Source organism: Haliotis asinina, chromosome 16 (assembly GCF_037392515.1).
Source record: "Haliotis asinina isolate JCU_RB_2024 chromosome 16, JCU_Hal_asi_v2, whole genome shotgun sequence".
Lineage (NCBI taxonomy): Eukaryota > Metazoa > Mollusca > Gastropoda > Lepetellida > Haliotidae > Haliotis > Haliotis asinina.
The window spans coordinates 24,667,563-24,874,579 of NC_090295.1; the positions used below are offsets into that span (position 1 = coordinate 24,667,563).

The 207,017-nt window shown below is 40.4% G+C and overlaps 5 protein-coding genes and 1 pseudogene across 5 annotated transcripts; 4 read left to right on the top strand and 2 right to left on the bottom strand.

Moving 5' to 3' along the window:
- The first annotated feature begins 47,351 nt into the window (after positions 1-47,351).
- On the top strand, positions 47,352-51,249 carry LOC137267867 (glycoprotein 3-alpha-L-fucosyltransferase A-like). The gene is made up of 2 exons (XM_067802303.1): positions 47,352-47,411; positions 48,353-51,249. Exons 1-2 carry the CDS (start codon positions 47,361-47,363, stop codon positions 49,637-49,639), a joined length of 1,338 nt encoding a protein of 445 aa, XP_067658404.1. The 5' UTR covers positions 47,352-47,360; the 3' UTR covers positions 49,640-51,249.
- Positions 51,250-57,110: 5,861 nt separating this feature from the next.
- LOC137267866 (ATP-dependent RNA helicase dhx29-like) lies at positions 57,111-106,059 on the top strand. The gene is made up of 29 exons (XM_067802302.1): positions 57,111-57,294; positions 58,820-58,893; positions 59,748-59,861; positions 60,506-60,635; positions 68,334-68,473; positions 71,366-71,497; positions 71,870-71,996; positions 77,272-77,541; positions 78,547-78,715; positions 79,159-79,285; positions 79,486-79,587; positions 80,092-80,220; positions 80,930-81,187; positions 82,941-83,210; positions 83,682-83,858; positions 93,768-93,857; positions 94,086-94,181; positions 94,525-94,614; positions 94,835-94,974; positions 95,335-95,508; positions 99,916-100,044; positions 100,235-100,310; positions 100,898-101,122; positions 101,695-101,831; positions 102,425-102,515; positions 103,384-103,734; positions 104,672-104,803; positions 105,661-105,757; positions 105,939-106,059. Exons 1-29 carry the CDS (start codon positions 57,228-57,230, stop codon positions 105,989-105,991), a joined length of 4,167 nt encoding a protein of 1,388 aa, XP_067658403.1. The 5' UTR covers positions 57,111-57,227; the 3' UTR covers positions 105,992-106,059.
- Positions 106,060-108,125: 2,066 nt separating this feature from the next.
- Positions 108,126-134,088, top strand: LOC137267721 (cytochrome P450 4F2-like; annotated as a pseudogene).
- A 2,066-nt stretch (positions 134,089-136,154) lies between these two features.
- Positions 136,155-163,930, bottom strand: LOC137268645 (uncharacterized). Its single transcript, XM_067803220.1, has 16 exons — positions 163,827-163,930; positions 152,828-153,040; positions 152,349-152,489; positions 147,844-147,998; positions 146,662-146,755; positions 145,992-146,129; positions 145,251-145,327; positions 144,238-144,327; positions 143,645-143,744; positions 142,885-143,033; positions 141,924-142,051; positions 141,086-141,195; positions 140,428-140,532; positions 139,812-139,942; positions 138,890-138,981; positions 136,155-138,190 (listed from the first exon to the last, which is right to left on the bottom strand). Exons 1-16 carry the CDS (start codon positions 163,857-163,859, stop codon positions 138,024-138,026), a joined length of 1,923 nt encoding a protein of 640 aa, XP_067659321.1. The 5' UTR covers positions 163,860-163,930; the 3' UTR covers positions 136,155-138,023.
- LOC137268646 (26S proteasome regulatory subunit 7) lies at positions 163,931-188,327 on the top strand. Its single transcript, XM_067803221.1, has 12 exons — positions 163,931-164,142; positions 165,149-165,186; positions 167,179-167,260; positions 168,000-168,074; positions 169,657-169,813; positions 170,722-170,794; positions 171,416-171,511; positions 173,687-173,851; positions 174,336-174,423; positions 174,553-174,755; positions 175,095-175,191; positions 187,861-188,327. The coding sequence occupies exons 1-12, from the start codon at positions 164,073-164,075 to the stop codon at positions 188,016-188,018; spliced, it is 1,302 nt and encodes a 433-aa protein (XP_067659322.1). The 5' UTR covers positions 163,931-164,072; the 3' UTR covers positions 188,019-188,327.
- A 1,509-nt stretch (positions 188,328-189,836) lies between these two features.
- LOC137268445 (uncharacterized) lies at positions 189,837-201,327 on the bottom strand. The gene is made up of 5 exons (XM_067803012.1): positions 201,186-201,327; positions 195,466-195,640; positions 194,788-194,930; positions 193,383-194,334; positions 189,837-193,050 (listed from the first exon to the last, which is right to left on the bottom strand). The coding sequence occupies exons 1-5, from the start codon at positions 201,226-201,228 to the stop codon at positions 192,735-192,737; spliced, it is 1,629 nt and encodes a 542-aa protein (XP_067659113.1). The 5' UTR covers positions 201,229-201,327; the 3' UTR covers positions 189,837-192,734.
- Between the last annotated feature and the right edge of the window lie 5,690 nt (positions 201,328-207,017).

Below are 207,017 nucleotides of genomic sequence, written 5' to 3' on the forward strand. Positions count from 1 at the left end.
CAGGAATACACCCAGGAGTTATCATCAGTTTCTGCATTATATAATTCACACTCCTCTAATAAAAACACCTTATATTCGCACCTATTCTTGCATTAAAATCTCTAAGGAAACATATTGGCTCTTACTTAGATAGTTTATTATTGACAGTACAATTTCATAAAATTTCAATTTCATATATCTGCATATCTTGAGCCTATCGTATATGGACTACCCCAAGGTATATATCTTGCACTGAACCAAATAGAACTTTTCTATTTCTAATCCATAAGACTTGATTGCAGTTATCTTCCATTTGTGTAGTGTAATCTTTATATTCATTTTAATGTCCCCTCCAAGGACCAGCCCTGTGTTTATCAATAAGTGCAAAGCCGTCTATTTGCAGATCATCGAAGTGATCAATCTCCTGTCATTCTTGTTCATGAGGTCCATGAATACACTGCGTTCAAGTCTATTTCTCATAGCACAATCATTTAATGACATAAACCGAAACAGACTTTATCATGGCTTGTTTTGAGTGTGTTTATGTGAATATTATTAAAAACATCAGTATGCATCAGTATCAGTTTGTATCAGTATCAGTATGTATCAGTATCAGTATGTATCAGTATCAGTATGTATCAGTATGTATCAGTATCAGTATGTATCAGTATGTATCAGTATCAGTATGTATCAGTATGTATCAGTATCAGTATGTATCAGTATGTATCAGTATGTATCAGTATGTATCAGTATCAGTATGTATCAGTATGTATCAGTATGTATCAGTATGTATCAGTATCAGTATGTATCAGTATGTATCAGTATCAGTATGTATCAGTATGTATCAGTATCAGTATGTATCAGTATGTATCAGTATGTATCAGTATCAGTATGTATCAGTATGTATCAGTATGTATCAGTATCAGTATGTATCAGTATGTATCAGTATCAGTATGTATCAGTATCAGTATCAGTATGTATCAGTATCAGTATCAACATATCAAAAGTATGTGTATTCACATTAACAGTATTCTTTGCGAATTCAATATCAGCAGTATCATCATTATCCTCATTATTATCAGCCTTTACAACTCCTCGTTCATGATATCAACATCTTTGCCAACATTTTCAGCATCACCCTAAGAAATGTTTGTCCTGTTTCCATCACTACCATAAACATGATCAACCACGTCTGCATTGTCAACAATATGTGCATTCTCATTTGTACTATCATCAACAATAGTACTGATTACTGTTAGGTTCATGTCAGGATTACTTTGCAAAGCATCAGCAATATCACTATCAGCATGTTCATCACCACCTTCAGAAACCTTTATCCTGCTTATATCACCATAGTAGACACACCCAATCAAATCAAGACCGTCAACAATATGTGCATTCTTATTTTCATTATCATCCTAAATAGTGGTGGTTAATGCTAGCTTCGTGTCAGAATGACTGACAAAGCGCCAGCAATATCATCATCGACATGTTGTTCAACATCACCCTCAGAAATATTTGTCCTGTTTCTATCAGTATCAGAAACAAGACAACTCCTACTAGACGTTTCCATTTGGGCACTGGTGTTGTTAGGAAGGTCAGAAGAATGGGGAATGATATATGCACATGTAGTATCTGTATGACACGTGTAGTGGATTGTTGCTTGCAGACAGACTCGATCAGATATGAGCATTGTTTGTGGGAATGGGTTAACTTATCAACACACACGTGAGTATTATCAACATTACACTGCTATTGGCTGTTGTGTTTGGTAGTATTATCTAGCTGGGTCCGTTCGATGAGAATCACACACTGTAAGAGTAGAAGACTCATCGTCATTTGTGTGTGCTTCTCTGCTATCATGGGTTAGCACAAACAGTCCGTGTCCAACGCCATACCCGGGTGTTTATACCTTTGCTGGAGCACATTATTTGCATCGAGATTATCAAAAGTTAAGTGAGTCTTTTGCTCTTTGCTTTCTTCATGAGTGAAACTAACACTACCCTCCTGTAAGAACCTATCTCTTCTGGGAACTGTTCGATGATAGTATAGGGCTTTCCTTTCATTTTCGGGGCAGCTGCTTTGACACTATCCCCCTCTCTAGTGCAAACAAACTTGGCTGTCATAGTTCGAGGTCGGGGACTGGATCCGCAGGGTAGAGAACATTGTTTACCCATGCGATGAAGCTCATGTTGCTGCTATGTATATCAAGGTGGTCTTTCGTTAATGTTTTCAGCGTTGCTCTAGAGTTGGTGCGGGCTCATTCTTGGGTATATCAGTAAAGATGTTCTTCGTGGACCTACATCTTTTATCAATCACAGTTGTAGAGTTTCAAGCTTGAGTTTTTCAAGTGTTGTGTCTTGACTAGCCACATTACTTTTTACATCATTTATGTCCTTTTCCATGGACATTTTGACACTTTAAATACCTTAAGCACCAATGCAACGACTTTCAACTCAAGTCTAGCAGTGTTGCTCTTGATTTTAGAGATGTCAGTCTCAAAAGTGTCCAGTACAAAGGTCACTGTTATCGTTGTTGAATATCGATCGCGTGTGAGCGAAGGACACGATTTTTTCAAACGGCCGGGCTGGATCAATGCAAATCTTTTGTCCGGTCACGCGAACGGGTCTCAAACGTCCGTCCGACTGAATTTTGTTCAGTCATGAGCTAGACTTCAGTACAAACGGTGTCTTCGTAGAAAGGTGACATTTTTGGCGTGTATAAACACGGGTCGTTTTTCGTTTTCGCCTTCGCGCGAAAAGGGTTGACATTTGCAACAATGGGTGTTTATACATGAATCCTAATCCCAGAGGAAGGTGACAACCACAAGACATTCATGTTCATTTCATCCATACATTTGTATTTTAAAACTATTTCACTTCCACGGTCCCTATTGGTTCATTGTACATTTTTAATGAGTATCTAACATGCTAATTCAATAACATACAATACACCTTCCGCTTGAATTCCTCAAGGATCTCGTGCAGGGACTAAAACAATTATTAGTGAGAGAGAGGCGATGTAACTCATAACTACCATCCAACCCAACCAAACCTTCTCGAATGCGGCACTGCAGCCTTTCGTTATACATCTCCATTAATCTAACTCATTTGCTTTCGTCTTACTGATTCTGTATATATGACTTCCAACTAAAACATATCTTCAAACTCGAGCTGTAGGCAGATACTTGTGCTGTGGCTGTGCGTTCTCCTTGTATTAGAAAACGATAGCGAAGTTGTTGATGCTTGTATCGGCATGTTTATATAAAACTGCTGACGATGTTGTATGCGATTGATATGAATTCACAATTCTTATGAAAACCAATCAACTGTAAGTAACAGTTTGGTAAAAACATTTCTGTAACAACACTAAACATCAAAGAGTGTCGTGCTTCATCTTTATGCGAAAAGCTAAAACTAAAAAGTCGCCTTTTTTAGAATAAACCGTAAAAAACATAAGCATAAAATAGCGTATTTTGTGTCATGTCTACCGGTACACAAAATACATGTATCACACTGGACCATTACTGGCCGAAAAGACACCTAGAGTTACAATTGCAAACATTTACAAATATTTTCTCAAAAGTGTACATTCATAAAACTCAACCTATACAAACCTCTCACAGACAGAACAACTAACTGATCCCACCTGTCAAGTCCATTCTTAAACATGATATTAAACAGTTTCTGTGAACCATTCACACTCGTGGAGTTCTTGCGGAATTCATCCTGAATATTATCAGTTGCAGGTAATTTACTCAGCTCAGTGACCAGCACACCTTTATAAACTTCTTCTTCCCTTATAGGTGGATCAACAGCCTCACAGCCTGCAGTATCTATGCTGGTATTACCCTCTTCAGTATATTCCGAGTTAGTGTTGGTCAGTGGACGTATTTTCACTGGGATTACATATATTGTAGAAATCATGTTTCCACTTAGCCATCACACCATTGTGGTCAGTTACGTTTGTGTGGTCACTAATCACCATATCAGGGATAAATGGCGGCTTTTCGTTTAGTATTCACACTTTTCCAATACTATTTCTGAATGCTGCAGCATTAGACAATGAATTGGTTCATTCTCCCTGGTTTTGTATTCGATATGTTCTTTTGTATTTCATATGAAGTTTGGCAAATCATATTCTTTCTTTTCAAAATTCCTCTCTTTAATGTTGTTTTGTTTGGTTGGGTTTTTTTGTTTTGTTCTTGTTTTGTTTTGTTTTGTGTGTGTTTTTTTTGTGTGTGTGTGTGTTTTTTTGTTTTTTGGGGGTTTTTTTGTTTGTTTTTTTTGTTTTTTTTTTTGTTTTTTTGGGGGGGTGTTTTTTTGTTCTGTTTGTTGTTGTTTTGGGGTTTTTTGGGGGGGTGTTGTTTTTTTTGTAAATACTAGAACCTTTACATTTGTGAATAGTTTTTTCTTTCCTGCAGACTAGATTCCACATTGTCTGTGGTTCCTCACACCAGAATGGCGTCTTTCTGGATTTATTATCCTTGTACGGTCTTGTACTTGGGTATATTGTTTCGTCGTCGAGTTCGGTGTCTAGTTCTTCTCCTAACGCTATAAGGAATGTATTACATATCATTGATGTCTCTTTGTTGTCAATTTCATGATCAATTCTTGGAGAGATTTCATATTGGTGTTTTCAGACATATATGTACATACCTGTTGCATATTGCTCAGGTCATGTTTAATGTAGAGCTCTCTTGGTGCAGGTTTGTTGTTCAAGCCAGAGTTCATTTCAGTTGTTGGATGTAGGGCTACTTGTAGCTGCTATATTAACACTATTTGATCCGGTATTGAGATTGATGGTGACAGATTGACAGTACTGATTATGTCTGTAATCCTGTGTACATGGAAGTCTTCAACATAATGTAGCTGTCCATAGGGTTTCAGGAAACAGTCCGCAACAGATCTACCATGTCCAATTATAAATGTGTGGTCTTGATATCCATCCCTTCCGTTCAGCACACACAGTCCACTTCCTGACATAAAGTCAATCATACATTTCCACTGGAATTAACAAAAGGCTCAGTTATTTCATTCAGCTGCATTTCGCCCACGCCTTCAATGATAAATATTTAATATGTTTGTCCATATACTGCATCATTAATGATATCCTGTATAGTACCACATCTTGCATTGAAGTCACCACACAGATATATAAATCCATTCGTATAACATTGTTGCTGCAGGAAGAACAGTTCACTGTCAACTAATCCCTTGAGGGGGTAGATAGCATGCAGATGTGTATACCTTCTGTATTAAAGTCGGTTAAGATTTCCGTAAATGGGACGCAGTTCCTGTTCACCAAGACGCCAACCCGTCCAGAGCTTCTCCTTCCACGAGAATGTAGACCGGATCTGTTTTTGCCATATCATTCATAAGTTTCTATTTCGATTGATTCATTACTTTTATATAAATATGCGATACTGTTTTCTCGTATACTTCCTACAGGAAAATATCCGAAAGTCTGTAGTTCAGCAAATAATCATTCCCATTCATAAGAATGGAAGTGTTAATGAACCTAGCAATGATAGGGGCACTTCTTTGCTGAAAAGTATTTGCAAACTACTTACTACTACAATTAACAGCATATAGTGTTGGCCTTATTGGTGAATATCAAGGTGGTTTTAGGAAACCCACTCGGAAATTGACAATACATTCATTCTACAATCTATTATACAAACATATACGGAAACGTAAAACATTGTAAATTAGAGTGTGCAAATGTCGATATAAATGAAGGTATCTGGCAAAATATGTATGTAAAGGAACTCTCCATCATGCAATGTAGGAGTAGAAAATAAGTATCACTTTTTATTTGTTTGGAATGTTTATTATGCTCTGAGAGCAAAATATCTACCATCTGTATATTGTCAAAAAACTAACTACCATAAATTTAAATCCCTATGAATTACTAATACAGAAACACTTATAAGAAATGTGTGTTCATACTTGTACTCAATCAAGTAAAAGAATTAAAATACTTTTCAATTCATAAAGATAAATATTTGGTATGTTTGTCCATATACTGCATCATTATAACTGTGTTGTAACTCAAACTTTGTTATTGTATACATGTGTAAATATGTGTAAAACCTGTCTATACCTTGTGGTCCATAGACAATAGAAAGACTTGGACTTGGGTGGGGAGTAGGGGGTGACTTACTTTGTACCTATATTTTAGGGGGGTCATTCACATTGGACATTGTCCCATAATAATCATCACATCGCATGTCGTAACCTTGATTAAACAATTTCTGAGCAAGAGCGACACGACGCTCTTTGAAACCCTGAAAAACAGCATGCTAGAAGCTATCCTATGTATAGAAATCAATTTGGATGAGTGGCGCTTGTAGTTGCACTTAAACACAGAGTCAACCATATACCTGCATGCAGATCAGAGAAAGATCTGATGGGTTCCTCATTAAGCAGGGTGTCGGGCAAGGTAGAGTTATGTCAGCCTTATTTTCTTGTTGCATCTATGACCTTGTGCGTGAATTAATGAAAACAAACGATGACCTCTGTAACTATAAATCGACAGCCGAGCTTGTGCACAAACGCGCTCAGAGGCTTGGAAAATAACTTCTGTCACGCAGTACCCAGGATGAATTCAGGCTGGCCAGCAAATCAAAATCGCCCACTTGCCCGAACATTCAGGCGCCATTCAGAGAGTGTATGCCGACGACTTAAGTCAACATTGCATGCTTAATGTAATGAGCAATTCAGGTATACACACCGAGCCTTTTCTCCACCACCGACCCCATGCTTGCTTAAAAATCCGTAGCTCGAAAACTACCCCGCTGATTTTACTCAAATTGTGCATGCACACCCGCGGTAGTATAAACAACAGTGCGTTTTGGATCACCTCCTTCGCAAAGGGTCAATACGACTCCACCACTTGTCTGAGCGACTCGGACGATAACATGGTCACGCGTGACCACATGACAAGCATGTGTCGGTGTAATAGAGCTGTTAGGCCCAGGTCAAACTCGCCTTGCTCAGGGTAGCATGTTTTTTTTTGTTGTTGTTTAAAGCCGCTCTCAGATATATTCCAGCACTGTGTCTGTTCATCAAGCTGATAAAAGATTTGTGGCGCTGGATTTCCATGGCTTCAAGAAGCTCATCTTTCACAAAGTCCTGTTTTTGGGAGAAAGAATTTCAACTTTGTCAAATTGACATTGTTTTGTGTTCCACGCACATAAATCATTTTCGTATGTAATACCCGTACTACCCGATATATTTTCGAAATATCTGACTTAATGTTACCTCCCTCCATCTGGTTATTCATTATATTCATCGTTGCTTTTGTATAGTCTCGTGTACCACCGTTGTTCGGTGATCGAGAATAAAGTTGTGTCTGTGCCCAAGAAGGACTTGTTATTACGCGCCAAAAGGCTACAGTATAGTCTACAGATACCGAAAAAAACACTTTTGAAAAAAAAGGGAAAATGCTGACTTCTTAGGTCAGATGTTTATAAATCGCGTGGGGTTATATTTTTTGTTTAAATCGTCAGTTCTATTTCGACCAATATGAAACGTTATGAATAAAATTACCGTATTTACCTCGATGTAATTCGTGCGCTCGATGATTCAAACATTGATGACACTGATCACGATAGCGTGGGGACGCTATAGTCTTTTATAGCGACCAATCGTTCTCGTTGAGTGGAAAATAATCGCGGCTTATGACTGTATGGGGACCCCATGAGAGAGACAAGGCGGACAATTGATAGGACAATGAAAAGACTGTGGCGACATGTGGTCGAATGCCTGTGACTGGGTGGAATTATAACAACAAAAAAAAAAGCTTCCTAAGCTACGCGTTTTCGACCAAAGCCGCAAGTATAGAACGCTTATGCCGTTGATCACTGGTACAAACCACCGCCACATTGCTTCAGTATTGCTGAGTGCTGCTTAAATCTAACCTCACTCACTCCATAGGTAAGCCCAATCATACTTCCGGTAATGTAACACGTGAAGTCAATTGTAAAAACGCGACGTAACCCAATGACTTTTCACTAAACATTAAAAATTAACAGATTGTTGGTGTCCTTGACAACCCAGTGATCGGCATCATGAGCATCAAGCTATACAACTGAGTTGCAAGAGTGTGTGTCAACCAGTTGAACCTGACCATCCCATCCCGTTGGTTGCCTGTAACATCGGTTGCTTAGAGACCAATTCCTACACGGATCTTTGTAAATACAATATAAAAATAGAGCATGTTTCCCATCAGTATCCTCAAAAACATTATTTCTGACAAATTTCAATGAATGGGGTATTTCTTTGCTTTTTTGTATTTCATTATACAAATCATTACAGATTGAACAATGAACAATAACCTTTTTATGATGGCATATCATACTCTATATACAATAAGCTTTCCAAAGAACTGCACATGTCCATACAAGAGATGGGGGCGTTCAGTCGAGACAGAGCCCTGGTCTACCGCTCTGCTATAGTGAAGAGTCCATTAGCGCGAAACCGGTTATATTGATACAGGTCAAGGAGCCGGCACATGTTACCTTTTGCGATGTTTGTGACCACTGTCGCCATATTTCAAAAGTCAATGTTTTGCTGAGACAGAGATCGGTCTGGATTAATACTTCTTATGCCATGAAAGGAAAGGAGCAGGTAAGCTGATTTTTAAGGGTTTGTAAGAATCCGTATTTCGATTATCAATGCCGTGCCGACCATAACACCATACTCCTTACCTGTCAGTACAGGTGCAAAGACTCGCATATGGTTAAATGTTATGTTAAATGTTACTTTTTTGAAACATGTATGCTACCGGGAATGCTTGAAATATAATTATAGTTGAATCTGTCATTGAGCATGCTTGGTATTCTCAAAAATGGCGTATGTTTGGTTAACGCACCATCAGAGAATAACTGTGTATTTTAAGCGCTGCGTCACAAAGTAATACTTCTGAACCTGATGTCAGATGTCTGAACCTTTCAGAATTTTATATCCTTTGGGTAAGTGTTAGTCAAATCGGTTAAACAATGACGGAAGCCTCAATCTAATGGCATGAACAAATGACGATGTTTTCCTCATCTCATTAACAAATGAACAGTGAGGAAACAAATCACTTGTTCCTAGAAACATGCCTAGTATTAGCAACACTAAGTCACAATGATATAGAAGTGTTTTAAATATATACACTAGGTTTGCTGCAATACATCTTGATAATCTAGGGAAAATCTCCTGGCTAAAAGATGAGAAATAAGGTCATGATAATCCCTTGAATCAACATTGACCGTACCCAGAACCGATTCGGATGCCCTAGGGTAGGTGTGTATCAGACAAGTGGGCAGTGAGATGTAGTACCCGAGGTTGCAATTACGACATATAAACGACGAAACTGGGCACAGTGGGGGTACACTATTGGGTTATCCGGGGTAATAATGTGTCAGTGTTATGGCCATGCTCACGCACGTGAACGTGTGGGCCTTGTAGCTATGCACTATGATACAGGACTGCGGACTAATTCATCATCACAATGGTAGGTAAAGTACAAAAGCTAAATCAAATCAACCATGTCGAAAGAAAACACATTACATTTATTTCCAGTATGTCTGGACCGATAAAAATACAAAACTTATTATCAATTAGTATATGTTGTGAGAATGTTGGTGTTTACCTGCTGCGTCCATGTACACCAAGCGGTTTATGTCGTATAAACTGATTTACAAAATGAATTCTTTAAGATTTAGAGTCAGACAATTGTACCTAAACCTGTGTATAGTTCATGAGAACCAAGAGGGGAGGTATTAAATGAATGAATGAATGAATGAATGGCCATCATTTCCTCCAAATTGTTGTCCGAAGACCATTATAAACATGTACATCAAATATTTACAGCAACATAGTCATAGCAACATATTGACAACACATTCATATAGTCACCTTTACATGTACAGAGAAAAAAGAAAGGTCTAGGATGTAGAGTTTAGTGTGGGAAGCATGAATGTAGGTATTTATTGAATGTAGGTATTTATTGAATGTAGGTATTTATTGAATGTAGGTATTTATTGAATGTAGGTATTTATTGAAAAGGACAATCATATATCTCCATGACATTTCGCCAATATCTTAATATCTTTAGTTACTAGTAGTTCACCCCCAGAAAATAGTGATAACATTTCATCTCCAGACGATAATTCTGTACATAAACATCCATATCAAAGAGATCTGTAAGATTTGAAAAGAAATTATTTCTGTTGCACATTTAGTGTCATGCACATGTATATAACAGTCATTGTCATTTCAATATCTTTGGCAGAGTTCATAATATTTTGAGAATTTTCCCCTTGAGCTGATTTGTACACAAAACTGTAAGATATCTATAAATTGTGGGTAGAAATACACCAAACAATGCAATCTATGTACGCCAAAGAAATTGTTGGTCAGACGATATCTGTTAATATCCTATCATACTTGAGAAATCAATCGTTCAGTTTCAGATTCACTTATACATTTGATAATTATTTTTAGCCATGACGATTTACATGGAAACGTTCCAAAACAGGGACAGTCACTAAGATAATTGAAGAGATTTATTAAATTTTTTTTGTTTGTGTTGAAGGTGTACAGTATGTGAGACCATTGTATGTATCTGGGTAGTAAACTTGGGATCAATTAAGGAGTTGTGACTTTGCAACCATTTGGAAAGTATATGTGTGTATCAGCCTGACTGTCTTTCCTGTAGATTCAGATAGGGTGAGGGTGATAATTTTATCTTATGTTTTACTGAGAATACGTCAGTGAATTTGCTTGTATATCTGTGGAGATATAATGACATTTCACCTTACAATATGTGACCTTAACTTATGTGAAATATATGTAATATTATTGTTGAGGTAAGTAACATGATCTAATTGTGATTTATGTAAACCATTTGAGAAAGTTCCAAGAACTAGCATACTAGCGTAATGATAGTATTCAGTCAGCATTCATGTGTAATGTTTAGTGGTAGGGTTGTGCACAATATTCCCGATTTGAGTAATAACAGTGAATGAGTTTAGTTTTACGCCGCACTTGGCAAAAATCCAGCTATATGGCAGCGGTCTGTAAATAATCGAGTCTGAACCAGACAACCCAGTGAGCAACATCGATCTACACAACTGAGAACCGATGATATGTGTCAACCAAGTCAGCGAGCCTGACCACCCGATCCCGTTAGTCGCCTCTTACGACAAGCATGGTCGCCTTTTATGGCAAGCATGGGCTGCTGAAGGTCTATTCAGGGGTCCTTCATGGGTCTTGAGTGATAATAATAAGGGTGCTGTCACGTGACCTCGATTTCTAAAATATTGGACCACTTTTGACCACATCATGGCACATCATAATCTACACACAACAGGCTTTCCAAAGAGTTGCAATATGTCCATACAAGAGATGGGGGCATCCTCTTCTACTGCTCTCTTGTTTTGAAGGGACCATTAGTGTGAACCCTTTGATATAGGTCATGGAGCCCTATCTGTATGTGTAAAGTCACCACGTACATGGTAGGCTTTTTGTATCCAGTGACCGGTATAGGTGTTACACCCTGTAAGGCTGTCCCACCGATCGTGAGGGTATGACCCTGAAATGCCGCCTGTGTATGTGAACGGACATGTGTGTGTCCGGAGAGAGTAACGTGTCCCGCCAATAAAGCTTTACTGTGTGATGAGGAGGGATGATAGTGAGGTGCTTTCCATGCAGAGTAAGGACCCCTGACCTACCGCTATAAAACTGACCAGTCTGGAAATTCCACATATGATAAGAAACATCGTCAGTCATTTGTTCGGTACAAGTATGCAATTGATTTGTGGTAACAGACAAATAACAGACAATGGATGACACCTGACGGAGGGGCAAGGAATAGCTCAGAAACGTTGTGACATACAATAAACAAGAAGTTGCCATGCATATTATTTGTCTTCTGCTTCTTCTACTTGTAATATTAACCTCTAAATGCCTCTCAAGAATCTTAATTGTTTTGTGTTGTCAACGTAGTTTAATTGTTCCATCTTATATGTATATATTTGTTTTGATTTACCTTCATCTTTTGGCAATATATAGCCCGTCTTGATATTTTAATTGTCTCTGTAATTTAACTCTTTGGGATTTACATACCAGTTCTATATTCATATCGATGATATTTGTATTTACTGTCTTTCAGTGACAGTTGTTTTGTTTTGTTTTGTTTTCTAAATTACCCTTATTTATGCAAGAAATACAACTTTTTTGTCACGTTGTGGCTGAAATATTGCCGATGTGAATTTAAATCGTAACTCAGTCAGTCAATCAATCACCAGTGTTATGACAGACGGACAAGACGGACACACCTTATTCAAAATTTAAGGTCTCATTACCCAAAGTATATCACAATACAGATAATACAGCGTGGTTGTATAGTAAGATCATTTATATATATGGCTTCTCATTAAAAAGATAGCATGCTAATTACTTACAAAATTACATTCTTGATGGATTGTTGATATAAAAGGAACATGCAATTTTCTAAGAGACTCATTACATGGACAGATAAGAGCAATATATGATATTCATTTTGTATATCATGTAAACAACATCATTCATGTTATCATTGCTACATTGCCTATACTGCTGGACTTTGAGATTATGAGACTGGCATCCTAATTTAGCAAACAACCTTAAACAATATATGATTCAGCTTCAAAACAGTTCTAATGAATTTATACAAGGAAAGATAATCTGACTTGTTTAATCATGTGTACCAGTCTTGAACATTTATTCAATGCAGTCTTTGTAAATGTGGACACAAACGTGGAAATATCGCCAAACTCTTGATTTATCCACACATATCGAACCCCTGTTATGAATATGTACATATATGGGAGACCTAAATCTGACTAACATTTCCACCATGTTGCTATAACATTAGATAGCATGCTGCTGGATATCGTGATTTACCTAATACCAATATCTAATACATCAGTATCTTACACACCGGTTGTTTATCACCCAGAACACCGATATTAGAAGATTTCTTTCTGATTGATAAATATGTTTTCATGAAGCTATTTTGAACCTAATCTATTGAATATCTCAAATAGTATCCCTCAAATTTCAGTGTCATGTAAGGCGACAGGAGCTAGTTTTGTATCAATAATATTCATGATAGTTAATTATTTAAGTAATAAAGTCAGTATTTGGATGGTGGTTATGTAGATAACGATAAATCGGAAAACATGCACGTTGTGCGTGTAATGCTACTTTTCACAATTTTAGACCATATTAAACGAGATGAGCAAATGACTCCCAAGTATTTATAGTATGTTGTAGGAACTATTTCCGTTCCCGCAAAATGCCATTTCTCTGATCATTTTATGTACCCTCCATTTCTTAAAAAATATAACATTTGATTTCTCACGATTAACTTAAAAAAACACACATTATACAAAACTGCTAAAAAATATCTAACTTTCCTTGTAAGTCAGTTAGCGAGTCTGCTACCAGGACAACCTCGTCTGCAAACAATATTATTCTAATTACTTCAATAAAGTCATTTACCAATGTACCATTACTGTTGCTTTCATTACGTTCTTTAGTTGATTTATAGAAAGGATAAACAGAAGCATACTGAGCATACACCCCTGCCTGTCTCCAGCGGAAGTGTTGAACAACTGTGTTCTGCACCGACCTGATTCGAATGAAGGACAACACATTAGAATACATACTTTCCAACACCTTGGACGTCGCTTTTTCCATAGAAGGTGTAACATTTCTCTCCTAATCAAAGGTTTTCTGAATCTATAAAACCATCAATACTCAGTGCTGCAGGTAAACGGGAAAAGGAAATGCTGGTAAATTATTTCTCATTTTGCGTGAGGAGCATCTATCAATGATCTGTAAATAAATTGAAAGTATTTAAAAAGTTTTTCACTTACTCAATTGCCAGAATAACCAGCTGTTGGTACCAGGTTCGACATTTTCACTTAGTAGGTAGAAAGTGACAAACCATACCTGAGACTCACCAACGCACTATTAAATATTTTGTGATGAGTTTCAGAGCATTCAGATTCCCGGTAAGAGATACAGACTCTTTTGTTACAAGTGTTTGAAGATATAAAACTTGCTGAATCAGTGGGATTCATTGGTTTTTTTTATTATGCCATATTGTCACAGTTGCTTTACCTTTGCAAGTATTCTTGACTTCCCCTACACGTTGGGCAAAGCAAGCTCACCTTTCCAAGATAATTTAACATCATCATTTGATGGCAAATGCCAACGGATTCGTGGATTCCTTTTAGTGCACAGGGTTGTGTACTTCACACTTGGGGTAGTGACAACACGGAAAGAGTCTGCACACAAAGGTTTTTTACAGCCAGCCAAGGTGGGCTAGATCCCAACACCTCAACCTCCCTGGATCACTAGCCTGGGGGTTTAGCCAGCTCGAACACCGCGTCAGTTATAGTTAATCTGTTTATCACGACGCATGAGGTTGCATCGACCTGCATTCCTACACCCGTCAACCGATGGTCAGAAAAAATACCTTTTCTCCGGGAATATGCTCGAGCTCCTCTCGCATTATAATGTGAACTGAATTGTAAGGACAGCTCACATTAAATAATAATTGAACCGACAAACAAGAATTATATTTTTATAGATTGCCTCTCTGTCACATACAGCATGTAACATAATCAAATGCACCAGGGAACCTTACTGTCGACTGAAAGTCCGATTCATACATACAGGAACGTACAAAATAATCATGCAGCTGTTATGAATGTGTGCTAAGGATGAAAAAATGAAAATGTTTTTGGAAAACTCAAAATTTAAACTAGCTCACCCATGTGCATGCCCAGTGGCCCATGGGTGAGAATGTTTAATTTCGTCCAGAATAAATGTTTGGGAGGTTGTAAATGAATGAAAAAATGTTTCATGACACAAATTTCAGATCCAGTGTGGTTTCAGGAAAAACCGGAGTACAATTGATCATTTGGTACGACTAGAATCATTTGTTAAAAATGCTCTAGTAAATAAGCAACATGCAGTGTCGATATTCTTTGATCTTGAAAAAGCGTACGATACCACCTGGAAACATGGTATTTTAAAAGATTTACATGATTTTGGTTTGAGGGGTCGTTTACCTCTTTTTATATTACAATTTTTAAGTGACAGGCAATTTCAAGTCAGAGTGGGTTCAACCCTGTCTGACCATTATCATCAGGATCAGGGGGTCCCACAGGGCAGTATTTTGTCTGTAATACTTTTTAGTATCAAGATAAATAGTTTATCCAAGGTTTTAAATGATTCAATCGATGGATCATTATTTGTGGATGATTTTAATATTTCTTGTCGAGGTAAAAATATGCATACTATCGAACGGCAATTGCAATTGTGTTTAAACAAAATAAATAAATGGTGTCCAGAAAACGGCTTTAAATTTTCTATGTCAAAAACTAATTTTATACACTTTTGTAGAAAATATAAGCCACATAAGGACCCAGAGCTGTTTTTAAATGGCTCTCCCATCAAAGTTGTTAAGGAGGCCAAGTTCTTAGGTCTAATTTTCGATTCCCACTTAACCTTTTTGCCGCATATCAAATCACTAAAAACAAAATGCCTGAAGGCCCTCGATTTACTGAAAGTGGTATCCAACTCAAAGTGGGGAGGCGATCAAGCAACTCTCCTACATCTATACAGATCACTTGTCCGTTCCAAACTCGATTATGGCTCCATCGTATATAGTGGAGCTTGCAAAAGCAACCTTAAACTTCTTGATTCTGTCCATCACCAAGGTTTAAGACTTTGTCTTGGGTCTTTTAGAACATCACCTATCGACAGTCTCTACGTTGAGGCTGATGAACCATCTCTTGAGCAGCGCCGTATAAAATTAGCTTTACAGTACACTACTAAATTATACTCCAATGAATCTAACCCTGCGTTTAATTGTGTCTTCAATCCCCTTTATGAAGATTTATACAACAAGAAATCTTCTCTGGTTCCACCTCTAGGGCATAGAATTAAACCATTTCTTTCTTCGGCCGGCATTGAACTGGAAAACATAGCTCCTTCCCGTCTTCTTTCTTCTCCTCCTTGGCAGTTGGTTAGGCCACAAGTCGACCTAACATTAACTTCATTTAAGAAATCAGAAACAAATGAATTACAATACAAACAAGAATACAATCAATTAAAAAACAAGTATGGCAATTACAAATCCTTATTTACAGACGGATCCAAGAGCGGTGGCGCAGTAGCATGTGCCACTGTCATTGGATCCAGAACAATATCTTATAGACTACCAGATAACAGTTCTATTTTCACAGCAGAAGCAAACGCCATATTAACAGCCCTCAAATATATTAAAAAACACCCTAAATACCACCAATATATAATCTTTTCTGACTCTCTTTCTTGCCTTCAGGCGATTGAAAATGTCTCTTGTAAACATCCACTTTTACTTGAAATTATTGAATTGTATAACGATCTCGCTACTGGCCAGTGCGACATCGTCCTTTGTTGGTTACCCAGTCACGTAGGCATTTCTGGTAACACAATGGCCGATCTTGCTGCTAAGGCAGCACTCAACAAATCTGTGACACCACTTCTGATTCCATACTCAGACTATAAAGCTACAATTAGATCTTATATCCGTGATCTAATGCAGAAGAAGTGGGACACCCAAATGGGTGTTAATAAATTACATGAAATAAAACCGTATATTGGTTACACCTACTTGGGTTGTCAGTCCAGGTTTGAGGAGGTTGTTATGCGACGATGTCGCATTGGCCATACTAGATACACTCACGAATATATACTTCAAGGTGAGGATCCTCCGTTTTGTATCCCTTGTGATGAAGGAATCACGGTCAAGCATATCTTGCTTGACTGTATTGATTTTGCCATCACAAGGGAGAAATATTTTCATGTCAAAACAATGAAGGATCTTTTTAATGTTAATTATCATTTAATCATTGAATTTTTAAAGGAAATAGAATTATTACATAAATTTTGAATAATATGTTTTGTAAATAGAAAGTTGATATTTTAACCATGGTGGTAAGAATTGTCAACTGCGATTGTTAGTGGCTGTACCCTCAAAGGGGGTTAAAGTAGCGTAAAATTATTGTCCCCCTGAGAGGATACGTAAGTCCTAAAACTTTCAAAGTGAAATCTAAACTGACCAATTTTTAATCGTAGTATTTTTGTCATTTTAAATTTCGGCTACATTTTCCTACAATCACCAACGGCTGAGGGGATGGTGTAAATCCAGCTAGGGTCCATGCAGGTAGCAAAAGTAATGTAAGTCCCCATGGTCCCTAGTATGGTGATCTGCCTTCAGTTGTTGGCGATCTACAGCCCGTATTTTATATTGTATTGTCCAAACAGTGGTATTTGTTTTAACTCTCCACACTAGTTTTAAATGTAACTGTGATATTCTAGTTGTTTTACTGTCCTTTGACGACAGGTGTTTATAATGTATACATATTTCATTTCAATATAGAAATGTTCTCGTCACGATATGGCTGAAATATTGCCGATGTGACGTTAAATATTAACTCACTCACTCACTCACAAATTTCAGCTCGTTGTGACTGGACTCCACTAACTGACAGCGATTTTTAAAAATCTCGCCCATGGGTGAAAAACATACTGGCTCATGGACGAGAACATTTACTTTCATTCAAAATACATGTTTTTTTCCATGCTTTGCAGTTTTTAAATAAATGAAAGTATATTTATTTGTGTCGTGACACGAATTAAATGGGCGAAAAACATTTGGTCCCTGTGTGAGAATATTTACTTTTACTCAAATGGATGAAAGTATGTTCATAACTATCGGGCACCCGTGGCGAGCCACCTCCTCGTGGTGGGTGCTGGGTAACGCTAAGTGCTCGCCAACCCCCCGTGTGGATCCGGGGACATATTTGGTCCACCAACCCGTTTGCCGTGGGTTAGTACTGTCGATCACTTAGTGCGTTTAGAATCATTTGTGAAAAACACGCTGATTAATAAACAACATGCTGTGTCTATCTTGATTTTGTCTATTTTGATCTTGAGAAGGCATATGACACAACCTGGAAATATGGCATTCTGAGAGATTTACATGATTTCGGTTTGCGAGGTCGTTTGCCTGAATTCATAGCCAAATTCTTAAGTAACAGACAAATTCAAGTCCGAGTGGGTTCTACCCTGTCTGACCATTATAATCAGGTTCAGGGTGTTCCACAAGGCAGTATTTTGTCTGTCACACTTTTTAGTATAAAGACAAACAGTTTATCCAAAGTTTTAAACGATTCAATTGATGGATCGTTATTTGTGGATGATTTTAATATTTCTTGTGGTAAAAATATGCATACCACTGAGCGGCAACTGCAGTTGTGTTTAAACAAGATTAATAAATGGTGTCTTGAAAACGGCTTTAAATTTTCTAAATCGAAAACTAACTGCATACATGTTTGTCGTAAATATATACCACATAAAGACCCTGAACTATCTCTAGATGGCACACCAATTAAAGTTGTGAAGGAAGCTAAGTTCTTGGGACTCATTTTTTACTCACACTTAACGTTTTTACCGCATATTAAGTCACTTAAAACTAAATGCCTGAAAGCACTTGGCTTGTTGAAAGTGGTTTCAAATTCTAAATGGGGAGGGGATCAAGCTACCCTTCTCCATCTATATCAATCTCTCGTGCGTTCTAAGCTTGATTATGGCTCCATCGTCTATGGTGGAGCCTGCAAAAGCAACTTATAACTATTAGATTCAGTCCATCATCAAGGTCTACGACTTTGTCTGACTCCTTTAGAACTTCATCTGTTGACAGCCTGTATGTCGAGGCTGATGAGTCATCTCTTGAGCAGCGACGTATAAAATTAGCTTTACAGTATATAACAAAACTATATTCAAATGAGTCAAACCCTGCATATAACTGTGTTTTCAATCCTCCGTATGAGGATTTATACAATAAGAAATCTTCTCTTGTTCCGCCTCTTGGTTTAAGAATAAAACCACTTATTTCTGCTGCCAGCATTGAGCTGGAAAACATAGCTCCTTCCCGTCCTCTTTCTTCTCCTCCTTGGCAGTTGGTTAGGCCACAAGTTGACCTAACATTAACAACATTTAAAAACTCAGAAACGAATGAATTACAATATAAACAAGAATATAATCAAGTGAAACATAAATATAGCAATTATAAATCCTTATTCACAGATGGGTCCAAGGACGGCGGCGCTGTGGCTTGTGCCACTGTCATTGGATCCAGAGCAATATCTTCTAGATTACCAGATAACACTTCTATTTTTACAGCAGAAGCTAACGCCATATTAACAGCTCTTAAATATATTCAAAGACACCCTAAACATAAACAATCTATAATCTATTCCGACTGTCTTTCTTGTCTTCGGGCTATTTAAAACTTATCTTGTAAACATCCACTTGTAACTGAAATTATTGAATTGTATAATGATCTTGCCACTGGCCAATACGACATCGTCTTTTGTTGGTTACCCAGCCACGTAGGCATTTCCGGTAACGCAATGGCCGATCTTGCTGACAAGGCAGCACTCAACAAATCTGTGACACCACTTCTTATTCCATACTCTGATTATAAAGTTAGCATTAGAACTTACATCCGTGATCTGATGCAGAAGAAGTGGGACACCCTAGTAGATATTAATAAGTTATATGCAATAAAACCGTATATTGGTTACACGTACTTGGGCTGTCAGTCCAGATTTGAAGAGGTTATTTTACGACGATGTCATATTGGCCATACTCATGTGCACCTGTTAAATGGTGAGGATCCTCCGTTTTGTATCTCTTGTGATGAGTGAGTCAGGGTCAGGCATATTCTGCTTGATTGTGTTGAATTCTCCATCACAAGGGATAAGTATTTTACAGTTAAAACAGTGAAGGATCTTTTTACTAGCGTTTAATCTCATTTAATTATTGGTTTTTTAAAAGAAATTGATTTTGTGGTGGAATTTTGAATATCATGTCGTGTAAATAGATGTATTTTAATGATTGGTAGTTTGGAATAGTAACTTGAATTGTTGGTGGCTGTACCCTCAAAGGGGGTTGAAGTATTGTAAAATTATTGTCCTCCTGAGAGGGTACGTAAGTCCAAAAACATTCACAGTAAAGTTAAGTCTACCAGGATTTTAATCGTAGTATTCGTGTTATTTTAATTTTGGCTAACTTTTCGTATAATCGCTAGCAGCTGAAGGGATGGTGTAAATCCAACTGAGGTCCATGTAGGTAGCAAAGGTACTGTAAGTCCCCATAGTTCCTAGTGTGATCTACCTTCTGTTGTTGGCGATCTATAGTCTGTTTTTATATTGTATTGTCTAAATAGTGCTATTAGTTTTAACTTTCCATGCTAGTTTTAATTGAAATTGTGATATTCTAGTTGTTTTACTGTCCTTCGTTGACAGGTTTTTATAATGTATATATGCTCTTTTTCATTGTTGAATGTTCTCGTCACGATATGGCTCAGATATTGCCGATGTGACGTTAAATATTAACTCATTCACTCACTCACTATGGAGCGGCATAGATATGCATGTTTCTGCTTGCCAATCCAGTCACGATTACTTGAGGAGATTAGTTTAAACTATAGATTAAAATATCCATGCCGTTAATGTGTCCCCCGTTGTGGACCCGGGGGGATATTTGGTTCACCAACCCGTTTGCCGTGGGTTGCGGCCCTGTGTCGGCGGAGGAGGGGATCCTGGTGGTTGAGGGCAATAGGGGCCTGCAATCGTGTTCCTGTTGCTCAATACACCACTTTGGCCCTGACTTCGCCTAGACGGGTGGTCGAATGGGCCCGGTTCGACCAATCGGCTGGTCATGCCGAGCCCTGTGGCATGTATATTTTTGATGCACGTCTGCAAGAAAACTATTTACACGTCTTGTCAGATGCATTGGTTTGTGTGTATATGTTTAAAACGAAAAGAGAAAACATCTTCAATTTTGTATTTTGCCTAGAGTGATATGCCCAGAAGGCGGTGGCTCATGGGCCAATCTGGTAGAATAATTACTTTCTATTATTCTGCTTGAGTATATCTTTCCAGTATCCTTGGTGCTGCAAGTAGGAGGTCCACTTGCTTATAGCATTGTCCTTGTGATACTCCGTGGTGGGTGGGGAGCTGGAATGACGAATCTAAATACATTACCATGGATCCTGAAACCCCCTTGAAAAAGAAACGTCAACTTGAAACTGATCAAAGTACACCTGATAGTTGTAGACCATCTAAGCAAGTAGACTACTGGCCAAGATTTTTAGTGATAGAATCCCCGGATAAAAAACCACTTAAACTCAACCCGTTTGTGGTTTCTAAAGCAGTGTACGGTATAGCAGGGGACGTAAAAAATATCAAGAGAATGAGATCTGGGTCTTTACTCATAGAATGTAGCAAACGACAACAAGCATCTAACCTGATGTCAATTGATACATTGGCTGGAATACCTGTTTCAGTGTCAGTTCATCGGACCCTCAATTCTAGTAAAGGTATAGTCAGAGATAGGGATCATCTTTTAGCGGACATGACCGAACTTGACATCATGCTAGAACTTAAAGATCAAGGTGCCACGTTCGTGAAGCGATTTACGAGACGTCAGAATTCAGAAGTGGTTCCAACTAACACGTATCTGTTTTCATTTGTATCACCATCGCCACCGAGATCAATAAAAGCTGGATATTGTAGCCTTCAGGTTGAAATGTATATTCCCAATCCGTTGAGGTGTTTTAAATGCCAAAAATTTGGTCATGGGATGAATTCATGTTCAAACTCAATAACTTGTGAACATTGTGGGGAACAATCACACGTAACAGAAGATTGTACAAACAACTTTAGAAAATGTGTCAACAGCTCAGGCATGCATTCTTCATCGTCCAAAGATTGCCCGGTTTGGAAAAGGGAAATGGAAGTAAACAAAATAAAGCATACTCAAAATATCAGTTATGCTGAAGCTAAGAAACTTGTGCCATCTGTCCTCCCAGGTGAATCTTATGCTTCTGTTACCAGAAAACATTCTACAACCACAGTCTCCATCGAATGTCAGACAGAACTGACATGGACAAAGTCTACTGCTCCTGTACTTGTCTCAAATCAAGAACTGTTAATACGAGGAGAATCTGCTACGCAGACTGCTGACGTTTTACCAGCTACAGTGACGTCCTCTTAACATATGCCTTCTTCCCCAAAAGGTCCAACATATCCAAAGACACAACCAGACAAAAGAAGATCCTCCAGTCCCAAATCTAGACCAGATTCATGTTCATCAAAACCTGTACAAGAACCTCATGTTAAACAAATTGTGAAAGGAAACCCAAAACTAACTAGACTTAACCAATGCGATAGATTCGCTAAGGGTTCAAATGATGAGATCCAGCTATACAACAAGTTTGGATCCCTCGAGGACATGGATGTGTCCGACCATAGCGCTGGTAGGACACATAGCTTGTCACCATCACGGAAGGCGAGGGGTAGATCTGCTGTACATCCTCCTCGGAAGAAATAATGTCTTCGTCTATAATTCAGTGGAATTGTAGAGGACTCAGAACTAATTTTAATGACTTACACCTATTGGTCCAAGATCTTAATCCGTCAATATTTTGCATTCAAGAAACCTATCTAAAGCAGACGGATAATTTTGATCTACGTCATTTTAATGCATACCATTATTTTCCTCCCCCGGGCGACAGGGCTACTGGTGGATCATCTATCCTGGTGAGGAATAATGTTATTCATAGTCAAGTCACGCTCAAAACAAATCTCCAAGCCGTGGCGGTGCGACTTACATTACATGTTGCATTTACTCTATGTTCATTGTATCTTCCACCATCTTCTGCTGTTCAGTTAAGTGATTTGCAAGCTCTTTATGATCAACTACCTAAACCCTGTTTGATCATGGGTGATTTTAACGGCCACAACCCACTCTGGGGTGGTACTAATACAAACACCAAAGGTAAATTACTGGAGGATTTCATCTCAAATAATGATCTATGCATTTATAATGATGGTTCAAAGACATATTTACATCCTGGCACGGGAACATATTCAGCTCTCGATTTATCAATGACTGATTCCACCCTATTTAGTGAATTTGAGTGGTCAGTCTATGATGACCTGTGTGGAAGTGACCACTTCCCAACAATATTAAAACCTGTCAACCCATCTGATATTCCGCCATCATTACGATGGAATTTTAAAAAGGCCAACTGGGGTTTATATGAAACCCTGTGTGCTGACAAACTTAGACCTGACTGTTTTCTTAATGTTCCCGATGCTATAAAAGATTTCTCTGACATACTAAACACCATTGCTGATGAGTGTATCCCACAGTCCTCTACAATTTCACACATAAGGAAACCATGGTTTAACTCTGATTGCAAACAAGCTAGGAAGGCACGGAAAAAGGCCGAAAATTATTTCCGTCATCATCCTATGGTTCATAATTTGAACAAATTTAAAATCCAAAATGCTAAAGCTCGGCGTACTTTCAAGCAAAGTAAACGTAAATCTTGGCAAAACTATGTATCTAATATCAATTCGCGCACACCTATATCTAAGATATGGAATATGATCCAGAAAATCAAAGATAAGGGATCTAGATCTAGTGTTCACCATCTCAAAGATGGAAACCAGTTATTAACTAATAAAGCAGATATAGCCAATAAACTTGGAGAAACACTGGCACAACATTCTTCTTCCTCGAATTATGCACCTCAATTCCAAAAGTATCAAAAACAGCAAGAAAAGAAATCTATTAATTTTACTTCAGATAACGGGGAAGATTACAACGAGGTATTTTCGATTCATGAGCTCCATACAGCTCTTGACCAGGCCCATGATACTGCTACAGGAGCTGATAACATCCATTATCAACTTCTGAAACATTTACCGGAATCATGTTTAGAGACCCTTTTACTTATATTTGATGATATCTGGACATCTGGAAAGTTTCCTTCTTCATGGCATGATGCTATAGTTATCCCTATCCCTAAACCTGGACGTGATCATACGGATCCTTCGAACTATCGGCCTATATCGCTAACAAGCTGTGTTTGTAAAACCATGGAGCGCATGATTAATAATCGACTTGTTTGGGACTTGGAAACCAATGACCTCATTACAGATATTCAGTGTGGTTTCCGTAAAAACAGGAGTGCCGTTGATCACTTAGTGCGTTTGGAATCATTTGTTAAAAACGCACTAATTAATACACAGCACGCTGTGTCTATCTTTTTTGATCTTGAAAAAGCATATGACACAACCCGGAAATATGGAATTTTAAGAGATTTACATGACTTCGGCTTGCGAGGTCGTTTGCCTGAATTTATTGCCAAGTTTTTAAATAACAGACAATTCCAGGTCCGTGTGGGTTCTACCCTGTCTGACCATTACAGTCAGGATCAGGGTGTTCCACAAGGCAGTATTTTGTCTGTCACTCTTTTTAGCATCAAGATCAACAGTTTATCTAAAGTTTTAAATTATTCAATTGATGGATCGTTATTTGTGGATGATTTTAATATTTCTTGTCGTGGTAAAAATATGCATACCATTGAACGGCAGTTGCAGTTGTGTTTAAACAAGATTAATAAATGGTGTCTTGAAAACGGCTTTAAATTTTCTAAATCGAAAACTAACTGCATACATTTTTGTCGTAAATACAAACCCCATAAAGACCCTGAACTGTCTCTAGATGGGATGCCGATTAAAGTTGTGAAGCAAGCTAAATTCTTGTGTCTAATCTTTGATTCACATTTAACGTTTTTACCACATATTAAATCACTTAAAACTAAATGCCTGAAAGCTCTTCACCTGTTGAAAGTGGTTTCAAATTCAAAATGGGGAGGGGATCAAGCTACTCTTCTCCATCTGTATCGATCACTCGTTCGTTCTAAACTTGATTATGGCTCCATCGTCTATGGTGGAGCCTGCAAAAGCAATCTTAAACTTCTTGATCCTGTCCATCACCAAGGTCTAAGACTTTGTCTTGGGTCCTTCAGAACTTCACCTATTGACAGTCTTTACGTTGAGGCCGATGAACCATCCCTTGCACAACGCCGTATCAAATTATCTTTACAATATATTACAAAACTATACTCTAACGAATCTAACCCTGCATATAACTGTGTCTTCAATCCTCTTTATGAGGATTTGTACAGCAAAAAGTCTTCTCTTGTTCCACCTCTTGGGCTCAGAATAAAGCCGTTTATTGCTGCTGCTGGTATTGAGCTGAACAATATAGCTCCTTTCCGTCTTCTTTACTCTCCCCCTTGGCAGTTGGTTAGGCCACAGGTTGACCTAACATTAACTACATTTAAAAAATCAGAAACCAATGAATTACAGTATAAACAAGAATATAATCAGTTGAAACATACATATAACAATTACAAATCCTTATTTACAGATGGGTCCAAGGACGGTGGTGCAGTTGCTTGTGCCACTGTCATTGGATCCAGAACAATATCTTCTAGATTACCAGATAATAGTTCTATTTTTACAGCAGAAGCTAACGCCATATTAACAGCTCTTAAATATATTCACAGACACCCGAAACGTAAACAGTATATAATATATTCCGACTCTCTTTCTTGCCTTCAGGCTATTAAAAATATTTCCTGTAAACATCCACTTTTAATTGAAATTATGGAACTGTATAATACTCTTGCTACTGGCCAATACGACATCGTCTTTTGTTGGTTACCCAGTCACGTAGGTATTTCTGGGAATGTGATGGCCGATCTTGCTGCGAAGGCAGCACTCACCAAATCTGTGACACCACTTCTTCTTCCATATTCAGATTACAAAGCTTGCATTAGAACGTATATCCGTGATCTGATGCAGAAGAAGTGGGACACTCAAGTAGGTATCAATAAATTACATGAGATAAAACCTTATATCGGTTATACTTACTTGGGTTGTCAGTCCAGATTTGAGGAGGTCATTATGCGACGATGTTGCATTGGCCATACGAGGTATACTCACGCGTATCTATTAAAAGGTGAAGATCCTCCGTTTTGTATCCCTTGTGATGAAAGAATCGCAGTCAAGCATGTCCTGCTTGACTGTGTTGAATATTCCATCACAAGGGATAAATATTTTAATTCACGAACTTTGAAGGGTCTTTTTAATTCTGTTAGCTCTCATTTAATTATTGCATTTTTAAAAGAATTAGATTTGCTAAATGAATTGTAAATATATAAATATTTTATGCTTGGAAGTTTGAATTAGTAACTTAGAGTGTTAGTGGCTGTATCCTCGAGGGGGGTTAAAGCACTGTAAAATTATTGTCCTCCTGAGAGGGTACGTAAGTCCCAAAACATTTGAAGTCAAATTTGATCTTCCATTTTGTCTTAGCCGTAGAATATGTGTCATTTTAATTTGTGGCTAATCTTGCATACAATCACCAGCAGCTGAGGGGATGATGTAAATCCAGCTAGGGACCATGCAGGTAGCAGAAGTACTGTAAGTCCCAATGGCCCCTAGTATGGTGATCTACCTTCAGTTGTTGGTGATCTATATAGCCTGTTTTTATATTGTATTGTCTGAATAGGAATATTAGTTTTAACTTTTCACGCTAGTTTTATTTCTTATTGTGTTATTCTAGTTGCTTTACTGTCCGTCGTCGACAGGTTTTTATCATATGCATAGATTCCTCTTTTAAGAATGCTCTCGTCACGATATGGCTGCAATACTGCCGATGTGACGTTAAATGTTAACTCACTCACCCCGTTAATGTGTAATCTTTATATTGGGTTATGAGGAATACGTAATATATTCCATATTGGTTTTGCGTTTGCTTTTCTAATTTTTTTATAGAAATTTTCGCTATTTTTTGCTACAGTCGAAAAGATTTACTTTGGCTCTCGTTGTGTACAGGTCCGTGGTTAGGGTCTCTAAGTATTTTAGAAATTTTGTTGTTGAGACAGTTGGAACTGTTGATCTGCAGTCTTTTAAAATTCATTTTCACGAAATACATTCTCCCTTTCTACCATTTCTCACAATGAACATATAACCGTTCACACAAAGGTGTCTTCCCGTAAAATAAGTAGGAGAAATGTGAAGCATAGCAGAGCATTTGCCATAACTGCAGTTGTTAAAATGATAATGAAAACTGTCATTTCCAACATTCACATTGCGAGCAATTTTATTAAGAAACCGAATAACTCATTACTAATGGAAGGAGTAAACTGAAAGCACAACTCGCAAGGACATGACCACTGAGCGGAACGATGACGTTTTTTGTTTCTCCGTGTTCAGGTACGTAATTTCCGCAAAGCGCCTACGACGTCTCGTTCGCTGGTCTTGTTTATTGGAGTAGAACAGCTGCCGCTTTCAAGTGCATTTTACTTGTCATATACACGATTCATCCATGGATCACATTAGGTCATTAGGTGACACTAGCTTTGAAATGAACAAGTGTTCGTGAATGTATATGGATGAAATAACGCATGACGCGCAGTCAAATATCTCACATACAAAGGAAATCTCGAATTGGTTGTTTTATAAGGCGTCGGGCTGACCAGTTGGTTTTGGTTTTGTGTATAAACCTTCGTTACCATGTGAGAGTCTAAATACATTGTTGTTTATATTGGTGATGCGGGCAGACTATATATACAAATATATGCACATGAATAATCTCGAATTTCGACCTTTTGTAAAATTCTATTCTGCATTGAATTAATTGTCAATTCACTGTAAATATATAGAAAGCAATATATATACATGCATGTGTGACTGAACAACTCTGTTTACTAAAACAGGAATGGGGACATTGTCCTTTTGCAAGACCTGCACATATTAGTCTTGAAAGACGCTGACATTTATGGGCATGTACTCTGGAAAACCTTGTCCGGCACGATATTCCTTTCAATTTAATTATTGTGTGCATGCTGTATTTCAATTAGTAGTATAATTAATGGTGGTTTTGGACCGACATTAATTAAACTACTAATTAATATCATTAACAAAGATCTATACCCTTTCCCCAAAACACTTACCCCAAATTGACACGATCCGTCTCCCTCCACACTATGTCAGTGTAGAGGTGGCAGTATGGCCTATGAACTTGAACTGAATGTCTATATGCAAGCTGAAAGAGAAAGATTAGAAAGAATAAAAAGTGTAAAAGAGGTCCATTTGTAGCCACAGTCCCCAAAGGGAGAATTAAGAAAGATGGTGGTTGCACGTTCTCCCAAGGGGGATGGCATCGGTGCCTTCTCTCTTTGACAGTGCCCCGCCCAGAAAGGCCCTTTTCAGTGACCCAACTGGTACGTTCGTGATCCCTTGCGCATGAAAGTTGCAAGGACCGCTAGACCCTTCTGTCATGAAATTGTGCAAGGGAGTCAATCTGAGGCAACGGCGGGATATGAACTCACAGTGCACAGCTGCGCAACTCTACACCATAAGCCCGCACCTCAACCGATTGAGCTACTCAGGACCTAGAGATATGAATTCAGTTTTAACAGGTCTATCCTGTGATATTAACACAGCGATCACGTGACAGCTCTATGGCAACGAGACGCTGTTTATAGCATGATCGATATTGTCTGGTTGGGTCACAGTGTGCGGTCATGTCAGCTGAGAGCACCTTGAAATATAGGGTGTGTGCCTGTGTAGCTTTTCAGTAATCATGTGTTTTATTCCGAGTAACGTTTTTGATTATAGGGAAAGTGTACCCATAATCTAGTTCTCTTACTGAGAGTAAGAAGAAGGCTACCCTTATATTTATACTATCAGCAAGGGATTCAGTCGGGAAATATTCTTTGTAGACCTTTTCTTTAATAACAATAGTCAATATATAGTCACCATGCCCTAATTCTTTGAGTTTGTTAAAAATCAGAGGCAACCCAAGATATGTTTTTAGCTTGCCACAATTCCATTATTATACATAGGTGTAAACATCTCTAATAGGGTGAGGTGAGGTGGCTTGCAGCACAAAAAATATAGGGTGTGTCTGTATAACCATACCAGTAATCATGTGCTTTATTTAACGATTATGGGGAAAGTGTAACTAAATCTACTTCTCTTATTGTGTTAAAGCACAAGGTCTATTTTATAATAATACTAATAATAATAGATCAGGAGACTGCCCGAGTTCTCAAACAGGAGCACAGCCCTTCTGACAATCTGGGTAATGCAGAAGGCAGCAGTGTTGGGGAGCCTCCATATTCTCCGAAAAGTTCTTGGTGGGTTCGACTAGGCAATGTTTCCTGGGAGAAGTCCCATTCGCTGTCTGGGCTGCATGTAGAGGGGGCGTGGGCCTTGAGCTGATGATGAGCTTGACCAGCCTGACTGTGCCAGGATCACCCAAACCCTCTCTACTGCATTTCTATGTTAATCTGTAAATAATAATGTCTAAACGACAAAAGGCAATTTGGAGAAAATTAAAATTACAGTACAAGACAAAAAGAAAGAAAAGGTCCTGATCCAAATTGTCGATTCACTTAAGGCAAAATTATACGTTTGGACTGAAAGAAAGAAAAAATGGAAAAAGAGAAACAAATCTATCAAACAAAATAAACTTTTTAAAAATAATGAAAAGCAATTCTATAGGCAACTTAAAACAAGTGGTGATGTTGAGCATGATAAACGGCCTCCCATGGCTGCCAATGAAAGGTTCTGGAAACAGTTGTGGTCTGTACCCAGCAACTGTAACCTGTAGGCACCATCGGTCAGTGATTATGACCATGCAATGCATGAGAAAGTAAATAGGTCGTTTGTCTGTTACATCTCACCAGATTGCCTGAAAAGTGTCATTAAAAAGTCCAAATCTAATACAGCTAGAGGACCTGGTGGCATTCGAAGCCGGTATTGGAAACTGTTTCCCTGTGTCCAAACACCATTACTTCACTGTTTCAATTCTCTTGTGCACACAGGTGATGTTCCTCCATGGTTCTGCAAAGGTCGCACAATTCTCCTTCCCAAAAAAGGAGACTTTACTGATCCCAAAAACTTCCACGCTATCACATGTGTAAATACTCAAAACAAACGGGGTGTTTGACGAACCTCGTGTCATCTTACTGCTCTTCCAATGAGATAATTTACAGAGAGCAGAAGGGGGCGAGAAAGGGATGTTGGGGGTGCAAGAAATCAACTTCTTGTACAGAAAATGATTTTGGAAGAGGCTAAAACGTACCACCGCAACCTCTCCGTGTGCTGGATAGACTACAAAAAGGCATACGACTGTCCCTCATGAATGGATTCTGAAGTCTCTTCAGTGTATTGACCTCCCTGAGCGACTACTTGATTTACTCAAGTCTTTAATGAGTTGCTGGTCGACTCAACTTGAGATGTACTCACAAGGGCAGGTGCAGACTTCGGAATCTATTCCAATCAGAAGGGGAATTTTTCAGGGGGACTCCTTCAGTCCTTTGCTTTTTTGTCTGTCTCTAAATCCTTTGAGTTTTCTGCTCAACAGGGAGGAAGGGTACCATCCCGGACCTCCTCAGCACAGATCCCCGACACCTCTTACTCATCTCCTCTACATGGATGACATCGAGCTCCTTGCCAAAGGGGAGACCATTTTGAAACAACAGGTTCTCCTTGTCGAGTCGTTCTCTAATGATATTGGCATGACTTGTGGACTCGACAAATGTAATACTCTTCATTTGAAACGAGGCAAGGTAACTATTGATGGATCGGCCAAGTTACAAGGGGGGAAGTTATTGAACATCTTGTGGAAGATCAGGCCTACACCTATCTTGGAATGCAAGTTCGAGACAAGCTCCAGAATGCCCAAATTCAGGATAAAGTTTGGGCCGAGTATAAATCTCGTTTAAAGAAAATCTTGAGTTCAGAGCTAAATGCTCGAAACAAAGTCAAAGCCACCAATACTTTTGCTGTGCCAGTCCTCTCCTATTCCTTTGGAGTAGTTGATTGGACAAAACAAGACATCTAGGGTCTTGACCGATTGACTAGAAGGATCATGTCTGATAACAGAGCACAACACTTTCGTTCCTCTCTTAATCATTTATGCATGCCAATCAATTCGGGAGGTCAGGGTTTGATTAATGTGGAAGCTCTACATGATAGAATTCTATTGTGCACTTTGGCACATATTTATTTATCAGATGATCCTCTGCTGATGCACGTCAAGACTCATGATGAAAGCAAGAAATTCCACAGCTATTCCACAGCGTGCCAAGGTTGTTGGACACAATCTGAAATTTGAAGTTGATTTTGCTCATGGCGATGTACTGCTGGACGGTACAGCGATGGGAGCAAACCAGGTGGAGTCCTTCACCAAGTCTGCCCAGAGTTGGTCCTTTGTTGAGAAGCTGTCTGAGAAGCCATTGCATCGTGTGTACATGCAGTGTGTGGTACACAACAGCAATCCAACCGACTCCTTCGCCTGATGAAGTCGGCTGGTCTCAAATATGAAACTGAGGGCTTTCTTTTCGCTGCTCAGGACCAGTCACTTCCCACTCGCAATTGCCAGAATGTTATTCTTAAAGAAAATATCAATATGAATTGTTGTCTTTGCAATGCATTTACAGAGACTGTCAAACACCTTGTCAGTGGATGCCCTTCCTTAGTGCAAACAGCATATCTTAAAAGACATGATGGCATGGCTCGCTGCTTTTACTATCGTATCCGCCATGCCTGTGGCTTTGACCCTGAGGTCCATCCATGGTACGACCCTGAACATGTCCAGGGCGTCCTGGAAAATGGTGCTTTTAAGCTTCTCTGGAATAGGCCAATATACAGCCTGAGACGAATTCCAGCCAACAAACCTGAGCCAATGAAATTATTTATATCATAGAATTTTCTGTCCCTTTTGACAGCAAGGTTATTGGCAGGATTCAGGAAAAGCATGATAAATATGTGGACCTCGCCTTTGAAATGTCTCGCTTGCATCCCAAGTACACAGTCGTCAGGCTCCCCATTGTTCTCGGTGCCCTTGGTTTGGTACCTCCTAATCTCTTGGCGCAGATCAGGAGAGTGCCCAGGTTTTCCACAGGGAGCACAGCCCTTCTGACAATCTGGGTAATGCAGAAGGCTGCAGTGTTGGGGAGCCTCCATATTCTCCAGAAACTTGTTGGTGGCTTCGACTAGGCAGTGTTTCCTGAAAGAAAGAGCTTTTGGTGAAACATGTGTTGTAGAGATTTGGCCAGTTCATATTGAATAGCATCGCTTGAGAGCAACCAGCATAATTTTTACTGTTGTGGATTTAATTTACTGCTTTTTTTTCGAATAGTTTGTTGCGGGTATGAGAGTAAAAGCTGTACTGTATGAGGAAGTGTTGTTCATCCTCCACTGCCTGGTCCTCACACAGCGTACACTGTCTGTCCAGAAGGGGGTGGTAAGCTTGGTATAGCATCCTTTCTCTATATTGAAAGGGAGGCTTCCACTGCGGAAAGAAGCAAGCACGCTTCTTTGGTGTCTACTTACGTTTATCTTCGTATAGTGACAGGCACCTAACTATTGCTTATACGGTCTATATGTTCTTAGTTTGTTACTGTTAGGATTGTTATGGTCGTTAAACAGGTCATGGAGCCACTGTTCACAGTCTCTCTGATCCAGCACTGCAAGGGCTTTGTATAACAGTTCAGTTCTGGTAATATTTGAGTGATACACATTTCTGTTATCCAGCCCATGTAACTTAAGTTTTGTAATAAAATCCTTTGCTCTATAATCCCAGGAAGACTTTCTCCTTACAGACCATGTATGTATAGCTGCTACTAATGTATCTGGGTTGGCTGTCACAGTTCGGTGGTACTGCCGGATTACTTCGATTTTAATTTTAGAGTCCGAATTTCTCCAACCTAAGTCCCCTCTCACAGCTGTAGTAGATGTATTCCTCCTCACCCCGAGAAAGAATCGTCCTGCCTTGTTCTGAATATGTCCAATTTCTTTATACTGGCACTATAGTTGATGATGGGTTGAACATAACTGACGTACAGTTTAGTGACTGAAACCTCCAAGAGAGTTAAAGTTGGCCATAACAACCCCCAGGGCTCTGTTAGCTGACTTACATACATCTTTGGCAGTCTTCTTGTAGTCACAGTGCTCATTGAGCCACAAACCTAAATATTTATACTCAGAGCAATAATCGATCTCCATATCACCACATGTGAATCTGTGAACTGATCTAGGGAGAGAGATTGGTCTGCAATGCATGATCTTGGAATTAGCTTTATTCACCCTCAATTTCCACTTGGTTGTCCAGGAGTAAAGGCAGTCTAGGAGTTGTTGCAGCTTGTTGGAATCGGGAGCTATGAGCACAATAACGTCTGCATACAAGAGAAGAGACACGTTGACATGATCTATATCTACTCCACATTGCAGCTCGCTTGTCTCACTTGCCAGGTCATCAATGTATATAGAAAATAGAGTAGGAGAAAGACAGCATCCCTGTTTAACGCCAACGTTCACATCTAACCAATCAGTTACTTCCGTGTTAACTTTGACACAACATTTGACATTTTGATAAAGTGGCTGTATTGCTGATAAAAACTGTTCTTGTATTTGGAAACGGACTTTCAACTTTAACAACAGTAGCTGTCTTTGAACCGAGTCAAAATCCTTTTTAATATCAGTGAAGCACAAATAGGTGGAAAGTTTTGATATCTTTCTGTTATAAACAATCTTTGTAAGCGAATGAAGATGATCCTGACATGACCTGCCTTTCCTGAATCCATTCTGTACATCATTTAGTAAGTCCTCATGCTCTAGCCAGGTACGAAGTCTGTTGTTAAGGATTTTCGCATATATCTTGTAAGGCACTGAAACTAGTGTTATTCCCCTATAATTGGTTGGAATTCTTGGGTCTCCATTTCCTGATTTCGGGATAGGTGTTATTATACCTTTCTGCCATATCTTCGGGACTAGACCTGTACTGAACATGATATTAAACAGTCCATATAAGATATATATACTGTCATTATTCCTTAACACTTCCACTTGGAGCTGGTCGACTCCTGGCGCTTTATTCAGCTTCATACTCTGGACAGCCTTGATAACTTCTATCTTTGAGATGGGCTCATTTAACTCTTGAATGTTTAAAGTTTTTTTGAGAGGTTCACAAAATTCTTCATGTTCCTCGGGTTTTCTTCCATAAGCAGGGGGCGTGTGGTTTAAATCAGGGTTAAAGAGTTCACTAAAATCATTTTTCCATTTGTCCCTGACAGCACTGTGATCTGAAACAGCATATCCATGCTCGTCTATGATTTCACTAGGGATGAGGATCTTTCTTTCGTTTTGGATACCTAGTTTACCAATGTTTTTCCAAAATATATTTGGGTTACTTAGGGGTTTTTCTTTTTGAAAACTTCTCTTGTACAGTCTGTGTATTTTATCAAACAGTTTGCGGGCTTCACAGTAATTTGCTCTTAAGGTTGTGTTTCTTGGACGATTGTATTTACTTTTTGTCCAGATCCTTTCTTTCTCACACACATTGCTCCATACATTCTGTAATTCTTCACACCAATATGGTTTACTTCTGCTCTTATGGGTCTTTTGGGTTTTGTGTACTTTATATATCTTCTTTTGTTTCAGTTTAGTCTCCCTTTCCACTGTAACAGCTTCTGTCAAAGAGTCATAATTAAAGTCTAGGTCCTGTTGTTGTACATTCGCTTTCTCTGTTTGTTTAATCTAATTTTGAATTTATTGTAGCTGTTCATTATTTACCAAAACGTTTTGAGGAATATTCTTTACATCTGGCTTGAGTTGCTGTTTGACTTGAGGCTTTAGATTGTTTATGATGTCCTTGTGGCTTGTTGAAGTGTTGAGGTGTAAATCCCAGGTCAAGATGGAGTTGTCTGGCAAGACTATGGACGGAGCCAAGTTGCACCTTAATGAAAGTTCACTCATTCTATACACATTGAAGTCCCTCACATAATGTAGTTGTTCATATGGTGTTATTACGTAGTCCACAATGGATTTCCCTTGTCCGCTGACGTAAGTATAGTCATGATTTCCTATTCTGCCATGCAACATACACAAGCCACATGATGACAAACAGTCAAGTGTCAGTTATTTCCCTCAGCTGCAAGTCCCCCACTCCCTCTATTATATCTTTAACGAGCCACAGCGAGCATTAAAGTCCCCACATAAGTAGATAATCCCTTTATTCTGATATGTGTAGCATTGCTGTTGTAGATCCTGTAGAAACTGTTCAGTGTCTATTGTTCTTGTTGATCCAATTGGAGGAAGATAAACAACGCAAAGGTAGAGATCAGTGTCGGGATTCCTTTGTACTTTAATCCACATTATACCTCTGTGTCATAGTCGTCTAGTTTAGTTACATATTCTGCAAGGTTTTTCTTCACTAGAAATCCTATTGTTTCATCATGTCTAGGATGTAACCTACAAGCCAATTTAAACGATGATTATCCTGGTTTTGCACTATGAAAGGAAGTAAGGTTATCTTTCTATTACTAACAATAATCAAATGATATTTTCTATACTTTAGTTCTCTGACTTTACCAACAATCAAAGGCTTGACATCATTAAAGGATATGTTTGTTGTTGCCATCTTTAGACATAGGTGGAGAACACATTTCTAATAGGATGAACAATTAATAGTAAAAATTCCTAATAGAGTGAATACGCAGGTGGAGCAGAGGCTTCCAGCCGGCTAGGGGCTGTTGGGGCCTCCACCACTATATTTATTTCAGCGAAGCAGTTTAATGTGAAATGCCATTGGTTTTCGCGATAAATCCCTGTTGAGCTTGTTGAATCCTCTGTTTTATGTACTTTTTTCTCGTCCTCGCTTATATAATTTTTATGAACCTTTGATCTAATCTCATACTATATTTTGTTGTATTTTTCTAGTTCGCCTAAGATCAAACGAAACTCCTCTGAGATTTTGTTAACATTGAGCGCGGTGGAAACGTGATCTTCTATCGTGTTTAACTTTGATACAGCAAATATTCTAATTTCATCGTGTTTCTTTGCTTTACGGTTTAATTTGCAGGATGTAAATTTTAAACACCGACCCAACCGTTCCTGCAACTACAGCCGCTATTTCACGTCCTAGCACCACTGGCGCACCTACCACCGTTGTCAACAATCCAACCCCTACTGCTCCTAATCCCATGCTAGCTGTCATTAGGGTGGTGTCAGCGCCATCTATGTAGTTTAAGGCTCTGTTGTATTTTTTATGTAGTGATGCCCGCATGGCACGTTCTTGTCCTAGTTGGCGTTTCATTTCGCAGATCTGTTTCAGACGAAATCCATTTGCACTTCCTTTAATATTTCCTTCATCTACGGCTGGATACAGCCCCATTCTATAATATAGTTTATAAATTAGTTTTTAATTAAATGTCAGGTAATATTTGACTAAAATATTTAAAGCCTATATGGTTTAATTTTTTGGTTATAATATATTTCTAAAATTTAAATAATAGTAAAAATTAATGATAACACCGTGGAGGCTCGTTGATGGTGGATGGCCTTTTCTTATTATGATTCGACAACTTTTATTCTCATGACTTTTATTCCAAGATAATAAACAGCCATTTAAAATAGTCTGATTAATGGAGCTCTCTAAGAGATAAACATCTACAAATGTGGTTTTATATTATATTCTTATTATATTATATTACTTAATATGGAGATATTATATAAATTAAGTATATTAAAACGAAAGATGCTAAACTGGGTAGGTACACTTACAACTACCGGGTAGGTACACTTTCCAAGCGTAAGGTTTTGTCCACAATAGAATGTATTCAACAACGTAAACAACATAACGCGTGTCACCTAGAAAGAAACAGTTTTGGTGCTTTGTGTTTCCTTTGAGAGGGGTTTTACAAGGCCATTAGCTCACGACTGGTGACGCGTGACGTCCTGGACAGAAGGTGACAGTATTTTGAGTTCTTTCCTTAATTACCCAGTCAGTACAGTTAAAAGATCTCACAACACTGTTTATTAATGTGTCCCAGCATAGTCTTTATGTCACTGGAGTTCGGTCACTCTTGATTAGGGCTTTCACAAATAACTTCAACTTCATAGATACAGCTTGAATTTTGTTATATGTATACAATACCTAATATCAAAAGAATCTCAAGGCTTAGTATTCTAAGTGTACTGTACACGTTGCTTGAAGTAAAGTTCTGCGTTCAGGACCCGTGAAGATCTGGAGTAGAACAGGCCTTCAGCAACCCATGCATGCCATAAAAGGCGACTATGCTCGCTGACTTGGTTGACACACGTCGTCAGTTCCCAGTTGTGCAGATCGATGCTCATGCTGTTGATCACTGGAAGGTCTGGTCCAAACTCGAGTATCTACAAACCGCCATATTGCTGGAATATTGCTGAGTGCGACATAAAAATAAACTCACTAAATTAAACTGAAATTATTTGTCATTATAATTTCATCGATTTTAAACCATATGTTTGCAAAATAAAGAAAACAGGGAAATGAAAATAGTTTCGTCCACGAGCGAGATTACTTAAATTAAGACCGGAATGAGTTCATTTTTTTTGTCATGATACTTATAAACACACTTTCATTTATTTACAACCTCCAAGACAATAAAAAAATATGAATTTTGAGTGGAAGTCCAGATTCTTGTACTTGTTAGAAATTAGCGGAATTAAGTCAAAATGTACTCATAAATGTACTTTCATTTTGAATTTTGTGCCATGATACTTATAAATATGTCTTCATTCATGTACAACCTCCAAAACACAGGAAAAGATGTACATGTATTTTGAAGTAAAAGTATTTATTCTGGCATATTTTTTAAAAATCGCGCTGAATTCACAAAATTAAGTTAAAATCAGTTGAATTTTGTGTCATGATACTCATAAAGGCAGTAAAAGGAAAGTAAAGCAAAAGGAGATATAGTCGCCCATGGCCGAGACTTTTTCAAAATAGCTCTAAATTAGCAAAATTAATTCAAAATGATTGGAAATTTCTGTCATGATACTCATAAATGTACTTTCATTCATTTACATCCCTCAAAACATGTGAAAAGATATATATGGAGGAAAAGGAAATATTCTCGCCCCTGAGCCAGAATGTTTTTCGCCCATGGGTGAGATTTTGTTAAATGGCTCTAAATTAACGGAATTAAGTCAAAATGGGTTGAAACTTGTATCATGATACTTATGAACATGTTTACATACATTTACAACCACCAAAACATGGAAAAAGATGTATTTTGAGTAAAAGTAAATATTCTCACCCATGGGCCAAATGTTTTTCGCCCATAGGCGAGACTTTTTTAAATCGCTCTAAATTAGCAGAATTAAGTCAAAATAAGTGTCACGACACTAATAATTTTACTTTCATTTATTTAAAAACTGGAAAACATTGAAAAAACATGTATTTTCAGTGAAAGTAATTATTCTCGTTCATGGGCGAATATGTTTTTCACCCATGGGTGAGATGTTTTTCTAAAATGCTGTCAGGTAGCGGGGTCAAGTCACAACGAGCTGAAATTTGTGTCATGTTACTTATTTCATTCATTTACAACCTCCAAAACATTTATTCTAGACGAAATTAAACATTCTCACCCATGGGCCACTGCATGCCCATGGGCGAGCGTGTTTAAATTTTGAGTTTTCGAAAAAAACGTTGGTTTTTTTTCATTTTTTCATCCTTAGCACATATACATAACAGCTGCATGGAGCTTTTTGCCAAATCCCTTGTGAGAGAGTGGCCACAGTGCGGAGAGTTTCTGGACTTTTGTGAGTCCAGAATTAAATTGGGACGTGTTAACCTCAAAATACTTGATTCTATTCACCATCAGGGTCTGAGACTGTGTCTTGGATCTTTCCGTACTTCTCCTATTGCCAGTCTTTATGTCGAAGCTGATGAGCCATCTCTAAACAGCGCCGTATCAAATTATTATTACAATATGTCACAAAACTATATTCTAATGAGTCCAACCCTGCTGCGAGTTTACTTCTCTTTATGAAGATCTGTATTAAAAAATAGTCTTCTCTTGTTCCACCTCTGAAGCTAAGAATTCAATCAATCATTTCTGCTCCCGGCATTGAGCTGGAAAATATAGCTCCTTTCCGCCTTCTTTCTTCTCCTCCTTGGCAACTAGTAAGGCCCCAAGTTGACTTAACACTGACAACTTTTTAAAAAATGCAAACTAATGAATTACAATATAAACAAGAATACAATCAATTAAAAAATAAGTATAACGCATACAATTCAGTATTTACTGATGGATACAAGAATAGTGGCGCAGTTGCTTGTGCCACTGTCATTGGATTCAGAACAATATCTCCTAGATTACCGGATAATAGTTCTATATTCAGCAGAAACAAACGCAATACTCTCTGCCCTTAGATATATTCAAAGACATCCTAAGCATAAACAATATATAATCTTTTCTAGCTCTCTTTCATGTCTTCAGGCTATTAAAAATATTTCTTGCAAACATCCACTTTTAATAGAAATCAATTAATTCTAGTAAATGCTTCAGGAGTTGATAATGTATGTTACCAGCTCCTGTAGCAGTATCATGGGCTTGATCAAGAGCAGTATGGAGCTCATGAATAGAAAAGGTTTCATTATAATCTTCCCCATTATCTGAGTTGAAATTAATAGTTTTCTTTTCTTGTTGTTTTTGAGACTGCTGGAATTTAGGTAAATAATTAGGAGAGGAAGAGTGTTTAGCAAGGGTTTCACCTAGTTTATTTGCTATATCTGATATATCCGTAAGTAACTGATCTCGATGTTTAAAATGATAGACGCTAGATTTAGTACCTTTACCTTTAATTTTCTGGACCATGTTCCATACCTTGGACATGGGTGTCCTCGAATTTATTTTAGATACATAATTTTGCCAAGATTTGCGTTTGTTCTGTTTAAAAGTACGCCGTGCTTTAGCATTTTAAATTTTAAATTTATTTAAATTATGCACCATAGGATGGCGACGGAAATAATGTTCTGCTTTTTTCTTTGCCTTCCTAGCTTGCAGTCATCGTTGAACCATGATTTTCGAATATGTGGAACTGTATTTGGTATACACTCATCACCTATGGAATTCAATTCATCAGAAAAGCATTTGATAGCATCAGGAACGTCAGTAAAAGGTTCAGGTTTACGTTTTTCAGCACACAGTGTTTCATATAACGCCCAGTTAGCCTTTTTAAAATTCCGCTCTGATGATGGAGGAACATCAGATGGAGTTACAGATTTTAGTATAGTAGGAAAATGGTCACTTCCACAGACGTCATCGTGGATTGACCATTCGAATTCATTTAGTAGTTCTGAATTTGTGAGTGACAAGTCGAGAGCAGAATAGCTCCCTGTACCAGAGTGTAAATATGTGTTGGAACCATCATTATAAATACATAAATCATTGTCTGAACAAAAGTCCTCCAACAATTTACCTTTAGTGTTTGTAGTTACACTACCCCAGAGTGGGTTGTGCCCATTTAAATCTCCCATTATAATACAGGGCTTCGGGAGTTGGTCATATAGAGCGTGAAGATCAGTTTTGGCAAACGTCGAAGACGGCGAAATATAAAGAGAGCATAGCGTAAACGCTACATGTAAAGTAATTCTCACTGCAACAACCTGCATATTGGTATTAAGTGAAACAGGGATTTGAATCACGTTTTGTCTGACTAGAATGGATGATCCGCCAGTGGCCTTATCACCCGGAGGTGAAAAGCAATGACATGCATTAAACTGACGAAGGTCAAATGTATCTGTTTGTTTTAAATATGTCTCTTGGAGACATAACGTTGAAGGTGTAAAATCTTGGACTAATAGCTGTAATTCATGTAAATTAGTCCTCTATCCTCTGCATTTCCACTTTACAATATTATTGGAATAAACTATCTTTTGGGGGGATTTATTGGGGATCTTCCACGCACTCTTTTGGAGGGCGACCTAGAATGGACATTTTCCGAAACATCCATGTCCTCGAGAGACCCATATTTATCGAACAATTGAATTCTATTTTGTGACCCTTTAGGAGCTCTGCCACTTTGTTGTTTTGAAGCATCCGGCTTAGGCTTAGGTTTACTTTCAACAGTTGACTATCAGCTGTCGACTGAGACTTTGAGTGTGACTGGGATGATGATGATGATGATGATGATGATGATTTGTGATCGGAAGAAGACTTTTAGGTACTAGGATGAGATTCCTTAGTCTGAGATGACATAGCAGGGGACAAAAGCTGTGGAGAGTCGCACTTTACCCAAGTCAAGGTAGTTTGACAGCTTGTGGATGATTTTGTTATTTTAGAGCTGTACACAGGTGATGTGTTTGCTACTGTAGCATAACTTTCTGTCAGGTCAGATCTCTTCACCAGTTTCTTTGCTTCAGAAAAAGGGATATTGTGAGTAAACTTTATTCTGTTAATCGCCATTTGCTCTTTCCAAATTGGACACTGTTTCCAGGAAGATGAATGGTCGCCTAAGCAGTTGGTGCATTTTTTAAAAATCACTGTCACAATCTTCTGTTGTGTGTGTTTTCTCACCACAGTGAGCACAAACAACAGACAATGTGCAGGTAGTTACACCGTGTCCATATTTCTGGCATTTAAAACACCTGAGCGGGTTGGGGATGTAGGTTTCAACTTGGATGTTACAGTAAGCTGCCTTTACTGACTTTGGAGCATTTGGAGACGAGAAGGAAAACAGATAGATATTTGTTTGGATGGTTTCGTTATTTTTCCGGGTTGAAAAACGCTTGACATAATGCACATTTTGATCTTTCATTTCGCATGCTATGTCAAGTTCTGACATATCTGCAAACAGTCGATCACGATCTCTGACAATACCTTTACTTGTGTTTAGGGTTTTGTGAGCAGAGACCGTGACCGGAATGCCCACGAAAGATTTAACACTCATCAGATTGGTTGCTTGCTGTTTTTTCCCGCACTCAACTAGCAGTGCACTCGAACGTAAGCGTCTAATGTTTTTAACATCCCCAGCACTACCTGGAATGCCCTTAGATACTGCAAAAGGTTTCAACTCTAATGGTTTCTTGTCAGGTGTTTCAGTTACAAGGAAACGTGGCCAATACTCAATCGATGCAGACGGTCTGTGGTCAGTATCAACAGGGTCAATATCAAGTGGACGTTTTGTTTTCTTTGGTGAGATTTCATAAGCCATGGTTAGTGTAATACGGTTCATCATCCGAGCTCCCCACCCACCGCGGAGTATCACAAGGACAATGCTAAAAGCAAGTGGGTCTCCAACTTGCAGCACCAAGGATACATTGTCAATAAGGCTTCTGTGATGAATAAATAACAAATCATGCTATTGAGAGCTACTGTAGTTGGGATAATTCTTTTTTTTCACAAGTTGAGGTTATGAAAGCTCGTGCATCAATTAAAGAACTTCCGGCGTAGAGAGCCTTTGATTAAGTAAATCGAAAAAAGCTCTTATAAGTTCTCCATGAAAGGGGTATAGGTGGTAAAATATTTAATGTTAACGAGCTAGAGGCAGAATTTGAACAGAGCGAGTTGAGGGGCATATTCGTTGTCCAGGAAAACCTAAAGAAAGCTTTGTTACTGTTATTTGCTGACGATCTTGCTTTGATCGAGGAGACTGTTTTAGGGCAACAAAGGAAATTAGATTTTCTTGAGAAATTATGTATTAAATGGGGCTTTAAAGTAAATTTGGAAAAGTCAAACATAGTAACATTTATTTTTAGAAATAGTGGCTCATTGCAAAGGACAGAACGATGCTGGTACAGAATTGAAGTGTGTCTCGTATTAAAAATATTTAGGACTTCTATCGATTGGTTTGGTTCGGGGCGTGTGAAACTCTGTCTATTCAGGCTAAGAAAAGAGTTGTTTCTTGTTTACTGACTATTGCCATCGCCCCTCCCCCCAGTTACATTTCAGTCTGTAACTAAAATGTTTTATTCTGACATTTCTCCAATCCTTTTTGCCGGTGATGAGTTTAAGGTAATACCATCTGGTGGCCATACATTCAGACAGTCACTTTCTAAAGAAGTGTCTCAGTGTCCCCAGAATGACATCAAGAAGTGCAATTCTTGGTGATACAGACAGGAGATATTTTAGTGTTAGTTATTATAGTCTATGTATTAGATACTTGTGTAGACTTATTCCAATGGATAGATCAAGGTATCCCAAGACTAGTTATGAAATGCTGAAATTAGTTATGAAATTTTGATGAACATGATAAACCATGTTGGGTTTCCCACGCTCGAATATTATTGTTTGAAACTGGCTTTTCGTATGTGTGGTTTACTCAACATTGCAGTAGTATTAACGCATTCATGAATTTGTTCATGTGTAGAGAATGTAGAAAACTGGCAGTGCAAGATCTCGGGGTCATCATTTATAAATTATTATAGTGGCTTTAAATCTGCGTTGGGTGCTGAAAAGTATATTCTAAAATTGTTTCCCGAAAAAATCCTGTTGAGGGTATATTGTAAGTTTCGCTCTGCGTTTCATAAATTGAGATAAACTTCAGCTAGATTCAAATGCAATGATAACCCCAATGGATTGCTATGTACAAAATGTCGTCTTGGTTGTATTGACGACAAATATCATTTTCTACCCATGCTATGTGAATGTACATGTACAACATGCTGATGACTGTTATGTGCACTGTGTGCAAATTGTTTGATGTGAAAGTACCGTGGCTCACATGCCCCAGGATACAACTTGTGTTTTACTTACTACTTTCTTCTTACAAGATATGATGATTTCTGTAGGTATCTAAATGATTTTTCAATTTCAAATGTACAGCCAAAAATGAATGTAAGTTTGAACATTCTGCTCGACTAATTCGTGGAGAGTGTAGACATGAAGTTAGAAGGTAATACAGTAACTGAGGAAAGGCGTTTGAGTAGAAATGTGAGTAAAGTATAAACTAAGTATACATAGTTGGCATAACAGAAATTTCACTTAATTCAAAATGATGCCCAGAATTGGCACCCACAGAAATGATCGTACAGTTATGATCAGTATTTTTCAGGTCAGGATTTTCTATAATATTTAAGGTGTTCAGTATTGCATGATAATATCTTTTTCATTATGTACCCTTAATTAGAAAATTCAGAAATAAACAATGTGAGGATAAAATCTTTTCAGGACCGACTGTAAAGGACTGGTTACACTCCGAACTGAAGAACAAATATTTTCCTTTACCAGGAGCAAAGACATATTACAGCAAACAGTTTCAGTGTCTGCACGTAACAATACTAGTTATAGGTTAAGTGCCAGTGACTAACAATATAATGTTGTCTTAAATCATCTGTATTGTTAAATCCCCAGAAATTTAATTTCACAACTTAAAAAATAATTTTCTGTCCCCAACGTCAACAGTCTATTGCTGCAAGATTTGGAAAGCGCTTTTCCGGGATTTAAAATATCAGGGAGTGAAGAGTGAAAAGACAATGACAAAGTTTTACAAAGGGCCATTCTCACAGTTTATGTATCTCACACATGCATAGGTTTCGAAAGCGTTTCCAGGCTTCCCTAGGCAGTTGAACAAGCTAACAAGCTGTGTGTGAATGTTACTAGACTACTCAATAATTCTATAAAACGAACTATGAATGTACAATGAAAACAAAAGATTACAAAAAGGCTTAATACCTTAAAGAACAAATAGTAAAACACACATCTCTTCTGTCAGGTTCAAACATGTATGATGTGTAACTATGGTTTTACTTTAACATTGTCAGAGAGTGGAATGTTACAAAGTGACACTGCGACTAACGCCAGAGATTTGCTGGACTTGCCAATGGGACAGTGACTATTTTGAAGCGTGCACATACATCAACTTCATGACCTTTAATTTGTTACTAGACGCATCATCAGTAAGATGTCCAGGTTTATTACAATTTGACTGAAATTGTAATGGCATGTGAACTTTATTTCTTTCTCACTGGCATTCAATAACATAACTGTCAAAAGGAAATACATACCCTCAATCGGAAAATGTCAAGGGTATATACAGATTTGAATCGTTTCATCAAATGCAACTCATTTAGGTAAGGGTAAACTGCACTTTACTGCATGCAAACTACATAATGCACCATTGGTCAGATATTCAGCAGCACATGTACATCGCAAATTGCTTAATATTCTGCAAATTTGCATTAAGTGAAACTGCTGGACTTTAGGCTGGCAAGTAAACAACTCACACTCCTGTACGCGCATGCGGGCCTGAACATAACTAGCGGAATTTGAAGTTGGTATTCCCGTCCGTCTCTATTTCTGTGGTACGGGGCGTTTGGGTGATTCCCTCTGTTAGTGTTTTTCCTCGTGCCATCCAAAACGCAACAAATATTATTGATAACACTACAGGCCAAAACTCTGTCATTAGTTTAGTCTTCAGGGGTCGTTTTCTGCATGGATAAAAAAAGTTGTGTTACTTATGCGTGTGAGTGTATGAAGTATTACATATTTATATCTATGTTTTTATTTCCCAGATGTTCAAATATATGATGTAGTAAGTGTTCATATAAAACAGTAAAACAGTCAGCTCACAGATAACACAATAGCTTGCCGGGTGTTCTGTAAATTCATATTAAAAATATCATGACGTCTACGATTCAAGTATTACAGCTTACACATTTTATATTTGTACATCAGTGAGCAAAGTGTGAAAAGATTACCACAAAGCATAGAATTTAGGCAAACTATTGCTCGAAAATGAAATGCATCTAAATGTTTGATAACATTTTAACATTTCTTTTTTGATACATGTACGTCTAAAATTGGGATCCAATCCCTTTCTGTTCATATTGGAAATATGTTGCTTCACAATTAAGCAGATGACCTTTAAGGGGTTATTTTTCTTGCAGTTAATCCAAATTTAATATTTTCTGATATGAAATCAATATATCCTTCTCCCAACGTTTCTATCCATTTAGCCAAATCTATCCACACTCTACATGAAATACTGTCACATGGTAAATGTATACCACTCTCATGTACATCTTTACAAAACGGACACGGGTGAAACCATATATATATAATCTTAATCTTGCAGAGAATTACTATTTAGTACATCCTGTACTGAAACCATTTTATAGTTACAGTGTCTGTATATCGGTTTGCCATTAACTTCCTTTACAGATACCTGATCCCAATGGAGTTGGACAATTGATTTACTGAAAATGAACTGGCATAGTGATTGGTAGTAATACTTACTCTCTATACCTATCTTTTCCTAATTTGAAAACATGTAGGGAAAGATAAGTAAGACCAGTATATTTTTCACATTATTGAAGGTGAAGTTTCTCTTCTTGAAATATTCATTTAATGTTTAGTTTCTAAAGTATGTAAGGATATCAATATTTAAGATTCAATTCAATTCCATTCAGTTACCTTTTACCATTCATAACATTTCCTTTTCGTCCCAATTTCTGTCAAGAACAATCTTTCCACCTGGTATATTTATAACGTCTGTACTAGCAGTTTCGTCTCGATAGTAAGTCGTTGTATAATCAGGCTTTACCTCTACACCATCCCTCTAATATGTATTAGAAACACATTTGCTATTGTATTCGCCAGTCGTAAGCCATAGGGGGGTGAGGGAGTTTAGTTATACGCCGCTTTTAGCAATAATCCAGCAATATCACGGCGGGGGATACCAGAAATGGGCTTCGCACATTGTACTTCTGTGGGGATCGAACCCTGGTCTTCGGCGTGACGTGCGAATGCTTTAACCACTAGGCTACCCCACTGACCTTTAATATTTTCCATTTACATCTGTCTATGTCCTACTGTCTTTCAAGATATATTGACCTAAAAAGTACATGAAGTCTTGTTTTCCTTACGCAATGATCCTTATGATCTATTAAATCTAATCGTCCGGTTGAATAAACTGTAAAAGACAATCCGCAATGTGATTATCTTCAGTCCAAATGGACTTACATCACTGAAACTAGAAGTATTAGTTAATTGAGCTTGAGGTTCCGGGTTAGAATGTAGTGAGTGAGTGAGTTTAGTTTTACGCCACACTCAGCAATATGCCAGCTATATGGCGGCGGTCTGTAAATAATCGAGTCTGGACCAGACAATCCAGTGATCAACAACATGAGCATCGATCTGCGCAATTCGAAACCGATGACATGTGCCAACCAAGTCAGCGAGCCTGACCACCCGATCCCGTTAGTCGCCTCTTACGACAAGCTGAGTCGCATTTTATGGCAAGCATGAGTTGCTGAAGGCCTATTCTACCCCCGGGACCTTCACGGGGGATTTTTAGAATGTATCTTCAGTAAGCTATGCTCTTATGAGGTGACTAACGGCATCGCGTGATCAGGTTCGCTGTCTCATGTAGCCTGTTCCCAATGGCGCAGATCGATGCTCATAATGTTGATCACTTGATTGTCTGATCCAGACTTGATTATTTACAAACCACCGTCATACAGCTGGAATATTGCTGAGTGCGGCATAAAACTAAATTCGCTCATTTATTGTCTCTTTGAAGAACTGAGACGCATTTAAGAACATTTTCACGATTTCAGATCGGGGGACCTAAGATGAGAAACGACAGCCGAAGCGATTCACAGAAGAATTATCACACAAAAAACGTAAGAATCTTTCACTGTCGAATATTTTTACTGCACGGGACTACCCACCGAAACAAAGTTAGATTGAATGTAGACATCTGCTAAAATACACAGAATACTGTACAGCTGGACATGATAACATTTACAGAATATACAAGGCGATACGTCACGGAGTGATACATCAGACGGATGCTGTCCAGTAGAGTCTGATACACAATCTACGAGATGATACATCAGATAGATGCTGTCCAGTAGAATCTGATACACAGTCTAGAAGGTGATACACCAGATAGATGCTATCCACTAGAGGTCTGATACATAATCCTACATACGACAAATCTCCATCTCTCAATATACTGTGTACCTGCCATCTCACCGTATATCTATGAATCTTTGGATGTATGTCTGTGTTTATCACCATTTGCTACCTCTGTCATACATGGTATACCATCATTTATATATGTTTGTGCACCCACCTATCCGTATCTGTGTACACCAGCCACCTTTATGTATGTCATATCAGTCACATGTTTGTATATATGTGAATAAAATTTGTCTCCCTGAAAACGAGTGTATGCCAAACACCTCTCCATATATCTGTGAATTAATTGTATACGAGTGTAAATGTTACAGAAAGTACGTATAATCGGTAAATATGTTATTATATTATAAATGTTTGTATATTGTATTAGGTATTTTTACTGATTCCGTCGGGGATTATGTATACTTACTTACATTTTGAGGGAAAATATTTACTGAAATCATGGTCTCATCAAGAATACAATGTGAACAGAGACACGTTTGCTGGTTCACGTTCTTCATGTCATGTTGCCATGGTAACTAAAGGAACTGGTCGGTTACATTCAGCACTTCAGTTTTACAGTATAAACCACTTGTCTGAATACCTGTGTGTCAGTTGTCTCTCATTATCGGTTCAGTAATATACAGATTTGATTATTCAGTTTCAGATTCAGGCGTCCCCGCGGAAATTCAAGAACTGCCTATATCTGCTGATAGCTACAGTTGTATGTGGAACTGTTATGGTATGTTACAGTGTGCCCAGTTTCCTGCCGATTGGAACACGGGCGAAGTGGACGGTCTACTACCCAATCACCAAAAACAAAACCATCAATCCTGATGTCTCAGGAACTAAACCCGACCATCAGAAAATGGTTTTTAAAAGTAACAGCACTTATCCGCATTTCTATAAACCAGTCTCGTTTCATTCTTCGGACAAGTACAGACAGAAGAGATCCTACAGCGTGGATTTCACTCACGGATACCGTCCGGTAACAAGCAACAAGTCTAAGCTGATACTCTTTCATAATCCCCCAGGTTGGTTTACTGGATTCCAAAAATTCTGTCCACAAGGTTTACAGAAATGTCCACAGAAACACTGTGATTGTTCCTTTGATCCAAAGCGTATGGATAAAGCAGATGCTGTCATATTCGACGCTGTGGATCTTCGATATACAAGCCCTCCCTCTAAACAAGCAAACCAAGTTTGGATCATGTTCGGAATAGAGTGTCCCTTTTATTACAACAATCATTTATATCTGACAAAACAATGGCGTCATGCGTTCAACTGGACCATGACGTATCGTCTCGACTCTGACGTCATCTTGCCTTACAATGTTCTTTATCAGATGCAGCAAGCACCGAAAGCTAATTTTTCTCAAATTGCTCTGAATAAATCGAAGTCGGTCCTCTGGTTTGTTAGTAACTGCAACACACAATCCAAACGGCAACAATATGTGAAAGAACTGCGTAAGTATATAACAGTGGACATCCATGGAAGATGCGGGCCGTTGAAATGTAGCGGACCTAAGTGCGACATTTTATACCAACAATATAGGTTTTACTTATCATTTGAAAATACAGTTTGCGTTGACTACATCACAGAGAAGTTCTTTAAAGTATATTCTCATCGTAACATTGTTCCAGTTGTTCGGGGAGGTGCTGATTATCAGTCCCTGGTTCCAAAAGGAACGTATATTAATGCAGCAGACTTTTCTAGTCCGAAAGAATTGGCAACGTATCTTAAGTATCTGGAAACAAACGTAACAGCTTATGCTGAGATACTGGAAGCCAAATCCAGGTACACACATTCATATATAGGGACAACATATGAATCTGCTTTCTGTGATATATGTGTGAAACTCCATAATTTGGATCAGTATCACCAATACTATAATGACAGTGTCCGCTGGTTACAGGAAGACGCTTGTCACAGTCCCAAAGACGTTTGATACGCTTTGTTGTGACTTTTTGATTTCTGAAGTGTGTGTTCATTTCATTTTAAATATATTAACATACATCCTATTTAAATAGGATTATTTACACGAGTTACACGCCCCTGTCGAAGTACACGCCAACATACTGAGAGTATTTTAATACCAAATATTGTTGTAAAACAAGCCGCACGGTCTCCAAAATAGCATAGAGGACAAGATCAGACATCGGAGCTACCCTAGAGGCAGAAAGATGATTGACTTAGCCCTGTTTAGAGCTAGGATTGGGATGTTTTCTCACCCATCGGGGACACGACAGGTGTATGTCGACGCGTACTCGCCGCATAGCAGGCACAGCTCCTACATGCCATACAGACTGATTATGTGCACAGGTTTCTTCTCTCTACACCTCATACTGTCATTTGTCACATTTAAATACTGCAGCATGATATCCACCAAAAATTGGGGGAAATATCTACCACGTGAATGTGTTTGTTTACCTGCGAGTCATTTGTGTGACGTCACAAGTAGTACACCTTTGATCAGTGGAGCATATCGGGGTAGTGTCCATCTTAAGAACACAAGGAGTGTCTTCTATGCGAACAAAAACTTTATGCGGGATAAACTTACGCTATCAAATGATATTGAAAGCAACCCAGGCCCTCATACCATGAAGGATCTAAATGATGTTAAGTCAGCAATATTGGATGAATTAAAAGATTTCAGAAGCTCCATGAAATCTGAAGTAGATTCAATTAAAGTTCAGCTACATGAGGTACATGCAAAATTTGATCAGTTGGACAATGCTGTGAAACTTATTGGGGATGATGTGAACAGAACAGAGCACCAGCAGGAAATTGTTTACAGTGACATTGACGCAATCACATCCAGACTGGAATCACTGGAATGCAAATTGGAAAAGCAGGCCGAGGACATCGACAAGCTTGAGGCACACAGCCGTAGGGATAACGTGGTGTTTTATAATATAAAGGAAACTGAGCATGAGTCATATGATTCTTGTAAAGATCTTGTTACAGTGACCTTAAACAAGCACACTCAAAACCGGACCTGGTGCCGATCGGACATTATAAGGGCGTATTGCACAGGAAGACAAGATAGCCCACTGATCGCGAAGTTCACGTTGACAGAAGACAAACTCTCAGTGCTAAATCAGAGGTCTAGATTCTAAAGTTCTCAGATTGGACTATCGAATGACCTGACTAAAAGTCAACGAAATATTCTGGCTGAGCAAAGGGACAAGGGGCTTATTGCATTCTTCAAGAACGGGCGTCTCATCACCAAACCCAGAGTGCCACAGTCTGAGGTAGCTAATGCGGAACCAGATGGTGCTGTCCAGTTGAACAGGACTGTTACTGTTGACAAGGCTAATGCAGAGGGAAACCAACCAAGCATCAGTAACAAGACCTTTGCACATTCATATAATTTTACGGGCTCTTCGACACCTAACGGAAACGTACGACCACATTTTAAACAGATTAAATAAATTCATCGAATCTAACGAAATTCTTTCCGAAGCCCAGGCTGGTTTCAGAAAAGGATATTCACCAGCAGACCATATTTTCAGTTTATTTCACATGTCGGGACTATTAAAATGTCGCAAAAAGAAATTACGTTGTGCATTTATCGACTTTCAAAAAGCGTGTGATACCGTCTGGAGATCAGGGCTCTGGAAAAAACTTCTGCAAAATAGGATATCTGGGAAATGCTTCAAGGTCATTTTTAACATTTATCAAAATATTAAATCATGTGTCCGTAACGGCGGAAATTATTCTGATTTCCTCTTGTGAAAACAGGCTGTCCGCCATGGAGAGAACTTGTCCCCAGTTTTGTTTTCGTCATGTATTTAATGATCTTGAAGATGTTTTATCCTCAGACTCATGCTGATGCATTTAGATAAATTCGGAATAGAACTGACTGCATTAGAGCTGATGCTGTTTGGGACAGGTATGCCAGGCAAGAGTCGGTCGAAGTAGGGGAGCGAATCAAAGGTGATCGTCAACGGCACAAGAAGTCAAGATTGTTGGTAAAAACACACCACTACCAAGACATTGGGACAAATCAGGGGTCCCCTCAACAAGTCTAGTCTTGTCGCACATACGAACGAACGATGAAGTTCTGTTGGTCCGGCCATGCTACCTGTTGGTAAGGTACATTTGTAGTTCTTAGGACGTCCTGTCCTGTCTTAACAATATCTGTAAAAAGAGATTGAACGGGATAGAACGTGTAATGATTATATAAATTACAATGCTCGTTTGATCATAAATAGCTGTCAGCATGTCTATCTCATCTGTGCCCAATCCCCAGACAGTTGGTATTACGTATAAACAGGAAAGAAATGCGCCTTCACCCCATGTGAACAACGTTTTCAAGCAGTTCAAGCCCGCCTTGAGTCAGTTTATATCCGTTCTGGATTACACCTACCACTTTCTTAACATGCACTGCCCAGCTCTAACTCTTTCTTAACTCAACCAGACCGTATTCAGACACCTGTTCCCGTTCGCACTACGTTCTCACTCTGATTCCAGCGTGTGCAGTGGTAATAGCAGACATGTCCTGGTTTGGTTTCTGTAAGTAACCCAGCCCATTCTATATCCGTTATCAGTTTCAAGATGGAAACATCGACATCACCATGCCTCCACAGAAAAATGAGGGTGGACCAAGAAAGACATCTTATTTATTGAAGGGGTGATGCATTCTAGAATTTCATCAAATCTGAGTGGGGTGATTCTGAAGAAATTGAGGGACTCATGATCATCAAGGCGGAGATCCTGTGTCAGTTGATGAAATGTTCCACGGCTGTTCCCCTCTCAGGTTAAAGCCAGTTTCTCACCCAAAAAGTTCTTGTTCGTTTCCTCCTTTCTTGCTCTACCAATTGTTCTGCTTCCAATAAAAATTCCAGCAAATAAACATTCAGCATGTTGACAGCTGCAAATTTGTTCATGTTTCACAGGCAGAATTTTTTATCCCAAAATGGAGAACATGTTAAAAACGCATGTCTGTATACCCTACCGTGTCATATCGTAATGCACACAGTGTTGGCATAGTAAGACCTGTGTGAGACCTACATGAACGCAGAACGAGAAGAACTTGATAGAATCTATTGCGCTCTTTTCGAACCGAGTAGAAATGTACTACAAACTTCTTAAGAACAATTCATTTGGATTTGAGAATACTTGTCACGGAATACCAATTTAAAGTAACTAAGAACATAATGCGGTCGTGTTTCGTCTGTCTGCGAACGAAGTTGACCTGGTGGAAACTGTGTACAAACGTGTTGCAACTGATGTCCAACTATATTATGTCTGCACACATCCCCATCAAGTTTGAAGTATGGCGATTCCGTTCGTCACTGTCCCAAATCACATCGTCATTACACCTGACAGCGTCTTATTAACACACTTCGGAAACAGGTCAAAACACTTCAGTGTAATATCAGACAATGTCAGAGAATGTTCCAGTTCGTATACGCATACAACGCTGCCATCAAATCCCAACGTCCATAATAGCTGAGTGAGTAATTGAGTGAAGCGTTCTGACAATTAGTGTAGGTTCAATACCCCAAAATGTTAGTTTTAAAGCCATTCTCAAGGACTGTCACGTTTAGTGAAGTCCTTCATTATTATGTCATCATTTTGTGCAGTTGATCCAGTCTACCAAATATGCCCTTCCCCGAGACAAGACACAAGAAAGGTCATTAAAACATCGGAATTTCACAAGAATATCTTTAAATTTTAAGGGAATAAATCGGAATTTGATACAATCATATAAAACATGTATTAATTTATATGTTTTATTGTCTGCAACCAGATCTTAATACACCATAGGCAATGTACGATTAATCAAAACCAGATTTAATCCATAAATGTACAATCCACGATCATTTAGATGCAAATCTGAATAAACACATGTACAATCTACGATTATGTAAAACCAGATCTAAATCCACAGAAGTTTAACCTACAATTTACGATGATTGGAAGATGTATCCACACCATGACTTGTATCTATATGACAGCTGATTCAGCAAAAGAACGTGTAGCTAAAAATGTAGCCAACAGGTATTCTAAACACTGGCTAGTATATATAATATCTCATCACCTGGACAAAATAGCTGACTAGGAGCAAGAATTAGCTCTGAAACGTCGCATGAAGAATGAAAAAGAAGTACTGTTATCAATAAAACGTGCAATGTGTTTAAAGTTACATTGTTGTTGTTTTTAGAATACCTCAAACCTGGGAGTATATCATATGTACTTTGCAAATCACCTAGGTGTTAATATCGTTGTTTCAAATGCATATTCCTTTAACGTCAAATTCATCCATATCGAGAGATTTTAATTCATTCAAAATGTATTATCCTACTTTGTCTTTCTAGGACGCATGTCGCATCACAACACATCTTTAGAACTAGTTTGCACAAGGAAAGGATGAACAAACCCACCATTAAACATGGTGGGCTAAAACAATTCAGTGTCCACCATAGCACCATATCTTGATGACGACATGCATACAGTAATAGATGTCGTTTGAGTGTTCCAGTGGTGTAGTAGTGGATGTAGTTGTGTCGTAATTAGTGGTGGCTGTGTTGCGTCCCATGTTGTGTCGGTGGTTGTGGTGTCTATATGTAGTGGTGCATGTGGTGGTGGTGCCCCATGCATTGGTGGATGTTGTGGTGTACCCATGTAATGCCGGTGGTGGTGCGCCATGTATTGGTGAATGTGATGGTGGTGTCTCATGTACATGTATGGTGGTGTCTGATGTTGAGAGTGAGTGAGTGAGTGGGTGAGTGAGTGTGTTTAGTTTTACGCCACACTCAGCAATATGCCAGCTATATGGCGGCGGTCTGTAAATAATCGAGTCTGGACCAGACAATCCAGTGATCAACAACATAAGCATCGATCTGTGCAATTCGGAACCGATGACATGTGTCAACCAAGTCAGCGAGCCTGACCACCCGATCCCGTTAGTCGCCTCTTACGACAAGCATAGTCACCTTTTCTGGCAAGCATGGGTTGCTGAAGGCCTATTCTACCCCGTACCTTCACGGGTACTGATGTTGAGATGACTTCTCACTTTACATAAAAAGTAAACCAGACATAGTGAAATTAATATTTCGAATCCACGTAATTTTTATCTTGCCAGTTGAAAATTTAAGTCTTACAATTTTATTCAAGTTAGGATAAAAGTTGTTTAACAAACGATTATAGATTGAAATCGTTATTACTGGTTTGTATTGCAAGGGGGTAAGCGCAGCAGTTAGAACAGTGAAACAAGAGCACGTGCGGTACGTGATGAGCGTTCTTTGTTATCACGCCCTGACATATTTGTTTTGCATCTATGGGGATCGTCGAATAACCGAATGGTTAAAGCGTTCGCTTATGACACTCCAAACAACCCTAATTCGATTTCCCATTTGGGAATGATGCGTGAAGTACATATTTGTTGCTGCTCACCGTGATATAGCTGCTATATTGGTAAAAGCGGACTAAAAAGTACACTCACACAGTCATAATCTGTGGGGGAAGCATGAATGATGTAGAATGTTCTTTGCCTTTTTAGTAGAACCGTCGATTACGCAAGCAACTGTTCCTTTCAAACACACTTTTGAAGAAAACATAAAATGCAGTGATATGAAACATTAACCTATTCGTTATCTTTACCGTTAAGAACGTGGATACCATCGTCCTGGGGGCAGAATTGGACCCTGAAGTCCCCCAGAGGCAGGACGACTGCCAAGAAGACATTCCATGGACAATAGTGGATCAAGGATTCTTCTGGAGCAGGATGTGGATGTGGATGTGGACGTGGCAGTTTCACTGTTCGTGCATTTTGTGACAATGTACTATGCGTGTCTACTACTGTAAATCCTCCAGTTGAATAGGTACCGTTGCATGCGTTGAGGGAACACGGTTCCAGAGTGTTTTTGTTTCTAAAAAAAGGGTTTTTTATGTCTGGTTTTACGTGCCGGGCTTCAGTTACCTTTGACCTTGTTCAAATCTCAAATTTGAACAAGGTCAATTTAGACACACATTCTGCGGCAACAATTTTGGTGTTTGTATTCAGGGATTTGGTTCTGTTCTATGTTGGGAATGATGACATTAAAAACACGTAATCCGCAGTTGTCCAGTTGTACTTGTTTGTTTTGTTTTTTGAAAGTTGTGAACTCCAGGAGAACTGTTTTTGTCCATGAAAATCGACTGTGCCCGACTTTATCGCCGTGTAGGAGAGTTTGTTTTTGCCATACACTGCCATACACTGCCATACACTGCTAAACACTGCCAACACAGAAACACATCAAGAAACATGTCCAACATCAGTGCGATGGCGTAGTATATCTACAAACCAGAACAATACAAAAACCTATCAACATTACCAGATCACATCGCACAGACTTTTAGTTCAATGTATGTACCAAACAATCCAGTGATGTCTGTAGATGAGACAAGACACTAAATGAAAAGCTCCCACTAACAGTCTAGAATATCATATTGAGCAAGAAAACTACCAAGTGCATGTTTGGAAACAGTATCTGCAGCCAATCATATTCCTTCACCACTTGACCATGGTTGGAGCATTTGTGGTGGTCAGCTTATCCTTTTTCTGGTGTTCTGATTTCGAGAGATTTTGCTCCCCGTGGATTAGTTGAATTGACATAGAGCAAATGCAGTAAAGTCAGTACGCCTGCAGAGAGATCTATGTCAATGCAGATGAACTGATATATTGTGCACAGAGACCTGTCTTTTTGTATGGCAGGTGATTGTTGCCCGAACAGCTTTGGCTTGTAGATGACTCCAATTCTGACATGATGTTACAAATGATATGAAAGAAAGTGAAGAGAAGAGTTAATTGTAGGCTTCTGAATGTATCAACAGTGATTAAGAGTTATCTGACAGACCATTTGAATAGCTACAACAAGAGCTTAGACGCAGTTATCGATCGTGAAGCATAGTTTTGGAATGCTTTGGATAATGTTATTTCATCAAATGTTTTAGGAATGTGAAGCTTTTATTAACCATAACATTGAATTTTGTTTTCTGTACTGTGTTAAACATGTGACACCAGATGAATTGTTTGTTTTATAGATCAGTACAAATTTAGTCCTCGACAATTCAAGACAGCCGGTAAAATGGTGGCCGTTTTGATTATTTTTAAAAGCAAAAATATGTAAAAAAAAAGTTAAACATCCTTTACCAATACACAAAGGTCAGATTGATAGTAGTGAAACTATCCATGGTTAACTTTGAGATGTTGTCGGGCAGCAAACAAAATGTCATGAAAATGCTCACAGACCCCCATCACATGAAATGGCCTATGAAAAAAAACTGATACCACAATCTAAGAGTATTACAGGCCTCTTCATGAGCCCAAGACATCATACTTACTGAAAAAGTGTCAAACCAAATCAGTACTTCGGAGGCTACGGCATCAGATTTTTCACCTGCCTCCTCCTGGACTAATTTAGAGTTACGGCCCTTAGAAAGATGTCAGCGCCCACAGTCAATGTGCAACATATGGAGTGGGAAGTCACTGTGCAGCATCTCTGTGTAACAAGTTTGTAATGAATATGGTTGTACATCTTTGACAAATGGGGAAAAAGAAGCAGGCTAAGAGTTTAACTGCCACTGACAAATTAGCGAAAAAGGATGAAAAAGGCAAGTATTTTCTGAACCGTATGGGTAAGCGGGGCACATTACATGACGTACATTGTCAGACAGCTAACCTTATTCTCTACTCTACTGCTACTACTTTCCTCGAAGGATCGGGGGAGGGGGTACCTGTTCCGAAATACTTTATGCGTATGCTTGACACAAGTGCTGAGGACAGATCTCGGTTAACGCTGCTGTACACAGGACTGCCTGACCACTATCAGTGAAATTTTGCAAAAATATGTGTCTAAAGGAGTCACTTATGAAATTCTGTAACAAAACAGTGAGTAATAGTTGTTCAAGATATTAAGTGACATGGATGTAACAGGTGTAGTGTTTTCAGAAAGCTCACTGGTCATACTGCATCTCATAGGCATATGAACACACACTTCTTTGTTTTTGCAGTGGAACAGAGACCATATCTATTATATAATCTCTGCTCTCAGATCTAGAAGTGCCTGGTTCAACAGGCTATTAATGGGAGGTAATCAGTGCCAATGTGAAGTGTTCAGTCAAAACATCTGTCTTGTCAAAAGGACTGTCTGAAGCATGCATATTTTATATGGCAGTATGACATGATGGCATTTGCAGTTCACATTCAACCAAACTGACTGATCACCATGGTTAGTCCAACATGCCTCTATCAACAGACATATATCATGTGAGTGTGTTTTGGGATGGTTAGATCTAATATCCTGCACTGGGAATAAACAATGTATTTAGCAAGGCTTGGCGAGCTAAATACATAGTGGTTGTTCCAATGTGTTCCAGTATGATAACCTATTTATCATACAGTGTCATTCTTACTTTAGAATTTGAAAAAATGTGATTTCATTTGTCACAGATCATGAAACTAAACTACCTGAGATGTGCCCGCATATCTATGACGTCACAAATATGTTTGTAGCAATTTTTCTACTGATCACTTATTTGATTGCGTTACATCATGTAGTTCCCAATCAGCTTTTTATGTTAAAGAGCATGTTCTTATCAACAAATGACAAATGAAAAATGACAAAAAAACGTGTGGAATTTGGGAATTTTTCAATTAAACTTTTGAACAAATATAATGTTTGCGAGGCATTTTGCAAACACACTTGTCAGCTGACGAAGTGTCAAACAGTTCATTCGAAATTGTCCTGGCTGCTGTCCGAGTTGATGATTGCAAGATGCCTGCGTTTCGGTGCTGGTGAATCAGTAATGAGTTCCATGTATCATTACGAGACAACAATTTTCTCTCATCAAGGCACTCACAGAACCATAACCACGGCCGTCAATCTGGACATGATTGCCAATAAATGGGCGTGTTTGTTTACAGTATGAAAGTAGTCCCTAAAATGTGCATATGACCTCTCTAATTTGCTTCGGTATCTGTATATGACCCCAGCGGATACTGAAAATATCCGTTGGCTTTATCCTGCCGAGAACAGTACCCATTGTATGATAATACTTAATTACAAGTTGCATTCAAGACATGACACTCACAACAAATGTCCATACTTTCTGATCTTACACTCTTGATTTTGTTCAGCTAAGAAGACATATGCCTTGTCTAAGGCTGAAGCTTCCAACAGTCATCGATATGACACAGAAGATCAACCAAAGGTGATTTCATTTCATCTGTGTTAAGAAGTGTGCAAGTGTGTATTATTTATCTATGAGTCCTAGCTTAGTGCTGACGGCAGGTGAATTGCGAAATATCTTGATTGGGTAAACACTTTTTTCTCGTGATTTCATGAATTTGGATTGAAAAATTTACCAATCATTTTCCAAACATTAGCCAACGAACAGGCCTAAAGTAATCCTTGTATTTAACCAAACTAGTTTCTACGATGTCATTATGTGAATGTGTTAGTCTACTCACTAACTATGGTCCTCTCTATATGTCTAACCACCTCTGTAGTGTAGTCATGGTAGTGGTGAGGGTGTCCACCTGGAGAATTGAAGGTCAGGTCATGGGGTCGATCCCGGCTGTGTCAAACTAATAGACGATAAAATATGGTTCTTGTTGGTTCTTGTCTTAGCCTGCTGCTCGGCATTGATGGGTACAAGGACAGGTCGGAGCCAGTATAATGTGGTTTGGCGGGGTATGCATGCTAACTGTGGCATGGTATCTCAGTGAGCTAGAGCTATAAACCCAGCTTTTGTCTGGGCTAGTACAAGCAGCCACATGAATACACACATGCACGTCATCATATGAGCAAAATATTCTCAAGTATAAGTTACACCACATTTCACCGTACCTCTTAATCTTTCATATCAAGTCCTTGAAAGTTTGTTATTGCTTCATGCCGCAGTGTTCAAAATATATGATGGTGGCTTCAAAAAATAACCTGGACCAGGTAACACAACTATTGATACCATGAGCATGTAACCCTTGTATCATGATACATGTAACCCTTGTCTAAACACTTAGTCTGAGCCTGAATGATTTCCTCCTGATGTCCATGTGTTTGCAGGTTGTGATACCGGAACGCTTGGAGCAGGAGATAATCGAGATCATCCTGGAACATCAGCGAGAGGACAAGTACAGCGGAGATGTCTCAAAAAGGCTCTCTACCAAGAAACTCACCGTACGATCTGAAGATCCTGTCTAGGGAGGGATTGAGAGACTGAATTTGTTTGCAAGTTCTCAATAATTCCCCACAGAAACTCATTAACTAAACATGAAATCCCATTGTAAACTTCAGGAGAAATCCCTCGTTCGCCTAACATGGAATCTCATTGAAAACAATAGAAGGTGAAATCCCTCATAAACTAAACATGAAATCCCATTGTAAACAACAGAAGGTGAAATCCCTCATTAACTAAACATGGAATCTCACTGTAAACAACAGAAGATGAAATCCCTCATTAACTAAACATGGAATCCCATTGTAAACAACAAAAGTTGAAATCCCCTTATAATCTACTAAAGGTGAAACCTGTAACTCGTTATCAGCAGTGAATATGTAATAAGATACAACTTCATGCATTTCAGCCACGTACATTTGACAATCAGACAACCTCATGTAATGTTGTTTATTGGACCTGTGTAACCTGTAATGTTGGTTCTAGGATCGGTACAACAACCCGTAATGTTGTTTCTTAGAACGGTACAACAACCTGTAATGTTGTTTATAGGATCTGTGTAAGCTGTAGTGTTGTTTCTAGGATCTGTACAACAACCAGTTATGTTGTCGCTAGGATCTGTACAAGTTTTAAATCTTGTTTCTAGGATCTGTACAACAACCTGTCAGATGCTGGGTTCTCCCAGAAACAGATCGAGGCAGCCATGAACAACACTGTGGCACATGGCGGAGACCTCATCAGCGCCCTTGACTGGCTGTGTCTCAACACAAAGAATGGTATGACACTTATTATAACCCTTAATATTCAAGGTATATAAAATATCAAGAAATGCAATGGATCTGTTCTTTTCAAAGAGATTGTCATTCAACCAATACCTTGAAATCTATTGCTTGGATTGTCTTCAAAATTGGGGACCAAATGCTTTGCTTTGTCAACAGAAGTGGAGTGCTGTTTTTTTTAAGGATTGAAGCAGTGTAAATCCTTGAACTTGAAATGATTTGTTAAGCAATAACTTGAAAACTATTGGCCAAGCTGTTGTTTTCATATTTGGAAAAATAGCCTTTTTGGTCTAAAGGAGTGTTACAGTGCAAAGTGCGGTTCTGGTTTTCAAATATTTGGAAGAGGTTTTGTCATTTAACATACTTTAACTAAAACAGAAGGCAACAGACTTTTTGTACAACCAATAACTTGATTCTTTTTGAGAAGAAGTCCTCCTTGGCGCACATTTAAGCATTTTTATGTCCATTAAAAATCCCTACGACAGTTATAACTGTCTTGATAATAAAATATCTGCAAAACAATAACTCGTTTTTGTCTTGTGAGAGCACCCTTACAGGGCCCCCAGGGCCCCCTACAGCCAAGAGCAGGTAACTCTGGCTGTCTACATCGCACCTCACTTTTCGTGCTGTCATTAGCCAAAATGGTCGCTGTCCATTCAGTCTTCTTGGAAGGCTACACTTTAGAGAAATGAGTGAGAAAGAGTCAGCTACTGTATGTATGGTTCCTTTTCTTTCACACAGGCATTACTTGGAATTGCTTGGCTGAAATTTTCATTCATAAATTGTTGTAACTTTGCCGGTCGGGTCCTATCTTCCTGCCATATGGCCGACAAGATGGTGGCCTTTATGGCTTCTTTTAAGTCTTTCATTTTTTCCTGCGGGTTGTGTGTTAGTATGTTTATTACATGCTGGAATGTCTTAACCTATTTTTTGCTTGTTTCGGTCAAAATGGATACATTGGTTTTAAGGCTCTTAGTCTTTTTTAATGGAGTTACGCAATTATATTTACACGCCTGTAGCTTGCATTTATCCGCTTATACATGTTGTTATAAATTTTTTATATAAATATATATATAAATATAGTTTGGTTTGGTTTTGGCAATTTATTATAGCTCGAGTGTTTATTTTTTTACTTGTTGTGTGTTTAATTGTGTATATTTTTCTGTACATCAGTTACCATTAGTTTGGTTCTGATTGTTGCAGTTCCGCCCCTGCATTTCCTGTGGTAATACCCTACCACCTCAGGACCCACATCAGATCTGTCTCAGGTGTCTCGCGGAAGAGCACAATGATGATCAGGTCTGCGATAAATGCAAGGCATTTTCGCCGCATACTATCAAGAGCCATACGGTCGACTACATTTTTTACATTAACTAGTTAACATGTGGTGGAGATTTGGTGGGGAGGTATTTGGGCACAGGACCCGCCCTACTAAAAAGATAAGGGGAAGGGTAAAAAGAGCGCTAGCTCTTCTTCGGATGGTCCAGGGAGTAAGCTGGCTAAGCCAGGGGATATACCCTCCTCTTCCCCTCTGTCATCTACCTCTAAAATCCCTCCCCTGCACCACCACTTACGCTATCTGATATATTGTCTTTTGCAGCAACAAATGTCGTCGGTCCGGTCCTTGATCATGGATGCGATGTCCGATCGCCGGCAGGAGATTGGCACCTGTCCCTCTGATCTTGGCAGTGGGGGGCACCCAAGCCTCGGGTTTAGGCTCGGGCACGGGTGCGGTCCTGGGGGAGTGTCCAATCCAAGTTCAGGTTCGGGTGACGGCCTCCCCGCTGGTTCTGCGAGTTCTGCATCGAACTCCGGTTTGGGTGCAGTTCTGCTTGCCCGTCGCCAGTCCATCTAGTCTCATACCATTGCTCACCGGCAACCTCACTGGTGGTCCTCGAGCACCGACTTTGCCACCCGCCTCGGTTCCGCTCAGTGCACTTGGGGTCCCTGCTTTGGCAGCTGATTCCCATGGGATCTTGGCACCTTGGTTCGGCAAGTGTCAGTATGGGGGATTCCCTTATGGATATGCGCAGCAAGGAGGCCATGGATGAGGATGGCGTTCCAGAGCAGTCAGGGGAAGTACATAGCTTCTCGCTCGGATTGTCCTTGCAGCAAGTGCGCGAACGTATCGCTGTAGTATTGCCGCAGGTGGTCGTCCCTTCGGACGCCCCCAATCCCGCGGAGTTTCATCTTCCTGGGGAAGCTTTTGCTCCGTGCAGGGTAGTCAAGGTCCAGATGTGCATATTAGCGAAGTCGTATATACTATTCGGTATTCTGTTGGGTTGCAGCTCGCGGTTTGATCTCCCGGAGCTCAATCACCGCTACTCGGTGGGAGAGGGTGCACTATTTGACTCTCCTGTTGTCGACGAGTGCATCTACACCTCGATCGCGCTTGGAGGGTCATTTGGTCACAGTTAGGTGTCGGCTTACCATTACTTTGAGGAGCAGTATTGGAATGCCTTGCAGCAACTTAATGTTGTGGTGAACTTAATGTTGCCTACCTCACTATCCTGCCGAGGCAGATGGTATCACAGGAGACGGGTACGAGGTAATTACCTCGTCCATGTTAGTGCGGCAGCTCTCAGAGGTCTATTCACATCTGGCGCGTGAATCGATGCGCTCTTGCTTTACGTATGTTGCCTTAACTCATCAGGGAGGTAATTAATCTGCTTCGAGAGAGGTAATTGATCTGTCGGGGAGCCACTTGCAGTTTCATCTCCAGGAGCTCAGCCGCCGCTACTCGATGCGGGAGGATGCGCTGTTTGATGCTCCTGCTGCTGACGAGTACATTAACGCCTCGATGGCACTTGGAGGGTCGTCTGGCCACAGTCAGGCATCGGCTTGTCAGGGCCCCTGCTTGCCGCTTTTCACCTCCTCAAACCAAGTGTTGCACTCGGCTTACCGCTCCTTTGAGAAGCAGTATCGGAATGCTGTGCAGCAACTTAAGGTTGCGGTGCACTCAGCTTACCCCTCTGTACTGCAGAGGCAGCTAGTGTCACAGGAGGAAGGGGACAAGGATGTTTCATCGTCCATGTTAGAGCCGTAGCTTATGGGGGTCAGATGTGTGCCGTGATGGGCCTTCGTAGGTTATGGCTGTCTGTCGCCAGATATTCACCGGCAACACAGCAGGCACTGCTTCCGTGGTGGCTGTTGGTCAATTCAAGAACTCTAAGCCCTTGCTTGAACAAACCTCCACCTTTCACGCGCGGCCTTCGGTCCTTAGCTCGAGCTATCCTGCGACTCAGTCTAAGGATGCGCCTAAGTGGACTGCTCCACTACAGGCACGGAAGAGCAAGGGGAAAGGCAAGGACAAGGCAGTTTCTCAGCTGCCTTTTCAGAGGAAGGGGAAGTCGGTCCCGGCTTGCCAATAAGCACACCTCCAGAGCCTTTAGTTGTTCCGTTGCAAGCATCAATCTCTTTGCCGTCAAAATTGCCTTTTGCCCAAAGTACCTGTGGGTGGTCGGTCGCCTCCCGTTATTCCTTTGGGAATGGGAGAAAGTCACGTCCAATCCCTGGGTCCTGTCCATACTCAGTCAGGGATGGCCACATGCCACAGGGGAAGCGAGAGGCTCCTTCTTTTGCTGGGATTTGCTGCATTCCGGTGCCGAAGTTGGCTCAAAAGGTCGCAATCCTACGACAAGGCAGCCATAGAGATGGTTCCATTGGGTCAGGAGAATATGGGGTTCTACTCCACATATTTCTTGGTTACCAGGAAGGACGGAGGGTTCAGACCCATTCTTAATCTCAAGGATCTGAACAGCATGATAGAAGTGCCATCTTTCAACATAGAGGCACTGATCTCGTCTGTAGAAGCTGGGGATTGGCTTATGTCAGTAGACCTCAAAGACGCATACCTGCACGTACTGATGCATCCTGAGTTCAGGAAATACCTTCGGTTTTCCTTCGATGGGGTTTCTTATCAGTTTCATGTGCTCCCCTTCAGCATCTTCACAGCTCGAAGGGTGACAGTATCAGACCTATGGTCCGACCACGAGGCCACCTTGCACATCAGTGTGCTAGAGTTGAGAGCAGTAAGGTTGGTGTTCGAACGCTTCGTGGATCAGGTTCGAACCTGGGTCGATCGTCTAGAGATGGACAACCAGACAGCGATGCCCTACATTCTGAAGCAAGGCGGGATGGTGTCTCCGTCGCTCCTTCAGGAGGCGTGGCAATTTCAGAAAATGAATTATGCCTGTCTATCTCCCAGGGGTGGACAACGTGCATGCAGATACATTCTCACAACGTGTTCTAGCTCCCCACAAGTGGTGCTTCGATTAGGAGATATTCAGGATTATCTCCCAGTTGTTCGGGTTGTTCCAGGTGGATCTGTTTGCCTCTGGGGTGAAGAATCAGATTCTGTTGTTTTTTTTGTTCTCGGATTCCAGATCCGAGAGCAATTGCCACCGACGCCTTTGGCTTGCCACCCAACCAGCACAACTACTAGTGCTTCTTGCACCTCTGTGGTCGTCTCAATGCTGATTTCCGGAATACTCAGGCCGCTAGTGCAGCCACCTGTTCTATTACCACAGCGACCAAACCTACTATCCCAGAACAGCCAGCCACACCCCTATCCCAGGATTGAGTGAGTGTCCGGAATCGCCTCCAAGAGAGCGGAATTCCTGCATCAGTTGCAGACACATTTCTGGCTTTGAGGAGGGATTCCACGAATGTATAGTATGAGGATAGATGGGCCTGTTATGCATGCTGGTGTGGAAATAGAGAGATTTTCTTTTCTTCAACTGTAGTTGAAGTATTGGAGTTCTTACAGTCTCGATTAGAATGTGGCTTAGCCGCTTCTACAATCCGAGGCTACACCATGGCTATTTCAGCCTTCCACATACCTGTCGAGGGTGCCTTGTTCGGGCAACACTCCCTCCCTGGTACAGAGTTTTCTTGCAGGCATGGACAGACTGTCCGGTCGTTAGACAGACAAGTCCTCCATGGGATTTGTCTATAGTATTGGATTGGTTGTCCACTCCTCTCTTTTATGACTTGGCCAACCTGTCATTGCAACTGTTAAGTTGGAAAACGGCTTTATAAGTGGCAGTTACGTCTGGTAGACGCGATCCATAAGGATCGGGTTAGCATACGGTTACCGGATTCATATTGCCTGAGGATTGATCACTTGTTTCATGTGAAAGCGCCTATCGATCTTTCTGTGTTCACGCTTCCTGCATCGTCTCACAAGACACGCGGTAAGGCTCATGTATTGGACGTTAAGATAACTCTTAAAGCATACATTAAGAGAACAGCTTTACTCCATAAGGAGAAACAGCTACTTTGCTGTTATGGAGGTGACAAAGCTGGTTATCCAGCTAAAACACAGACAGTATCCCGATGGATTGTATCGGCAATCTGCATGGCCTATATAAATAAGGGTATATCTTCCCCAGAGGGGTTGAAAGCTCACTCAGTAAGAAGCAGTGGCCACGTCAAAAGCGTATGCCGCTGCTCTGCTCATCGAGGAGATCTGCTCAGCAGCTATTTGGAGACATCTGAGGGCGTTCATCCGTCTTTGCCAACTGGACAGACACTCACAAGAGCGTGCTCAGTTCGGTCAGTCAGTTCTCCGCAGTGGACAGAGTAGCGCTGCTCAAGCTGTTTACGCTTTGTCAGTCAAGTATATCTGTTTGCATTTGGTGGTGGGTTACTATACGTTCCCATTTTATTGGTGGTAGTATTTGGTGATGTTTTTTTGTGTCCAGCCTTCCCTTGGCTTGGTGCCTTAGTTTCCTTTCCATTTCCCCACTTAGCTTGCTAATGTGGTATGGACAGGTTTCAGTTTGGGGAGTTTCCCCTATGCTCAGGTCTCCAAATTTTGATTTGGGTGGGCGGGGTTTGTCATTTGGGATTTCCCAAATTCTAGCCAATGGGCATATAAGCTTTGACAAGCAGGTACTCAGCTTTGTCACGCCTCTGCCTTGATTGATGTCAGCGGTCAGGTGACCAGGTCGTTGCCTTTTCTATTTCCGTGTGTTGTAGATTTGCACTTCGATCGAATGGACTGTGCTGTCAGACAGAATACCACTCCCTATTGTATATCTTTTGGAGTCTGTTTAATGCTTATATGTACTCCAAGGAGGACTGCTTCTGAAAAAGAATTGTACAAATCTGTAGAGGTTATGAATTCTTCGAAGAAAGTCCTCCGTGGGGTACAGCCACCCTCCTCCCCTCATTCTGTCTGATACGTTCAGCATGAAAAGTGAGGCGCGAGGTAGACAGCCAGAGTTACCTGCTCTTGGCTGTAAGGGGTCCGGAGGGGGGGGGGGTTGGTCTCACAAGACTGTAACGAGTTTTTTGTTTTGTAAATATTTTATTATCAAAATTCATCTACAGGTGTGTACAAATACATTTGAATGGATTGTTTTCCAATTAGGGTGTCACCCTCCATATCAACAGGAGAGTTGCAGTGCAAAGGTATATTTTGATGTTCTCTTGAACCAGAGGCTACATATTCACTACACTGCAGTGCTTGGTTTGTCTGAACTACACTTGGTGGGGTAGCCTAGTTGTTAAGGTGTTCACTTGTCATGGTGAATACACAGGTTCAATTCCCCACATGTATACTACATGTGAAGCCCATTTCTGGTGTACCCTGATGTGATATTCATGGAATATGGCTAAAAGTGGCATAAGACCAAAATCTCTTGCTCACTCGCTCACTCACTTGCTCACTCAATCTATGGGGTATGGAGGGAGATGTGCATCTGTCAAACAACCTCCTGTTATCACTGTCATACAAAGGTACAAAATTATCCCACAACAAAATTCAATGAATCATTGCTGCATGCAACCCAACACTTGATTGATGTCAGCGGTCAGGTGACCAGGTCGTTGCCTTTTCTATTTCCGTGTGTTGTAGATTTGCACTTCGATCGAATGGACTGTGCTGTCAGACAGAATACCACTCCCTATTGTATATCTTTTGGAGTCTGTTTAATGCTTATATGTACTCCAAGGAGGACTGCTTCTGAAAAAGAATTGTACAAATCTGTAGAGGTTATGAATTCTTCGAAGAAAGTCCTCCGTGGGGTACAGCCACCCTCCTCCCCTCATTCTGTCTGATACGTTCAGCATGAAAAGTGAGGCGCGAGGTAGACAGCCAGAGTTACCTGCTCTTGGCTGTAAGGGGTCCGGAGGGGGGGGGGGTTGGTCTCACAAGACTGTAACGAGTTTTTTGTTTTGTAAATATTTTATTATCAAAATTCATCTACAGGTGTGTACAAATACATTTGAATGGATTGTTTTCCAATTAGGGTGTCACCCTCCATATCAACAGGAGAGTTGCAGTGCAAAGGTATATTTTGATGTTCTCTTGAACCAGAGGCTACATATTCACTACACTGCAGTGCTTGGTTTGTCTGAACTACACTTGGTGGGGTAGCCTAGTTGTTAAGGTGTTCACTTGTCATGGTGAATACACAGGTTCAATTCCCCACATGTATACTACATGTGAAGCCCATTTCTGGTGTACCCTGATGTGATATTCATGGAATATGGCTAAAAGTGGCATAAGACCAAAATCTCTTGCTCACTCGCTCACTCACTTGCTCACTCAATCTATGGGGTATGGAGGGAGATGTGCATCTGTCAAACAACCTCCTGTTATCACTGTCATACAAAGGTACAAAATTATCCCACAACAAAATTCAATGAATCATTGCTGCATGCAACCCAACACTACCTCTGTTTCAGATGAACTCCCAGAAGGGTTCTCCCAGACTTTACTGCGCGAGGAACAGAAACGAAGACCCAAGTTTGATGCATCTCTTCAGGCCCTGCCCACAAATACAGGCCCCGGAACATGTAGTCAGACTCAGTCCATGGCAACAGCAGTAAGTTGAGATTAGTGTGTCTGCTAGATCTGTTCACTGTGATGGCCCTCATAGAGGAGCAGGAACGAGGAAAGATGGGCTGATCCAGGATTTTGGAGAAAGGGGGTGCACATATATCATGAAGTCCAAAGGTTAGGGGGAAAAGCTTCCCTACTGGATCCACTCCTCAAGGATATCCATTTGTCTGTAACACTTTAGTTTGCAAAAAATCAACAACAAAATTATTGAATGATAAATTCTCTTTATGAAGAAGTCCTCCTTCGGGTACATGTTGGCATTAAAAGATCCATTTTGTGACTTTTATATGCTTCAATAAACTGTTTACAAAACAAAAAACTTGTTTTTATTATGTGAGACCACCCCTTAGGGCCCCCTACAGCCAAGAGCAGGTAACTCTGACCATCAGCCTCACACCTCACTTTTTATGTTGTCGTTCATTGAGGAAAACGTGTGTGTTGTATCATTTTGAAGTCACAAAAGCCTAGCTACTGAGAGGAGTGAAAAAGAGTCACCTACTGTATGTATGGTTCCTTTCCTGTCCGGGACGAACCAGATGGAATTTATTGGGTGAATTTTTCCATCATGACTTGTAACTTTGCCAGTCCCATTTCCACCTTTGTGGCAGGCAAGATAGCAGGCTGTGTGGCTTCCATTCATCTTTTGTGTGGCACGTTGCATTCACAAGGCTTGGACGTCTATATATATACAGTCAGGCCGCGTTAGTTCGGACCCCGACAATCCGATTCCCGCGATATCCGAACAATAGCTAGCTGTAACCAATCTTGTTTACTATATAAACTCATTACCTGTTGATTCAGTAATCCGGTGCTTCACTCTCCGTATCCGAACGTTAATCAGCGGTAACAGATTAGCTAATTACACACAGTTTTGCTTCATTAAACCGGTGGTACATCAAAAAGGTTGGGATAATCCCTTCACACCATACCATTCAGTGGTAATTGTTAAGTGACACTTGCGAGATGAAGATGTCGTTAGTTTGTGATTTTGATCAATTAGTAGGTCTCACTTTTGGTTAGTTGGAGTAATACCTGTCATGCTTACTTCCTGTATAAAACACTGATCGTGTCAAAGTGAGATCACCTGACGCTTGTCAGTCATAATGGCAAGTCCCGCCCCTAGGCGTGAAAGATGTGAAATTACTGCCGCACAAAAAAAAAAAGAGAAAACCCTAACGCCAATTTTGATCTTATGTGTAAACATTTTGGTCAAGAATTCGGACAGTCTATCACCAAGAGCACAATTTCGGACATCGGATATGTTTTGTGATTGGCTATGATCATTTGACAGACAGATGCAATCACGTGGTTGACACGTGATCTTACTTCGTAACAATGCTGCCAGTCACAAGTATGCCAAAGTCAAACTGACCAACGTGAAAGTTGATTTCTTGCCCCCAAACACCACATCGCACATTCAGCCAACTTGTATACGTTCGTATGTTTTTGTATTGCCATGTCAAAGGGAAGTAACCCTACTGTAGTTGTGTTCATAAAAGTTCGTTTCAGTAGTCCGTATGTTTCACTATCCGAACGTTTTTGATGAAAAACAGAAGTGTTCGGATTAACGCAGCCTGACTGTATGTTTATCATATGCTATGGGCTAAGGAGCCACCCTTCAAAGTGTCTGAGTGCAAGGAGAATTCTTCTTCAGGTAACATACCGTCAGTGTCCTGCGCACAAACTGTGGGTACTTGAGCGCCGGTGGTTACCTCTGTGCCTGAATAGTCAACCAAACAGCGATGTCCTACAAAGCAAGACATTACGTTGTCTCCTTAACTTCTTCAGGAGGTGTGGCAGTTTCAACATGCAGGTAGAGCCAGTGTATCTCCCAGGGGTAGACAGTGTTCATACACATATACTCTCACATCATATTCTAACCCATCGGAAGTGGATACTCTGCCGGGAGATATTTGGGATTATCTCCCAATTGTTCGGCTTGTTTCAGGTTATCTGTTTGCCTCTGGTGTTTTTCTCCTGGATCCCAGATCTGAGGGCGATCTCTGCCGATGCCTTCCAGCTCAATTGGACAGATAAACCTGATCTCCAGGATCCTCTCACAACTAGCCACCCAGCCAGAGTGACTATTTGTGGTTCTTGCACCTCTGTTGTCGTCTCAACGCTGGTTTCCAGTAATACCCAGGCACTCATTCAGCTGCCTGTACCATTACCAATGCAGCTTCTATTTCCAGGACAGTGAGCCACACCTGAATGCCAGGATTCAGTAGGTGGCTTGGTCACTGTCTAGAATGACTCTGCATGAGTGTGAGTGAAATTTCTACACCAGTTACAGAAACAGTTTTGGCTTTGCAGAGGGATTCAAATAACATACAGTGCTAGGACAGATTCTTTCACTGTAGATTAGGTTTAGGCGTTTTTACTCTCAGATAGACTGATAGACAGATAGACACTGGGTAAGTGTATTTTTCTATTTCCGCCTGGTTGTAGATTGTTACATCAAATACATCACTGTGTCAGACAGAATTCCACTCCGTGTTTAATTGTCTGTGGGTCTTATGCTAGTATGTAAGCCAAGGATCTCCTCTTCTGAAATATAGTAGTGCCAACTTTTAGAAGTTGTAAATTCTTTGAAGAAAGTCCTCCATGGGGTACAGCCACCGGCCTCCCCTCATTCTGTCTGATCCGTTCAACATGAAAAGTGAGGTGCAAGGTTGATGGCTAGAGTTACCTGCTGTTGGCTGAAGGGGGTCCTACAGTAGTGGTCTCACATGACGAAGATGAGTATGAATATGCCTCTATTGTCATGTGTACTGAATCCACTGACTTCCAGTGTAACACATAATTTAGTCGTCATTAGTAGCCAAGTAAATGTTATGTGTATAACAGTCATTACAAATGGTCCTGCTTTCTTTAGGAAGAAGCGTTTGGTAAATCGGACAAATCTGTAGCCCCTGAAAAGAAATCCTCAATGAAAGACTGGATTCTTAACTATGCTGAGTTTTCTGATGACTCGGAAGAAGAACAGGAGGTGACAGAAGAAGACCCAGTGAGTTATTCATTTACGTCCCAACTCCTGAACTAAATCTGAAAATGTCCACTAGACTCTGAAGAATATATTTTTATCTTTAATACTGTAATCTTTATGAATGTAATTTCATGTAGTCATTTCAAGGGCCGGTGTTGTGGCCAAATGGTAGAAGTGTCCACTTGTCATTCTGAAGACACGGTTCAATTCCTCACCTGGGTAAAATATGTGTTGGGCCCATTTCTTGTGATATTGCTGGAATATTGCTGAAAGTGGTGTAAAACTAAACTCACCCACTCATAGTCATGTGAAATGTGGATCACAGAGAGTCGTTATCATGCCAGATACTAATGACTATGAACACTAGTGTAGACTGCACCATGTACACTCCAGAATGAGCGCTACCTTACTATGATGGCCAAGTTGCTGGATGCCAAGAGTCAAGCAGCCCAGGCTAAACAAGATGCCAACAAGACTCAACAGAAGGAGCTGTCCAAGAAGATCAGGGATATTCGACGAGGTACAGCATCATGTCTTTTGTGAAACAACATGTATATCAGTTTATAATTGTTATGACAAATTACTATGTACAAATTACTAAGATGATCACTGATGAAGTTCCAGGAAAGTATTGATCTTCACCAGCCCATGTTTGTCGTAAGAGGCAGTTTACATTTTCCAGCTTCAGGCTTGCTGATTTGGTTGATGGTACATGCCCACAATGTCTATCACTTGATTGTCTGATCAGGATGTGGTCATTTTGAGACTGCCATGAAAAAGTTGAAATATTGCTAAGTGCATCTTATCACAGCAGTCACATGGAGCATTGGGGTTAGCTTTGTGGTAAAGGCGTCACTCATCATTCAGAAGGCATGAGTTTGATTCCCCAAATGGGTACAATGTGTGAAGCCCATTTCTGAAGTTCACTGCCACGATATTGCTGAAATATTGCTAAAACTGGCATAAAACGAAACTCACTCTTTCAGAGCAGTCAAGTCTCTAAACTGAGACGTAACAGTCAGTGAATTTTGACATCTGAATCCAGTCATGAGGATATGAATTGTACAGTATTTTCACAACCAGTGTTGGGGCAGTGCTGTAGTTGTTAAAGCAGTCCAATGAAGTCCATTTCTGGTGTCACCTGCCATGATATTGATTGAATATTGCTAAAAGCAGTCCAAAACCCATTAACTCACATTTTTTCTTATCCTGACTCATGCTTAATTGCTTATCACCTCTTCCTGGCGAAGGTAGTTGAACACCCGAAGTCCCTTGAAGTTCCCTTCTAAAAGAAGTGGACGTAAAATTGACACTCACGTATTAACTCCCTTCCCAGCACATGGTCAGCTGATCGGCCATGATACTTCACTCTCTCACTATCGCCCGCCGAGGGTGGCTGGAAGCGTCTGGGGTCCCGTATATGGCAATAAGTTTTTCACTCTTTTGGTTTTTCTACCTAAATGTGTGTTGTATGCAGTTTTTGGCTTGTATATGTTTATTATTATTATATAAATTTGTGATTATTGTGCCTTTTTCTAACACATAGTCTTTTTCTAAGACTTAGTCTCAGTTGATGAAATCGTGGTTTCAGTGCAGGTTACGCCTGTCGATGGTTGACTCACATGTACTTTGGCCGGCATGTAAACCTTTACGTTCTGCTCTTACTCGTTTTAAATTTTGCATTAAATTGTCTGAAGCAGAATTCTTATGATATTTACAGTCTGTTCACAGGCGTGCTAGAGATAAGCAACATCAGCTCACATTAGCCATGTCTTATCTAGTGAAATAAAATTGGGTAACCGTTTAATTATTGATGCTGAGATTCATTCCAGCGAGATGCCAGCCGTATCTCCGAGGTTGTGTCCAGGGTTGGACGAGTCCCCTCCTAAGACTCAGAAGAAACCATCTGTTGAGGCAGGGCCGTCACAGGCCAAGAAAACTAAGTCGTCGTCATCGGTAAGATCATCGTAGAATCACCCCTCGTTGATGAAGAGGAGTAAAGGAGGGGAGGAGATAGTCCCCGTGGCAGAACGTAAATTTCTTTACGAGTCTCCATAGATGATACGGAGTGAAGACATCAGTCACATGTCGACTGCAACCTCGGGCATTGTAGACAACTCTTCAACACAGTCGTCAATGCATGTGCCGCATGCATTCGACGCAGGCGCTTTCATGCAGCAATTCACAACGCGAGCGACGATTGGAAGAGGAAAGACAACTGCACTCGTCAACCAGGTCGACTGCGATTCAGCGAGAGCATTCATTTAGACCTGCACTCACGTCTGAGGATGAAGAGGAGATGCATGCACACATGCACTCCAGAAGATCCAGGTCCCAATCATCGTGTCGCAGCACAGAGAAGGATATACCCAGAAGGTCTCCTTCAGTCTCCCCTATTCATAGAAGACGTCGTATGCAGTCACCCTCCCCTTCGGACTCAACGCGGTTGTTCGACGCAGACACATGCACCCAACATGAGCTTGATTAGGTCACGTTGAAGAAGAACGAAGAATACAATCTTCAACTACGTCGACTACTGCTCCTAGATCTACCACGACTGCATCGTCACCAGTCCGGGTGGTCAGACAATGCACACTTCGTCAGCAGCTTCAGTCATCACAGCAAACACTACAGTTTGAAGAGAGATCCACCTACATCAAGTGAGTGCCAGCACAGACAAGTGCACTCACGTGGGTGAGTGTTCTCACAAGTCTACTCATCAACAAAGAAAATCTTCATCAGTCTCCCCAGTTCGTCGAAGGCGCCGTCAGCACTTGTCATCCTCTTCAGACCTGGACTCACATCGGCATCCATCGAATGTGTCGCACTCATGGAAGGATGAAGACAGACACTACCGATCGTCATCTCCGGATCATGAATGGTCTGGACTTAGTCTCACCATCAAAGGATTCCAACTAACCCAAGTAAGACATGCATTAACGTTTCCGGCTCTGATATCTACGATTTCTGAGAAATTATCTATGGCATTCAAGTCAGCATCCAAGTTTCAACAACAACATATGCCACCTTTCAACGCTTGTCGCTTCCCTCTTTACCATGGGGAGTCCTCCATCAGGGCATCAGATGTAGACGAGGCATACAAGGTCATCAGCAGTCCCCGCAACGATCTTACTTGGTAGACGACATTCGGACGGGCTCGATTTAGTCTCTCACAGCATACAAGCTCATCATGGGAGAAGTCAACTCAGTCTACAGTTGGACTTCACTCTCAGACTGCTAACTCAGCTCGAATGACTTGAGATCTAACTCCTAGGGATTTGATTCATCACTACATTGAGATACATCGTTGTCCCAGGATCGGTGGGTCGAAGTTCAAGCCGATGATTAGAACAAGTTCTACTCTCTCTGTTATCACTAGGTCAGTGATCATGTCTACTCGATCTGCTCACATCACCTCAGGATATGACCAGACAAAGGCACCTACTACGACGTTAGTGACAGTGGTTTCATGGTTTCCTGAGTCATGGTTTCATGTCCTGATCGGTTTACGATGCTGGAGATCTTGAGACTATACCTGCTATGGTAGACTCGCCAGTCAATGTTTGCGCAGGAATTTACATATTAGAGCCTGCATTCTACAACCATCTTTAGGTAGACACGTCTCTTCTAGGTTGGAATGCCCATCTAAATAACGATGTTGCAGCGGGATTCTGGAAGAAGGAAGATCGAGCTCTTCACATCAACCATTTGGAGAAGAAAGTGGTGATGCATGTTATCCATCATCGGTCGACAACACCAAGAGATAAGTTACTGATGATCCAGACGGACAACTCAACAGTAGCCTTCTACGTAAACATGGGTCAATGAGACCTCCATCTCTACTACACCTGACGTTTCTACTCTTCGACATGGTCGACAGTCTGGATCTTCAAATCAAAGAATCTCACACACCAGGAGCCTGCAATATCATGCATATGGCAGACACCTTATCTCGCCCTCTTCGTCTATCACCGGCAGAGTATGTGCTGCATCGAGAGATGTTCCAACTAATCAGCAGGAGGTTCGGATCACTGCAAATAGACTTATTTGCAACAAGGTTCAACTAACAGACTGAAACCTTTGTGTCACCGGTACCAGATCCATTAGCCTGGGCAACTCTCGGGATCTCGTGGGAAGGACTAAAAGCATTCGCATTTCCCCCTCCAGTGCTGCTACCAAGAGTCATTGAGAAAATCAGACAGCTACCAGGTTAACCGGACAGACAGTTCCGCATACCGGCCTTGTCTTTAATACTTGGATCTCATAACTACTGAGGCAGCTGAAGGCAACATATCTGCAGATAGCAGAATATTTATGCCACTTACGACATTCATGAAGTCTGAAAGGCTCTACATTATCTACATACTTGGCAGCAATCAGGTCAGTAGTCACCATGGAAATGGAAACCAAGCTGACTAAAGTACCTGAGCTATTTGCCTTCCTACACTCCTTCAAGTTGGAAGATCAACGGCATGGGATCTAAACATTGTACTTCAACATCTCACAAGTGATGCGTACAAACCGCTTGATCAGACATCATCTGAACTGCTCATATTCAGAAGACACTGTTTTTAACTTGCCTTAGCTACAGCTGCACACATGTCACAAATTCATGCTCAAGACTTCAACCGCACGAGCTTTGATGCAAATCGTCAGCAGACAGCTCATCCTGATCTATGATGGGATTTTATTGCAGAAAATCGACTGCCTGGTCAACTGGATAGACAATTCAACATACCCGGCATTATCTTCAATTCTGAAACCTCATGATACTCAAGATTTATCATTATGTCCAGTGAGGGTATTGAAGATATACATCGTACATACCAAGTCCAGAAGGCAACATTTCAAGCGCCCGTTTATCCACTGAGACACCTACGGAAGTATCCCGCAACACTATCTCAGTGTGGATTAGAAGTGTTATACTTAGAGCATATGAAGCAGCAGGATTGGATCCTCAGTGAGCTTCCAACCCACACGAAGTCAGAGCCTTGGCCTACATGGGAATTGCTTGCTATCAGCTATAATGGAGGGCTGCTTTTGGAAGTGTTTACCAACCATTATCTACAAGACAACAGCAACGACAGTGACTTAACTCACCCGATTTATCACGTGACTTGTGCAAGCCAGACGCTCTGCGGAGTATTTTGGTTGAAAGTCCATGCACACGTCTTAAACAGACTGGGATGAGTGATTATGACCCTGTACTCGTAATGAAGATACTTGTACATGAAGAGGGGTCGCAACTAGTATCGATTGCTATATCTTGATATTTAGTTGCATCAGAAACTAGCAGGATGCCAGTTACTTTTGATGTCATCACGTGCCAGTCAACAATGCCTTCTATGGAAGTTACAAGTTCCCGTTAGGGGGGAAATTATTGGACGTAATTTGGAACTGATAGCAGAATCCAGCATGGTCTGACCCACTGCCGTTTCCATCGGATTCTGTAAGCAATTAAGCATGAATCAGGATAAGGAAAAATATGTAATTTTCGGAATAAAATTGATATTATGTACTTATGCTGACACGAAAGCCCTTCTAGCCGCCCCTCACAGACACGCTGAATTCTAGCATTCTCGTGTTAGGTGATTATAGGAGAGATAGTAAAGTATCATGGCCGATCAGCTGATGCTGCGAAGGGAGGTAATACATGGGTGAGTGTGAATTTTACATCCGCTTCTTCTAGAAAGGAACTTCAAGGGATTTCAAGTGTTCCACTACCTTCGCCAGGAAGAGGAAATAAGCAATATCAATTTTATTCAGAAAATTACATAATGCATGTTTTAATTCAGAAATGGATTCTCTTGAACTTCAACCTGGATTTAACCCAGCTATAAAAATTAAAGATATTGACCAAGAGAAAATGGAGGCATCTGGATCCAACCAATCAAAAGGTTCCAACTCCCTGAAGAACTCGTCAGATTTTAGCAGACTTGTGAGTAGCCAATCAACAGCCAGCAAATGTAAAATGAGTCATGAATCAGAAGAAGGAGATGCTTTTAACTTATCAGGGTTTGCAGCTATGGAGGAAAATGCAGCAGTTGTAGACACACAAGTGAAAGGTAAGGAAACAAATTCATTGTTTAGTATCATTTGCCAGAATATTACTTATTGAGAAGCAACCATGGGATTATGGGTTCGATTCCCCACATTTGTGTGTCCTATTTAGTGGTGTCCCCGCCTTGATATAGCTGAAATATTGCTAAAAGCAGAGTAAACATCATCCTCGATATCTCTAGGGTATATGTAGCAATGAATTACAACTCACTTTAACTTTTTAAATTATCTAACCAATTGAACTTGGCAACACAAACCATGCACAGGTTCTCTGAAAGAGGTAGAAGGAGTTCTTTCATTTTGTACCTATCAGTTTGTATGTATTTTTCCCCAAAAATCTGGGGGAACCTTCACAACTGCAACTGCTCTTTTGACACTGGCAGGCTCGGCTGTAACATCAGCTTTGTTGACTGGCTACTGTGAGGATGCGGAGCCACCACTTATTGAAACATATACCCTGGAGATATCATGGAAGAGTGAACCTATACTCATTCACTCCTTCTTGACCCCCCGGGGTAGAGATGTCCGCCTCTATGATTTTATCATAGTCGCTATGAATTTTAGTATCAAACTTTGCCATTATGATTGCACTGGAAACTCTATGAATGTTTAAGAAAATTCATTAGAATTCTGATTTGTAGACAAAATATTTTTGCATCATTAAATACATTTTCCATTTTTACTAATCATCCATTGATTAAATTTAATTATATACTGGAACTGGTATCATTGCTAGTAACAAAGGTAATTTTAGCGAAATTGTCTATTAGAAATCTAAAACTGATTTCAGTACCTTATCAGTTTTAAGTATGTGTGATTATTGAGTATATGACTTTTGAGGATTTAGTTGACTCCTAACTTTAAGGTCAAACTACTGATTTTGATTCTTGAAACTGCTATTTGCATCTTACATGAATGACTTTCTGCCCAGTAAGATACTCAATTAGACACTGTGTTAGAGTGAATATACTTTGGAAAAGTGGAAATATCTGTTTATGATGTGTTTTCAGCTGCTGCAAAAGAAGTAAAGCTGGATGTGAGAAACTTTGAGTACACTCGCCAACAGTGGACTGGGAAGTCGCCAAAACAGTTCCTCATAGATTGGGTGCGCAAGCACCTGCCACGGAGTGACCCACCAAAGTTTGACAAGAAACAGCACAAGCAGAAGTGGAGATCCACGTACGTAACACAGTAGTGGCTGACCTGTGGTAAAATGAAATCACTCATTCACTCAGCCTTAAAATCAGCTAGATTTTCAGCTGAAATTCTCTTTCTGTCATCTGTCTATAGTCAGTTGTATGGATAATAGTCGTTTACTGCTAGAAGCTCTTGTACATGTCTCAGGCAAAAGGAACTCACTTCTTTCCTGTGTGCGCTGAAGGAAGCACAAAAATGCTGAGTTTTGCTCAACCAGTGCAGAATATATCTCTGGGGTATATGCAAGACTCCAGGGTAACATAGATCATAAGTTCCCAGCTTGTGGAAACATGACTTGGACATGATATAGAAGTGTTTAAAAATCTCATTATCTGTCTACATTATATTTGTTCCATGTCACATCTGCCATCTGGCATGAAATGTTGTGTGTTATGAAAACTATTGGCATTATGCTTCTGTTTCAGATGCACGGTGGACCGGAAGAAAGATGGCGGCATGTTGTCTGTGACACCTGAGATTTTGTGTGAGAACAACATGGAATCCCAGCATCTGGCTGCCACCCTGGCACTGTATCATCTGTGTCCGGGACAGGTATTTCAAACATCAGCTCCCATCTTATTATCTCAATCACACATACCATCTGTGTCCCGAACGCATAGGTCAAACATCAGCTCCCCTCTCAATGACCTGTACCACCTGTGTAAGGGACAGGCAGGTTAGACTGTATAACACAGACTGCCATTGTTCACACTGTTTTTGCAATCTTCTCCCGTTTCTGTTTTCCTACCCAGCCAATCCATCAGTTGTTACCGCCGCCATACAGAGATGTGTGGTTGGAGTGGAGGGATGCTGATAACACTGTCAAGCAGGAGGCCAAGGAGAAGGAAAACAAGGTAAGCATCTTGTGGTGTTCCTCAAGGTCTCACAGACATGTCAGGGATAATTCTTAAGTGAAACAAATACCCTATCCTCCTTGCTTGTTTGAAGAAACAATAGCTACAATGTGTAAACTGTCATTCTGTGTTTCATTGTATACCAAAGGTAATTGGAGAAATAACCTGAAGCTCACCTTTATTCCTTAAGGAACACCGATGGTCACAAAGGAATGCCTTAATTCAGTCACAGGGCTGGTGGGGTTGCCTAGTGGTTTAGGCATTAGCTCATTGCAATATAGACCTGTATTTGATTCCCCACAGGGGAATAATGTGTGAATTCCATTTCTGGTGTCCCTCACCATGATATTGAAGGAATATTGCTAAATGTTGCTTAAAACTAAACTCACTCACTCATTCAATCAGGAATGCCATGATACATCAATGAATGATTTGCTGACACCTGCTGCTATGATATACAGCATGTCAGTTATTTTCAGTTTATTTTCTGATCCTTTCTGGCAGCCACGAGATCAGTTCATTGCCAGATTCCTGAGGAAAGTCCAGATGGAAGACAAGAAGGTCCGACCTTCCAAGGTGAAGGTCAGTGAGAGGAATGATGAGGAAATGACATGGGAGGACCTTGCAGATGAGGTAAGCAGTTTGTTGTCTAGCAGGTATCATACCACTGGCAGAACCAAACTAATATCTTGTCACAGTTGTATGAGTTGAACATGAAGATCCGGGGTAGAATATGCCTTCAGCAATCCATGCTTGCCCATAGAAGGCAACTATGCTGTTCGTAAGAAACAACTTCCCAATTGCTTAGATCGATGCTCATTGTGTTGATCACTGGATTGTCTGGTCCAGACTTGATTATTTACAGACAGATTTATAGTTGGAATATTGCTGAGTGTGGCATAAAACTAAACTCAGTCACTATTATCCACAAGCGTAAATGCATAGTTTGAATTTTATTTAGAAATCGTGTTTGGTGTAAATAAGACGTTGTTTTCATATAACTGCAAATGATAATAATAAGCAATAATAATCATCATCTTTTATTTGTGGACCTGTGAAGGTCCCAAGGTAGAATAGGCCTTCAGCAACCCATGCTTCCCATAAAAGGCGACTATGCTTGTCATAAGAGGCGACTAACGGGATCAGGTGGTCAGTCTCGCTGACTTGGTTGACACATCATCGGTTCCCAATTGCACAGATCGATGGTCTTGTTCTTGATCACTAGATAGTCTGGTCCACACTCGATTATATACAGACCGCTGCCATATAGCTGGAATATTGCCAAGTGCGGCATAAAACTAAACTCACTCACACACATTTATTTGTGTATATTTGAATGCAGGATGATTTTGGCCCACGTACCAGCAAAACTCCATCATCCTCTCATGTGTCAAAGCTTGATAGCAGTGCCTTGATACAGCTGTTCAAAGATAGGCTGTCATCCCAAGTGTACCAGACTCTTCAGGACACTCGGAGGAAGTTGCCAGTGTTCCAGCACAGAGAGGAAATTGTGGAATGGATCAAGAGGGAAAATGTGGTGGTGATAGCTGGGGAAACAGGAAGTGGCAAGAGTACCCAGATACCTCAGTTTGTTCTAGAAGTAAGTCTCAAGATCATGTGTTCCATCTGCTGATCGTCTTTTGTATTTTGCAGTCACTTCAATCATGGATTCATAAAACAAGTCATTTGTACCCTGAACTAAACTTGAGGCATGCTTAGAGTAGGTGCAGGCCTAAAGTTTGTGCAGACTTAAGGTAGATGCAGGCTTAAGGTAGATGCAGGCCTAAAGTTTGTGCGGGCTTAAAGTGGGCAAGCTGGAAGTAGTTGCAAGTATAAAGTAGCTACAGGCTTAAAGTTGCTGTAGATGTTGGGTGCAATAAAATAGTGTTATGGTGTTTTGGGGTTGTTTGTGTTTATATATCGGTGGGTTGGGTGTCTTTCTATACACATGGTTTTGTAAACAAATAGCTTAGGTGGTTATAGTTACATCTTTGACCATTGTGCAAGCAAGTGACGTCCTTATCTTGTAGTCATTTATTCTACTTACTGCTTGTGTTTGGCAAAACAATTCCATTGGAATTTCCTTCATCGGTCATGTAGTGTAGCTGGGTATCTTTCGTATCCCTTCGCTGTCCGCCATGTTGGGCACAGAAGTGGAAGGTGCGTGGTGCCGCAGTGAAGTTGTTTATTGTTGCGTAGCCAATCATAACACTTTGTTGTGACCATTTGAAGGTTAGCTCATGGGGTATATAAGAGCCTGATAGGACTGATATCGCTGTCTTGCGTATCAGTGTTCCTGAGCAAGTAAGTCCACTGCCTATACGGTTGATGTTCCCTCCGGCTCATTAGGGTTGGTTTGTTTTCTTAGGACTCGTGTTGTCAAGTAGTTTTATAGTCGGGTTGGAAAAAATAGAATATGATATAGTACATTCTACTTAATTCTTAGGAATTAAGTAGTTGTAGGAATTAGTGTAGGAAATAGGTTTTGTTTTTGTTAAAGGAGTGAGAGAGAGCAACTTTTGGTCAGTTTTTGTTATAATTTGTTTTGCTTATTTTTCTTACGTTTTATTTAACAGAATAAATTCTTATTATTGTATAGACTTCTCCGTTGTGTTATATTTTGTTGAAAGTGACAAATGCAACTTAACCGAAGAAGAGTGTACACTGTTCTGCTGGTTTGTAGGTTTCCATCATATATTAGGATTACACAATGCAAAGTCCATAATAAACCATGAACATGGAAACACCGAAGTATAGTCTGCATTGAACTCCTGTCACTGGGCTGCCTCCCAGAGGGCACCTATTACAATATTAATAATAATAACAGGCTATTTATATAGCGCTTATATCCTTTTCCGTGACATGCTCAAAGCGCACAGAGTAACTAGTTCCAGAGTCACTATATACAAGTAAAGACAAGAGATTATTGGGGGATCACTGATGAAAAGCTAATTTGTGAAGGGATGTCTTGAGTTGGCTTCTGAACAAGGAGAAATCAGTACAGAGACGGAATTGCTGGGGAAGACTGTTCCATTCCACAGCAGCAGAGTAGGAGAAGGTTCAGCATCCATGTAAGGTTGATCGTACTTTGGGGTCTTTTGAGTAGGTTTTTACACTGATACCGCAGAGATCGAGAAGGTGAATATGGAGTGAGGATACTGGAGAGGTAGAGCAGAGCCCGAGAGACAACAAAACACAATGCATAAGTCTTCTAGAGAATTCATTGTTCAGCTGGTGGCCAGTGAAGTGACTGAAGACCAGCCCTGATATGTTAATGCTTCCTATTGCTAAGAGCAGTGCAAGACTAACCTCAGTTCAGTCAAATTGTTTATAGTTCCAGTTTTCATTTTCAGGAATCTGTAATGTCTGGTGCTGGAGCACAATGTCATATTGTGTGTACTCAGCCCCGTCGTATATCTGCTGTGAGTCTGGCAAAGCGAGTGTCAGAAGAGCTTGGAGAGGGAAGCCCTGGACACAAACAGTCACTTTGTGGCTATCAGATCCGCTTTGAGTCAAAGAAGGGACCCAACACAAAACTCACCTACTGCACTACAGGAGTTTTGTTGCGTCAACTGCAGCAGGATCCGCTGATGTCACAGGTCACACATATCATCATTGATGAGGTAAACACTGAGATGGTACCTGTGGAATGGACATATGCATGTGATATCAAACGTATTCAGGAGTAGACTTTTGTAGTAGAAATGATCTTCAAGAGTTATTTTCAATTATTTACAGTTGTTATACTTTTAGGCACTTCCATGAATCTTATGTGAAAGACTGGGAATGTATTTTATAGTAGTTTATTGACTTCATATGTTATTCAACTGTTGCTAAAACCATGAAAACCTTGAATGGACGTATCTTGTATTTCAGTGATTAATTTTATTATGCTAGGAATTGACCTTTGACATTCTGATGAGAGCTTGCTTGCTTGTTTGTGAAAAAACTGAACTATAGCACCTTTGCATCAGGTTTTGTCATATATAGAAGTAACACTGAAATGAAATGTAGAACTGAACATTAAGTTGTGGGTCCCTTGAACACAGCGTTATCTGTCTTGTATGGTTAGTTATATTTTTCAAATTCTTCAGGTTCATGAAAGAAGTGTCCAGTCAGATTTCCTGATGATTGTTGTCAAGGAGATTCTGAATCAGAGGCGAGATCTGAAGGTGATACTGATGAGTGCCACCCTGGACAGTGAGAAATTCTCAGCTTATTTCAGCCACTGTCCTGTCATCAGCATCCCTGGCCGAACATTCCCTGTGGAGGTACGGTTGTTCATTGTCTTCTTCAGTGTTGAGACTGAATATACACTGTTACACATAATAACCATTTTTAACATTATTAATTACATATATTTCTGGATAGTGATATCACCATGTTTAACATTATTAATTACATATATTTCTGGATAGTGATATCACCATGTTTATCATTATTAATTACATATATTTCTGGATAGTGATATCACCATGTTTATCATTATTAATTACATATATTTCTGGATAGTGATATCACCATGTTTATCATTATTAATTACATATATTTCTGGATAGTGATATCACCATGTTTATCATTATTAATTACATATATTTCTGGATAGTGATATCACCATGTTTATCATTATTAATTACATATATTTCTGGATAGTGATATCCCCATGTTTAACATTATTAATTACATATATTTCTGGATAGTGATATCCCCATGTTTAACATTATTAATTACATATATTTCTGGATAGTGATATCACCATGTTTATCATTATTATTGAAACACAAAGATGTAAGAATGCCAATCTGAGCACATTATCTAGGTGGAGGTCAGACTTGTCTTTCACAACAGCGAATAAATCCCAAACAGGATCATGTAGCAAATGAGATGTCTTGAAACTTAAGTTGCACAAAAGTAATGCGTACACAAGTAATGATACATTAAGGAAACGAGTTCTTTACAATTATTAGAGCACCGATTCAGTTTGCCATCGAGTAGGATTAGTAATTGGTAATGGGGGTTTTGGGTCACCCCGCCAAATCCCTGCAAATTAGCAGGGAAAACCAGAGGTGCACCACATCTAAGACTAATTATACAACTAGTTTTTGTCTGCAAACCCATTCACATATAGTGGGTGGAAACTCCCCACTACCTTTAAACGGGGTGTGGGGGAAACCCCTACTAATTGTATTTACTCAGTAATCACATGCTATATTCAGAGTAACCATATCTATTATTGGCTCAGTGTTGTACTCTTGTCTTATCATGTTGTTTAGGTAGCTGGATATACACATATGTAAACTATCAACAATGAATTCAGTCAGAAAATACTCTTTGAATACATCTTCATTAAGAACAATAGTCAAATGATAGATGCCGTGCCCTAATTCTTTGAGTTTGTTAACAATCAGAAGCTCGACATCAGTCAAAGATATGTTTTCAGCCCACCACAAGTCCATTATTATACATAGATGTGAACAAATATCTAATAGGGTGATTATATCCGTATTCTGAGGATGGTGACTTTGGGGTCTAAAAAACTCCATTCAAGTATTCCCTATACTACTCTTTATAAACACTGTGGTGGTGGGGTATCCCCCATATTGACTTCAGTGAAACAGTTTAACATGTATCTTCTATTATACCTTTGTTTTTTGTAATAAATACCTGTTGGGCTTGTTGTATCCCTTGTTTTATGTATTTGTTTTCTTCTCATCCTCGCTTATAGAAGATGTTTTATGAATCTTTGATCGAATCTCCTCCTTCATTTGGTTGTATTCCTCTAGTTCACCTAGGATCAAACAAAACTCCTCTTCTGAGATTTTGTTGTCATTGAGTGCAGTGGAAACATGATCTTCTATCATTCAGGAGGATTCTGTTGTTTACGACGTTGTAAAGGTAGTGGTCTTTGTTGTCCATGAAAATGTATGGAGAAATTAGTGTTACATTGAGAAGCCAGTTGATTTGAGATGGTAACATCATCCACCTGTTGTCGTCAGTGAGTGTTAGATAGTACGGTTTGTTTTGAATGATGTTTGTTCTACTGTCAAAGTCTTCTAAATCGAGCAATTTACCACCGAATGATGGGTATATTCCCCATTCATCTGCGTCGTCGTGAACTATATCGTATCATGTGTTGCTGTCAGATCCTGATGTATCTAGGTTAAAAGTATTACCAGATATTTAATTCAGAAATATTACCATTTGTCAATTTTTTATACTGAGGCGATTCTTGGCGCTCAATCGCAGACGCGCTCCGGCATCATGGATAGTGGAACCGCTTACGACGCGTAGAAACAGTTTGTTGCTAATATTGAGGATGCAATAGCATCGCCAGTATATCTACCTAGTGCTATAAATCGATACCAGGACACCATGCAATATGCCAGGTGAAAAGTGGACTATGTGTTCGATGTGGGATTATACATGGTGCCGAGCGACATGTGTTTGAGAATTAGTAAAATAGCAGGCTACAACAATGAAATTATCACCATGGCTGACCAAACACTGGGTGTTAATGCTGATGTAAACATCTCCCATGTACCACCATCCACCCCCACTGTGGCATCACCACCACAGCCAAGGGTTAAACCAGGGGTGTCGGGGGTCTCCCCCCACCCACTGTGCAGGTGTCCAATCAGCAGCATATCGATCGTAAAACAGCGTTGGTTGTCGGAGGAGATGCGGTCATCTTGTGCCTTAATTGGGTAAAAATTCCTTAGCCGCAGCGTTCACTAGTCCAGCCAAGGCGATGATGAATGCCCAGAGATTTTGACCAAGCCACGTGGCAGTTTGGCCCATCATGCTGAGCAGCCATGATACAATGCTTCCTAGGATAACAGACAGGGCTTCTGCGGCCTTACCGAGTTTAGCCAGGGCCCTTCCAAGCAATTTCAGATGAGTTTTTATCCAGTCTCTGGCATCACCACCACTTGGTTTGAGGTGTAAGGAAGCCCCACTGATACTACAATTGTTGATATGGTGAAAGCCCAATGCCATCAGAATGCTGGCAATTCATGCCTTGCTCTCAGAACAATATTCGTATCCTGTCAGCCAACGTGGTATCCTCGTTCAGTGTTCTATCAATTGTTTCCCGAATGCGGCTGATCTGAGATCGAAGCTGTTCACGATTCGAGGAAGCGGATTCCAATCGTGCACATCTCTCATCTTCTAAATTACTAATTCGTTCTGTGATACGACACTTCATATCCTCGTCTTCTGTTTCGTCAAGTTTGTTTTTTTCACGAGCTATGTGCTTGTCAGGTTCGTTCAGTTTTCCCTTGTTGTTCACAAGTTCTCCGTGTACATGTTTCATGGCTTCATCTAGACCGCACAGTTCCCTCATTGGAAGTTCAAATCCTGGTAATGGTTTGTCCCAGTAACTACCCAACAGTTTTTTGATGCTGTCAGACGCTTCTGTAGCACGCTGTGTTATGTCACCACTGGAGGTGTGGAGACCCCTCCACAGTTCGGATCTGGTAGCTTGAAGATCTTAAATGACGTTCGGAGGAATCCTTAGGTTTTGCACCACCATAATCCTGCATGTTTAGATTTTCACGGATAAATTCAGAACCAAGATGACCAGCTAGATTTGACATGGCGAGTGCTTTTCTAGTGTGTTTCTTAAAGAGGTCAACCTCCAGGTTATCCTTGAGATGTAGAATGCCTTTTTTTATCTATAAAAAAAAATTTGAATAGTATCGGCCCTGAGGCTCGATGTAGTTTCTATCGCTTTATAATCCATTATAATAATTGTCGACTGCTGGTTTCAATAGTTCGTCGCTCATTTGTGAACTAGTAAGCAAAGTATCTTTATCGTAATCAACATCAGGAGGAGCAGTAGCTCCAAAATCATCCATTTCAATTTCATCCATAGTTTTGAAATTATATCATATTAGTAAATATTAATATATAATGTCATAAGGTAGAAAGGTAAATCATTTTCGAAGATGAAGAGAGCCGCTAGGCGTCAAAGCCGCGAGCCAGTCGGTTACTATTACGAACAATCCTCGCAAGATAGACCAGAACCTAGTACATTCCCAAACTTGGGTGAGAATGACTTCATAGTGCCAGGGACAGCATGATTGGCAGTTAACATCACATTGACTTCAGACAGTGACAAACGGGAGCTCGTGAATAATAGTGCTATAGTCAAGAAGACTACCATAACAATTAGCAGCAACGAGGTGCTTAGTATAGACGACAGCGACGTATATTACTGTTACACAGACCTATGGAAAAGTGAGGGAGAACGCGACAACAGCGTGTACCAGAGAATCAGCAGCAGAAAATCAAATAAGTTACGTATCAGGTACGCCTTCACACCAGAAGTGAGAGCCAAAATACCAAATAGTGAAAAAGCAATCGCCAAAGCGTATGGGAACAGGTTTTGTATCCCGCTTGACTTTGAGTTGCTAACTGGACACGTGCCGTTTTACCAAGCCACATTTGGTGACAGGCTGGAATACAAACTCACGTTCAATAATTACAACAAAGTCGTGCGTACATCAAACGATCTTGAGGGTGAATACGAGATCGACAACATGTCATTAGAGTTCGACATGGTGACTAGTCCTGATCTTGCCAGGCAGATTCGAAATCAGTACTCCTTTACAATAGGATACTGCGACGCCGAATGATAGTACGTGACAAGAGTGACACGCTATGGAATATTAACATGAACGTGCCAGTGCGATTGATGAAAGGTATTATAGTCATACCCGTGAAGGAATACGGCTATTTCAAAAGAGACAGCGAGAAATGTTTCAACTCTACTTTCAATCACCAAAGTAGAAGTGACAGTAAAGGGAGTGCCTGATCAGTTATTTAGCCATGGAATGAGAGCATACCAGCAGTGGGATGAAACAATAAAGCTACCGGCGATCAAACGAAACTCAATATTCCAACAACGTTCTCAGTGACCTGGATCTATACTCCATGAATATCAGTGATTACTTAACAACAAAGTACACGTTATGGTTGGATATTAGATCGTCTGCACGGTAGTGGGCGCCTACTCGACAATGGAAGCGAGAGTATAACCATTCAAATAACGAAGAAGGCTCAATCACCCGGTAGATTGTATTTATATTTATATGTAATAATGGACGTGCAACTTAATATAGACAATGGGAGATTCGTGCAAGCCATCTATTAATGGGGGTGCCCCCCACACCCCCAATAACTATGGGGGGTCCTGCAGACAGCCTACTGCAATTCACCCCCCATATAGGGGTCTGCGGTCGGGCGGGTCCATGTCTACTTGGGTGTTGGTCTTGCCCCACGATCCACACTGCGCTATTATATGTGGACAGACGGGTTGTTGGAAGACTGTTTTCATGCTGGATTTGTTGGAAGGGTATTATGAGGAAGTATTTGATAAAATCATTATCTTGTACCCTACTATAGGCATGAACAAGACAAGGATAGAGCTTGGGTGATGATGGACCCAGATGTACACAGAGTCGACCCGGGTACACATCTACAAGATTATTTAACATTGTTTCACAACCAGTTTAAGGGAAAAGTGACGTTGCTCATCCTGGATGACTGCAGTACTAACAGAGAGACATGCTATCGTACCTGGCCTTCTCTTGCCGGCACGCAAATCACAGCATGTGGGTGCAGACACAAAAATTCAACTTGGTGTTGAAAGATTTGAGGGAGCTGACATGTTGAGTGGCATTATTTCACTGCAAGGACAGGCATTCGTTCGAGGAGTGTTTGAGAGAGAACGATGTCATGAGTAAATCAGAACGGGAACGGGTGCCAAAACAGCTCGCTGAAACTAACTTTCATTTTGAAAACCGACCAGCCAGTGAATTACCAAGTAATAGTTTAGTAATGGCCGGCAGCCGGCCTTTGTTTTTAATAAAATTTTAGAAATGACTTGCGGCCAGCCTGTGCTTTTAGAAATGCTTTAGTAATTTTTAGTAATGTTTTAGTAATTTTTAGTAATGTTTTAGTAATTTTTAGTAAAATGTCTGTTTTTGAAGTTCTAGTCGTGTGTAATCTAACCTTTATCTGTATGTGTTTAGTGTATGGTGGATATTATTTTTTACAAATAGAAACTAGAGTACTGTATTATAAAATGGAGTGTGATGAATTACTAGAGCAGATGTTAGTTCCAGAGGAACAAAAGGACAACAAGCAGTGTGACAGACTGATAACGCTAGTCATGACTGGTAAGGCAAAACAATATTTAGGAGAAAACATAACTGCTGATGAGATCCAGAAAATGTCAGACGAGGAAATAAATAGATGACAAAACTCACAGGTTCTACTATTACCCAGATTTACACTGGCATAGCAACACACTTTTTACCAATCCCACCGGAACGTCGACTCTATTTGTGGGAAGACTTAGAGAAGGACCTGTTGATTGATAATGCCTTAAGCTATATCAGTTGTGCTTTGTATCACAAATACGGCATGTATCTAGCCCCGATGACGGCAGCGATCATCACAGCAAAGCATTGTAAATTTAATAAAACAAATAATAACAATAATAATATACAAGATGGATGCGGCCCAGGAAGAGATAACCAAGTGGGGGGATACCCCACAACCCCAGTCTGTGGACAGCAAACAGGAGCCACTGATGCAAGACACCAAGAAGAAGAACCCCAAAAGAGTTGAAGCTGGTAGAAAAAATGTCTTAGCAAGGCACGAAAAAAATAATTACATGTGATGCTGCTGTTTCATTATATATGTTGGTGGGGAGGCCTGCCCGTCAGGCAAGTTCAGTACCCCCAGTGTGGATATTCCACCCAGTCGGCTGTCTGCAGGACCCCCCAGAAATTGACCTTCATATTATGTTATAATTAAAATTATATATTGCCATGCATTGGTGGTTTCTGGATTATCAGTAGGATATGCTCGGTTGACTAAAATGATTATGAAACAAGTGACTATAAAGCTCGCCTTCGACCTGCAAGATATTTTTATGCTTACAATGAAAATTTGTATGGCGATGGCCACCAAGGACGTTCTTGCAAAGCAAGGTATTATACCTGAAAATATTTTAAAGAAATATATATAATATGGCCACAATAGCAATGATTGTTGGTGGGGCTCTTGTGAATGCCCTAGCATTTTCCGGGAGTAATTTCCCTTTTTCTCAATTAAAAGAGACAAATGCGCCTGAGGTAGAAGCGGAGGGAAAACGACACAATTTAGCTGTAGAAAACCCACAGGCTGCACAGGCTGAATACGCTATGAGACAAATGAAGAGACTAGATTTTATCAATAAGGCGTGAAGGTCATTTCGTTAGAACTTTCAAGGGCATCGATGAAGCTCTGAAAGAATACTACGTGTTAACGCATAAACAACTGGAACCATTAGCTAATGAACCAACGATTTCTCAGTATTACACTCCTTCAGAGGGTTAGAAAGATCGTGAGTTGGTCTTAGTGGCGACAGTGTTAATAGCTAAACAATTAGACTAATTACACAAATTATTATATCACAAAAAATGAGACACATTGGTCAATGGGTACTTATGGGGAAAACTGAAATTCGCGTGTTTGTAATCGTCTTGCGAGACAGACACGTCAGTCAGCTTGCTATAGAAGCGGTCAATGGGAAGTAACTCTATCTCATTAAACTTGCACCAGTCATCCATATATTCATACGGGTAAATACCCTTAAGTAGCAGCAAAGCTCTAGTTTTCTCTTCTGTATTCTGATTAGTTGTAGCCAAATCGTCTGGGTTATTAGCCTTTACCAAGCTGTCTAGAGACGACAACAGAAACTGAACACTATCTATGAATCTCATCCCATAGATATCTCAGCATATTGTTTGAGATACAGGATATGTTGCCTTTGAAATAGCTTACATAATCAAGTGTGAATCATATCCGTGTAGATTGTGAAACACCACTGGGATATGAATAGTTTATGGGAAGTTTAGGATTTATTCTTAACTTCAAATTACACTCATTGTGAGTTGCACCTCTGTATTTGCCAGTAATTTGACAGTGGTCTCTAACAGAATCACCATTGAGAGGTTTATGGCACACGTGACAATGTGTGCTTTTGTTGTGGGCCACCCAATCTGCTTGCGTCATACACATTGGTGTTTTGCTGTACCATTTTTTCCTGATTGCTTTCTCTTCGTGTTGTAAAGCCTTTAGAAATTTCCCAGCTGTGTCTGGGCCTCTAAAAATAACATGAGGGTTAGTTTGGCCATCACAACGAACAACCACATACTCAAACCCACACGCCTCATGCTGTTCAACTTTTTGTGTGAAACTTTGAGTAGGGAATTGGGCCACTGTATCGATTGGTTTAATGATAGCTTCGAAGTTGGCGTAGATAATGTATGGTACTGGCATCTGATTTTTGTGGTTGATAAATTTCAAGATATTGTTGTTTTTGGTCGGCATATCTACCCGTACGGCTGTCTCCTCTACACCTAAGCAATCATCCCTGTGTGAATTGAACAGATCGGCTCTAGAAAACCCATGAAGGCACCTGTCACAAAAGTGATTCTTTTCCCTGTGTTTCGATTGATCGTGCAACAGTCGGTTGAAATTTTTAATCCATGTGTATAGATATTTTTCACTTCATTGTATCATAAGTATATTGATTATTTTAAGCCCATCCTTATACAACTAAGGGCTTATCCTGTGCACTATTACATTTTTACCTTCGTACCCGAATACATTTATAGCTGAGTCTGGATTTTGTTTTTCTATTTTTGAGACCTGATTTGTAGGGGTGGGTTCATCTATACCTTCTCAATTGATCCCATCATCTTCCAGATAACTGGAAAGTCTGTCAGAATTTTTTTCAGTTGGAAATTTAGCAGATCTTATTGTTCTTAAAAGACTCAGGCAATGGTAAGTACAATCCTCCTCTCAACGGTACATAGTTTGCTATATCCAGGTAAACCATGTTAGTCTTATCAACAACCCAACCAGACCCTCTGTTAGTATAATGTTCTAGTGTTTCTCGAATTTTCTCAAATGATATGTCTATAGAAGAGTTGATAGTATCTGGTTCCATTGTAAAATTGTTGCTTTTGTTACCTCTGAAGTAAACAATGGTCTGGTAAGTTGTTTCAATCGCCTGTTGTTTCTCTAAATCTCTTAAATCTTTCAGTTCTTCATATACTTTATCAAATACCAATTTTTTTATATCTTCAGTGTTTATATTTCTTTGAACTTCCATTGTCCAACCTCTCAAATATTTTCCTGTAGCATGCTCAGTAGGAGTGAATTGTAATTCTATAGGTTGTTGTTCCTTTAGTAATTCAGTGAGCTCTGACTTCTTCATATGGGAATACCCTCGCATTCAACGGTCACGAGCTTCCTTTATTAACTCTTTCATAGTAGGTGTGTTTTTATACTTTAAACCTAATAAATCTAGTAACTCATGTCTTCTCATACAAGAATATATACCCTCGGCCTCTCAATCCACGGTCACTCATTCACTGTAACCATGTTAGAGTGTTCATAATATATGTTAAACATTTCTCTAATTGTATGTCATTGTGTCTAATCAGCTCTCAGCTGGCACAGACTTTATCAATCGTGTGAGGCACACCAAGGAAGTAATATACCACTGTTGCCATGGAGCTATCACGTGATCGCAGTGTTCATAAAAGGTAGACCCGTTAAACTGAGATTATTGCTCTCGGTCCTGAGTTGAGGTGTGGGCTTATTGTGTACAGTCGCACAGCTGTGTGTTGTGAGTTCGTATCCTGCCGTTGCCTCCAATTGACTCCCTTGCACAATTTCATGACGCGAGGGACAAGCGGCCCTTGCTCATTTTGTGAGCAAGGGATCACGATCATATCAGTTGGGTCTCTGAAAAGGGACTAGCTGAGCGGGGCACTCTCACAGTGAGAGAAGGCACCGACGCAGTCCCCCTTGGGAGAATGCACCTTCCATCTTTCTGTGTGGCTACAAACGAACCCTTTTACTCTTTTTTTGTTCTTTCTAATCTTTCTAGTCTGTTGGGTTTCCCCCACACCCGTGTTTAAACGTAGTGGGGATTTTCCACCCACTATACATGAATGGGTTTCCAGACGAAAACTAGTTGTATAATTAGTCTCAGATGTGGTGCAACTCTGGTTTGCAGATTTGCAGGGATTTGGCGGGGTGAGCCAAAACCCCCATTGCTAATACTACTCCATTGTCATTGACTAATTTGCTACCATCACCTTTCATCTATACAGGTCTATCACTTAGAAGATGTGATAGAGACTATTAGCTACGTTGTGGACGAGGACTCGCCGTACACACTCAAGTCAGGGCAGCTGGTGGAGGTGAGGTTAAATTTCTTGGAATACTTAAGAGGGCTGTCTCACTGCAGAGACAGGCATATGTCTCAATAGTATCTGAGTCTGTCTCACTGCAGAGACAGGCATATGTCTCAATGGTAGATGAGTCTGTCTCACTGCAGAGACAGGAGAAGTATTACAGTGACAGAATGGACTGTCAGTTGCATGGGATACCAGGAATTTATGATTGAAATGTATGTATTTTCTACCCAGGAAGAAAGTGCCACACTAGAGGTGACAGAGAAAGGGGGAGACACATCCCAGGTGGATGTTTACTGGACCAAACAGGACATCACCAAGATCGACATGGTCAGTATTACTCATTACCCCAAGAGCCACACCATAACACCACAATACAACATGTTCCCATGCACCCCAACACCTCCCCACAACACCACCATGCACCACAACACCTCCCCACAACACCACCCAAACAAAACACCCCCACACCACACCTCAAAACTGCAACACTACACACCACACCAGACACTACACCGCCATACAATCACACCACAACACCACTACACTTCAAAACCACTACACTACAACACCACCCAGACACAACACCACCACACCACAACAACACCAAATCTAACTGCCACACCACTGGCCTATGTTTCCGACCACGCTGTCTCATGTTGTCCTGTTCCAGACTGACCTCAGTGCTGACCAGTACAGTCTGAAGACCCGAAATGCCGTCACCAGACTCAACATGAAGAGGATCAACATGGACCTCATCATGGTGGGACAATAACTATGGCACTTCCATCTTCTACTCATCTACAGTTTCTATAAACTTGGTGTTCAGACTGCAACTGAAACTTAATGAATATGTCTACCACCATTGGTAATTTGTCTTACCTCCACTTCACGATGTGGGACAAATTATGGGATGGGAGGATGGTCTGCTTAATGCTTACTGCCAGTTCATGGATTTGAATGCATTCTAATTTCCATCCTAGGAGATCCTGCGTCACCTGGACAAGAAGGAGCCATTCTGCAGAATGGATGGCTCAGTGCTTGTCTTCCTTCCCGGACTGTCAGACATTCAGGAGCTGCACGAGAACCTGCAGGCAGACAGGCACTTCTCAGACAAATCACGGTAATGACACATCATGAACAATTATGGATGGACCTTGTTGCATATGTGTTCCAGGCTACGCATTATGGGTCTGGAAACCAGTATATATGTGTTTTGCAATTCTTGAGTTCTTGAGGGGCTGAGTGGATGTGTGGAACATGTCAGCCTGTATCAAAGGTTTTACCACGAGTTGGAAGTTTTAATCAGTTACTGAATCCCGTTCTCCCTGTCTAACCACCTTTACATGACACCTGTCTGAAATGTTTGTTCAGTATTCTTTATACATGGATGTTGGGACTAAGTTAAATACGGCTGACAATGCAATCATGCTTTATTTTTTGTGCAGTGAGCTGTGGGTTGAAAATGTAATGGTATCTTCAGGTACCGAGTCCTTGCACTTCACTCTGTGTTGTCATCCACGGACCAGAGCGAGGCCTTCACTACGCCACCTCCAGGTGTCAGGAAGATTGTCATAGCAACCAACATTGCAGAGACTGGCATCACCATACCTGATGTTGTGTTTGTCATTGATGCTGGAAAGGCAAAAGAAAACAGGTGAATTCTTTCAGTAGAACATCAGTGTTTGCAAGATTATATTTGTCACACTTGTACTCTTGCGTCAAGTCCAATAAGTTTCCTTATTGCAGTATGGTATCATGTTTGTCACATGTGATCTATCAGACAGATGACCCTACTCAACCTGTGTTCCTATTCAGCAATTTTGATGTGAAAAAAATTGAAATTTTTCCTTATCCTTACTGATGTTTACTATGCTTATCTCATTCTATGCAAATGATAGTGGAAAACTGGAATCCCTTGTAGTTCCCTTGAAGAGGACGTGAAAGTTCAGTCACCCACAAGTTGCCTCCCTTGAACCCTTTCCTGATGAAACAGTCACATGACTTAACATTCTTGTCACTCTCTCCTTCATTGCCCATGAAGATGGTTGGGGAACACTAGTGTCCTTTTATATTTAGACCCTGTATCCAAATTTAACCATGTATGTCTTTTGAGTATTTTTATCTTGCATCATATGTCAAAATTTTGAAAAACCTTATCCATATATTGTGACATTTATTCATCACAATGTAGTTCGTTTACGTTAGATGAATTCTTGCAGCGGTTGCAGATATTGTTTATGAGCAGCTAATCCTCACCCCCAGTGCCTGTAAGGCATTAATCCGTGTCTTCCAGCTTGCGTTGCAGATATTGTATTTATTTATCGGATTTGTGATTTTATCATTATTGGTGTTACATCTATAGATGTGAGATGAGAATGGGTGAGGACGTCATCTTAAGTCAACTCATGATAAATCTGGTGATAATGCAGGTAATCGTATTTTGTTAACTACTGCTGAAATTAATAACCCAGGTGATTTGCCGATTATGTTTATGGGGGCAGTCGTCTGTTGCTGGTCAGGACTTAGCCATGTCTAAGGAGAGCTCTACTAGTCAACACCATCGTAGAGCAAGAGGAAGGAGACCTCATCATCTCCAGCACAGAAGAAATTCTTGTCATCTAGCACCTTGTTGAAATCAACTTGTCCCAGCTAATCAGTGCAAAGGTTGTCTAATGAAGACATCTTGCCCCTTGACAAAGCAGGTTTATTGATTTAGGCTGACCCTCCATTAATGCAGTTTCTCTACAGATCTACTAGAACATCAACACAGTCTACCTCCAAGGTGAGACAATCATTTGAAGAACAGCCTCAGTTATCTGTCATCAGCGTAGCCTCATCGCAGCTGCAAGAAGATACAGATGATGCCTCACTTTTCTCTTCGTGAACACCGCATCAGTTCCATCCTACAACGCAGAACTTTGACACAGGCGACTTCATGGAGCAGTTTACATGGTAGATGACGGCTATTTTTGACCATTGGAGACCATTTGGCCAGAGAGAGATCTGCACATCAGAACAATACAATGACGAAAGCATAGGTGTTCGAGAACCTGCTTCTGAGATATCTACATCCTCATCTCACAAGTCTACAGCCAAAGGAGACGTTCACATACGAGAAGTTCTTCATGTTTGGAAGGCTGGGTGAGAAGGTTCCGCAAACATCCAAGAGAGTCACTCCACATCAGGATCCTGCACGGTTCGGTAGACCCAGAACTATCGGAGGGAATATACACAGAAGGCACTACGACCACATGAATAGGGTGATGAGGTCTTCTCAGAAGTAGAGGTCACATTTTGAATTGCATACAACTTGGACTTAGTGTCTACCTCCAGGGAATTGAATGCATCATTCACATACAAGATGCTGGAAGATGACTTTGACACCTTCATGATTCCACCGATGGAACTGATCACCAAGGCATCTGCAAACCTTCGTACAGCATTCGAGAAAGCAACCCAGTACTAGCCAGTCAAGAATCACCCTCTGCATCACATGGACCCCTTCATGAGAGCACTGGACCAGGAAACTGATAGAACAAATTCCCGTAACAAGTCTTGTGAGGTGGAATACAAGAAGATTGCTAAACTCTACACCACGACTAGAATCTTCAGTTCCTGGGAATAAGGTTTATCACAACACAGAATCATATTGTGGTCACAAAAGATCATTGGGTCAAGGTCAAAGTCATGATTCCAGAAGCAGTCATCTCTCCATCACCACTACAAACATGGCAGTGTCTCCTCGGTCTATATACCTGAGCACAGGACCTGACTTGCAGAGGAAGACTACAATTACGTCTGCTGCAGCAATTCCTGGCAAGACACCTGGACAGCATGGGCCTGATCTCTCAACCGGACAGCCTCAAGACATGCTTATTATGGTGGAGTTGAATGTCTTTGGAGGGACCATTTTAGAAGAGTCAGTCTTTGACACGCACCTCTATGTAGATGCATCACTACAAGGATGGGGAGAGTATATATCTCAACAACAAAGTGGCATCAAGGAAGTGTTCAAATGAAGAACGTCTTCACATCAACCAGTTGGAGATTACGACTGTTACGCCACACAACACTAGTCGGGCTCACTGATCAACCCTGTGCTGGCAGTGTATACAGACAACTCAACAGTGGGATACTACATAAATCAGCAAGGATCAACAAGATCTCCAAGACTGCTTCAGTTCACCTTCCAGTTGTTCAACACTGTAGATGAGTTAAACATCTGGCCAAAGGTAAGTCACATTCCAGGAACCAGGAATGTACTAGCAGACTATCTCGCCCACTTCATCGACAGAATGGATGCTCCACCCAGAGGCGTTCCAGCTCATAATGAAGGCAACACCAAGCAAGCTCACAATAAACATTCCAGTTACACATATGGAACATATCAAGACTTGTTTGAAGAAAAGAGTATACACCAGCAAAGCAGCGAAAACAGTAAACCTGGCTCTACTCAGATCAACTCGCAGCTTGTACGACAAGTGACAGAGATTTGAACAGTATGCAGCGTGGAAAGTCTTCACAGCAATGAAAGCAACTCATCCTCAAGTGGCAGAATATCTATGTCATCTTAGATATATGAGGCAATTAAAATGTTTGCCACTCTGTACGTACCTGGCACCGATCAGTACAGTCATGACAATGAAGATGGACATCAAGTTGACAAAAGTGCCAGAATTACTTTCACTACTACACTTCTGTAAAGAAAAAGTTACCTGGCCAACTGGACACACAGTTCCACATCCCAATGCTATCTACAATCCTTGGACCAGAGGACACCCAATATTTATATTCAAAAGACTAAAATAAGAAAAAGAAAATTCAAGCACCTATTCATCCCCTTGTCAACAGAGATCACCGTAGAGGTCTCAAGAACGACAATATCATTTTGGATGAGAGGCATTATGCTGAGGGCCTACAAAGCAGCAGGACTTGAACCTTCAAGAGCTTCCAACCAACACTATGTCTAGTGCACTAGTGTCAACACTCGTTCTGCGCAGAAACTGCTCGATATCATCTATACATCTGTATTGGAGGGCTGCTATTGTAAAGTGGACACCGTGTTCACCAACCCACTACCTCAGGGACATCGCCACCAAAGACATTTCCTGCATTTACCACTCTGGACCACTTGTTATAGCACAATTAAAAGGCAGTAAGTTGGAAATCTCGTTCTTTTTTACATTGACTTGTTGTTAACCTTCACTCTGGAGAGTTTTGGCTCAGAGTCCATGCACACCGTCTAGACCAGACTAGCATGAGTGATTAAGACAATGTGCGAGTGATGATCTTATTTGTACGTTAAGGGGTTGCAACACATTTATAGTAAAGAGCTTATCATCATCAATGGGTTGTTACACATAGCTAGTAAGAAGAAGATACCAGTACTAGTATATCTAAAATCCACATGAATGTATGAGAATCACTTGTGTACGAGAAGAATATGACAAGATGTAATCCCCTTGAGTTGAGAGCGAAGTTGGAAGAACAGGATCCATGAAGTGCCTTTGCACATTTCCCATGGAGTTGACACAGGACATATCTAAGAACAGCTGATGTTGAATCCAAGTGGCCTTACCCACTACCATTTCCGTTAGATTCTGGAAGCATAATGAGCATGAGTCAGGATAACTAAATAAGTAATTTTTAAAGTAAAATTGTTATTCTGTACTTATATGATGTCAAGCCCTACCAACCTCCCCACAGAAGGCACTTCAGGTTTTCCAGCAAACCTGGGTGCTAAGGCTTAATCAGGATAGAGTGAGAAGCATGGCAAGTCATGTGACTGTTTTGGAAGGAAAGGGTTCATGGGAGGGAACTCGTGGGTGAGTGAACTTTATGTCGACTACAAGGGAACATCGAGTCTAGTCCGTTGAGCTCCCTCGACTAAGTGTTATGTTTATCGTGTAATACGTAAGTGGTGTGTCTGTCCCAGATGAGCTGTTTTGATTGAGTGTTATGTTTATTGTGTAGTACGTAAGTGGTGTGTCTGTTATAGGTGAGCTGCTTTGATTGAGTGTTATGTATATTGTGTAGTATGTAAGAGATGTTTCTGGCGCAGGTACATCGAGTCTAGTCAGATGAGCTCCCTGGAGGAAGTTTTCATCAGTAAAGCCAATGCCAAGCAACGTCAAGGTCGGGCAGGTCGGGTCCAGGAGGGCTTCTGCTTTAGGCTGTATACTAAACAAATGTAAGATCACCTCTGTACCATACATGGCATACGTGGAAAGTCTTGATAAGGAACTGTAGTCTTTCATCAACAGCTGTGAGACACTAACATTTTGCTGGTCATACCTGAGTTATCCTTGTGAATAGTTCTGTTCATAGATGATTTACTGTCATGATCTTTCTCCTCTCCATGGTGTGTGACTATTTTCCAGGTATGAGAATTTCCGGCCCTTTACTGTGCCCGAGCTGCTTAGGGTCCCACTGGAAGAACTGTGCCTCAACATCATGGTAGATAGCATTACTTATACAGCATGGGGACAGCCTGGACTATCATTGTATTTCATAGGAACACCCCCAGAATATCACAAATACCTCATAGGAACACACAATAACATTATTGATATAGTATAGGAACAGTCTTTTAGGCCTTCTAGCCTTCACTGTTACCTCACAGGAACATGCTAGAACTCCACTGATATGTAGTAGGAACACATCAGAATATCACTTACACCTCATCAGAACATCCTAGAACATCACTTACCCGGTACACTTCATAAACATGCTAGAACATCAGAGGAACAAATGGAATGAGGAATCATCAAAATGTCAAAAATATTGTGTTTCAAAGAACAAACTGTAGAGTTCTGGATAGTTAATGGTTAATGCTGAATACACAGAAGACCTGTGCATGGGTACTGTCTGAAGTCTAGTATTGGTGCTATGCTGTAATATGGCAGGAATATTGGTAAGAATGCATAACACCATATTCCACAAGACTGTAGAACCCACATGTTCCTATGTCCAAGCATATGGTTGGAATTATAGACTATTCATCCTTGTGAGGACAGGTGCCAGTTTGTTATTACCTATTTCAGAAATGCAAGTTTGGCAAGCCCGTTGAGTTCCTGAGCCGTGCGATGGACCCCCCACAGTCTGTCGTTGTGTCCAGAGCCCTGACACTGTTACAGGATGTGGGGGCATGTGACTTAGAGGGGGGCAGTCTTACTCCCCTAGGCCACCATCTGGCTGCCCTCCCAGTACACGTCCGCATTGGCAAGATGCTCATATTTGCTGCCATCTTTGGATGTTTAGAGCAAGTGGTAGGTGCAGAATTTCCATCTTTAATGATGGAATGCTGAGTTAAAATATTCATCACAAAACCAGGGCTCGTTGTTCCAAGGGAAGTTATTTCTGATGACTAATTCTTATTCTAAACTACTAGTTTTTCAGTGCCCATGAAGATTTGGGTCAGAATTGGCTTTCAGCAAACAGTGCTTGTCATAAGAGGCAACTAAGAGGCTTACTGATTTTGATTAGATGTGTCATCATGTTCTAAAAGCATAGATCAGTGTGCATTATGTCAATCACAAGATTGTCAGGTCCAGGTTCGATTATTTACAGACCACTTTCATATAGCTGGAATACTGCTGAGTGTGGTGTTATGCAACAAACAAACCCAGTTTCAAATGACAGCGTTACTGGTATGATGTCTGGATGACAGACAGGATAGTTTTGCTGTCATGAATTTATTGAAGTATAGCTTTACATCGCAGAACTGAATTCCACATAAACATCGCATACTTCAACTTTGAGAATTCTGTGTTTCAAAGATCCTGTAATATGTATCATTTCAGTTTTTAATAAGTGTCACATGTTAACAACTACTTTTCAGGCAGTAATTGCAGCATCTATGACAGAGAAGTCACCGTTTGTTGTACCACTCGGCAAACGTGATCTTGCTGACACCGCCAAAAGGGCCATGTCCATAGCCTGTTCTGACCATCTGACGGTCTACAAAGCATTTGAAGGGTGAGAATTTGTGGCTGGCAATAATCCAGTATTGCCCTGACCAAATGGCATTTTGTATTTTTTTGTCAGTTACTTTTACAATGCCCTTTAGGTTGTAATAATTGTAAATGACTTGGAATACGATGGTGCATTGCAATGTCAGTGCAGTCTTGCAAAACTAGTAGAGCTTGAGATGGTGTACTGAGTGCACACGTATAAATATGTGTCAGTGGCATTGTGAAGGATCAGGGTTTTACACAACCCACATATGTGCGTCCAGTACACACAAATGTAGAGAATGGATGGAAAAAAAATTTCACTGCATCCCAAAGAACTCAAAATAGTATTGATTGTATTCACAAAGTGTTTGGTTCTTAATTTCTTAGCAGCTTCGTGCATCATTTCATCCATCAGTCCACATGGAGTGCACTGCACATGATCAGTGATTCATTTCAGGTTCTAAAAAAAATTATACAGTTCTCTACTCCATTACTTCACAGGACCTTCATATTGGCAGCAAGGACCCCTAAAACTCATAATTAGGGGTTTCTGATATTTGTGAGTTGAGGTTAAATCCTGGAAGGATATACTCATTTGTTTTCTCTGTGTGCTAGTTGGGTGTCAGCTCGGAGCCAAGGGAGGCAAGCAGAGCACTCTTTCTGCAGCAGAAACTTCCTGAAGAGGAACACCTTGATGGACATTGAGGTATGTGGAACAAAACCATTCTCTGGGAGCTGGTTGTTCACAGTAACACTTCATTGCCACAAGGATAGTGCTGGATGTAGATAGTGCTTAGTGTTGATAGTGCTTTGTATGGATAGTGCTGGTTGTGGCTAATGTTAGTGTTGATAGTGCTTAGTGTTGATAGTGCTTTGCATAGATAACGGTTAATGTGGATAGAGTTCATAGCATTTTGCATGGATAGTGGTTAAGGTGGATAGTGCTTAGTATTGATAGCACTTAGTGATGATAGTGGTTAGTATTGATAGCACTTAGCATGGATAGTGTTTAATGTGGATAGTGCTCAGTGTTGATAGCATTTTGTGTGGATGGTGCTTAGTGTTGATAGTACTTTGTATAGATATTGCTTAGAGTTGATAGATCTGAGCGTAGATGATACCTAGAGTAGACAGTATTTCCAGGTGATACCCTATGTAAATCTATTTGTGTTGTACCCGGTCCATCAACCAGTCAGTCGCAGTACCACACCTTGTTTCAGGGATGAGTTAAAAGCTTTGACCACATACTCTCGATGCTCCAGGTCCTATTAATTCCTTGTTTGCATTAGCCAGAGTAAAGCAGCATTCACTCTTTATCTGTTTATCAGGGGTATAACAATAGAACAGCTGTTGGAATGGTAGCGAGTATTGCAAGAGTGAGTGAGTGTGTTTGGTTTTACGCCACTTTTAGCAATATTCCAGGTATATCACGGCAGGGGATGCCAGAAATAGGTTTCACACATTGTACCCATGTATGGAATCAAACCCGGGTCTTCATCATGACAAGCAAACGCTATGTCTATTAGGTTACCCAACCACCCTGACTATGACAAGAGGTGTTGATGTTGTTACAGAATGTGAAGAACGACCTCGTGAAGCTTGTGACCTCAATTGGTTTTGAGAACATCACCACGTCAAGTGTACGGAGGCCAACAGGGAAGAAGTCTGAGGTACTTGACATCAGTAGTAGCACCACCATCGACCAGGGCCTTAACTCGGACACCATTGCCGTGGTCCGAGCAGTGATCACTGCTGGACTGTACCCCAGCGTGGCAAAGATCAGCTTCACTCCGGCAGTGGATGCTGCAGCCAATCCCGAGAAGATTGTTTGCCTTGCCGAGACATCACAGGGAATTGCACAGATACATCCATCCTCAGTGAACAGGTTCCTCCAGGCTAATGGATGGCTGGTTTATCTTGAAAAGGTATGTAGAAAATGCAGTACGGTCTATTTTGTTGTTTCTCAGTTTTCTTCCAATTCTGGTCACCTTGCCATGTGTAAGCTGAAATGGCCCACACTGAATTTTTTCACAGACCACCACCATGTAGCTGGAAAATTGCTGACTGCAGCATAAAACTAGACTCAATCTCTCACTGAAATGGGAGCTATTAATGACACTAGAAGTCACAGTAAATGATGCCTACTTTCCGAGTTCTCATTCCTTGCAACTAGTCTGAGTCATTGTAAATATTTATTTTTAACAGTCTTTGAAAGGATATATGGAGGTGATACAGGTCAATGTGAAAGTTATTGATATCAACTTCAGTAATATGACGTATATGACGTTATAGAATATACCAGTACTCTTCATTTACTGCAGGCACTTGATAATGGCTTAAAAATATACTCTTAAACATCACGTCCCCCATACTACAGAAGCTGACATCCATAAATTTCATGTTTGGTGGTTTTTTTACACAAATTTTGTACATACTGATGGCAGAAAGTGTATAAGTTCCGCATCAATATTTAATAACAATAAGGTAACGCATTATTACCCCAACGCATTGATAACCCAACTGCCAGTGATGATCATGAAGGTTAACATTATAATTATTGTGCGGGTACCCATTTGCTGCTGGGCGAAAAAAAACAATTCATGCACAAACTCACTTTCTTTAAGTAAGGCCACATGTATCACACGTGCTTACCCATGGGGCAGGACTGAAGTCTGAGAAACTGTCAGGAATCAAACTGCCAAACACAGTCACCCATCCAAGGACTCACTGAAACAATGTTACTGAACTTCAACAGATTAATGACATGGGCTCAGTGCTCAGAATCACTCTCCACCAGAATAAAACATGAGTCTCTGTGTGCTCCATGTGTGATGAATTGTGAGACTTTTGTCCCCAATGCAGGTGAAACTGTCCCGGGTGTACCTCCGCGACTCCACTCTCACCTCCTCCTACCCTCTCATGCTGTTCGGTGGAGACATTGATGTACAACACACTCAGCAGGCTGTCTCCATAGATACCTGGATACAGTTCAAGGTCAGTACCATGGCAACCAAAAGTCTCTGGACCTTTCAGGATGATGCATATCCCTGGTGCCATCTCTAACCTACATTGTTGTGTGCCATAACCATAGCAATAACGGCAAGTATGTGGTTCAAATCCAAAGTATGCTTCAGTTAGTATTCTTGGTTTGTCACATACCTGTGCTCAATGGTTCCATGTCTCTTCTTGAAAACGTGTTATCCCAAATAGAACATTTAACAACTTTCTAAGGGCTCAAAACTTTGGCTATTAGAGGGCTGAAGTGCCAATTTCGACCTGTCAGACTTCGGTTTTGTGAAAACTGCAGTGGCTGAATGGGTTAGACTGCTGACTGTCTGTATGTGATTAGATACTTTGCTCAGCAAACGTAGGTTTGAATCCCAAATGAGACTGAACCAAAGTGTAACTTAACTGTGTGCTTTCCTGTGAAAATGTAACCCCATATGTGACATGTTACATTTGAACACTGTGTACACCCTCAGCCTGAGCTAATGTACACTTGTCATAGGGGTACACATGTGATGCAGACTATCAGTTGTCACAATAATTATATACACAAACATATTCGTGATCTCTAACATTTTTGTTCTGTGTACTGTGTGATTTATGTGGACCATTGAAAAGAAGGCTGAGTTTAGGTTTACACCTTTATTCCTCATGTTGACAGTACAGTCATCGTCAAGAACTCATGAGTCCTGTTGCAAGCGTAGTAATATACTCGAGCACATCACATTCACGTCTCCTCAATCACATGTGTCACTCAGTGCATGTGTATAGGCTGCTCAGTACAATAGCCATTTCGTCAACTATAATTTTCCTGATTTAAGTCAATATCTGATGTACTTTTTCAGGCAAAGGCCAAGACGGGTGTTATATTCAAGGAACTTCGATACTTACTGGCAGACATGTTACAGAAAAAACTGGAAGATCCAACTTTAGATCTGAAAGGTTTGTAACTCAGTGTGGATCAAAACTTTGGAGTTTAGCATGACTTTTAGCTCTAGCCAACAGTTGTCCTCGGTCAAAATATAAATGATTATATAAATGATTAAATGTGAAACAAGCCTTGCTCAGTACTTGTGGCTATCCATTCATTTTAGAAAAATCTCTAAAATGTTTTTTTTTTCAGAGGACAAGTTGATACCCCTCATCAGGAGACTGATAACTGCTGAGAAAACGTGATGTCTGTGTGAAGATATTAATTGCACTTTTGTAAAAACAGATGTAAATAAATTATGTATTGTTTTGTACAAGTTGTTGAAGTTTATCTTAATTGTTCAAAGATTTACAATAACAAGATATTCTGCACACACATGCAATCTGATAGATTTCTGTGAGCATATTTATGCACAAAATGGTTGATCAAAATAGCACACATTACCTAATTAAATTCCGTAAACACATTTCTGCAAGATTGCCTGGAAATCAGTTCAAGAAAGGCCACAGCCAACCCAGCGTGTGATACACTAAAAATACTCTCAACCCAACACTGTGTGGACAGTTTCAATTACATGACACTCATGCTAACACTGTCATGGCAGAGACAACATGACATCGACATCATCAGTAACATGACACTCATGCCAACACTGCCATGGCAGTCAGCATGACACTCGTGCTAATACTGTCAAGACATCGACATCAACAATAACCTGACGCTCTCATACTAACACTGTCATGACAGAGTCAACTTGACATTCATGCTGACACTGTCATGGCAGAGTCAACATGACCCTCGTGCTAACACTGTCGTGACAGAGTCAACATGACACTCATGCTAATACTACCATGATATCAACATCATCAATAACCTGACGCTCTTATGCTAACACTGCCATGACAGAGTCAGCATTGCACTCGTGCTAATACTGTCAAGATATCGACATCATCAATAACATGACACTCATGCCAACACTGTCATGACAGTCAACATGACACTCATGCCAACACTGTCATGACATCGACATAATCAGTAACGTGACAATCATGCTATCACTGCCATGGCAGAGCCAAAAACGTGACACTCATGCTATCACTGCCATGGCAGAGTCAAAAACATGACACTCATGCTATCACTGCCATGGCAGAGTCAAAAACGTGACACTAATGCTATCACTGCCATGACAGAGTCAAAAACGTGACAATCATGCTATCACTGCCATGGCAGAGCCAAAAACGTGACACTCATGCTATCACTGCCATGGCAGAGCCAAAAACGTGACACTCATGCTATCACTGCCATGGCAGAGCCAAAAACGTGACACTCATGCTATCACTGCCATGGCAGAGCCAAAAACATGACACTCATGCTATCACTGCCATGGCAGAGTCAAAAACATAACACTCATGCTATCACTGCCATGGCAGAGTCAAAAACATAACACTCATGCTAATACTGTCAAGACATCGACATCAACAATAACCTGACGCTCTCATACTAACACTGTCATGACAGGGTCAACTTGACATTCATGCTGACACTGTCATGGCAGAGTCAATATGACCCTCGTGCTAACACTGTCATGGCAGAGACAACATGACATCGACATCATCAGTAACATGACACTCATGCCAACACTGCCATGGCAGTCAGCATGACACTCGTGCTAATACTGTCAAGACATCGACATCAACAATAACCTGACGCTCTCATACTAACACTGTCATGACAGAGTCAACTTGACATTCATGCTGACACTGTCATGGCAGAGTCAATATGACCCTCGTGCTAACACTGTCATGGCAGAGACAACATGACATCGACATCATCAATAACATGACACTCATGCCAACACTGCCATGGCAGAGTCAACATGACACTCATGCTAATACTGTCAAGACATCGACATCATCAGTAACATGACACTCATGCTAACACTGCCATGTCAGAGTCAACATGACACTCATGCTAACACTGTCATGACATCGACATCATCAGTAACATGACACTCATGCCAACACTGCCATGGCAGTCAGCATGACACTCGTGCTAATACTGTCAAGACATCGACATCAACAATAACCTGACGCTCTCATACTAACACTGTCATGACAGAGTCAACTTGACATTCATGCTGACACTGTCATGGCAGAGTCAATATGACCCTCGTGCTAACACTGTCATGGCAGAGACAACATGACATCGACATCATCAATAACATGACACTCATGCCAACACTGCCATGGCAGTCAGCATGACACTCGTGCTAATACTGTCAAGACATCGACATCAACAATAACCTGACGCTCTCATACTAACACTGTCATGACAGAGTCAACTTGACATTCATGCTGACACTGTCATGGCAGAGTCAATATGACCCTCGTGCTAACACTGTCATGGCAGAGACAACATGACATCGACATCATCAATAACATGACACTCATGCCAACACTGCCATGGCAGAGTCAACATGACACTCATGCTAATACTGTCAAGACATCGACATCATCAGTAACATGACACTCATGTTAACACTGCCATGTCAGAGTCAACATGACACTCATGCTAATACTGTCATGACATCGACATCATCAATAACATGACACTCATGCTAACACTGTCATGGCAGAGACAACATGACATCGACATCATCAGTAACATGACACTCATGCCAACACTGCCATGGCAGTCAGCATGACACTCGTGCTAATACTGTCAAGACATCGACATCAACAATACCCTGACGCTCTCATACTAAGACTGTCATGACAGAGTCAACATAACACTAATGCTAACACTATCAGGACTTGTTTGTAAGGTGGCACTCTCATGATGATCATGACATCGTTAATAACATGTCACTGGTGCTAACTGTGAGGACACTCTCTCTCCCCTAATGTCATGTATCATTTGCTTGAAAAGGGTGTTAAGATCTACCCAAAACATTGTATTCATTGCTATAAAGAAATTACTATCCTCAAAAAGTGTTCGTCTTATATTTGTGATTAAACTTCAACTAAAGACCCTACATCTGGCCCAAGTTGCCCTTTAACCATACCGCCAACATCACGTTTCATGTGAATGATAAAACAAGGAACAGCGTTCTTTGTTGGTCCTTGCTAAACATGTAGCTCTGTCAATACATCTAATCACAGGGTCTGACCAATGTCATCCTAACCATCACAATAATGATCACCTAGGGTGGGAAATCATCACCACAGTTTGTTTAATCAACACTCTAGAAGTCAGTACTGAACCATACGACGTCATGGACGACTTCCTGTATATTACATACAGGCACGTTTCGCTGTAGATTCTTACACCGTTGCGAAGCTTAACGTTTTTTAAAGAATCTACACTGAAGTGACACTTTGTGCATTTAGCATGAGTGAGTATGTTTTATGCTGCTTTTAGCAATATTCCAGCAGTATCATTGCAGGGGACACCAGAAATGGGCTTCATGCATTGAACCAATGTGGAGAATCGAAATCGCATCTTTGGTGTTACAAGCGAATGCTTCAACCATTACGCTACCCCCCACCTCTCAGTAAACTAAATGTTGATGTCCATGAAGTTGGATGCTTCATCATGACCCCAGTTATTTATAATTTCATCGAAATATCATAGTTAATAACATCAGATATGTCACAGAGTAAATGAATATGAAAATGAAAATACAGTAGGGCACCCCAGCATCATTAATCATTTATTTGTGTTAGAATTTTAATTAAGGTACAGATGTATTCATATAAATATCTTTGATTAAGTTTATAGTTGTTCCCACATCTGTAACGTTAAACAAATTAAACAATAAGCCTATCTGTACAGGAAAAAGACTATGCTCCAGATGTTATCGGTGCTTGACATGGCAGGCTGGCTGTCTATATGTTATCAACTCTCAATAAGGTGGTATTGATAAGTGGACATGTCACTTAGTGTCTGCTCAAAATATACAAATAGGGTTATATGAAAGACATGCATGGGCTGGGATATTCACATTCCAGCGTGTCATCATCCTCGCTGTGCAATGGTGTAATACTACGCTGCCACAGTTACTCAGTTGGATTTGGGGCTTGAATGACCTGGTTGCAGGTTTTCTGTGAGGATCGTTCTCCCAGGAACGTGCTAGAAATCTGTATCCAAACCCAGGTTGCCCCTGTTATGTTAGTGGGTTTGTCTTGTTATGTTAGTGGGTTTGTCTTGTTATGTTAGTGGGTTTGTCTTGTTATGTTAGTGGGTTTGTCTATGCCGTGCCTGGCCATAAGCAAACTCGTGAACATTTTATACCTGTATAACTTGGGTGTTTCCCTCTATGTAAAGCTGACATACTGGTGATATACTGGTTGGTTGGTTGGTTGGTTGGTTGGTTGGTTGGTTGGTTGGTTGGTTAGCAAGTGTCAACACTTAGCAACATTCCAGCTTTATGGCAGCGGTCTGTAATTATCAAATATGGATCAGGCAATCCAGTGATCAACAGCATGTGCCACAATTTACGCAATTGGGGTACAATGACATATTGTGACAATCAAGTCAGCAAGCGACCCGTGAAGGTCCCGGGGTAGAATAGGCCTTCAACAACCCATGCTTGCCATAAAAGGCGACTATGCTTGTCGTAAGAGGCGACTAACGGGATCGGCTGGTCAGGCTCGCTGACTTGGTTGACACATGCCATCGGCTGCCAATTGCGCAGATCGATGCTCATGTTGTTGATCACTGGATTGTCTGGTCCAGACTCGATTATTCACAGACCGCCGCCATATAGCTGGAATATTGCTGGGTGCGGCGTAAAACTAAACTCACTCACTCACTCAAGTCAGCAAGCCCTGAGAAAGCATGGGTTGCTGAAGAACAATTACAAACCGAAACTCCAAGAGTTTGATACACTCTATAGCTGTTTAAGAAAAGAAAGATTAACCCAACTCACTCACTCATGCGTAATGAGCGCCAGGAAGCACAGAAACACAGTCATATTTACCGCTGTTACTATACTATAGCTGGAAAATTGCTGAGAGCAGCGCGAAACAAACCAACCTGATTCTACATTTGGCACTCACACCAAGAACATTGGCCAGACTTGTCCAATCATTACATGTCATGCTGTTTTAGTTTGTAGCGTGTATTGATTATAGTTTAACTAAACTGTAATGTCCAGCATATATTGCATTTTGTCAATTACTTACAAGAATCCCAGTTTGGTGCCCGGTGACGTCTAAATGTTAACACGGTTATAACTGATTCCGCGTGACAGCCAACATTTGATTACACGTGACAGACAAATTGATTTATACTCTACGCAGAGAGAAGCCGTCATTTTGGTTTATCAAGCGGATCTGTGTGACGTGCCAGGTGATGTTCAACACCGATGTATGTGCGTGGCATTTAGCGCTAGGAATAGCAGCTGGATACTTTGTGCTCAAATGTGTGTGGGCATGTGTACGGCTGTGGAAATTACGTCAGCTATTTCATCGATGTCCTGGAGAGGGAGATTTCAGTTACATATATGGTAATCTTCACAAGGTTGGTTTGATTGTTATTTTTCGCCTCACTTAACAATATTCCAGCCGTACCAGAGCTGCCAGTCTGATCTTAACCATCAACGCTAGCACTGAGTGAGTGAGTATAGTTTTACACCGCTTTTTTTTTATTCCAACAATATCACAAGCGACAATATTCAAGTCAGTGTCGAATCTGAGTCATGGAAATCTAGTGATTGATGATACGAGTATAGACACAAGTAACGTCCATTGACTGAACTTTCTGTGAATGAGTGAGTGTGTTTAGTTTACGCCACACTCAACAATACCGCAGCTGTAAGACAGGTGTCTGTTGTCTTGACCACACAACCCAGTGATCAACAGAATTAACGTCGATCTACACAACTGGGATCATACGATAGCAAGTGTCAACAGTAAGCGAGACTGACCACCCGATCTCCTTGCTGAAGACCAATTCTCAACAAGATTATCACGGGTTCTTACACATCTGGGATCATACGATAGCAAGTGTCAACAGTAAGCGAGACTGACCACCCGATCTCCTTGCTGAAGACCAATTCTCAACAAGATTATCACGGGCTCTTAGCTTTTATGGTCTTCGGTAAAACGAACCTATTTTACCAGTGAAAAAAATATTTAACTACACTCAACGGTCTGCATCCTGATCACAAAATACTAGCTATATAACGAAAACAAAATTGCAAAATAAATGGTCATGAGTTACATCTCAACGATTACAATATAGATCAAATATAGCTAATTAATTTTAAAATATGTGTGTTCGGAATAAGTTCTAAAAAGTCAAAATAATTAACACAAGCATTTACCGACAACGAATTTGGCTGTAAAGACGAACGGGTATTGTTAAATGTTTCAGTGTTCAAGTATCTCGGGTACGAAGTGCAATTGAATTTAGTTTTCAAACATTATGTTTTGGCGCACATGTTTTCCTGAAGTTTTGTGTTAATTCCATGCAGTATCCGGGTCCAAATGAAGAAGGTATTGCCTACAATCTGGATCTTGTCAAAAGATTCCCCTGTATGTGCGGGTGTAGACGGGCTCCCTCCTGCCCTTCATCGTTGTTCATCATCCGGACACGGTCAAACGTATCCTCAGGTCGTCAGGTAAGTGAATCATTAATGCGACCGGTTAACATCTCCTTCATCATTGTTGTTGTTGTTGTTTGTTTGTTTGTTGCCGCACTCAGCAATATTCCAGCTATACGACGGTGGTTTCTCAATAATCGAGTCTGGACCAGACGACCCAGTGATCAACATCACGAGCATCGATGTACGCGGTTCGGAAGTCAGTGAGCCTGACCACCCGATCCCGTTAGTCGCCTTTACGAGAAGCATGGGAATGTGAGCAAAATAGAATAAGACTCTCCCACAATAAACCAGGAATATAAAATTGTATATATTTTATAACCAATGCCAATGTTCTTTTTGGACACCATATGTGGCAGAAGGTTTTTGTTTCATCACTAGTTTTTTCGCTATAGATAATTTCAATTAAACCTAAGAGCCATAAAGAGAGAAAAGGTTAAATTATTTTTTGACGGCTGACAATGTTTATCGTATGTCAACCCATGAATGACGACGTGCTGTGTTCGCCCTTCAGAGCCCAAACCTCACAGTCGCTACATCTCGATGCCGATAGAGATGGGGATGCCGTGGCTAGGAATGGGGCTGCTGTTTTCTAACGGGATGAGGTGGGAGCGGACTCGACGCCTGCTGACACCAGCGTTTCATTTCCTCGTCTTACGTCAATATATAAAAGTCTACAATGAAGCTGCCGATGTGTTACTGGCAAGTACTGTCATAATACAGAAGCACACCTACTTTATCCAAGCTGTTGCACATTGGTGGTTGGGTACTCCAGTAGTTAAAGCGTTCTCTCGTCACACTGAAGACCGGGTTCTATTCCCCACATGGGTACAATGTGCTAAGCCAATTACTGGTGTCCTCCTTTTGATATTGTTGGGACATTGCTAAAGGCGGCGTAACACTATAGTCATTCACATATGCTCATCTCGACTGATATTTAGACCAAATTCATGCCTTAGACCCGAATGTCATACCTCTGACCCCCGTGTCATACCCCTGACCGCTATGCCATACCTCTGACCCCAGTGTCATACCCCTGACCGCTATGCCATGCCTGTGACCCAAGTGTCTGATCCGATGTCATACCGTTGCCCTGATGTCATACTTCCAAAGTCATGCCTTTGATCCTGATGACATACCTCCTGTGTCCTACCTCTGACCCCGATGTCATACCCATGGCCCCAAAGTCATACCTCTGACCCCATACAGATGTTCCCCGCGCCTTCCCCCCCCCCCCCCCCCCCCCCCACTGTACAACAAACTGCGACCATATCATATGTGCATTACGTCCATGCACTCATTGGTTATTCTAAGTAGAGCTGGATATCGCTGTGGTTATTTAAGTATTCTGAGCTTATAGTACATACTTATGGAGTGTTGTATAATCGCGTGCAGTTATTCTGTTCATGCGCTAATGCTAAACTGTATGCTGGATATCAATGAGCATACCGCTATGTGGTCAATGTACGACGATTGGTTAGACTCACGTGTGTAGACTCACAAATGACGTTGCCATTTTATTCCACGAAATCTTTGATTCCAAAATGGCAGCCACTTGCTCATAGTCTATCGGTCATGTTTCAGAATGTAACTTTACTTGATATCGTGACAGAAAGGCACGATACATTTCAAATGAAAACTCTGTCCATGCTGGTGATATGTTTAAGTCCCATACATCTCAGTTATCACTTATAATTCAAACCTGTTTCTGTAATATACGTGATTGTAGTGAACAGCATCTATTACGTAACAGATAATACCATATACATATCTTCGCAACTACATCAGAGCGGGGCGGTTATACTGTTCAGGAATTAGTAATCACTAATTCATTGAATTGTACATAGTGTTTTCTGAAGATATACATAATTGAACAAGATGATAATGGTTCTGACTCGGCAGATTCTGAACCTAAACAGCATGACACAGTTATTGTCATCGTTCCAAGTGTCTGCGTTCACTATATTCAAATATTCTGGGAGAGTCAGTATTCTCGGCTTGACAAATGAATCTGCGGGAGAAAACACGGAAGATAAAATACTCTAGTCGAGGATGGATCTAACAGTGATGTTCTTTTCGGTGTGGGGTGGTGGGGCAGTGGTCTAGTGGTTAGAACGTTTGGTCGTCATGGCAAAGACCAGGGTTCGATTCCCTACATGGGTACCACGTGTGAAGTCCATTTCTGGTGTACCCTGCCGTCACATTGCTGGAACATTGCTAAAAAGCGGCGTAAAATTAAACTCACTCACTCACTCCCTCTTTTCGGTGTCATCGTCAGCACGTGTAGTCCCTCCGTATGATATGAACACATGGTTTGTGTCCCTTGACTGAGTGACTTTTACGTAATGTAGAAAATACCGGTTTCTTGAACACTCACTCACATCCTAACTCGCTTACTCATTTCAGGATAAGCTGCACAGGTTAAGCCGGACGGGGGAAACCTTTGAGTGTTTCAGCACAGTTGGGCTCTACTCGCTCGATGTCCTTCTGCGGTGTGCCTTCTCACATAGGACCAACTGTCAAATAGAGTAAGCAACATCAACTTGCATCATTAACGGGTTTGATTATGCTGAATGTTTCATGCATCATCCCTACACATGGCCGTTCAGATCACCAACGATACTGTCTGGAACACATGGAAGTTACTAGTGCTAGAAGTTGTTTCAAATGTACGTAAATACAGGTTTCTAAGACGTGACAACAGTGACTGCAGTAAACTGTGATAAACACGATATATTGGCATTATTGTAGCATCGATGATAAATTGCCATGAGGAACGTAGTCTGTCTTAATCTGACCCAAGGTCGTCACCATGGAGTAGCCAATCACGTTTACCTGTACTGCGATCTCATACAAATACACATTGGTTACACATCATCCACACGTACAGAAACAGTACATGTTGTTTTATATGCTTTGAAAACATATTTAATGGTGACTATGTGACATGTTTCCTGGTTAATACAAAAACAAGATTTACGGTGAAATTTGATAACAATTTACCGGTCATCTGAGAACTACAACTGATATCTACAATGCCGGAACGTATGGTCACCATCTGCCATACAGCTAGCTCTCCAATAATGATAGGTATGGATGTATGAACCACTAACATCGGCCAGTCTTCTTCAATCTCATACTGGCAATCAAGCATTGAATTCTCAGCACAAGGGTCGTGCGCCATTTCTCTTGGAACGCATGCGTCAATTCCTGCAGATTTTGAACTGCATCTCTAGCACGAACCTGACCTCCAAGAGTCTCAAAGATGTTAGATGGGGTTCAGGTGAAGAAATTATTTTTTTTTTTAGAAAATTGTACCACTTCACTCATTACATAAAGTACATGTTCTTTAAGAAACAATTTCCACACTTTGAAACGTGTTAATCATAACATATCAAAACTGCAAAAATCGTGAAAAAGATTGTTCATAGTATTACAGTGATTCGAACCCCAGTGATCTCCACGGCATGTATGCCAATTACTTACCATCGTACATTTTCAGAAAGTCTATGATTTTTAAACTTATCCTATCTCACGTTATGCATCTCTCTTCCTCACTTCAACCATGTGTGGAAACGTGCTGTCAGCTAAGTTGAATCAAATCTTCCAGGCCTCTGACCACCCGACCTCTGCCCCGCCATAGACACCTGTCAATCATCTTGCTCGTCCAGCCGTCTTAGCTGATCACGTGACGACTTGTACTTGCCATTCTCTTTCTTGTCGCACCGCAGTGTGGACGCGTGTTGTGTCTGTGAAGATATAAGTTGGAATTATGAATAAACATGGGTGGATCTAAAGAGAAGGTATCTAAGAAGCGTAAACGCTGCGGTCAAACTTCTCAGGGGCAGACAATCACAACATATGTGTGGATTGCATAGGCATTTGTGTTGGGTCCAACAGTCTACGTATTGCGAAGGGTCAGACGACGAGGAGTGTTCTCAGTATTCGCAGGTAGCTAATAGACGGTCGTCTAATAGAGATCGTCGGCGAGCAGAAGATGGGCAGTCTGCACCAAAAAAGCCGAGGAAAGAACGACACAAATTAGTTGCTAGACGGTCATCTTCGAAATCAGCAGATGAAGCTTTTTTGAATGAGGCCTCGGACTCATACCTGAGTTAGAATTTGAGACGATTGTTTTGTCCCAGTAATTCGGAGGCCTCGCGGGACGTGGGCGAATCGTCGTCGCCACCACGTATGGTGGTATTATCACAACCACAACCTTCATTGCGTCCGGCGTCTATTGTGACGATACCGCAGTATTCATCGATTCACCCGACCGATCCACTGACTCACGAACTCTCTAGTGCGATTCGGTCTACCACTCAAGGCCACGGTGTGGTTGCAGCTCAGCCGATTGAGTCCGATTCGGCGATTCCCTTACGTGGTAGGGGTGGAATCGATCTGGCGTTTTTTAATCCACTTCACGCGAACGCTGTATTCTGAAGCGCCGCTCTCGCGACAGCAGTATGGGTTCGATGCGGCGCTTATTCAGGGTGACTTCGCTTCGGTGTTTGATCACAGAGTGGTTACTTCCCATGCTGGTTCATGTGCAGCGCTTAGTGCACATACAGTCGGGAGTCCGGTGGTTAGGAGTGTGCCTCTTGTGTCGATGGCTACTCCACATGTATTGACTGCAGCTGTCAGGGCAATGTTAGTAACTTGCTCTACGGGTTACTCAGGCGTGACTGGTTCGTTACATAGCGCTGCGCAGTTTACATCGACGCCTTTATCAAAACCTACTTTGACGGCGTCCTGGGCGTCCTGGGTGCCAGCACCGGAGACGGTAACATCGCAACTCATGGATTTGGATGCGCTTGTGGTGCAGTTAGCTGCGGCGATACGGTAACAAGCGTCTGACGCTTCTGTTACATTACCCTCTTCTTTACCTATTCACAACTCGGTAGGTGTTCGTCGGTCTGTCACTCCGTCTCCCTCATCTAACGGCTCGGCTAGTTCAGATGTCAGCATCGATGCGATAGACGGGATAGACACCATCTTTACTGGTGTGGATTGCTGACAATTTGGACTACAGCGAGAGTTTATCAACGTTCTCTGTGAAGACGGGGGATTTTGGTTCTATTACTTTTCCCCCAAGGTCGTGTTTTACGCAGTTAGCAGCGTCACTTGACAAGGCGTTTGCTAACCTGAGGAAGAATAAGGACGGTTTTAGCGCTCCCCGGTTGGTCTGGTAGTTAACTTTTCAATGGGGCTAACAAGGTCAGTCAAGATGCGCTTCTACAAGTTTCGGTTGAGCTCCTGAAGTATCAGAGATTACATACGGAGGAATCTATGCGACAGCGGCGGCCGGCCCGTTATGAACCCACCAACCCAGACATGGGACTGGATCCTCTTTTCGGGGGAGAGGAAGCAGAGGTCGTGCCAGTCGTCAACGTCGCTCCTCTGGCGCTCCGTGGCCATCAGGCATTTCCGAGCAGTCCTCCAACAGGAAGTCGGATAGGCAGTGACTGCATGACATCAGAGCACCACTTAGTACTTCCGCCCCCATGTCATACCTATCCAGTCTTCACCAGTAGGCAGAAGACTTGGAATTTATGCACCAAATTGGATCATTCTGGAAGACCCATATGTGTTAACCACTATGTCCAAAGGTTTTCAACTCCCGGTTGTGGGGAATCCTCCCTTTACCCGGGTACCAGAACATAGAACATATCCAGTTCAGCAACTGGATGTCTTGCGAACCACAATAGATACGTTACTGCAGAAGCTTGCGATAGAGTCCCTGGGACCGGCTCCAGTCGATCCGGATTATATTCTCCTATTTTTCTAGTCCCGAAGAAGAATTCGGACAAGTTGAGGCTAATTTTCAACATGAAAGTATTCAACAAGAGGTATCTACAGCCTCCACCTCACTTCCGGATGGTGTGAGTAGCTCTTTTAAGAACAATCATCAAGCCAGGCTATTACATGGTCAGTCTCGATCTGCAGGATGCATATCTGCACACCCCGATCTTCCCAACTCATTGCAAGTTTCTTCAGTTCGTTTTGGAGGGCACCCATTATCAGTGGCAGGTGCTCCTGTTTGGAATTTCTTCGGCCCCGTGGCTATTCACACGGCTCACGAAGCCAATCACCAACTTTCTGCATCGCAAAGGGATAGTCTTCGAAGCGTACATTGACGACTGCATTCAAGCCCAGGCCGATTCAGCTCTTCTCCTCCATCACATGGAGTTCACGATGCAGTAACTTCACCAGTTAGGCTGGTTAGTGAATCGGCAGAAGTCGGAACTGATTCATATTCGACGCCTTCAGTTCATCGTGACAGTGTTCGACACAGAAATCAACAAACTGTTTGTTCCGAGAGAGCGGTTCGGCAAGATGCAACGCTTAATTCCCCTTGCATTAGTTCAACCCAGGATGCTCCGCTAGTGGCATGAACTCTTGTGTCTACTGTCGTCAGCTCAGGCTTTAACCCTCAGAGGTCAGGCTTTAACCAACTCAGGCCATTGCAAGTGTTTCTAGCTCCACATATCAGGAGGGGCGTTCCGCCTGCACTGATCACGCTACCCATGGAGCTTCACTCTCACCTACTGTGGTAGATGCAGGAGTTGAATGTTTGCGGCAGAGTTTGTTTAGTGCCGTTTGTTCCGTTTCACCACCTGTACATGGATGCATCTCTACACGGGTGGGGAGCTCACCTTCTCGATCAGCAAGCCCCAGGGCAGTGGTCTCTCGCAGACAGCGACTGTCACATTAATGTATTAGAGCTCAGGGCAGTAATCTTGGCCATCAGTCGTTGGCAGGAACAACTACGGGAGACGTCCCTTATGGTCCAGCGGTCGTGTGGCACATCAATTGGATGGGATCAACAGGGTCGCCTCAACATCTACGGTGGACGCAACAATTCTAACAAACCTGTAGAGGTTGCAGATTCTTTGAATAGAGTCCTCCTTGGGGTACTTATAAGCATTTAAATGTTCTTTTAAATTCTTGAGAAAGTTGTAACTATGTTGTTTCAATAAAAATATGTACAAAACAAAAAACATCGTTTTTGTCTTGTGAGACCACCCCTACAGGGGCTCTGGCCCCGTGACAGCCAAGAGCAGGTAACTCTTCAGAATATAGCCTCCAGTAAAACACTTCTATTCTGTAAGCAATACAGACAGAATGTGGGGAGGTGGGTGGCCGTACCCCAAGGAGGACTCTATTCAAAGAATCTGCAACCTCTACAGGTTTGTTCGATTCTTCTTCATAGAGATCCTCCTTGGGGTACTTATAAGCATAAGACAGACTCCTAAAGACTGATCTTAGGGAGAGGCATTCCGTCTGCTCATAAACCTGACATAAGATGATAACCTTTATTACATACTGAAAGTAACAAGGAATCAAACTTACCTGGTCAAGTGACTTGTGCCTTGTGGCGGGTGAGCGGACCTGGGCCAGGCTATTACACTGTCTAACCCTACCATTCTACGAGAAAGCCGTAGGGTGCCTATAAAAATTGCCCCCCCCCCCCCCCCCCCCAAAAAAAAGGAGCCAGGACAGGCGACCAATATATCAAGTTCCATTCTCAGGCACCGGCCAAGGTGTTAGGGAGGACTCAGACAGTCTAGACCGGTAAAGAAAAATACCACCACCATAATAGAGCCCACCACCGGGATAAAAGATGGAAAGTATACAGTAAGACACCACCACCAGTCTACTTGTTGCAGCTACAAAGTCAAATGATCATTCATCAGTTGTGAGGGTAGCTCAATCGGCTGGGGCACTCGTGCCCTGCCCACTGGTGAAAACTGACTGGTGAAAGCGAGCACGCTCGCTTGACAGTCTGTCTAACTGGTAATGACGGATGAACCTGCTCGGTCGGCTCCAAATAGCCACAGAGCAGATCTCCTCAATGGGCAAGGCAGACGCCTAACCGAATGAGCTTTCAAACCCTCAGGGGGAGTACGACCTTTCGAGGTGTATCCCATACAAATGGCAGAGACAAGCCACCTAGATATGGTCTGCTTGTTCAATTAAACAATTGATCATTCTTCCTAATGTCTTTTGTTCGTTTGATATAAGCCTTAAGGGTCTTACAGACATCTAAGACGTGAGCACGTTGAAGAGAGGTACCGGGTGGTGAAGGCTGAGTGAAAGCAGGGAGCTCAATAGGCGCCGTTACGTGAAAGGTGCTATCTCTCTTAGGACGGTAAGTATCTGGCAATCGAATGCTCACTCTGTTTTTGTGAAACACCGTTAATTCAGAAGTTACCGCCACAAGAAAAGCAGTCTTCCATGTCAACAGCTGGAGGGATACAGCCGACTGGTTGTGAAAAAGAGGACCGGACAGCCAATCAAGAACGGCTGGCAAGTCCCACGGGGGACTAGTCCGCCGGACAGACGGACGGACGGATTCTGTCCACGCCTGCAAGGAAGCGCTGAACTAGAGGGTGCTGCCCCAATAATGCACCATCGACAGGAATGTGGAAGGCAGAGACTGCCGTTGAATAACCTCAAACTGTAGAAGCCCCAGACCGGCTTCCAGTTTAGATTGTAGAAACTCCAACACAGATACTAGATCTGCAGAAAAGGGATCGAGAATCCCCCTGTCGACACACCAGTGCACATAGCAGGCCCATCTATCCTCATACTGAACGTTCGTCGAATCCCTCCGTGAAGCCAGAATTGTGTCTTCAACTGATTCAGGAATTCCTCTCGCATGGAGGCGACTCCGGACAGCGGCCAAGCCACTGAATCCTGGGATTTGAGTGTGGCGCTCCATTCTGGGATAGTAAGTCCGGTCAAAAGGGTAATAGTACAGGAGGCTGAGCCAGAAACCTGAGAATTACCGGAAACCAGCTTTGAGCCGACCAAAGTGGTGCCAGAAGCACAAGTAGTCGAGCCGGTTGTGCGGTCAGCTGCGAGAGGACTTGTGAGATCAGAGGAACTGGTGGGAACGCCCACAGCACTCAGTCTGTCCAATTGAGCAGAAAGGCGTCGTTGGCTATCGCTCTCGGATCCAGTATCCTTGAGCAAAACACAGGAATCTGATTCGTCGCCCCAGAGGCAAACAGATCTGCCTGGAACAACCCGAACAACTGGGAAATAATCCCAAATATCCCCCGATGCACCGATGGGGGTAGTATACATCTCGATAGCGCATCCACACAAACATTGTCTATGCCCGGGAGATATACGGGGAGTGGTCTGGTTGTCCATCTCTAGGCGAACCACTTGACCCCGCACTGACTCCACAAAGCTCTCGAACACCTGGCGGAGTGCTCTCAATTCCAACAAATTGATGTGTAGGGTGACTTCGTCCTCGGCCCAACAGCCCAAGACTAAAAGTTCACCCAGGACGCCCCCCCCCCCCCCCCCCAGCCTGTGAGGGAGGCGTCCGTCTGAATCGAGAGGGAAGGTGTCAGCATCTCTAAGGGGATCCCCCTGGACAGATTTCCAGCTTCCGTCCACGACCGCAGGTGAGGAATCAACCAAGCCAGAGTCTCGAGAACAATCTTGTAGCTCTCCGAATGGGACCACAACTGGGCTAACACCTGTTCAATAGGTCGCATCCTCAACCTCGCACGCCAGACCACGTCCACTGTAGCCGCTATAGTGCCCAGCAAATGAAGCCAAGTTCTTGCTGTGGCCCTGGGGGACTCCAGAAACCAAAGTACAGTTCACTGAACTTTGACGATGCGGTCTGGGGCTAGGGAAACAATCCCCTGTGCCGTATTGAACCGTGCCCCCAAGAACACCAGATCGTGCGTGGGGGTCAGGTCTGATTTCTTGAGACTGATGTCAGGACGTCAGGACACTTGCAGTGTGGCATCGTGTGATAACAGTAGCCCGAGGGCCCTCAAAAGCCAATCGTCCAGGTACGGATGACAACACCTGCCCTGTGACCTGGCTAGCTGAGCTGGAATCAACATAAGTTTGGTAAACACCCTCGGCGCTGTGGAGATGCCGAAGGGCAGAACCCGAAACTGATAACACTTCCCGTCGAACGAAAACTGAAGGTATTTCTTGAACTCGGAGTGTATCGGGACATGGAGGTAAGCGTCCTTGAGATCGATTGACGTGAGCCAATCCCCTGTCTCCACGGAGGAGATCACTGAAGGACGAGATTCAAGATAGGTCTGAACCCTCCATCCTTCTTGGTCACAAGGAAGTATGTGGAGTAAAACCCGTCTTCTTGTTGACCTTCCGGAACCACCTCAATGGCTGCCTTGTCCAGTAACGACTGGACCTTGGCACAGAGGACCTCTGCTTTTTCACGGGAGAACGGCACCGGCGTGTGCCGAATCCCTGAGAAGCGTGGAGGGTCTCGCTTCCACTGTGGCATATGACCATCCCTGACTGTGGACAGGACCCAGGGATTTGAAGTGGCTGCCTGCCATTCTGAAAGGAATAGTGACAGCCGGCCGCCTACTGGGGCTTCTGGTGCAAGGCAATGTACCCCCACATTTGGCAGTTCTCCGCCTGCTTGTGCGGGGGACACCAAAGGCTCTGAACAAATGCCCCGAAAAAGCTGCTGTTGCTGCAACTGCTGCAACACAGGCCCCTTGCCTTTGCCCTTCGCCCTCTTGCTTCATTTGTGCTGCAGTGGAGCAGTCCACTTAGCACCTTCCTTCGCCAGTGCCGAAGGGTAAGCCGAAGCAAGAGTGGGAGACTGTTGGCGAGACGAGGAGGGTTGCTCCAACAAGGGCTTTGAGTCCTTGAAAGTGCTAACAGACTCCGCGGCCTCCCGCACAACCTGCAGTGCCCCAGGGAAAAGGGAAGATCCCAACCTGTAGGGCAGTGCTAGGAGTGCCTGCTGGGTTGCGGGAGAGTACCTGGCTACAGACAACCATAGCTGACGCAACCCCATGACAGCCCCCATCATCTGCCTGGCACAGCACCTAATGCTGTCCCACGCCAGATGAGAGTGCACGTCCATAAGCTGCCGGCCCAACACTGCCGACGGAGAGTCGTCGGCAGCGCTCCCATGGTCCAACAGCTGCCCCTGCAAAGCAGAAAGGTAGGCTGAATGAACCACGCTGGGCCACACACCTATACAATTTCTCGAAGGAACGATAGGCGGCCCTCAGTGCCGGAGCGGCCGTGGAGAAGGGCGGCAGAAGCCAAGGAAGAGGAGGAGGACCCCCAGGGTGACCATGGCGTACACACACTCGTCCACCACCGGCGGTTCGAATAGTGAATCCTTGTCCAACTGATACCTGCGGCTGATCTCCGGGAGATCAAAGCACGACCGGGTACCCGAAAGGAAGGGATTCACCATCTCCCCAACCAGCGATGGGAGCATGCACAACCTCGCCTCGGCGACATTAGTAGGCGCGAACGCCTCCCCGGGAAACCGAAACTCCAAGGGGTCGGGCTCTGACACAGGAATGGAAACCTGAGGTATGACCGCGACAATTTTCTCCTGAACCTGTCTAAGGGACGAAACGAACGTGTACGGGACCTGTGTCTCGCACTCCTCCCCAATCCCCTCCTCCTCCATATCTATCTCCTCATGCTCCTCAGACAGAGAACTCTCGCTGTAAAGTGAACCTGCCGAAGGCGCTACCGAGACAGAACACGAGGGAACAGAAGGACTGAGAAGGGCCGAGACTAGGTTCGCCCCTGCCAGAGACCGAACAAGGTCGTTTGGGCACCTGAGACAAGCCCCCCACCGGAGGGTGACTAGACAGCCCAGGGATAGGACAGGGTGCCGATGCCCCCAGCGGCTGGGCAGCACTAGGCTGCCTGCCTGCCGTGGCACTAGGCGCTCTCACCGAAGTTTAGCCGCTGACACCGGGCGTCGTTGCCCCCCTTGCCCCACAGGACAAGCTGGGGCCAACTGCCCTAGGCAGGACTGTTGCCCGGAGGGAGGAGCATTCTCCGAGCCTAAGCCCGGCCCGCGGCCTCCATCCATTAAACCACCATGCCCGCCCAATGAAGATCGGGCGTTGAGTTCATTTTGCAAACCCGACAGCACCAAATCTATCATTGACTGGACCGAGGATATCTGCTGCTGGAACAAGGCATTAATGGAATCAACAGAAATTAATGGTGTTTGAGAAGCAGGGGTTGGTGCAGATGATACAGTGGCAGGAGAAGGGGAAGGGTCCCTAGACACCCTGGCCTTCGTAGCTGACCCCTCCGAAGAGGAAGCTGCGCTTTTCTTATTTTGTGGACGCTTGGATGGAGGGTCCTGTGCCCAGATATCATAAATATGGAAATAATATTAATAAAACGTATGAAGCAGTATAGCTGAACAAACGCTTACTTTAAAAAGACCGCCACAGAAACTTAAACGTTTTGGCGGGAAAAAAGCTTACCTTCCACCACCAACAACAGGGACAGCAAAACGTTACAACATTTTTGACAAGTAAACTGTTAAAAATGATTCCTAGAGCGCCCATGCGTCTAATAAAGAAACCATACATACAGTTTGAGTCCCTGAGTTACTCATCTTAGAACTTGTCTAGAATCTCTCTGAGCGCTGTAGTACGTCTTCACAGGCGGGCGACAGAAAAGGTGTTTCGCTGGAGGCTATAGTCTGAAGAGTTACCTGCTCTTGGCTGTCACCGGGCCAGAGGCCCTGTAGGGGTGGTCTCACAAGACAAAACGATGGGTTTTTTTTGTTTTGTACATATTTTTATTGAAAAAATATAGTTACAACTGTTGCAAGAATTTAAAAGAACATATAAATGCTTATAAGTACCCCAAGGAGGATCTCTATGAAAAAGAATCTTCAGCCTTGTGGACTCTCTCAAATTATCGGTTCGGGCCAATGATATTCCAGGAGTCAAGAATGTCATCGCAGACTCTCTGTCACGTCCGAAGCGTCCATCCTCAGCGGAGTGGAAGTTGCATCCAGAGGTGATCAGGACTGTTTGTCTTCCATTGATGAAGCCGACAGTTGACCTATTCGCCACCAGATTAAACCATCAGCTGCACCTGTCCGTGTCTCCGATCCTGGACCCATTGGCTTGGAAACAAGATGCCCTTGCATTTCCCTGGGATGGTTTCAACGCATATGTGTTTCCACCAACGGCCCTTTTTCCACGTGTGCTTCTCAAGTTGAGTACGACTCAGCAGATGATTCTGCCTTTGATCACAGATGGTCGAAGTGAGGAAGAGAGATGCATAACGTGAGGTAGGCCTGCCTGGGCCACATTTCATAACCTCCCCTTGGATTTGGTAGTGCTTAATTAATGCTCATGCGTAATGCTGGAAGACTGACGAGTGGACTTTCAATGACAACCAAAATATTCAATTCACGCCAGATATCGGACGTATGAGTGATTGAGTATGGTTTTACGCCGCTTCTAGCAGTATCCCAGCAATATCGCAGTGGGGACACCAGCAATGGGCTTCACACATTGTACCCATAAGGGGAAACGAACCCGGTCCTCTGGTGTGACGAGCGAATGCTTTAACCACAAGGCTGCCCTACCGTCCCTTGTCCATTTGAATTCACGGTACATGTTGAACCTTGACCAAACAACCTCTGAGCTACTGTGGTTGATGCACTGCAACCATCTGCCAGCAACACGTAAACCGAATGACTTATGACTCGTATAATCACTACGATTTAATGGAGTTGACCTGAATTAGTATTACATTGGTAGAAACAGTTCTGTCGACATGTTTGACCGTGTAGCCATGCATGCGTACATCAGAGTGATTGGGTGTTACGCTGCTTTTAGCTTTTCTAACATTATCAGGGTGGGAGACATATACATTTTACTCATGACGGGAATTGAACCCAGGTCTTCGGCGTGAAGATCGAAGTCTTTAACCACTATGCTACCCCACTATGCTTCCCGTGTGCGTAAAGGAACGACTGCCTGTCCAAACAGCAGAGCCTTCGGGGAGGTGGCATATATGTTAAGCGCTCAGTTGACTTTGTTCGATTCTGCACATCGGTCACATTTATGTTGTCAGTTTTTGAAGTCAGACGGCGTACACACGCTGTCAAACCGTCTTCACTCCTTTAATTTTGATAAATGCGCTCTTTGTTTAATACATATAACATTAATATATGATTATATATATAATTATATATGTACATATATACATAAGATAATAATTACATATGTGCTAATGTAACCAAAGACAATTCGGTATCTTAAAAAAAATGACATGACAATACGTGCATCGCACCAGGTACAACTGCTCTTGACGTCACATCCGAATAGATAAGACTCTGAATCTTCAGCAACCCATTATTATCTTTTGAGGGGACCAACGGTAGGACTTTCTGACTTGGCTGATACAAATCATCGCATCCCAATTGTGTAGGTCGGCGTCATGATACCAATCACCTGTTTGTGTGATCCAAACTCGATTATTTACAGACTGCTGTCACATGAATGGAATATTGCTAAATGCGACGTTAAACGGCAGCGTTTTCCTAACTGCTTTTGTTAATGTTTGTTCCAGGGAAAGACACCCGTATGTACAAGCTGTGAAGGAGATGATACGATTGTGGGGTGATCGGGCCTTGTAAGTAGCGAATTGTACCTTTTTTCTCCCGTTCATGAACTTAATAGTGTTATGCACGACCATCTTCACCACTGTTGACGATGATTTGCAGGATATGTCACACCAGCGCTAACAAACCCATTCACATAAAACACTATCCGAGGAGTTAGTATATACATGTTATATTGTTCTTTCACATCAGTCAGACCTGTGAACATACATAGAACTGATCATCAGTAACCCATGCTTGGCGTAAGAGGTAACAAACAGAATCGCGTTGTCAGCCTCACGGACTTTGTTGACATTTGTCATCGTATTCCTATTCTGCTGATCGATGCTCATGTTGTTTATCACAGGATTGTCTAATCAAGTTTCGATTATTTACTACAGAATATTGCCGAGTGCAGCGTAAAACTAAACTCACTGACATCAGTCAGACTACATTACACAGCCACATCTTCAATATCAGGTGGCCGCAGATTTCTTTACTTGACAGACCCGTGAAGGTCCCGGGGTAGATTAGGCCTTCAGCGACCCGTGCTTGCCATAAAAGGTGACTATGCTTGTCGTAAGAGGCGACTAACGGGATCGGGTGGTCAGGCTCGCTGACTTGCTTGACACATGTCATCGGTTCCCCATTGCGCAGACCGATGCTCATGTTGTTGATCACTGGATTGTCTGGTCCAGACTCGATTATATACAGACAGCCGCCATATGGCTGGAATATTGCTGAGTGCGGCGTAAAACTAAACTCACCCACTCACTCACTCTTTACTTGACAACGCGACTCTCTTACGAGCAGCGATATATCTGTCGTGGAGGATGATATGCAACCAACCAAGACACACAGAACACTAGATCCACTGAATCTTATAGTCAACATTTTTAACGTTGACAGCAACCCCCTGCTGTACTTCGACATCGTCTACTACAGGACCAGCAACGGGAAACAGTTCCTAAGACATTGCAAATATGTGCACCGAGTAGCCGAGGGTATTATACAGAAGAGGAAAGCTACTGTGGTGCGTATATACAAATATCAGCTGGCAACGTTATCACTTCGTAACTTTAAACAGTCTTGGAAATAGGCTGTTGATTAGTTGCACGGTAATTCGCAACACACGGATGTGCGGCCACTTAAAACCTGTCGGGGTTTAAGGGCTCTACACACGGCCGCTATGAAATTATCGGTGTACTGTAGTCTTTGCTGCTGAGACACCACCTACATACAATTCATAATCTAATTTTCCGAATATTATTAGGTGGATGCTGCCGAGACGTAACAGCGTGTGTTCCATGCACTGTAATAGCTGTTAGTCTGTTGTCTGGTGGTTTATCTGCTTCTGGACTATAATGATAAATAATAGTAAGAGCAATTATATAGCGCTGTCAAGTCACAGTTCAAAATTATACATACTAGAAAATACATGGATTTACGAAACATTGCGTTGAAAGAGGTGTGTTTTCCAGTCTCTTATTGATGACTGAATTATGCCACTGGCGACAATTTATGTTTCTTTCGTTAACCCGTGAAGGGTCGGGTTAGAATTGGGCTTCAGCAACCCATGCTTGTCGTTAGACTCGACTAACGGGATCGGGTGATCAGGCTCGCAGGCTTGGTTCACATATGTCATAGTAGGTAATTGTGTATATCGATACTTATGATGATGATCACTGGATTGTCTTTTCTGGTCCAGACTCGATTATTACAGACCACCGATATACTGCTGGAATATTGCTGAGCGCGGCGTTAAACAACAACCAATCAAATCGTAAACGCGTTGCAAATGTGTCGCTAACGCGTGCTGCCATGCTTAAGCACTGAAATCAAACGCGATGTTTCTGGGGTGGCACAATGTCTCTGTGTTGCAGCAAACGCTACTCGCGTGGAAATAGACATTCAGCTTCTTCTCCTGCAGGGTGTAGACACAGCCAAACGGAAACACGACTTCATCGACATCTTGCTGATGGCTCGGGACCAAAATGGAAACGGGCTGACATTTCAGGAGATACGGAATGAAGTCGACACGTTCTTGTTTGCAGGTAAACACCCCATAGTTCATCTAGTCAGCGTTTTATGAAGCATTATTACCGCTATATAATTTCATATAAATGGTCGTTACCATTGATAATGCATACGCATGTTTGTTACGAATGACAAATGCATGTTTGTTGCAAGTAAAGGAGGGCCAAACAGTATCTACAGTAACAAACATTCATATGAAATATGCTTGGCAACAAATATCCACATAACGCGCCAGTGGTATTAAACTGGTATTGGTGTGGAGTATCCAAGGTGAGATGCATACAGATGAAATACCAATGGTAACAAACATTCACGTGAAGCATATGTGGTAACAAACATTCACGTGAAGCATTTGTGGTAACAAACATTCACGTGAAGCATTTGTGGTAACAAATATTCATGTGAAATATCAATTGTGAACTTATTTTCATTTGAACTACTTACATACGCAAATAAACACATATTATGGATTTAGTCTTTGAGGAGGAGTCTCATTTTCTATACCTCTCACGCTACTTCGATGCCAACATGGCGTCTAGTACTTCAAAAACTCATCTTGTTGAAATAACTATTTTGTCATTGTTTAAATATGTAATAACATATTTGTTCGAATAATGAATATATCAGTTCAATTTCTGTAACTTCCCAAATTACTGAAATGTGTATGTTTATGGAAAGTTTGTCCAGAAATTACAACAGCCCGTTCCCAGAAGTCTCGTACTTTACACACCCTCGCTCATTCAGTTGTACCTACACTTCATGTCTTTCCGGGGTACGTCCCTGCTTGGTAACAAACATATTAAAATATCAATGATACCAAAATTTACTTGGAGTATCCTTGGTAACACACATTCAATTACGTAAAATTATCGTTGGTAACAAGGTGTGGGTTTGTATGTAACTATAGGCAGTTTTGGTTCCACTATACCAGACTACACACGGCACACGACCTGAATAAATAAACGAAGAGCTTATTACACAGCCACCGATTGATATTTTACATATTCAGTCAATAACAGAATTGATTACTAGAGCATGTTAATAATGCAACCACCTCCCAAAGTACATAAACATGTAGATTCATTACACATACTAATATTATTCATTACATGCTACGTTAATCACGATATAATAACATAATATATGTGAATTTACAATGCACATTTTTCCATGTACAAGGGGCGTCATTACTCCGGATAAGCTGCCCGTGGGGCGCTAGAAGGTTAACAGTGACTTATCCCACCGGGTACCCATTTACTACATGCTGAACACAGGCAATGTAGAACAAACTCACTTGCCATAGGTGAAACCGCACGTAGTACACGCGCTTCCTTGTGGAACAGAACATAAGTTCAAGAAACACCCATGCAGGTGACAAGCTGCCAAATAAGGTTACCTACCCAAAGACTCAACGTTGCTTATGTTCAGCTGAATTGAGTTCGGATCTCAATGCAGTGGACAACACCATCACGAGACACATTGCAATGTACACAGCAATACCTCAGTACTCTTACATCACGGCTTCGCCCAGTAGGCATTCGTACAATCTACAATAGTCACCAAACTGTGTTCATCGGTAATTCTAAACAGTAATATAAAATATTTGAGAAACACATGAAATGATACCACGTTTCACATAAACCCGGAAGTAGTGCCAAGGATCGTAACAGTGACTATGGTATGATAGATTAAACATAACCATGAGTAAGTCAGATTAAGCCGCTTTTAGGAATATTAAAGAAATATATTACACCGATGTAGGAAATCGAACCCAGGTCTTCGGCGTGACGAGCGAATGCTTCAACCATTAGGCTACCACACTTCCCATTTAAACATAAGACATAACATAAAGATGTTACGTATTATGTACGTATTCCAGCTGTCGCAGATCATCGTATTTACTGATTACACTTACGATAACGCTATTGTAAACTTATATCAGTTAGTTTGACGGAATCAACCATAATAATGTGTACAACGGATGACCAGTTGTGAGTATGCCACATTAAACAGCCGTAAAGAAACAAATATTGCACCTTGGCTCCGTTAGCGTCAAAGATACTGGTCCCGAATTTCCAATCAGCCCTATATATGTGATAATTGGTAGGTTTAAGATTGAAGAACGTGGGCAATTAGTGTATAATATTTCCAGTTTTCAAAAACATACCGTCATAAAACCTTTGTCCGTGACCTCCTTGTAACAAGTATCGTGTTTTTTTGCCTGAATCTGTCTGCTTTTTCGGAGAATATTCTTTCTAGTATGGAAAGGGTTTTGTAGCCTGTACTGAAGCTGGCATGTACATATGTAAGCTCGACAGATAGCAAAGCTTCATTGAGGGCAACAGTACTAGTCATGCGTAAGACTGGGCTTTTCTCATTAAGGAAGCTAAGACCCAACAAAGTATCCAGTCCAGAACAAACGTCCCAGCAATGGTCAGCAACTCGTCCTTGTGGCTATTGTAGGCGTTGTGAATGATGTTTCTGTTTCTGTGTAAGGTCATGACACCACCACCAGCGGGATCAGTTGGCTTCTATACCATCTGGCCAAGTACCCGGATCACCAGTCACGTGTTCAACGGGAGATCGATACAGTCCTGGCTGGACAATCCCAGGATTATATCGAGTGGTATATTTCATAACATTTACTTATTCTGCCACAGTTCCCCAAACTATGTATCACAACGATTGCTTGTACAACTAAATGATAACACATGGCAAAAACACAATGGTCATAAAATCACAGACACCTAAATATTGAGGATACAAGGCTTGCAAACCTCACTCAAATATGTAAATATGTATAAGCGGATTTTTACTAATGCAAACTTAGTTATCTAAAGGTACAGATACATGCTGGACAGGTACACCTGCAGATGGTCACATACTAACGAAGTCTACTCATGTACGTATCATGACAACCAGTGAAACGTCCTCGTCGGCTTATCCGGTGCAGGACACATTGTCAGGCCCCCTATCATCTTTTCGCTAATTCCTTACAAGTATTGTCTAACGGAGTGTCCCAGAGGGACAACTCGCACAACAATTATCATCGTAGGTTCAACTTCAGGTTCGCCCCGAGTTTGTTTCACAATCTGTTAAAGTTGGTGTACTTAACCAAAGTGGACAATGCCTGAGATCTGGATAACTTCTGGTATTCCTTCATCATCTAACTGACACGAACTTATGTAACTCGAAAACTGATAGAAGCAGTGTTGAACCCAACGAACTGATGTGTTGTAGGGAGCACCTGCCCCAGCTTGTCTACCTGACACTCTGTGTGAAGGAGTCACTCCGCCTGTGTCCCCCAGTACCCGTCATACAGAGACAGCTTACCAAGGCCATGAACATCCAGGGTGGGTAGTGTGGAGTGAACACAATACAGGTCCATCTCAATTCCTGAAGCTAAGTCCTCTGCATCATATACATATCTACAGCTTCGCCAACAGATCCAGGTGATGGTGATATCCTAGTAGTTAAAGCGTCGGCCCAGAAAAACAGTTCTGTTGATTAAGAAGTTGATATCCATTTATTCTCTGTCTTATTTTTGTTAATCAATCAATCGGTTTGGACATTTGATTCCCATCTGAATCCGTGCCCAATATGATTGTTTCTATAGATGTCCTGGTTTGGCCCAATCGTTGTTTAACACCACACTGAGCAATATTCCAGCTATATGGCAACTGCATGTCTGTAATTCATCGAAACAGTACCTGTCAAAAGCACTGATCAGCACCTCTGGATACTATGATATGTGCCAACCCAGTCAGTGAGTCTGACCACCTGATCTCACAGACTTTGGGTGTTCAAATGGCCAAGATAATGTTCCTGACTTTCGAATTTCAAATGACTTAACACGTTTGGTGACGCTGGTTACTCTTGAATCCCCAACTGGCGTAACCCAGGCTATGATGTTTAGGTCTTATATCATATACTTTCAGGTACCCAATTCCCTGTCGGCACAATAATGACTGTCAACATTCACAGCCTTGGTCTGAACCCCCATGTCTGGACCGACCCCAATGAATATCAACCTGAACGCTTCCTACCAGAGAACACCAGGACCATGGACCCTTTTGCCTTTGTCCCTTTCTCTGCTGGTCCAAGGTGGGTGCACAGGCTCTCATGTCTGTGAGAATTATAGATGATCTCTTTATTCATATATCACCCTGACTAAAAATCATGACATTGTACTGTGAAGCATCTCAAGTCAGGGGTGGTGATAGTCACACCAAAGTCCTGGGTTCCATTTGTGACATGGGAACAATGTGTGTAGTCCACTATTGCCATTCTATTCCACAATATCATTAAGCTGGAATATTGCAAACTGCTAGGTAAAACTAAACTCTGTCTTTACCTGATGCTGTACAGAGGATTGTTTCCACTGATTTCAGAAACTGTATTGGACAGAACTTTGCCCAGAACATGATGAAGGTCATCGTATCAAGGATACTACAAAGGTGAAAACATTATTCATGTTTCAAGTTGTTTCTTTGAATTTTCATACATTAAAAAAACAGGGTAACCTACAAGGACTGAAATATTTCAGTTTGTAGTGTTGAATGAGTATTTTTTAATACAGGAAGAAAATCATGAATGTCTTGTGAGCAGTTTCTGTGCGTAGTGCCTTGAGTTATTTTGAATTTTATCTGTTCTTGGACCAAGGACACAATTGTTGTGACATCATACCAGGTGGTTGGTATTATGTTTGTATATTTGTAATACCATGACATCCAGCTATAAGCAGCATTGCAAACACTTGAAATACAAACGCTCTTCTTCTTGTACTCTACCTGTCTTTTGACTGCCGTATGACCAGGTCCAGTTATATGTGTGTTTAACCAAGTGATTGGGTAGCTGAACATTTTAGTGAAAGGCTTCAAATTATGAAAGTATCAGATATTTAATTCAAGTGTCTTGTCTGTTAAATGTGAATTAAAAAATAGCTCAATTTCTCTTTTACCAAAGAGGGGCAATGAGGTAGGCTAGTGATTAAAGCAATCGCTCGTCACACAGATGACCAAAGTTTGTACACTATGTGATGCCCATTTCTGGAAAATGTTACAAATATCAGGTGAACTACTTAACCTCAGCCTTAACTGATATATTTCCCCAGGAGTTTAAATGCACCACTTTGTTGGCTGTAACAGTGATATAATTCTGGCTTCTCTTGCAGGTACACAATAACCTTGGACCCTTCACACACGGTGAGGAGATGGACTCACATCACCATGACAACAGAAACAGGAATAAAGATATTTGCCACACCAAGATCAACAACCCATGTTACATAATTACATATACAAACTTTCCATTATATGTATATCACGTCTACGTCTTGACTGGAATAGTGTGTATCTATCCTGAGTTTGATGTGTTTTCTACCTTATTTATTGCCAAGAATGATGACCAACAAATTAATGAGCTAAGCACTAGCCATTCATACTGCCAAAATGAGCACTAAATCCAAAGTTTTACAACATGATTGATTTTATCATTTTCAGTCAGCCAGTGCCCATGTTTGACAGTCATATATATTCACGATAATACAGAATGCGATACAAACTGCCAGTACATCTACTGGTGCTTCAACCTCAACAGCACTGATACCTCATTTTACAAACTTTAGACCCGTGAAGATCCAGGTAGGAATTGGTCTTCAGGATCCATACTGGTCATAAGAGAACATGATCGGATGATCAGGCTGACTAACTTAGTTGACACATGTCATTGTATCTCAGTTACATAGATTGATGCTCATGCTGTAGATTACTCAATTGTCTGGTCCCGATTTGATTCACTTAATAACCACCATATAGCTGGAATATTGCTGAGTGTGGCAAGAAACAACCAACCAGCCAACCAACCAACCAACTCTAGAAACATGTTTTAAACCTATAATGAGAGTATATTTTACCATCCTGTGTTAATTCTCCACCTATCTGCTCATCTAAAACAAGCTGACACGTAGCAGGGCAGGATTCATAAAATTTCAATTGGCACACATAGATTTTCATTCCTTGCTGAGTGTGGCAAGAAACAACCAGCCAGCCAACCAACCAACCAACTCTAGAAACATGATTTAAACCTATAATGAGAGTATATTTTACCATCCTGTGTTAATTCTCCACCTATCTGCTCATCTAAAACAAGCTGACACGTAGCAGGGCAGGATTCATAAAATTTCAATTGGCACACATAGATTTTCATTCCTTGCTGAGTGTGGCGAGAAACAACCAGCCAGCCAACCAACCAACCAACTCTAGAAACATGATTTAAACCTATAATGAGAGTATATTTTACCATCCTATTTTAATTCTCCACCTATCTGTTCATCTAAAACCAGCAGGGCAGGATTCATCAAATTTCAGTTGGCATACATAGAGTTTCATTCCATCTGTTAGCCTATTCTCATCTGCAATCAGACTGTAATGAATGCTACTTGAAATGTCATTGTCATCCATCTGGTCCTAAACATAATATAAGAAATAGCCTATGCTATTAAAATATGATAAGAGACATTTAATTCATTTTGGAGTTGTAAAATGAAACAATATCTTACAATTGTACGGTCATCGTATATTGCTTACTGTCAGGTCCGTTTTATATTTTACAAGTACACGGATATACTATTTAGTATACAACATAAAATGATTATTTGTGCAACAATGAAGACAAGTCTACACATTCAAAACTGAACCCAGCCTTATTTTTCAGGCAATATATTGCACACTGTCCAACAATCACTGAACCTTGTTGACCATTCTTTATGACCCAGGCTTGCTGTTGTATTTGTCATCATTCAATTGAAGCTGATTTAATGAGATTACAGGTACAATGAGGTCTGGTCATATGAAAACAATTTTGCACATACCCCAAGCCCTGATGAACAGTTGTGTTTCAAGGAATAAACATATTTAATTTGGTATCTTGTTTAAGTTAGAGTTACTTTGGAATGGTAAATGAATCCCAAGGAGTACAAAATGATCCATGTTTGTGTATCAACCAATATATTATATTCACATTCATGACATGTATTTCATAGTCATATGTAGGACAACAGTTCAATAGTTCCACCTGAGATAGGGACTTTAACCATAAAACAGTGAGTGAGTGAATGTTATGGTTTGCTTTAATGCTGCCTTTTAGCTATATTCCTGCAATATCATGGCGGGAGACACCAGAAATGGGCTTCACACATTGTACCCATGAAAGGAATTGAACCCAGGTCGTTGGCGTGACAAGCAAATGCTTTAACCACTATGCTATTGCCCCAATGATAGAATAGAGGCAATCTACCTCATCAGATTGTAGCATCACATGCCCAGCAATAACACCTGTTACAGGACAGAAGTCACTGTTGAAACTGTAATTATTTATTGCAAAAGATATCTGATATTAGAAAAAAATATCACAAAATGCTTTTATGGACCTGCCATACTTCCATCAACAGAGAAACAACAAAAAATCAAATACATCTAGAAATATATCAAGAATAACAAATGCTGTTCGTGGTTTTTGATATCTGCTTAAACATCCTGGATCAAACGGTGAACTATCTAGCTCTAGCTTCATATCTGTGCATCACATCTTGATGCTGGACGGAAGGAGATCCACAAGTATAGTGTAGAATATTGTCACATACATCCAACATGTCACTACATGTTCCCTATTTCTTCAATCAGATGTCTAAATTTTAGACACTGAATTTACAAGGGTGGTACATGTTGGTATTCAAAGCCTGTCGAACATATGAACATTAAATAAAAGATTAAAAATAAGGAAATACCATCACCTGAACAAACCAATAATCTGCAGAGATATTGTTGAGAAGAACTTAGTTCCATCTGCTTGTCAACAACAATTGTCAAAACAGAAACAGATTATAGTGAGACACTGAAAATATACATTGTATTTGGCATATTGCCACAAAAATCATATTTAAGTTGTTCAATGTCTTGGAATGAGATAGCCAGACATGTGTCATTGTACCAGGTTTTTGGTCTGATTTCTGATTTCGAGTTAAAGTTGATTATGCAATTTTCCTGTGTATCAATACATGTCTCTTCATGTAATATTGACGCAAACTGACATACATAGATTTCACAAAGGTCGTCCTTCTGAATCAGTTGTCATGTAATAACACTGGTTTCATCAGGTACATCAACAATGATTCTTCTAGGTATTCAGAAGTCGAAGCAGTATGAATGGATAACAATGTATGGATGAACAAGTTCCTTCTTTCTTTCCTTCAGAGTAGGTTATTTGCTTCATAACGGTGAACCTTTGCTGAAAGATGTTGTTCCTCCATAGATTGGCATCCTTCCTTAACACTGGTTCTGATGAACATTGGGTTTCAAGACTGTTCATGCATTTGTGATTTCTCACTTAACACAAAGATTTAAATAATAATTAATTAAGATCAATATCAATGATAATGAAGATTTCTCAAAACACAAAGCGAGACAACAAAAAATGAATCAGCTTTTGATTTCAATACTAATGTGCCTTTAATAGATTCTGTCACATACTGAAGGAAACAAATAAGGGAACACCACTTCATGGCAGTGGTACCTTTATTTATTCTCAGATTACCTCCCACAGTGGTAGCCAAAGCTGGTGATGAAAACTGGAAAATATTAAAGGAACACTTGAATTTTCCTGTGTTCCTTTATTTGTTACTCTCAGTATATATGTTGTCTTGACAAACGGTATTGCATTACTCACCATGATGGCCAGAATATACTGTTTATATAAGTAAACCAGGTAGCTGAACTTATATGTGAATGAACTTCCTTATCATCAGATTACACCCATACATTTTCAATTCCCATTATCATACAAATGTCAAAAAGGACTCAGACAGTTATCATAATATACAATGTCAGAGACAGAAGGCTACCAGCAGTGATCAACATCTGAAACAGATTCAACTTGGCTGGAAATTACCTGAATGGATCATTGAATCCCACTTGTGACACCAAGTGTTTGTGAAAATGGGCAAATTTGTCCTATCTCCTCGGCAACCATCACCCATACTGACCTAGCTAGCTCTTCTCAAAGTAACAGCTGATACATTTGGGGATTCACAATCTTTGGTTGGGCAATTAGTCCTTCATCAAGTAATAATTCCTGATAAAAATGTTAGTTAGAAGTAAGCAAAGACATACTGTAATGCTGAAAATGAAAACATAAACAAAAGAAAAGCAGGTGATAGTTCAAACAATGGCTAAGCCAATCCCTTGTCTGACTCAGCAGAGGAGGAGGCGCTTGTCGGTCTCTTCTTGATCGACCCTATGGATGTCCTTGACCCAAAACTGTCCTTGACCTCCAGTTTGGGTTTGTTCGATACTGATGGATGATTGCCCAGGTCATCCGAACTCATCATCTGAAGTGCTGCAAACACACATATCTTCATCATCTTTGTATCTAGAAATATGTACATGATACAGTGTCTAAAGCATGGCTATATTGTACAAGCTGATAATACATCTTCCTAGGAACACAGTGACAACTAGCTGCATAACTATGTCAGAACTGTCACAGATTTTCAGAAATGTTAATAGCAATGACAGTTGGATTTTGTTTTGCTTTTAAACCACTATCATACTTTTGCTAATTGTCAAATTTGTCTAAAACTGAAGTAATTTTAAGACAGAGCAGATATACGATGAAAATTTGTTCTAGCAGCTACAAAAGATAAGATTTCTTGTCCAAACTGTATAACATTTGTGTTAGTTCCACAGACAAAATACGTCAAATTTTCGTGATGTAAAAATATCTGTCAATTTTATAAAAATGTTTCATTATCACAGTTGCCATTTTCAGAGGTCAAATAGGGCTTCTATTTTAATACCTGGACATAATTTCATTGAACATGAGTGATACTGTTTGACCACTTTGCATTTGGGGCAAGTAACAGAGGACAATAGTATGTGTAAGTATCTCCTCCCACAACTTGCTCTGTCACTACTGTTTAACATAATGGGAATGACCTGTGTAAGTGACATGGGGAACTGAACCTTTCTGTTGGAATGATTGAAGTTAACTTTGAATCCTTCAGATGAGGTGACCCAAAGACCAAGAGTTACCTACCCTGATCAGCTTCGTCCCACGTGTCTCTATCAGCAGCATGGTCACGGATATACTCCAGCACTTTGTTCATCTTCACTTCTTTAGCTCGACATCTTTAAAAAGAAAAAAACATCAGGTAGTAGCCTCCCCTCACAGTCACCAGGTGGTAGCTATCTCACCCCACTGTCATCAGGTAGTTACTATCTCACCTCACAGTCACCTGGTGGTAGCTATCTCACCTTCCACTGTCACCAGGTGCTAGCTATCTCACCCCACAGTCATTAGGTGGTAGCTATCTCACCCCAAAGTCACCACCTGGTAGCCATCTTACCCACAGTCACCAGGTGGTAGCCATCTCATCCACAGTCACCAGGTGGTAGCTATCTCACCCTCCACAGTCACCAGGTGGTAGCTATCTCACCCAACAGTCACCAGGTGGTAGCCATCTCACCCCACAGTCACCAGGTGCTAGCTATCTCACCCCACAGTCATTAGGTGGTAGCTATCTCACCCCACAGTCACCAGTTGGTAACCATCTCACCCACATTCACCAGGTGGTAGCTACCTCACCCTCCACAGTCACCAGGTGGTAGCTATCTCACCCAACAGTCACCAGGTGGTAGCCATCTCACCCCATAGTCACCAGGTGGTAGCTATCTCACCCCACAGTCATCAGGTGGTAGCTATCTCACCCCACAGTCATTAGGTGGTAGCTATCTCAACCCACAGTCACCATGTGGTAGCCGTCTCACCTAGTGGACATTCTTTGTACAATAAGCCAAGAGAGACAAAGAGATGATAATCACATGAACAATGCCCTCTTGGTTGCAGGACTACTGTAAACTGAAGTATAGGAGTTAAGACATGGAGAGGGCTGTAACAAGTTCAAGAGCAAACACTATTGTTTATCAAATGTCCTCTTTTCCTATGTGAGGCTACTTACTTGAGTTCCTGTGTCTCCATCATACAGCAGATGATCCTGGCCACCACACGCTGCAGCCGTGGGTCACGGGTCTTCACAAACTGCTCCAGCGCATCCCGGATATTGTCCTGGTCCAGCAGCTGCTGACACGTCTACAACACCATCAGCATGTTATCATCATGAGTTTCACTTTTCGCCTCTTTTATTCCAGCAATATCACAGTTGGGGACACCAGGAATGGGCTTCACACATTGTACCCATGCGACGAATCAACCTGAGCCTTCAAGTCAATGCTTTAACCACAAGACTACCCCAATGCCTCTTCAACATTTTATAACCTTCTGACTGACACAGGCTGTAAACACATCTGGAACAGCACCAAAATGTTCACTATCAGTACAGCCGCAGGTAGGTTAGTGATTCCTCCACCAGTTTTCTATATTGTCTCCAGAACTGACACACACATTAAGGTACCAGTGATGAAACTGACTGCTTCCTGCTATTTGTTTGTTGTCTATCACCACACTCAGCAATATTCCAGCTACAAAGTGTCAAACTGTAAATAACTGAGTCTGGACCACACACATCCAGTGGCTAGTGTACATACATCTTGATATGGTCAGGTGACAACACATACCTCCTTGTTCTCTGCATAGTAGATGAGTATCTTGGCAACAAGCAGGTAGTTTCGTTCATCCATGGAGCGGAATGGCAGCTGCAGCAACAGTTGCAGCAAGTCCCCCTGCACAGTACACAGCAGAGAACATAGGATACAACATTATACAGGAAATAATCACATTCAGATTCTGTTTACTGTGATCTACTTCCTGTTACTATAGCAATACATCTAACGAGTACCTGAGTAATGGTGTTCTTGTCGTCTGTGATTCCATCATGTAGAACATTAATTACAAATGTGTATCATTTTAATCCTCAAAAAGAACCTCTCTTTTAGGTCAGATCCCTGAGATTTTCATCCAGGATTACCAATAAAACCAATAAAAGAAACAGTTAATAAGCTAAGTAATTGTTTGTGATACGTTCATGCAGCAAATGGCACACAGTGCTCTGCAGTAACAGTGGGTTTTGGGGGCACTGTGCAAACAATGAGGAACCTTAATAACTCTTAGTACAGTATTTGTAATTAAGCAGACAGAACTATCTGCAGTAAACCATGTCAATCACGAACACAGTAATAACAAACTGACATACAAACTAAATAAATGCGCCACCATTTGTGTACAAAAGACTTTATTTGTAGGACATGATGTACTAATGTCAGTGAAGTTACAAACCTGAGCACAGATGGTTTCAGCACTTTCAATAGCCATCAGCTCCAGAGCCTGCAGAGCATCTCTTAGTGTGTCTGAATCATTGCTTCGACACAGCTCCGTCAGTGCCTGTGCTGGTAAACACAGGAAAACATAGAACACTGATCAACACAGGTAAACTGGGACTACAAAATAGGTCCACCTAAAACCTTACATCAGTCCAGGGCATTATCTATTTCTGTCAGACTGAACCCGTGGAGATGAAATAGGATTTACAGTCATGTTCAATATGACATCACCTCTATGGTAGTGTGCGTGTTATACGTGTTAGTCTCTGCTTTCACTGGCTCAGACTAATGTCACTGTTTATAATGTTAGTCCACTGTCATCCAATCCCAGGATATCACAGTGATGCCCCACTAAGACACGTTACACTAACTCTGTGCCAACCTGGTGATAAAAGTATTCGCTCATCACACTAAAGACCACCATGTTCAATTCTGTACAAAATGTGAAACCCATTTCTGGTGTCCCTCACTGTGATATTGTTGGAACATCGATAAAAGCGGCCTAAAAATGAAATCACTCGCTCATTGACTAACTGACTGACTGGGTCAAGCAGTTCCTGTTTATTCCCTTCATGACAAACCTAAGACAGGGAATCATCCTGTATCATCTTTTAACAAGTCATGATGTGGCCAGGGATTGAAGCACTGGCTAGGTCTCCAGGCAGACACTCAACCACCAGACCACAAGGGCAGGTCAGACTGATCAAAATGACAGAGTAAAGCCAGTACTCATTAGTTCTGTCACTCAGTTTTGACAAGACTTGAATAATTGGCCTGTCCCTCTAGACTCGTACCTGGAATGTTTCTGGCAGTCAACTGGGCCCTGATTTCGGAATTGATAGCCAGTTCATTGAAAATACTGGCCACAGATTGCTGACAGGTGATAGTTCCATTACGTGCAGCATGGGCTAGGTCCTCTAAACTGAAATATATACATAACAGGCATTTTCACATGAAATAAATGAAAGACTTTCCTAATATGGGTAGAGTATTATGGATTCAGTCATCTTCCCTGGTGATAATCCATCCATGGATAGTGTGATCCACACCTGGGTAGAATCATAGGGTCTTCCTTTATGATCACCCATCCATGGATAGTGTGATCCACACCTGGGTAGAATCATAGGGTCTTCCTTTATGATCACCCATCCATGGATAGTGTGATCCACACCTGGGTAGAATCATAGGGTCTTCCTTTATGATTACCCACCCATGGATAGTGTGATCCACACCTGGGTAGAATCATAGGGTCTTCCTTTATGATCACCCATCCATGGATAGTGTGATCTACACCTGGGTACAGTGTTTGCAATACTTTAATTTACCAACTGGCCATCAGGGCCTGCTGCTATCTGCAGGCATTAAAATCTACAAAACAAGATACACTAAAAGAAGATAAACTACACTGTACATTTTCACACTGATTCTACAGAATCAAGCAAATCTTATGGCACACGAGGATATCAATCAAGGGCCTCCCGGACGGTGATTATTTCAAGTGCTGCCAGGGTAGAGTCATGGGTCTTCCCTGGTGATCACCATTGGATAATGTGATCTGCACTGGGTAGAGTCACTGGATCTTCACTGGTGATCGCACATCCCAAAACCAGTGTCAGTCAGTTCAGACCTGAAAACGCTGTGCACCTATTCTAGCTTGCAAGCACCAATTTGCAACATGGACAACATCATAAAATCCATTGTCTATTTGTCCCATCAATAAAGCAGTAGGGGCCTCTCTTTCAGTAGCTGTCTTACCCATGGTCAGCAATGATGACACTCTTGTTCTCCTCAGACTGGTTGACGATGGTAAAGATGGTGGCAGCGGCGGCCTGCATCACGCGGGGACTCTGTGAGTGCAGCAGCGCTGTCAGTTTGCTCACACTGCCCATGGTCACAAATGTATCCTAGTAAATACACAGACATGTCAATTTTCAGTACAGCTTTAACTTTGTCCTTAAAGAAGGAGTGAATTTGACTAGACTGATTTGCTTCCTGAACCGAAGTTGCTTGCACAGCAGTATTTTGATAGGAATGGTACCTGCTTCCATGTTATGTTAATATTCATTTTCTGCAGCTTAGAAGATTCAGGTTTTATGACATTAAAACATACATGATTGTAACATATACATGGAATACTACCTGAGTTCTACTTATACACCATTCTTATCAAACTAGTTGGAAGTTCACTAACCGAAACCGGTTTATGAAAGAGGTTGCTGTTGTACTGTCTTCACAAAAGCATTTCATTTCACTATTCTTTATCATGACATTTCAGAGCTTATTCTTACTCCTTCATCAGGTGAAGTGGAACAAAAATTAGCACTGAAATGTCATGATAAAGAATAGAAATGAGTTGTTATGCATAAAACATTGTGATGAAGAATAAACAAAAGTCATCATCCATAAAACATGTCATGCGTTCATGAAGACTGAAAGATATACAATGATTGTACATGACTGTAACACAACACAACAACCCCCAGCCCAACTGCCCATCCCCTAAACGCTGCATCACCTGTATGGAGGGGATGGTGATGAGCTCGGTGATGGCCTCCAGGGCATGTTCCTGGGTTGACCCATCGTGCTGCAGGGACAGCGACATCAGGATGTCCAAGCTGCAACAACCATGGAATTGAACTTCTCGTTAATATCTTTACTAACATTTAAATTAATTCACAGTAATTATTGAATTGTCCCTTGATGGAAACATTTCATTCAGTGAAAGTACTGGGGTGATGAGTTTCATTTTTCTGAATTATGTTGATTTCATGAAATTATCCTTTTTCAGAGGCATCACATGCCTCAAGTTGAAAGATTACAGTGATTTCGTTTAATAACTGAAATCTTCTATTCAGTAATTATATGTGAAGTTTAACTGAAATATTACAACCTCAGACACCACATACAAACATCTAACACATCCTAATATTTCTATAGGACCTTTCTTGTATGATGTTCAAGAAGAACAAGTACCATAAAATGGGCTCCATACAGTCGGGGCACTATGATTATTGTTAGTCAATGTTACTATGGGAAATACAATAGTACTGATGCTGAGGTCACTTAAAGTGGAAAGGAAACAACACTGTAACATGAAGATAGCCTCACCCTCCTTCTGCAACAATCCTGAACTTATTGTCGTCATTAGCAGCTGCCATGATCGCCAGCTCACTTGATGCCTGCCGCTTCTCGTTCAGTCTGAATAGAGACAAACCTTGTAAAAAACACTGAATCTCAGTTATTCAATCAAAGCTACAACTTTTTGTTTGTAGTTTAAGGCCACACTCAGCAATATTCCAGCTATACCACAATAGACAGTAAATAACTGAATTTGGACAAGACAATCCAGTGATCAACATCATAAGCATTGCAACTGGGATATGATGACATGTGTCAACCAAGTCAGCGAGCGAGTCATGGGATAATGAAGACCAATTCTAGCCCAGATCTTCACGAGCAGAATGTGAAAATCAAAGAGTATAACATATCTGAGATACAGATGACATTTGGAAACTTTTGTATGACAGAAAGTGTGAATGACAAAAGAATGACAAAAACAGTATGGGAATAATAAATGACATATAAGAGCACAATAATTCCTTGACAGGAGTAATAAGATCGTGCTTTGTGAATGTTTTAGCATTTGGATTTGCTGAATTGAAAATATCCATCTCAAGACAGAATAATAATAACAGCTATTGACCAACCAAACCAACATCCAAATACAAGAAGCAAAATCAAGAACCTTCAGAACAGTTCCTCATCAATAACATTTAATGATTTAATATAGCCCACCTTGTGGTCATCAGTGCTGATACAGGTCATAAGTCAGATAGACCCTTGACAATGTCAGTTTGTAATAAACTGCAATACAAACAAGTTAAAATATGGCAATATAATGTAATACTACTTCCAGGTCTGTGCACAACCCTCAAGGACCAGGTTCACGGATACTTGGACCTGTACTTCTATTGATGACACAGGGCTCATCAGCCTATCAATTAAAAAGTGTGACCATCAAGCCTAAGATTCGGGTCAAGATGGGCTTAAGTCAGTGGGGTGATATGAGAGGTAATACCTACAAAATGTAGGCAGGAAACTTGTGTGTGCAGTGTACATACTTCCCATCTTTGGCAGCCAGAATGACTTGGTCAATGTCTCTCTCCTGTATCAAGTTCTTCTCAATTCTATCACCCATCTGAAGTAAAACCAGTAAAGTTTTCAAAACAAATGTTATTTAAAACCTTTTCCTGAACAATTTTAAATAGCAATATTGATGCTATTCTCTGCACTTAAATTCAACATTATTTTAGTTGATGATGAAGCTGTAATATCTATTAACAGCAAAGAGAACACAGAGAAGGTTGAGTGGATGAGTGAGTTTAGTTTTTTGCTGCTTTTAGGAATATTCCAGCAATATCACAATGGGGAACAGCAGAAATGGGATTTACACATTGTACCCATGTAGGGAATGAAACCCTGTGAAGCAGGTCATTTCTTTCCTGGTCTAAACTGTCCATGGGGAGAATCTGGCCAAGGCCAAACTTTGCCTGGTGAAGTTTTGGCCTAGTTTATTCTTATCCCGGAAAGTTTGGCATTGGCTAAAGTTTCCCCCTGTTTAAACTAGGATATTTTGTTCTGTTTTCTATGAAAATGGGGAGATTCTGGCTTGGCCCCATCCTTGCTCTTATATCAAAAGGGATGATTCTGGCCTAGCTGGTCTACTTTCATATCAAAGAGGGGAGATTCTGGCCAAGCAAACACTATAACCTCTAAGCTAAGGACTTGTATCTTCGCCAGCACAAGTATCCGGCTTATCCACTTGGTGGGGCAGCTACGTATTGTTTGCTACATTGACTTACCTCCAGTTTGAAGTTGCCCAGCAGCACCCATGCCAGGATCCCGGACACCAGGAACATGAGGGCTTGGACGGTGAAGAACACGGCCGTGTACACCTTCTGATGGGAACATTCATCCACAAACTCAGCACAACCATGACCCTGAAACCAGTGGAGTGTTACATTCAGACTCTTGAATTGTGTTGAATATCCATGTGAATATTAATAGTAGTTCCTCAAACAACTCACTATGTATAAACATCCCTCTTATAAGTAGTAATACCTACTGCGATAGTAAAGAGACAACAATATATGGACTTGATAACAATTCTGAAATAGGTAATGCTTAACATTTGTATTATAATGGTTTCATTACTCTTTCTGAACTCTCAGACACATGGTGTTCTGGGTCAGAATTGATCTTTAACAACCCATGCTTGCTGGAAGAGGTGACTTAAATGGGATTGGGTGGTCAAGCTTGCTGACTTAGTTGACATGTGCCATCGTGTCCCAGTTGTGTGGAATGATTCTCATGCTGTTGATCACTGCACCATCTGATCCAAACTTGATTTTTACAGATTGCCGCCACGAAGCAGGAATATTGCTGAGTGTGATGTTAATCTACAAACCCACCAACCATATCATACTTTAGCCATATATTGAGACTAGCAGATGTTTCAAGAGGTATACCTACAATGACAGTTATCCACTGTGCAGCAGCCAGGTAGAGTGCTACAGCTGTAAATGTCAGGGAGACAATTCCAGCACAGCAGCAGAAGATGTTCCGACTGGAAACAGATAGATGAAAAGTTTATGCAATAAAATCAACAAAGATGCATGAGTGAGTGAGTAAAGGAGGGAGGGAGGGAGGGAGCTGAGGCTGCCTGAGGGTATATACCAACAGCAAACATATTAAACAACATCACTTAGTACAGTGTATTTGAATATAGTTTACCAATTAATGGCTGTTTCTTTATATTTTGTGAGTTATTCACCAGTCATTTGAGTCAAATGCCAGATTACCCCCATTATATTATAATTACCTCACTCAGTTGAATTTCTACCAATAGCTACTGGGTTGACTAGGTGCTGACCCATCTAACAAGGAAAGCTGTTTTAACCCCTGTAAATAGAAGCCCAGACTCCAGCCCCCAGACATTTTTGCTTGGAGGACAATTTCTCCTGTTGTGTTATATCACCTGTTATCACCAGGTTATTTTCCTTTTCCAAATTTCCATTCCCACGTGGAACCATTCTCTTCCCACAGAGGTACTCCTGTCATATCTTCCAACACAACCTCTGTTCCAATACACCCATATTTCCCGGTGCCCATAAAATCCCCTAGCTGCCAAAAATCGCAACACAAATTATCTCCCTAATTCTGTCCAATCAACTCAGATCCAATATGATGGCCACTTAGTTGACTTGAAGAATGTGCAGAGGACAGATTCAGTATTTCATGTTTAACAAGAAAGCAGAAATTTGCACAGTAGAAAATGTTTTTGTTGATGTGCCACTTGAGTCAATTAATGAATAGCTTGTCTGTTGTCAACGAGGAGGGTGAAGAAGCCATTGATCAGTATTCACATGACTGGGTTCTGTCTAGATGAAATGTGCTGGGGAAGAGGTTCTAGTTTTCCCGAAGCATGTGGAAATTACAGAGTCTGTGCAAACAACGTCGCTGACTGCACAACTAAATTTGATTGCAACCAATCATGAATCCATAAAGCTGACACACCACGAAAGGATCAATTGTTAGAACAGAGGTTACGCAGGTGTAACCTCTTTGGGAAATGTCACTGGGATGAGAATGACGTGGATCCAGAAATAACAATTCTTGATTTAAAACGAAGTGCAGTGGTTATACTTGTCTTACTAGTATGTGTAGTTGCCGACGAAGCCCCCAATCCTTGTGTACGATGGAGAATACCATGCTGCCAGTACCAGACTGGCTCCCACCCAGAACACAGCATACCAGTGCACAGTGAAGACAGAGAGGACCATGAGTACCAGATGGAGGAACAACAGAGTCTGAAATACAAGCAGCATCTCAACACAGTGTCTGTCATAGCAATCACCATATAGCGACAGTATCTTGAAAGGTCAATTTTCCACTAAAGTACCGTCCCAAAAGTGGAACAATTTGCAGATAGGTTCACTTAATTTAGGTAATATATTAGACTCAGGTGGTTGGCGATCAACCTCTTAAATCTTAAAGGTCACATGCAACACAAAACACAACTTCACAGATTCTGATACCTTTTGGTATGGACTTAGTATGTCAGAAGCAAATTATCAAAAATGCAAATGCAACTTATTAAGTTGAAAAAGACTCAAAACAACCCCATGAGATTGGACTTCAAATGATTCCCTAATTTCACCCTAGCACAGTGGTTTCAACAGCTGCGCTGTGCTGCGCCCATAGTGCATGTACAGTGATTAGGTTCAGGTGACTTGAAATGAGAAGGTGACTTGTAAAAACACAGCAAGCGATGCATGCAAGGATTTTTGCTGGGGTCTAAGTTTGTGAACAAGACATGTTCCTTGTGAGTACAGGCATCATGGGCCTGCAGTGACAAAAATACACTGGTCCCATACTTGAACATTTCAAAAAAATGAGCATTTGAAACGCTAATTTCATTGCTAAAAATTGCTCAGCTTGAAAACTGAATTTTTTAATATATGTCTTTGGAAACATAGAAAAATGCATGTTGATTGTGACAAGTGTCTGTTTTGTGACACCTATGTGTCTGCCTGCCTGTCTGCTAATCACAATCTGTAAAACACAACTTCAATCATTGACCTCATGCAATTTGAACTTAACACCTACCAGGCTATACAGAATACAAATTCATTGATGTATGGCTTGTGCACTCAAATTCTGTCTCTGTCACATTATGTAATTACACAGACAGGCAGGTGTGATACTTGTAGTGCAAACTCACATTGTCAGTTTCAAGTTCTGGTTTGTACACCGACGAACGACAGTTTCCAGTCTTGCAGTAGTTCACCATATTTGTTGATTGGATCAAAGGCAAATGAAGAGAGCATGTGCAGTGGAAGCCCTCTAAACCAGCATGCATTGGGACTGGCATAATATGCCGAGATAGTGTGCCGGTTTAGGTAACTTTTCCCTTTCAAACCTGAGAATAATATTCCGTAATCCACTGTGTTGTTACTACACATTCCGCTAATCTTCAAAGTCATCTTGACACGGGAGTCCCCAATTAATTTAATATGTCACGTGACACATGCCGCTCACCAATGTATCTAACCTACTTATGCCTAACCACCATACGTAACTGTAATCCACTGTGTTGTAACACTTCATACACTTTCAGCCAATTGGATGCTGGTTTTGTGAGTTCTGAAGTATGGAGTGGCCTTACGCCAGATTAGAGGGCGTGCAAATGGTCATAAATTAACTAGTTACTTCCGGGACCAAATTCTAGTGCCAATATTGAGAGCATTCCAGATAGGAGGGATGCCTGTTTTGAGGGCTTCCACTGCATTTACAAAACCCAGCATCTCTATATACATTTCTATATTGATAACAAATTCTTCTATTGTATATGATATGACACTTCAGTATGCATTCTTATACCCTTATCACTCATGTTTGTCAACAGTAAATGAATCCATAGCGAAACATCGCATCATATACAATAAAAGTAGTTGCTATAAAAAATCTTACTTTTTATTACTCGCCATACTTCTAACATGCCAATCAAACCGATCTTCTCTAAATACACACAATAAGCCCTCAGCGCATCAGCAAATGAACCAGCCACTGAAAAGTCTTTGTTACACTTGAGTGCACACCTGCTCACTTTGACTGGTTTCATTTCAAGGAATGTAAACCCAAGTAAAAAATATTGCACTTTTGATTCATGATTGTTTGATTATAATTTTGTTTATTTTTTAATCACAATCAGCAATCTATATTACATGCCATTAATATGTGATAATTCTGTTTTAATTATGTTTGTTTTTTTGGTTGCACGTGACATTTAACATATTTACATACGGTACCAGTATGTGTTAAAGACGTTCCATTATCATCAGCATAGAAGAAGGAGATAAGCATAATAAGCCATAGTCAGGATAAGGTCAAATTTGGACCTTTTAAACACATTCTAAACAACTAGGTGGACTGAGCACAATGTGGGCGAAGTGTTTTTCCCGTGGTCACAGGACAGTAGGAGCCCAAGGTCACAACTTTTTGCTGTCTCCACCAGGATTTGAACCAGACCTTTGGCATGAGAGGCCAGCATGTTAACCACAACCACTAACCACAATACCACGGCTCCAGCAAGCAATACATGTAGCTACACCATCAAGGTCACATGCAACCAAAAAAATCAAACATAATTAAAACACAATTATCACTTATTCATGACATATAATATACATTGCTGCTTGTAAAAAAACAAATAAACAAAATTATAAGTGTACAATCGCGATTCAAAGTGCAATATTTTGTGCTTTGGCTTATTTCCCTCGAAACGAAGCCCTCGAGAGACCAAACCCAGTCATAGCGGGTGGCTGAGCACTCAAGTGTGGAAGACGGCATCTGAATGGCTGGTTCATTTGCTGATGTGCTGAGGGCTCATTGTGTGTACAGAAAGATGATCTGTTTGATGGGCATTATAGAAGTATGGTGAGTCACAAGTAAGATTCTTTACGAATAACAACTCCTTTTACTGTACTTGATGTGTCGTTTAAGTATGGATTCATATACTGTCACAAAGAATCATATACACTAGAAGAAGTTGTTATCCATAAAGAATGTATATAGAGATGTCGGGTTTTGTAAATACATATTCTCTGAATTTGTGTTCGATCCAATCAAAAATCATCTCAGTAGAGATGGTGAACTACTGTGTGGTTGAAAAATGCCATTCGTCCAAGTACAAAGCAGAACTTGAAACTGACCAGAGTTTGCACCAGTTTCTGTCAGATCCAGTCATCCGAGAAAAATGGATGTAGTGTGTCTGCAACCCACAGACATAAAAACATGTCAAGTGTTCAAGTATCACACCTGCCTAATTACATAATGTGGCAGAGACAGGACTCGGCATTCTCTTCCCACAGAGGTTACTCCTGTCATATCTTCCTACGTAACCTCTGTTCTAATATAGCCCTTTCATGGTGCGAGTGTTCAAGACTCGCGATTGGAGGTGTTTAGATTTAGTTGTGCAATCAGAGGCATTGTTTCAAGAGTGATCATTGTAAGATCTCGGTAATTTCCAAATGCATCAGGAAAACTTACCACTACCATTTTTTGTTTGTACAAACACATTATGGCAACTGATCCGTGCACTCTCTATTGCCAGTTTCTGATTTTCAGTTAAATGTGGAATACTGAATCTTTCCTTTGCACATTGATGAACCAACTCCATGGGGGCCGTCATATTGGAGCTAATTTAACATGTGTTCTGGGTGGATGGTAACAAGGGAGATAATTCCTGTTGCGATTTTTTGCTGCAAGGGGATTTCTCAATGACCAGGAAATATGGCCATATTAGAACAGAGGTTACGTAGGAAGATATGATAGGAGTAACCACTGAGGGAAGAGAATGAGGACTCGGGTGCACGAGTTATAAATCAATTTATTTTGTTTATGGCATATAACCTCAGATGTGGTCAGTGATTGAAGCTGTGTACTGCATGTTGTCTTTAACAGTTAAGCAGGCAGACATGTAGGTGTCAATAAACCAGACATTGAGCTTTCTCTGTGACAGAGGCTGCTTACCACAATTAACAAGTTTTTTTATGTACCGAGTAGATTATTTACTTGTTTGTGTGCACAACCAAGATAAGACTACTGCTCACAACCTCATACGCCAGGCATGCATAGTCTGTTTCAAGCTCTGCGAACCTATTCACTGCGCGTGCATTATGGGCACAACTACCTTTTCCTCAGCACTGGAGGAAATTTAATGAATCTTTTGAACTTAGATTTACGGGGGGGGGGGGGCAGGTCATCAGATTTTTTTCAGCTTTATAGGCTGAACTGGCATTTTTGATGATTTGGTTTGGTAAGTGCATACCGAAAGGTATCAGAATCCACAAAGTTGTGTTTTACATTACATGTGACCTTTAAGGACATCAACAAGCAGCATCGTGTCCTAACCACATTTAAAGAAAGCTACATCTAGTCACAATGTCTGTGACAAAGAGCAGTATCATGGCACAGTATCTGTCAGGGCAATCAATCATCTTACAGCAAAATTTGATACCATGGTTCCATCAAATATCTAGACACATTTTTATCCAAAATGTCAGAAACAGCAATTTAAATACTATAAAATCTTTAGTTGAAGGTATCATAAGCTTTCATGCACATTTTGTGTCCATAAGTGCAAAATTCTGTCTTACTTTAAAGTCATTCAGAATTCTCTCTCTCCAGTCCAAATGCTTGATTTCAGAATACAAAGCTCTCTTCACATTGGGCGGCTGCCCTGGGCTAAACTCCAAGTTGACAGTGCTACTAGTCATTGAAATGGTGTCAAAGGAGGCCTGCAAATATATTACAGCTCAGTTATCATTTTATGTAACTCAAAACAATGTTATCATTTTATGTAACTCAAAACAATGTAATATTTCAGATTAACCATGTACTCTCCTACCCAGGAGAGTGATTAGAGCATGGCAGTGTGCTCTGGGGCACAAGGGGCACTATGGCAGGAAAGAGGAGGCAAACCAATGGGTGAGTGAATTTACGTTTGCGTCTGGGGGCAAAGGCACATACCATTCATTGATTCAAAGGGAAGGATAAGAAAAAATACAAAGTTTAGAAATGTGGACAATTGTCATAACATGGTTTGGTAAGCATTGGATTAACACAAGATAATCACCTCTGGTTTCTTGGACATGGGAACCATCTTGATGACAGAATTGTCTACTATGTCATACTGGTCAAGTGTGTGGGCATCCCGGAGAAACTGTCCTTTGTGTCGCAGTCGGAACTGATGTGTTTCTTTCCCAATGTTGTACAAGATGTGCAGTAGCTGGGCCCGGACTCGAGCCACCTTCTCCTCTCCTTTCACCACCACTACAAATGTCTTGTGCTGGAACAAAGATTCACAGTTACACAAGCAGTACTACACAGACTGTTCCCAAACACTTCACTACTGAGTTTAACTTTTTGCATTAAGTAACTGCTGATATAGTCCCAAACATTGAGTCAACCACTGAGATAGTCCCTAAAGACTTCACTACTGAGTTGAACAATATCTATCAAAATTATCTCAAATGCTTTACTATTACTAGGATACTCTCTAAACATGTGACTATTATTGAGTTAAAAACTATGCTACCAATGCACACTATACAGTTCCACAAACTTACACACTACACATCTCACAAACTATACTACAACTAACATTATACACTAAACAGTTCACTGCTTCTATTAGTTACACACTACACATCTCACAAACTATACTACAACTAACATTATACACTAAACAGTTCACTGCTTCTATTAGTTACACACTACACATCTCACAAACTATACTACAACTACATTATACACTAAACAGTTCACTGCTTCTATCAGTTACACACTACACATCTCACAAACTATACTTAGTAACAACTAAATTACACACTAAACAGAGTTCACTGCTTCATCAGTTACACACTACACATCTCACAAACTATACTACAACTAAATTACACACTAAACAGTTCACTGCTTCATCAGTTACACACTACACATCTCACAAACTAGACTACAACTAAATTACACACTAAACAGTTCACTGCTTCATCAGTTACACACTACACATCTCACAAACTATACTACAACTAAATTACACACTAAACAGTTCACTGCTTCATCAGTTACACACTACACATCTCACAAACTATACTACAACTACATTATACACTAAACAGTTCACTGCTTCTATCATTTTAGTTACACAATACACATCTCACAAACTAGACTACAACTAAATTACACACTAAACAGTTCACTGCTTCTATTAGTTACACACTACACATCTCACAGGCTATACTACAACTACATTATACACTAAACAGTTCACTGCTTCTATCATTTTAGTTACACACTACACATCTCACAAACTAGACTACAACTAAATTACACACTAAACAGTTCACTGCTTCTATTAGTTACACACTACACATCTCACAGGCTATACTACAACTACATTATACACTAAACAGTTCACTGCTTCTATCATTTTAGTTACACACTACACATCTCATGGACTATACTACAACTACATTATACACTAAACAGTTCACTGCTTCTATTAGTTACACAATACACATCTCATGGACTATACTACAACTACATTATACACTAAACAGTTCACTGCTTCTATTAGTTACACACTACACATCTCACGGACTATACTACAACTACATTATACACTAAACAGTTCACTGCTTCTATTAGTTACACAATACACATCTCACAAACTATACTACAACTACATTATACACTAAACAGTTCACTGCTTCTATCATTTTAGTTACACAATACACAACTCACAGACTATACTACAACTACATTATACACTAAACAGTTCACTGCTTCTATCATTTTAGTTACACACTACACATCTCATGGACTATACTACAACTACATTATACACTAAACAGTTCACTGCTTCTATTAGTTACACACTACACATCTCACAGGCTATACTACAACTACATTATACACTAAACAGTTCACTGCTTCTATCATTTTAGTTACACACTACACATCTCATGGACTATACTACAACTACATTATACACTAAACAGTTCACTGCTTCTATTAGTTACACAATACACATCTCATGGACTATACTACAACTACATTATACACTAAACAGTTCACTGCTTCTATTAGTTACACACTACACATCTCACAAACTATACTACAACTAACATTATACACTAAACAGTTCACTGCTTCTATTAGTTACACACTACACATCTCACAAACTATACTACAACTACATTATACACTAAACAGTTCACTGCTTCTATCAGTTACACACTACACATCTCACAAACTATACTTAGTAACAACTAAATTACACACTAAACAGAGTTCACTGCTTCATCAGTTACACACTACACATCTCACAAACTATACTACAACTAAATTACACACTAAACAGTTCACTGCTTCATCAGTTACACACTACACATCTCACAAACTAGACTACAACTAAATTACACACTAAACAGTTCACTGCTTCATCAGTTACACACTACACATCTCACAAACTATACTACAACTAAATTACACACTAAACAGTTCACTGCTTCATCAGTTACACACTACACATCTCACAAACTATACTACAACTACATTATACACTAAACAGTTCACTGCTTCTATCATTTTAGTTACACAATACACAACTCACAGACTATACTACAACTACATTATACACTAAACAGTTCACTGCTTCTATTAGTTACACACTACACATCTCACAAACTATACTACAACTACATTATACACTAAACAGTTCACTGCTTCATCAGTTACACACTACACATCTCACAAACTATACTACAACTACATTATACACTAAACAGTTCACTGCTTCTATCATTTTAGTTACACAATACACAACTCACAGGCTATACTACAACTACATTATACACTAAACAGTTCACTGCTTCTATCATTTTAGTTACACACTACACATCTCACAAACTAGACTACAACTAAATTACACACTAAACAGTTCACTGCTTCTATTAGTTACACACTACACATCTCACAGGCTATACTACAACTACATTATACACTAAACAGTTCACTGCTTCTATCATTTTAGTTACACACTACACATCTCATGGACTATACTACAACTACATTATACACTAAACAGTTCACTGCTTCTATTAGTTACACAATACACATCTCATGGACTATACTACAACTACATTATACACTAAACAGTTCACTGCTTCTATTAGTTACACACTACACATCTCACGGACTATACTACAACTACATTATACACTAAACAGTTCACTGCTTCTATTAGTTACACAATACACATCTCACAAACTATACTACAACTACATTATACACTAAACAGTTCACTGCTTCTATTAGTTACACAATACACATCTCATGGACTATACTACAACTACATTATACACTAAACAGTTCACTGCTTCTATTAGTTACACAATACACATCTCACAAACTATACTACAACTAAATTACACACTAAACAGTTCACTGCTTCATCAGTTACACACTACACATCTCACAAACTATACTACAACTACATTATACACTAAACAGTTCACTGCTTCTATCATTTTAGTTACACAATACACAACTCACAGACTATACTACAACTACATTATACACTAAACAGTTCACTGCTTCTATCATTTTAGTTACACAATACACAACTCACAGGCTATACTACAACTACATTATACACTAAACAGTTCACTGCTTCTATCATTTTAGTTACACAATACACAACTCACAGGCTATACTACAACTAACATTATACACTAAACAGTTCACTGCTTCATCAGTTACACACTACACATCTCACAAACTATACTACAACTACATTATACACTAAACAGTTCACTGCTTCTATCATTTTAGTTACACAATACACAACTCACAGACTATACTACAACTACATTATACACTAAACAGTTCACTGCTTCTATCATTTTAGTTACACAATACACAACTCACAGACTATACTACAACTACATTATACACTAAACAGTTCACTGCTTCTATCATTTTAGTTACACAATACACAACTCACAGGCTATACTACAACTAACATTATACACTAAACAGTTCACTGCTTCATCAGTTACACACTACACATCTCACAAACTATACTACAACTACATTATACACTAAACAGTTCACTGCTTCTATCATTTTAGTTACACACTACACATCTCACAGACTATACTACAACTAACATTATACACTAAACAGTTCACTGCTTCTATCATTTTAGTTACACACTACACATCTCACGGACTATACTACAACTACATTATACACTAAACAGTTCACTGCTTCTATCATTTTAGTTACACACTACACATCTCATGGACTATACTACAACTACATTATACACTAAACAGTTCACTGCTTCTATTAGTTACACAATACACATCTCATGGACTATACTACAACTACATTATACACTAAACAGTTCACTGCTTCTATTAGTTACACACTACACATCTCATGGACTATACTACAACTACATTATACACTAAACAGTTCACTGCTTCTATTAGTTACACACTACACATCTCACGGACTATACTACAACTACATTATACACTAAACAGTTCACTGCTTCTATTAGTTACACAATACACATCTCATGGACTACACTACAACTAAATTATACACTAAACAGTTCACTGCTTCTATTAGTTACACACTACACATCTCATGGACTATACTACAACTACATTATACACTAAACAGTTCACTGCTTCTATTAGTTACACACTACACATCTCATGGACTATACTACAACTACATTATACACTAAACAGTTCACTGCTTCTATTAGTTACACACCACACATCTCACGGACTATACTACAACTACATTATACACTAAACAGTTCACTGCTTCTATTAGTTACACACTACACATCTCACGGACTATACTACAACTACATTATACACTAAACAGTTCACTGCTTCTATTAGTTACACACTACACATCTCACGGACTATACTACAACTACATTATACACTAAACAGTTCACTGCTTCTATTAGTTACACAATACACATCTCATGGACTACACTACAACTAAATTATACACTAAACAGTTCACTGCTTCTATTAGTTACACACTACACATCTCATGGACTATACTACAACTAACATTATACACTAAACAGTTCACTGCTTCTATTAGTTACACACTACACATCTCACAGGCTATACTACAACTACATTATACACTAAACAGTTCACTGCTTCTATCATTTTAGTTACACACTACACATCTCACAGACTATACTACAACTACATTATACACTAAACAGTTCACTGCTTTTATTAGTTACACACTACACATCTCACAGGCTATACTACAACTACATTATACACTAAACAGTTCACTGCTTCTATCATTTTAGTTACACACTACACATCTCACAGACTATACTGCAACTACATTATACACTAAACAGTTCACTGCTTTTATTAGTTACACACTACATGATCTCACAGGCTATACTACAACTACATTATACACTAAACAGTTCACTGCTTCTATCATTTTAGTTACACACTACACATCTCACGGACTATACTACAACTACATTATACACTAAACAGTTCACTGCTTTTATTAGTTACACACTACACATCTCACAGGCTATACTACAACTAAATTACACACTAAACAGTTCACTGCTTTTATTAGTTACACACTACACATCTCACGGACTATACTACAACTAAATTACACACTAAACAGTTCACTGCTTTTATTAGTTACACACTACACATCTCACAGGCTATACTACAACTACATTATACACTAAACAGTTCACTGCTTCTATCATTTTAGTTACACACTACACATCTCACAGACTATACTGCAACTACATTATACACTAAACAGTTCACTGCTTTTATTAGTTACACACTACACATCTCACGGACTATACTACAACTACATTATACACTAAACAGTTCACTGCTTTTATTAGTTACACACTACACATCTCACAGGCTATACTACAACTAAATTACACACTAAACAGTTCACTGCTTTTATTAGTTACACACTACACATCTCACAGGCTATACTACAACTAAATTACACACTAAACAGTTCACTGCTTTTATTAGTTACACACTACACATCTCACGGACTATACTACAACTAAATTACACACTAAACAGTTCACTGCTTTTATTAGTTACACACTACACATCTCACAGACTATACTACAACTACATTATACACTAAACAGTTCACTGCTTTTATTAGTTACACACTACATGATCTCACAGGCTATACTACAACTACATTATACACTAAACAGTTCACTGCTTCTATCATTTTAGTTACACACTACACATCTCACGGACTATACTACAACTACATTATACACTAAACAGTTCACTGCTTTTATTAGTTACACACTACATGATCTCACAGGCTATACTACAACTACATTATACACTAAACAGTTCACTGCTTCTATCATTTTAGTTACACACTACACATCTCACAGACTATACTACAACTAACATTATACACTAAACAGTTCACTGCTTCTATTAGTTACACACTACACATCTCACGGACTATACTACAACTACATTATACACTAAACAGTTCACTGCTTCTATTAGTTACACACTACACATCTCACGGACTATACTACAACTACATTATACACTAAACAGTTCACTGCTTCTATCAGTTACACACTACACATCTCACGGACTACACTACAATTAAATTATACACTAAACAGATCACTGCCTTATTAGTTACAGAGATGACACAGATCACTAATTTTCAAAGTTGCTGCACTGTTTACTCTAATTAAGTCACATCCTGCACATTTTGTCATATTAAGCAGCAGACAACACACTGATACTAATTTAGTACTGTTGGAGAGAGGGTGGGGTTTGCATTGTTATACTATTAGTGTGGCCTAACTACAATTTCAGTAGTAGGTAGACAGGAAAGTAGAAAAAGGAGTTTACTCACGAGAGATTAGTGCAGAAGTGAGCAATGCTGGGTTTTGTCTGAGTCAAAAGCGACTTATTTGGGACAGACCATGGCTTTATGTGAATTAGTGTTCAGTGATATTGTATAACAAAGCCCATTCTGAAATCAAAGTTAAGCTTCAAATGAGCTTCATTAAAAATCAAAGCTGACCTAAAAATGATAACTTTAATATTGAAAGGATGCAGCTACCACAGAGTCTCACAATCACTATAAAAAGAAACAAGTAGGAGGGATCATCTCAAAAGCAAAACAAGGATGGGTGTCACAGATGGTGTTTGAGGTCGGGCAGAGGGATAGATTTATCACCTAAGATAAGACAGTCCTTTAGGGGAATAAAAACTAATGGAGTAAACGGCATGTCATAACAATTTACAAATAATAGGCAGTCGTGTCGATCCTCGGGTGGCAATACCACCTATATATTTTGAGCCATTTTATACAATGACTGATTTAAGTTTTCCAATGGGCATTATACTTTTACACATCTCAAAATAAACTTTATGAAAGAGAGACACTTAAGACGTTAATGTAGAAATTTGCAGCTAAGGGAAATTGGCCTGGAACTAAAAAAAAAAAAATGCAGTCAAGTCATTTTAACACACTACATTTGGTAGTAATGATCTAGAGGCTAACACACCCTCATGCCGTCAATAGACCTGCTCATGCCTCTATCATTCCTTAGCATGATCCACATTATCCCTACAGTGTTCCTTACAACACTTTTCACAATATCAACCAATGATTCTTATAAAAATAATATTAAAAGCATTTCATTCATATATGCACCTAATGAAAGCAACGTCTGATGCCTGACATCAATAACCATTTTCAGTTCAAGCCATATCAGCCCATTCCACATCACACAGTAATTTCCGTGACGATTCACAGGAGTGACTTGGTAAATTTGCATATTGTGTAACAGTGTGGACATGGCTCAGTCGGTTAGCTGTCAGGTCGTAAGATTGGGTCTGACAGATTCTCACAAACTGGTTGCTTGTCTTAGTGACACATGACCTACAGCAGGGAACATCCTAACGAGAAGTTGTGGTGCTGAATTCTAAAGGCCCTAAGACCAATGAGACATATACAACACACAAGCAAAAGCATAAAATATCTTTGAGATGTCCCGTTGTGCCTTAAGGCAGCACATACATTTCAAAGTGAGCCAACAGTCCATCATCATACCTGGCTGAGCAACCTAATTTCCATTAATAGTCTGATCTATTGCTTTCAGCACCTATTTGCATTTTTTTACGAAGAATCATGCTGTTGTGTTGATCCTATTACGCCCAGTTAGACCGGTGTGGGTTATTTTGACATAAGCTATTTGCAGTAGTGTCATTTCTGGGGATACAAGATATATAAGAGCCTAAAAGCAGTTTGGTTGTACTGGTGTATGAAGCTCAGTTGTTTAGTTGTCAGGTTATGAGTTCGGGTCCGACAGATTCTCACAAACTGGTTGCTTGTCTTATTAACACATGCCTTAAGGCGGCACATGCATTTCAAGCAAAAAGAGTCAACAGTCCATCATCACACCTTGCTGAGTGACTTTATAGGGGCACTAATGCGCAGCAATTTCCGTGGACTGGTGTAAACTTTTGTTATTGTTTTTCTCTCGTGAGTATCCGGATGATATCCCAGAATTCGTGACTGGTTCGTGTCCTCTGCTGCGCAATCCTTGTGCGCAATTGATAGTTTAATTATAGACAGATCAACTAAGGTGAAGTCATTTTTACTTAATTACAAATGTATCGTGAAAACAAATGAAACACTTTGAAGGTTAATCATCTGCCAGTGGTAGAAATAGTAAAAAAATATTAGGGCGGAAAAATAGCGAAGCCAATGTACGTCTCTATGTTTTGTCTCATAACCCTAATTAGTTTATTGTATATTTGTATGATTTTGAAAATTACGAAAAGAACACACGGTCTGCTTATACTTATAGTACATTTCTAACATGACAGCAACATTTATACATTGTATCAGGGATACCCCACCTCTATATAAGGCTCCCTGATTGTATAGATTGCCAATGTGGATCCTATTTCACATACATACGCGATCTAGTGTGTGTTTTCTGTCATATAGATTCTGCTGAATGCTACAACAAATAAATTAAAACAAATTGCAAATAATGAATGTAGCAACAATGTCAGGATACTACCTTGTAACCAGGAATGTATTCATCAATATCCACATAAAAGAAATCGTATTCCATTCATCTGCGGCTGGTAAGTAATCCTGCTTTGTGTCATGTGTCTTACAACAGTCTAATTTGCGAAAAAGTAACACATCGTTTCACGTCTTTCACATTGGTGAAAAACTGATAAACCTCTCATTGGTCACCCAAGATAGCACACCTGGCAACTAATTGTATGATGTCCGCCATTCTAAGTAATTTAGTTAACCAATAATGACCAATCAATCAATCAACGCAAGGGTGGTTAATTCTTTGAAGGGAGGATGTTGTTTTTACACTTGCAATTTACAACAGGGTGAAGTCAGTATGAATTAGTACATCTACACACACTGCCTTTTGACAAATCCGCTAGAAGATAAAAGTAATTAATTAATCAGTGTGTTATCGGTTAATCCTTTGATCAATGTTTGTTTTTGTAACTCAACTGATAAATCCTCTTGCATCACATACACACACATATTACATAACATACAATACATTTGCCATTACAGACCTTAATTTATAATGTTGAGTATTTACACCAGACAGGAGAAATGCCAAATGGGAACCTTTGTTGAGTAACCGAAGTGATGGTACTACTAATTATACCTGTTATAAATTCATTAACTGACCATTCAAAGAATGATGACAAATAACACGTGTAGGTTTACACCATCAAACGCGAGTTACAGCAAGGAAGATGTAATCTCTGTGTCGCTTGCAGCCTGAAAACACTTATGGGGCGAAACTGTTTTGAGGATACCAATGGAACTTCGTTCCATAAGGAATACATACTGGCATTTGCTGTGTACTTGGGTAAATAGGTGTAATAAGTTGGGTTGTTTTACCTAAGAAAATTTTCAGATTTCTCTACCAAAGGCAAAGTCATCTTTTTTAGTTTACGAATTCAAATAAATCAACTGTGTGTTCTTATTATCATAAATAATCAACCAGGGTAGCTACCATAGCTACCAAAATTTACGTATGATATTTGCTATGACAGTTGAACTAACACTCAAAGCTACCTAAATATAAAGCTTTGCACTCTTTCGGACTGAAACAAATGGCTTGCTACGTGCCTGTAGACATCATATTTTCACATAACATGATTAAATATCGAGGATAGAAATAGGATCAAAGTGGATCAGTCACTATACCATCCAAGCATCCGAAAAAAACTACACTACTGGGATATTTTCTTACGATCAGACAAGGAATACCGTGGATATTTTTAAATAATGGCATATGATAGGCATCCGGCCTCTTGACTGTTTAGGTGAAGAAATTCTGCTAGCATGGACAGGAGCCCAGTCCCTTTGTCCGTCGCGGTCGAGGGAGCGGGCGCTGACCAATTTGCAGTTTGGTTTCGTAATTAGACCGTAGGCGAGAAACATTATTCGCTCTGCATCAGTGCCCCTTTAACGCCATTAATAGTCTGATCTATTGTTTTCTGCAGCTATTTGTATTTTCTTATGTGGAAACATGCCATTGTGGGTATCCTATTATGCATACCGCTGAACACCCAATTAGACCAATGGGGGTTATTTCAACGCAAATTGTTTGCAACTGTGTTATTTTCAGAGATGAAACAGTAAGCGATTCCGACTAAGAGCCAAAAGTACTTTCATTTAAGTTACATACTGTCCTCAAAGGAGGACTTCGAAATATACAATTCATTATTATAACATTAAAAAATGAAACAACATTTAATGGCTAAAAGTGTCACACCACAATAGCAAACAAGAAGAGTGAGACACGAGGCAGTTGTATACCCTTCCTTATAATTATCTACACAGAGCCAATCATTTAAGCTTTTACAGCTCATTAACTCCGTACATGTCCCATAAGCAGTCAGGTTTTGTACCTAATCAGAATGTAATTTCACAGGACCGCAAATGTTTCATAGGTTACTCACCGGGAAAGCTCTATCTTCGACGTACAGGAGCATCTTTAATTCGAGCACCGATCCCTTCACCAATTTGTTGTCATATTTTCCAAGGTAATGACATCACCGGAAGTGGATAAAACGTACGTATCTCGCGAGACACAGCGAGAAAACGTTACTTCCGGTATTACAGTCAAGTTTTATGGTCGCTTTTATCCCCTAACACATCATCAGGCCCTTTTCGACTGTGTTTGTTGTTTATAATTTTATTTCATCATGCCTGATCACTTAGGATCTGACCAGAGAAAAGTGAAAGATGACAAAGAAGAAGATAAACCCATTCAGGGTAAATACTGGAGCAGTGATTGAAACTACCACTTCAAATTTGCATTGTCATTTTCTTAAATTTACCGAAATATGTACCAGTAATGAACATTCTCAGCAGATTTTGTATAACCGTCTTTGTTTGTGGGTGCATATAGATCTATAACAAATATGCATTTTTACCAGTTGTATAAAGTTAAACAATAACACTTCGTGGAATTAGTCAGACACTTGAAGTCCAATTTGATTCTTGTTATCACGTCCTTATATTTCCATAAGTAAAGAACGAAGCAACTTGTAGACACTTTTAGCTAAAAGTTCTCAAACTATATCCTTATCTTTCGGGGGTTTTTTTATTTAAAAAAAACACCAGTTACTAGAAACATTGATGTTTCTAACATCATGGTTTTCTCTATTCAAGCTCAAAACTGGCGTTTCCTTTTCTCACGGCTCTTATGGATATTGTCTGAAAAAATAATGTAAACAGTTCCTTTCTTTTGAATGCTTCTTGTATTTAAATGAAGAGACTCCCTCTCTAACATCTGCATCTATCAGCTCAGCTGCTTGAACCATGAGGTGTATTACCACTCTTGAGATCAATGAAAAACATGGTCGTCCGCCGCTGACTTATCGAGGCATCTCCCATTCTCATGGCATAACGAGGATGTAATGTTATGAAGTGTAAGGAAGAGAAATTCTGTCAGAAAGGGCAGGAAAAAGTTTTGATTTGTCCAAGTTTGTAAAAACTCACCAACATTTGTTGCCTTGCAAAATTTTGATCATTTACACTTATCACAGACTTGGGCCAATTCCTTGTTACCAGTCAGTGATGCAAACAACCGCTAAGTATCACACATGGGAGATCTCAACAGAAAACTTGTAATAGGAAACGTGAGAATGGTTATATTTGCCAAATGATTGTTGCAGTCTGCAACATGCAATTAGTGTGGTTAGACATATCAAACTGTACATGAGGTATGATAACACATTTTACACCACCTATAGATATATATTTTCTTTTTTTGTAGTTCTTGATGAAGGGGATATTGCTCTTTTAAAGACTTATGTAAGTATCCCAGAAACAATCTACACAGACAACATGGAGGCTAGTTCACATTATTGTCATGTTTCGATAATTGTGCCTTTTTGGCATGTACTGTGTTACTAGTGTGTATGACCAAAGCCATATATTATGCATGTGTGATGATCCTGCAGTGTCTATTCTAGGACGAGCGATTGCGCAACTCGCGCTAATAATGATCAAATCGCCTCTCAAAAATACAACAAAGCGCGAACTGTTGCACATAGTAATTTGCTCCCTACCTAACTTTCAAAAAAAACATACGAAATAAGCTTTATATTGACTAGGAATGGCTTTTTACACCGGAGTCGGCCACAGAGTCAAGTTTGAGTGACGTGTAAACATAACAGAGTAACCTCCCTTGGTTAAAACCTAAAAACTAACGGCACAGGGGAAACGAAATTCCATTGATATCAGGGTGAAAATAGATCACATTTTTCGATTATGTTATGATTTGAGTAATTAATTAATTGACAACATTAGACTATCAACTCTAAACATAGTGCATGTGTACAGAGCTTGAAAAACACAGTTTAGTCGATCATTTTTAGAACATCAGTTCATTTTCGAAATCAGACAATATTATCACTTGAAGTTGCAGACGACAAATGAATACGAAATTCTTATTTACAACGGTTTGTGCTAATTTGGCGTGAATAAAAGAGAAAGAATGAAAATAACTGACTTTTTTTGCACATAATACCACTGAGAAAGCAACAGATTGGTAGTCAGGCCTGCTGATTTGGCTGATGCATTTCATCATGTCTCAGCTGCATTGGTGTATCCCCCTTTAAGTTCTATTCTATTCAAATCATATGACCTGAATCATGTTTGTCATCAGATATGAATGAGTTTTAACATTTCTTTTTTTTTTTTGTATCTGAACATACTGAGAGAGATGCCAATCTCAGAAAGTTTTCCTCATGTAGTGTTAAACACAAAACAATCATACTAATACATCAAGCGGAAATACTTTTATTCAGATAACATGAAATTGATATAGTTTTTTCTCATTTGACATTGAGGGTATTGGGGAAGCCTAATGGTTAAAGCGTCCGCTCATCATGCTTAAGACCTGGGTTTGATTCCCCACATGGGCACAATGTGTGAAGCCCATTTCTTGAGTCCCCTTCTGTGATGTTGATGGAATATTGATAAAAGCAGCTTAGAATCATACTCACTCACTCATTTGCAATTATTCATTGTTACTATTATATCATATGTTGTGGGGACGGTAAAGTCACCAAGTGGTTATAATGTAGTGTTCACTTGTGACGCCAAAGATCTGGATTCAATCCCCCACATGGGTACAATATGGGAAACTGATTTCTTGTGTGACTTGTACTACAAGTTGTAGCTTGAATATTGCTAAAAGCATTGTAAAACCATACTCACCCACTCACTTTTAAGTTGCAACATAGTTGAAAAAGTCTGAATGCAGTCTTCGTTCATCATGTGCCTTACAGTAGTTACATGAATTAGCCTCTGCAGATTTTCTGAAAGCCAAATGGTTTACACTTTGAAGCCAACTCAGATTGATGTAAGCAGTGGTATAATAAAAGAGGCCAATGTCATGCACATGTTTGAAAATGATTAGTCATATAAGAATGTTTTGATCATGTTGAATGATGCATAGAACTGTATCATGAGAGTGGTGATAGTTTTGTGGATGCACAGCTTCTTTATTACAATGTATTTAAAGTTGTGATGTGGTCGAGGCTGCTAAATGTGACTGATATGATCAGGATATTTGCAGTTTCTAACAGATGAAGGCTGCGAGGGAGAATCCAGAAGACTTAGCATAAATATGTTGATAGACTAAAACATAAGCTTGATGACATTATCATACCCATGCTAACAAATGTGTGAATCACCCAAAAAGGTATTATGTATGTGAAACATGAACATTCATTCTTTTCATCTGATATCTTGCTCAGCATTTTGTTCATCACATTTTTGGCATTTTGTAACTTTTAGGGTGTTGGTCAGTACAGCAAAGCTATCAAAGGGGTAGAGGAAGACATTCAAAATGTTCTCAAGAAAGTTAATGAACTGGCAGGTAGGTGCCTTTGTGTATTTATTATTTCTCTAGATTGGAGTATAGGTCTGTTCCTATAACAGACCACTGAAGGTCCAGGTTAAAATTGGTCTTCAGCAACCCATGCTTGTCATAAGGGGCGACTTAACAGGATTAGTTGATAACTTAATTGTCTGGTCCATTATTTACAGACAACCATAATATGCTATGATATAGCTGGTATATTGCTGAATTCAGAGCTTAACAACAATCAACAAACCAACCATCTGAACTCTCATTCTTTTATCTACATATTAAGTTGGTAGAAATCTGAGACTAACAGGACCAATACACTTGGTGTAGTTGATTGCCAGATTGGTGTGTTAACCACCAACCAACCATCCAACCAAACAAACTCTACTTATAACCAGTCATATTTCTGTCATCAATAGTTTACCAGCCATGTCACCATGTCATCAGATTTCTGTATCATTATAGAAGAAAGTTGTTGTCAATGATTTCAAATTCTGTAAGAAATTCTGTAAGACACATAGCTTGTAAGCAATCAATTTATATTTTGATTTAGTAAATGTTAAGTAATATTCATATTAATCATGTTTGTAAATTTGTGTCCAGTTGTCCAGTAAACAGAATGTTTTGCAATTTCATTGTTAATCTAAGAATTCTTTAGTACCTAGCATATTAGACAAACTACATGATGCAGATCTTTGCTGTCAGTGTGACCTCTGACATCTTGTACATACCACACATTATACTTCAGGTATCAAGGAATCTGACACAGGCCTGGCTCCCCCTGCACTGTGGGATCTTGCTGCAGATAAACAGACATTGCAAAGTAAGTCATTAAGGCAAATTCGTGTCGGGGCTGTTAAAGATTACAATGAACAATTGCCATGGTAAGGAAGTCTTGTAGTTAAAGTGTTTTCTCACACACAACATTCCTGGGTTGGATTCCCCTTTTGGATACAGTGCTTGGAGCCCATATTTGGTCTTCCCTCCAGATATTGCAGGAATATCACTTTTGTCAGCAGCTAAAAGTAATGGTTCGATCTTGGGTTATGAAGCAGAGTTAGGACAATAATTGTGTATCAGAAGGAACTATTAGAAGACTCCATGGTTTGATAGATTAGCATTAAAAAAGTCTTTTCATTTTAAGATATTGTATGCAAATGGAGTTTATATCCAGATGTCAATGAAAGGGGGTAGACTATACATCAGTGTTTATTCCAGTGATGACCACCACAGTGGAAGCTGTCAAAACCGGCATCTGTCCAATCCGTCCAGTTGTCAAAACTGGTGTAAATTCTCAATCCCATCTTTGGCTTGTGCATTTATCATCAGCTGTATAATCTGACACATTATCTAAACCAGATTAATTCTTCAGTCCCAATGCATGCCAGTTCAGACAGGTTCCACTGTTCAGTGTCTTGATTGTGTTTATATGGTAAAGTGACATGGTTGTCAGCCTGTGGTCTGCAGAAATACAATTACATCAATTGCTAGAGTCACTAGAATCATTCATGTTTGTCTGAGGAATTCAGGCTGACATGATCAGAATGTGTTAGTTTCTAATAAGTGTCATTTTGTCCCCCTGGATCAGGTTTGTATCTCAGTCTGTTTGTGGGCTGAAGTGTAATGTTTGCATATTTAATTGTGTCCTACAAATGACAGATAATGAAGATGAAGCAAGTTCTATCTGATTGACAAGATGCTGTTGCACTATGTTGAACATAGCTCCTATAACTTACCAGAACCTTAGAAAAATAATAGCGCTAAGGGAGTTTTGTACCACATCAAACTATACTCCATTCAGTCAATATGAATAGTTTCAATACAGCATCATTATACACACTGAAAGGACAGAAATTAAGGGGTCTCAGTAATAAACCCAGTATTGTGGGTTGAAAGATCACTTCTGTCCAGACTTCCTGGATAACAGAGACATTCTTTATTGTTTTGATTGCAAGCATATTTCATGATTTATTCTATGACTGGTAATCCAGTCATCAACATGTTTGAAAAATCATTTAAACTTGGAGTCAATACAGTATTTACGCTGACACAACACATTCTGAGGAATTAGGCTCTGTGTCATGTTTATTCAGAACATGACGACCCTAGGGTAACCATTGTAACCTCTGGGTAGAAACATTGTAACCTCTGTGTTGAAACAGAATAAAGCAGTGAAAACCATCAAAATTGCTAATCACATAAACTACTATTAATTTTGTTATGTTGTATACTGAACAACAAAAGAGACACAATTTTGAAAAATAAATCTCTTAAAAGTAAGCATCATTGTTTGTCTTCATTTCAAAACCTTAACAAAAAGTTGAGTTTCTTTTGCTGTTCAGTATAGAAAGTGCAGTGCCTCTCACAGGGCAAGGCCCCGTTTTACTGATACATTATTTTTTCAGGTGAGCAGCCACTACAAGTAGCCAGGTGTACAAAGATCATCAATGCAGACTCTGATGACCCCAAATATATCATCAATGTGAAACAGTTTGCCAAATTTGTCGTGGATCTTGGAGATCAGGTGGCACCCACAGATATTGAAGAAGGCATGAGAGTTGGGTAAGTGGAGCATGTGGAATACAGGTATTTTGCTTTCAGAATGCTGTGAGAAAATCTTTTTGAGTGCTGCAATGAGAATGAACGAGGTATTGACTTTTGTCAAAACTATTAGTAGTTTATCCATAAATTTTAGTTGTCAGACCAAGATAATATTACATCTGTATTGTATCAAAGACGCAATCGTCTAAGGCATCCAACATTGCCATGAAGAGTTGCTTCCCTTGTGCATGCCAGAATCCTATGAAATTGTATGCAATTCTGGTTCTTCTCGTTATGTGTCTAACTTTGTCAGAACCACACCCTTGCTCACTATTCTCAGCAAAGTGGGGTAACCATCAGGTCCCTACATACTCTCATTAAGCTGACATGCTGTGGTACAAGGGACTGCTGTGTGAACCAAACTGGTACCACAGGAGTTCAAATTGTTCTTTAAAAGCCACTTGCCACAGGGCAAGTGACTTTATGAAAGTTACTTGTCCTGACTAATTTTCCACTTGTCTTGATTTTTATAACATTATTGTGACAGCATAATTATGAAAGAATGCATCAACATGATATTTGATGTCAATGTTTTGTGGACTATTTATTGAGAAGTGAAACAGCAAAGAAAGATAACTCTACTTTATTTCTTTATCATTATGAAATTTAATAGCTTTTGAGCAGACTTAAAATGAAATTCAAATTTATTTGCCATTTGAAACCGTAAGCTGAAATTATCAAGTAGCCCATGGACAAGTAAGATACCAATATTTGATTGCCCAAAGTGAAAACTGACTTGTACCAGGCGTCTGGCTATGGGATTGTTTAACCCCTGTACCAACATATTCTGCAAAATGCTATTCATAGTACTGTCAATTTAGGACTGTTTCTTATTATACCTAATGTCAGAATGCATGTTGTGGATTCAGAGTTGACCGCAACAAGTACCAGATCCACATTCCACTTCCCCCGAAGATTGATCCCACTGTCACCATGATGCAGGTATGTCTTATCTCATTAGCACTTCTTAGTTTGTATTGATTGATCACATTTATTTGCTCTTACCAGTTAAACCCACTGAAATAGAAATAAATTACTTGCACATTCATTACTGTGATGTAATTTTGACAAATCACCTTACTTAAACCCATTTTTTTCATTCTGATGACTTGTAGAGACTTTCATAAAACTGGAAGTCTTCCATTCATTGTTCTGCAGTTTTTTCTTTGAAACAATTGGGGTAAACTGATATGAACATTTGGAATTGCTACAGTTACTATCTGTTACTCAAGAATTGATGTAGCAAGTCCTAAGAGACTTGTGAAGATCTGGGTTAGAATTGATTTTCAGTAACCCATGCTTGTCATAAGAGGTTACTAATGGGATTAGGTGGTCAGGCTCTCTGACATGGTTGACAGGTCATCGCATCCCAGTTATGTAGATTGATGCTTTTTCTGTTGAACTGGATTGTCTGGTCCAGACTTGATTTCACTCACTCACCTGCTCACCATATTAAATTGCCATTAATCTATTTTTGTTCAAGACAGATACCAATAACATATAGCTTCTTGTATTGGTAGTTTTCTGGAATGTTTTCGTTCACATGACTTAATTCTGTTCCAGGTTGAAGAAAAACCTGATGTGACATACAGCGATGTAGGTGGTTGTAAAGAGCAAATTGAGAAACTCAGAGAAGTCGTGGAGACACCTCTTTTACATGTCAGTATTATCTCAGTTTCTCCAGATTTCTTGATTTTTAGATACTTAATAAAACTTTATATTGCTGCCTGCACTGAGCACTAGCAACTACTACCATGTTGTTGGAGTATTGTTGAGTGTAACATTGAACAACAAAAACATGATACTGAGAAGAGATGATGTTTGCAAGGGAGATGACTCAAATTGTCATGCTATATATTAAGCTCTTCGTGTGTCAAGGTCAAGATTTCTGGGATGATTTTGGAATAGTAGTAGTTGCCATACTTATGATGTTCCAAAAAGAGATTGATTGAAGAACTTTGCTACCTGGTATTTGAGCATGTGAAATCTTCTGTGATTAACAGGAAGCTAGGCAGTACTGTATTGAGTGATTTTTATGCTGGAACCAGGGTCCTATTTACACTTGTTTATCTTGACTGTCAGCACTTCTCTGAAATGTACTAGGACATCTTTAGGCCTAATTAGAGGTACAAAATTAGGCACTCATTCATTCCAGAATACTCTATTGGAGTATTAAGAACATTGCCGTGTATTCTGACCTATGTGAACTAGTTGTATGTCTGTGTACCACTGGTAGGGAACTTGGTTACAGTGAGAGTAGAGTCTTTGTGATTTTTGCAACAGACTTTGCGATATGTCACAGTCTTTGTGATTTTAGTATCAGATCAGAGGGTCCGTCGTTCGAATCCCATCACGGGACTCAGAAATTTTGTGGCCGCTACATTTAGTTCCCGAGTCCCGTGATGGGATTCGAACGACGGACCCTCTGATCCGAAGTCAGACGCATTGTCCACATGACCAAAGAGGTTAACCCCGTCAGCAAGCTGACAAGGTAAGGATGTCATCTGTGGGATGACCCCACGCCCTGCTACATCAGCAAGGGAAGGGTTTGATTTAAAATTTACTAGCAGTAGGTCCAAAACCAATTCATTGACAATTTGGATGAATCATACCCCATCATGTATATATTGGGATTGTAAATTATCTGTGACAATGAATGAATTGTCCGTTGCGTCAGTTTTGTATTCACAAAGTTTCTGTGACATTTGACCAATTCATGGAAATTGATACAGATGGTTATTTTCGCAGGAAAAACAGGACATGCTTAATAATGAAAGAGGATAAATCCACACATGAACACTTTGTGTTATTTTTACATTTTTTCATGTGATCATTTATCACAATATCACGATTATTTGTCAAAGACTGTGACATATAGCAAAGTTTCTGTTTCAAAAATCATGAAGACTCCACTCCCACTGTAACCAAGTTCCTTACCATTGTGTACACATCAGGGTTGTGGATGGCCCTCTCATCTAAGAACCCATGAAGATTCAGGTGAAATCTGATCTTCAGACATTAACCCATACTTGTTGTAAGAGGTGACTGACCGAATCAGGTGATCAGACTAGCTGACTTGAATAGTAGCCGACTACATGTCATCATATCCCAACTGCATAGATCGATTGTCCTGGTGTTGATTACTTGACTGTCTGGTTCAGACTCCACTATTTACAGACTGTCACCGTATAAGTTGAATATTGCTGAGTATCATGAGTATGGCGTAAAACTGAACTCAATCCCTCTCTCAAATAAGAAGCCACAATTTGCAGAGTTGTGTCCCTTGGACAAAGTTGAAACCTGTGATTGTGGCTTTGAATCCTGACTTACTCTGATGTTGTTTCTCACTTTGTCAGATCTGCATCATATACCATATTATAACTGGAATGTTGTGAAAAGCTGTGTATTAAACCAAATTCGCTCCCTGGCAATAATGAACTCATTGTGACCTCAATTTCTATTTCTTTGTGACAGTAGTACACTATAAGCATTTCAACTAAAATATACAGCATATGGTTTTGATAAAATATTTGAATAATGGTTTGCTATCTTCATCAGTTGTTTAAAAGCTTGTTTGCCATAAACATAAATACTGAATGTTGCCATATGAGAAAATAAAACCACTCTCATCATGCTCGTCCAGATAACCAAATCTCACAGGCATGCATAATTCAGAAGAATCCAACTTGATGTGTAACCTTTCTCCCTAAGCATGTTTTTTTTATTCAAAATACATCCTTTTGAAACGAACATATAACCATGCAAATCAATCATGTGTTAAGGAATGTGTCCTTTTTAGTCAGTTTTGCTCATAAATCATCAACCTGGTTCCAGCCTGAAAGGTTTGTCAACCTTGGCATTGAACCCCCCAAGGGAGTGTTGTTGTTTGGGCCACCAGGAACAGGGAAGACCTTGTGCGCCCGAGCTGTCGCTAACAGAACAGATGCCTGCTTTATCCGAGTCATAGGATCAGAACTTGTACAGAAATACGTCGGAGAGGTATGTCATCAATTTCATGATTTTGTGTTCACTCGTCTCCCACATGACCTGTGTTCAATCACCATATGGATACAATGAGTGAAGCCCATTTCTGGTGTCCCCTACCATGATATTGCAGTAATTGCTGAAATATTGTTAAAAAAGAAACATAAAAACATAACATGTAAACTGCTCGGTTATAGTATATTTGTAATATGATGCATTTCTTGTAGATCACTGGATTGTCTGGTCTGTCTGGATCATGTAGAAACCACCATCATATAGCTTGAATATTGCAGTGAGTGTCGTGTAAGAAAAACCAAACAAACAAACTGATATTGTTTCCAGTATTTTCCAGTGTGACTTGATTAGATTTTGTATGTTTTTCTATACAGAGACCGAACTGCCATGTATTTAGCCATGGTGTATCAGTGAATGTTAAGACCATCAAACAATTCCACTTTAACAAAACACTTTTGCCCATGTAAGTTTGTTTGTTTTTCAGGGTGCTAGGATGGTCAGGGAGCTGTTTGAAATGGCCAGGTCAAAGAAAGCTTGTATTGTCTTCTTTGATGAGATCGATGCTATTGGAGGTGAGTTTGAAAATGTCTTTCAAATCAGTAATGTTTGGAATGAACTTGAATCTGTTGAGTAAGATTGATATAGCACTTGTTCAATTTTGTGTATATGATGTGTTTTAATGTTTCTGCATCTGTCTTCAGGTGCCAGGTTCGATGATGGTGCAGGGGGAGACAATGAGGTTCAGAGGACGATGTTAGAACTCATCAACCAACTAGATGGTTTCGACCCCCGAGGAAATATCAAGGTTCTCATGGCTACAAATAGACCAGATACCTTAGACCCGGCATTGATGAGACCAGGGCGTCTTGACCGGAAGATTGAATTTGGTCTACCAGACTTAGAGGTGTGTGCTTTGACTACATGATTCTTAAGTGCCTATATATATGTGCGACAGTATGGCCTCAATTTTTCATGTTATTTCCCGTTGAATTTAGTGTTGTGATATTGATATTATTTGGGACTGAAATTACCATGATTATTTGACCAAATTGTACATGACAGTCTTTTGACTGATGTTAATGGTCACAGACTAGGCTGCAACTAGTAGGTTGTTTTATTGTAATATGAACCGTGATTATCAGTTCTCTGTCTGAAATGTTTTTCTTCTCTAGCTCAGGCTAAATCACCTTATCGTATATATGTTGGCTGTGAGTCTGACACATCCCTGTCTGATCTGTTTCAGGGAAGGTCTCATATATTCAAGATTCATGCCAGGTCTATGAGTGTGGAGAAGGACATCAGATATGAGCTCCTTGCCCGACTTTGCCCCAACAGCACAGGTTTGTTGTGATACTTGGCCAACATCACCTCAATTATAAGTAATCATGTTAGATTATGCTGGACTGGTGGTTGGATGGATGTGCATTAGTGTCAAACAAAAGAGTTAAAAACAGTGAAATAGTGTAGTGTTTATAAAGACATCATATTTGATGATCAACTTAGTTTTGGGCCTGTGAAGATTAGAATTGGTCTGCAGTAATGTTGTTGGAAAAGGGCGAGCAGCATGACTGGATAGTCAGGCTTGCTGATTTGGTTGACACGTCATCATATCGTACAGCATAGACAGATCTGCATAATGTGGATTGTCTGATCCATACTTGATTATTTACTGACTACCACAATATAGTTGGAATATTGTTGAGTGTAACATAACTAAACTCACTCATTCACTGAAGGTCTTGGTTTTAGTAAATACTGAGTTATTGTATATATTTTTTTATGCAGTTTTCAGCAATATCGAACCCAAGCCTTCTGTGTGACAAGCCATTAGGCCACCCCACCACACATATTCTACCAGAATTCAGACAAGTTGTGCTTATACAACAGCATTCAGCAAGTACATGCTTCTCCTGTAGAGATCTGGGGTAGAATAAGTTTTCAGCAACCCATGCCATGAATGGCAATTATGCTTTTCACAGGAGGCGACTAATCGGATCAGGTAGTCAGGTTCACTGACTTGTATGACACACGTCATCGGTTCCCAGTTGTGCAGATTTATGCTCATGCTGTTAATCCCTAGATTGTCTGGTCCAGACTCGATTATTTACAGACTGCCACCATAGAGCTGGAATATTGCTGAGCGTGGAGTATAGTTAAAGTCACTCACTCACTCCATAAAAATCAACACCCCACCCACTCCCTCTGCACAACCCCACCCCTAAGCCATAAATTATTATCGGTCCCTAAATGATACAGGTGGCCATGTCCAGTAACTGGTTTGGAGGTTTGTCATTATGCCCAAACTCATCATGTTAACAAGTACCTTCCAACCTAGTCCAGAGACCTGTGAGGGTCCAGGGTAGAGTAGCCTTTAGCAACCCATGCTTGCCATAAAAGGTGACTATGATTGTCATAAGAGGGGACTAACAGGATTGGGTGGTCATCCTCGCTAACCTGACTTCCCAGGTGCACAGATTTGATTCTCATGCTGTTGATCACTGGATTGTCTGGGCCAGACTCATTTATTTGCAACTGCCATACAGCTGGAATATTGCTGAGTGTGGCATAAAACTACAGTCATTCACTCACTCACTCACCCACCCAAGTCCAGACTTCCTTAATTACAGACAGCAATGACACAGATAAAACATATTTACAGACTCTGATGTTAATTATGTAACCAAAATCATTACATTTTTGTAACATCAGTCTTGAGCCTTTTGAACTATGTCATATTATTTTTCTTATATGACATGTTTTGTGGAGGTTCTGGTCATTTCTGGTTGTATTATATTGTGATATTAAATCTTCAAGTCATTGTCAGATAAATGTTTTGTGCCTGCAAGTATCAAACACAGGACATATATTGCACAAGATTGCTAAGTGGTGACCATGGTGATGTGGGTTGTGTTTTGGTGAGTTGTTTTGTTTTGAAGCTGGAAACTTAGCTGTCACACATTTCCACTCCGGTTTCGAAGAAATAGAAATTCATGGTGTAAGATAAACATACACTTCATTATAAAATGTCCAGTATTTGGTCCTTAGCACATTTTGAGTACCATAAGAAAGTCTGGTATGTCTTGAGTTATCTGTCCATTATGACATATGAGTGTCACAGTGTTAAATATATGTCACATGTTTAACCATGTTTGCACCAAGAAGCAACCAGGCAGTGCTATGTGAGAACACAATGTAATATGACATATTGCTGACACCCTACTTAGAAAAGTCCTTGTCAAGTGTCCCATTACACATAACTTGTATTATCAAATGAAGTAGAAGCATCTTGTTATTTTCCCTGGTATGAGGCAAATCATTCTGTATTTTATCATAGAAACAGTGGACCTAGCATTTTAAAAAAGCAGTCATTACAGAGCTGTGACCATCAGTGGACTCAATTTGGAAGACTTCATGTAGCACTTAGTGACTTACCTTCAGCATGTTTTGTGTTAAGAATAGTTTATGAGTGTTAAATTAATTTGTGGAGGTTGCGGCTGGTGGGGGTGGGAGGGTGTATTTGGAGTGTATTGAACATGTTCATTAGTGATTGCCACATCACACAGTATTTCTGTATGTATTTCACTACATGTCAGTTGGACATATTTAGGTCATGATATTCAGTAATTATAGTTTGGCTCAGGCCAGAGTAAACTCTGGGAATAAACTGTCCTAGGTCAAACTATACACTGTGTATAAAGCAGCCTAGGCTAGACTATGCCCATCCTCGATATCTCCACTATACTCTGGATGCATCTACGGGTTGGCCCGATAATTTTATTACCTCCATTTGCTCTCTCCGCATTCTAACAGTAACCAGTCAGCAGAGTCACCGTTACAACCACTCTTGCCAGTTTCAACAAAGACAGAGGTGGCAGTTATGAAAGTTTGTTCGCAGTGCAATTCAGATTTGGGGGAAATCATACATACAAATTGACAGGTCCAAAACTTTAAAAACATATATACAAGAACTTCTTTTACCTCTCTCAATGGGCACCCGTGGCGAGCCACCTCCTCGTGGTGGGTGCTGGGTAACGCCAAGAGCTCGCCGACATCCCCGTAGTGGACCCGGGAGGATATTTGGTCCACCAACCCGTTTGCCGTGGGTTGCAGCCCTGTGTCGGCGGAGGAGGGGATCCTGGTGGTTGAGAGCAATAGGAGCTTGCAACCGTGTTCCTGTTGCTCAATACACCACTTCGGCCCTGACTTCGCCTAGACGGGTGGTCGAATAGGCCCGGTTCGACCAATCGGCTGGTCATGCCAAGCCCTGTGCATGGGGCATTATTATATTTATCAATGCACATATATCATTTGGAATCGTTGTAAATTTGGACTTGACTATATAATCTAAAACATTTTGAATTTGAAGTATGTTGTTCTGTAATTTGCCTAGAGTCCTATGCCAGAAGGCGGTGGCTCATGGGCCAATCTGGTAGAATTATTAATCTCTTAATTCTTCTGCTGGAGTATATCATCCGGGTATCCTTGGTGCTGCAAGCTGGAGGCCCGCTTGCTTTAGCATTGTCCTTGTGATACTCCATGGTGGGTGGGGAGCTCGGATGATGAATCATATGACACCAATCATGGCTTATGAAATACCCCCCAAAAAAACCAAACGTCCACTTGAAATTGATCCCGTTGATACTTCTCATAGACCGTCTCTATCGATTGAGTATTGGCCACGTTTCCTCGTTATTGAGACTCCGGACAAGACACCATTGAAGTTGAACCCTTTCGCAGTATCTAAGGGCATTCAAGGTATTGCTGGGGATGTCAAGAACATTAGACGCTTGCGTTCGGGTGCATTACTAATAGAGTGTGGCAAGAAACAGCAGACAACCAATCTGATGAACATTGAATCTTTTGTGGGCATTCCGGTCACGGTCTCTGCTCACAAGACCTTGAACACAAGTAAAGGTATCGTCAGAGATCGTGATCGGTTGTTTGCTGACATGTCCGAGCTTGATATAGCATGCGAAATGAAGGATCAAGGTGTGCTGTATGTGAAGCGCTTTTCCACCCGAAAAAACAATGAAACAATCCAAACAAATACCTATCTGTTTTCTTTTTCATTGCCAAATGCTCCCAAATCAGTAAAGGCGGGTTACTGCAATATCCAAGTTGAAACCTACATCCCCAACCCGCTCAGGTGTTTTAAATGTCAGAAATATGGACACGGTGTATCTACCTGCACATTGTCTGTTGTGTGTGCTCACTGTGGTGAGAAGACACACACAACAGAAGATTGTGACAGTGACTTAAAAAAATGCACTAACTGCTCTGGCGACCATTCATCTTCGTCAAAACAGTGTCCAATATGGAAAGAGCAAATGGCGATTAACAAAATAAAGTTCACCCAAAATATCTCTTTTTCTGAGGCAAAGAAACTGGTGAAGAGATCTGACCTTCTAGAAAGTTATGCTACAGTAGCAAAATCATCATCTGAATCCAACTCTAAAATAACAAAATCATCCACAGGATGCCAAACTACCTTGACTTGGGTCAGTTCCGACTCCCCACAGGTTTTATACCCTGCTATATCATCCCAGACTGAGGAATCACTTCCTACTACATCAAAGTCCTCTGATCATAAGTCATCTTCACAGTCACGCTCTGAGTCTCATTCAACAGCTGATAGACAACAAATTGTTAAAACTAAACCCAAACCTAAGTCTGATGCTTCAAAGCAACAAAGTGGCAGAGCTCCTAAGGGGTCACAAAATAAAATTCAATTGTTTAATAAATATGGGTCTCTTGAAGATATGGACGTTTCTGAAAACGTCCATTCTAGGGCACATAGCTTGTCGCCCTCCAAAAAAGTGCGGGGTAGATCCCCAAAAAATCCCCCCAAAAGATAGTTTATTCCAACAATATTGTACAATGGAACTGCAGAGGTTTGAGGACTAATTTACATGAATTACAGCTATTAGTCCAAGATTTCACACCTTCAGCGTTATGTCTCCAAGAGACATATTTAAAACAAACAGATGCATTTGACCTTCGCCATTTTAATGCATATCATTCTTTTTCACCTCCGGGTGATAAAGCCACTGGCGGGTCATCCGTTCTAGTCAGACAAAACGTTATTCAAAGCCCTGTATCACTTAATACTAATATGCAGGCTGTTGCTGTGAGAATTACTTTACATGTAGCGTTTACGCTATGCTCGCTGTATATTTCGCCGTCTTCGACGTTTGCCAAAACTGATCTGCAAGCTCTCTATGACCAACTCCCGAAGCCCTGTATTATAATGGGAGATTTAAATGGGCACAACCCTCTCTGGGGTAGTGTAAATATAAACGCTAAAGGTAAGTTGTTGGAGGACTTCTGTTCTGACAACGATTTATGTATTTATAATGATGGCTCCAATACGTATTTACACCCTGGGACAGGGACCTATTCTGCTCTTGACCTGTCACTCACAAATTCAGAACTACTTAATGAATTCGAATGGTCAGTCCATGATGACCTCTGTGGAAGTGACCATTTTCCTACTATATTAAAAGCTGTAACTCCATCCGATGTTCCTCCATCATCAAGACGGAATTTTAAAGAGGCTAACTGGACTTTATATGAAACACTGTGTGCTGAAAAGCTTAAACCTGAACGTTTTACTGACGTTCCTGATGCTATTAAATGTTTTTCTGATGAATTGAACTCCATAGCTGATGAGTGTATACCAAAGTCCTCTGCAGTTCCACACATAAGAAAACCATGGTTCAACGATGAATGCAAACAAGCTAGGAAGGCAAGGAAAAAAGCAGAACATTATTTCCGTCGCCATCCTATGGTGCATAATTTGAATAAATTTAAAATTTTAAATGCTAAAGCACGGCGTACTTTTAAACAGAACAAACGCCAATCTTGGCAAAATTATGTATCTAAAATAAATTCTCGGACACCCATGTCCAAGGTATGGAATATGGTCCAGAAAATTAAAGGTAAAGGTACTAAATCTACTGTCAATCATCTTAAACATGGAGATCAAGTACTTACCGATAAATCAGATATCGCAAATAAACTGGGTGAAACCCTTGCTAAACACTCTTCCTCTTCTAATTATTTACCTAAATTCCAGCAGTATCAAAAACAACAAGAAAAGAAAACTATTAATTTCCATTCTGATAATGGGGAAGATTATAATGAAACTTTTTCTATTCATGAACTCCATACTGCTCTTGATCAAGCTCATGATACTGCTACAGGAGCTGATAACATACATTATCAACTCCTGAAGCACTTACCAGAATCCTGCCTAGAAACTCTCCTAAATATTTTTGATGATATTTGGACATCGGGTAACTTTCCTTCATCATGGCGTGACGCCATAGTAGTACCCATACCTAAACCTGGACGTGATCATACCGATCCATCCAATTATCGTCCGATTTCGTTAACTAGCTGTGTTTGCAAGACCATGGAACGCATGATAAATAATCGACTTGTTTGGTACTTGGAAACAAATAACCTTATAACTGATATACAGTGTGGTTTCCGTAAAAACAGAAGTACTGTCGATCACTTAGTGCGACTGGAATCATTTGTTAAAAATGCACTGATTAATAATCAACATGCTGTGTCTATCTTTTTTGATCTTGAGAAGGCATATGACACAACCTGGAAATATGGTATTTTAAGAGATTTACATGACTTCGGCTTGCGAGGTCGTTTGCCTCAATTTATTGCCAACTTTTTAAATAACAGACAGTTTCAAGTTCGAGTGGGTTCTACCCTGTCTGATCATTACAATCAGGATCAGGGTGTTCCACAAGGCAGTATTCTGTCTGTCACACTTTTTAGCATCAAGATAAATAGTTTATCAAAAGTTTTAAACGATTCAATTGATGGATCGTTATTTGTGGATGATTTTAATATTTCTTGTCGTGGGAAAAATATGCATACCATTGAACGGCAACTGCAGCTTTGTTTAAACAAAATAAATAAATGGTGTCTTGAAAACGGCTTCAAATTTTCTAAATCGAAAACTAACTGCATACATTTTTGTCGTAGATATAAACCCCATAAAGATCCTGAACTGTCTCTAGATGGGACGCCCATTAAAGTTGTGAAGGAAGCCAAGTTCTTGGGTCTAATCTTTGATTCACATTTAACTTTTTTACCACATATTAAATCACTTAAAACTAAATGCCTGAAAGCACTTGACTTGTTGAAAGTTGTTTCAAATTCAAAATGGGGAGGGGATCAAGCTACCCTTCTCCATCTCTATCGATCACTAGTTCGTTCTAAACTTGATTATGGCTCAATCGTTTACGGGGGAGCCTGCAAAAGCAATCTTAAACTTCTTGATCCTGTCCATCATCAAGGTCTGAGACTTTGTCTTGGATCTTTTAGAACTTCACCTATTGACAGTCTCTATGTTGAGGCTGATGAACCTTCTCTTGAGCAGCGCTGTATAAAGTTAGCTTTACAATACATTACTAAATTATACTCTAATCATTCTAACCCTGCATATAACTGTGTTTTCAATCCCCTTTATGAGGATTTATACAACAAAAAGTCTTCTCTTGTCCCGCCTCTGGGACATAGAATTACACCTTTTCTTTCTGCTGCTGGGATTGAGCTGGAAAACATAGCTCCTTCCCGTCTTCTTTCTTCTCCTCCCTGGCAGTTGGTCAGGCCTCAAGTAGACCTAACATTGACCACATTTAAAAAATCAGAGACTAATGAATTACAATATAAGCAAAAATATAATCAATTAAAACATAAATATAGCAATTATAAATCCTTATTTACAGATGGGTCCAAGGATGGTGGCGCTGTGGCTTGTGCCACTGTCATTGGATCCAGAACAATATCTTCTCGATTACCAGTTAGTAGTTCTATTTTTACAGCTGAAGCTAACGCCATATTAACAGCTCTCAAATATATTCAAAGACACCCTAAACGTAAACAATATATAATCTATTCAGACTCTCTTTCTTGTCTCCAGGCGATTAAAAATTTATCACGTAAACATCCACTTTTAATTGACATTATTGAATTGTATAATAATCTTGCTACTGGCCAATACGACATCGTCTTCTGTTGGTTACCCAGCCATGTAGGCATTTCAGGGAACACAATGGCCGATCTTGCTGCCAAGGCAGCACTCAACAAATCTGTGACAGCGCTTCTTATTCCCTACAGTGATTACAAAGCCACCATTAGATCTTATATCCGTGATCTGATGCAAAAGAAGTGGGACACCCAAGTGGGTATAAATAAATTACATGAGATAAAACCTTACATTGGTTATACCCACTTGGGTTGTCAATCCAGATTTGAAGAGGTCATACTACGACGATGTCGTATTGGCCACACTAGATATACTCATGCATACCTGTTGAAAGGTGAGGATCCTCGATTTTGCATCCCTTGTGATGAGAGAGTCACGGTCAAGCATATTCTGCTTGACTGTGTTGAATTCTCCATCACAAGGGATAAATATTTTACAGTTAAAACAATGAAGGATCTTTTTACCAACGTTAATTCTCATTTTATTATAGGTTTTTTAAAAGAAATTGATTTTTTGGGTGAATTTTGAATAGTATGTTTCTGTAAATAGATGTATTTTAATGATTGGTAGTTTGAATTAGTAACTTGAATTGTTGGTGGCTGTACCCTCAAAGGGGGTTGAAGTATTGTAAAATTATTGTCCTCCTGAGAGGGTACGTAAGTCCACAAACATTCACAGTAAATTTAAGTCTGCCAGGTTTTTAATTGTAGTATTCATGTTGTTTTAATTTTGGCTAACCTTTCGTACAATCGCCAGCAGCTGAGGGGATGATGTAAATCCAACTAGGGTCCATGCAGGTAGCAAAGGTACTGTAAGTCCCCATGGTCCCTAGTGTGGTGATCTACCTTCAGTTGTTGGCGATCTATAGTCTGTTTTTATTATGTATTGTCTAAATAGTGCTATTAGTTTTAACTTTCCATACTAGTTTTACTTAAAACTGTGATATGCTAGTTGTTTTACTGTCCTCCGTTGACAGATTTTTCCATATGCATATATTTAATTTAAATGTTCTCGTCACGATATGGCTGAGATATTGCCGATGTGACGTTAAACATTAACTCACTCACTCACTCACCTCTCTCAATGAACCATGGGTTGTGTTGCCAAGTTTAATTGGTTACATAATTTTAAAAGCAAAAGTGAACTGTGATTGCTACACTCAACTACCCAGCATAGACACCTGATTGACTAGAAAGCCAGCCAAGGGAGGTAATAAATTCATTGGGCAGAGCTGTAGATGCATCCAGGGTATAGTAGAGATTCGTTGGAACGTATACCCTGAAAATACTGAGGATGGACTATGCCTGTCCAGGCCAGAATATACCACTCTTGCATAAGAAGGCTTTTACTGTTTAAAACAACCATGATAATTTTGATGTTGTTATCAGTGTCGAGCTTAGTACATGTGCACTTGCAGTGGTGAGGACTTCAGAACATTGTACATGTTATCACATTATGAACAGAAAAGTTAATTGAGAAATTTCTTTTCACAACTGTGTTTCATTGTTTTGGGAATATATTTAATTTTAATGTCTGAACAATACTGACAAGTGCAGTAGGGATCTTTGATATTTTCTTTTCATGACTGTGGTTAAAGTAATAAAAGTGTGTCAAAAAAATACCTGTGATGGTATTATCTTCAGAGCTGGGTGGGGGTTGGGAGTATAAATTGCCCTAGGTCATAATATACCTAAGGTATATTCTTGCCAAGGCTGCTTTAATCCCCAGTAGACTTTGTTTTAGGGTATTCTATGGCCTGCTTCACTGTATCAACAGCTTCACAAAATAGGGCTTTACTACTTCTCTGTCCGTGACGAACAAATTAACATATTCCCGTTCACATCTTCAGTAATGACTTTACAATGTACAGACAATAACGCAGAAAAAAGTTTGTCTCAGAATTCCTGCAGTTTCTTCAGGCACATTGATACTGTAGTTTACTGTTAGGCATGTGCAGCACGGAACATGAGAGACTGCTCATTATGTAGCCTTGCCTCGCTACCATGTGGATTTCTCCTTGCTTCAGTCACAAGGATGTAGAGAGGTCTCGAGTGTTGTTTTCCTGCATGTGTCTGATGAGATGTGGGTCTAACCACTCCACCCTCTCCGCTTCATAACAGGAAACCTCCTAGCTAAAACCTATATCTGTACATAAACAACCCAAACTATCTACAACAATAAATGCATTTGTACTGTTTGTGTAAAAAACAGGTTAGGGATTACACCCAGTGGATTTTTAATTGTCCTCAGCATGATTTTGTAGTTTCCAGTTTGTGTGATGTTACTACAGAATTTTAAGAAAGTTGGAAAATAAGATATTTAAAATAAACTAGTTTGATAATTTCAAAGGCTTTGGACATAGTGTGACAACTAGATATACTACTATATTATACATTGTATGCCTAATAGAAATGCAGAATACTATGACACCGTGGCTACTAGATCTACTGCAGTATGTTACAGATATGACATGGTAAGACTGTTAGATGTGCTGCAGTATCTACACATGGAATGACAGAGGATACTAAATGACCTTCTGTGTAATACCATTTTTATTAAATGAGTTAATGTTTGGTATCAAACAAGCGAAAGCAAGTTGGATACTAAATTTTTAACAAGTTTAATAGACATGACATGGTTTGGCTGCCAGATAAGCCACCAGTATCATTAATTACAAAAAATATTACTAAAATGATAGTTTTAATGGGTTTTTACTTGTCCTGAATACTTGAATTACTGACAAATTTTGAAGCAAATGTATTTGTGATATATACTCATTTGTCAGTTTTAATGATGTAGTTTAGTGTAATGTTAAAGAATTGTTGCTACTTATGAGACAAGCTGTTAAAGAGCTTCCAATAATGTCCTCCTGCAAACATATCTTTTCTTATTTCAGTAATAAGCAAGCCGATTCTCATTTCATGTGTATATTTAAGTAGAATAACATATCTGATTACCCATATCAAAATCCGAGAACTTTATTTGCCAGTGTCAGAATGTCCCCACTGCATACCAGGAACAAAATGTGGCTACAAGAGTTTTGTTATATTATCGGTCATATCTGTTGTGATAGCAAAACTTCCTGCTGCAGTATCTGTCTCAACATTTTATGTGTGTCTCACATGTAGAGTGTGTGTAATATACTACTGTATGATGCATGGTACTTACATCCTCGTCCGGCGCTGGAAACAGATGTAGCAGTTCCTTGTCACCAAGTCAACCTACTTATCACTGTGAACTTTATCATCATCTTGTATGTGTCATATCACACTGGTATTTGGAAGATTTTGTTAGAACAAGAGTATTCCAAAACATCTCTGGATGTTGGACTCTATGACACAGCATGATTATATGCACTGTGGTAGCATGTCTAAAGTTAAGACATCTTAAAGTAGTAGGCACTGATGTTAACGTGAAGCCAGTGTAATATTGATGGTGACCTCATGGGGCTGTACAAGGGGTTCGGCCTTACCTGAACAATTACGACGATTGCAACTGTTCGTACGTTTTATTTTTCTACATAATATCTGTCAAGCTGAAGCAGATTGTTTTTGCCATGTTCCAGCCTCATGATCCCATTTAGTTCAACTTTTTATCTTGGTATCCTCCCAAACCGCAAAATCTGCAATTAATGCATCACTAAGTTCAGAAAACAAGAAACGGGTGGAAATATCCCATTGCCCACCATCACAGTCCAGTGTCTTTTTCTGCCTTGCAAGCAAATTTGTATGTGACGCTGTACCAGTGTCCAGTTGACTTTCCAATGTTAATTATGTTTCTTATTAAAAAGAATATGAAAAAGAAACTTTGCTGGTATAGTGGAAAAAATTATCAGGACAAGTGAGTTTACATGTGCAACTGCATTCAAGTGCTTTAGGAATTTTAAAGTTATTTCCACCCCTATAAGAAACATTTTGTGTGTTTGAGATAAGCAGAAGTGCTCTAGTATCAAACGTAGATATTGAGGTGCATAAAAATGCAATTTGAAACTATTATCTCTTGTTAAAGTGACTCCCCCCATGATGTTTACTGACAGATCTTGTTTTGGAGACACTACCCACCCCAACTTTCAGATGATGTAATCAAAAGGACAAAACTTAATGTTTTCACTTATTCATGCATCATGCCAAGGGCTTAAACAAAAAACTGAATGGTCTCATAGTGTCAGTTCTCAGTATATTGTAAACAGTGCCATCTTGAATGTCTGAACAAAATGTTTTTGAAAGATTTTAATGGGGGTGTCCTTTGAAAACAGTCTCGTGTAAATATGTATCAAGCAATCCAAATGTTTGCATGGTGATTATGACGTGAAGTCATCCACACTATACTGAACATATTTTATATCATATATCTAAGCACATGCCATCATCCAGGAGGTACCTAATGACCGACTGTTTTTCACTTTCTGCAATGTCTAAAGAAATATTACACCCCAATGTGTTGTGATGGCAAACATCTCGTTAACCACATGAAGCACAAATGTGAAATTCTGACTTTGTCTTCGATAATGATTTCTTCAAAATAAAATGCAAGCTTTTTTAACATCGGACATTGAGAATATAGTGAGGCTGACCACCTTTGGGACACCCTGCGTAGGTTCCAATATGTTGAATGCATACATAATATTGAATTTGATATCATGGCTTAAGGTTCTGACGTCCAGTGTCTGGTGGTATGTCTAAATATTGTCAGTGACATAATTTCCATACTTCAGGGCCCTGATCCACAAAGCATTTGTAAAGATACAACATTTTTAAACCTATGGTAAACTACAGAGTTACAACATGTCATAACCTTGTAAACACTTTGTGGATCGGGACCCTGAGTCCTTTCACAAAGCAATCTTTACTAAGGTTAACCTTAACTCCCATTCTTTAACATTGCACTTAGGTTAACTTAGTGACTTATGATCACCTTAGTGCTTTGTGAAAAGAGGCCCTGATATTCACAATTTCATGACATGTCTGATATTCACTGAGACATGTTTTCATTGCAGGTGCTGAGATACGCAGTGTATGTACTGAAGCAGGGATGTTTGCAATCAGGGCACGAAGGAAGATGGCCACAGAGAAAGATTTCCTTGAGGCTGTCAACAAAGTCATCAAAGCTTATGCTAAGTTCAGCGCCACGCCAAGATACATGACGTACAACTAGGACAATCTCAAGATCAATTCAGTATCATCAGATTCATTAAGTAAAGACGATTTACCATTGTTGTCTTTTGAGATGTGTTAACTTCTTTGTGTCACAGCTGTGGAGTATAGTTCTTGTGAATGTGGCGTGAAGGGGATCTTCTGTCGCCCAATCAACATCTTTCCACATATTTATTGATCCTGGATTTCTAGACCACGAGGAACTTGTGAATGTGCTGGATATGTTCAACTTGGGATGTTTCCACTCTCAAATTCATGGCGATGACTGTTGGAGACTAGACTTCCTGATTAATAAACATTTCAGCACTTATTCTGTGTTTGTTGTAATTTTATCTGATAGTAATAGATTCTACAATCTGTTTGATTTCATTTGACACCGACATATTGCTCACATACACAAAATCTAATTAATGCCAAAAAACTTTGCACAGTCACATGAAATCGACAGACCAACTGTGATGATTTGTCTGATAATTTTTGTCACAGAAATAAAAATGTTGTTTAACAACCGATTTTGTTGCTATTTCTTATTAGGGGTGACCATTTGCTGGTAGAACAGGTAATCAACAAGAGTGTGCAGCTAAGTTTCAATTTCACACTTGCAGGTCGCACACGACCTATTCAACCAGCCCAAGTGGTCTTTCCCCTCTTTCCCTCCCTTCCCTAATGTCTTAAAAACGATTGTACCCGAATGATTCCAAATGCTATTTTCCGCACGATCTCTAGCAAGCGATGCACATGGAGTATGTCACAACTGTAAGCAGACAGTCCCTGAAAAAAGTGTTTTGGCAATATTCAAGGATGTCAGCTTGCAGAAATATTAGGTAAGGGTAACCATGTCAACAGTAACCCCGAAGCGTATTGCATTTGATTGGACGACCGCAAGTCGCCCAAAGGTTACATGATGCGACCGCCATCTAGGGTTTGTTAGAGTCAGTGCAGGAGTGATACTAATACAGTGACTAAGTTTACTTAAACTGGCATCCAGGCAATTGTTGGTGACAGCCATTCTTCCACTTATGCAGTTGATGACATATTCTGTGCGCATAACGAGTAAAGATTGAGGGTGGACTTTCTCATTTATTCCACTTACAACCCTCTTCCTGAGTAAATATGGCCAAAGTAGACTCTCCCCATACCCCCTACCTGGCAGAAGTGAGATCCTGGGTGAGGGACTAGTGGTTATAGCGTTCGCTTGTCATGCCAAAGAACCTGGTTTGAATCCCACGTTGATACAATGTGTGAAACCCATTTCTGGTGTCCCATACCATTAAATTGATGAAATATTGCCATTAGCAGCATAGAAGCTGTATTCATTCACTCTTACCTTCTTTATACATGTATTATGTTATAGGATATTGCATATAGCACACATATCCATGCAATAAGTGCTTGCTCAAGGTGCTCTTATATGCTTCCCTTGATCACTGGATGTTTATTGTGGCGCTCTCATCCTTACGAGGTACCCAGTTTACAGCTGGGTTAACTTGGACACAGTCACAGTACTTTGTCCAAGTTTACTGCACATTGCTGTACCAGCAACTAGGTGCTTGCAGTCATTCATGTGGCCACCATCTGGTCAAATACCAATAGATTTGTGGGTTCTTTAAAGTGCACAGGGTTGTGTATTACTGTACTCTAAGGGTTCTGACATCATGGAAAGAGTCTGCAGACAAAGTTGACTCCAAGCTTTTTACACACAGTGGGCTCAATCCCGACACCTCAACCTCACTGGATCACTAGCCTGGTGCTTTAGCCAGCTTGCCCACTGCACCCCCAGTATCTTTCAGTAATATTCACAGATAATGAAAGATCGGCAGAGATTTTATCAGTTTATTGAAACAAAATGTAAAACCATCTTGGAATAATCTCATGCCATGTGTAATTTGGTAAAGAGTTGAAAAGTACATTGGTGTGAAGAAATTTGCAACTTTGAACTAGATAAGTATAGGATCTTCAGTCATGAAGTATTCTTTTCCTCAAGAAATATTTGTCTCCATATATGCCTTAAGTGAAGATCATGTTGGGTCTGTGCATGCGAAGCCTAAAACAAAGAAACTATTTTCTGTGTATGATCTGAATTCTCGAACATACTGTATTAAGATATCAACTCTCGAAAAAATTGAGTGAAACAGAGAAAAAGAAAAACAAGCAGTATAGCCACTGTAAATAATTACAAATAAATTACTTTGAAAAACATGCTTAAACACTGGAACCAGCAGTTTGTAGATATATGTACAAGGAAAAGGAAAAAGCATGTTGGTTGTTTTTTGTTTCGTAATTTGGGGAAAAATAAAAGTCACATGACAATAATGTTATGGCATATCTTCAAAACTTAGGTGATGTATATGGAGTTGTACTCCAGCGAAACCTGGATCTTGTCCAGTTTCAAGTTAATCATGCATTGTCATTGTGTGTTCATATGTACATGACCGAAATAAACAGGACCCATTTCTGCAATTAACGTGGGGACTTTAAAACTTTATAATATGTTACAAATGAAACTTGTATGCTTTAACCAGTGAAAATGTTCTCCCACTGTAGGCTGCAGAGACATTTATGCATTGACCCTGACCACTGGTCAAAAGAAGATCTTTGTTTATAGTTGTCATGGAAACCACAGTGAGTAATCAAATATCTATCTATCTATTAGTTAGTTAATTAATTAATTAATTAATTAAACTATGTAAAAATACAGAGGACATTAAGAAAATATCTACTCAACACACAAATGTGTGCTGTGTGAGCAATCATTTAGAGGATTTCTGTACATATACTGGACAAAGATAGTTAAGGATATATGTAAAAATTGAAATTGTGTATAATGACATATTTATTCACTGACACACTGATAAAATGTCAATAAAAAAATACCAATATCCCTCACTTATTTTTCCGAGTATATTATTTAAAAATGTAGGGTTATATTGGATTTACAAATGTGATGAAATGGAAATGAAGACAAGGAGGAAACAGGAGGAGGAGAAATTAAAGGTAAATGTGACTAGTTATTCAATTCCTTTGGAAATATTCATCTCTGTCGATATATATTATATATATCACTTTTTCTTAAATGCAATTGTACTGGCTTGTAGTATGCTTGCAAAATGGATTATCAACAACTTTGTTTGAATGGTATATTTTAACATGTGCTTGTCTTCTCATTTCTATTAACATTTTTATTAAACTGTTTAAGATACAACAAATAACTTCAGAAAGATGAGAGTTTATACACATTCTTTATATATATTACAATTAAGTACAATCCAAGAAGAAACTTTTTACAACGTATCTCCTTTTTTCCTACAGAGATTATGGATGTATTCTCATCTCCTGGTTGGATGCAGCTATCCAAATTGTTACTAAGTGGTTAAAGTACACGGTTGCCACCCTAAAGACCAGGTTCAATTCCCCACATAGGTACAAGCCCATTCCTAGTGCCCACCACTGTGATGTTGCTGGAAACTTGCTAAACATGCAGCATGAAACTAAACTCACTCTCATATCACCTGCTCATTCATATGCTCACCTTCTCTCAAGCCCCTGTACCTTCCATTCACCTGTCCCTGAACGTGCCTTCCCACTACTCACTCATTCACTCACGTTCCCAATCATTCATGCATCTTCCATTCACCTGTCCCCTAACTCACTTACTCACTCACTCACTCACTCACTCACTCATTCACTCACCTTCCCAACTGCTCATGCATCTTCCATTCACCGGTCCTCTAACTCACCTTCCCTGTCCACCTGCTCACTCACCTCTTTTACTCACTCACTCTATCACTGATTAATATAAATTCAGTCAAAATGCTTCATTAGATTTATGATATTTGGCATGACTCATGAGGCTAAAATGTCTTGAAAGAACTACACCTGTGTAGTTTCAAGTTGCCCAAGTAGAATGACTTCTGATACATGTAATTTGAAAGCCAACCGCCTCAGCAGTTTAAATGTGTGTACTGCCTGAACAATTAATGTTTTAAGTTGATGTAATATAGAACAATACACCAGGTGTGAACGGATACCAGGTAGGATGAGATGAGATTGTTAACCTTCTTGTCCCTCAAGGCACCTTAGGATGTATACTCCCAAGGGAGATGAAAATGAAAATTGATACTACTGATCCATTGACCAGTGTAATGATGTAGCACTCAGGGCATGATGAAGATTTGTTGAATAAATAATGATATGCCCATTGTGAGTTTTATGGTTTGATGATGTTAAGTTTGACAATGGTATCATATGGGACACATGAAATACAAAGAAACCTTTAAGTTATGTTTTGATGACCATGTCGTTTTCTTCTTGTTCATGATTCCGAAAAGACCAATTCAAATATACTTTTCATTATGAAGTATCCATTCTATCATGACCTTACCCAAATATGTTGAATATTTTGATGAGCCTTGCCTACAGATTGTGATACTATTTGGTGACCTACCCTATTTCAATCTGAACCCCAGCCCCACCCAAACCCCACAAAACTCCAACATTTTATACATAAGAATAAATGACTAGTTCCCAAGCATCAAAATAGTTCTGGACATTTGATATTTTGATATTTTTAAGATTGATGACATGAGTTCGCTGCATAAAGCTTTAATTTGGATTAAGTTGAGAATGTGAAAAGAGCATTCTAGTCAAGCTTCAGATTGCCCTAAATGAGCTGTGAGAAGTTGCAAGCTGACACAGTCCAAACTTTCCACAGAGAACCTCAGGTCTTTGGCCCTGCTGAAGGCAAGTCTCCCAGGTCAGAGCTGCTGGCTGATGTGTCTTTCGTGTCAGTGCTGGTATCAACATCAGTACTGGTATCCACATCTTCCTTGGCAGACTGGCCTCCCATGTCCTTTTCATCTTCAGCTTTTGTTTCTCCAGTTGTGTTCTGTTCTGGCTTGGGATCTGAGGTCTTCTTATTGTCGTCAGACTCTGATATCACCTGCACTGTGTCCCCGGGCCTGCCTTCATGCAGATACACCCCAAGAGGGCTGCTTTCTGAAGGCTTCCGGCCAATCAGGAATGTACTCACGAACCTGAAACATCAAGACAGGCAATAGGAGGAACCTAACTTGTGAATTTTAAATGTACATTACAAGATAAAATTCATGTACATCATTTATGGATTTGAGTAGAAGGATTCTGTACAACATGCTTTAAACCAGGGAAGGGTTGGAATGTTTAGGGTACGGTGTTCACCAGGGTATTCACTGAAGACTTGTTATGTAGGTAAATAAAATATTGAACCAAATTTAAATACTGAACCATATTTAAATATCTAATACTTCGTGTGCTGCTGGAAGATGAGAGTAGTCATATTTACTTAAACGGATACTGCAAGTCGCAGGTGTAAATGTGCAATACTTACTTGGATGGACTCCCTGGATCAGAATTTGGTGATGCTGGAGTGTCTGCTGCTTTGTCTTCTGGCGTACTTGAATTAGGTTTGGGATCAGTTTTGTCATCCAAATCCACTGTCGTAAATCCATCGTCCGGACTGTTTGGCCTGGGTTCAGTCTCCAAAGGTTTCATGGCAACAACATCTATTCTAGAGGGACCATTTTGTTTATGTTTGTTGTCTGGCGCTTCCCTGAAACTGACCGACTGCCTGTTTCTGCAGAATCGTGGAATGATCACATTCAGGAGGATGAGTGTGTACAAAAGAAGAATTGCTACACTTAGAGCCAGAGCAAATGCTAAAACTCCGTATTTCCCAAAGGCTGTTTTATCCCTTGTGTGTGTGCCCGTACAGCATGGCGACTTTGTAGATGGTTTATTTGTTGAAGTGCTCAGGATAGTTGTTTTACTGGCTGGTAGTCTGCCTCCCGCTGTTGATGATAAAGAACTAGTAATATCCTGAATTTGCCCAGTGGTGGTTTCTGAGGAACTGTTAGGTGAGGGAGATAATGACCCAGTTGATGACCGCCCTGTCACTGGTACTGTATTATCATCCGTTGAGTGGTCTTGGGTGTTCCCTGAGGAACTGCTGGTTGAAAATGGAGTTGTGGTAATTTCACTAGGTGATTGGTCTGTCGCTGTTGTTAACCCACTCGTGGATGGCTCCCCTCCTGCTGGATCGTCAGCCATGTCCTTTGTATTAGTAGAGACGTCAGGCATAGTTCCGGATCCCTCACCTACCTGTGTTGTCATCGCTGCAGTGCCGTCTGTAGTGGGCATTGTCGTGCTGTCTGCATCCCCTGATGCTCGTCTTTTTCTAACATCTCTTTCAGACCGACGTCTAGGCAAGAACGGTTCATCAACACGCACGTCTCCCCTTCGAGGTCCATCGTCAATGTATTCAACAACTTCGAAGTCGTTCTCTGTAAACCAATATCAGACAAGATCGCCAATACAATTAAGACTAGACAGAGTATGACAGTGACAACTTTGCTAAACAATGCCTTGGTATTGTTACAAGGTTTAACCTTGTTTCATTTCAACATTTCAGTGTGTTTGCAACGTTAGATGGTTGTTGTCTAACGTCGAACTCAGCAATAGTCCAGCTACATGGCTGCAGTCTGTGAATCAACAGCCTGAGCATTGATGTGAGCAGTTGGGATGCGATGACATGTCAACCAAGTCGACTTGACCATCCGATCCCATCAGTCCCGTTAGATCCCGTAACCAGAGGCATTGCTGAAGACCAGTTCTAACCCAGATCTTCGTTGGTAGCATTTGTAACATTGTCGAAACAGAAAGATCCTGAAGCATCACAGAAATCTACTAACCTGGTCTTCTTCAGATCAGACTAAAGTTTAACCAATAGTTCCTACCTATCACGCTGATGTTGATATATTTCTGCACCACATCAACGTCAGCGTGCCCTGCACATGTGTACCGCCCCGTATCACTGAAGTCAATGTTGAGCAGGATCAGACGGGCAAACATCCCACGCCTATACTGTACAGAAAATACCCTGCATAAAAAGAGACATTTGCTAAGTCGACGCGCAAACAGATAGTGGTTTGAATACACAATGCCATTTGGAAAGTCGTCAAATGTAACATGCATGTTATATCTGGGATTTCACTTTCTTAGGAAAGTACTGAGTGGGTTAGATGTCTCACTTTGTGTGCTTGCAAGTAGGCGACTCTGAGAGCGTGGGTTACTATCCTGTAAGTGACTCACCGTAACAGAAGTACTAGAATCTCTACTTTACTAAGGAAGCGTAATCCCTAACATATGTTAGGCAGTTGTAGTTTGCTTCTGATTTTGCTAACGCACACACGCACACACGCACGCACGCACGGCTCAATAATCTCTCTGGCTCCAGTATTTAAGAATATTCTAAGATCTGTTACTGGCCTTTAGATATATGATTTCAAATAAGATAACTACATTTCTGGGACTGGATGTCAATTCAGAAAACCTGCAGACACCTGCTGAAGACATTCTCACATCTTTGGCTCTTTGGTCAGGTGAGTATAATCCAATCACGCGTATGTTGTTACCTTCCAGACATCCCGATTGGTTGGTTATGTCGGTCATACCAAGCGAACTGACTGACTGACTGTCGGCCATAGCAGCTTGCATCACATAAGATAGTGACATTCTCTCCCCTGGCGACCTGGATGATGGGTACTTGTGGTACCAGCTGAAGGCTGCAGTCCTGACCATGAAGCACACCTATAGTAATAAAGAAACTACATAAAAAATGTGTCGTTTTTTTATATTCTGATTCAGGTTTGTTGAAATTGCCAACTGTTCACACCTAATAGACGGAAACAATGACAATATGTACCATTAACTGCCCTCAACTCATTAATACCGCCATACACACTGACACCTCTCCTACAACAGGAAGCGCATACTGACACTGTTCCTACAACGGGAAGCCCATACTGACACTGTTCCTACAACAGGAATCTCACACTGACACTGTTCCTACAGCAGGCAAGCTCATACTGTCACTCTTCCTACAACAGGAAACTCATACTGACACTGTTCCAACAACAGGAAGCTCATACTGACACTGTTCCTACAACAGGAAGCTCATACTAACACTGTTCCTACAACAGGAAGCTCATACTGACACTGTTCCTACAACAGGAAGCTCATACTGACACTGTTCCTACAACAGGAAGCTCATACTGACACTGTTCCTACAACAGTAGGCACAAACCTTACCGTTCGTACACAAGGAAGTACACACTGACACTATTCCTACAACAGGAAGCTCATACTGACACTGTTCCTACAACTGGAAGCTCATACTGACACTGTTCCTACAACAGGAAGCTCATACTGACACTGTTCCTACAACAGGAATCTCATACTGACACTCTTCCTACAACAGTAGGCACAAACTCCACTTTTCGTACACCAGGAAGTACACACTGACACTGTTCCTACAACAGGAATCTCACACTGACACTGTTCCTACAGCAGGCAAGCTCATACTGTCACTCTTTCTACAACAGGAAACTCATACTGACACTGTTCCTACAACAGGAAGCTCATACTGACACTGTTCCTACAACAGGAAGCTCATACTAACACTGTTCCTACAACAGGAAGCTCATATTGACACTGTTCCTACAACAGGCAGCTCATACTGACACTGTTCCTACAACAGGAAGCTCATACTGACACTGTTCCTACAACAGTAGGCACAAACCTTACCGTTCGTACACAAGGAAGTACACACTGACACTATTCCTACAACAGGAAGCTCATACTGACACTGTTCCTACAACTGGAAGTTCATACTGACACTGTTCCTACAACAGGAAGCTCATACTGACACTGTTCCTACAGCAGGCAAGCTCATACTGTCACTCTTCCTACAACAGGAAACCCATACTGACACTGTTCCTACAACAGGAAGCTCATAGTGACACTGTTCCTACAACAGGAAGCTCATACTAACACTGTTCCTACAACAGGCAGCTCATACTGACACTGTTCCTACAACAGGAAGCTCATACTGACACTGTTCCTACAACAGTAGGCACAAACCTTACCGTTCGTACACCAGGAAGTACACACTGACACTGTTCCTACAACTGGAAGCTCATACTGACACTGTTCCTACAACAGGAAGCTCATAGTGACACTGTTCCTACAACAGTAGGCACAAGCCTTACCGTTCGCACACCAGGAAGTACACACTGACACTGTTCCTACAACAGGAAGCTCATACTGACACTGTTCCTACAACTGGAAGCTCATACTGACACTGTTCCTACAACAGGAATCTCATACTGACACTCTTCCTACAACAGTAGGCACAAACTCCACTTTTCGTACACCAGGAAGTACACACTGACACTGTTCCTACAACAGGAATCTCACACTGACACTGTTCCTACAGCAGGCAAGCTCATACTGTCACTCTTTCTACAACAGGAAACTCATACTGACACTGTTCCTACAACAGGAAGCTCATACTAACACTGTTCCTACAACAGGAAGCTCATACTAACACTGTTCCTACAACAGGCAGCTCATACTGACACTGTTCCTACAACAGGAAGCTCATACTGACACTGTTCCTACAACAGTAGGCACAAACCTTACCGTTCGTACACAAGGAAGTACACACTGACACTATTCCTACAACAGGAAGCTCATACTGACACTGTTCCTACAACTGGAAGCTCATACTGACACTGTTCCTACAACAGGAAGCTCATACTGACACTGTTCCTACAGCAGGGAAGCTCATACTGTCACTCTTCCTACAACAGGAAACTCATACTGACACTGTTCCTACAACAGGAAGCTCATAGTGACACTGTTCCTACAACAGGAAGCTCATACTAACACTGTTCCTACAACAGGCAGCTCATACTGACACTGTTCCTACAACAGGAAGCTCATACTGACACTGTTCCTACAGCAGGGAAGCTCATACTGTCACTCTTCCTACAACAGGAAACTCATACTGACACTGTTCCTACAACAGGCAGCTCATACTGACACTGTTCCTACAACAGGAAGCTCATACTGACACTGTTCCTACAACAGTAGGCACAAACCTTACCGTTCGTACACCAGGAAGTACACACTGACACTGTTCCTACAACAGGAAGCTCATACTGACACTGTTCCTACAACTGGAAGCTCATACTGACACTGTTCCTACAACAGGAAGCTCATACTGACACTGTTCCTACAACAGTAGGCACAAGCCTTACCGTTCGCACACAAGGAAGTACACACTGTTCCTACAACAGGAAGCTCATACTGACACTGTTCCTACAACAGGAAGCTCATACTGACACTGTTCCTACAACAGGAATCTCACACTGACACTCTTCCTACAACAGTAGGCACAAACTCCACTTTTCGTACACCAGGAAGTACACACTGACACTGTTCCTACAACAGGAATCTCACACTGACACTGTTCCTACAGCAGGCAAGCTCATACTGTCACTCTTTCTACAACAGGAAACTCATACTGACACTGTTCCTACAACAGGAAGCTCATACTAACACTGTTCCTACAACAGGAAGCTCATACTAACACTGTTCCTACAACAGGCAGCTCATACTGACACTGTTCCTACAACAGGAAGCTCATACTGACACTGTTCCTACAACAGTAGGCACAAACCTTACCGTTCGTACACAAGGAAGTACACACTGACACTATTCCTACAACAGGAAGCTCATACTGACACTGTTCCTACAACTGGAAGCTCATACTGACACTGTTCCTACAACAGGAAGCTCATACTGACACTGTTCCTACAGCAGGCAAGCTCATACTGTCACTCTTCCTACAACAGGAAACTCATACTGACACTGTTCCTACAACAGGAAGCTCATAGTGACACTGTTCCTACAACAGGAAGCTCATACTAACACTGTTCCTACAACTGGAAGCTCATACTGACACTGTTCCTACAACAGGAAGCTCATACTGACACTGTTCCTACAACAGTAGACACAAACCTTACCGTTCGCACACAAGGAAGTACACACTGTTCCTACAACAGGAAGCTCATACTGACACTGTTCCTACAACAGGAAGCTCATACTGACACTGTTCCTACAACAGGAATCTCATACTGACACTCTTCCTACAACAGTAGGCACAAACTCCACTTTTCGTACAACAGGAAGTACACACTGACACTGTTCCTACAACAGGAAGCTCATACTGTCACTGTTCCTACAACAGTAGGCACAAACTCCACCGTTCGTACACCAGGAAGTACAGACTGACAATTTGGGCGGCTGTTCCAAGGGCGAAATGAATCATGTCATCACATCTGTTGCCGCCTGATTCTCACGACCTGTCTGGACGGGCGTATATATGACTGAAATCGACTGGTGGATGGATAAACAGTGTTGGAGATAAATATTTTCTTTACTGGCTTTTCCACAAACCATATATTCTTGAATATTCCTTAAGCGCCACGACAGCGAGATTCACTGATAGACCTATTCTTGACTGACGTATATACGGTTGAGAAAAACTGTTTGAAATAAGAAAACAAATAGCCGTCGACGCTTCAGTAATTATTTCAAGCATGAGTGTATTGCACTGGTGGTTTTTAAGCGTTTTGTTTTTCATTTTGTCGTGTTTTTTCACTAGATAACCTACATAGTTAACAATTTACTTTGATATCTATTTTTCTTATCCACTTTATTTCACTACAGAATCAAACAGGGTATCAACTGTGAAACACAGAAGTATCTGTCCTTGAAGTACCAAACGGAAGTACGGACATTTCTGACATATCTACTTGGTTGTGTAGCTCCTTACGGTGGCAGTTGATACCGGATCTATAGAACCCTACAGTATACACATTACATGGATGGATTGTACACTGATCGGAGTAGAAGCTCAGTGAACGTGCGAAGTAAAGGTCCAGGCTGTTTGGCTAGTAATAACTGTGTATGTTGGTGTCAACAAAGGTTAGAAACCGTTAGTGGTCGATGTTACTGTCTGTTCTGCCATATTCCTTCCCGATCCTACAAAACGTGGAAACTGTCTGTGAAGCACGCGTGTATAGTGTCTATACATTATACATTATTTGTTTGAAAACGTGTTGTTTAGGTCGGTAAAGCACGTACACATTATTTGTTTGAAAACGTGTTGTTTAGGTGAGTAAAGCACGTGTACAGTATTTGTTTGAAAACGTGTTGTTTAGGTCAGTAAAGCACGTATACATTATTTCTGCAGAGACCTTGTAAACTATGTATGTAAAGTACCAGTCTGTCTCACAGCCGTGAACCATTTTATTTTACCTACAGCAAAGCTCTCCCTGCAATGCTGAAGTCTAGGTTTCTCCGGGTTCTCAATCTCCTTTCCAATTTAAAAGGGTTTATTTGTAATTAAAATTAAAAATTAAAATTATAGGTAATCAGAGACTAAATACGTGTATAGTTTGTTTTTGAAAGGACACTTACACTATGCTGGTTGAGCACGTGTACATTATGTCACTTAAGAACCTGTAGATGTATAGCTGTTGATCACGTGTACACATTGTGTGTGAAGATCGTGTCCGTTATATCGGCAGCTGTGAAGAACATGTGCCCTATATCTGTGAATAAAGTGTACATTCTCTCTGTTGCGCACGTGTAAGTTATATCCGTGTAACACGTGTTCACCATTTGTGTGAAGAACGTGTAGATTATATCTGTTGAGCACGTGTAAGTTATATCCGTGTCGCACGTTTATACCATGTGTGAAGAACGTGTAGATTATATTTGTTGAGCACATATACATTATGCCTGTAAAGCACGTTCTTAGATGAAACAGTGGGTTATCTGTTTTCTGTTTGGGTCATCTCATTGGCAAACTGGTCAGTGGTAGAATGACCGTGAACCTTGCATTCTAGTGAACAGTACTTTATACAAGCTTATCCAAGTTAAAATGGGGTATTGACAAACATGTATTCATCTAATAGACAGACTTGTTCCAAAGAATCCTGCTGCTGATTTGATACTACAGTTTTTTAGAACTGTGTCCACACATTTTCCTTTCTTCTTACTACAAGGCTATGATCTAAAATAAGCTTGAAGAAAGACGTCACGTTAAATTGTGCTTATATTTCATAATAAATATAAAAATCACGATCCATGATGACTGATGTTTTGAATCCTATTTCTAAAACATATTCTCATTCCTATTTCTAAAACTGTACACTCATAACCTGTATTTGTAACTTATCGATGGATAGTAAATATTTAAGCACAGAAAAATGACACTCACCTATTCCAAAAGAAACAAGAACCAAAATCGTTAATCGCAGCATGTTCTAACACTGTCTCAAGTCCCGGCTGCGAGACGTGCGTGTTTGGGTCAGGCGTGACGAGTTGTGCGCTGATGGCGAGAGACGACGCCTGCATGGTGTACAGGAACTCGAGTCTTCCTTCCGTCTCCTGCCCAGTCGTACACACTAGTGTAGCTAAATGTGCCGAGGCGTACACTGATACGTTGTACATGTCTCGGATACTACTTCTACATGCATGGAAGTGTATAGCCTTTATTCATACATATTATTGTTTTTTGCATGGAAATGAACTCAATGTCTGCTTGATAATGACCCCAAATGGGTCATGCCTTTGAATCAAGGAATATTTAATCCTACGACTGACCCACGTTTGGGATGCGGGCAGTGTGCGAAATAACTTCCAAATATTCCTAGGCGGTCTGGCTAACTATGCCTGATATTTACTATCAATAAAATAATTCAATAGTACAATATATGAATGTAGACACGGGTTTCATCACTAAGCTTCGAATATGATGAACGGTTTTTCTGCCCATAACCGTAAAGTGTATTATAACTTAACAAGTTGCTAAATTGCCCCATGAAAATCCACCAGCCATTCGGGCCAGTGACTGTGGAGATTTAGTGGTCCAACTGTTTTTTGACCATCCCTGCTTGCGGCCCAGTGGCTATTTCACACACTGGATGGGGCGGTTGTTTGTATGATAACGGTTAGTATGGGTGATGTCCGATAACGTAGACATTCTCGGACCTAGCGCATGTCATTGTCTTGGATTCTGTACACAATCCACCATTCGATAAGCCGATTTCACATTTATAAACAAATTGAAGATTTCTTCAATTTATCAAGTTTATCAATGATGTTTTAAAGATTTCTGTAATTAACTGAAGATATCTTACACTGTTGTAATCAGTTTCTCATATCCAAAAAAGAAATACTTATATCTCAATATATTATAGCGATATCACGAACCTATTCGTGATATCTCTAAATTAGTTTAAGATATCCGCAAACAAGAGTCATAGTGTACATAACTGTATTAGAAATCAATTAAAGGTATCTTGAGGTCTATTCAATTCAACTAAAGGTGTCCTCAATTCAGTTAGAGATATTTTTACGTAGATTATTGGTGTCTGTCGTGCTTGCCATTACAAATGCCCTGAAATCAAATGAAAGATTTCCTTAAACCAATCACTGATACCTATATTACAAGTATAACGAAGGAATGGCATATTCTTCCTCACATGACTTTAAGAAGCTTTTATCTTGCAGAAATCCTACTACCCAATTTCACATTGCCTTTTATATACACCATGCTTTGATATTACACCAAACTTTGTATTGCTAACTGAATTATATTTCTGTTCTGCCCATGCATATTTCTATATTGACATATGCATGTAACTCTTTTGTATATTGGCCTATGGCCTTTCGTGCTATAAAGCATTGATTGACTGATATACCCTTAAAGTGTCTACAATACTAATTCAAAAATTTATTTACAAACATGAATTCTGAAGTTTTTTGTTAAAATCAGTATATGTATAGTCTTAAAAGTGTACTTTATGAACATCGTATTGAGTTAGTAACTTGGATCACATCATTTCCATGTAAATACATACTGTAGACAACAAATGGAACATGTGTAAGAACCCTAGCTATTTTTATATGGTAGAATGACAGAATCTTCGTAATGTTTTATACTTTATTTTAGTCTCATTCTGCACCTCACAGTAAGCCTTGTAACTCTCAGTATAACCTCCACTGCATGCTTACAGCACTCCTTGCTCCAGCTCTGTTTCATCTCTGTTGTTCCACTGAAAGTCGAGCTGGTCACAGGTCAAGTTTCATGTAAAGACTAAGCTCACACGCTGTCTTGTACTTCTGGAGGAAGGCTATGTTTTCTGCCATGAGACTTCCATGGTGATTTAAGGTAGGTAGATACCTACAGTATGTCTTTTTGCTCATTGTACAAATCATTTATTCTCATGAAATGTGCACCATTTGTAATTGTATGCGTCTTTGCATTAAAAAATAACTTTTTACTGATTTCACCTGTTCACTTCCTGTTTACACAAAGCAGCTTGCTTGGTAGGGACCTTAGACATGGTAAATAGTCATCTAGTGCAAACAAAACACATTATATTTTACTGATTACCTTACATGGTCTTTCGTCCACACCAAGAACACATCTTCATGTGGTTAACAATTTTGTTAGAATTTATGTTTAATATGCTGTCTCCATGAAAGTGTATTGTACGTTACCCCATGAAGATATCAGTAGGTAATAAGTAGATATCACTAACAATGTGGTTATAAGAAATATATGTTTTGATGAGATAGTAGTACTCATCTTCAGTTTTATGCTGGGACGAAACAATATCCATCTCATAGCTACTAAATTGAAGCCTATGTCTGACCATGGTGCTTCACGGGTGTAGATCTAAGGTTGTAATGATGGGTGTAATGTACGTGACCAATAGAAGATAAATACTGTACATCAAGTGTCAAACAAAGCTTTTTTTAAAATGAACGGCCGTATTCTTTACCATTTCCAGTTTCAGTTGGTGCATTTTTCGTGAGAGTAGATGTATTGTGTGAATATTGTGTAACACTATAACTTGTTCAGAGGTATTCAAACAGCGAATTTGTTCACACCCCCATGCGCACATACACAACGCATACTATTTTTGCTGTGGATTATTTTCAAAGAAATTGACTCTTTGTGACACCACTCAATGTTTTACAGAATGCCCCTCCTGTTGCCTCAACTATGCCTGCCGCTACCGTTATCTTCCAGTCGTAGGGTGATGGCTGTAAAGATGTGAGAGTGAACGTGTCAAACTAGCTGTCAACAAACTGTCAATCTAAGATTTAAGTTTGAAAGTCGCCACAGCACTGGGTCAGTTGGGTTAGTTCAGTACAGGATGAATATATCCCAGTTATTCTAAGTAATCCAAACGAAATAATCCGTTCTATACTTTACACTGTGCCACATTCAAGTCAAAAATCGAATTACCATTAAAATCTAAACAACATTATTCTGAAACAGTGATAGGAGAAAGTAAATCATGTATGAAATCATGTTTCACCAGGTCAAATTTCGTTAAGCCTTACTTACTCATCTTTCTCACAGGCAGTGGGAGCTAGGCGTGTTATATTGATGGCGCATGCCCCGAGAGATCAGTTACGGTCTTTATGTAAATAAATCCCAAGCACTTGAGTGATAATAATATACTGCTCTAATGAGAGACATATATTTCAGGAACATCATAACTGCTATATACTTTTCATACTTTTCAAAAAGACATTTATTGCACAAGAGCTCACATACAGAAAGAACTCACAGAAGAAAGGAGGTGCCGAATGTTGTCCTGCGGGACGTTTTGATACCTTTTTTTAAGTGTTGTGTGCAGTTCTTGTAGTGTCCGAGGTGGCGGATTACACTGGCGCAAGCGTCGATCAAGAGTATCCCATAGATCTTTAATGGGGTATAAATCGTGTTTGAGGTCAAGGTAACACTTGAATATTGCCTTGCAGGAGGACGTCGTGTCGATCTAAGTATACTTAGTCTCAGTATTATTCTCTTGACTCCTCTACTGAGTGAAACTAACTCTAGAAGGAGGTCGCGTCAGGTGACCTTTCAGATTGACCAATCAGAACACAGTTACTAAATCGCGACAGTGGACATTCTCACATACCTTTTGAACTTTTACCACGAAAAAGTTTTTACTCGAACAATTCCGAATGCTGTTTTCCGTACGATCGTCTACGGGTGATGCACGTGGAGCACGCTACAACTCTGTCAGCAGTGAGTAGACGGAGGGTGAACATAGCGTTCTGTCAGTATTCAAGGATATCAGCTTGTGGATATATTGACTAATGGTAACCATGTCACCTGAAAGCCCAAAACAGATATACTGCAGGTCAAATATCTGTGTCTATGCGGGTTTTCGTTTGTTGGGGGACTGGGGAAGTTTGTAAGTCCCGCCAAACCCTAAACAGTTGTCTGATTGGTTAAATCCGTCTCGTGTTTGATTGGACGGTCATATGTCGCTCAAAGGTTACCTGGCGCGACCTCCTACTATAGGGCTTATTAGACTCTGTAGAGGAGTGTAACAAATAATACTGGAACTAAGTTTACATAGACTGGAGACCCGTGAAGGTCCCGGGGTAGAATAGGCCTTCAACAAACCATGCTTGCCATAAAAGGCGACCATGCTTGTCGTAAGAGGCGACTAACGGGATCGGGTGGTCAGACTCGGTGACTTGGTTGACACATGTCATCGGTTCCCAGTTGCTCAGATCGATGCTTATGCTGTTGATCACTGGATTGTCTGATCCAGACTCGATTATTTACAGACCGCCGCCATATAGCTGGAATATTGCTGAGTGGGGCGTAAAACTAAACTCACTCACTCACTCACTCACTCACTCACTCAGACTGGAAGTCCTGTCAAACACGTGAGGTCGAGTATTGTCATGCTCCAAAGATCAGCCACTGACGTTGATAATGGGAACGACATGACGCTGAACTAGCCTTCTTTCAAACAGTCTGACTTCCCACAGTTAGGCTAACTGCGCACTGTTTCTGAGATTCGCCGCAGTCAAGGGATTGTGAAAGATGCGGCCGGGGTGTTTGAACAAAGTTGTATCAACCGGATGTAGCGATCCTGGACGGCGGTGGCAACTCCAGGTCATTAACACTCCCAACATTGTTGTATCGGGTCCATAGGTTTAAAATGGTCAGTGCGGACACAAGTGCCCTTGCCACCTCATGCTGCGATGCCCGTCCTTGTAATCGAACGACGGCGTTGTTTCCTTGAGCTTCTGTCTGTCATTCTCTTGGCTATAGTGGCTTAAAGGATTTTTAATAAGGTCTCTATACATTGTTCATATTCGATCTTAATGAACACCTAGATACATATAATATACACAAAATACAGTTATACACAGTAATATTTCATTATACGGTTTCTATTGTGAATCTAAAACGCACGTTTCTCGGAAGCATTTCGTCATTTATCAAGATAATGGGGTTGCGGTCACGTGGTCGGGGGACGTCCTACCCGAGAGTCGCTACATCAACACATACACTAACATATTTTTGGAGTAAGTCGGTATCAATATCTATGCATCAGTTTTGTAACATTTTCAATTTCCATACCCGTGTAATTTTCAAAATCTACATAATATGCATAAAATGTAAACTGATCTGTAAACGCGATTATCTGCGATAGCTGGAATAGGTATATAGTACGGATGACAGTCACAAATCGGGGGATGGCTGTCTAGTACATTCATTCAATCTCGTGCTGTGTGGGTTGGTTGTACCACTGGTACCTCTGCTGAGCGAGCTGAAACTTCTTGATGGGCGGCTGAATACCCAAAGTGGCCATGGCGACTCACCAACCCACAGACATAACAACAACGGACGCAGGATCCAGACGACCTATCGGCAGACGACCCTGGATTCCACCAGAGAACCGGGTGGAACAAAAGAACTTGAGGAATCCACAAACCAGTGCCCTGGTCAGCAATATCACAGGTACTCCTCCAGTCACGATATGCGGTTCACTGTCCGCATCGCAGTAAAGCACCGATGAGGGACGACAAAGCAGTGTCATCATGGGCCACAGAAGCATGAGTCCAGAGGCACAAACCGTGACAACCCCAGTTTCATCAAGTTGTCAGCTGTTCACCAATAATCAGGAGATCAACTCCATCTGGACCCAACAGTCAAGAGTGAACAATGTTTCAAGATCAAGTCAACCTCGGCATACCTCAACAATCATCTGCAAGTTTCTTC

What these genes read in the sequence shown, in the direction of transcription:
- LOC137267867 (XM_067802303.1), top strand. Translation starts at nt 47,361, where the DNA reads ATGAGAAACGACAGCCGAAGCGATTCACAGAAGAATTATCACACAAAA. An exon ending in AGAATTATCACACAAAAAAC is followed by an intron (nt 47,412 to 48,352) that starts GTAAGAATCTTT and finishes TTGATTATTCAG; the next exon opens with TTTCAGATTCAGGCGTCCCC.
- LOC137267866 (XM_067802302.1), top strand. Translation starts at nt 57,228, where the DNA reads ATGGGGAAAAAGAAGCAGGCTAAGAGTTTAACTGCCACTGACAAATTA. An exon ending in TCTCTACCAAGAAACTCACC is followed by an intron (nt 59,862 to 60,505) that starts GTACGATCTGAA and finishes TCTTGTTTCTAG; the next exon opens with GATCTGTACAACAACCTGTC. An exon ending in TCCAACTTTAGATCTGAAAG is followed by an intron (nt 105,758 to 105,938) that starts GTTTGTAACTCA and finishes TTTTTTTTTCAG; the next exon opens with AGGACAAGTTGATACCCCTC.
- LOC137268645 (XM_067803220.1), bottom strand. Translation starts at nt 163,859, where the DNA reads ATGCTCCTGTACGTCGAAGATAGAGCTTTCCCG. An exon ending in TCGAAGATAGAGCTTTCCCG is followed by an intron (nt 153,041 to 163,826) that starts GTGAGTAACCTA and finishes TCTTTGTTCCAG; the next exon opens with CACAAGACATTTGTAGTGGT. An exon ending in CTGGCTGCCAAAGATGGGAA is followed by an intron (nt 144,328 to 145,250) that starts GTATGTACACTG and finishes GTCTCTATTCAG; the next exon opens with ACTGAACGAGAAGCGGCAGG.
- LOC137268646 (XM_067803221.1), top strand. Translation starts at nt 164,073, where the DNA reads ATGCCTGATCACTTAGGATCTGACCAGAGAAAAGTGAAAGATGACAAA. An exon ending in AGATAAACAGACATTGCAAA is followed by an intron (nt 168,075 to 169,656) that starts GTAAGTCATTAA and finishes TTATTTTTTCAG; the next exon opens with GTGAGCAGCCACTACAAGTA. An exon ending in TGAGATCGATGCTATTGGAG is followed by an intron (nt 174,424 to 174,552) that starts GTGAGTTTGAAA and finishes ATCTGTCTTCAG; the next exon opens with GTGCCAGGTTCGATGATGGT.
- LOC137268445 (XM_067803012.1), bottom strand. Translation starts at nt 201,228, where the DNA reads ATGCTGCGATTAACGATTTTGGTTCTTGTTTCTTTTGGAATAG. An exon ending in TCTTGTTTCTTTTGGAATAG is followed by an intron (nt 195,641 to 201,185) that starts GTGAGTGTCATT and finishes TTATTACTATAG; the next exon opens with GTGTGCTTCATGGTCAGGAC. An exon ending in CCAATCGGGATGTCTGGAAG is followed by an intron (nt 194,931 to 195,465) that starts GTAACAACATAC and finishes CTTTTTATGCAG; the next exon opens with GGTATTTTCTGTACAGTATA.